The following is a 288,358-nucleotide window of genomic DNA, read 5'->3' as shown; positions in this document are numbered from 1 at the left end:
GATTGACATCATGCAATTTCATTCATACCAAATCTAGCGGTCTAGAAGTTTCTCCATGTTGAAGTAGTCACTATGACTTTGAGATGAAGGACGGCAAATAAAGGATGTTTTATAATTTGATATATCATAACCTTTCTAACATTTACTCATTTGTTTGTAATCGATATCGGTTCCATAATATAGTTTTTAGGATAAGACGTTGGTAATATAAATAAGAAGATGCGGTATTAGTGCCAATGAGACAAACCCATCCAAGTCACAATGTATAAAAAGTTAACCATTGTAGGTTAAAGTACGGCCTTCAACACGGAGCCTTGACGCATACCTAACAGCAAGCTATAAAGGGCCCCAAAACGACGTAAATAAAGTAAAATAAAGAAAAGGGAGACGATAGTGATAATTTATAAGAGAAGTAACTTAGTACTACTGAGAGCCTTTTGTAAGCATGGTATAGAACGTGATGCTGCTGAGTGACAACAACTAAGTTATTGTCATTATTTATACAGTATCGTGCAAATAAATACAACATTCTGTTAGGTTTAATTTTAAAACATTGTTAAATAGGCATTAGCAAAATATCGAGGCAATACGAACATCACTTTAAATATGTTAAATTGCTTTGAACAACGTGTCAAAAATTGAACTAAGTAGTGGCAATTCTTAATCATGCCTTTATTAAATTACTTGTATAAGAAAAATGATGGTATTTATGTTGATTATATATAAGTTTAAACTGGAGAAAAGATGTTTGGGTTAATCAATGGTTGTAATTTCCTGCTTTTAAGTTCCAAAATCAATATGAAATATTAATTTGGGGGATTTATGCACCTTTGAAATGTAAAATAAAATTCCAGTATATACGCAGGGACATTAACTACTGTGTAGCAATTTTGTTAATGCAGGAACAACACAAAAGAAAGTTTTCATGAATCATGGGACATACAGTTTAATAATGTTGAATGATTGAATGGAAGGAAGTTTTGAAAATTTCTTGAGGTCAGGACAATTCCTTGTCTGTTTGACACCTGGTACAACTTTGAAATTTTATATATTCATTAACATCTTTTCAAGTGATAATAAGTCCATTCAAAGTGTTATATCTTCACACTGAAATCTCTTAAATTGTCAAAAAAAAAATATTTGTTAAGTGTTCGAGATATTTGATAACTTAAGCAAAGTACTGAAAAAGTTGATTCAATACTAACTAAAATTTTCTATTGTTTTGATGCGTTTGAGCTTTTGATGTTGCCATTTGATAAAGGACTTTCCGATTTGAATTTTCCTTGGAGTTTGGTATTTTTGTTATTTTACTTTTTACATATGTCAGATATCGAGTATTTGAACTTAGCTGTTCTGATAGTTTTTGAAATACTTGTCTTTCTTATTTCATTTATCTTTGACTATGCAAAAAGCCAACAATAAGTAAATAAATACGGTTCAATATTAAATCATTAATGTGTTTTCAATGATTAAAAGTGAAATTCTTGAATTTAAACATATGAACTTTTATAGAACATAAACGTCAGTTTATAATGTCATTTTGTTACTGTTGATTAATTTATTCTAGTGAGGACCAATTTTTGTGGAATGAGAAACACAATGTTTTTTGTTGATACTTACGACTGACTTGTTGCTTTACAAATTCTGCTTATGGGCTTTCATGAAATTTATATGTTATTAATTAGTGTTTAACCTTTTACATGTTCCTACAAAAATGCATTCCCAACGCTTCTGTCTTTTGATTACCTAAGCTTTATTTGGCAAAACTTTTCGAAAATTTTGGTCCTCAATACTCTTCAACCTCTAACTGTATTTGGCCGATTCAACTTTTTTGATAAAAGCGTCACTGATGAGTCTTTTGTAGACGAAACGCGGTCTGTCATACCAAATTTTGATCTTGGTATCTATGACGAGTTTATTGACCTGTATGTTATTATTTGTATAAAACATCTGAGAAAAAAATGTATTTCTATGATTTTTTATGTCCTGTCAAAAAATGACTGAAGCAAATAGATTCTTGCCTTCTGTAGTTTCAACATTTAAATATTCTTTTTATGTATAATACGGATTAAAGAAACTTTTATTTCACTTAAGGCTGCAATATATGTGTTTTAAAGTTTTAATGATCGTATTATTCCCTAAATATAGCATCCTTTCAAAAAGTTATTACTATAATTAACATTCTCAAAAAATTGTCTTTTTCATCCTGAAGAAGTAAACAACAGTATTTTACTAAATATAGAAATAAGAAGATGAGGTATGAGTTTGGATTTGATAGTGTAAGTGCTTTCAATTGTTGATAACTTTAAACTCTATAGAAATAAAAATGGTTGGTATGTAAAAAGTTAATTAACAAAAATAACGAACTCCAAGGAAAATTCAAAATGGAAATTCCTTTATCAAACGGCAAAATCAAAAGCTCAAACACATCAAACGAATGAAAACCACTGTCATATTTCTGCCTATAAGGCATTTCCTTATGTAGAAAACGGTGGATTAAACCTGGTTTTAGAGCTACATAAACCTCTCACTTGTATGACAGTCGCATAATTTTTTTAGACGAGAACTTACATGTTTAAAATTGGGATTTACGATCCCTTTTGAATGGGACTATACTTACTGTCTTTTAAATCATGATATCACTAATCATTGTAATCGAAAAGAGCACTTACTTCCATAGTATATACCTTTCCATTGACGATATAATTTAACAGATATTTACAACTCAAGTGATCTTATCTAGTGAAAGTTGTTTTTTTGCTGGCTACCTGTTAAACAGGTGTTTGTAAAAATGAGTTCATTTACTAATTTTTTGTTCTGTTAATTTATTCATAAGTATCTTAGCTGTCATATTTGTTCAATTTGTGACAGTGGTCTACTTGAATTTAAAGATGCAGCAAACACGAATTGGGAACTTGGCGGTTTATTTGTCTATCAAATATACAACAAAAGATCGTAATTTTAAAAGGCACTAGCTCAAGAATAAAAATGACAATAGCTACTAGTGAAGATATGTATACGGAGCCAAAGACATGTCTTCTTCCTTACATAATAAATTGATCAATAACAGACACAGATAGTAATGCCGCGGTGAGCGTACTACAGGTGTAAAAACTTTGTGTAAGTTCACAGTAAAACTGAAGCTATGTTAAGTTACCGAAATATAGATATGTGGCCTATGAAAATAGTCTAGCGGATAGACATTAACAATCAACTATTAATAGATCAATTATGATGTTACATGTTTGGAAAAACATTTTTTTTTATTTCAAAATAAACTTAAGCAAAATTGATACTTGTTAAACTTCCTTTCATCAAAAAAATTTCAAACCAAGAATTTGAATAAAAGGATATATAAAAAAAAATGTGAAAGATAATTTCATACTGATTAAATTAAGGACACAAAATGTTTTTCCCAAAGAGCAGTAAACACTTATTGTTCTTAATTTTATTGAAATCAATACAAAGAAATTTTACCCTTATAGTCATTTATATATAGTAACTTAGTACTCGGAAAAAGTATATACTGTGAAAATTTGAAGGAAAATGCATGAAATTTGATTGTATAAGTAGTTTTTATGTCAGTTTGTATGGACTTCCCCTTTTTAAATTTGTCTTGGAGTTCGGTATATTTGTTATAATCTTTTGAATACCCGACTTATAATTTAGTACACCATACGTGCGTTCCAATAGCTGCTAACGTGTCAGGACCACAGCAGTATTGTACACGTGACACACAATTAAGTGTGAATGATTGAAAGATATAAAATGTCAAAATTTCACGAGGTCAACAATGTGTCTTCTGTTCGAGTATGAAAATTGAATTTACACTTTGAAGTTATACATTGTTATGACACCATTTTCACGTGATAAAATCTGTACTGAAAAAGTTCAAATGAGCAAATATGCTTATTAATATCACATTCAAAAGTAGGATTCTTATTCTCTCGATTGAAATTGAAATCTTACTAACTGTCAAAATCAAAATGAACTGTTGGTTTAATTTTAAAAATCTGATTACATTTGCATTAGCAAACTAGCGAGAACTTCGAGGCAATAAGAACATTAATTTAGATCTGTCAAATTGTCTAGAACAACGTGTGAAGGATTGAAATAAGTGATTTTGATAGTTTGCAAAGTTTGCATGTCTTAATTATGCCTTTATCAAATTACTTGAATAAGAAAAATGATGGTAGTCATGTTGATTAAATATATATTTAAACTGGAGAAAAGATTATTAGGATTAAGTAATGGTTGTAATTTCCTGCTTATAAGTTCTAAAATTAATATGAAATATGCAATATTGATTTGGGGAAGTTATGCACCTTTGAAATGTAAATAAAATATTCAAGTATATAGGCAAGAGCATTGGCCACTGTGTATCTATCTTTTTAATGCAGAAACATCACAAAAGACAAGTTTTCATGAATCATGAGACATACAGTTTAAAAATGTTGAATAATTGAAAATATCTTTTTCAGCACATACAGTTGAAATTGGCATGATTTATCTGTGAAGATTGAATTTAAATAAACCAAAAAAAGATAATTTACCAACATTTACAAGTATCATATCATAATTAGTTTTCCTTTACCTTGTTTATAGAAATACTTAATTTTATGATTTAAGGATAAACTGGTTAATTTAAAATGAAAATTATTCTATATCGGGAAATATTGCTTTTGAATTGTAACGTTCAATACGTGACGTCAATTCTGCGTCAATCAAATATTAAAGGTTTGGTTGAACTTCCCTTCACAAAAAAAAAAAAGATAAAACCAAGAATTTGAATAAAAGGATATATAAAAATAATTGTGAGCGGTAATTTTTATTGATTAAATTTAGGACACAAAATGTTTTTCCCAAAGAGCAGTAAGCACTTATTGTTTTTAATTTCTAGAAATCAATACAATGAAATTTTACCCTTATAGTCATTCATATATAGTAACCTAGTACACGGAAAAAGTATGTACTATGAAAATTAGAAGGAAAATACATGCAATTTGATTGTACAAGTAGTTTTTATGTCAGTTTTTATGGACTTCCCCTTTTTGAATTTGTTTTGGAGTTCGGTATGTTTATTATACTCTTTTGAATACTTATCAAAGATACCCAACTTATAATTTAGTACACCATACGTGCGTTCCAATAGCTGCTAAAGTGTCAGGACGACAGCAGTATTGGACACGTGACACACAATTAAGTGTGAATGATTGAAAGATAGAAAATTTCTAAATTTCACGAGGTCAACAATGTGTCTTCTGTTCGAGTATGAAAATTGAATTTACACTTTGAAGTTAAACATAGTTATGACACTTTTTGCACGTGATAAAATCTGCACTTAAAGTTCAAATGAGCAAATATGCTTATTAATATCACATTCAAAAGTAGGATTCTTATTTTCTCGATTGAAATTAAAATCTTACTAACTGTCAAAATCAAAATGAACTGTTGGTTTAATTTTAACAATCTGATAGCATATGCATTAGCAAAATAGCGAGAACTTCGAGGCAATAAGAACATTAATTTAGATCTGTCAAATTGTCTAGAACAACATGTAAAGGATTGAACTAAGTGATTTTGATAGTTTGCAAAGTTTGTATGTCTTATTTATGCCTTTATCAAATTACTTGAATAAGAAAAATGATGGTAGTCATGTTGATTAAATATATATTTAAACTGGAGAAAAGATTATTAGGATTAAGTAATGGTTGTAATTTCCTGCTTATAAGTTCTAAAATCAATATGAAATATGCAATATTGATTTGAGGACGTTATGCACCTTTGAAATGTAAATAACATATTCCAGTATATAGGCAAGAACATTGGCAACTGTGTAGTAATCTTTTTAATGCAGAAACATCGCAAAAGACAAGTTTTCATGAATCATGGGACAAAAATGTTTAAAAATGTTGAATAATTGAAATGTCTTTTTCATCACATACAGTTGAAGTTGGCATGATTTATCTGTGAAGATTGAATTTGAATAAACCAAAAAAGATTATTTACCAACATTTACAAGTATCATATTATAATATGTTTCCTTTACCTTGTTTATAGAAATACTTAATTTTATGATTTAAGTATAACCTGGTTAGGTTAAAATGAAAATTATTCTATATCTGTAAATATTGCTTTTGAATTTTAACGTTCAATACGTGACGTCAATTCTGCGTCAATCAAATATTAAAGATTTGGTTGAAATTCCCTTCACAAAAATATTTAAAACCAAGAATTTGAATAAAAGGATATATAGAAATAATTGTGAGAGGTAATTTCTTTCTGATTAAATTTAGGACACAAAATGTTTTCCCAAAGAGCAGTTAGCACTTATTGTTCGGAATCTTTTGAATTCAATACAATGAAATTTAACCCTTATAGTCATTCATATATAGCAACTTAGTACACGGAAAAAGTATATACTATGAAAATTGGAAGGAAAATGCATGCAATTTAATTGTACAAGTAGTTTTATGTCAGTTTTATGGACTTCCCCTTTTTGAATTTGTCTTGGAGTTCGATGAAATATTAAGCATGGACAGTCAAAGCAAAGAAGAGAGTTCAAATTTTGATTGGTGATATTTCCACACGCCATGCAGCTTTAAGATCATCAACAGAAACTCGAATGACTTCAACATCACCGTTCCAGAGATATAGCAGCAAAAACATATTCCTGAAATACTATTCAAAAATGGAAATAAGCAAATGGAAAATGCCAAAAATCCAGACTCGGAATGGCCATTCTAACAACTACCGTTATCATCGTCGACCGTCGCTTTGTGTGATATTTCTGTGGACTGGGCCAGAGCCAAACATAAAATGGATTGAGTTGGAAGTGCAAGTCCTGAATCACAACAGAGCATGATATGTTAAACTTAAGTACAAGTTTACATAACAAGGGAGTTATAACAAGGTTTTTTTTATGTTGGAATTGTGAGAGAAAGTTTAACGACTTTTGTATCCAGTAAGTGCCCATATCCCGGTTTAAATATAACAGAAAATTTTTACCTGGTATATTTGATTTTAATGTCTTACTATAGTCTGCAAAAGAGTTACAACCGATCTTATTTTGAAAAGTAATCTTGCCGTAAAGAGGGGTTAGTTATCATCCTCACCACAAAAAAACAGGGCACCAATATCTGTCTTCATCATGTTTATGTATGTAATGCCGGTTAATTGACCTAATAAAGGTAAAGAGTTTCCTAAATACATGCATTATGTTCGGTAAGCAACCATTGGAGGACATAGTTCAATACTTCGATGTACGAAGAATAAATCCGCTTGCGCAAACTAGATACACCAAATCGTAATGGTCATACATTGATATGAAGTTATGGGACTTTTCTACACTTCCAAATGGAAAATTTGAAATCATCCCTTCGAAAATTTTACGGACGTAATCACGAGTTGGTTGATCGTTATGGAATATTTGTATCACACGACGACGGGTATGATCATATATTTGGCATTGAGCGTTCCTGATGGATTTAATCGGACAGAAAGAGCTTCGAACGTATAAAATCAAATCAGTGTTATATTCATTTTATAAATGTTAATACCGTACACCCTTTCTCGTATATTGATTATTTCGGTACTATAATGTGTGAAAAGATATTATGACAATACCACTGAATTAATCAGAATGAAATTTTTTGAAGTATTTTAGGAAAAAAAATTCTATGTATCTGTAAATCATTTGTTGATAAATAATGGCTTAAATAAGGCTGTGTAAACTCAATAATTATGGTAATTTTGAAACCAAATTTACTATTACTTTAACTCTAGTGAGTGATTGGAACCAAATTTACTCCATAACACTTATTTTAATGTGTCCTGTGTGTATTATGCAAAAACTTGAAGTATTATTATGGAAGACTTATTGGACTACAATTTTGGATTCTGAAATTATTTAACCTTAATTTTTCGATTAGCTGTTATGGTTATTTTTTGCTTTTTTAGTTTTCCTTCTGTTCTGGCACTTCCGCACTGTGTTTTTGTGAGAGGTTTTTCTGCTTTGTATCGATCTACTGAGTCAAACCCTTTTCAACAGATTTTTATAGTGTATTCTAATGATATACCACTGTCCCAGGTTAGGGGAGGACTGGCGCCTTCCCGCCACATTCTTTATGTGCCTGTTCCAAGTCAGGAGCCTGTAGTTCAGTGGTTGTCTATTTTATATCTATAACACAAAAGGTATGAAAGGTTCGATTTTCCAGTTGTTTTACTTTTTCACAGAGTTTTCGTTTTGCAGAGAATTTTAACATTATCAGAATAGCGCATTCTTCGGATATATTAGAAACTTTACGCATCATGCGTTCATGAATACAAGTTAAATAAATAATGTTATACTGGATGACACGTCGCCCAGGACAAAAAGGTGTCAATCGGATGTTGTCAAGGACACAACATCACCGATTTTATCAGGTGTCCCCCCAGGATCATCTTAAAGGATGTAATGAAAACGACACATGTGCAGTCTTCTGATTCCTCATTGTACTATAAAAATTCAGACAATTTTGTTTATATTCGGCCATTTACTGTTCAACTTTCAGATATTTTAGATTTCAATGATAGCTTACAATATTGATCTATTTCAAAATGTAACCGTACAAATTGTAAAACCTGTGATATAATAATATCTGATACCCACTTTCAAAGTAACTTGACCACCAAAAGTTACAATACACATAGTCATGAGGATTTAAATTGTACTGCTTCCAATATTGTGTATGGTATTGAATGTGCTCTTTGTGGACTGATCTACGTCGGGGAAACTCGACAAAGACTTAATTTTAGAATGATTGACCATCGGTCTAATGTTAATGATCCTAATAACAACAAATTTCTTTATAAACATTTTAATCAGCCTGACTATTCTATTGTTTCAATGAAAGTCCGGATAACAGAGAAAATATATCATTCAGCAAATGACCCAATATTGAGTACAACATGTCGTCTACCAAGAATAGACTTTTGGATAAGAGAGTTGGGAACAGCCATTCCCTATGGATGCAATGACAAAATTGATGGTGTAGGTATTTTGTCTAGTCCCAGGTGAAGTATTGTCAATAAATTACAATTATTTAACACATCTGCTCGACGAAATAGAAGTCATGGTCACAGAAATTATACACCACCTGCTGTTCACACCATGACAATTGATAGTCTGTTATCGTCTGTTCAAAAGCCCTTTTGGCATTCACCATATCAGAACTAAATTATACTCCATTCCATTATCTAAACTTTATTTACTATTTCAAGAGGCCCAAAATACTTCCGTTATTGATCCTAGTTCTGTTTTTTATAGATTAGTTGCAATAATCATGGACCCTATGAACCATAGACTATTCCAACCCATAACAACTACTTCCAAAAATGAGGAAAAACGTAATTTTTTTACAAAAAGAATTCGCCAATAAAAGTTTAGATGCTATCAATATTAGCAATTTTTTCCACCAGCAATATGTACACAAATGAAGGCAACAGTAGTAAACCGCTATTCGAAATTAATAAATCGATTGAGAAAAAACAAATCCGGGTTACAAACTAAAACTGAGGGAAATACATCAAGTATAAGAGGAGAGCAACGACACAACAGAAACTCAACACTAAAATGCAACACACACAGAAACGAACTGTAATATAACAATGGCCATTTTCCTGACTTGGTACAGGACATTTTAAGAAAAAAAAGGTGGGTTGAACCTGGTTTTGATGGCTAGCCACACCTCCCGCTTTTATGGCAATGTTAAATATAGCATTAAAATGACAAGATTACAATACAAATAAATGGGAGAACATACAAGACAGAGTCACACACAAATAATAGCTATCAAAAGGTACCAGGCTTATAATTTAATACGCCAGACTCGCGTTTCGTCTACATAAGACCCATCAGTGACGCTCAGATCAAAAAAGTTAAAAAAAGTTCGAAAGCCAAAACTATACTTGATTACTTCAAAAATAAAGCTACACCTGTAATTTCATATACTTACATCAAGTCTATTGCATCCAAAATTTTCAACTATAAGAGAGTTTTAGAGGCCTTTAACCTCAAAGATATGAAATCCAAACCTCCGGATTGCTCATGTGCATCGTCAAAATACAATTATAGTCCATGTTATTACTGGCGACCTTGGCATCGTTACCAATGAACAACTAAGAGAGTTGTTAGCCAAGAGACCAAAATATAGAATTCCCCAGCCCATCAACTGGAAAAAAGAACTTCAGGTTACTGATGAATGCAGTTGAGGACTATGCACTAAAATGGGTGAAGCACAATTCAGACAAACCAGAACTGGTTACTTTGTCTGAATGGATCAAAGCTATTCGATCATGCATTCAGAAGCGCATTCAGAAACTACGATGTACTATGAGCTCAAGTTTTTCTAACCCATTCAAGAACCCGGAGATTATGGATGCTTTATCCTCTTTGTATGACAAATATGTCGTTGTTCCAACAGATAAAACCTCCAATAATATTGTCTTTGTATGTAAAAACAACTATTTGCAATGTCGAGCGTTATTTGTTTGAGCGTTTTCTGTGATGAGTGTTCTTGCGTGTGTTTGTGCTGTATTTCCGTCACTTAGTGTTGTCATTTTCGCGATATTTTTTAACATTGTCATAAAAGCGGGAGGTTTGGCTAGCCAAAAAACCAGGTTCAACCCACAATTTTTTCTTTAAATGTCCTGTACCGAGTCAGGAATATGGCAGTTGTTGTCAAGTAGTTCGTTTCTATGTATGTTGGCGTTTGTTTTTGTTGCACTTCAGTGTTCCTATTGTTCCTTTGGTTTCGTCTTATAGTTGATGTGTTTCCCTCGGTTTTTGTTTGTAAACCGGATGTGTTTTCACTCAATCAATTTATTACTTTTGAACACCGGTATATTACTGTTGCCTTTATTTATCCTTTAAAAAGAGTTAGTTGTTAGATGAAAAACATTGAAATTATTTTATGCTCGTTTCCTCAAGGTTATACGCTGTTATGATTTTAATTTAACCAAAATGACAGCAGTGAGTACATACAAAAGGCAAGGTATGGCCGATATTCCTATCAGTATTTCTGAACATAAAAAGTAAATTTGATAATTTTAAGGCCGGTTTCATGTACCTGATAAAAATATTTCCAGACACTGTAATATTCATTATGATTTGAATAAATTAAAACATGGTTAAAATCTATCAATGTTGATGTGAGAGAGAAAAGGTCATAAGCACTTTTGACTTTCAATATGTGTTTTTTCTTTGAATCTAAGAAAGGTTCAAGGGACATGTACAGGATAGTGAATGACAAAAATTTTACTATTGCGGCGAAAGTAAAATGCCATAACAATTTGAATATGTTTAGTATTAACTGAAAAAACCCACGCTCTACCTATACAAGATGAACAAGAAACAAAAAGCTTTGCTGGCTCTAGTATATAATTATCCATAGAATTATGGAAAGTTACACACTATTTCATAAGATGAAGGTTAATTGTAGTATATGTACATTCTGCAAAAAAGACCCAGGGGGCTTTTATGATGGAGCTGTATATGGTATTTAGTCTCTGACACGCACTAAACAATTTTTAAATTACAAGCATTAAACTGCCACTGAATATTAAGATTATTTTATTTGTTATTTTAAAAAAATATTAAACTAGATTTATTTAATTAAGAGAATTCTGCTTACACATATTATATTTTCAAAATGTATAAGATTACGAAATGCACTGCCACATTTAGGTGCTTGAATAAATATTTAAAGGAAAACTAGAACTTCGAAAAATTAATTTCGTTTAAAAAACTTCCTGATCATGAATAAAAGAAATACTGGTTGCTCATTATAGACTAGATAATAAATGTTGTTTTTTCTTAAAAAATATATCTTTTCCTAATAAAGTGACTATAATACTTCCAATAAATGATAAAAAGAAAAGAAGATTTTCCCTTTAGTGATAAGAAAACAATTTATATTTTACCTAATACAAGATAATGATATATTCCACAGTTGTTCACCCGGAACGCTCTAACCCAAATATAACACAGGAAAAGCACAAAATATGTTGTAAACATCTCCTTGTAAGTTATAGAACCCATTCAGAAAAATATAAATACACACTAATAAGTTTTCAAGGAAAATATCTCCTTCTTTGCAATTCAAAGCATCTACATATTATGTCTACAGGGAATTTAGATCGGAAAGCGGTATATTCAGGAAAATTCGAGCTATGACATCAGAACTTAAATAGAATCAATCAAACGCAGCCCTTTTAAAATAGACTTTACATAAAGAATCAGACCCCTTGGGCATAATTGCTATGTATGATGGTATTGAAAATTGAAATAATACATCTAAAATCTTAGTTTTAGCAATATTTATTAATATAAATCGTCACATAGCAGTTTAATACACATGAAATAAAAGTCTAGGATTCAAAAACAAGCAAAGTTGCTTTACAAATGTTTCTCGTAGTAAACACTAAACGCACTTTCTTAGTCAAAACGTAAAATTGGCATGATCTGCAATAAATATATAGATATATAGGTAAAAAATGTAATATAAAAATTGTATAAACATGAAATCATTTTATATTGTTTAAAGCGTAAAATGCTTGGGTGCTTTTTGAAGGATGGAGAATTAATATCAAGGAATAAAACGATTTCTTTGATAATGCATTTCTGTAACAAACTAACTTAAAGGCTATATATATGTCACGCGGTGAGGTCTTTTTTTAGGACAAAACAATATGAAGTGAGCCTTTTTCTTACTCACCACAACGACATGTTCTACAACTGTTCACATAATTTACGGTCATTTATTAAAATTATAAGTTAACATTCTGGGAATTGGATAAAGATTTAATTATTTGAAATGCATTTATTCTTAACATTTGTTGTTGTGTGTTGGGCAGCAGTCGGACACGAATACAACCGCAATGGACTATGTTTGTGTGCGGGTGTGATTTAGCAAAAAGTAGCTCATGTAGTAAATACACGTAAATACACGCCAGAATTAGTACATCAAATTGGATGCTTCGGTTAGGAAAAGTACGACACCTTCTGCATGTGACAAAATCCTTTGACAAACCTTTTGTGGTTTGTGTAGATGACCTGTTTGGTTTACCTTTCAATTGATATGTTACGCATGTGCATGTTCACACGTTATGGACTTCATTAGCAGGGTTTTGAACTTTTCCACCAGAGCTATGACGACGAACGACTGAACTAGATTATCACGAATTGATTGACTGATTGGAAAAGGTTGTGTTTCAACTCATAAGCGTCACGTTTTTGCAGTCTTAGATCTATAGATACGATAATAGTCGTCTAATCTCACTCTGATTGATAAACAGATCCTGTGTCCAAGCTTTACTTACAAGGATTTTTCGGGACACTCTATTTCAATTTCTTTTCTGGTATTTATGACATCAGCTTATGAAATTTCAGCCTTCAAATTTTTAAAGGTGTGAATTAATCCGACAAAACCAAAAGATCTGTGATTTTACCAATTTTTTTCCTTTTCTCGACTGTGACATTTTGACCTGTGTGGATGATGCATGCATATCAGGAGATGCTTATCCTGTAGACGCAGCAGGTTTCGCTCTTTTTGGAAATCATGTGATTTCCTCAGTTTTTTGTTGTTGCCTTAATTCGTTTTCTTAATTGATATATGAATTTGAACATCAGTTAAGTGCTGCTGCCTTCATTTTTCACAAAGCTAAAGATCTGCCCCTGTTTAAAAAAAATGCTCTCTTTTCTACAGATAGTAAAATATCCTGCACGGATCGATTTGTATTTCAGTATATATTGTTGATTTGATTTTGTCCTTTATGTTCATACGATATTTGCCACTGGTTTAATTGATTGGTTGGTGTTAATGCCACTTTCAGCATTATTGTGCTATTTCGTGGCGGTCACTGCCCGGAGAAAACCACCGACGTTCGATAGGAAAACTGACAATCCTTGTCAATTAAGATAGGAGTGTCGAGCCTACCTGCCACTTCCGTGATTCGAACTCACAACCATAGTGTTGACAGGCTACTGATACAGTAGTTCGACTACTTAGACCACTCAGCCATCGACGCCCTTTGCCACTGGACGTGATAATATAAACGATCAATAATACAGGAGAATTATTAGTCATTGTATATTAAGATATATAAAAAAAGGTAAAGATCGACATATATAAAGTAGGACAGTCAGGTTATACATGTCACATCAGGACATATAAACAGATATTTCAATATCAATTTTCTCAGATGGACAGACATTTAAAAGTACCCCTTTTCATTTTCTGTTTGATGATAAAAAATGTAGACTTGAAATATCAAAGCCATTAACGTTATTTTAAAAAATATGTCAGTTAAGACAAATACAAAGTAGGACGGTTAAGACATGCATATCGTAGGTCTGTCATGACAAATGTGTAGTAGGTCGGTCATGACTTATACAGTAGGTAAATTAGGATATGTAGTGTAGATATTTAGTCTAGAGTATAGCAGTCATGACCTATATAAAATAGCCAATTAGGACATTTTTGTGTTTATATAGATCACAGAGTACAATGCTCTCAATAGTAACTGTTTCGATGAAAACATAATTTAAAATGAAATATTTTGTATGTAAATTTCGAGGTCATGAACTATAAAATTATACTAAAAATAAATCATACTGTCTGTCACTTAAACCAATGCCTGTATTGGCATACCCATGCAAAGAGTGTAAATTTATATAAACGGAATGCATACATAGATATTGCTTTGATAATTTATTTCTTATCCTTGAATTTTAATTTTCCAGGATGTTAATTTTTGAGAATTAATCGTGCTTTAGTGGTACCCTGACATATTTCTGTGTTAGTGCATCCTCCACACAAGACCTTTGTCATTACATATCAGCAGTTGTCCACTGGAATAGAATAAATAACACGATTTTTGAGAAACATTTGTCTCTAAAATAATTTGTATTAGGTACGCTAAAACTAAACAAATTGAGAGCCACAAATATGTAACATTTGAAAGAATAACAAGCAAAATCATATGAAACAGCCGGTTTTTTTTTTTAATTTCTCTATTTTTCATGCTTCGACAGCTTTCCACAAAAGGAGTTTATCTTTAATATATAATTTACACTAAATTTACTTCCGTCATATTTTAAGTTTGAGTTCGTATCTTAAATACTAAACGACCTAATAATATATATGTTATGCTACATTGACTTCAAGTAGGTTTCACACCTGGAATTAGATCTTCGATACTTTGTGACTACGTTATATAAATAATATTTCTTCGAAAATATAGCAGAAAGTATAAAAATACAAGATTCCTATTTTATCAGAGTAATCTCAATTACATTTTGAGGAACATTCAAAATGAGTTAACATTAGTTGATAACATGAGAACATTTCAAAATGTTCCTGTAGGGGGAGTAAAGATAGTTGTTTTCTTTTTGCTCATCCTCGATAGAAGTGAGAGCTATGTGAATTCATCAGGCTTTAACCTTTGAGTGACATAAGTTATTTGTTAGGTTGGCCTGTCATGAAAATCGGTATAAGCTTTTGCCAATAACTTGCATTTGGGTACGTGTATCAGTTTTGAAATAGTTTTAGAGCATTAAACCAAATAATGTATGATCACCTTTTTATCAAAATAGCTAATTTCTGATTGCTCGGGCAAAAATTGTTGGCGACATGCAGTGACAGTTCTTAAACCAGATTGTTCTGACATAATCCTTTCTATTTTGTGATAATGATCTAACATCGTGAACAAATATTTCGTTTTGATCAGGTAGAATACATGATCAAAATATGCCCCTGGTGAATCGTATGGTAATCATATTTATAACATAACAAAAAGTAGATGTAACATCTTAAACACCTAATAACGAAAAATATTTTAGTAAAAAGTATTCGAAACTTCGCAATTTTCCTACTGTTTTCATAAAGTATCATTTTGCAGAATATTTCACCAGAACCTTATAAATCTACGAGGGTTGCAAGCTAAGACAAAAATGATTATTTCAATTTTCTAATAGGAATATTTCAGAAGCGGCTGCATATATAGAGTACATATCTTCAAGTTCATACAATATTCCAAGACTTGTGTCTATTAAGTCCTTGATAGAGGGTTGCTACCACCAAGAGTTCCGAATGGTAAAATTGATGTCAATCTTTCTAAGATTCACAGACGTCATCATGATATAGTTAACTGTTATTGAATATCTTGGTCATATGCCAACGAATATGTTGTAATTATCGTAGCCACAATCCCCTCCCCGTTTCCTCGATTGCGACTTTACCAAATGCAACATATTATCGATGTGTACTTGAAATGAGTAACATTACGGTTCCTATAGTAGAACAGGAAAAGGTTACCTTTCAGTAGCACCTGATTCCATCTCTATCTTTTTGAGAGGCACGTGTTGCTCAATCTGTCCTTATCTGTGAGGTGTTTTATGGACTATTGTTTGTTGTCTTCTCGTCGGTTGTGTTTTTTTGTCATTGTGTTATTGGACTTATGGTTTTAATTGCGTCCTTGGTATCTGCTCACTCTTTTAAAAATGATGTTTACGATAGTAGGTATTATTGTGTCGCAGTCATGCGTATGCCAGTGTGTAAGGGTCGTTTGAATCAAGAAATATATTGATATCTAGTTTGTTCAATGCAACTTTAGTCTTTATGTTTAACATACCTGGTTTTTTTTGGAAAAACCATAAAGTAAAAATTTTCTGACTATTTGATCACCTAATATGTAACTACCATTTGCTTGAGCGGACGGTCAACTAAATAAACTGGAATCATCGTGTTTGTTATGTTTTAGTTGGCAATCAGAGTGTTTTTTGAGAAAGAAATAAAAATAAGAACCAGACTTTAAGGTCGCTACGAATTTAAAGTTTCAAGTTCACTTACATAAATTAATTATTCGAAAGACTTTATTTATTGAAAAAAATATCATAAATGTATGTAAGTAAATATTGAAATCTTTTCTGCCTATTAAGCTGCTTGTAATTAAGCAGGTTTGTGGTAGAGATTAATATTTTTTTATTTATTTTTTTATATTTGTAATAAGTCAGCTTTATATACGCATAAGAACAAGGTGACTAACAGAAGCGACCAATATAAGTATCCATCGGTTTACTGAAAATACTTATGTTATACCCGAAAGTCAATTCTTTATATTTTTCATGCTCCTAACTTGGTATTCCTAAAATTGTATCACTGTGCAAAAAAAGTTTTGGGGGTTCGTGTTCAGTCTATGTTGTGTTTTGTTCATTGTTATTGTTTGTTTTGTCGTTTTTCGGTTTTTGACATGGCATTGCATTTTTGACTTTATGAGTTTGAATATCCCTTTGGTATATTTCGCCTCTCTTCTAGTCAACCTTGAATGAATTATGCATTAATTCTAATGATAAAATGCATAAACTGCTGATAAATTTAGAAACTGTTAAAAATTAAATCTTTTGATCTAATTTTGATTTAATTTAAAAAAGCCTACACAAATATATAATAAAAACAGAAAAATATGTTGTCTCAATTTGTATAACAGTAAAACATTTAAACCAGTTCACATTATCGAAAGTACATCGGAAATGGATGAATCTCTTTGCATCAACGTTGTAATTGGTGTTTTACGTTGAATAATTGTCGAAATGGATCGTCCCCTTCGCTGATTGATTTCTATCAAACATTCTTGCCTCCCCTGTCTTGAAATTGGTCTTTGTATGGTGCTGCAAATGTCCGAAAAGGAACTAAAGACGCTTGTATCGGATTCACAACTGATAATGCTAATTTCGGTTGATTTTTTCGGTTTGATGTAACGTTGTATAGAATATGTCTTTGGGGTACCATTTTTAATGGTCAAATCAGTAAAATACGACCTACTTGGAGAATGTTTTTCATAATCTGTGTTAATATCTTTTTCCTGTATTTTAGTATCTGCCACAATACTGGTTACATGCAATGGCAATTCAGTGGAATGTGGTAAGTTAATTGATGTTTCAGGGACATTTTTCGTCCTGTTATCGCGCTGTATTATAGAGTCTGTTCTTCCTTGTGTATTTCTTCTTTCGGCAGTCAATCTAGGTACATCGTGTTCTGAAGATTTTGTCAAACAAAGAAATTCTAGAAGGAAGCCTCTTCTTGGTTCTGCTAGTATACCAAATGCGCAGGGTGTTAACAGGACAAGCATCATTTCTCCAATGAAATGCAACTCTTTATGTGTAATGAACTCAGATACATTGAGTAGAATGCAAGGAATTACGTAAAAAAACATTTGAAAAATCAATGCTAACATGAATTGTCGTAGCAAAATTGAACTCCTTTGGGCATCATGCCAAGCTGATGGCCTAGTTGAAGGTCTGATTGAATTGATTCTCGCACTACGTACTTTGTAAACACCAGCGATTGTTATAATGTTGAAAAGAGTTGATATCATAAAAGCGGCGTCTTTTGCAAGGACATCTAAAACCCGAATTATAATGTTTTTCGAAGACATAGATTTGTTAAGCTGTATATTTACAGCATACCCAACCGAAATAAGACTTAAAACTAACGTAAAGAATAAAATGCACTTTTTGGAAGTTTTCTTGTGACAGGTTTGATCGTGAGTAAAATTGAGTTTACCCAGTAGTTTGTACCGAAATACGTTAAGTATCAACACACTCCAGGTATATATACCATCCAGAAAAAAATTCGCTGTCTCTGAAATAATGATATAGATACTTTGGATCAGTCATAGGAATAGATAGATACACAATATAAATTCTAAGCAGAAAGCTAAATGTTCTACCTTAATTTACTTCAACAGCTATTAAGAGCCATTATATGGCCTGAAGTGATCTTATATTATTTAAATAGTGCAGATATTTTGAATGGTTCACAAAGAACCCCATGTAACTTCTAGATAGGAAATGTTTTCATTGTTTTATTATACGAAGTGAACTTTACAATATATATGATTTTACTTTATTGATGCATATTGGTAGTAAAGAAATGAATAAGATATTGTAACATTATTATTTGCCTAATGATAAAGTTAAGCCTACATCAAATTATTGCGCAGTCATCATGAAATCATTTTTCCTTTTCAAGATCATTAGCGCATAAGACCCTTTCCTTTCCCGTTGCGAATACATATGTGTTATTTCATTGTATTTCTATATTACATTGCCCCACTTTAATTTATTGAATAATTATAATGAGCCATTAATGAACTTAAAGAATATAATGTGGGAAAATCATTTTAACTTAAACTGATCCCTCTTATTTTTTTTGTATGACACAGGTTTGTGAACAGAAAATATATGTTTTTGCTTACCCGTACCGTTGAAGATATCTTTATTGTTCGTCTTATCTTCCTGTTGTTCAACTAAGAAGTTAACAAGGAGACTGAAACCCTTTACAGTGCTTGATGTACAAGCAACACTTATGGTAAAGTCAGTCAACTTGCGACGTGTTGAACTTTTTGTTGAGATCCACAGAAAAATGCTGTTAAATAATATTCCTAGAAATAGTAAAGCAAAACTAACCCAGAAGTATCCCGGATCATAAAAATGGGTGTACATTATTCAAAAGATAGCAAAATTTTAACAAGAATTTATTTCATCGACAATTTTAAACACCAATGTGATAATTGATTTCGTAGATGTTGTTTTGTGTGAAAGTTATTAAAGTCAAATATCAACTACGCGAAGGTGTAACTAAAATGAAAAATACCACGCATGTTCTTAAATTTGATCTGACGTTCCAAATCCACGTAGAAGAGAGGCGAAATATACCAATGGGACATTTAATCTCATAAGTCGAAAATAAACTGAAAACGCTCGACAAAAAAAGAAAACGACCAAAAGACAAACACCAGTATGCAAAATACAACATAGAAAACTAAGGACTGAGCAACTCGATCCCCACCTAAAACTGGAGGTGATCTCAGCTGCTCCAAATTTTGAACCCGTCGTGTTGCTCATATACGTATAAATCCGGTGAAAAGTCTAATTGTGTAGGTCACATTTTGGGAATAGGAGGACGGGATTTTAGTTACGACGATTGGGACATATTAGTCGTCATCTGTGAAACAAATCTTTGAATAATAGATCCCTAGACTTGATGCTGCTTAGTATTTAAAGGTGAATTGAAAACAGTTACCATGTTGAGTAAAAGTGAAAATATAATTTTAAATTTCAATAAAAAAATTTAAATTCAAAGCTAAACAGTTTATATATTTCTTCAAAGAACCTTTATGGATTGATATTCATCTAAAATAATTCTTTGCTGATATATCCTATAATGCTATAGAAACTTAAACATACCGATCACAAACGTTCTGTTTTCTGTGATATCCATTTGACGTGGCTCGGTACTTTATACATCCCGTCAATGTGTTTGCATTATCTTTCCTTTTTGCTGGTGTGTTTTGTACGTGTGGCTTTTTGTGTTTCTTTGGTACATATGATGTGGCTCTGTACTTGTAAAGATCCCGCCATTTTGTTATTGTTCTATTATAATACCATTATGTTATTGTTCTATTATAATTTTGAAAATACTTTGAACGGCAAAATTATTTTACTCGAGAATTGGTATTAACCATATATGGATTCTTAAAAATTGTAAAGAACTTCTGGATAGTTTTAAATCTCGGTCTTTTTCTGAAATTAGTTCAAACAAAAACTTTTGATTTTTCAACCCTGTATACCACCATTCCCCATGTAAAATTATAATTTTGAAAATACTTTGAACGACAAAATTATTTTATGTTTCTTCCTGTGTGGCGTTTACATTTTCTGGCGTCAAACACGCGACTCTACACTTAGAGTAGATGTGAATGCAGTCACAGGACTTTTAATATTTCAATCCGTTATGGGTCGATTTAAAATACATATATTAGTAAGCAATGAATGTGGTTCTTAAATTTGATAGATGCTTTTTGTGCTTCTTTGTTAAATGTTTGTTTGTTTTGAGATTGTGACACAGTGATGACTGCTGTACCCATATTTTGACAATGTTACCTATTATGTCTGTTTTGTTCACACATCGTTGTAAATATAATGGAATTTGATGCGACTGTCATACAAACGAGAGGTTTAGCGCTATAAAACCAGGTTCAATCCACCATTTTCTACATTTGAAAATGCCTGTACCGTGTCAGGAATATGACAGTTGTTGTCCATTCGTTTGATGCGTTTTATCATTTGATTTTGCCATTTGATTAGGAACATTCCGTTTTGAATTTTTCCTCGGAGTTCAGTATTTGTGTGATTTTACTTTTTGCTGACGACAGATAGTGGTTACTATCTACAAATGTAAGTATATACAATGTCTATCGTTTTCTAATGCGTCAATTGGGTCTTATGTATATGCAGTAGAGTTCTTGAAACTATAACAGAGAGATTCTATTGGATTAACTTGCAATGAATGGGGTATTTTTGCCAAAAGAAACAAAGCTTATTATAGCGGCATATATATATACAATTTTATTTTCAAGTTAAATACAAAAAAAAAAAAAAAAATGAAATTGCCAGAATTTAATTTTTTTCATCAATTAAATAAAGTAAATATTTATATAATCAAGCAAGAATTATTCATTTCTTTTAAATTAATGAAAAAACCATAATCATATCAATGGAAAATATCTCTAAAGAAGTATAAGGAAGTAGAAATAGAAATAAGATTAAAAAAAAAGTAAAGAAAAATTCACTGAATCTGACATCTGTATAAAAAGTCTCAGCTAACTCTCACAATTCAAAATCTATAGGAAATTCCTAAATGTTAATTCAAAAGGCAGAAATGAAACTGCTGATTAATGAATATGCATTTGAGTTCTTACAACGAACAATTCTAAAGATATGATGAAGATTATGATTGATATTCTAAAGGGTTGATGTGACGATGGACCTTCTATTTATTGGAACTTTGTGAGTACGATTTGTTCCCTCCCCATATGTTTAGTGCTGTAAATGTTTATTAATACTTCCGTGTTTGGGATTTGCGTGAAAAAAAGAAGAAGAATAATTGTCAAAGTAATTATAACAGGAAGATATATATAATATATTTATAACACTAATAAAAAGTAATATAATTAGAAATTGCAAACCCCATGTTTTGAGTTTTGGTATGAGAAAACCCCCCATAATCACGCAGATAAATAAAAATTCATCATGTTAATGTCATATAGAAACATTATGTGTTTGTTGGAATTCCGTCGATCCGTTTCTAAGAAGTCGAGAAATAGCTTAGTGTGACGTAAGAAGCCAGCATGGAAAATATTATTATTTTATTTATTTGCCCATTAACGTACCAAACTCAGGTGAATTTTTCTTTGGGGCGCTGTGGTTGGATATATGAGTATAATATATTCTTTATTGTTTATGAATAACTGCAGAGTATATATTTACAATAAAAGTTTTGATACAAATGTAAACGTTTTTCGAAAATGGTGTAAAATGACGGAAGATGGTAACGCAACCATTTTACTTCAACTATCAAAACAGAAAAATAAATTATTTATATCACAAATAACAGAAGAGCGTTTCGTCTACAAAAGAGTTATCATTTACACTCGAATCATATCAAATAAAGATGCTAAATAAAGTACGAAGTTGAAGAGCAATTGTGTGAGTTTTGGTTCTCACCACAAAGGAGATTTTTGGTATTTTTTTATAACTGGATATGAGGTCCGTCTAAAACGTCGTCGTTATAGAATCTTTTAAAAAAAAATGTTTTATTTTAAGGATTCCCGATGAAGGTAAATACAGAACGCTTTGGATGCACCAAATTAATACAGTGTTTTTCACAAAAGTCTGTTTGAAGGGCCTGTTTAGCTAATGAAACAAATACATCATCAACTATAACATCAGAAAAAATTCTTCGGAACCACATCAGCTACTGACCGTCCCGTTTTGTATCGGTAACAAATACATTTTGTCATTTACCAACATTGTAGGTATTAATTTTCTAATAAAATAGTTACCGAATATTTCACACAAGTGTGACATATGTTATATAAATCCGATAATTTTACTCTTCTGACGACATACAACAATGGGTGTTTCAAGACATTGACAATGACTTTGCATCAAAACCAATTGACAATATGTAGCAAAATATGTTCTTCTTTATTTATGTTAAGAAATCCATGTTCAAATGTAATAAAAAGATTAACTTAATCGTCGCTGATAACACTTATAATAAACTCAAGCGCTACTCACATTCGAGAATTAATGTGTTGTTAGGTTACTCGTCGAAGAATTTTCTATTCCTGAATTCTTTCTTGGATTAGTTATTCAATCTATAATTCACTCTCAAAACCCAGTAGTTGTCTCTACCTGTCATAGAAATCGAAATAGCTAAAACTCGGACCGTGAAGAAATAATGAATAGTGACGTAAATAGTAATGTTAATATTATTTTAGCATAACCGTTAACTCATCATATACTATACAAATATTGCATCATTTGTTGTTATGAACTATAAATGATGATGAGTCTGCATTATGATTTCGTAAAAATATTCCATATTGATATAAGAAAAAAAAAGGACAAAAAATATTTTAGAAATATTCCATTATTTTCTTATAGATCTGGTATTATTGATTATGTTTGGTGTTTAAAGTGCCTGTCTATCTATAATAGTATAATTCAAAATAAAAGGTCAACATGTTAAAATTTGTCACAAAAGTAGTCGTTTAAAGACATTAATTTAGGATTTATAATGGAGTTGATAAATGATTTCAGTTGTCGAACATTTTTACCTGTTCTATTGTTGATCGGTCCTCGGTGCTCTTCAGCTTTGTACTTGTTTTGGCTTTCAATTTTTTTTTCAGCTGAGCGTCACTGGTTGGTCTTGTGTGGACAAGAAGCACGTTTGGCGTATTGAATTTTAAGCCTAGTACCTTTTGTTAGCTATTATTCGTGTGTTTCTTTGTCCTATATGTTCTCCCCATTTATTTGTATTGTGGTCCTGTCATGTGATGTTGTCGTTTTGGTGTTGTGTTTGACGTTGCCATAAAACGGGAGGTTTGGCATGCCACAAAACCAGGTTCAACCCACCAATTGTTTTTAAAATGTCCTTTACCAAGTCAGGAAAATGACCATTGTTATATTATAGTTCGTTTCTGTGTGTGTTACATTTTAATGTTGTGTTTTTGTTGTGTCGTTGTTCTCCTCTTATATTTGATGCGTTTCCCTCAGTTTTAGTTTGTAACCCGGATTTGTTTTTATCTCTATCGATTTATGAGTTTTGAACAGCGGTATACTACTGTTGCATTTATTTACTGTTTACCATTTCTGTTTTGTCTTTAATAGCTTTCAAAATAGAATACGAAAACGGTAAAATTCGTTATTTAAGAGCAATCACTCCTATAAGGGGATAATTCAGCATCTCGGTTAAATTTGCTATTTAGTTTTATGGTTGATCGGTTTTGCTATTTGAAAATTCTGTGTATCTATCACAGTTTTTAAGATAATAGGCAAACGAGCTGCTGAGATTTGATATTTGTAAATTGTAAAATGTCCCTTTTTGATATCGGCCATGGAATCATTGTTTCATGACCCATGTCAGTCCGAAGCGAAAGCTGTTTTCTTATTTGAGTAATGCTAGAGCTGGAAAAGGGCTTGTTATAATCTATTTATCACTTAACGAAGTGGAAACATTGATTTAGTATCTGGTAAGATACATACATTTTCATTGCATCATGGCAATATTTTGAGCATCACGAAATCCCAAACTGTTCCAAACTATATTCCTTGAATATTATAATGTGAATATCAGTTTTTTTTTAATGTAGGTATTCTTTATTTGTTTAACAGTTTCCGCTGTCATTTTCAAAACGAACATTTTTTTTCCCGCCATTTTTGTAAGGAACGCAAATGATGTCATTCAGAACGTGGCAAATTCATCTGCTGTTTGTGCTGGGCAGAAAATGTTTTCGGCATGTTTGTGTTTATTACATACGCAAAACCTATTTGTTTTCGTATCAAACAGTTTTAGTCATAATGACATTTGTCGATATAATTATTGGTATAAAAATCATTTATGACAGGTAAATCCTATAACGAGTAATATGATTATTTTGGTATGCGAAGTAAGTAGATCTTTACAATTTAAACATTCTTGCTCCGTCAGATTTTATTTATTTATTGACTTTCAAAATATCAGACCATTACTTGCATGTTACCTCTATGCTCTAGGTTTATCTGATACGGCAATGTTGGTTGATGGACCGTCATATAATTCACAAACAATAATCTAAACACCCGTAGGAACAGTCATGTGAAGTCTCGTTTGAATCGGTTTTGTAGTTTGGGAGAAACTTAAAGTTCAAGGCGGACGACGACGGACTCAAAGTGATAAAACAATTATCATCATGGCTTTTAAGTCCAGATGAGTTAACAAAAGTTGCTTAAACGTCATTGAGACAGCTACCTAAAGACAAAAATAACCAAAAAGCCAACTAGAGGGCAAAATACAGTCTGCAACCATGGACAGTTGTCTATATGTTAAAATGATCCTGAGTCTATACAAATTGGGAAAAAAATTAACAGAAACGATAAAATATCTGCCATTAAAACCCAGTTCTCAAAATAATGAAACATTAAGAAATAATATATGACAACTATTGACAAATTTCCTGACTTGAGACAGTCAAATGAAAATGTGGTTAGGTTAAAATATTTGTTTCAATCTCCACCCTACTCTTTTTAACTCTCGATTAATAGATTTTGTGTTGAAGACCGTACTGTGACCTATTATGGTTTACTTTTATAAAATTTGACTTGGATGGAGAGTTGTCTCATTGGCACTCATACCACATCTTCTTATATCTATTAACTAAACGTACATACAAGAACATACGAAAAAACACAAGCTGATTTCAAAGATAGATGTAAATAAAAGGTAGCAGTAGTTTACCGATTTTCAAAAAAAGTGAACTTGTGTTCAAAGAGAAAAATTCTTGTGGAATCTAATGTACCACGATATTATTTATACAGGAATATACATTAGGCCGGTTTTTTTTCTTTTGAATTGTTTCACATTCTGTCGGGGTCTTCTTTTTCCTATACCGTTTGGGGTTTGCTCATTGTTGAAGGACGTGCGGTAAATCATAGTTTTTTTACATCCTCGTCTTTTGATCTCTGGTGAATATTTGTCTCATTGGAAATCATACCAAACCTTTATTTTTTTAGATATAATATTTGTCTAATGTTTAATGCATCTTCATTGAAATTTGTTCAAATTCCTGTCATATTACAAAATAAGAGAGAGGTGAACGATAACAAAGGGACATTCAAATGCATAAGTCGTAAATACACTAACAACGCAATGGTTAAAAAAAGAAAAAGACCAACAGACAAACAAAAGTACACAAAACACAAAATAGAAAACTAAAGACTGAGCAACACGAACCCCATCAAATACTTGGGGTGATCTCATGTACTCTGTAAGGTCGTGGATGTTTCTACATAATTAATTACAGGGTTTTGGGCATTCGAATCAATTATATGAGTAATACCGATTCTAGTACGCACGACAGGTATTTCTGGAATAAAAACCACCGAGAACGAAAAAAGTAAAATACCAAATTCCAAGGAAAATTCAAAACGGAAAATCCCTTAATGGTAAAACCAAAAGCTCAAACACATCAAACGAATGGAAAACAACTGCCGTACTCCTGAAAGGACTTATCTGTTTGAAACCATATACAAAATTTAAAACCCTTATATAAAAATACCACACAACCATTTTATATCTTCATATCAAAGAAAGAACGTCTGAAATATCACAATCGTTTTTAAGCAATGTTGTTGAAGTTGATGGTCTTCTTATTGAAACAGTAGAAACCGATCTTTTCCGATTTTGATTATCCGAAATCACATCGCTTTTAGCTCCTCCTCTTATAAATGGCAACTGTGATGCAGACTTTGATACACCGGTGTCTGAAAGTTTGAAATAAATTGATATATCCTTTTGGCTTTCTTTGCGTGTGTAAGATTTGAAGGATTTACTTCTAGAAATCTTCCTTTCTTTTTTATCATTTTTAAAACCTCCCTCACTTTCGTCCAGTAAAAACGAAAATGTACTTTCCTCATTTTTCTCTTCTGGAATAGTCAATAAACTAGAACATTGAGATTCCAATCCTGCACTCTTTGACGATATACAGGATGATGTAGAAACTCGGGCTGACCTGCAATAATCAACTTCCTTTGTGTCCTTTGCTAAAGCCAACTCATTCTGCGTTTCATTTTCTAAGTGTAAGTCATTTCCGGAATAAGTTTCCTCATCTTCCCTTGAAAATGCTTTCCTACACAGAAATGACATTAAAAAACCTCTTCTTGGTTCAATAAGTATTCCCAAAGCACAAGGTGTCAAACTCAAACAAGCTATTTCAGCAACCATGGTGATTTCTACAATTGCTATCTCTTGTGAAAAACTAACTACAAGAACTTCCAAAGTTAGCAAACAGACACAAGGGACTATGTAGAAACATATTTGTAAAAGTAATGATAATAAAAGCTGTCGTAATAAAATAAAACTTTGAGAATATCCATGCGCATTGGATGTTCTTGTCAAGAATTCTGTATAACCAGTGTTTTTACCATTGATATTACGTATACGGCTTATCATTATCAAAGTTAGTAACATTGTAATTAGGAAAGGTATATCTTTGACCAAAACATTTAGGACAAGACGTGTGGTACTCCTAATAGGGTCCGACCAATCTGACATCTCCAAAACGATTCCATAACTAATCGACAATATTCCAATTATTATTGAGGACAGAAGAAGGAGTTGTACAGACGTCCGTTTCGTTGAATACGTTGGTGATTTTATTCTACTGAGAAGTTGATATCGATGTATATTCAGGATTAGAATGCTGAATATGAACATGCCATCCAGGAAAAATTTAATTGTATCTGAAATGAAAAAAATCAAGTACACACATATTCATATAAAGTTATATTCATAGTAATCAATGCTATACATTTATAATTGATATCATTACAGGGAATCATTTATTTTAGATTCAATTCTTGCCTTTATTTGAAAATAACTTTTTTTTCAAACCGTTATTCAAATCTGAAAATCCAGACTACAAAATAATACATTTGCATTAAAACAAAATTTGATTAAAAAAAATCAGTTAATGAATCAGTTGACACTTTAAATGAATAAATGCAATTAAAGGTGTTTTAGTCCTTGTGAGTTCAATTAGTGTAATTAACATTGATAACTTTAAAATTATTATCTTACCAAAGGCAATATGCAACTGAACATATATTGCTTGTGATTCAAAACTGTTACCCAGAAGACCATTGACGAAAAAACTGAGACCTTTTATAAATGTTGTTATTGAAGCTGATATCATTGTAGAATCTGTTAAACTACGACGCTCTGAACTTTTTGTTGAGATCCACAGAAATATGCTATTGAATACCATTCCGACAAGTAGAAAGAATATAATAACGAAGTAATACATTGAACTATTTAGGTTTAATTCGGAAGACATTCTGAAAAGCAAATTGTGAATGTCAATTGTAATTGTTTCTTTTCTCATTTATACCAAACTGGTGTGAGAAGTGTGAAAACTATAGATGATCAGTTCAAGTGGGTGTATTATACCCGATAACATTTACGACACAAGGTTAAATTAACATGACCATATTTGTATTTTCACACGAGTATATATATATAATAAATGAATGAATATACACTGCAAACCAGTAAAAGCCTGAAACGAGCAGTATTTGTTCTCAAAGAGAGACGAATAATCAACGGGATATTCAAATTCATAAGTCGAAAACAAACTGACAATGCTGTGGCAAAAAAACAAAAAACGACCAAAAGACAAACAACAGTACACAAAATACGGAGGTGATCCCAGGTGTTCTGGAAGGGTTAGAAGGTGCTACACCACATGTGACTTCCGTCGTGTAACTCCTATACAAAAAGTTGATAAGCTATATCAAGTGATAAGGCAGCAACTAGCGGATTAGTAAACGACTCTTATCTAACCCTAAGACATCACCAAATTTGTAAACCATCGTTTATGTAAATTGAAACTTTACCAGGTGAAAACGAAACGGATAGACAATAGATATGAGAAGATGTGGTATGAGTGCCAATGAGACAACTCTCCATCCAAGTCACAATTTGTGAAAGTAAACCATTATAGGTCACAGTACGGCCTTAAACACGGAGCCTTGGCTTACACCGAACAGCAAGCTATAAAAGGCCCCAAAAATGACTAGTGTAAAACCATTCAAACAGGAAAATCAACGGTCTAATCTATATAAAAAAACGAGAAACGAGAAACACTTATGAACCATATCAACAAACGACAACCACTGAACAACAGGTTTCTGACTCAGGACATGTGCAAACAAATACAGTGGGTATGAGACTGTTACTGGAAAAAACAACACATACATGAAAAATTAAAGTTTAAAAAGAACAACATTTAAAACTAAAGCAAGAGCAACACCAACCCCTTTAAAACAAAACCGGGAGCAATCTCTTGGAAGACAAAGAAATATAACAATGGTTGTAAGAACACTTATGTGATTTAGATATCAAATACCGTGAAAAAAGATCCAGTTCTTCATTAAAAGGAACACAGATGATTATTGAGGGTTTCCTCTTTGGTAAGTGTCGTGGGGGTACATGTTGAGTTTCTTCAGTTACTTATCAATACCGAATTCATTTATCAAGAAGTTTATGTAGTGTAATGTACACACAAAAACGGTGTTGTTTGGGGTATCATCTGCGTAGACAACAACATATTTGTCTTCGAAGTAGGACAGGTGCTTAGCAACATTTTGGGTCGATTTAGCATGTGTATTCAAAGACCCAATCAGAACTTTAGTGGCCATAAGTAGAATTGTCTAAGTTTATCAGCTTATTTGAAATGTTTAAATCAACACTTTGGCTATCTTGTTAATTCACACATTGAATGAACAGTTTAAAATGACATTATTAGTTTTTCTAAAATGTAAGGCGTAAATATTTAATACACAGCACACGTACTTAAGTGCATTGTTTCTTTTTCCTCAATAAGCATCAAATTAGATATTCCAAAATGAGCCGTGAAAATGAAAAGTAATATCTACTTGTACGGCGGCTTTGACAAAATCAATCCTTATTTTAATTATAATCTACATTCGACTTCTTTGTATGTAGCTATAAAACCATGTTTAACCCACGAATTTCTTCGGCAAATGTCTCTACCAAGTCAGGAATATGACATCTGTTTTACATTCGTCCCGTTGGTCGATAAAGTCGAGCATTCAGTTTTGTCAGGTTTAATAGACTTTCCCCTAATTTAATACGTATTGGAGTTTGGTATTTGTGTACTGTTTTACAGAACTGTTTCTAAATAGTTGCTTGCCAGGAACACGTTATGACCTAAGGGTTCCAAATGCTAACGTTGAAAGTTCAATGCACTCAATAATGAAATTGTTGACCGTTATGGAATATCTATATCACTGATTACCACGGATACGTTCCACTTGTAGCTAAAATTACGTCCACTTTTCTCTCGAATGTGTTATTACCGAATTTAATTACTTCGAGTAACATAATGGATTTAACAAATTGGGTGACCCTCTAGGACTATCCTGTTTTTGTTAGATTCGTGTTGCTCAATTTTAAGTTTTCCCTTTAATGTTTTGAGAACTGTTGGTTTGTTTTTCGTCGTTTCTCATGAAATTGTGTGTTTACTTTTCATTGATAGTTTTTGATTGCCCCTTAAGTATCTTTTCTTTCTTTTTTTAAGGTTTTACGTTTCTTTGGAAAGTCTGGACTTCTAAAACTAGATTAAACTACAAACATTATTATCTGTTATCTTGATTTATACAAATCTTATACAAATATAAAGTATGAATAGTTGTTGATACCCCAAAGACTCAGCTCTTCAACTCTGGTATACAGACCTCGAATGACTATAAGGATACACCGGTTCAAAAGCTTCCTTGTTGGCAGCAACTTTCAAGGAACTTATGATCGGAAATATATGATTAAGCCTTCGAATATCTAATCGTATAATAGATATACTTCATGAGTAGGTGATACCAGAATTTTGCTAAATAGAAAAGGATAGTTCATGATTAGAAAATTGAAATCGTCTCTAATGTCGTAAATTGTTAGTTTTCAAAAAAGTATAAACAAAAAATACCATACTCATAGATGAATTCAAAAAGGGGGAAGTCAATAAAAACTGATAGAATCAAACGTAAGACTATATCAACCAACGGAACGAATGGAAAACAACTGTCATGTTACTGACTTGGTACAGGCATTTCTCGAAGAAAAAGAATGGTTAAACCTGGTTTTATAACTAGCTAAACCTCCCACTTGCATGAAAGCTGTTTATAGTTCCGTTATATTGACAGAATTTGGTGAGCAACCAAAACAGACATAACTGATTAATGCGACAATAATTGGGACTCAAACAAATAAATGAACAAGTCGACATGATTGGGTATAACTGGCTACATAGAAATGCCAATTGTTTGTTGAAGAACAACAAATAGAGGCTAAATGTACAAAAATGACATTCGAACTCAAAAGTCGAAAAAATGACAACGTCATTGAAAAAACAAAAAACGACCAAATGGCAAACAACAGTATACAAAACATAACATATAAAACTAAAGACTCTGCAACACGATCCCGACCAATAACCTGGGGTGATTTCGCTTGCTTAGGAAGGGTAAGAAGGTCCTGCTCTTTAAATATGTCCAAAATATATAATAGATGTTCAAATCTGATTGGATGAACATGTCTTTTTGCTTTTTTTTAAACGATTGATGTCTAAATAAATTTAATCTTTATTAGTCAAACTGTGATTTGGAGCCTGTCAAACGTTTAGTCATACCAACAGCAGTTCCCAGACTGCAGTCATCAATATACCGCTTGTGTTGCTTTAACATGAACAGCAATGTCCTCTGGAATAATTCTATTGCAAAACACGAATATAGTGTAAGTAGGTTTTTATATGAATATTATAAACACGACTTTTTTGTTGGAATAGCTATACTTTTTTAGGGGATAAACTACCTCTTTTCCTGTTCACTTCATTAGTAAAACCGATAGTAAAAGAGTTTACTTCGAAAGAAACATATGTACTCCTTGATTTGATTTGATTCGAGGTGGATTATGAAATTAGATTTTCAAAATATTCTTTTGCAGCTGTTTCAAGTCAGGAGCTTGTTCTTCAGTGGTGGTCGTTGGTTTATTTCTGTCATCCATGTTTCGCAAATTGTATTTTTATTAATTCATCTGTTAGTTACTCGTTGAATTGTTACACATTTATGTCATGTCAGGGTCTATCAATTGCTAACATCCACATCACGTAAACACTGGTGTATAGCTGTCTTGTTGGCAGACACACAACATTTTCTTACTTTTATTATATTAATGTTGTGACTAGAAATTTAAAATGTTCATTCCCTAAGCAGGCGCTTTGTTTCATATTTAATATATCATATTGTTATATAGAATAGATTAATTATGAGTGGGCAATATTGAAGTTAGCTCAAGTACAAAATTTATATATAAGTAGAATTGTCTAATGAAATTGAGAATGGAAACGGGGAAATGGAAACTAAGTTTGTCAACCAATTCGGAATGTTTTATAATACAGAACACACGTATTTTAGTGCATTGTTTCTCTTTCCTAAATAAGCATCAAATTAAATATTCAAAAAAGAGCTGCTGAAAATATAACAAAATCTCTTCTCGTACGGTAACTTTGACAAAGTTAATCCTCATTTGAATTATACTCTACATTCAACTTCTTTGTATGTAGCTCCCTCGGTTAACCCTGGATTTTCTTCGGCAAATGTTTCTACCAAGTCAGGAATATTTTTGTTAATTCATTTTGTGTACCGTACCACAGAACTGTTTTAAAATAGCTGCTTGCCAGGAAGCTAATAAATTAAAGATTCTAATTGATAACATTGAAAGTGTAATGGACGCAATCTTGAAATTGTTGACTGTTATGGAATATCTTTATCACTGATGTACGAATAGATTTCACTTATAGCTATGATCACGTCACAATATACTAGAATTTTGTGCTACTGTCATACAAGTGAGAGGTTTAGCTAGCTATTAAACAATGTTTAATCCATAATTTTCTATATAAGGAAATGCCTGTACCAAGTCCGGAAGATGACAGTTGATTGCCATTCGTTTGATGTGTTTGAGCTTTTCATTTTGCCATTTGATGATGGACTTTCCGATTTGAATTTTTCTTGGAGTACGGTATTTTTGTTATTTACTTTTTTCTCAAATGTGATATTACCGAACGCGACGTAAGACTGAATTTACTTCCTTCGAGTAATTCAATAGATTCAAAAAGTGGGGTAACCCTTCAGAACCACCCGGTTTTGTGGGATTCATGTCGCTCAATCTTAAGTTTTCTGTGTAATGTTTTGTGAATTATTGTATGTCGTTTTGTTGATTGTCGTTTCGTCGGTTTGTTTACCTTTGACTTATGGTTTTTGATTGCCCCTTAAGTATTTTCTGCCTCTTTGCAACATGTGCACTCCTTGTCTTTGGACTCCCCAATCAGATTAAACTGCAAAAAATAATCATGTTTTTACTTTATTCAACGACGCAGTTCAGATCTGCCTTTACTTGATAAACATTTTGTACTATTTTGACCTATAAGATATGTATAGTTGTTGATACCCCTAAATACTCAGCTTTTCAACTCTTGTATACAGTTTTGTGTATACAAATATCAAAGCTTCGACCATCACTTAAAATATGTTATTTTTGTAAATGCGCATTCAGTGCTATAATATTGGCACCGTTTAATGTTATTAAAAGATCTGATATATATTTTAGTTCAACTAAATGTATAAATTAAAACTATCCTATATTAGTGAAAAGTTTACTGATTTTAAAATGAATAGTTTTTGCACCTCAGTACTCTGATTCTCCAATATAGGACGATTTTTGTTCTTATATGCAGCTCAATCTCTACAGAACCTTTTGATCAGAAAAAAATAATTTGAAAAATTCTTTAGTTTCACGTTCAGATATATTCATGGTGGTATCCTGTCACTCAATAACAACACGACGGGGGCCACATATGGAGCAGGATCTGCTAACCCTTTCGGAGCACCTGAGATCACCCCCGGTTTGTCTTGGGATTCGTGTTGCTCAGTCTTTAGTTTTCTTTGTTGTGTTTTGTGTACTGCTTGTCTTTTCGTCGTTTTCGTTTTTTGCCGTGGCTTTGTCGGTTTGTTTCCGACTTATATGTTTGAATAACCCTTTGGTATCTTTTCCCTCTCGTCCTAAATAACGGATACGTCAGTGAGTAATTTCATACATCTCATATATCCAAATGAATTTGAGATTAATGATACGACCGAAACTATAAGGTCTGTTTCATATGTTGATCTTCTCGGTTTTATAACAGATGGACGACTTCAAACTAGAACTATGTCAAACTTGGTGAATTCAAGTTTACAATTTTAAACTTCCCATTTCTAAGGAGAAACATAGCCTCTTTTCAAACATATGACTTTACACATATCAGTTTATACGTATGGAACGTGCATGTTTACAATGTACGGATTTCATAAACAGGACTGCAGTCCTAACCCAAAAACTGATCCAAAAAGAGTCATGAAAATCGACACTACACTACATAAATTTTATGGTAACCATCACGAATTAGTTGACCTTTACGATGTGTCTTTATCTCAACACACTAACGACACGTTTTTGATCGTTAGATACAAGAATAGTCGTCTAATCTGGAATTTCATCAAATTTGAGTTTTTGATTGAGTTTGGATAAGCACAGTGGATAATGCATGGATAGCATGAGACACTTATCCTGTCGACACTCCAATTGTTTGTCAAGGTTTCGTAAAAGTGTTTTACTTTATCTGGAAAATGTAAAGGATATACGGTATGTACTATCAACGACAAAAATTTTGTTGTTGTTGACGTCATTGTCAAATCTTCACCTTTTTTGTTGGCGTCTTTATTTAGATTAATTTGTATGTTTAAAATTGAGAATGGAAATGGGGAATGTGTCAAAGAGACAACAACCCAAGAGCAGAAAACAGCGGAGGCCCCCAAAGGGTCTTCAACACAGCGAGAAAATCCCATTCCCGGAGGTGGGCTTCAGCTGCCCCCTAAACATCAATGTGCACTAGTTCAGTGAAAATGTACATCATACTAAATTCCAAAACATATAAATGAACTAAAATTAAAAATCATACAAGACTAACAAAGGCCAGAGGCTCCTTACTTGGGACAGGCGCAAAATTTCGGCGGGGTTTAACATGTTTTGTGAGATCTCAACCCTCCCCCTATACCTCTAACTAATGTAGAATAAACAAACACACAGCAATACGCACATTAAAACTCAGTTTAAAAGAAGTCCGAGTCCGATGTCAATATAGGTAACAAAAGAAACTAAGCAAAATGACAATGATACATAAATTAAAAAAGGACTACTAGCAGATACAGACATACCAGCTCCTGACCTCATTAAACTGATTGAAAGATTATGTCTTCATCAAATGAAAATCAAGCACAATCCCTCCTGTTAGGGGTTTAGTATCATACCAACATAAAATATATGAGAAGAACATAACCGTATCATGTCAACAACTGGTTTTAGAATAAATGTGTTTATTTCCAATGCAAAGACCCTATGAGTGAATCAATATTAATACCAAAATATGCCATCTTTAATGATCTGACAACAGTATCGTAACTATATCCCTTCTGAATAAGTCTGTTTAAAAGTTTGGTTAGCTTTTGGGGTGAATGCCGACATTTTTGTGCTTTGTATATAATATTACCATAAAAAATTGGATGTGAAATACCTGAACGTATAAGATGTCTGCATGTTGATTTATATTTACGAATGATGTCCTTGTACCGATGATAAAATTTAGTAAATGTTTTGACTAGTTTGTGATATCGAAAACCCTGGTGTAGTAATTTTCCCGTAATACAGAGATTTCTTTCGTTAAAATCAAATACGTTGTTACATACACGAGCGAATCGAACAACTTGAGATATATAAACACCATAAGATGGTGACAAGGGAACGCCACCATCTAAAAATGGATAATTAACAATGGGAAATGAAAAATCATCTCTTTTATCATAAATTTTGGTATTAAGCTTCCCGATCAAGATCCAGGAAAGGGCAGTGCTCATTGATAGTATTGGCTTTATTTAAAGTCAGTTCAGAAGAAAAAATCTCTTTAGTGTACATTCTGAAGTCGTCATTATGGGTCTTTGTTGATTTTAGTCATAAATTGTAACTCATAGCAATACAGAAACAGGTCCGCAATAAATGGTGCACAGTTAGTCCCCATTGGAATTCCGATAACTTGACGATATACGGAATCTCCATAGCAAACGAAAATGTTATCTAGTAAATATTCAAGGGCAGTTATAGTATCAAAGCAGGTCCAATTGACATAGTTCTTTTGTTTGTTGTTACTAAAAAATGACCTAAAAGAGTTTGAACATATATTTTCGCATTCTGACTTTTTAAATGACCATTTAATTAGGTGTGTGATTTTTTACTTAATGAGATTATGGGGCAAAGTGGTATATAGGGTAGAAAAAATCAAAACTTAGAACAGTTTCAAAATCCCCAATATAAGCATACAATTTATCAAGTTCTTCCAAGGAATTTTTGACACTCCAATAGTAATTAATTCCACTATTTCAAAGGCCTTATTTGAACAATTTATTACCAGGTTTTTGATTGTACCTAGTGTACTAGTAAGTAAAATAGACAATTTAGTAGTGGAACAATGGCTTGAAGACGAAATAAATCTATATTTGTAAGGTGTTTTGTGCAGCTTCGGAAGCCAGCACATAGTTGAAACTTTCATTGTATTTGGTTCTGCTTGTAAAGAGGTAGCTAAAAGTTTATGTTTGTTACAGATGTTATTTTCCAAAAAAATAGTCAGTTGGAATGTTGGTGAATTCCTGATTTCCTTTTGCAGAACGTCAATGTAAAATTTACGTCAAACAATAATGATATTATAATCAGCCTTATCAGCCGGGACAAAAACAAATTCCGTGGCGAGTTCTTTTAGCTTTTGTTTGATACGTGAATTAGGGCTATTATGGTTGTTGTTAGGAGTAAAATGTTCTTTAAAATGTTTTATACGAATATCAACTATGTTCATTACTGAATTAAAAAAAGAATCTAATGATTTCTTGTCAGCTTTTTCTCGTTTTATCTATTTAGAGCAGTAAATACGGAGTCAGTCGTGAATGATGTTACGACACCCATTCCAATTAATAATTGACGGGGGACGATAGTTAGGTCCTCTACTGAGGAATGATTTTTTTGTATTTATATTTTACTTATTTTCTTCTTGATCGGAAAAGTGTACATGAAATAATGTTTTACTATACTGTAACTACAAAAAAGTTTGTTGTTTGTGTCTTTGTCAGATTTATTTGTATGTTTGTTTGCATTTTTAAGTCATTTGTGTTTGTATGTCAGTGATGTATGTTTACACAGTTGTATCTGATGTAGCCCAATTATTGGGAAAGTGTATATGATTTTATGGTGTACAACACAGCATGTACTATCAACTACAAAAACCGGTTGTTTTTTGTTGGTGTATTTCTCAGATTTATTTGTAATGTTTGTTTTAATTTTGTCAATATAACGAAACTATAAACAACTTTCATACAAGAGAGAAGTTATGCAAACTATAAAAAGGTTTAACGTAAAAAAAAAAAGATTTTCTCAGAAAAAGTAGAAAATAAACTTATAACGCCATGGCTAAAACAGAAAGAGAAAAAAAGTCCAACAAACATACAACAGTGCACAAAACACAACACAAAAAACTAACGACTAAGCAACACGAACCCCACCAAAAACTGGAGGTGATTTCAGGTGCTCCGGAAGGGTGAACAGATCCTGTTCCACATGTACCAAGTCAGGAATATGACAGTTGTTTTCATTCGTTCTGTTGGTTGATATAGTCGTGCGTTTGCCATACCGCAAATTCAGAAAATTTTCAACTGCGTTCATAATTTCATAACATTTTTTATCAGATGACCCGGATGAATTAATCACTTCAATAGATATTTTATCGATAAAGGTTAGCTGCACGTGAAAAAAATATTTTTATAAAGTTATAAGTTTTTTTTAAAATGAATTTGATTTTTCAGCAGAATACCTTTCTTACTGATTGTCAGACAACGACATGTATCTTTACATTAGAAAACAATTAAGGAAACAATAATTAGGTCTTTCTACTTTTCTGTGGAAAGACCTATTGTGTTTGTTCTGATTACTATTATTTTCTTCCGCCAAATTTTGTTCTCGTGTAACATTTTTGTTTCGCAATATGTCGCTAAGATATTTCTTATATAGTATCATAGAGTTTATGCGCTTTTTATTTTCACCCATGCTAAGCCGAACAATTTTCTTTGTAAGAGTTATCTCCCCGAACACTGTTTTCCTTGTGACTACATCTCCTCCGTAACCATAAAAGAAAGCGACAAATTTATTTTATAAAATTGCTCGTTATATCCTTCGCATGATTTGTCCTATTTTGACCGAAGCAATATGAACGCTCCATATGAGAGTTATTTCCCCTTATGCATTTGATATAAGTGATATGCATTTCTATCTTGTAAACCATAAGTGGTAGAGACCTAAGATCTTTTGATTTGAGGTCCTTGGTCCAAAAAAAAATGAAAATTAGGTCAAGGTCAAAGGTCAAGGTCATATTCTAAATTTTGAATTTGGCTTTTTTTCACTTATTTCCAAAAACCGTATAAGATATCAACAAATTATTTTTACTAAATTGTTATTTGCGACATGTCGTAACACGTAAATTTTGATTGCAAGGGTACGTTGAACGTAAAAGGGAGTTTTCTCCCCTCTTGTATTTAAAAATACGCGTATGGTGATATAACTCATTAACTAAATATAATTAAGACCTATGGTCTTTTGATTTGAGGTCCTTGGTTTATGACCTTGAAATTGATCTGAAAGTTATAGCTTAATTTGACGTTCTAGATTTTGACCTTTGCTTTTACCTCATATGTATACGTGATAAAGCCATGAGACTTTTGGCAATAGGTATCAAACCATTTGACCTTGAAAAGCCAACTGGAAGTGACCTTGTGTAAACCGGAAGTAGCTATATTTTGTACTTTCTTAATATAAAAGTATATAGAACCAGATATTTTTGGAATCAGTGTCAAGTAAATATTCAGATAGTATCGGAAGTATCATTTTCCAAACCGGAAGTAACAAATTATCTCCCTTATTAAAAAAAATACTGTATAGAAACCATTTATTTTTGGAATCAGCGTACAATAAGCTATCATTTGACCATTGAAATGACATTTTTAACCTAATTTTACTACTTTCATATTAAAATTCATGGTTTTGGTGGAAAGACATTCAATTGTTCTCTGAACAATTGGTTTTTATTTTTTTTTCTTCTTCCGCCACTTTTACTTCTTGCGTATAAATATTGTTTCGCAAGATGTCGCTTAGATGTTTGATATATGATATTGAACAGTTTATGCACCTTTGAAATTCACCCTGCGTAACTGAAGACATTTCTTTGTAGGAGTTATCTCCCCGAACACTGTTTTCCTTGTGACTACATCTCCTCTGTAACCGTAAAAGAAAGCGACAAATTTATTTTATAAAATTGCTCGTTTTATCCTTCGCAAAATTTGTCCTATTTTGACCGAAGCGTTACGAACACTCCATATGAGAGTTATTTCCCCTTATGGGTTTTTTTATTAGTGATATGCATTTCTATCCTGTAAACCATAAGTGATAGAGACCTAGGATCTTTTGATTTGTGGTCCTTGGTCCAAAAAATAAGAAAATTAGGTCAAGGTCAGAGGTCAAGGTCATATTTTAAATTTTGATTTTGGCTTATTTTCACTTCTTTTAAAAACCGTATAAGATATCGACAAGATATGTTTACTAAATTGTAAGATGGACATGTCGTAACACATAAATTTTGGTTGAAATGGTATGCTAACACTAAATTGGAGTGTTCTCCCCTCTTATGTTAAAAATTAGGCGTAAAGTGATATAATTCATTAACCATATATCATTAAGACCTATGGTGTTCTGATTTGAAGCCCTCGGTTTATGACCTTGAAATTGAGCTTATAAAAGGTCATAGGTAAATTTGACGTTCTAGATTTTGACCTTTGCTTTTTCCTCGTATGTATACGTGATAAAGCCATAGGACTTTTTGCATTGCGTTGCAAGCCACTTGACCATAGAAAAGCCAACCGGAAGTGACTTTGTGTAAACCGGAAGTAGCTATTTTTTGTACTTATTTAATGTAAAAGTATATTAAACCATATATTTTTGGAATCAGTATGAAGTAAACTATCAAATAAAACTGGAAGTGACATCTTTCAAACCGGAAGTAACAGCTTATCTCCCTTATCTTGAAAAAAATGTATAGAAACCATGTATTTTTGGAATCAGTGTACAATAAACTATCATTAGACGCTGAATATGATATTTTAAACCAAATTTTAATAGATCTATTTCAAAATAGATCTTTATGAGTGGAAAAACTTTCAAGTGTTCTCTGAACAATTGGTTTTTAATTAGGTCTTTCCACTTTTCCAAATTTATTTTATAAAATTGCTCGTTATATCCTTCGCATGATTTGTCCTATTTTGACGGAAGCAAGATGAATACTCCATATGAGAGTGATTTCCCCTTATGCATGTGATATAAGTTATATGCATTTCTAACTGGTAAACCATAAGTGATAGAGACCTAGGGTCGTTTGATTTGAGGTCCTTGGTCCAAAAAATGAAAACAAGGTCAAGGTCAATGGTCGAGGTCACATTCCAAATTTTGATTTTGGCTTATTTTCACTTACTTCTAAAAACCGTACAAGATATCGACAAAATATTTTTACTAAATTGTAAGTTGCGACATGTCGTAACACATGAATTTTGGTTGAAAGGGTACGTTGACCGTAAAAGAGAGTTTTCTCCCTTTTTTATATTTAAAATTACATGTATGGTGGTATAACTCATTTACCAAGTATAATAAAGACCTAGGGTAATATGATTAAAGGTCCTTGGTGTATGACCTTGAAATTTAGCTCAAGGTCAAAGTTAAATTTGATGTTCTAGATTTTGACCTTTGCTTTAACTTCATATTTAAACATGATAAAGCCATGGAACTTTTGTTAATAGGTTGCAATTTACATAACCTTGAAAAGCCAACCGGAAATGACCTTGTGTAAACCGGAAATAGCTTTGTTTTGTACATATTTGATGTAAAGTGTATTGAACAATATATTTTTGGAATCAGTATCAAGTAAACTATCAAATAAAAGCGGAAGTGACATATTTCAAACCGGAAGTAACAATTTATCTCCTTTATTTAGAACAAAATGTATAAAAACCATATATTTTTGGAATCAGTTTACAATAAGCTATCATTTGACGCTGGATATGATATTTCAAACTGAATTTTCATAGTTCTATTTCAAAATTGATCTGTATGGGTGGAAAGACCTTCAATTGTTCTCTGAACAATTGGTTTTTAATTGTTCTTGTATCCGTTGTCAAATTTACATGGCTATTGTTGATTGGTAATTTTGCACCAATACAGTTATGTCTAAAAATTGAGAACAAAGAATTATAAAATAAGCTGTATTTAACGAAATTTGTTTTTACATAAAAGTATTTTAGGTTTTTTAATTAACTCGGGATTACGAATAGTCAGTACATTATTAAAATATCTGCTTTTATTGTTAAAAATGTGATTTTCTTTGTATCAAAATGTTTAAGGATAAGGTATAGTAATGCCACTCTTTATGCCTTAAATAACAAAATAAAAATTATTTGCAATTACAGCAGCGCACTTGGAACCAATAGGAGTGCCGATAAATAATTATTTGACAATAAGAAATCGTGCCATACCGAACCAAAGATATTGCCAGAAATAATTCAAAGCCTTCAAAATGTTTGTGCTTGTCCAGGAACAATGTGTGTATAACTTGTTTAACAAAAGAAAGACCGTTTATTCTAACAACAGATGATTTTGAGAATTAACCAAATTTATGGAAAGTCCGTCCAATTAGTTTACCGAGTGAACTAAGTAATTATGATCAGATTATGATGTAAACAGTGCATTTTGAAGAAAAATCATTGCTATCACGAGACTTAAGTACTCAAACAACGGGAACAAAATCTATGAGTTTTGTTCTTGGACTTCATCAGACTTTATCTTGGACAGCAAGCTAAGAAATGATGACTCATTTATTCTTACGTTCTCTGAGTTTTACATGATTCCACGAGTGTTTACAAATTGGCACATTCGTCACGTTCGGCTATAAATGCATATCAAAACAGACTTATTTTAATACGTCATATCAACCATTCTTTTTATATTTTTAACACTATTCAAATGTCCATTTTTCTTTTATTTTTGGTCTTTGATTTATGAATTTCGAACAGCGGTATACTACTGTTGCCTTTATTTACATTTCGAATGTGTTAAATCTGTTGGAAATTTAGTGACAAATATAACCTCCAATGTAAACAATGAACTTATCTTTTTATCTTTTCAATGTTTTAGCAAGGACGCTATCAATTATAAATCCACGAAAAAACGTTCTGATAAATAGTAAAAATAAATTTAAAATTAAAAAATACAAACAAATTTTTAATGTTATTATTTCCTTCCTTAAATAGCAAATGACGAGGCTATATGAGCATTGTGTCAACATTTTTTAAATATGCGAATAGATTTCCGGAGTACAAACTTCAATATATTTTTCTACTGGCTGTATTCCTCACTAGAACATGGCAAATATGTATGCAGCAAGATCGGAGAAGTTCAGGGGGAAACTTCCAAGGGAATCGATTGATATGCAGCAGAGATTAACACTTTTGAAATAATGTTATTGAACAAATTCAAACCGACCTTACCCAGACATAAAAATCGAATGTGAATAGATCGAGAAGACCGAATATAAATCTAAAAAAATCGAGACGATCTTTTATTAAACTTGAATAAAAAGTATCTTAAGTTCATGTGACAAGAGCAGACCGTTGTACTCGAAAACTTAGAGATGTGGAAAAAAGGTATATTTTGGAAATTGTCACATGCTAAGGACTATGTGGAATACTCCGACAATTTGTGCCCTGACAGATCTTTAGAGTTTGCAATTGTATGTACAGGTTTCTTTCCAATTTGTTTTTCAATGTGCAGCAAAGATTACATTTTTTTAAATTTCAGTTACACAAGCTTCTAATGCAATTATCTCGATAAATAATGAACATTAAACATGTTGTATTTGCATGCATATTTCTTATAACAGTTTAAGAAATAATTTCTTTTATAATGTACAGTTGTTGTTTTGAAATAACTTTTAATCAGCATCAATTGATTTTCTAGCCTTTTTTTAAAAGAATGGTGAATTTTCTATTGTTCTCTGTCATCGGTTGTGCCTCTGAAATGTATCTCTATATGTACATGTCTCATTTATAAAAGAGAAATTATGGCAATAAACATGAATCTCAACACCTTCTGTCATAAGTTGTATATGAAAGATAACAAACTTTAACTATAAATTCATTGACTTTAGATAAAGAATTATAATTCATTATGATGAGTTTTTATTTACAAGAACACATCTTTATTTAGCTTTATTTTATTGTATAAGAAAAATTAAAGTATTTTTGGTGTATTTTAGATAGAAAAATACATTATGATTGGCAAGACAGTTCCTTGTCTGTGTATATGCGGACGCTTCTTTTCTTACTTTCACGGGATTCCGATAGCTTGTTGGCCAATGTGATTTACAATTGACAAACAAACATAAAACAGATAATGTGTTTATGTGTTACTATCAAACACGTTTGAGGATGACAAGGACGTATTGCCTTCTTTTTAGGCTTATTTTTCTAGACGCTTTCAAAACTTTTTTCTGCTATAAATGTAATTCAGAGTGTTATTTTCCTTTTTTTACACGCAGTTATAAAGAATAAAAACTGTGCTTTTCGTTTAAGAAAATCTTAACCACCCTTTGTGAATTTGATATTTCACTAGAAACAGTTTTATCATTCCGTTTGTAAGTTTAAAGAAATTTGATTCTATTACTGTTTCCAAACATTAGATCATGCGGACTGTTACCTTGTAAACTAGCACGTTAAAAGTAGGTCGGTCTAGTACAAAGCAGGATTAATATTTATATTACATTAACAAGTTTTTGTCCTGAATATGCGTTTAATTTGTTGCTTGACGTTAAGCGTCCATCATCATCATCATCATCATCATCATCATCATCATCATCATCATCATCATCATCATCATCATCATCATCATCATCATCATCATCGTCATCGTCATCGTCATCGTTATCGTCATCGTCAACGTCATCGTCATCGTCATCATCATCATCATCATCATCATCATCATCATCATCATCATCATCATCATCATCATCATCATCATCATCATCATCATCATCATCATCATCATCATCATCTATTTTAGAATAATTTAATCAAACGAATAACAGTATAATATTTATCTAAACTAAAGTTTTTGTCCTGAATATGCGTTTAATTTGTTGCTTGACGTTAAGCGTTCATCATCATCATCATCATCATCATCATCATCATCATCATCATCATCATCATCATCATCATCATCATCATCATCATCATCATCATCATCATCATCATCATCATCATCATCATCATCATCATCATCGTCATCGTCATCATCATCATCATCGTCATCGTCATCGTCATCATCATCATCATCATCATCATCATCATCATCATCATCATCATCATCATCATCATCATCATCATCATCATCATCATCATCATCATCATCATCTATTTTAGAATAATTTAATCAAACGAATAACAGTATAATATTTATCTAAACTAAAGTTTTTGTCCTGAATATGCGTTTAATTTGTTGCTTGACGTTAAGCGTTCATCATCATCATCATCATCATCATCATCATCATCATCATCATCATCATCATCATCATCATCATCATCATCATCATCATCATCATCATCATCATCATCATCATCGTCATCGTCATCGTCATCATCATCATCATCGTCATCGTCATCATCATCATCATCATCATCATCATCATCATCATCATCATCATCATCATCATCATCATCATCATCATCATCATCATCATCATCATCATCATCATCATCATCATCTATTTTAGAATAATTTAATCAAACGAATAACAGTATAATATTTATCTAAACTAAAGTTTTATTCTGGATACATCAGCTGATGAAACTCATTAAAATCATGCGTAGAATATCAAACATTTCTATAGCTGATATTGTAACATTCGAAATTTAATGATGGCATTCAATGTCCAGGGATTCCAGGGAGATGGATTGATTGTAATAAGTATATATAATGTTAAAAGACTCTTTCATCATTCAAAACTCTGATTGGAAGAAAACAAGTATTAGTATTAAGAAGCGAATGGTTCATTTAATTTTAGTAATACCCTTGATTAAATCACATGTTGATTGCAGGATAGCACTATTAAACTTTTGATACTTTAATATTAGGCCAGATTGTATCTGCACGCAACAAGTTTATCCTTTTTAAAGGTTCGGTAACACTTTAAAACAGTATTTGTTAGTTCGGATAATGATTATATTGTTACATACAACTAAAATTTATCTCAATTTCTTATTAAAGCCATTCCGTTAAATTTCAATAGCTTGTTACAAATATTTCAGTGCGTAATATATGAAGATTATATCTACACATCAGGAGAACCTTAATTGTACTTAATAGCATTAATACTAAAGTTTGTTTTTCTATATTAAGGTTAAGATGATCTTTTATCTGTTTTGACATAACTGCTAATGCTCTTTAACTTCGTTATTGATTCGGCCTTCTAATTGTTTTGATTGGAGCTCTGCGGACGCGTTTTATCTACGCGAAACGTGCATCTCGCGTGCAAATGGGAAGTCAGGTATCTCTGATAAGTTTTAATAGTCACTTGTTTGATATTACTCCTGATACAGGTTTTGTCCTTGAGGGTGTCACGACATATTTGGGGTGACATTTAGTGCTTCAGGTACATTTTCATATGCCAATGAAGATTTATGTTAAAAATTATGAAAGTATTATTTAAGCTGAAGACACCATTACAAGAAAAACAAAATATTAATATTCATTTAATCATACAATGAGGCCAATACTTATGGACAATATATGGATAAAAAATTTGGGGTTTTTTCCTCCCAAAAAAATTGAATAATTAGACAACTAAAGACTAAACAATACGAACCCCATCAAAAACTGGGGGTCATCTCAGTTGCTCAGGAACGGTAAGCAGATCTTGCTCCACATGTACCAAGTCAGGAATATTACAGCTGTTTCCATTCGTTCCGTTGGTTGAGATAGTCGAGCGTTTTCAAAACCAGAAATGCAGACCTCGTTCAACATTTCATAACATTTTAAACTCAGATGACCTCTGGTGACTAATCACTTCAATAGATATTTTATCGGAAAAAATTAAATGCGCGTGAAAAAAAAGTTTTTATAAAGTTGTTAGTTTGTTTTCAAATGAACCTGCATTTTCAGCAGAATACCTTTTTATTGATTTCAAGACAAAGAGATGCATCCTTACATTGAAAATAAAGGAAACAATAACTGATTTGCATTCGTTTTATGTAGTTTTTAGAGTCACATGGCTATTGTTGATTGGTCATTTTGCACCCTACAGGTATGTCTAAAAATTGAGAACACTGACTGTTAAAATAAGCTGTATTTAACGTAATTTGTTTTTAGATAAATGCATTTAGCTTGTTTAATTAACTCGGGAATACCAATAGTCATTACATTATTAAAGTATCTGCTTTTATTGTTAAAAATGTTGATTTTTTTTATTAAAATGTTTAAGGAGCAGGTATAATAATGCCACTCTTTTTTCCCTTAAAAAAACAAATAAAACTTATTTGAAATTACATCAGGGCACTAGGTACCAATAGAAATTCCGATATTTTGACAATGATTAATCTTGTCATAACGAAGCAAACATATTGCCAAAAATTATTCAAAACCTTCATAATTTTTGTGCTTCTCCAAGAACAATGTTTGTATACCTTGTTTGACTAAAGAAAGACGGTTTATTCTAACAATAGGTAATTTTGAGATCTAACCTAATTTATCTAAAGTCTGTCCAATCAGTTTACCAAGTAAACTAAGTAGTCATGGTCAGATTATGGAAAAAAATAAGTACTCAAATAACGGGAACAAAATCTATGACTTTTTTTCTCAGACTGAACCGAGATTTATTTTGGACAGCAAGAAATTATGACTAATTTATTCTTACGTATTTCGATTTTTTTGTAACGTTATTCCACGCGTGCTTACAATGCAATTTTCCATTGAATTTACCTTTCCAAGGAATATCAATTTCTCCTTGAAATATAATCATACAGCACTGATTTTAAAATTTTCAATACAATTGGCAAACAAACTATCCGGCGTGTTAATGTGTAAATGCGAAAGATAGAATGCTAAAAAGAAGACAAGTGCGTGTTTGCGTTGTTCTAGTCTTATTTATTTCTTGATTCTTTCGTCACATTTTGCTATAAATGCATATGAAAACAGACTTATTTTAATACTTCATATCAACCATTCTTATTATAAATCTTACATCTTTATTTTTCAACTCCGGTTTCTCATTTCGAATGTATTTTTTATAATTGTTGTATAAAAATAACTTTTGATTAGTGTCTTCATCGTATATGTTTTACACTTGATTTTCTCGACTGACTTTTTCATAAAAATAGTGAATTTTCTAATTTTCTTTTGTTCGCTGTCATCTGTTTTGCCCCTGAAATGTAACTATATATGTACATGAAGCAGTGACAGGTACATTCAAAGAGAAATAGTATGGCAATCATCTTGAATCTCAACTACTTCTGTTATAAAAGAGGGACGAAATATACCAGAGGGACAGTCAAACTCATAGATCGAAAACAAACTGACAACGCCATGGCCAAAAACAAAAAGACAAACAGACAAATAATAGTACAGATGACACAACATAGAAAACTAAAGACTAAGCAACACGAACCCCACCAAAAACTGAGGGTGATCTCAGGTGCTCTGGAAGGGTAAGCAGATCCTGCTCCACATGTGGCATCCGTCGTATGGCTTATGTTATTACAAATCCGGTAAATAGTCTAATTCGGTAGGTCACATTCGTGAAAAGGGAAGGGTATTGTAGTTACGACATAAGGAACATATCCGATATCATCTGTGAAACGGTTATTTCATAACAGTCAACCAACTCGTGGTGGCGTCCGTAAAATTTACGAAGGGATGATTTCAACTTCACCATTTGGAACTCTTGGTTTAATAGCTTCCTTGTGAGCAGCAATCCTCTATCAAGGAAATCATGATAGGAAATACAAGCCAGGGAATACCGTATCAATTGGGAGATATATACTCCGTATGCAGGCGATGCTGGAATGTTGCTACATAGAAATGGAAAGTTCACAATTGGGAAGCTGAAATCATCCGGTTTGTCGTAAAGTTTTGTTTGTTGACCCTCATTGTCAATTTCTAGATGTAAGTCAAGATATGAGGCAGACTTAACTGTATATGTAGTATCCTGAATCTCTAGTTCGATGGGATAGATTCGTTCAACATAGTCACCAAATTTTGTATTATTTAGTGAGAGAACATCATCTATATAGCGGAACGTAAAATTAAAGGATATTGCTAACTGCTTATCTTTCCTCTTATAAGTTGTATATGAAATATAACAAACAATAACACCGACTTCATTGATATCAGATTATAAAATATAATTCATTATAATGAGTTTCTATTAAAAGAACACATATTTATGTTCTTTTTATCATACGAGAATAATAAAATACTTTTGGTGTATTTGAATAAAAAAACAAATTATGATTTACAAAACATTTCCTTGTCTGCGCATATAGGTTGTAAATGAAATAAACAATCATTACCACCTTTTTCCATTGATGTTTGATAAAGAAATATAATGTATTACATTGGTTGCAATGAAACACATTGATTTCCCAGTGAAATAAAAACCGATAATTTCACACGTCATACAATAATAGGCGTTGTCAAGACGTCGATAACGTCGGATCAAAACAAATTGTGAATGCGTAGAAAAAGATTTAGTTCCTTACGTTTTCTACTTTAATTTCATTAAAAAGCCCTTTGCCAATGTAATAAAAAGAATAACTAATCAAAGAATTCAAATATCGAAAAATATTCAACTCGTGACCGAACAACTCTGATAATTAATTCATGCGCTACGCGCATTCGTGAATTAATGTGTTGTTCGGTCACTCGTTGAATATTTTTCTCTATTTGAATTCTTCGATTAGTTATTCTATAATTATTATGATGAATGTTTAATTATCAGAGAGCATCTAATGAGTTTTTTTCCAAATTAAATACGTGTGATGTATGTGTATGCAGATGAAAGAAATCATCCCTTCGAAAATTGCACGGACACCAATACAAGATAGTTGGCCGTTATGGAATATCTTTTTCACAGATGACGACGGATCTGTTCCCATTGTTGTAACCATAATCCCGTCCTTTTTTCCTTGAATGTGACCTACCGAATTAGTCTTATCGCAGGGTTTGTACTTACTTGAGCAACACGACGAGTGTTACATGTGGAGCAGAATCTGCTCATCCTTCCAAAACACCTGATATCGTTTTTGGTGGGGGTTCGTCTTGCTCTGTCTTTAGTTTTCCATGTTGTAATTTGTATAATGATGTTTGTGTTTTTGTCGTTTTTCATTTTTTGCCATGACATTGTTAGTTTATTTTCGACTTATGAATTTGAATGTCCCTTTGGTATCTTTCCCCAATCTTTTTAGTTAGGACATATAACTTTTGAATAGCAATCCAATAGTTTAAACTCGTTCAATTATATTTGAGAACTAGTAAATTGAGGAAAAATATGATTTTCAAAATAGTTTGAGTAAGTTTCAGCACATTTAAACTAGTCCTTTCAAATTCCTACGCGTTAATATGGACTTCTCATTTCTCAATAACAAAGTTTAGACAAACATCAAAACAATTTATGTATTAGTATATATGTATCGTTGCCTAACATGGGAATTTATGAATGGAAACACCCACGTATTGTCCTTAGTTTGGACATGCATATCGATTTTTAAATTGACTGTCAGCACAATTTAATACACATCTGATTTCGTAGGTGTATATAACTCATTATCGACCCGCTTTATTTATTAGTCTGTATTCTTTCCATAAACATGAATAGAGACAGCTTAGCTAACCTCTTATCTTAAAATTTATGATGTTTTATCTTTATTAAATATAACATTGCTTTATAACTTTAATATGATAAAGATCTACTGAAGATTAATGGTTCAGCGACAAATAACAGAATGATGTTATTAATACAAACCATAAAAAGGAAAAGATACCAAGGAAACTCATAAAAACGGAAGTAAACCGCCCCCAAAACAGACAATTCCATGGCTAAATTAAAAATTGACGAAAAATCTACCTCAGTCTACAAACACTACATAGAAAACTCAAGCCACATAAACCAACCACAAAACAGTTGGAAAATAATTCATCAAGAATACAAGACATGTGTTTTGTACATAAATCAGGCTGCTAATTTTTTCGTTTGAATTATTTTACATTTGTCATTTAGGGGCTTTTTATAGCTGACTGTGCGATATGGATTTTGCACATTGTTGAAGGTGACATATAGTAGTTAACTTCTATGTCATTGGGTCTCTGGTGGGGAGTTGTCTCATTGGCAATCATATCGAATCTTTTTATTTTCATATTTTTATTTGACACACTAGACTCACGTTTTGTCACATAGACTCATCAGAAGCACTTCAATTAAAACAATTGGAGGGCCAAATCTAATATGAAGTTGAAAAGCATTAAAATATTGGACGAATACATTCAACATTTCATGGGGTTCGTCTTGCTCTGTCTGTAGTTTTCTGTGTTGTGTTTTTGTATAATGCTGTTTGTCTTTGTGTCGTTTTTCATTTTTGCCATGGCATTGTTAGTTTGTTTTCGACCCTTTGATATCTTTCCCCAATCTTTTTAGTTAGGACATATAACTTTTGAATAGCAATCCAATAGTTTAAATTGGAACTCATACCACATCTTCTTATATCTATACACTCGTTCAATTATAATTGTGACCTTGTAAATTAAGGGAAAATATGATTTTCAAAATAGTTTGAGTGAGTTTCAGCACATTAAAACTGGTCCTTTAAAATTCCTACGTGTTAATATGGAATTCTCATTTCTCAGAAACAAAGTTTAGACAAACATCAAAACAATTTATGTATTAGTATATATGTATCATTGCCTAACATGGGAAATTATGAATGGAAACACCCACTTATTGTCCTTAGTTTGGACATGCATATCGATTTTTTAAATTGACGTTTCAGCACAATTTAATACAAATCAACAACAGACACCACAGGATATCACAAACACTGACGCGCCCATGTAACAAACATGCAATCTCGAACTTTATACAATAACCTTCACAATACTCGTCCAAACAGTTTTTATGACAACGATGGCACGGAAAGGCAATCTTATAACCACCTGGACCACAAACGATAAGACATAACACACTATCCAACCGAAACCATAACAGAAACATCAAAAACAAATACATGAATGTTGGATATACAAAATACCGAGACACGTCGCATAGCAATGCAAATTCACACTCGGTATAACAGTAATATTCGGGAATAGGTCACGTTCGGTACTTAGCAGACAGACGTCATAGATGTTAAACCACAATCTAAGACGTGGTAAAGATGTCATTAATTAGTTGAGACACAGACACATCGTATAGATCAACCAATTCGTAATGGTGTCAATAATATTTACGGAGTGTCATTTTCAACATCTGCTAATATTGTTATTTTTAATTTTTATTAAGAAGAAATTATAGCAAGGCCAATCGTTTTTCCCTTAAAGAACAAAAGTATTTTCAATTACAGCAGTGCACTCAGAACCATTAAGAATTCCGATATTTATGCGAATATAATTCTGGCCAAAATACCAAATATATTGCAAAAAAAAAATGAACAGCCTTTATAACTTCTTTGCTTGTCCGTGAACAATGATTGTTACACATTGAATGACTAAAGAAGTACCGTTTATTATAACAGGTGATTTTGAGACATGACCTGGTTTATCGAAGGTCCTTTCATGACTAATTCATCGTGCACTTAGTAATTATGATTAGATCATGATGTAGAGTAGTGTTTGAGGAAGAAAAATGAGTACTGTCAACAAAATGAATTATTTGTTTTCTTAGAATTCAAAAGAAATTATTATGCACAACAAGAAATGATGATTCAACTGGTCTAACTTTCTAACTTTAAATCAGCACTATAGCGTTTGTATTAGGTCTTAGATTTTCAAATATTTTTACATTGATCATCACTGAAGAGACATTAATTGTCGAAATGCGCATCTGATGCAATAATATTGGTACCGTTATTTCTCCGTCCCTCACGTGATTCCGAGGTTTTCAATACAATTGGTAGTAAACAAACATTTAACTATCCGTCGTGTTAATATGTTACTGTCAAAGATAGAATGTGTTGGCGTTGTTTAGTCTTATTTATATGTGTACACTTTCGTAGCATACTGCTATAAATCATATCAATCATTTAAGCACTTGATATCAAACATTATTTTTATAAATTTAACCCCATTCAGTTGTCCATTTTTACATTTATTCTTGGACTCCTGTTAGAATGTGTTAAATGTAAGTATGTGCATGCAGGAGTAACTGGTACGTTCTTTGGGAAATTATGGCAATCATCAAGAATCTCAACACCTTCATTTATACATTGTATATGGAATAAAACAAACACCAACACCTTCTTTAAAATTGAAATAAACAATAATTACCACCTACTTTCATTGATATTTGATAAAGAAATATAAATCGTCATGATGAGTTTTTATCTATTATAAAGCATTATTTTGTTCTTGACTACAAGGACTTAAGAGATGTAATTGTAATTCTGAAATGACCACCTATAAAGTAGTCTAAAAACTACTATGTCTATTTTGCACGAGGTTTTTCACTGTTAGACGATACAAGGGATGTAGCAACACATTGCGATACATGTATTATATTCTGCTAAAATATACCAACAATGATTTATGTACCCTGTTATAGTTGATTCTTGTTTAGGTGTTCCGAAAAATTTTTAAAACCCTGTTGTTGCAGTTACTATATTCTGGTGTTCCAGGTGATTCTCTTAAACCCTGTATTTGTAGCTCTCTTGTTTAAGTGTTCTTGGTAGTTCTTGTAAAACCTTGTATTTGTAGTTCTCTTATTAAGGTGTTCCTGGTGATATATTTTTCATAGATTTATGACTTGTGACTTGTACACCAAAATATGACTTGAATCATTATTTATGAACCTACTTTTGATGTAATACCAACCAAATATGACAAAACCTAATTTGACAAAGAATAAACATGAAAATCACTTTATAGGGGTGATAACTCTGGGAAGCTACACCTTCATTTTATACACCAGTTCTAATAATATAATGACTCAAACACCACCTTCAAGATCTGTTTTAAGACATACTAATAGACATTAGAATAGACACTTCCTGCACAACAAGACATCATTGAAGTTTGCTGCTGACAAACAAGATTATATAAATATATTCAAAATTTTATAGATATAAAAAAAAAAATGGCCCTTGGAAGTCAAGTACTCTGCGAAGGGAAATTAAGCTCCAGGCCCTGAGACTTGGTATAGATGGACCAAGCCCCATGGACATGGACACTCCGTCAACCAACCGGAACAAGATGAGTTCCCATAGGGGGATGAAGCGATGCTCCATCTCGTAGCAGGTGGCTATGATAAAAGGGGTCAGATTGACGGTAGAGAGAGAACTACATGTAGATGTATTACATTTAATGACTTGGTAAACACAGTATTAAATGTACATATATTAATATTATGCCAAACTGTATTAATGATATTGATATAAGTAATACAAAAATATATATAAGAGTTATGTATATATCTATAAATCAATATGTAAAACAACTGTTTAAATAAACTAAATGTTAAAAATCTTTTGTTGTGCATACTTCATAGAGGATTTATCTGTTCTTATGTAGCGACAATAACTATCAGAATTCCATCTGCACAAAGTTTTGATCAAATGATCTTCAATGTTAGCCCTCATGCAAAGTTGGCCTTGGATGGATTTGACTATTTTTTAGGTCCTTTTTAGTTATATAGCTCTTTAACTGTTTCGGTTTTATTCATCCTTGGCTTTAAATTTTCGGCTTTGAGCGTTCCTGTTGAAATTAGATACAGAAAAGCGCATCAGACGCATTAAATTTATAACGTGTTGTTTTCAGTTTTTACATCACTGGGTCGATATCTCTACTGGTGGAATATCAGTCCCCGAGTGTATCATCAGCTCAGTAGTCAATACTTCGGTACTGACATGATTTATAACAAACCTTTCTAAAATTGTCCGTTTCTAAATTTTGAAATTAGAAAGAAACTAAGGTTTGAACTCCTTCCAGAAAGTTGGCCTTAGATGGATTTGGCTATTTTTAGGTCCTTTTTAGTTACATAGCTCTTTAGCAACTGTTTCGGTTTTATTCATCCTTGGCTTTTAAATATTCGGATTTGAGCGTTCCTGATGAAGATAAATCCAGAAAAGCACTTCGAACGCATGAAATTTATAACGTGTTGTTCTCATTTATTTATTTCTTACAAGAACTAGTAGCTGCGCCAATACGAAAAGAGTGTATATTATAAAGGTCTGCTTGGAATCCACACAATTCCAATACATTTTTAAAAACTAGAATTGAAATACTTCCTTTCCAAAGATTAAAAAATTTCAGTAATGAACAGTGGATCTGAAAGTGCACATTGGCCTTTAGCAGATCTTAATTTTTGATATTTTTTTATATGGACATAGCGTATTGTTAAGCTTATGCAATTGTACATTGTATGTCAAAACCTTTTCTAAAAGGATCAGTTTAATGGAGAATTGCAAAATCTGCATGAAATAGTACATCCATCAGAACACCGTAAAAAAACGTGCAATGCTACAATACAAACAGTTTCAAGCATGCAATCTATAAATTCTGAAATGTAACCCATCTTCAGTTTAAGACATACTTGCTTTACTATATCAGAAGTAAGTCTTGGCCTAACAGTTTTTGTGATCGTTTGACCGACTTAAGAACTAAGGAGAGTCTAACCATTGATTTATGGTTCTTGTCACACAACTGGAACGGTGAAGGTATGTCATCCTTTAAGCACATGTATCTTATACCGCAAATATACAGCTTAATTTTTAGAGTATTGTAATTTCAGAATTTAAAAACAATGTCCCACAAAATATATTAATAGTTCTTCCGATATGGAAGGTATTTTATCTCCATTAAAGTTTACCCCATTTAAAAGCAAAAAATTTTTGAAATGGTTATATCTTGTCTCATATACAGCTCTTGTCTTCTCGGAAACTGCATTGTATGTTTGTTTTAATTGTTTAGTCAGTTGTGGTGTATATTTACATAATCTTGACTTCTGGATCCCAATTATTGTCACAAATAAGAACTTAATACGTTTAGGACCTATGTTGAACTGCATTCTTGATATGAAGAGTTAAGTTATATATTCATGGGACAGCAATCCACCGATACAATAGACACTAAGAGGTAAACGTACGGACTTATACAATAGACAGTGGACTATACAATGCATTTCATTTAACAAAACGGTCAAATACGGTTCATGTGTGATGCAGTAGAGTTAACACTTTGTCTAAAGCAGTCCACACTGGTTTAATTACTTTTATGACCTTGTGAATCTAAGTACACATGGAGACAACTACTGTTGTTTTAATTGTAGTGTAAATTTGCCTGCAATGTGTAGCATAACATTGTATGCTGCTCGTTGATTTTGAAACACAAGCTAAGAAAACTTAAGAAGAAATAAGATTTTCAAATTTGATTGAGTTAGTTACAGTACTTTCAAACTGGTCCTTTCAAATTCCAACGTGTTACTAGTAACTTATCAATCCTCCACCATCAATAACAATAAACAGACAAAAGTCAAAAAACAATTTGTGTGTTAATGTATCATTGCCAAACATGGGAAATTATGAATGGAAAAGACCCATATATTGTCCTTCGTTGGGACCTGCAGATCGTAAAATGAAAACTGTCTTGTCATCAAACTCAAACCAAATCATAAAAGGAAAAGATACCAAGGAGACTCTTACAAAAGGAAGTAAAACAAGGTAAAACAGACAATTCCATGGATAAAATAATAAACTGTTGACACAGAGATATGTCTCTATGTGATTTCGATAGTATTATGCATATGTTGAAATTAATTTGGTAATATTTATACATGTCAACTATGCAAAAATATTAAAAGTCAATGAACTATGCTATGACTAAAGGAGCATGCTAAATAATCTACATGGCAATGAGAAATGCCAATGCTTATAAAACTACATACCAAATACAATTGACTTATCATAAATGGTTCCCTTTAAACTTGTAAACTATGCAAAAGTTTCAAAGTGAATGAACCATGATGATAGGGCGTAGCCATATAATTCTCATTGAAATGATAATTGCAACTGCTTATACAACTGCATACCAAAGATCACTAACTTAAGATAAGTGGTTCATCTTAAACTGATCAAATCACAAACTTTCATATGTAAAACCTTCGCAAAACATTTCAGTCAATGACTGAGGGGGTGGCGCCATATAATCTACATGAGATATGCCAATGCTAATATAACTGCATACCAAATATCATTGACCTACCACTAATGATTCACCATAAACTGACATAATCACAAATTTATACATTGTTGACGACGCCGCCGCCGCTACCGCAGGAAACAGCATGCCCAAGTCTCGCTTATTCGACTTCGTTGAAGCGAGACAAACATTGATGAAAAATAAAACATCAGTCTACAAACACTTAATAGAAAACTCAAGACACACGAACCAACCAAAAAACCGTTGGAAAAATAACTCATCAAATATAAAAGGCTTATAATTGGACACACCTGACTCGCGTTTCGTCTAAATATACTCATCATTGGCATCCCAATCAACACATTTTAAAAGTCAAATCTAATATGAGTTTAAAGTGCATTGAAAAAATTTGCCGAATACATTCAACATTTCATAATATTTAAACTCAGATAATCCAGATGGATAAGAACTTTAATAGATAATTTCATCAAAAATAGTTAAATGTTCTAGAAAAGAATGATTAATTGAAGTTGTATTTTGTATTTAAATGAATGTACCTGATCAGCAGAATACATTTCTTACTAATAGTAGAACAAGGCATGTATCTTAACATTGAAACTAAAGAAAATAATAAATGTTTCTTAGAATCTTTTTACAAAACTCGCATGGCTATTGCTAATTGGTCATTTTGCATAAATATAATTATGTCTAAAAATGGAGAACATTGACTATTAAATTATGCAGCATTTAGCGGGAACTTTTTGGATAAATGAATTGAGCTTGTTTAATCTCTGGATTATCAACAGTCAGATCATGATTAAGGTATCTGCTAATATTGCTATAAATGTGGGTGATTTGGTTTTCAATTTTTAAAGGAGAATGTATAGTAAGACCACCCTTTCTTCTCTTATATAACAAAATAAAACATTATTTGTAATTACAGTACCAATAGGATTTCCGATATTTTGATTGAAAATCTTACAAAAACAAATCAAACATATTGCCAAAAATAATTCCAAGCCTTAATAAATTCTATGCTTGTCCTGAAACCATCTATGACTAACGAAAGAGTGTGTTTTATAGCAACTGGTGATTTTGAAACCTAACTTTAATTTTTAGAAGGTCCGTTTGAGATTAATTTATCGGGTAATCAGTATTTATTATTCGATCATGATGTAGAGTAGAAAAAACAACATTACTGTCAACAGAGTAAACTACACGAACAACATCAACAAATAAATTATGCTTTTTGCTCTTATACTTCACTAGAACTGATTATGCACATAAAGAAATGATGAAACATTTGGTTTAATTTCTAAACTTTAAATCAGCTCTTCAATGTTTGTAGTAGGTTTTGGATTTTCAAATATTTTGGACTTGGGGATCACTGAAGAGACAATAATTTTCAAAATGCGCACTTGGTGCAGTAACATTGGTATCGTAAATGTTTTTCACGTGTTTCCGCACGTGTTATCTAAAACAAACATAGAACTATGCGTCGTGTCAATATGTTACTGCCAAATATAGAGTTGTAAAGAAAACAAGTTCGTGTTTGCGTTGTTCTAGTCTCATTTATTTCTGGACACTTTCGTCACATTTTGCTATAAATGCATATCACAACAGTCTTATTTTAGCACTGTATTGTCAAATATTCTCTGATAAAGTGTACACTAAACTGAAATGCTAATTTTTTCATCTATTCTTGGCCTTCTGTTTTTTTATTTAGAATGTGTTAAATGTAAGAATGTAAATGCAAGAGTAATAAATAATTTCGAAAAGAATTTTTGGCAATTATCTTAAATCTTATCACCTCTTGCTATATGTTGTTTTTGAAATAAAACAAATTGTATCATCTACTATCATTCATTTTTATTTTTCTTTGAAAGAAAACATCTGTACCTTTTTTCTATGTTATAAGTAATTTACAAAAAAAAAATATTGGTGTCTTTAAATAAATGGTTAGTATGATTTATTCAATATTTCCATGCCCGTGAGGACGATTCTGTTTTTCCTTTCTCTGAATGTCACGTGATTCCGATAGCTTATTAACCGATTTTCTATATATTTGGCAAACAAACATAAAAACAGACAACGTGTGACTACCAAATATACTGTATTTATAGTAGACAAGGACGTGTTTTCTATTTTCTAAGCTTATTTATCCTCGACACTTTCGAGAAATGTTTATCACAACACCTGTATTTCAGCACTTCGTACCAACAATCGTTTGTAAACTTCGCACTTCATTCAAAAGACTAATTAAAAAACAACACTTCATATCTTTCGTGTGGAATGTTTTCCATTCATAACACATTCCTATTTTAGCGCTTCATATCAAAACATTTTTTCATGAAAAGAGAGGTATGCTAAGAACAATTATTTTGCCACTGAAATTGTAAAAATAGTTAAAATATTCAAGCCTTACAAAAGTATGTTGATTTCATTGATAAATTAACCAGTTACTTCAATCTGAAACATTAATGCAGAAACGTCACTAGTGTCATTATGACGACATGAACATATCGAAACGTATTTGACCTGGAATGGTCATTTCATGCAATATTTTTGTGCAAGGGCTTAACCCAAAAAGGTGTTTTACACACATCAACTTTCCAGAAGCGCCTGCATATGTAATATATACCTCCCAGTTTATACGATGTTCCTAAGCTTGCATTTCATATCATGATTTCATTGAAAGAGGGTTGCTGTTATCAAGGAAGCTATTAAACCAACAGTCCAAAGTGGCAAAATTGAAATCATCCCTTCGCAAATTTGACTGACGCCATCATGAGTTGGTTGATCGTTGTGAAGTATCTGTTTCACAGATGACGACGGATATATTCCAATTGCGGTAGACACAATCTCGTCCTCCTTTTCCCCGAATGTGACCTACCGAATAAGACTTATCGTGGTGATCGTGTTGCTCAGTCTTTAGTTTTTCTGTTGTGTTTTTTATACAGTTGTTTGTCTTTTGGTCTTTTTTCGTTTTTTCCATGGCGTTGTCAGTTTATTTTCGAGTTTGAACGTCCCTTTGGTATATTTCGCCTCTTTTTAACATCATTGTAAAATATCTTTTGTAGCAAAAAAGTTTTTTTGGTATCGCTTTTGGTCCTATCTAAATATTTATGAATAGATCTCAATTTCAGGCAGTTTTAGAAAATTGAAACTTCAATGCCAATATGTAGGACAACATTTCAAAAATGTTAATCCGACAGACTCATGCCGTATGAACATCCAGAAGATGTTATTTGGTAGATTTATAATTCTTTTATGATTTTCAAATTCAAGGGGTCACAAATAGTGGCCTTATTTATCATACCTTCTCCTTTCCAATTATATTTAATTGTCAATGTTTTCTTTTATTTTTTGCCTTATGTAGGAGTAACCAGTAGTTTCGAATTAAAATTTTGGCAGTCATATTGAAACTCAACACCTCTTACTGTTGGTTGTAAATGAAATAAGCAAACTCCTACATTCATTTACATTTGACAAATAAATAAAATTCATTAAATATCTTTAGTTTTGTTTTTTTTATCTTATTAGTATTTTTTCCAATAAAGATACTTTAGTTGTATTTAATTAAAACCTTATTATGATTAATGAAATAATTCCTGGTCCCCGCATATGCGGTTGATTCTGCTCATACTTTCTCTCGAATTCATGTGATATCGATAGCATGTTAACCGAATATCTAAACATTGCGTTACATGCATTGTGTTACTGCCAAGTATAGAATGTTCAACGAAAATAAAGGTGTATTGTCTTCATTTAATGCTTATATTTCCTATACACTTTCGATAATCATTATCCATATTTTCTTTTTCCTGATTCTTCTGTTTCTATATTTGATTACGGTCAGTATGTACATGCAGGAATTACTAGCAGTTTAGAAAAAAGTGTGATAATTTTTAATCTCTAATGAGTTCAGAAAATATCAACAGAAATGTTTTCATCAAGATGAATTTTCATTGACACATTTTAATTTTTTTTATATCTTTCGTTTTCTCAAAATGAAAAGGTACTTTTGACCTTGACATTTAAAAGGGCATTAAAACATTTCACCGGTCTCTACCTATGTAATAAACATGTTCAGCCTGTCCGAGACGACGTTCGCTGTTAATAAGAAATGGTAGACCTTGTACTTATGGATTTGATTTCATTCACTGAAATACTGTTTACTAACAAACTACCCAAAGGATGTGACTACATTATCATTTCTGTGGTCTTTATCATGAATTGATTGTCTCAATTTTACAATGTCATGTAATGGTGTCATTTTAGTGTTATATTTATCATTGCCATAAAAGTGAGAGGTTTGGCTAGCCACAAAACCAGGTTCAACCCACCATTTTTTTCTTAAAATGTCCTGTACCAAGTCAGGAAAATGGCCATTGTTATATTATAGTTCGTTTCTGTGTGTGTTACATTTTAATGTTGTGTTTCTGTTGTGTCGTAGTTCTCCTCTTATATTTGATGTGTTTCCCTCAGTTTTAGTTTGTAACCCGGATTTGTTTTTTTCTCAATCGATTTATGAATTTCGAACAACGGTATACTACTGTTGCCTTTATTTACAACTCACTGGCTTTTTAAAACTATGTTAAAGGACTTTCTGTTTTAAATTTTCCTTGGAGTTCGGTATTTTTGGTATTTTACTTTTTTTTTAAAGATCCCTTTTATCCTCATTTCTCTGGTATTAACCAATGTATATTTGATGAGTTTGAAACTTTATTCTAGATTTGTAAGATGGTAGAACATGCTTACACTGTTGACGATTTAGTTAGTTATCAACATCAATATTAAAGAGAACTAAGCAAGTCAGAGGAAAAAAGTTTAATGACATAGGCAAACAAAAACCAATGAACGCATATCATTAAATTTTATGTTCAAATTTCATACAATTAAACAACCTGTACTTGAAAAAAAGTATTTCTAATTAGTGGAGTGTTCATCTTAACTCTTTTATCACTCACATTTCTGATTAACAATAAATGTATCTTAAAAAATGCCAAGGTGACATTTAAAAAAACAAATTGTTGTTATTAATCTCATGTTTATTGCAGGATAACTTTATTAAACCTGTGACACAGTGATGTTAAGGACTGGTTGTATCATCACACAACAGTTTAAACCTCATTTGAAGGTGAACTTTCACTTTAAACAGTGATTGTTGTTTATAATTCTATTAATGCTGTATTACATATAAATAAAATTACCTCCATTCATATCATTGCCATTCCGTTGGATGACAATAACTTATTTAATTAAAAGATCTATTTATATTGGGACAATTACTTACACGTTCGTAATATCTGAAAATTATATCTACATCCCAAATAAACAGCGATTATAAATGACATCATTTCCATCCATTTAAAAATATGTTGAAATAAATTGTTCATCGTTCCAAAAATAAAAGATAGTATTCAATTAGAAAATTTAAATGACAAATTTCAATTAGACAAGATGAGACTGGGAGATTATCCCGACTGATGAAATAATCTCTATACTCAGAAAAGCGTTATGGTTGACGGGGATTTAGTGTTGTATTCTGTGGAACCCCACACCTTTCACTTTGCATTTTGTTTTTTAGTTAAAGCTATTCAATATGATAATTTATTATCTACCACTGAGTTTCAAAAATAGTAAAAATTCTTCAATTCTTTCAAAACAATGTTAGTTTTACTGATAAATGAATCGGGTGATATATTCTAGTCACTTAAATTCAGAAGGTCAGTTGGGATGTTAATATGATCTCATAAACATGTTTAAATTGAGGTAGCACAAATCTGTTAATGCCACATTCCAACAAAAGGATATAAATTCACGGATCATTAATATTATTTGGCTTTTAATTATGTCAAATAATGAATTCAATTTTTATTGAAACCTAAAGTGAGTTTTTACAAGTATGTTTTGTTGACATTTTCTTGTCTTAAAAAGTAACTATAGGATTAACAACCGTTCTATTTCCGACATCAGAAATATGTTATTAAAATTCATCGGATATAGAATATAACAAAAGATAGTACGAGATTAAGAAATTAATTGTCAGAATGATGTTTTGGTATACATTTATTTGATGTACAAAGGATTTCGTTCGTGTTCTGATGTATTGTCCTCAAATTTCGTCGTTAGTTGCAAACTTGATTTGAAACATTATGTCAATAAAGTAAAGTATTATTACTACAATAAAACACTATATAAAATCATTAAACTCCTATTTATTTTCAGATTACTTTTCAATTTGCTTTTTCATATATAATGAAAGTCATCAATTACACATACATTAGATATGTTACATGTTTATGAAATTGTAGAGATCTTCCTAGTTGACAAAAGCAAACAACGGGAATATTTACGTGACGCATTTGTTATGTTTTAGTCTTTGAATACAGAACAACCTAGATGCCTACATCGTTTAATATTTTAGAGAGAACTCAGTGTTGGTGATTCATGAAAAATACGATAGTAAAAAAAAACGGTAGAATACGTTTTAGAAAAGAAGCTTTAACGAATATTTTGTTAAAATTGCAGTATTCGCGAGGAGAGGATTTTGACATCCAATGCAGCTGTGAGCTTCACGTCCATTGATTTCTTAACTTGTGACAGACAATTATGGAGGGTTGAGATCTCATAAACATGTTTAACCCCGCCGCATTTTTGCGCCTGTCCCAAGTCAGGAGCCTCTAGCCTTTGTCAGTCTTGTATTATTTTTAATTTTAGTTTCTTGTGTACAATTTGGAGTTTAGTATGGCGTTCATTATCACTGAACTAGTATATATATTTATTTAGGGGCCAGCTGAAGGACGCCTCCGGGTGCGGGAATTTCTCGCTTCATTGAAGACCTGTTGGTGACCTTCTGCTGTTGTCTGTTTTATGGTCGGGTTGTTGTCTCTTTGACACATTCCCCATTTCCATTCTCAATTTTATACATGTATATTTTAGTAAGCTTTGGCTGTTAAATTTACATAGCAAGCTTTTACTATGAGGTTTCTTATAATATTGAAAATGCATAATTAATAGCTATATATCCTAAAAATCTACCTTGTGCTTTTTGTGGTTAGTACCCTAGAAGAGATTGCATGTTTTCATTGACATTTATCATTTTGTTGTATTACAAATCCCCGTTCTACATTAGCTTCTAAGGTTTTTATGTCAGACACGCGTTTCGTCTACACACGATTCATCAGTGACGCTAAAATCAAAACAGTTTGGTTCCAAAATCAAATACGAAGTTTAAAGCTTTAAACATCAAAAATTCCAAAAAGGTTGTCCCAAATAAGGCTAAGGCAATCAATACTTGAGGGTAGAACAACCTTTGTGTATCGAATAATTCAACATATTATAAACAGTAAACTTACAGAAAAATGAATATATCAATGATATTTCATGTCAACACAAAAGGGCTGACTACTGGGCTGGGGATACCATCTGGGACGAAACGTACACAGCAGTGGCATCGACCCAGTGGTTGTAAAAACTCATCAAAGATATCTCAAAGGTTCTGCAACTGTAGGTTCTAGTACGATTTTTTAACAATGACAAACATACTATATATAGTCAGCTATTAATGGCCCCGACATGCCAAATTTTAGGATAAAACAATAAATGAAAAACAAATATGACAGACAACAACCAACGACAACCAATGATATACAGGCTCCCAACTTTGGACATGAATATACGGAATGGATTAAACATGTTTGCGCGGGCTCAACCATCCCCTAACCTAGGATAATGGTGTAAATTTTGATCTTGGTACTTTTTAACAGCACAACACAAGAAAAAACTCTGAAAAGGAGTTGGAAAGAGCTGTTGTTATGTACATTGTTTATATATATGCTTTCACTAGTAAAATATCTTTGCTTGGTGAGTTTTATAAACGGTTTTTGCTACATATGCACGCATCCACAGACACGTAACTGTATAACCTGCAACTTTCTGGAGATTAAAGCTTCAGACTAAAATACAAGGAAAACTGTTTTTTCTTTGCTAGATACAAGTTGTTGAGCATTAATCAAACTTGATCTGTGACGTAACGATATGTCCAAATTGATTCTAGAAAACAGACCCTCTTGCAGGATAATTCCAAACAAATTTATCTTTAACCTCAGAAAAGTTTAACATGGTATGGTAAACACTGACCAGTGACTGTTAATAGCCAAATCCATCTAACGTGAGTTTGGCCTGAGTGTGTTGGAACCCCAGTTTCTTTATAATTTTTAAATTTATCAACGGATAGTAGATTATGCATATTGTTACTTAACCACTTATTAGTTTACATTGAGTATAATTCAATTAAAGATGTCACTAAAGTATAAGATCAATTTAATCAATGATGTGTTTAACCTACAAACCTATTACGTTAAATTACCTAAGTTTCTTCAAAGAATTATAACTTAAACAATAGCATTCAATATTTATTACAATCTATACTTTAACGAATCGTTATCAATATTTAGGATATTTAAAGCACCGTTTTACAATAAATACATAAACAACAATTCATTACTTTAAAATTTGAGGATTTTAGATTTTAAATTAAATATCGACGTTGTTACGATTTAGTTGTAGCATGTGCATCCGTGTGGTCGATATAATGTAAATAGTAAGAAGGAATAAATATATAACATGTACCATCTTAAATTTGTCGTATTGTTTTGTCTTATTCCTGGGAGATGCTTATGGTCACCTGATTCTTACTGGAGTAAATACTCATCACAGGGAATTAACTATAATTCGGGTATGTTATATGTATGCGTTGTTTGTAGAAATGATCCCTTTTATATGGAAAAACCAATGCCGAAGATGAGGGGGATACGTCCTAAAATAATTTACAAGAGACATACAAATATAGAAGACATGTACATCTAATGTTACATCAATTCTCAAAATATTTCATGTTTCCCTTTTTCAATGAATATGATTATTCATATAAATCATAAAAAAAAAGAATTTAGTTAGCTGTGTTTCAACTATTAAAATCTCTGGGATACAAACAAAAAATCGACAACAAATGGGTTTGTAGAAGTTAAACAAGTGGAGCAACCAATGCTTTGTGTCATCACTAGACAATTTCATTTACTGAACTACCAGTAACATGTCAGGGATGGTACATCCTCATATGAAGTAGATGTAATATTACCAATGTTATTCGTAGTACTTATATTTCCTCTATTCTAATGAACACCAGGCGATCAATAAATCGTATATTGTATTTTGTTTCAGTAAAATGGTTTAAAACGGATAAACTATTTCAAGGTTATAAAAAATATACTTTTTTGTGTTAACTTGAATAAAATTGTAAAATTGTAATTAAATAAAATATTGGTAAGCGTTTTGATAAACCCTGGTACACATTTAATTATAGAATAACTAATCGAAGAATTCAAATAGAGAAAAATATTCAACGAGTGACCGAACAACACATTAATTCACGAATGCGCGTAGCGCATGAGTTAATTATCAGTGTTGTTCGGTCACGAGTTGAATATTTTTCGATATTTGAATTCTTTGATTAGTTATTCTTTTTATTACATTGGCAAATGGTCTTTTTTCTGAAATTAAACTAGGATATGTAAGGAACTATTTTTTTTTAAGCATTCACAATTTGTTTTGATCCGACGTCATGACAACGCCTATTGTTGTATGACGTCAGAGGAGTGAAATAACCACGTTTATTTCACATGTGAAATTATCGGTTTTTATTTCACTGGGAAATCAATTTAATTCATTGCAACCAATGTAATAATTCGCGTTAATTCTTCGTTAAAATGTTTTAATTGAACAACACTTAATGTTGTTCGTTTTGATAATAAATAATGCATGCAACTTCATAATTATAATAAAAATGCCATTTTGTTTTTCTTTATAGACATAGTTGTTTGTATTATAGTTATTAAGATTATAACACAATGTTGACTGCTCTATCTCAGTTCTGACATGTTTACCTATTATGTCTGTTTGTTTTACTCACACATTGTTGTCAATACGACGGAATACTATGCGACTGTTATACAAGTGATAGATTTAGCTACCTGTAAATCAGGTTTAATCCACTTTTTTTACATTAGGAAATGTCTGCACTATGTCAGGCATATGACAGTTTTGTTTGATGTGTTTGATCTTTTGATTTTGCCATTTGATAAGGGACTTTCGTTTTGAATTTTCCTTGGAGTTCTGTTTTTTTTTTGTTGTTGTTTTACTTTTTTCATACCAATGGCAGTCGATCAACCGTTTTGGAGATATTAGACTTAATACTGTTTTATAGTAAGACTACGCCTATAGCTACAATACTGAATGAGGAAAAATTTGTCTGTATCGCTTCTTCGTTTTTCAGACTCTATTAATCAAAACGATTTAGTTTTATGTAGCTAGCATGCACAATGCATTTTTTTTATCCGTATTTGTTTTGAATGTTGTATAAGGAATAGTTTGGAAAAAAATGATTTCGAAATGTTCACCAAAGATATCACTAAAAATAACAACGTATCCAAACAACAATGCACCACAACATACATATATGGGAAAACCGATTTGTTAAAAAAAAGCAAGACTCAAAATTCAACGCACAAACCACAACGTTCTCTCTCTTATCATAATGAAATTGGTTAAGACTAGAAAAATTGAGTCCATGGCATAAGCAATTACTGCATGCACTTCAGTAAACTATGTGAATAGACCACTTTCGAGTTCGTTGCATTTCCGTCAAAAACTTTGGTTTTAGTGAACATCATTCGCGCGTTTAGGGACCACGTCACTTCCGTCACCATGTTGAGCGAGCGGTTGAAAAAATATGATGCTATATTGCACGAATATTTCGCCAAATTAAATTCTTATAATTGATAAAAAGCACTGCTGCCATTAGGGAATAGTGATTAAGTACCTACGGAACAAACATTGTTTCTAGTTTATCATGCATAATGACGATCACGAAGACGCTTGATGAACTTTGATAGTGCAGGGTACAGGCAAACCCTATATCTGGAAAATGACGTCACGAAGGCGCGCATTATTGACGATTTTTTCCGGTGAAGGACATAACTCGAAAGTGGTGTATTTGGAATAAATAAACATGCTAATCCTTTTTATATGCAGGATTTCTCCCATGTTCTTTCGTTTTCCCTAATGCAGCATTGTCTATGCATATTTTTAATATATATTAATATCAGAAATCAGTAAACAGTTTTACATGTCTCACACTTTTGTCTAGCCTAAACATGACGTTGAATACAAAATTTCATAAAATATTAACAATTATCCTTGAATGAGATTGAGCCGATACTAGATCTACTTCATTCAAAAATGCGTTCATTATGGAAGCTTATTGACTTTGATGTTTGTGTCATAACATTTAAAAATTTAACACAAAAAAAACTTCAATATAAAAGAATACTCTGATATGTAGTTGAGATCTACTTCAGTCAAAAATTCGTCCATTATGGAAGCTTATTGACTTTGATATTAGTGAAATAACATTTGGAAAATTTAACACAAAAAAAAACTTCAATATAAAAGAATAGCTTGATATGTAGTTGAGTAATAACAAAATGATTAAAATATCTTATAGTTCTTGAATGACATAAAGATCATCTTAGACAGAATGTCACTATTATCACAAATAAAAGCATCTAAACATAATAAAAAAAAAACGCATTTAAAGCGCTGGCCTGCTGCGAAAACCTTGCCACAAAGTTTCATAACTATCGACAATCATCATCTAGACCATACAAATATCTAACTGCATAAAAAGGCAATATAAAATAATATAAATTAATTTCTATATATAGAGGACGTAAAATTCTAGATATTTATGTGTTTAGCGATTCTTATTGACATTTTTATTAAATCTTTATAGTTGTTCGTCAGGTTATGCCAACATATTAATCAAATTGAAGATATTTGGTTTGCATTTGCAACCATTGAAGTGTCAATTTAAAGTTCTCCTAAAACAAATTAACTGCACTAAGACATGGATAAACGACATCCTTGTTTAATAACTAACAAATAAATTATTTTTACAGGGTATATATCACACTATATTACTGGCCGTTGGTACGGCAGATTCAATAGGTAACACAGATCAAAATCAATTAAAGTGCAACGGCAATCGGGAACGCAGATTCAAATATACTGAACACGATAGCCAAAACCATTGTTTTTAAAAGCAATTGGGATCACAGATCCTTTTGTATATGCATTTTTTCGTTACTTGTATCAAGGCGATTTTAAAATTTTCTTTATTTGTGTGTGTTTTGACTTTTTGGAGATAGAGGAGGAGCGTGCCAAAAAGTGTTTGAGGTTGGATAATAAATTCCAAGAATTTCGCTTAACAATATAGTGTAAACAAATATCTTAGCTTTCATTAAATTACGGAAATTACATTATATACTAAAAATGATAATAATGTGATTTGATAAAACATTTTTTGCTATAAACAAATTAACAAAAGTGATAAACAGGTGAATATCCCAATGAGAATTTATGATTTACAACCAACAAACAAAATACAATTGTTTAAGAGGAAATCATTATGACCAGTCTAACACACAAAACAAAAGAGATGATTTAATACATTTATTTGAGAGTTTTAGCTACCTTTAAAAGAAGGTTTAATCCACCATTTTCTACACAAGGAAATGTCTGTACCAAGTCTCGAATATGACAGTTGTTTTCCATTCGTTTGATGTGTTTGAGCTTTTGATTTTGCCATTTGTTTTGGGACTTTCCGTTTGAAATTTTCCTTTGAGTTCCATATTTTGGTTATTTTACTTTCTGGTATCGATACAACGTAGAATATTGAGTTTGAAAACAAATATAAGGTCACTTTTGTTAACTTGAACTAAAGGTTCACAAGCTATAATTATATTTTTGAATAAAATTTTGTAAATGTTCCCAGGACATCATCAGGTTTTTCCTATTTGAAGCATTTTATTTGTAGTTTAAAACCATGAGGAGGCCAATTTATCTGCATGGCCGCATCTGGCAGTCATAATTCAATTATTTTATGATTTTAACCTTTCAAACATTTGTGGGAAGCCTAAAATTCAAGAATTTAGTATAGAAAGATATTAAAAGGCTTCGACATGAAAAAAAAAGTAAAACAATTAAAACGAGCCAAACATAGACAGCGACCAAATAAATGAATTCCAGGCACCAGACCTGATCAGTTGGAAAGGGCTATAGTAAGTGATAACATTTTGTGAGGGAATTCGATGTTTGCTATACCACTGTTCAGTTCAACGCATTTTATAACAATACCGCTATACCAATCAGAATGAATTTTTTTGCAGTATTTGAAGAAATAATTTTACTTTGTAGTCACGTATTATTTGTGAAACATTTAATGTTTTAAAAGGGTTAATTTTCTGTATAAAGTCAATAATTATGTAGACTTTTGAAGCCAAATCTTTCTATTGCTTTAAATACGCAAATGAAAGATCCAAAAAACTATACCAATACAGAACGATAATGTTTATAAAATTACAGCAAAACTTTTATTCGTTATTGCAAAAAATTAACTTAAAATAGCTGTCATTTTCTCCCTACCCAGTTTACCCTATTACTTATTATGATGTGGGCCGGTCATTGTTATTGAATCTTACGCAATTTGATTGGATTAAGATATTATTAGTTTACCTTCAAACTGTTTATGCTTTACATGTATATTGATTAAATCATAACGTGCATGAATGTGTACAGTAACTTAAATGACCTTCAAACTGGACACTGGACGAGTCCATATTATGTTTTATCAATGAAAGTAAAGGTATGAAAGGTAAGAATTGCCACTTTTTATATTGTCACAAAATTTTCCGAACACACAATAGATAAATTATTTATTTATAGCCTCTTGCGGAGAAAAAAAAGAGAAAGTTTACAAATAAGACGTGTTATTCCATAAAAAAAGTCATTTTTCGAAGAGAAATGTCGAAATACATTTTACGCACGGCTACGCCAGGTAAAAATTGTTGTTTATCTTAACAAAAAAAAAACATTTTTTCAGTCTCATTGGAATATATTAATTACAATTAATTCCAAAGTAAAGTAGTCATTAAATAAAGTCAAAATATGTCCGATCTGACTATTTTTGGACATCAAAAGTCAATACGATCGTTTTAAGGTCAATTTAGTCTACCTCACAAAATCTTGTTAGGCATTATAGACTTATAAGATCAAATGTTTATTTCAAACACAACTGGAGCATTATATTTATTCATTAGATACATGATCTACATTGTCTCCCAATAGAATTTCCAAACATTTACTTTGGTAAAAGGCTTTGGAAATATGATTTTACAGTAAAAAAGATTATTATTATTTATTTTATAATTCGGAAGCGTGAAAAAGAATCACCTGAATCATTTGATAGTCTTGTGTTTTCTGGCTTACAAAATGAACAGATGATTATTATACAATGATCATATTTTGTATACATAGAAATTTTGCATTTGGCAGATAGTCCTATGCTTTGATAGAGGAATACTGCGGGTGTTGCAACATAATATCCCTACCTTTCCGAATCATCTGTGTTGTTTTTTTTTGCAAGTTTATAAATAAAAATAAATGCCGATTTCATTGCATGAATACTTATATATGTGTTTCGTTTGTTAGTCCTAGTCTATGGATCTTCTGTGATTGGGATTTGTGGCTTAACGATGAATATTTCATCCAATATGTCGCTTTACCGTTATTGGTGGTTATCCATTCTTTTAGACAGACAATCAATTCGTTGAACTACATTTTTGCGTAATATAATGATAATTATTCTATTTAAACTGGAATGTGTCTGCTTTTATTTATTGATTCTCAATTTAAAACGAAATATGTTGAAATAACCTTCATAAATAATTGATTAATAATGATTTTTATTTTATACTGATTGGGTGTCATATACATGGTGATTTTCTTATATCTCCAACAAATCAACACGAATGATAAGATAAAAGTTGCCAGATGTAACATAAAATCCTTAATTCTAAATATTTGTCATTTCCATCTTATCAAACGAAGAAAACATGACTGCCAAGATTAATCTTATTCCAATCGGCCAATTATGAGAAATTATCATCCCTTGAACGTTTCAAGTCATTTCATAATGTTATTATTGATCGAGGGCATGAAACATTATATGTTTTGTTTATTTACATTCGTATTAATGAAATTATTGAAGATTAAATGATAAGATATGACTATATATTTGTGACTTAGCACATTTAGTATAGTGTATCAAAATGTTGAGGCATTTAATAAAACTTGATTTAAATCGTCATTGTTTTGCTGGTTCAACGGAAAATAATAAATAAATGAGAAGGACATCCGTATGATCAACAAATAAAACATTTACAAAACATTCGTCCTTTCTTATAACCTCTTACAAATTATCCCTGTGACCATGCCTTATCGCCGTTTACGTATTATTTTCAAATTAGCATTCCATTATATACTTTTTAAAAAAATGTTCTCTATCTAACATTACAATGTTTGATATACCGTCATTTATATGAATTTTATTTTGTACAGTACACTTTTATGTTAAGCTCACTTTGTACAACAATAATCAACTGATTTGATTTTTATCATATCTAGAATAGTATATCTTCCCACTAAGTTCCATTATTAACAAATTATTACATTTGTTGTACTTCGGAATGTATTTTTGATAGTTTCGATGCAAAAACATAAAGATACTACTTCTAAACAGGTTTTACTTTTATTGGATTTATTAGAAAGACTTACTATTGATATTTATTTTATTATCTTGATTACATTTTAAACTGTATTGTATAACGTCAAACATAACATTCCGTCTCCGTATTTTCATAAACGAAGTCAGTAAAATTTATGAGTTCAGTTTTATTACCTAAACGGAATTAACATTAAACAACCCTATATGTACTCCTGCTCTTTTTGGAATTTGGCTTGCTTTACTCTTTAACTTCATGTTTGATTTGTCCTTCCAACTCGTTGTCCAACTTTTTGGTTTGATCGCCACTTATAATACTTTTGAATATGAACCGCGCTTCTTGTGTACCAAATTATAAGCCTGGTATATTTGATAAGTTTAAAGCATTAGATCGATGCAACTGCTGATGGAAGTTTCGTTCACAAGGCTATCACCAATCAGTTTTCAGCACTTTTGAGTTGCCATGAGATATGATTGATATGTTGACCTATTTGAAATTATGAAATACTGAATTATTCGAATCACTATTTTTGTTTTCTATCCCCAGGCATAGATTGTCTTAGTCGTATCTGGCACAACCTTTAGTAATATTCAGTTTTAAATCTTTACAAATTACAGTTTTGATTTGAGCGCCACTGATGAGTCTTATGAAGTTGAAATGTATTTTTGATACCTAACTATAAGCTTGGTATCTTTAATGTGTTTTTTTTTTACCTTTATTGATTCTCCATTTAAAGCGTAATCTATTGATACAGGTTTCATGAATAATTGAACACACAAAGTAAACACAAGATGTGATAACAAATAAAACTTCTGATGTCAAGATGACTTCCTGGTTAACATTAAAGGCAATGTATAGAAAATGTGGCAAAACTAATATCAGTGAAATATATAAAGTATATATAACGATATATTTTTGGTAAGCATTGTGGGAAATATCTAAGAAGATGACGTGCCATGGTAACAATTATTATTCATACGTTTCAATTGATTAAAGTCGTTTTTGTTTTATTCCTTCAAACCTCGGTTCATATCATTCGTGTAGATTTTCTGGAGACGATAACGTACATTTCCTTATATTTTTATATTTCGGTTTCACATTGGAACTGCATACCATTATTTACGACAAAAGATTAACTTTTCGTTCTCTATGATTGATTTCACTATTTAGGACGATAAAGTTCCTTTGATCTTATCTAACGGTGTATATATTTCCCAACCCGTTCGCTATGCCAGTGTCGATCTGTAGTTACATTTTATATTTCATTAAACGTTATCTTTGTGTAATTGATAAAACAAATCAAGTCTGGGTTTTCATCAGCACAAACTATTTTAAAATATTGCTAGATAATTTGATAGATACAAAGATTGGATGGAAAGTTCGGCTGTATATGTAGAATTATGATTACAAACGGAATATAAAACAGCATTATTTTTATCGTTATTTAAAGAGTTCACAAGTTTCTTTGAATAGACTTTTTTATAGGTTATCAAATAGACATCGTTGTAAGATCTTTGAATATTGTTTTTATCGGTACTGACATTGATTTTGTTTTGATTTATTTAAACACAACTAAAATTGTATTGATATACTGGCATTAAAACGTATGGTTTTAAATCATTTTAACACAATGTAATTATATTTTGACAATGTCATGCTCTACTCATACACTAAATCCGTTGAATATGGACTGATTGACACTTTAGTTTGGAAGAGCATAATGCATTTATTATTTGGTATCGGCCATGATCAAGCTTTCAGTTACTACGATTTCCATTACTACGAGTACTCCTAGATCGATACTTTTGGTCTGTTGTCTTTGTGTTAAAAAGAGGTGGAAGATTTCAAAGGCATATCCAAAAGAGAAACGGGCAAAAGCATGCCATTAAAGAAACAACAAACAAGCAGACAAACAACATTTAACAAAACACTTCATGAAAAACTAAGACTGAGCAACACTAACTTTCAGTAACTGCAATTACTCTTAGATCGGTACTTTGTGTCTTTTTTCTAAATGTGTGATGTTCTTGTGTTGAGTGACAATATAACGAGTCAAATAATTTCCAAATTATTTGTACAGTTTGGTTTCATGCTGGTTATGAATACATTGAGCACTCACAAACATATTTAACCGACACATTTTTATGTGCATACCCCCATGCTTGTTATACAGCATTTGTCGTTTGTTTCCGTTTGCCATATCTATTGTTTGTTCATTATTTTTAATAAATCAAGACATTGTTTTCTCGTTTGAATTGTTTCACATTTTTTTATGTCGGGGTATATTATAGCTTTCTATACAGTATTCGTTTTGCTCAAAATTGTGTGCATCGCGGTGGCCTATGGTAGCTTACATCTACTTCATGCTGTCTCTTATTTATAATGGTCTCATTTGCAATCATCCAATTTCTCCATATTTTTCAAAATGTACGTACGTCAAGTTACAAACAGACAAATGTTACTTACAATGCAATACGTTAAGGATATACAGACAAATATTACACGACAAGCTACAAACAAACACATTATGGCAAGGGCAGATAAATAACGTCAGATCTAATAATATTTCAAGGTTCATACATAAATGTCAGATCAAATAGTATACGTCAACGAATATACAAAAAATATCAGTCTATATATCAGACATCAAGGTACAGATCGACAAATTGTCAATTCAAAAATAATTCTTGAAGGACAAACATTAAAAATACGATAGGGAAAACGCCGAAATCACATGAACTGCAAAAGTAATGAGAAAGTTCATGTATATTACTAAAAAACATTTTCACTTTGTACTGTGTAACTATTCAGGTAAATTCCTTCGATTAAATTGATATGTTGTATATTCATAAATTTAGAAAAAAAAACTCTGCATTGTCTTCAATACTTATACTAATGACTTTGTACAAATTTAAACAATAATGAAAAAATGACATCCCATGAAAGTCCTTTCCTATTCTTATTATTGACAGCACGAAATACTTTATTCGTGTGTTTATATACATTAATATTAATATTAATACAATTAATGAAGATCAAATGACGGGGACAAGTATATAACAATGAGTTAACAAACTTAATAGTATTAAGCATTGTGGAAGAAATTGTCGAACCATTTAATAAATTCATTTGAAACGTCATTGTACTGCTGGTTCAATTGAAAATATTGAATAAACGAGGAAAAGTACTTCGATAATGATCAATGAATAAAACATAAACACACATTTGTCTATTCTTATAACCTCTAACAAATTATCCCCGTGACCACACCTTGTCGTCGTCATCAGAATTATTTTCAAATTTGCTTAACATAACACTTTTTCAAACCATGTCCTGTTTCCAACAGAACAATACGTTGTTTAATATATTGCAGTTTATAAGGATGTAATATTGTAAATTACAACACTTTATTATCACATATATAACTATAATTAACTGACTTGACGAGCTTTTCATTGAAATAGTCTTTCTTCCATATTTAAAGATTCATCTTAAACAATTTACTTCTACGGAATGGGTTATTGGTTGTTTCGAAGCTGAAGCATAAAAATATTTTTCTAAACAGTGTTTACATTGATTGGATTCGTTTACAATTGATCAAAGACTGAAACTTGCACTTTATTTTTTTTTTATCTTGATTACACTTTGAACTATTTCGTGCAATGTCAAATATTAAATTTTGTCTCCTAATTTTTTAAACAAAGTCAGTTCAAACAAAATAATGACTTTAGTTATATAAAATTTACGGGTTTAACAATGGCAACCCTATGTAATACTGCTCTTTTCTGATGTTTTGAATAACTTTAAGATTTGATTTGGCCTTCAAACTATTTGATTTGATCACCACGAATGAGTCTTATGGCGCAGATTTAATGATTAGTCGGGATGTGTTACTCCAGTATAATATAATGCACTACTCGAGGTAATCCATACCAATATCAAAATAAAAACAGTATATAAGATAATTAAATCATGTTTCTTACACGATTATTAATTTCAAAAATTTAATATACATATTCGCTTTATCTCGCTAAAAATTGATAATGGGATGGTGAAACTTTTCAATCTGCTATAAGATTCTGAATTTTTCCCTGAATGCAATTTGTGGTACATAATCATCTAATTAAAATGTAAATTATTGAAAAATAAATTTTTAAAATAGACAAAACGAGATATTTATGAACAGGACCCCTGGCGAAAGCAATAGCTGGTATATGTGTCTAAGCAACATGTTTGCATGTGTGATTGAATATAATTAAAATGGCAAACGTTCTAATTCTTCAAAATTATGAAGGTAATAATGAATCAATGAATGAATTTGTTTCTTAAAAAAAACGTCTAAAATGTTGGAGTACTGGAAAATATTATATAATTCACGCATTTAAAGAAAAGAACGGTTGAGAATTTATTAAACAAGGAGTGGCAAAAATATTTCTCAACACATTAAATTAACTGTTAGAAATGATCCGTGATAATCTTTTACATTTTCTCGGACAAGGAAGTTCACGTCGTACGTTTCGATAACTATTTGTAATTACTAATAGTATAGTTCAAACATTTTCTACGGAATCCATGTAAATTAATATATTTGTCTACTTCTTGTCGTTTAGGCCAGAGTGACAACATCTGACTTCACTAATATTGTAATCTACACATATACTAAATTGACGGATTAGTGGCGAATCAGATTTTTTAGTATTGTACATTAGTTGTTATTTATTCATTTAGGTTGAACCGAACAGATAGTATAGATTTGTCTTGCTATGCGTTGTATAATATTTATGACAAAACCATAGAAGTCAAATATTTTTTAACTTCTACACGTAACGGTGTTGTTGAAAACTGTTATAAAGTATTGCAAACTTACATTATTTTGTAATATCTTGCATTAGGACAGATTTCATTACGTTGGTAGATTGTTACGTGGTTTCTTAATTTTAGTTACTTTGTCTAAAAAGAATATGAATAATACAACTGTAAACTGCTCCAATAACCGAAAAAGTTATAGAAGCGACTTGCATAAAAAAAAAATCACTTTTTAAAAAATTTTAGTTTCGTGTCATCAAAAGTAGTCTAATCGACTGTTATACAGATCAATAAAATATTATAAAGGGTAACTACGGTATTGCCTAAAAATTTCAAAATCCCATTACATAAAAGATCTGTATTAACACTGATTTATTTCATTTCACACTTGAAAAAGGATAATAGTGTTAATTTGAAAATGTTTACAATATTTCTTTTCAAAATGGGAACAAATTAGGAAGGTAAAAGTTGACAAATAAATTTCTATTTTTTTTATCTCTTTACCTATCAGATACAAAAAAATGATAACTAGGATACACAAAAATGTATTCAAATGTGATTGTTATCAAGGTTTTTTTTTATTAACTGCAATAAACAATAAGAGATAGTTTTCAAATTTAAATATCCTATGTAACTTTATATCTAATGTTGATCTTTTTAGTAGGGAAATTTAAGATTTAAAGACAGTAAGTTTGCACGTTAGATTCACTCGGGTGCAATGGGCCACTATACGACCTTTTACTATAACTAACCTTCATTTGACACTTTTAGTACTTTCCTATTAGAGTAGTGTGCAATGTATCGACTGGCCTTGTATTTGTTATTTTGTCCACTTTTGGTGAAAAGTTGGTGGACTGCACATTCGTATTGGAACAATAGGTATTCCCCTCAAGGAATCAGTTACAATTCCGGTAAGCCAACAATTATTCTTCTGGAGCAATTTCTTTTTTAGCACATTATACTGTCCACAGCTTATTGTATCTTTCTTAAAAGAAAGCACTATATACATGGTAATTTGCCAAGAAATTTTTGTTTTATTTTTTATTAAGTTTCCAATACTTATAACCAAGATATAAGAATAAAGAGCAATATAACTGTTCCAGGCTAATATACTTGGCATTTAAATTAGTGTGTTAAAAAATATCATCAAAGATACCCGGCTTTTGCTTTAGTATACCAAACTCGGGTTTTGTCTTCACAAGACTCATTATTGGCGTATAGAAAGAAAACCAATTGAAATCAATTCATAGATGAAGATTATCTAAAACGAAAAACTCCAAAGATGGTTATGTCAAATCTGGCTTGAGCTATATATGCCTGGAGTAACAAACATTGATTTAAACAGCAAATTTAACGGAAATGATTGTTTCAAAAATATTTTATGTTCGCACAAGACTGCTTGGGCTAGCTAACTATAGAACTAGGTTTATCCATCGTTCTCTTTGGAAAATGCCTATTTAAATTAGAGTTCTGTATCTTCTTTTAATACATGTTTATGCTACACTGGAAGGAAACATATATCAAATATTGTTTCAGATTAAGTACATTCTCATTCAACATTACGAGAAAAAAAAAGACACGAAAGTAGTGCCGAAAGAAGTGAAAACAAGTTTGCTGTTTTGCTATTTAATGACACACTACTAGTACATAAAAGTCATGTTTCAAAGAAATTATTTTGGTTATCATTTAAATATAATGATTCTAACATACAATAACACTGTCCTTCGTGATGCTACTAGTAATTGCTGATATTCATCAAAATAACAATATCATCATAAATGAAATATTTGTTCAAAAGAGATGAAAAAACACATCAAAACTACTGAAAAAGGAGAAAACGTACATTTTGTTGATTATGAGATTATTTAAAATATTTAGCTGTAAAACAGTGCCTCTAGACTTTTCATATGGAATATATGGTAAGACTATATGAAACTATATGAAAAGTTAAAATAGAAATTACAAGATATCAAATCATATAGGCTTATGTTTGTTTGGTTGATGACAGATATTGGAATAGCAAGTAAATTGTTTATTACATTACTTGGACGAAAATCCGGATGGGCTACAATTTATTAGGGAATGATTAAAAATATAAAGATCAGATGTCTTTTATGCAACTTAGAACACTATTTCTTGTATTTTACTGGATCAAAAGTAAAAAGAACCAATTAAGATTGGTTTATTCCAAAATGAATAACACGTTATGACTATATGTTGAAGTATTTTATGGAACAATTTGTCTAAAATCTTAAAATTTTAAAATCCTGTTGAAATAGAGGAAAATATCATTATTATTATAATTATTATTATTATTATTATTATTATTATTATTATTATTATTATTATTATTATGACAATAGTTAACATTGTTTCCAGGGATTGGCTTTATTCTTTCTTGTGCATTTGCACCAATGAAACTTCTATAATATTTCAATGGTAGAATTTTTAACTTCTTAAAAAATTTAAAACCGCTGATGATTAAATCAAATGTTCAACTGTTTTCGAATCAACCCCTGAGAAGAAGTTCTTATTACATATACGTATTAATAAAAACAATAAGGGAAATGCTATGTAGCGATAATATTTATATTAATCAGTCTTTCATGTGTTTTTATGTCTTTAACTTTATAAAGTGAAATCGGTTTTATTATTTTATATATGTGTCACTGATGAAAACAGGTACTTCCTATTTGAGGTAGCCAGAAATTTCCCGATCACAACTGTCATACAAGTGAGAGGTTCAGCTAGCTATAAGACCAGGTTTAATCCACCATTCTCTACATAAGAAAATACATGTACCAGGTCAGGAATATGACAGTTGTTATCCATTCATTGATGTGTTTGAGCTTTTGTTTCGCCATTTGATTAGGGACTTCCCGTTTTGAATTTTTCTCGGAGTTCGGTATTTTTTTTTTTTTATTTTACTTTTTTACACATTCATGACTTATCTGCATATTTCATCTGTCCATTAGCCACATGGTGGTGCCCTTTTTGGATCGAGAAAAGCTCACCCCATGAAGAACTCGACTTCATCCCAAGTTTATTAAATTTTGTTCTTTTCGATTTTTTTTTTCATTTTTTTTTAATAATTATTTTTTTTGGGGGTATTTTTTACGATTATTGTTTTGTCAATCCTTTGTTAAGAAAAAAAAACGTTCACATTTTGGTCATGTATTAGAGACTATAAGTCTTATAAAACTACGAAATTGATGAAGGAATGTGGTGGGATATTTGGTATTTTCCCGTTATTGTTATAAATATCGTAGAAACTGGATCTTAATTTACTATTTTCAATTAGTTTAAGCTTTCATTTGTGAATTGAATGTTAAGATATCGTTTATCAAATTATGAGCTGTATGCATTGGTCCCCTCGTTTCTTCAGGTGAACAAACTCTTGATTAAAGGTGTAATTTATCTATTCGTGCAGTTACTTTAAAAATGTGCTGGAATGTACTTGGAATAAGTAAATAAACGTATATATTATTTACATAGCCACTACTGTTTCATATACCACAGAACATTGTTTTATTTCTCTTGTCTAACCTTTACACAATACATAATTGAAAATTGGTTAATTATATGAAATGATCTAACTATAAAGTTTGAAAATCAAACAAGACTTTTTTCACAAGAAGGATAGACAAAGCCATGACAGACAGAAATAATAAAGGCATACTGATTAATAGATAATAACAAAACCAACACAGAAAATTAAAGCAATGGATTACTGGAACACACCCGTCTGTGGTATTTAGTGATGTAGGGGGATCTTAATTCACTTCTTTTCAAATAAGAACGCAAATTAATGAATCTATCTTGTTTTTAAGATCATGGCGATTTTAAAAACTCTAAACTCTTGCGACCTCACTGCAGAAACATCAATCGTAACAAACGTCAGCGATCTTAATCAACTTCGGCTTAGTTAGAAGACCTGTCTAGTTGAAAAATAAAAAAAAGTAAAAGAATCACTTTCAAACATATGATGATGTCCTGCAGAAACGAGGTCTGCTTCATATCTTTAAAATTTTCCTCGATATTGACACAGATGGACGACTTCAAACTAAGTTTATATAAAAAGTGATGATTTCAAATTTCCAGTTGTCAACTTCTCCTTTCTCGGCATTTTTAGACTTATACCTCGAATTTGACATAAGCGGTCATCTCAGTACCAGAATCTATGACAAACGAGACGATTTTAATTTTGAAATTATCAATTTCCCCCACCTTAGTAACAATATACCAACTTCACCTGCATATTATTGGATATACATTTCCAAACTCATTAGGTATTAGAGAGCTTGAAGACTTTGTAAACCGTCACCAGTGTCAGAGCAGAAAGTTGATGAACATGGGTAATGTCAAAGAACGTCTCGTCCTTTTTCTAAAAAAAGTTCATACCAAGAAGATACCAATACCTTGTTAATAAATATTCCGTATCAACTTCACAAATAATACACGATGGTCTTAAATAAAATTGAGAATGGAAATGGGGAATATGTCACAGAGACAACAACCCGACCAAAGAGCAGACAACAGCCGAAGGCCACCAATGGGTCTTCAACGAAGCGAGAAAATCCCGCACTCGGAGGTGGTCCTCAGATGGCCCCTAAATAAAATTGTGTACTAGTTCAGTGAAAATGGACGTCACACTAAACTCCAAAACATATAAATGAACTAAAATTAAAAAACATACAAGACTAACAAAGGCCAGAGGCTCCTGACTTGGGACAGGCGCAAAAATGCGGTGGGGTTAAACATGTTTTGTGAGATCTCAACCCTCCCCCTATACCTTTAGCCAATGTAGAATAAAGAAACACATAGCAATACGCACAGTAAAAATCAGTTTGAAATAAGTCCGAGTCCGATGTCAGAATAGGTAACAAAAGAAACTAAGCAAAATGACAATGATACATAAATGAACAAAGGACTACTAGCATTTTACTGGCATGACAGCTCCAGACCTCAATTAAACTGATTGAAAGATTATGTCTTCATCATATGAAAATCAAGTACAATCCCTCCCGTTAGGGGTTTAGTATCATACCATCATAAAATATATGAGAAGAACACAACCCGTATCATGCCAACAACTGGTTTTAGAATAAATGTGTTTATTTCCGATGCAAAGACCCTATGAGTGAATCAATATTAATACCAAAATATGCAATCCTTAATGACTTGACAACAGTATCGTAACTATATCCTTTCCGAATAAGTCTGTTTAAAGGTTCGGTTAGCTTTTGAGGTGAATGCCGACATTTTTGTGCTTTGTAAAGAATATTACCATAAAATATTGGATGTGAAATACCTGAACGTATTAGATGTCTGCATGTTGATTTATATTTACGAATGATGTCCTTGTACCGATGATAAAATTTAGTAAATGTTTTGACTAGTTTGTGATATCGAAAAATTTTCAGTAATACAGAGATTTCTTTCGTTGAAATCAAATACGTTGTTACATACACGAGCGAATCGAACAAGTTTAGATATATAAACACCATAAGATGGCGACAAGGGAACGTCACCATCTAAAAATGGATAATTAACAATAGGAAATGAAAAATCATCTCTTTCATCATAAATTTTGGTATTAAGCTTCCCGTTAAAGATAAAGATATCAAGATCCTGGAAAGGGCAGTGTTCATTTTTAGTATTAGCTTTATTTAAAGTCATTTCGGCAGGATAAATCTCTTTAGTGTATACATACTGAAGTCATCATTATTGAGAGCCAATATATCATTTTAATATCTAAAAGTGTTATTAAATTTTTGAATCAGATGTTTTTTTGATGGGTCATTGCTGATTTTAGTCATAAATTGTAACTCATAACAATACAGAAACAGGTCCGCAAGTATAGATTCTAGGTATTGACGTTGTTTATCATCTTAATAACGTGTTATAGTATTCTTTTATGTGTCTTTGTAAATAATTACTTTTACTGTTTAGTCTGTTCTTGGTAGTGTCCATTTAACGTGGCTTGGTTCTTGTACATTCCGTCATTGTGTTATTGTGCTGTGGTATTTTTTTGTATTCTTGTCTTTTGTTTTTGCTAATGTGTTTTGTCTATGTGCCTTTTTGTTTTTCTTTGTTGGCGTATTTGTTTGTTTTATAGTGATTGGGATTGTAACACAATGTTGACTGCTGTACCCCTATTTTTGAAATTTTTACCTATTATGTCTGTTCTTTTTGTGCACACATCGTTGTCAATATAATGGAATTTTATGCGACTGTCATACAAGTGAGAGGTTTAGCTAGCTATAAAACCAGGTTTAATCCACCATTTTCTACATAAGAAAATGCCTGTACCAAGTCAGGTATATGACAGTTGTTATCCATTCATTTGATGTGTTTGAGCTTTTGATTTTGCCATTTGAATAGGGACTTCCCGTTTTGAATTTTCCTCCGAGTTCGGTATTTTTGTGAATAACTTTTTTCTATCCAATTGAACATGAAATAGAGGATACCACAAATACAGTTAAGTCTGCTTCATATTTTGACTTACATCTAGAACTGACAACGAGAGTCGGTACAACTAAACTTTACAACAAAAATAACGATTTCAGCTTTCAAATTGTGAACTTTCCATATCAATGTAGCAAAATCCAGTATCCCCTGCATATTGCATATAAATCTCCAAGTTAATACCATATTCCAGAGCTTGGGTTTTTATCCTCATTTCCTTGATAGAGGTTGGTCAGAAAAAAACTATTAAACCTGGGATTTCAAATGAAGAAGGTAAAGTCAGCTCTTTGAACGTTTTGCGGACGTATCATATTTCGGTAATGGAATATCCAATTACAAGGATATATTCAAATTTTCGTAGCCACAGTTCCATCCTTCGATAGTGACATTCCCGGGTGCGATTTATCATCGATTTTTTACTTGTCATAAGCAACATGAAGGTTCCAGAAGCAGGAGCATGATCTATGTGCTTATCCTACCTGAACACATGAGATCACCTGAGACCCCAACACCCTTCTCCCCGATTTTCCATGTTGTGTTTTGTAGACATTTGGTGATATTTTCATCATTTTTTCGATTTTTTATTTTCTCTTTGATATCGTCTACCTCTTTTGTACTTGCATCGGTTCATTATCAGAATTTGAAAACAGTACAAAATATGAACCTGGTTCTACGTACAAAACGTTTCTATATTGAACGGTATGTTTTGAACATTGCAAACGCCAAGTAAAAATTAAATAGAAGATGATTGATTACAACATAACAATCTGTATTTTTCTCCATTCAGACGACTCAGAAAATGGAATGTGGTCAGACGATAATGGCGACCCTTACCTGCCAAACAGTTGGGGCAGTTCCTGTTCTGGATGTACATGTCGGTATGAACAAGGTTCATTGGTTGAACTCGGAACATGTACAAATAGCATGTAAGCATATTAAGGAAAGACAAACTGACTTATGTTGAAAACAACATGCATATTTGCGAGTAATGGAATATATACTTGCATTATTAAAAAAAGAAAATCTATAGGAGCACAGTGTACGTACACAATTGTGTGTACCGTCTTCTCATAGTTAGAAATGGGTCAACTGTGCTACTTTCAATTTCCCATCACTCCGGGATTTTTTTATTGCTGGACTGCTGTTTCATCGACATCCTTTATTTTATAAGTTAATACAGTATATTTATTCATATTAAGAAATTTTAAGATGATAGGGATATATTTATATGTTTAAACGAGTCAGTAAAAAACGACACTTTCTTAAGGCAGAAAAGAAATCGAAACACCTCTTTCGTTTCGTAGTAGCATGCTCGTCTCGAGTGCAGAAGGTCAAACTGAAAACTTTACGGTTATTAGTATTTGCTGCTTCTCCGCCAAGCACATGGCCTCGCAGCTTGGAACTTCATATCATATAGCTAGTATGTTCGAGCAGGATAACACATCTCTTTGTTCCTATTATGATGTAAAAGTTGCCGCTAGCTAGAGATTAATCAGAAATTAATAACTTTACATTGTACCAGAAAAGGTCATTTAAAGGTTAGTATACGATCCTCAACAATATGCAACTTCTGAAGAGATTCCTGGATGAATTACAACGGTGTCTTTAACATATGTTCAGATTAAACTATTAGAATCAGTTTTATATACACTTTAGTACGTTTTAATATAATATAATGTCATTTTTGTTTAGATTACACTAAATCCATTGGATATGTAAAATTACGTAAAATTCATTCTGGGAAAACGTGTTTATTTATCTGCTGCAACCGGCTTTGATCTAGCTTTTAAGATTTCTGTGAATACTTAAAAAAACACAGAAGCTTAAAGACTTTAAGCTTTCTGTGTTTTTATCTTGTGTTAATTTGGTTAGTGCCGAGCTGATGAATAAATGCGTCATTTTCCAACTTTTTTTTATAGTTTGTATGTTGTATTGTTACATCACTGCTCACTGTCCAAGTTAAGATAAGTTACCTGCAGCCCGGGATGATTAAATGCAGAGCCGGATTTTGGAAAAGGGGACAGGCCGTCACATTAAGAAACTACATTATTAGTTCAGAGCACACACTTTTTATTTGTAGCCCCCCCCCCCCCTTTTTTCAAAATCAAGGATCCGCATCTGAAATGACTGGTGCTAACCGATGCTAACTTGTGTATCTATTGAAAGCTACTTTTATACCAAGTTATCTTAGTGTGGACAAGGATTTGTATAGTGAGACATACAAATCCTTGGTGTGGATGCATCGATCAGTATTGTCTTTGTGATAATGATTTTGCCACAATGCGATTCGTTTCGTTCCCCTTTCTTGTACATCTCATTTAACATCATCCGTACACATGATCGCACATGGTAAATAGCGTCAAACTGAGAATATAGTCTCAGCTAAGCAGAAGAGTATGTCCAATATACAATTATAACATGAAAATGTCCTGAGATTTTCATTGTAATCCATATTTGCTTTCAAGAAGGGGGCATAAACTGATAAAGGACGCCCCCCCCCCCCCCCAAAAAAAAAAAAAAAAAACTACTTGGATATGAAATTATGTGTATGGTAAACAAGCTTAAGCAACTCCTCTAAATGTCAGTTTCTTCCATTTTAAATTTATTTCACCAGTTTGCAGTATTGAAAATAATGGATTTTTGACAATATAGAGTTTTTCCCTTATTTATGTATATATAATGAGTTTTATTTTCAAAACGGTCAACTGATCTCAACTTCCTGCATATACATTTATACACATGATATCTACACATGTATGTGTTTATATGTCTCTGGTTCCCCACATAGTTTATTTTCATAATTTATTCCTGCCATACTTAAGGTTCATGTTGACCCTTTGGCTAAAATGGCTGCATTTTCACCTCAAAATTTACTCTGAGGACAGACAAACCTGCGCATCTGGAAAAGTTTTAAGGCATAGCATGCCCTAGATAAATAAACTTCTAATGCATTGTATGTTTTAGAAAATTTAAAACTTAACTGGATTTAACAGTGCACTTTTTTTCGTCCCTGCAGAAGATGATAAAATTAACAAGCAGTTGAGTTTCACTTGATATGGTCCACTCAGGTACACAGTTTAAATCACCAATTATTGTCAGGTATCTATTGTCCATCTATTGTCCATGTCAATCAAAACAGTTCACTTCAATTATTACCTGTGGGGAAGTTCTCAAACCTCTTTCCCAACTTTGTTTATTTTGGCACCTTCTGGTGGAGTGAAAAAAAGTGCACTGAAAAATCCGGTTAAGTTTTTAATTTTCTAAAACATAAAATATATTTGAATTTTATTTATCTAGGGCATGCTATGCCTTAAAACTTTTCCAGATGCACAGGTTTGTCTGTACTCAGAGTAAATTTTGAGGTGAAAATGCAGCCATTTTAGACGAAGGGTCCACATGAACCTTAAGACCAATAGAATAAAGAAAATGTTTTAATCCAGCCCATCGATGTGCATAATAGCTTTTTAATGGTCTCACAGACACCTGAAATACACATAATTTTCAGTATTTTATGGAATTGATTTAATAAACTTGATAAATTGGATATAAAAATGAAATTGAAAGACATAACTGTAAAGGATTGATAGAATTTTATTTACATACAGTAAATTCAAATACTATTTTAATTTTTGTTAATAAAGTACTGTCAAAATAGCTTATTTTTATACGACCGCAAAAATTAAAAATTTTTTGGTCGTATATTGGTATGACGTTGGCGTCGTCGTCGTCGTCGTCGTCGTCTGGCATCGTCCGGCGTCGTCCGAAGACACATTGGTTTTCGCACTCTAACTTTAGTTTAAATGAATGGATCTCCATGAAATTTTCCCATAAGGTTCAATACCACGAAAGGAAGGTTGGGATTGATTTTGGGGGTTATGGTACCAACAGTTAAGGAATTAGGGGCCAAAAATAAGCAATTTTGTAACTTCCAGACAATAACTTGTGTGCAAGTGTATGGATCTCTCTGACATTGTACCACAAGGTTCCATATCACAAAGGGAAGGCTGGGATTGATTTTGGGGGTAATTGCCTCAAAATTTTAGGAATTAGGGGCCAAAAAAGGGGCAAAAAACAAGCATTTTTCTAGTTTCATGACAATAACTTGTGTGTAAGTGTATGGATCTTTCTGAAATTGTACTACAAGGTTCCATATCACAAAGGGAAAGCTGGAATTGAGTTTGGGGGTAATTGCCGAAACGTTAAGGAATTGGGGGCCAAAAAGGGGCCAAAAATAAGCATTTTTCTAGTTTCCAGACAATAACTTGTGTTCAAGTGTATGGATCTCTCTGAAATTGTACTGCAATTTACCATACCACAAAGAGAATGCTGGGATTGATGATGGGGGTAATTGCCTCAATATTTTAGGAATTAGGGGCCAAAAAGGGGCAAAAAACAAGCATTTTTCTAGTTTCAGGAGAATAACTTGTGTATAAGTGTATGGATCTTTCTGAAATTGTACTACAAGGTTCCATATCACAAAGGGAAACCTGGGTTTGAGTTTGGGGGTAATTGCCCTAAACGTTTAGGAATTTGGGGCCAAAAAGGGGCCAAAAAACACATTTTCCTAGTTTCCAGACAATAACTTGTGTTCAAGTGTATGGATCTCTCTGAAATTGTACTGCAAGGTACCATACCACAAAGGGAAGGCTGGGATTAAGTTTGGGGGTGATGAATCATAAGGGGGTTCAAAAAATTGAGGGGGGGGGATTTTTTTTTTTTTTTCTTTTTTTTCTTTTTTCCTTTTTTTTTCTTTTAAAATTTTCCATTTTAAGTTGGTTATTTCTGATTTATATTTAAAAGCAAATAATAATGATATGGTAGGAGATACACACCAAACAGGATGTGTAAATTATTATATAATAAATATTGTGCAATAGCAAGAAATTTTCAATTGCACAGTATTGCACAATAGCAAGAAATCTTCAATTGCACAGTATTGCGCAATAGCAAGAAATCTTCAATTGCACAGTATTGCGGAATAGCAAGAAATATCAAATAGCACAATATTGCGCAATAGCAAGAAATTGTCAATTGTACAGTATTGCACAATAGCAAGAAATATTCAATTGCACAGTATTGTGCAAAAGAAGATACTTCGTATAAATTGCTTATTTCTTGACCAATTTCAATGGGGTTTTGTTCTTGAATTTTTGGGGTTCTTTAATATGCTGAATCTAACCGTGTATTTAGATTCTTAATTTTTGGTTCCGTTTTCAAATTGGTCTACATTAATGTCCAAAGGGTCCAAAATTAAACTTAGTTTGATTTTAACAAAAATTGAATTCTTAGGGTTCTTTGATATGCTGAATCTAAACATGTATTTAGATTTTTGATTATGGGCCCAGTTTTCAAGTTGGTCCAAATCGGGTCCAAAATTAAACTTTGTTTGATTTCAACAAAAATTGAATATATGGGGTTCTTTGATATGCTGAATCTAACCATGTATTTAGATTTTTGATTTTTGGGCCCCGTTATCAACTTTGTCCACATTGAGGTCAAAAGGGTCCAAAATTAAACTTTGTTTGATTTCATCAAAAATTGAATTCTTTGGGTTCTTTGATATGCTGAATCTAACCATGTATTTAGATTTTGGATATTGGACCATAATAGGTGAATGTCCAATTTAAAATTTTTAAGTTCTTAGACCACATTCATTCTGTGTCAGAAACCTATGCTGTGTCAAATATTTAATCACAATCCAAATGCAAAGCTGTATCAAGCTTGAATCAGTGTTCTCCCCAGGCCCTTAAAGGACCGCGGGCCCGCGATGTATAATTTTTTACCGCGGTGGTATCGTTCTTACCGCGATGTATAATTTTTCTCCGTAGTGCTAAAATTTTCAGTTAAAAAATCGTAAATCGGTAAAGTTTTAAACGACTTGTTAAATCTTTTCCGTGCGGTGTAAAATTCCAGGTGAAATTTGACCAGTTCAAACCAGTTTATCACAGATTGTTTACACCACGTGATCGATTTACCTTATGAGGTTAACCTTGTTGATTGCATTTAATCGATGTAATTAACACTTGTAACATGATTCTTTTGTGTTTTAATTAAGAGTTCATAACTTTATGATCACAGATAACTATTTTATGGCTTCACTCTCCACCCAAGCACTGACCTGTGACAAGTCGGTAAATACTTTGTACACAAACAGTGTCTTGACCCGATAGGTACATTTTGTGTACATCATAAAGGTGGCTAATTAAGTATAATGGACAACTATACATTTCCCAATTCTTATAATATAGTATTATATGTCTCTGATTAAACCATGGACAATATTATCTTTAAGTATGACATAGTTATTGCATGATAGTCGGGTTTCAAACTGTAGATCAACTATAGTATCTGTCTGTACATATCACATGACCCAGTTAGTTCACGTAGAATATTCAAGTTTATTTACAATTAATTGCAATCTATTATATTTTATAAATAAAATGCATGACTGTACCTTAAAACTGGATATCAATATCCATAATCAATGAATAACAGAAGTAATCTAATTCTTGCAAATTTTATCCAAAAGCACATGTTAAATCTATTTATATCTACTATCTGTCATTTAGGCGGGAAAATAGGGAGACTTAGTTGTTGACATTGAATATGGTTACTTATAGATCTATAAACCAAAGATAAATTTATAGATTTAGGAATTCCTTTTAAATGGTTCATGACAAATAAGATTTAGATTTCAGGGCAGTATTAAGCCTGTATCTATGTTTGATTATCACCAATAGAACATTTTTGTTCACTTTTAATGATATTTTATTTTTATTGATTTTGGATTTTATAAAAGATGTAATTACTTTAAATTCAGATGAATATTTTATTATAAATCATAATTTATTTATTTTAAAAAAATATTAAAGTATACAAACTGTTTTTTGATTTACTTCTTTTTTACCAATAATTTTCTGAATCAATGTCTACATAACACAGTACCACAGTATTAAAACAAAACAAGAGACATAAAAACTACAGTAACTAGAGCTAAGCGACGCGACAAGACACAACTGATTGCATGAAATATTTCACCAAGAAGTCCACACGCGTTACCCTGGTGCTATCCAAATATCCTGGGGAGAACACTGCTTGAATGTTGTATCCATACTTGCCCCAACTGTTCAGGGTTCGACCTCTGCGGTCGTATCAAGCTGCACCCTGCGGAGCATTTTATTTTTATTATATCTGCTCAAATTAGGCCAAACTAAACAAGACACATGATTAAGGCTCCTTTGAGCCTCTTAGATTTTAAGGACTAGCTGTCGAGAATATGTGAATAGAGGAAGAAAACGTTCTACATGTTATAAGTTGTAATCGATCTAGAAATGCCCAAGCGTTGACCGTGCACACATTTTTAGAATGAAGCGCTTCCACGCTTCATACAAAGTGTACTTCGGTCAATGATTTTACAACCCAATTTACAAAAAGAAGCATTCAATTCTTAAATATATGAAATAAGTGACGTTCTCGTATTGTGTTCACGCCGTATTTACATTACTAGCTTAATGAGATTTGTTAATTAAAAAAATGTACTTATTCACTTGATGTTCAATCTCTTTTTAAAGGTCTGTGACAGGGCTCACTATTCCAGATAATGTTACAGCTGAAACATTTCCAGTCACAGCAACTTCTATGTGAGTACTCTCTTGAAATTGTCAACTAAATTTTTGGTATTTCATGGGTTTGTGCCTTTTGAAAATGCTGGTTATATATCCAATTCAAATTAAAGTCATATGAAACTTCAAACTTAAAAAAAAAGTGATGAAAGAATGCAAACAAAAGTTCTCTTGAAGGTAAATAGTAATAACAGATTCTTAAAGAAAAAATTTAATACAAAAAATCATTTCTGTTAAGGAAAAGTTTGATTAGCAAATGGGAACACATGGAAAATATAAAAACAAATATCCTGGCTCTTTCAATTGACTTATCTGTCATGTTATCCACATGCTCTGTCTTCATTGTGTATCAATATCACCATCTGGTAAACTTTGGCAACAAACTCAAAAATTAATCAGCTAGCGATCAACAATCACTGAATGAAATATTATTTGTCAATAAATACATTATAGATGTGTAATAAATATAAAAAAACCTGCATGCAAGACTTAGTTTAGTATATATACATGCATTTGTTCGATGTGTAATAAATATAAAAAAAACCTGCATGCAAGACTTAGTTTAGTATATATACATGCATTTGTTCAATAATTTCAATAACATTAACATTTCAAGAAACTCGTTGTATATGACTTTAATTATTCACTCAATTGCATTTAAAAATCTTTCTGATTGTATATAAGAAGTTTGAGAAGTAACTTTCCTTAGTTAATGTATGTTTTTTTTTTGTTTTTCAGAAACTTTTTAGGATGTACTTTTACAAATATTTCAGAAGATACATTTTCCAACATAACTGGTTTAACCACATTGTGAGTACAATTTATCTTTTAATTAGTTTTAGTCTGAGAGGCCATGAAAGCTATTGCCTTCACATAGAATCAATCTTCAATTTGATTTCCTTATATTTTCAAATAGCAGACTGATTATGAACGTATAAGACAGGACAAGCATCAGCAAAATTGGGTACATATTCCAAAGGGACATTCAAACTCATAAGTTGAAAATAGATTGACAAGGCCATGGAAAAAAAAGACAAAATCAAAAGACAAACAACAGGACACAAAACACAATATAGAAAACTAAAGACTGAACAACATGAACCTTACCAAAATCTTGGAGTGATCTCAGGTGTTTCAAAAGGGTACGCAGATCCTGCTCCACATGTGGCACCCACACAAGTACAAATCCAGTAGTTAGTCTAATTTGGTAGGTCACAATCAAGGAAAAGATGACAGGATTGTGGTTATGAAATTTGGAACATATCCGTCATCATCTGTGAAATAGATAATTCCATAACTGTCAAGTAACTCTTGATTGTGTCCCAAAAAATTTCGAAGGGACAATTTCAACTTCACCACTTGGAACTCTTGGTCTAATATAGCTTCCTTGTAAGCAGCAACACTTCATCAGGGAAATCATGATAGGAAATGCAAACTCTGGAATATTGTATCAACTGGGAAATATATACTCCATATGCAGGCACTGCAATAAGGGTGTATCATGCACTCTTGCCATAGATTTTATTGCGTGTAATACACACTAACTCAACTGTATACACATGGTTGGCAAATTGGTTCTTTCTTTACATGCTATCTTACTCAATCTTGTATATTTATGTTAACTCTTATAATAAAACTTTTTTTTTATTGGCCTATAAAATATAAGACCTATAAGACTATAGTCTTAGTTTTTGACTATTGTATCATGTAATATTAGTCCTTATTTCTTAAATAGCCTGGAATTGGTACGAAAAAACTATATTCATGAGTTTAAAAATTCCACATATTAATCTAAACACATATTATAGTATCAACATTATATTTTGTATTTTATATTTACAGAACAATTCGCAAGAGTGGTCTAACTTTTATGCCAGATGTCAGCAAATCACAGATAACCACCCTGTAAGTAGAGGATGATATCCCAAGGGTTGACTGGGGTATAGAAATATGTTCATCTTTTGGTCTTCTTCTCAGCAGTAATACTTTTGCCAAAGTGTGGTGTCTTTTTGGCTTTGTGGGATGTATAATTTCACAGCTATGTCCTGTCAAAATGTGGACCTTAAATCAAATGCCTTGTGTAGATAGAGTGCCAAACTGTCTGCACATTTAAACACCCTTGCAACATCTCTTTGAGGGTTTAGTAGGTGGCCTGTTTGTTGCAAGACTGAACTTCTGTCCCTACCCTCATTTTCCAGTGGCATTTCAAATTTCCCACCTTCCTTCCCTGTTTTTGGAAGGTACAGCCTTAGAGAACTAAGAACATGTTGTGATTTGTTGAAATCCTGGTAAGGGGGTACTGGGGTAATTAGTGGTTGGTAAACCTCAAAAGTTCATGATTTTGCCTATAGAGATACAATTTACTTGAATGCCTTGGATCATCAAAGCACAAATCACTCAACATGCTCAATGTAATTAATCATGTCTCTTTCTATTTGTAGGAATTTGATAGACAACAGTATAACACTGGATTCTAAATACAAGGGAACCCTTCCAGATACTATAGAATATCTGTAAGTATTACAAGGGAACACAACCAGTCACAATAGAATATCTGTAACTTTTACAAGGGAACACTACCAAACACTGTAGAATATCTCAGTTTTTCAAGGGAACACTACCAAGCACTCTAGAATGTCTGTACGTTTTACAAGGGAACACTACCAAGCACTCTAGAATGTCTGTAAGTTTTACAAGGGAACACTACCAAACACTCTAAAATATCTCAGTTTTTCAAGGGAAGACTACCAAGCACTCTAGAATGTCTATTAGTTTTACAAGGGAACACTACCAAACACACTAAAATATCTAAGTTTTACAAGGGAACACTAACAAGCACTCTAAAATGTCAGTACGTTTTACAAGGGAAAACTACCAAGCACTCTAGAATGTCAGTACGTTTTTCAAGGGAACACTGCCAAGTACTCTAGAATGTAAGTTTTACAAGGAAAACTACCAAGCATTCTAGAATATCTGTAAGTTTGACAAGGGAACATTACCAAGCACTATAAAATGTCTGTAAGTTTTACAAGGGAACACTACCAAGCACTCTAGAATATCTGTAAGTTTTACAAGGGAACACAACCAAACACTCTAGAATGTCTGTAAGTTTTACAAGGGAACACTACGAAGCACTCTAGAATATCAGTAAGTTTTACATGAGAACACTAACAAGCACTCTAGAATGTCAGTACATTTTACAAGGGAAAACTACCAAGCACTCTAAAATGTCAGTACGTTTTACAAGGGAAGACTACCAAGCACTTAGGAATATCTGTAAGTTTTACAAGGGAACACTACCAAGCACTCTAGAATATCTGTAAGTTTTACAAGGGAACACTACCAAGCACTCTAGAATATCTGTAAGTTTTACAAGGGAATACTAACAAGCACTCTAGAATGTCAGTATGTTTTACAAGGGAACACTACCAAGCACTCTAGAATGTAGAATGTCTGTAAGTTTTAGAAGGGAACGCTATCAAGCACTCTATAATGTAGAATGTCTGTAAGTTTTACAAGGGAACACAACCAAGCTCTCTAGAATATCTGTAAGTTTTACAAAGGAACACTAACAAGCACTCTAGAATGTAGAATGTCTGTAAGTTTTACAAGGGAACACTACCAAGCACTCTAGAATGTCAGTATGTTTTACAAGGGAACTCTACCAAGCACTCTAGAATGTCAGTACGTTTTACAAGGGAACACTACCAAGCACTCTAGAATATCTGTAAGTTTTACAAGGGAACATTACCAAGCACTATAGAATGTCTGTTAGTTTTACAAGGGAACACTACCAAGCACTCTAGAATGTCTGTAAGTTTTACAAATTACAAGGGAACACTACCAAGCACTCTAGAATATCTGTAAGGTTTACATGGGAACACTAAGAAGCACTCTAGAATGTCAGTACATTTTACAAGGGAAAACTACCAAGCACTCTAGAATGTCAGTACGTTTAACAAGGGAACACTACCAAGCACTCTAGAATATCTGTAAGTTTTACAAGGGAACACAACCAAGCACTCTAGAATGTCTGTACGTTTTACAAGGGAACACTACCAAGCACTCTAGAATATCTGTAAGTTTTACAAGGGAACACTACCAAGCACTCTAGAATATCTGTAAGTTTTACAAGGGAACACTACCAAGCACTCTAGAATGTCTGTAAGTTTTACAAGGGAACACTAACAAGCACTCTAGAATGTCAGTACGTTTTACAAGGGAACACTACCAAGCACTCTAGAATGTCTGTAAGTTTTACAAGGGAACACTAACAAGCACTCTAGAATGTAGAATGTCTGTAAGTTTTACAAGGGAAAACTACCAAGCACTCTATAATGTCTGTATGTTTCACAAGGGAACACTACCAAGCACTCTAGAATATCTGTAAGTTTTACAAGGGAACACTACCACACACTCTAGAATGTCTGTAAGTTTTACAAGGGAACACTAACAAGCACTCTAGAATGTCAGTATGTTTTACAAGGGAACACTACCAAGCACTCTAGAATATCTGTAAGTTTTACAAGGGAACACTAACAAGCACTCTAGAATGTAGAATGTCTGTAAGTTTTACAAGGGAAAACTACCAAGCACTCTATAATGTCTGTATGTTTCACAAGGGAACACTACCAAGCACTCTAGAATATCTGTAAGTTTTACAAGGGAACACTACCACACACTCTAGAATGTCTGTAAGTTTTACAAGGGAACACTACCAAGCACTCTAGAATATCTGTAAGTTTTACAAGGGAACACTACCAAGCACGCTAGAATATCTGTAAGTTTTACAAGGGAACACTACCAAGCACTCTAGAATATCTGTAAGTTTTACAAGGGAACACTAACAAGCACTCTAGAATGTCAGTACGTTTTACAAGGGAACACTACCAAGCACTCTAGAATATCTGTAAGTTTTACAAGGGAACACTAACAAGCACTCTAGAATGTAGAATGTCTGTAAGTTTTACAAGGGAAAACTACCAAGCACTCTATAATGTCTGTATGTTTCACAAGGGAACACTACCAAGCACTCTAGAATATCTGTAAGTTTTACAAGGGAACACTACCACACACTCTAGAATGTCTGTAAGTTTTACAAGGGAACACTACCAAGCACTCTAGAATATCTGTAAGTTTTACAAGGGAACACTACCAAGCACTCTAGAATATCTGTAAGTTTTACAAGGGAACACTACCAAGCACTCTAGAATATCTGTAAGTTTTACAAGGGAACACTAACAAGCTCTCTAGAATGTCAGTACATTTTACAAGGTAACGCTACCAAACACTCTGGAATATCTGTAAGTTTTACAAGGGAATACTAACAAGCTCTCTAGAATGTCAGTACATTTTACAAGGGAACACTACCAAGCACTCTAGAATGTCAGTACATTTTACAAGGGAACACTACCAAGCACTCTAGAATGTAGAATGTCTGTAAGTTTTAGAAAGGAACGCTATCAAGCACTCTAGAATGTAGAATGTCTGTAAGTTTTACAAGGGAACACAACCAGGTACTATAGAATATCTGTAAGTTTTACAAGGGAATACTACCAAGCACTATAAATGTCAGTATGTTTTGCAAGTGGACACTAACAATATAAAATAGAAGATGTGGTATGATTGCCAATGAGACAACTCTTCACAAGAGACCAAATGACACAGAAATTAACAGCTATAGGTCACCGTACGGCCTTCAAGAATGAGCAAAGCTCATACCGCATAGTCAGCTATAAAAGGCCTCGAAATGACAAATATAAAATAATTTAAACGAGAAAACTAATGGCCTAATTTATGTACAAAATAATGAACGAAAAACAAATATGTAACACATGTACAGCAACAAACGACAACCACTGAATTACAGGCTCCTGACTAACAAGCCCTATAGAATGTCAGTACGTTTTACAAGGGAACACTACCAAGCACTCTAGAATATCTGTAAGTTTTACAAGGGAACACTACCAAGCACTCTAGAATATCTGTAAGTTTTACAAGGGAACACTACCAAGCACTCTAGAATATCTGTAAGTTTTACAAGGGAACTCTACCAAGCAATATATTATATCTGTACATTTAACAAGGGAACACTACCAGGTACTATAGAATGTCAGCAAGTTTTACAAGGGTACACTGTACCAGGTATTATAAAATATCAGCAAGTTTTACAAGGGAACACTACCAGACAGTAGATGTAAGTCTTCTAGTTGATCATATATTTTTTATTCAGATGTTCTGAACAACCTGGCTTAATTAAAATTCCTATTTAATTTCAGAGCTTTGACTAACAATAAGATTTATTGGTTACCATCAGGATTTATCAATGGTTCAAATCTCCGACTAGTGTAAGTTTATGTAGACTTAGTTGACCTATCGAATTAGACTAATTACCAGGTTTGTACTAACATGAGCAAGATGACAGGTGCCACATGTGAAGCAGGATCTGCTAACCCTTCCAGAGCAACTGAGATCACCCCCAGTTTTTGGTCTGTTGGTCTTTTTCTTTTTTTTATGCCGTGGCCTGGTCAGTTTATTTTCTACTTATGAGTTTGAATGTCCCTTTGGTACCTTTTGCCTCTCTTTGAGTTAGAAGCAATAAGCAAAGATAATGACCATACATATCAATAAATATTTTATTCTTTTTGCAAAATTTGTTTTTAATGCAACTCCCCCCCCCCCCCCCCCCTGGAAAAGAACATGCTACAGTTAATAAAATACATTTATCTGTCTTGAACAAAAGATCCGTTTTTGTATTAACACTGGAATTAGATTCAACATAATTTGTTTCTTTCATAAATAAAATTTATATTATTTTGTGAAGGGGAACAATTTCTAAGTTTTACAGTGATCCCTGTCTACACAAAGCAAGTGAAAATTCTTTAAAGCCATTGTTCAAGTCAACATGAAATTTCAAAAGTTTGCATTGTCAATTCAAGGATCCTTTAATGTAAGGGTTGTCTCCCTTTGCTAACATTTATAAAATTGACAAACAAGTTTTAAAAAAAATAACCATTGGAATTTGATTTACACTTGTAGGAGCCTTGGAGGCAATGAGTTTGTTAATTTTCCAGCAGCATCACTTGGTGAAATTCCAAATATCATGTATTTGTAAGTATATAAGAGTGTCAGATTTTACTATTGTTTCATGTTACAAGAGGAAGATCAGGTATCATATATTGTAAAATATCTTTTTTAAAAGATATCCTTTAACTTCTAATTTTCACTTTATACTAGACTTTCAAGCATAATTAAGCATGTTTCCAATTACTTTACACCTCTTTGTGTTAAAATATAAATTAATTTTGTATTTCAGTGGAATAGAGAGTAATCAGCTGACCAAGATCTCATCAAACCATTTATTACCATTAAATACTTCAACATTCGTCCATCTGTAAGTTGTCTGTTTGAAATTCGCCATTTCAGAATCTAATGCATTCTGGGTAATATTTTCAAAAGTGTACACCAAAGCGTCGTGATTGGTTAACAACATCCTAAACAATTGAAATTCAACCAATGATGTGACGTTATTTTCATTTTGCGGTACGAACAATAAAATTACCCATTGTCCTTTAGATTCTGAAGCGGCCTATTAGTATTGCTGTTTCGTTATTTCTCAGAAATGTGTTTTTTAAAAAGATTTTTAAACCTATCATTTGATAAAATATCAATTTAGCTATTTTTGAATATTTCATTGAGAGGTTGTATCTTTTGATCTTTTAACATTTGTGTTACTACAATGCCAGGGGCATAGATATGTATCAAATAAACTGTAGGCACAAATTGCAGCAGGGGGTTAAGGGGGGGGGGGGGGGGGAAGCCCTCCAAAGGAAAACAGAAAACGGTTTTTAGCATTTTTACTTTCCAATTTTTGTGTACAAAAAACATTAAATTTACTGGTCATTTTATCATGAAAATATACATAAAGAAAAGTTTGAAGAATTATATATAATTTTACAATAACATCTGACTGATGAATTAACGCAGTACAATCGGAAATCTTAAAAAAATAAAATTATTTATAATATGCAATGCCCAGCGTTACAGTAGATCAGCGTAATAACATAAAGTTACTATTTTTTCTGCACCAGATGCGCATTTCGACAATCAATGTCTCTTCAGTGATGCTTGAGGCCAAAATATTTGAAAATCCAAAGCTTATTAAAAAGATGGAGCTATAAACCAAAAAGGACAAAAAAGTATAGCCAAAGCCGGGCAAGGAATCAGAGCTTTTCATGAGGGAGATACATTCCTTAATTTTTAATAATTCCAAAATTTTGTAACAGCAAATTAACCCTTTAATTAATCAGTACATCCTGTTTAGTATTTCCATATCTATTCCTTTCTGATTGAGGATAATTGATATATATGTCAATTGATAGTACATATTGATGATCCTTTATTAAAAAATAGGCATGTAAACACTGAGACTACTATATAATAATACTATCCATTGGGCTTGGCATCGACCATTCATCTTTTGATTCTTAACATTTACCCTCCCCGGCCACACAAACACACGCACACACACAGTAGATGCCTAATGCAGGAGCTCAGTTCTGTTCATACTATCTAACAAAATCATCAAGAAATTCATATTTTCTGATATCCTGTTCTGTAAAATTCCTACCTGCTAAGGAATTTGAAAAATTATGGTCATTATACGACACATATCTGAGAGTACTCGAAGTTACTGAAAGCTAGTTGATTGATTGATTGCTAAGTGTCCAGTGGCAAATAGTTCGTGCATGTTGAGGACAAAAACAAATTTACAATAAATACAACAGGTAGGTCCTGTAATAGGGGTCATCCAGGATGAAAGTCTGGAAATTTGGAAATGCCATTGCAAAAAGAGGGTTTATTGGATAGGGACAGATATTTTGTCTTTCAGCAAACCACCTACAGACTCCTCAAAGACTTGTTGCAAGTGTTCTTAACATGCAGAGAGCGTGGTCCCAGCATTCTCTCTCCTTTAGGCATCGGATTTAACATCCCCATTCTGACCAGACATATGTGAATGCGTATTTCTATATACGCACAGCCAAATGGACTCCCCACTTTGGCAAGGGTTTTATTGTAGGTCGGATGAAGACCCAGTAGAAAGCTAGTTGAAACCAACAACAACTAATGAAAAAAAATCATGTATCTAAGAATAAAATGTCAGTGTTTGGTTTGAGCATTGAGGTTTATTCGAGTATTTGTTGATAGAAGTGAACCAAAGTTCTAGTTTTTAGTTTCTATATAAGGTTTAATATAATGGACAAGTCTAAATTGAAAACAACGTTCAAACCTATGATTGCGTTGGATAAAAACCGCAATTTTTATACTTGTGCATGCAAAACAAATTTCCTGTTAGAGGGGACTAATATAATGTATATACAATTCTATCCAATACTTCATTTACCAAGGATGATACTAGACTAGTGTACAAATGACATTTGATAACTAAAGAGTTTTGACGACTTCACGTGAATCTACAGACAATTGTCATTTTTTTTTTTTTATAAAAAAATATTTGTGAAAAATTATGTGAAGGCACGTGCCTAAAGTGCCTAATGGCAGCTCAACCCCTGAATGCAATGCAGCAAATGAGTAAATAAAAGATGTTTAAAGTCCCCTACTGTCTGTCTGTCTGTCTGTCCATCCTTCAGTCCGGCAAATCAGTTTTCCACACTTTTTTTCTTCATGCTTAAAGATATTGATTTGATATTTGGTATATAGTTTTATCATGACCAGTTACAGATCAAGGTCAAATTTTGTTCCCGTCTGATGATTTTGTGCAGAGTTATGGTCCTTGGACTTAGAAAATTCACGCAAATAATCAGTTTTCCATCCTTTTTTGTAATGCTTTAATATATTGATTTGATATTTGGTATGTAGTTTAACAATGACAAGTTACAGATCAAGTTAAAATTTTGTTCCGGTCTGATGATTTTGTGCAAAGTTATGGTCCTTGGACTTAGAAAATTCATGCAAATAATCAGTTTTCCACACTTTTTTTTTGTAATGCTTGAAGATATTGATGTGATATTTTGTATATAGTTTTACCATGACAAGTTACAGATCATGTTCGAATTATGTTCGGTTCAAATGATTGTTTTGCAGAGTTATGGTCCTTGAACTTAGAAAATTCACGCAAATAATCAGTTTTCCACACTTTTTTTGTCATGCTTGAAGATATCGATTTGATATTTGTTATATAGTTTACACCATGACAAGTTATAGATCAAGTTAGCATTTTGTTCCAGTACAATGAATTTTTATCTGGTAGGGAACTATGTATTGCCATGCAATTCTCTCAGAATGCTTGTTGTTTTTGATTTGTTTCCCATATAGATATCTTGACCTTCAGAGACAACCATGAGTTGAGTAATAGAAATTGGGAGTTCTTTTCTTTAGTCATAATTATAGAAGATGTTACATGCTTACAATCTTTTAAAAAGATAAACAAAACTATACAGATATTTGCTACTATGCACATGAAAGACTTTAAATATGGAATGCAATAACTGTTCTTTGTGAATGGGGATGTCTGTCTCAGGCGTAAAGTATTCCCTACTGTATTTTCCTTTAATTGAGATTATGCAAGTCAACTTGCTGCTTTCTTTCCCAAAACATTAAACTTGTTTAAGGATAATGAGTACAAAATCATGAGCAGTCATACAATGTAAGATTAAAATTAAATTTTGTGAATTTACTAAAACTTATAATGTTCATCCATGGTGATATATGATTAAATGCTTTAGGGGAAAGCAATAAAAGAAAAAAAAACAGTATGGGCATCTTCTTTTAATCTTTGCTTTAATAAAAACATGTTCATTTAAATTGTTAAGATATCCCAAATGCACAATTTCAAAGGAGTTATTTTTAATAATTAAAACTTTAGTACAAGTCATACCTTGGCACAATTCTGTGCTATCTCTTGCAAATCATGTAACATCTATTGCTTGATACACTTGATTTGGTAAGATAATAAAACCATAATAATATATCTCTAGTAAAAAGGTAACAAATTAAATTTGGAGTAGAAAAATAAGAGATCATTCAGGGAATAAGCTAACATAACCATTACTATGCAATTGTCTGTTATTTTAAAAGTTAGATGCCATTTTCCATTTTCGCTTTTTTTTTGTCTTCCACAGTGTTCTGTAGTTTCAAAGGGGGATAAGTCCATTATCATTTCACAGAATATACTTTTACAACAAGTGTTAGCTGTTTTTGTCGAGCCTTCAACTTTTGTCGAAAAAGCGAGACATAGCGATCCTACATTCCGTCGGTGTCGTCGGCGGCGGCGTCCACAAATATTCACTCTGTGGTTAAAAGTTTTTGAAATTTTAATAACTTTCTTAAACTATCCTGGAATTCTACCAAACTTGGACAGAAGCTTGTTTATGATCATAAGATAGTATCCAGAAGTAAATTTTGTAAAAAAAAAATCCATTTTTTCCGTATTTTACTTATAAATGGACTTAGTTTTTCTGCCAGGAAACATTACATTCACTCTGTGGTTAAAGTTTTTAAAATTTTAACAACTTTCTTAAACTGTCCTGGATTTGTACCAAACTTGGACAGAAGCTTGTTTATGATCATAAGATAGTATTCAGAAGTAAATTTTGTAAAAAAAATCCAGTTTATTCGTATTTAACTTATAAATGGACTTAGTTTTTCTGCCAGTTTACATTACATTCACTCTGTGGTTAAATTTCTTTTAAATTTTAACAACTTTCTTAAACTATCCTGGATTTGTACCAAACTTGGACAGAAGCTTGTTTATGATTAAAAGCTAGTATCTAGAAGGAAATTTTGATAAAATTTTGTTCCATTTTTTCCGTATTTTACTTATAAATGGACTTAGTTTTTCTTCCAGTTAACATTACATACAGTTTGCAGTTTAAGTTTTTAAAACATTTATTAGATTCATAAACTTGGACAAAAGCTACTTACAATCAAAAGATAGTATAGAGAGGAATATTTTTATTAATTTTTTTCCTCATTTTTGTTGAGCCTGCGATTAACAGCAAAAGTAGGCGAGACACTGGGTTCCGCGGAACCGTTACAAATTTTTCTATGCCAGTTAGCGTCTTTTAAAGACTGAATGAGTGAAAACTCAGACCTAGAAATATACGACTGCCAAAAAAGGCAATGTAGTGAAATGGGATGATTTTTTTTGTGTACCAATATCACATCTGTTGATTTTAGGAATCTCAGTAACAATGCTATCCAGTATGTTCAGAGAGGAGCTTTCAACCAGATGCAAAACCTGAAAATTTTGTAAGTTTTACAAAGATTAGAATTAACAGTGCATATACAAGACGTTAAATTACTGATTTATCAATTATAAATATGACAGCACACCAAAATTTTCTATTGATTTATAGAAATATGTGATATGAGAAGATTTTGATACTTTTAAATAAACATATTGTTATTGTGCACTGGGAGATACTTCAATTTTTCACTATTGGCCCATTTGAGAAATATTGGATACATCTTGAAAAAGCTACAGATCTTGTCATTGATATTTTAATGTGTGGCCTAAGCCTTACCCAAACAGATATTTACTAAATTTTGAATAAAAAATTGTGTAAATATCTTTTTGAGTTAGAACTTGGCGAATGTCAAATTTAGCCCAAAACTATGTGTTAAATGTCCTTTTGGAAGTCAAATAAGTCAATTTCAACATATTTATGATGTCATAGTGACATCAAAACTGACATTTCTACACTAAAGTGTATTGTCCTATTCAATCATCATCAATAGGAATAATATAATTATACCCTGGTTCCAAAGGAAGAATATACTGCATTACCCCTGTCCGCCTGTTGCATTATTTGTGGGTAACACATTTTGGTCACAATTTTCTCAACGACTTTTAGTCATAGCTTCTTGATTTATTGCCCCAAGCTTTATCTAGTTATGTGATAATGTATGAAATGTTTTCAGTTTCTTCAATGTTATACTTCATGTTGGTCTAAACATATCTTTCAAATGTCATATATATTTTTAGCTCACCTTTCCAAAGGAAATGTGAGCTTTTGCCATCACTTGATGTCCGTCGTCGTAGTCGTCTGTCGTTGTCCTCATTGTCCGTCCTGTGTAAACTATTTCAAACATCTTCTCCTCTGAAACCACTGAACCAATTCTAACCAAACTTAAGCTGAATGATCCTTAGGGTATCTAGAATAAAATTTGTGTTTTATTTTCTGTTTCGTAAAAAAAAATGGTCGCCATGGCTAAAAATAGAACATAGGGGTAAAATGCTGTTTTTGGCTTATATCTCAAAAACTAAAGCATTTAGAGCAAATCTGACATAGGGTAAAATTGTTCATCAGGTCAAGTTCTATCAGATGAATCTAACAACCCATTGTTGGGTTGCTGCCACTAAACTGGTAATTTTAAGGAAATTTTGCAGTTTTTGATTATTATCTTGAATATTATTATAGATAAAGATAAACTGTAAACAGCAAAAATGTTCAGCAAAGTAAAATCTACAAATAAGTTTTATATTAATAAAATTGTCAATTGACCCCTTAAGGAGTAATTGCCCTTTAAAGACAAATTTTCACAATTTGTTCATCTAGTTTGCTTACTTTAAAAAATCTTCTCCTTTGAAACTGCAGAATCAATTTCAGCCAAACTTGGGCTGAATGAGTTTCAGAGTATCTAGTTTAAATTTTGTATTTTATTTCCTTGTACGTCAAGAAACATAGCCACTATGGCTAAAATGGAACATAGGGGTAAAATGCATTTTTTGGCTTTTGAAGAAAATATGACAGATACAGAGAACATTTAAATGGCATTATAAAGCCACTTGTTAATATATATTGAAAAGTAAAAATAATCATTGATGAAAGATTTAAGCAAAAAATTACAGGTGAGCGATTCAGGCTCTTGAAAGCCTCTTGTTGAAATTTTTGTCCCTTTTTTCTCAACAATTTATTTCAAGTCATAGCTTATATATGACACCCATCTTCTTCTTGGTATGCCATAATGTGTGACAAGCTTTCAGTTCCTTCCATGTTCTACTTAATTCATATATGCCGAAATCTTATATCTTGTACATGCTGGGGTAAAACTAGTGTTTTAAAAGAATTGAAGAATATCACCATTTCTGCATTTTTAGAATCCTGATAATGACTGTTCACATTTTCTCCTCTTATTTTGTTTATTGTAATTCTGGTTTTAAGTCAAGATTTATAATTTCATACAGTTACAACATCTACATTATGCTTGCATGGAAGACAAGCATGAAAGTGATAATCCTTCAAACAGACTATATTATGTAAATATGAACAGTTAAGCTATAATTTTCAAATAATAATTTTAAAAGTACTCTATGTAAGAAGGTAATTGATGGAAATTGTCAACAGTAAAGACTTATTTTTTATATTAATTGTTTTTCAGAGAACTGCATGGTAACAGTATATCACAAATTCCAAAAGGTGTATTTGAAGATCTGAAAGAACTGATACATTTGTGAGTTACTATCTTTAGCAGTCACATCTGAAACAAATGTTTATGTAAATTTTGTCAAATATTTTGTCAAATAGTATTTAACTTTCATCATACAAGTATCCAAAAATGTTTAGAAGACTATATTAACAGAAGCTGTGTTAGTGGCATTCAGAAGTAAATAAGGAGTGATATGCCTCAAATTTCAGAAGAATAAAGTTATGTCCCTTAATGACAATTGTATGAATATGGCCTTTATTATGTTATGTAGTGTGAAGTTTTTCTTTGAATTGTTTGTGCATAAAAACCACAATAAATTTTATGATTATATACTAGAATATTTTTAAAAAGGTAAGGAAAGTTTCTATAAGATTTTGCCGACGAAATGTTATGACATTTAAAAATGTATTTTTAGGGACCTTCATCACAACAAATTGGAAAAGCTGACCTCTGAATCTTTTATTGACCTTGAAAAGTTGATTGAGTTCAGACTCCACAGTCAGAGTCCAGTGATGACCACCATTATGTTTGATTCTATGATCAACATTGGTAAAGCTTTGAAATATCTGTAAGTATTTAAAAAAGCTGAGTCGTAGCATTATTATAAAAGATTGACTAGAAATATTCTTAGTCTAGTCATTATAAAAGTAAGATGTGGTAAGATTGCAAATTAGAGAGGCTTCTTTAGACCAGAGTCTGAAATATGAAAATCTACAGTGATGATTTTCCACAGTGAACCTGGAAAGACTCATGACATATTGCATACTTTAAAAAAGGCAGATATGTCTACTGGTCATCATTTGGGCCTTGCTGGCCGAGTGGTCTAAGTAGTTCAGCTTCTGTATCACTAGCCTGTCAACACTGAGGTTGTGGGTTAAAACCCTGCATATTGTAGGTGTGTTTTGACTCAAATCTTAATTGACTAGGATTGCCCATCTTCCTGTTGAAGGTCAATGTTTTCTCTGGACGCTCCAGCTTCCTCCGCCAATAAAAGCTGGCCCCAACAATATAGCCAATAGGGCTGAAAGTGGCCTTAAACACCAACAATCAATCATCATCAAAACAATAGAGAGTTTTAAATACTTTGTGAATTTTGAAATCTTCTAAAGTATGTTTTTTAATTGATTTTAGATATTCTTATATGTCTATATACTTTTCTGGGTTGTTGGGTTGCTTTCTCATTGACATATACCCCAACTCTTTTAATTTGCATTCTTTTTTTCAGACTTTTTTCTCAGTTTCTTGATAATTTCAAGTAAAAGAAATTCATTTTAGAAGATTTATTTGTCAACAATGAAAACTTATTTGTTAAAGATGAAATCACTTGTATGAATTTGTTTTAAGTATATGTCATTAATGAATATTACAGATTTATAAGTCAAAATGGATTAACGCATTTACCACATCAAGTTTTTATGGAAGCAAACTTTACAGAACTCATAGAACTGTAAGTTTTTGTTTATACGTTGAGAATCGATTAGAAAATTTTGGAAGTTTATAAACTTAAAAAAAATCTTTCATATTATTGACAAAGTTTGACTGGAATTTTTCAAAATTGCTAGTTATTGTGTTGCAAGACAGCAAAAGTAGAGGAACTCATATAGGTAATCTATCATCTTGTGTCTTCCTATCCGTGTCACAATTTGTTTATTCAAAATTCCTTAGAAAATTCTTAACCGAATTCAATCAAATATGCACAGAGTTTCCTCGATATGACATGAAGATGTGCACATGCTATTTTGGTATTTGATTGTATTATATTTGGGGATGAAAATACCAAACCATGTCATTATTTCCTATATAAATAATTGTTGATGGCAGGAGACACACTTTTTCCTTGGAAAGATTTTTTATACATGTACAATAGAATATCATATTTTCATTATTTTACAGATATGCAGACAATAATTTGATTAAAAATGTAACAGAGCTGGGGGAAAGTGGTTATGGTATCAAACTAAGATCAACTTATCTTCGAAAGAAAAAACTACTTGTAGCCTTTTCCACCACTCCTAATATTGTGAAATTGTAAGTTTTTAGATAATGAACGTTATTGCATTTATGTGTTATTTTTATGAAATATCAGTCATTTATTTAACCATGCTGACTTTTTGGAAGTGTTACAAAGGCAATTATTTAAAAAAAAACATAATTTGAAAGGTAGGGCAAACAGGAACAGATGAACTTGAAAAGTTTCATTTTACTATAATTGAAAATGTTGTTTGGAAATTACCTTAGAATTCCTATCCAGCAATGTTCAGGGTAGAAAAAAAGACATTGGTAGATTTTTTTTTCACGATAATAGAAAATGTAAACATTAATGCTTATTTGACATATAGCATGTATAGATTTAGAAGCAACTTGAAAAATTGAAGCTTTATTTAAACATTTATATCAAAACAGTTTGACCTTTAAAGTTACAAATATAGATTTAAGTTAAACTAAATGAATTTATTTCTACCTATTTCATATGTAATCCTATGAAATATAATTAAAAAATATTTTCCTTACAGGTTTTTACAAAGCAATTTGATAGCAATTATAAACGATACAGATTTCTGTGAACTACAGGTTTTACAGTTGTTGAATTTGAGAGGAAATCGACTTAATGAGACACATATTCAGGAGGATGGATTCAAATGTTTACCTGTATTGAATTATCTGTAAGTTGTTTTCATTTTTTAGACTAGCATTAGAAAGGTATAGATATTCAAAAATTCCATTCATTATACTAAAAGATATGGACTATAGTACAGAAGAAAGAAGGTGTTAACCATATTGAGATGAAAAAAATCCCAAATTACAGAAGACAATACACAAAAGAAACAAGTCAGAAGCATTCATCATGTTTATTTCGAAAGGTTTTTAAAATCAGTCATATACAAACAGGGAACACAGATAACTAGGAATACTGACAATGCAAATTTCTGTTAAAACAGAATGTGATGTAAGGTGATAAAAAAAATGATACAAATTAGGAATACAAAAGTTTTACAAAAAATACTACTCATACTTTTGTCACTGTTGGATGCCATAGTTTTGTATAAACTCTTTAAATGTGAAATTTGTTTTCATTTTCTGAACACTCTTTGCTCTTTTTAAAATATGTATGTTAAATCTGAATTCACTAAATTTTAGGACATACATGTACATGGGCCTTACTGTTCAAACTCTTTAAGTACAAATCAGAATATGTGATTTGACCATGGGGGATAACTTCAATTAGCAAAATCTTGGTCAAGAAGGGGAGATAATCAATCTGCATATTATTGCATTTCATCCAGTTAGTCCCCATTTGGGAAAGCTGAATTGAACTTTAGGTTTGCACTCTGTATGTATGGGTATCAGTGCACCCAACTGTCAGTATGTCTGTCCATTTTGTTTCCGACACTTTTTTGTAGCCTGAATCAAATAAATACAAGTTTTAGTTTGGTTCCGCTTTGCAATCAATTGAATAGATATTTTTGATATATGGTCATATCATAAAAATTTACAGTACTGTTTGAGTTTTAGCTGTGTTTTTGTTGTGCATTAAAGAGGCACTAGCTGTCAAATTCATGTTCACCGATTTGACTCAAATTCTCATATTTGTTATAAAACAATGTAAAATATTTATCCAAATTATAAAAAATCTAAATAAACAATTTACAGGGCTTAGGGTCGATAATATGTAGCTTCGTTTTTTTGTGTATTTTAGTCTAGACGCCATCTAATTAACTGTCGAGTTAACCTCCCGAAAACCACCGATGCCCATATAAGGGATATAAACATAAATAAAGATATAAATAGATAGCGCAACTCGTGCAATTGGATTCTTCTAGGTCTATTTAATTTCATTTATAGATTAAAAATATATGTTAATCATCATTTTTACCTGTATAAGAATGATTTTTTTTGAGGATCGAATCAGTCAATTAAATGAATTACCTTTGTTTACTTTCAATGTTGACTTTCTTTTCCTTTAAATAATCAAACATGAACGCAATTCATGCGTTATCCAAATCTATCTAAGGGGTTAAATTGAAGTTCACATGAATACGGAATCAGTGAGGTCGAATTATTCACTTGCAAGTGAATAATTCATCATCAATATTCATTTGCTTATTTTGACAAAATTAGCCAATACTGGCTGCTAAAAGCGAATTATTATTTTACTATTCCACTTTCATTAATGATTGAACAAAAAAAATCATATTATATATTTTTTTTATATCTCGTAGCTAGTGCCCCTTTAATAGCAGCAGTTTTGGTGCTTGGACATAGAAAATTGCTTTAATTATAAGGTTTTTAATAAATAAAAACTGTGATGGTTCAAGGGCGGAGTTGGTCCTGCAATTGTTGACAACATTCACATCTTTAAATTTATTTTTTGACACAATTCATGATAAAATGGAATTTAAAAATTACATCAGTAACAACTTAATGTTTTTGTCACATATAAGTGTTACCGTTACAGCAAGTAGAGGGCATTGTCTTGCATATGCAAATATCCTGAGAATGCTTGTTTTTCTCTTTATTGTTTAAAAATTTCAGTGTCAATCTTACTGAAAAGTAAAAAACTCTGTTCAACACTACTGGTATATGCATACAACTGATCACTTTTATGTAGGGATGAAGCATTCCATATTTAATATTTTTATATGTTAACAGTTGTATGAAATTAGTTTGCAAATATGGTTGCGAGATGTTATTTCTATTTTAAAGCACATATATAGGTATCAATTTTTAAACCTCCAAAGGGGCAGATCTCCCCCCAACAAAAATATTTTGGGGTTGAAAATAATTGTAGCACCATTTTTTGTGCCATTTCATTGGATAGTTACTGTTATTTGCAGTAACAACGTAAGTTTTAGTTACATATTGTTTTTTGTTGTACGTTGAACAGCAGCTGATTTAGCAGCTTTTAACAGACTTGAAGACATTTTAGTCATAGCAAAGCACGTCTGTATTTTGTTTACAACATACAAATGAGCAAATTGTATCATTGCCAAGTTCTCTTCTAAATTCAGTTGATTTTTTTTTTTTAAATTGAAAGTATGCTTTCAACTTTTGCATTACTGACTTGTATCACAAGGCAAGATTTAGCTTTTTTTGACAAAATGGAAAATCTTTTGAATGAACCAAAGAATGTTAAACTCTGTCGTTTTGGGCCAAAATATATCATTGTTTTCATTCAAATTTAGTAGTTTTTCTAAAGAAGCCAGTTGATAAATATGAAAATCCTCCATCAAAGTATTCACCTGACTCTCCTATTATTATTATTCCTTTATGTCCTCCAGTCCTGAAACGTAATGCTATAAGATGTACTCATCTGAATGTGAACATTTGGTGAATGAAAATTCCCTACTAACTTACAATCTGGTAAACAACGGAATGAGTGGCTGTCTATTTCTGACCAGCAGGAGATTTAAACTCACACACAGAGACAAGAGATTTTCATAAAGTTTGGGAAAATATTGGTAGGTTCCCCTAGAGATCAGGAGAAACCTATGAAAGCATGTACTACCTTGGGTCATTTTACAGGTAAAAGAAATTTATGATTTTCATAACCAAGCCTTACAGAATTATTTTTTAATTTTCCAGAGACCTTGGTAGCAACCATAACATGCAGTATGTACCAGTTGCTCTGACAACACACGAGAGATTACCTTCCATTCAGATGCTGTACTTAGATAGTAACATGATATCTGTCTTACCAACAGAGACATTTACTAATGTTTCTACACTTATCAGTTTGTAAGTTTTTAGACTCAGTACTTTAGAGCTTTCTCATTGTTGTCTATCCCATATTTGTTATTTATATATATGATGTGATTTATTTAATGTTAATCATGTCTTTAAATAATACAGATAGTTCAGTAATATATGTACTTTTAAAATTAATTTGGGAGAGATATGTTCATTGATACTTTATAGAAGTTATTAAAATCCAGCTAAAATTTCTAATTTTAACCATTTTGCATTTGTGTTTGATATACACCCCATTTGCATCCCCCAAAATCATGAAAAAACTTTAAGTTCACGTTAAAAAGCCTTTGATTGGGACCTTATAAACCATGTATTTATTCTTCAATTACGTCTACTGAAAGATAGAAATAAAATTTAAGTTTATTTGTAAAATTTTTGTAATATTATTTGTTTAAGAAATGAATTTATAGTCATAAACAATAAAATGGTAGAGCTTTTATCATGTAATTAACATTTATTTATTTTATAAAAGTAAAGTTAATAATTAGTGTTATCACTATTTTGTGTATTTTTCCTTTGATCTTTTTTTGTGATAATTTTTCAAATCATGCTACTCCCTTGAGATAGAAAATTATTCTCAGAAACTAAGGACGCACTAGCCATTGTCAATGTAAACATTACAGCTCTTCTTTAAAAGCATGCAAAGCAAACCTTTGATCAACTTGCTTGCTATGTTTGTTTGGATGTTTGTAAACAAAAGATAGGTAGTCTGTTTCAGTCTGTTTACTATATACTGGAATTTGATTGGACAATAAACAATAACTTCATTGCATGTCAATTTTTATTGTCTAATCAAATTCCAGTATATACAAAACAGACTGAAATTCCGCCTACCTATTGTTTGCAAACATCCAAGCAAACAAAGCAAGCAAGTTGATCAAAGGTTTGCTTTGCATGCTTTTATAGAAGAGCTGTAACAACGTCATAGGCAAAATAGCGATAAACAGATTATCAATCATCTTTTAATCTTGAGGAGGGTTCTGGGCCATATCTGTCTCCCTTCAATGAGATTGTAGCTGAGAAACACCCTCTCGGTTGAAAAAACATCTATAATCTATAAATCTCTTTTGATATCAATTTTTGTCTAAGCTTGTCCAAGATAATGCACTGTTATCATAAAAGAAATATTTTGAATGTTATGAAAGAAAAGAAAACCGGGATCAAATATTTATCTAATATGAGTGCATTATTTTTTAGTACAATGATCTTTATTTTTCTTGGCCAGTGTTTTATTTTTCTTATTGTAATTATCAAATGTTCAATACCCAAAAATAAACTTTCTAGATTCAGATTTAAAAACCATTTCAACATTTTTAATAAGTAAAATGATGAGTTTCGTTTTTTGTTCCTCAGATATCTGCACAGTAATCGGATCATAGCTGTTGAAAACAACACATTTCCTGAACAACTCAGAACACTGTAAGATTTGTACCATTCTGTTTTATATTAACCATGCTAAATATGATACTTTAGTTTGCTAGAAAACAATTTGTGATTGCCTTCTTTTGTTGCCAAACAGTTCCTTTTATCCGTGTGCAATTATATATTGCTCATGTTAGAAGTATACTTTTGTGCAACAATTATCCTACTTGTTAACTTTCCCTGATTAGAAGGGGACTTGCATTTATTATATCTCCCAAGACATGCTTCCATCAAAAAGAGGTCAAAATCTGCTTCATTGAACAAAATTTCAAACTTATGTCTTATTTACAAAATGGTTGTTTTTTTGGAAGTGTCAAATCGATGTCCAGTCTCAAATCTGTGTCCATTTATAAAATCCATGTCATATTTTATATCGCATCCTAGATCTCACAAATCTATATCCTTTCCTTTCTAAAATCTCTGTCCTTTTTCTCCAATGTTCAAACAATATTTTTGCACTTTTTAAAAAAAAAAATTATTTCATATCTTGAGCGGGATTCAAACCCAAGCTGTTTAGTCAAAAATGGTAAAAATATTTGCTTGCTTATAAAATTGGTTATATAGGAGAGTTCCAGAATATTTATTGGATGTTGAAAAAGTTGTATCACTTGACCCTTTTCTATGCATCCGCCTAGCATTTCACACAGGTATATAATGCAAATAAAAGGATTTAAATAGATTTCAACTTAAAAAATTCAACAACACTTTTCTATTATGACCCCTTAAATTCTCCATTGCCATGCTTGTCCGAATTTAAAGCATTTCTTTACTAAAACCCTAAGTATAAATCAAACAAAAATCAAAGTATACATTTGGTTGTTGGCAGTAACTTTTTTTTTTATAGCAAACAATGTTTAATGACATAATAATCCTATATATGATATAACAACAATATTCAAATTTTTCATACAACCATAATTTATACACAACACTTTTAAAGAAAGACTTTTATTATATAACACAATAACTCTAAACATCATTATCTAAATTAAACACCATAACATACATGTAACAATAAACATTTCTATAACTTAAAATGTTACATTATTGGCTTTCTTGGGGCTACTCATTCATTGAAAAAATTAACCTTTAAATTTTTTAAATACATAACAATGATGGGGAGATCCCTGCAGCAAACTTAACTGTTTGAAATGTCACCTAGGGCGATCCCGGCAGGTGTGAGCTACTTGACTAGAGAAATTAAACTTAACTGTATGAAATGTCACCTGGGGCGATCCCGGCAGGTGTGAAGTACTTGACTAGAGAAATTACCGACCTGGCAGGAATTAACCCATCTGATGTATTATTGAATTGGGGGAGTATAATTCCCCTTGAATTATATAGGCCAAATGAGTGAATTCACAATGATGAATGAGTGAAAGCCCCAAGAAATATATACCATATAAAAATATAAATTAGTTATAAGAAAACTATGACAAAGACTCAAAGATACATTTATCATGATCTTTGCAAATAAACTTCTTATAAGTCCTGATGTATTGTCTTAAGAATGACTTCGAAACTTTAGTTATAACCAAGGCATAACTGAGTTGTCCAAATAATGAATAAACGCATTGCATCAGAGTCACTTTAAAGAAAGGAGGAGAAAGTATACGGCCCCCATTCTAAAGTTAATTGTTACTTATACTAAGGCACCACTGGTTCAAACTGTTCTTTAATTGTTACATTCGATCCTGTTCTAAAAAAAAAATCAGTCTTGTGTTCTAAGTTTCACACCAAAAGCAAAAGTACTACACTGGTATCAACATCACTGATTACTAGGCACTTTAGATTACATCCCTAATTCAACACGTGAATGTTTCCAGTTCATCGAAGAGAACCAAAGAACGCTGTTAAAATGCACAGTGTTACGTACAGTATCTATGAAACGTGAGGAAAACTCCTGTTGATAACATGTTGTACAAACACTGTAATAAGGATGATGTAAATGTTGGCCTGTTCATAGAAGCCTACATGTAAGTTGTTTATCTTGCTCCATGCAAACAGAAGGTAATCGCTCGATCCCTGTTGTGGTGTAGTTATGACAAGCAAATAATGATATCAAAACCTAGCTATATATAATTGCAATTCTTTTCAATTCTTTCAGTGTGTTATAAAGTATATCAAATGGTTCTCAGTGATAGTAGGGAGACAGTTCATGGAACTCTATGCCCCTAATTCGAAATGATACAAACTTGTACATTTGATTAAATTTGTTGCGTTTAATGCTTAACGAAAGTTGCGTGACTGTCTTTCTAACACATTATACTATGATGGCAGGAATCAAGGTATTGATTTCCTTTATATTCCGGTGCTATACTTCTGAAAGCAGCATCCAAATACGATAGGTTATTAATATCTTTATCTGTATATATCTGTATTTTTTCTGTAAATAAAGAAAAAGAAAAAACGACCTGGGAAGTCCCAGTAGTCCTAAAATACTCCAGAGAGATGTAAGTGGAGATCCCAGCGGAGTTAAATATAATACATTAATACGTAATTATTAAGATAATAAACAACCTGTGGCGATCCAGCAGGTGTATTGCAATATATATAAAGAGAATGAATGACCTGGGGCGATCCCGCAGGTGTAGTACAATATATATAAAGTGAATGAATGACCTGTGACGATCCAGCAGGTGTGCAATATATATAAAGAGAATGAATGACCTGTGGCGATTCAGCAGGTGTAGTACAATATATAAAGTGAATGAATGACCTGTGGCGATCCAGCAGGTGTAGTGCAATATATATAAAGAGAATGAATGACCTGTGGCGATCCAGCAGGTGTAGTGCAATATATATAAAGAGACTGAACGACCTGTGGCGATCCAGCAGGTGTAGTGCAATACATATAAAGTGAATGAATGACCTGTGGCGATCCAGCAGGTGTAGTACAATATATATAAAGTGAATGAATGACCTGTGGCGACCCAGCAGGTGTAGTGCAATATATATTAAGTGAATGAATGACATGTGGCTATCCAGCAGGTGTAGTACAATATAAATAAATGAATGAACGACCTGTGGCAATCCAGCAGGTGTAGTGCAATATATATATAAAGTGAATGAATAACCTGTGGCGATCCAGCAGGTGTAGTGCAATATATATAACGTAAATGAATGACCTGTGGCGATCCAGCAGGTGTAGTGCAATATATATAAAGAGAATGAATGACCTGTGTCGATCCAGCAGGTGTAGTGCAATATATATAAAGAGACTGAATGACCTGTGGCGACCCAGCAGGTGTAGTGCAATATATATTAAGTGAATGAATGACATGTGGCAATCCAGCAGGTGTAGTACAATATAAATAAATGAATGAACGACCTGTGGTGATCCAGCAGGTGTAGTGCAATATATATATAAAGTGAATGAATGACCTGTACCGATCCAGCAGGTGTAGTACAATATATATAAAGTGAATGAATGACCTGTGGCGATCCAGCAGGTGTAGTACAATATAAAAAAATGAATGAATGACCTGTGGCGATCCAGCAGGTGTAGTGCAATATATATAAAGAGAATAAATGACCTGTGACGATCCAGCAGGTGTAGTGCAATATATATAAAGAGACTGAATGACCTGTGGCGATCCAGCAGGTGTAGTTCAATATATATAAAGTGAATGAATGACCTGTGGCTATCCAGCAGGTTTGGTACAATATATATAAAGTGAATGAATGACCTGTGGCGATCCAGCAGGTGTAGTGCAATATATATAAAATGAATGAATGACCTGTTGCGATCCAGTAGGTGTAGTGCAAAATACATGTATATAAAGTGAATAAATGACCTGTGGCTATCCAGCAGGTGTAGTGCAATATATATAAAGAGAATGAATGACCTGTGACGATCCAGCAGGTGTAGTGCAATATATATATAAAGTGAATGAATGACCTGTGCCGATCCAGCAGGTGTAGTACAATATATATAAAGTGAATGAATGACCTGTGGCGATCAAGCAGGTGTAGTACAATATAAAAAAATGAATGAATGACCTGTGGCGATCCAGCAGGTGTAGTGCAATATATATAAAGAGAATGAATGACCTGTGAAGATCCAGCAGGTGTAGTGCAATATATATAAAGAGACTGAATGACCTGTGGCGATCCAGCAGGTGTAGTTCAATATATATATAAACTGAATGAATGACCTGTGGCTATCCAGCAGGTTTGGTACAATATATATAAAGTGAATGAATGACCTGTGGCAATCCAGCAGGTGTAGTGCAATATATATAAAATGAATGAATGACCTGTTGGGATCCAGTAGGTGTAGTGCAAAATACATGTATATAAAGTGAAAAAATGACCTGTGGCGATCCAGCAGGTGTAGTGCAATATATATAAAGAGAATGAATGATTGACCTGTGGCGATCCAGCAGGTGTAGTGCAATATATATAAAGAGAATGAATGACCTGTGGCGATCCAGCAGGTGTAGTGCAATATATATAAAGAGAATGAATGACCTGAAATATAATACAATTTATTACTTTACTGTATGAAATGTCCACCTGGGGAGATGCCAGCAGGTGTGGAGCAATCTAGAATAGAGATATAAACATTATAAATACTGTGTGCTACTATGTGCTGAAATATAATACTTATAAATACATATTGATGGATTATACTCTATGAAATGTTCACCTGGAGTGATCCCAGCAGGTGTAGAGCAATCTAGAATAGAGATATAAATACTGTGTGCTACTATGTGCTGAAATATAATACATATAAATACATATTTATTACTTATACTGTACAAAATATCCACCTGGGGAGATCCCGGAAAGTGTAGAGTAATCAAGAATAGAGATATAAATAATGTGTGCTACTGTGTGCTGAAATATATTACATATAATATATAGTATTACTTATACTATGTAACTGCTGTTAATACATAGATATAAGGAGATGTATGTTTTGTTTATTAATAAAATACATAAATATTAATTATACTTAACAAAGGCAAAATTTCCACCAATACAATATATTCAGTTGCATATATATCCTTAAGAAGTGCAGACATATATATGCATATCCTATACGTGTCCTCCAATCTCCATGCTGTTCTTCACTCCCTGCTGCAGTAGTATGGTAAACCCGAATGTGTAGTGTATGATCTAAGAGTGCCGTAGGTGCTGTTGGACTAGTATTGATCGTGCTTGGAAAGACTTGCGGAATTTATATATATAGTTGCAAGGACTAATCTTGAACTACTGATTTGACACCTGTTTACTGTTGATTACCGTATGACGACATCTTCTTCTTCTCCTGGTACGGAATTGACCTCATACTAATGTGATAATACTAACTCCGCTCGGTAAAGCAGGAGGCTTCTTCATTGAATAAAGTAAATAGATGTTCTTTAATTAAATATAGTCATTGGGTTGCTGCTGTAATATTTTTGTTTCCACCAAAGGCAGTGGCTCTGCAGAATAACCGTAACAGATTCGTACATGTATGTATCCTCTTTTATCATGATCACTGACTTCCCGAGCCTGGGCAGTAGGAACATGCTTATTCAAAGACGGTGAAGCGTTGAAGAGCCGTAATTGAATAACTGCCTGTAGAGCTGGGAGTGTGATTGGTACTTATGTAGCAGGAGTACAAAAATGTAGTGTTTGGAATTGTTGACTGCCGCCGACAAAGTAGTTAAAACTGGCCAACCCAAAACTAGCAGGCTTATGTAATGATACTGTCATTTTGGAATATTGTTTGACAAACAGTTATTTATGTAACACTTCGATTCATTTGAACACATGGTTGTCAACTTCGTAAACCAACAATGAAATAAAGAACAAATGATCAAGTAAATATATTTATTCATAACAAAATATGGCATATCAACAATTTATCAAGTCACTGCAAGTACTTGACAATCTTCTGACGGTCTCCATGAAAAAATCCAGATATATTTTTTTCACGCTTGTCCCTGAAACACAGAAAAAATACATACATAAAGCACACCTGAGTATAACACGCAGGGACAATGACAGAAAAAAAAACCTTGCGGCTTATTTACCGGTTTTAACGGTACTCAATCAAATGAACAATATCCAATCACTATTTCAAAGAAACTTATATCCATGTCAATTAATTGTTAACATACGGATATTAAATAGATTTTCAAATATGGTTTGAAAACAGTAAATAATAGCTGATTAACATACATATGATACACATGTAGGTAAGTTTGTCAATCTGATAATGTTGTCATCAAAACACATACCCCCTCTAGTAGTAAACAATAATAGAATCTAAAAATAGATTGACAGAGGCTTCTAAACTCTAGATAGAAGATAAATTGTGTTGTGTATAAACTATAATTTAATAAATCAAATTTCCTGGTAGCTGGGGTGTCTAAATGCTCGTTGATAAATTTTTCTTCTGGGTCAATGTACTTTCAAATTTCACTATATTAAAACTGGGGGTGACAGACTTTGTTTTTTCGTTAAAATAAATTGTAATTAACGAAATCAAAGTTATTCTTTATGAGTAATGAAGGGGGTAGCTTAATTTTTCCTTATTGAGGAAACACTACTAAACTATTATGTATCGGTTAAAATTCAATGAGAGAATTGCTTTATATAAATACTTCCAAAATATCAAATAAAAATAGGGGTAGCGGGCATAAAACAAGGTAAGACCCACTGAATGAAAAAAATATTATTTCCCTGATGAAAACCTACCATTAGGTGACATAAGCTATAATTTGATGTTTTCATGCAGACAGCGTTGTATTGTTCCCATAACTGCATAGATTTCTGATGTTACTGCGTGACTTTTGTGTGTAAAATGAAATTGGTTATGGGAAAACAGACTTTCTTGTATTGGGTACATTTCCAGATTTGAGAAAAGAACACAGATTTGAGACTATAAATAGATTTGACTCTTACATATATATTGCTGCATATTATAAAGAAAAGTCTGTTGTTCTCATAACAAAAGTCTCTTTTTGTAATTCATTGACCGCTCCCGACATATGTGTAACTTCAAGGCATATTTTAGCGGCATCGATGTCTTTCAAAATGACTGCACTTTTCTTGTATCCCTGGTGCTTTCAACTAGAGAACCGTCGTACACAAGCATCGCACAAGTTGGCACCCCGAGGCGCGTGGGGAGCAAGAAGGTGAACTGTGGTTTATTTTTATCAATAGTACCGCTCAAGTCGATGCTAGGGGCCGTCTTGACCTTGTTGTAGGGTATGAATGATTCGTTCATTGTTGAAGTCCCTACATCAACTGTCAAGATGAAGAACAGGAATAAAGCCCTGTTCATTGATAATTTTCTATGTTTTCTATTTATTGTGTGCGATTTTGTCCCATGTACATAATTTACTCCATATCCTTTCATTTTCTATCTTTTATTTTAAATAATTGTTTTTTCTCAATGATAAGGAAAATACAAATAGTGATAATGAATAATTCCAGAATAAGGTTGTCCTGCAAATTTACCCCCAAAACAAATATTTTTGGTAGAGAAAAATAGTTAACTGGTATGAATAATGTTAATTTGGTTGTAAGAATATGTCCTGTAGTCTAGAACAGTACCAAGTGTGAGTAAAGCATAATGAAGTAATGTCTTGGTTTTCAGAATTTAAGTTTTCCTTGATAATGTTTTGCATTGGATGTATAGTTGGTATCAGATATCAGAAGAACCTCATTATTTATCATGCAAAATTGTAAATAAGAAGTTTTTTTAATTACAAAGCTCCTTCTTGTAGTTTTACAAAAAGAGGTTCTGAATTTGAAAACATGTGAACATCTAGTCTTTTTTAAGGAATTTGTTGGAGTCCACCTATAACTATACTGGCAAATGCATTATCAAAGAAAAGTTTTTATTCTGAAATACTCCTGTAGTCAAACAAAGAACATGTTTCATATTTAAAAAAAAGATGAATATGTAATTGAACCATTTGAAAAAATTTGGCTTGCCTGATTGATCTAACTGCTCTAAGACACTATGTTGACCCCAGTAATTTTTCATAACAAAAGTAAAAAAAGTCTATATTGAAGATAAGGTCATCTTATTGAGCCAAGTGTCATAGTTTTAGGCCCTTTACCATTTAAACAATCTTCCTTCTATTCAATAATTGATTTTCTGTATAGAGGACCTAAATTCACTCTTGGCTTTTAGTGGGTTTTTAAGTTGCTCAATGTTTAGTATAGTTAATTATGTTTTGTTTTATATTGCTAATCCCCACTTAGGGGCATTATGTTTTTTGGTCTGTGCGTCTGTCTTTTTGTCTGTTCGTCCATCCCTCCGTCCGTTCGTCTGTCCATTCGTCCATTTGTCCCGCTTCAGGTTAAAGTTTTTGGTTAAAGTTTTTGGTCAAGGTAGTTTTTGATGAAGTTGAAGTCCAATCAACTTGAAACTTAGTACACATGTTCCCTATGATATGATCTTTCTAATTTTAATGCCAAATTAAGGGTTTGACCCCAATTTCACGGTCCACTGAACATAGAAAATTATAGTGTGGGTGGGGCATCCGTGTACTATGGACACCTTCTTGTTTGTCTTGTTTAGACTTTTGTTGTCAGTCCTTTAACCTCTTCAGAATTTTGTTTGACTAAGTGTTTTTTTCTCATTCCTCTATCAAGTCATCTTGCATTTTGTATAATTACTGTGTCTTGATCAAACCAAGGACTTGAAAATTGGTTTTTTGCTGCTTCTCCACCAAGCATGCAATTTATTTTACAAAGTGAAAACATTGAATGGTTGGCTTGATGTCAGAATAATGTGCCCAGGTATTGTGACATTTTCCTAGGACCTTGGGAACTACCAAGTTAAAGATTAAGCTAATTTTGTCTGTCTGGTACAAAGAAAGGTTTTTATTCATATTTCACTAGCCTGTTCTCGTCCTGATATTTATGTAATATTTCCCACTGGACATTTAATACCAATTCACCATCATCATGATGTTAGCATGAAATGAATCATCTTGCTACAACCAAATTAATATGTAAAAGAAATGATTGACATCTTTCCAGGTTCCCAAAACGATTCCTTGTAAAAATATAAAAAATATATTACCCTTTAGTTTATGATTTAGAAGCTGCTAGAGACCTTATACTTTGAACTAAGCATGTACATCTACAATATATCTATTTCCAAAGCATGTGTTTTCAATAATGCATATTTATGTAGAATGGCTAGTGTATGTATATGTATATTCAGAAGGTGTTATTTTTGTTCTAATATGGCACAAAATTTTATATTTCTCATCTAACTTTTTGCTTTTTAAAATTAAAGCCAAATCAACAAAAATGACACCTCTACATGAATGTTTTGGTTGCAGCACACTTTGAAGGTAATGTGCTTCAATAATTTGTATAATATTTGATGATGTGACTTTTTTAGGTACCTTTATAATAATAGAATTGTAGCTGTAGAAGATGGTGCATTCCCTTATCAAGTAAATACAATGTAAGAAGACGAGAGATAAATATATCTCTTTTGATGGTAGCCAAAAAGAATTATAACTTTATTTTAAAGTTTGTCTGATGATTATTGCTTAGCTAACTGATCCATTAGTTATAATCTGAGCTGCACATTAAGGATCAGAAATGGAAGGACACCTTGAATCTCAAAATTAGTAACTAGTAACAATACACCAATAAAAGTAAAGTCTTATAAAGCCTACAAAATATCTTTTTAGACCAATCTGTTGGCATATCATTTTTGAAATGAACACTACAATTTAAAAGATTGTGAATGTTCTAGTTTTTAATTATTTAGAAGTTTGTTCATGGCTTATTTTTAGATAACAACTATATAACTGATAACAGTAACATGTGAAGAAATCTGTAGGCCATGAAATGTCACGAGCAATCATGCTACAGCAAATCATTAATAAAATATTTTTAATTTTGATATATATATATATTAAGTCATTGAAAAACAGTTATGATATGGTTGAATTATGAATAACAGCATTTCATAATTTCTAAACAATGTACATATATACACAGAGAAGGAAGATTGACAGTGGACGATTTTGCACATAGTGTTACAAGCACATCCTCACTTGTTTGCTTTTAAAATGGATTGGACTTTTTATTGCAAAATAATACATTATTTGGCAAACTAACTTTTACTCCAGCATAGTCCAAGATAAAAACGTTGTGTGTTGAGGATGCTAAACTGGCTGTTAAGCTCTAATTTTATCTCCTAAAATGAAGGGAGCCAAAAATGTTTATAAAAATATTTCATACAATCTTTAATTCATTTAGCTGCTAAATCCCTCATTAGAAAAAGAATTTACCTTACAGCTGCTTTCAATGATGACAATCTGTTCTTTCACAGCTTCTAAATGAAAAAAAATGGTGAACTTGGATACCAAATTGTTTAAAACCAGAAACTAGAAATAGACTTTGACATAGCATAACTTTTTCAATATTGTAATGTCATTAAAAAAACAATTTAACTTGCTTTCCCCAAACACTCATCTTTTCCCCTTGAAACACCACTCTTAATTCAATCTGTGTCTGTTCTTAAGGCATGCAGAAGGCATAGATTTCTTATTTTCAAACGATTATCATCGAAACCATATGAATACATTGTCACCACAGGACTTGCAGCTAAAAGTTTTTTTTATTAATTTGTTAATGACAATACTTATTTATGAAAAGTGTATCCATACAATTTGTATTGCTTGCAATGATTTATTATAAAAAGATTTTAATTTAAATCATATTAAATAAGTAATATTTCTCGAAATATAAAGGTACTATATGAATGTGTACAAAATAGAACAACCTTAATTTGCTTGTTTCTTAGATGGGCTATGATGTCAATGCATGTATATCTGTTTCAGTTCTGAAAAATAGAGTAACAACTGTTATCATCAAATTATGGAACCTGTAACAAAGAGATGACTGGAAAATCTGGTTGACCACGAGTTTGTTTCTATGTTTACAAAAAGTAATGGTTATATAATAATCAAGCAAATTAAATTTTATGCATTAAGAACACGTTCAAATGGATGAGCTGTATCTGTAAAATGATTTTTTTCATGATATTATAATCAAAGCAATGAAAATAGTTATTTTTGTTTTTGATTCACAGAAATATGCAGAACAATGATTTTAGATTCATACATGAGCATCAGTTCTCATACTTGTCTGAACTGAGCCAATTGATTTTAAGCAACAATGCCATAGACTACATTCCAGATGATGCCTTTATCAATGCTACAAGCCTAACATATCTGTAAGTTTATTTATCAAACAAAATTATCTTTTATATAGCCACAGTTTATCATGGTTATCACATATCCTATGATGATTTTGTACAAAAATGGATATGGCAAATTTTATGTAATGACATTTGTACAATTTCAGTACCTTAGCTTTTTAGCTCACCTGGCCAGAAGGGCCAAGTGAGCTATTCTCATCACTTGGCGTCCGTTGTCGTCGTCGTTAACTTTTTACATTTTGAACTTCTTCTAGAGAACCACTGAATGGAATGAAACCAAACATGGCATGAATGTTCCTTATGAGGTGCTGACCAAGTGTTGTTACTTTGTAGCCGATCCATCATCCAAGATGGCCGCCAGCAGGGGACTTAGTTTAACATAGCACCCTATAAGAAATGCATACAAATGACTTCTTTTAGAGAACCACTGAATGGAATGAAACCAAACATGGCATGAATGTACCTTATGAGGTGCTGACCATGTGTTGTTACTTTGTAGCCGATCCATCATCCAAGATGACCGCCAGCGGGGAACTTAGTTTAACATAGGACCCTATGGGAAAAACATACAAATGTCTTCTTCTAGAGAACCACTGAATGGAATGAAACCAAACATGGCATGAATGTTCCTTATGAGGTGCTGACCAAGTGTTGTTACTTTGTAGCCGATCCATCATCCAAGATGGCCGCCAGCAAGGGACTTAGTTTAACATAGCACCCTATGGGAAATGCATACAAATGACTTCTTTTAGAGAACCACTGAATGGAATGAAACCAAACATGGCATGAATGTTCCTTATGAGGTGCTGACCATGTGTTGTTACTTTGTAGCCGATCCATCATCCAAGATGACCGCCAGCGGGGAACTTAGTTTAACATAGGACCCTATGGGAAAAACATACAAATGTCTTCTTTTAGAGAACCACTGAATGGAATGAAACCAAACATGGCATGAATGTTCCTTATGAGCTGCTGACCAAGTGTTGTTACTTTGTAGCCGATCCATCATCCAAGATGGCCGCCAGCGGGGGACTTAGTTTAACATAGGACCCTATGGGAAATACATAAAAATGTCTTCTTTTAGAGAACCAATAAATGGAATGGAACCAAACATGGCATGAATGTTCCTTATGAGATGCTGACCAAGTGTTGTTACTTTGCAGTCGGTCCATCATCCAAGATGGCCGCCAGCGGGAGACTTAGTTTAACATAGGACCCTATGGGAAATACATACAAATCTGTTGTCTGTTCTATGGTCGGGTTGTTGTCTCTTTGACACATTCCCCATTTCCATTCTCAATTTTAAATGTCTTCTTTCAGAGAACCACTGAATGGAATGAAACCAAACATGGCATGAATGTTCGTTATGAGGTGCTGACCAAGTGTTGTTACTTTGCAGTCGGTCCATCATCCAAGATGGCCAACAGCGGGGGACTTAGTTTAACATAGGACCCTATGGGAAATACATACAAATGTCTTCTTTTAGAAAACCACTTAATAGAATGGAACCAAACATGGCATGAATGTTCCTTATGAGGTGCTGACCAAGTGTTGTTACTTTGCAGCCGATCCATCATCCAAGATGGCCGCTAGAGGGGGGGGGGGGGTGCTTAGTTTAACATAGGACCCTATGGGAAATACATACAAATGTCTTCTTTTAGAGTACCACTGAATGGAATGAAACCAAATATGGCATGAATGTCCTTATGAGGTGCTGACCAAGTGTTGCTACTTTGTTGCCGATTTACTGTTTAAGATGGCCACCAGGATATTTTATTAAATAACGGGACCAATATTAATCCAAATTTGGCCTCAATCATTTATGGGTATCTGTTATGATTTTTATCTATCTTTACATGATTTCTAAAACCAAAGTAGAGTCAGGTGAGCGACACAGGCTCTGGAGAGCCTCTAGTTTGATTTTTTTAGCACTCATCTATTACATCAGGTTAGTTTAGTCTCACTTAAGGTGTTGTGTTGCATACCACTGAAAATTGACCTTGAATTCAAGGTCATTTTTTTAAGTTTCATGATCTTCTTTAAGCTTTTTATATTTGGCTTGTTGGTACGTAACCTGAAGCTGTGTGTGTTGTGTTCTTGATGACATGACCTTTGATCTCAAGGTCAACTTTTTGATATTTAATCATTCAGTTGATTTGCAGTGATATAATTGCCCTATGCTAACACAGAGTATAAACCCACATCATTGACAGGTAGATGGGTCAATTTGCACAAAGCTGAAACCTTTTCACATATATGGTTAAATTTTTCTGGATACCATATGAGATTGAATTTTCTGCATTTTAGTAAACCCTGAAACACTCTTGGAAAATGGCTTGTCTAGTGAAAAATTCCAAAGTAACACAAATGGTTATAAGCTCAGTCAATTATTTAAAAAAAACAACATGCCCAAATTATCACGGCAGAGAGGAGATTTTAAGGATGTAAATGGCTTGTGGTCTGAAGTTTCTGAAAGGCATATATAAGTTGTTATTGATCTGATTGTCATGGATCAGTGACTAAATTAGTAAAGCGTTTCTGATTATTTTATCTTTTCAGTAGTAAGTCAAATATATTTAGTCTAAAACTAAGCATTGTAAGATGTACATGTGTCAATCTGACAGGGATCAACTGACGTTGTTCTCCTCTTATATTTGATGTGTTTCCCTCAGTTTTAGTTTGTAACCCGGATTTGTTTTTATCTCTATCGATTTATGAGTTTTCGAACAGCCGTATACTACTGTTGCCTTTAATTGACCACATTTTCATGATTCATAGAATAATGGTATTACTAAGTTTTCATCATAAAATCATTTTTCATTTACAGTAACTAATAAGTCAACTATATTTGCTCAATAGAATCATTGTAAGGTGAATATGTCTCCATTTATTTAGTTCACTGATCAACAAATAATGTAATGAAAAGATCGTTTTCTGAATTGCTTTAAAATATACGTTTAGTTGTTTATATTGTATTCTATGTTTACAATGACTCCTTGTAAGTCTTACCTTAATCTTTTAGACTTCAAACATCATTATTCTATCATACCTATTCATCCATCTGAATTAGTCATTCTGATGTAAAAGACATATTTATTAAATATGTGTTTTAGAATACCGGGTATTCATATTTCTTCTCAAACATTTAATTGCAGACATCTCTCAAGCAACAAAATAACACAGATTAAGAAAATACACTTTGTGAATTGCCCGTTGACATCTGGTATGTATCTGTCTAACAATGAGATTGGATGGATAGAAGATGGATCTTTAAATCATGTAACAACTTCTGGATCATTGTAAGTAGATGTTTAAAGTCTTATTTCATTGAACATCATGTCTTTCATTTATGATTCAATGAATGTTAATAAAATGTTTATATATTTCCAAGTAGAAATTAAACATTTGCCATGAAAACATAGTCTGTTTACAGTTAATAGTTTGTCTATAGCAGTCGTGATACTGATTCAGCTTTACTGGTGGAATTCAGCTAGACGTATAGCCTGTTATTTTCAGAAGGAATACAGTTTCTTTTGGATTAGCTTTTGTTAGAGCATTTCAGAAATTGGAATTTGATTCCATGTATGTCTTCAGATAAACGGATATGGTAAAGTTTGTGATACACTGTGCTTGAGTTTTAAGCCTTAATTGAATCAATAGGTTGTAGTTGACTTTCTAAGAAAAATTGCATGCATTGTGATTTATAAACCTTTGTTTGCATATTGTGTTTATATTTCAGCGATTTCTCCAACAACAGATTGTACAAGTTGCCAATGAATGGAACATTCCATGACTTGTCATTGTCAAGTTCCAATGGTTTAAACCTAGGAAACAACAGAATATCTGTCATACTACCAGACACATTTAAAGATATAAGCTGTTATGGACTGTAAGTTATTCAGTGTTGCATATTATTGATATAAATGGTTTGCAGACATCAATATGGTTATGTTAAGTCCTACTTACAAATTTTCTGCTCTTTATTGCTTAAGGTTTCATCTTTTGCCAAATTTTTGAAAACATTTTAAAAAGTAATTCTTAAATCTGAAATTGAAATTATAAGCCATTTTGTATTGCTGCTTGTACAAAAAGTACTTTAATTTTCTTACAGAAATCTGAAATGATGATAACTATTCCAAGTAGCTAAGATTCTAAATTTCTGAGGCACTGGTATCCAATGACGTTATGACTGTGTCAGACCTTCTTATTGTTATTGTTATTATGCTCACCAAGTATTTTCACCTCTTGCATATATTTTTGCCTTGTGCATTCCTGTTTAGATTCAGCTGAAGAGACACTTAAAATTCAGCAAATCTGACTACCCTATATTATACTACATTTATAATATCATTAAATATACAGAAAAATAGCTGTCCCCAAAATATCGTTTATTTGTTTCAGATATTTACAAAATAACAGAATCTCACGTATTGAATCTGGAGCCTTCCAAGATGTCACAGCAAGTCATTACTTCAATCTTGACAACAACAAAATTAGAGTTATAGAATCAAATGCCTTTAATACCGTGTCTGCTGGAGCTTCTTATTATTATGGTACATTTTCTTTTAATGGAAACCTGTTAGGAGAAATTCAGTCTTATGCATTCAATGGGACAACCTGTAATTATTTCAACATGCAGAATTTGAACCTTGGAGTCATACCATCTTATGCCTTTACAGACTTAACTTGCAGAAATGTTTACTTTCAGTCCAGCTCAATTACTGACATAAAAAAACATGCGTTTAACAACTTCCGAGTTAATGAGTACTTGTAAGTGTTATATAAATCTTATAGACAAATAAAGTTTGAATTGCAGTTGACTTGTGTAATAGCTTATTTCAGTTAAATTAAAATGAATTAAGGCACATTTCAGAACTTTACCAGGTTGACCCCTGTTTTACCCAAATTGACCAAATGATGTCATGATTACGCTGTGGCATCAGATATTTTCTCTTTTGATAGAAAATGTTGTGGAAAATCCATTATTTTCTGAAAGGGCATAAAGAAATGGGAATTTATGTTTTTCAATCTTTTTCCATATAATTTTCATCTGAAGGACATAAACATGTTTAAAGATTGAAAATAATTATGTTTTGATTTTTTAAACACTTCAATTTTGTGGTGTACCTCAACAGTTAATATTCAAGAAAAAATTTGATTGGAACAAAAAAATTCTCAGATTAATTATTCACAATCATGGTTTCATTTATATGCTATAAATGGTTTCTTTTTTTATGAAAAAGTTTAGCTGAATAGTAATAAATTATGAACATGTAAATATTTTAAAATCTGCTAATTGAATGAAGTTGTTTGTATTCAGATTTCAAAATTTCAATTTCAGCTATCTCCATAGTAATCAACTGACAACAATATCATCATCTATCTTTGGTGGAACATCCAATGTAGAATATCTGCAAATGTACAGCAATGGAATAACCAGTATTACATCTGATGGATTTCGTAATGTTGATGTGGATTATATTTACCTACAAAACAATGGACTGACCGTCTATCCCATAGCCTTGAATGACATTACTCCAATTCAAATGTAAGCACAACCAGAAAAAAGTACTAAACTCTACATTAATTTCACACCTGAAAATCTGCACGAGTAATTAGGATGGGGATTTATGTTAGTTCGGTCATCCAATTGACTGTCCACAGATTTTGACAGGCCTCACTCCTTTTGCAATTCCCCCAGTATTTTGGAGATAACTGTATTGTATTTGAAGCTTTGCGGACCTCCATCGGTAGTTTTACTGTCGCAAATTGAGTTTACCTGGAGACGCATAGCGGACACAGGTAAACGGATATTTGCGACAGTAAAACTACCGATGGACGTCCACAAAGCTTCAAATACAATACAGTTATCTCTATTCTAATGCAAAATTCATTAAACGAAAAATTCCCTGAAATGATGTTATTTCTTTGGCTCCTAAACTAGGTGACCTCATAGGTATGCTTCTGGCATCTAACGTCAACACCGGGCGTTTTCTGGCTTCTTGTCTGCTTCAGAATGTGTTAAAATTTGATAAAAAGAAGATTTTTAGGAGCAACATGTGAGTTGTTTTGTTTATTATTGAATAAATTACATGCACTACAAACCAGTAAAAGTCTGAAATGGCCTATTTCTGTACTCGACTGTACTGATTTTTACTCGACCAGTCTGAATTGGTCTGAAATTTACTTGATAATACTTGACTGTAGTCTGAACCATACTAAACAGTCTGAACTTGTACTCGACCCTTACTCGACCAGTACTTAACCATTTTATACGCGTCTGAACCATGCTCGACCTAGTCTGAACCATACTCGACCTAGTCTGAACCATACTCTACCAAGTCTTAACCAAACTAGACCTATTTTTTGTATCTATCTATTGTATTTCATCAATTTAGGAACTGTTTTTATACGCCCGTTTACGGGACGTATTATGGTATACCGTTGTCCGTCTGTCCGTCCATCTGTCTGTCGTCAACATGTCGGACATTAACTCAAAAATGCTTTAACCAATTTGCATAAAACTTTGGTGAATTGCTTATATCTATTGACGAGAGCTCCCTTTCGTTTTTTATAAAATTTAGATTTTACGTTTCTGAGTTATGGGGTTTTATTCATTAAAAAAAGGGGGATTTTCCAGTTTTCGGACAATAAGTCAAGAATGCTTTCACCAACTTGCAAGAAATTGTGGTAAATTGTTTATATCTATTGACATGAGCTCCCTTTCGATTTTTAAAATTTTTAGATTTTACGTTTCTGAGTTACAGGGTTTTATTCATAAACTAGAGGCTCTAAAGAGCCTGTGTCGCTCACCTTGGTCTATGTGCATATTAAACAATGGACACAGATGGATTCATGACAAAATTGTGTTTTGGTGATGGTGATGTGTTTGTAGATCTTACTTTACTGAACATTCTTGCTCCTTACTATTATCTCTATCTATAATGAACTTGGCCCAGTAGTTACAGTGGAAAATATTTTGTAAAAATTTACAAAAATTTACAAAATTTATGAAAATTGTAAAAAATTGACTTTAAAGGGCAATAACTCCTTAAGGGGTCAATTGACAATTTTGGTCATGTTGACTTATTTGTAGATCTAACTTTGCTGTACATTATTGCTGTTTACAGTTTATCTCTATCTATAATAATATTCAAGATAATAACCAAAAGCTGCAAAATTTTCTTAAAATTACCAATTCAGGGGCAGCAACCCAACAACATGTTGCCTGATTGGTCTGAAAATTTCAGGGCAGATAGATCTTGACCTAATGAACAATTTTATACCATCATATTTGCTCTAAATGCTTTGGTTTCAGAGATATGAGCCAAAAACTGCATTTTACCCTATGTATTATTTTTTTGCCATGTCGGCCATCTTGGTTTGCGGGCAGGGTCATCGGACACATTTTTTAAACTAGATACCCTAATGATGATTGTGGACAATTTTGGTTAAATTTGTCTTAGTAGTTTCAGAGGAGAAGATTTTTGTAAAAGATTACAAAAATTTACGAAAAATGGTTAAAAATTGACTATAAAGGGCAATAACTCCTTAAGGGGTCAACTGACCATTTTGGTCAAGTTGACTTATTTGTAGATCATACTTTGCTGAACATTATTGCTGGTTACAGTTTATCTTTATCTATAATAATATTCAAGATAATAACCAAAAACGGCAAAATTTCCTTAAAATTACCAATTCAGGGGCAGCAACCCAACAACGGGTTGTCTGATTCATCTGAAAATTTCAGGGCAGATACATCTTGACCTGATAAACAATTTTACCCCATGTCAGATTTGCTCTAAATGCTTTGGTTTCAGAGATATAAGCCAAAATCTACATTTTACCCCTATGTTCTATTTTTAGCCATGGCGGCCATCTTGGTTGGTTGGCGGGGTCATCGGACACATTTTTTAAACTAGATACCCCAATGATGATTGTGGCCAAGTTTGGTCAAATTTGGCCCAGTAGTTTCAGAGGAGAAGATTTTTGTAAAAGTTTACGGACGACGGACGCAGGACGACGGACGACGGACGCAAAGTGATGAGAAAAGCTCACTTGACCTTTCAGGTCAGGTGAGCTAAAAAAGGGGGGATTTTCCAGTTTTCGGACAAAAACTAAAAAATTCTTTCAGCAATTCGTATGAAACTTTGGTGAATTGTTTGTATGTATTGATGTAAGCTCCCTTTAGAATTTTATAAATTTTACATTTTACATTTCTGAGTTATGGGGTTTTATTCATTAAAAAAAGGGGTGATTTTCCAGTTTTCGGACAATAACTCAAAAATGCTGTCACCAATTCTCATGAAACTTTGGTGAATTGTTTATATCTATTGATGTAAGCTCCCTTTTTATTTCCATAAATTTCTAATATGACATTGAGAATTAATTGAACTTTATTTGTTTATAGTCTGACAACAGATTTACTAAGTATTGGGGACTATTGCACAACAGCAAGAAATCTTTAATTGAATATAAATTCAATTCATATAACCAATTTCAAGTTCTTTGACTACATTTATTCAGAAACCTATAATATGTCAAATATTTAATACAATCCAAATTCAGACCTGAATCAAGCTTGAATATTGTGTCCATTTTTGCCCCAACTGTTCAGGGTTGGACCTCTGCGGGCGTATCTAGCTGCGCTCAGCGAAGCAGTTTATTAACAACAGCTATTTCCCCTGGCTAGAAATTTGAACAACAATTTGAAATTAAAAATGTATTCAATATAGCAATGAAACCAAAATTTCACAATAAACATAATATAACTTCATCACCATATTCATCAACACTTATATACATACACATATACCACCTTTAGAATAAAAATAAAACAATCTGATCAAATAATCTCAAAACTGAATTGTGACTAATATTTTCAATGTTATTCAAAATTTTTTGAATGTTTCAGATATTTTTATGGTTACTGGACAATTTTCACCATTAACTTAAGCCTCGTATAGATTTATGGTGTCAGTTGAGTTTAGTTAATAATGCAGTTAACATTTTTTTTATTAAAATATATATAAAATAGCATATAAAGCAACTTAATAAATTTAAAAAAAGACCTTTGTTTTGTTAAACCAAGAATTTAATATAATCATGATAACAGAACGTCCATAGTAATCCTGTGATAAACTTTTAAAAAAGGAAATATGTTCCAAAGTTACAGTAAAAATTTATTTCAATTAAATTTAAATAACTTTTGTCAAAATTAAAGACATGGGATACAAGAAGCACTTTAATAAGGTTTAATTGCCTCAGTACATGTGTGTTTTACAGGTAAAAAGAAAGCCCTATTTTTCTTAAACTCGTGTATTACTTACCTAGTGAATTCAAAAGGCCTTGCGATTTAAGTTTCACAGGATGTTGCAATTTTGAATGAATGTTATTTAGAATTTAATACTCTCTGACCAGGTGTGATCTTTTTCATGAGTTTGCCCCAAGCAGGAGGTATTACTTTATACTTCCCCACTAATCAGAAGAACAATTTTATTAATTTCTTTAATTTTTATCCTTTTTTGATATATATTGTATATGATATATCCCAAATTATAATAATAGATATATTTCTAAAATAAGGTTAAACAATTTCAGTGATTTTGTTGGCTGTTGTTACCTCATTAAAAAGATAATTATATTTACCTCATTAAAAAGATAATTATATAACTATTGTACATTTTTTGTATGTAACCATGAAACCTATGTAGTTTTTATTTAGGAATTTAGGAAAACTAATTTAAAAAAAAAACACATGCCAAACAAGAAGCACCTTAATAAGGTTTAATTACCCTCAGTATAGGTGTGGTTTTTAGGTAAAAGAAATTTTTTTTTAACAAAACTCTAAAACTTTAAAATTAATATAATTAAATTATTATATAAGATAATTTGATTTTAATAATTATCTCTATTCGATAAATCTGAGAATCATGTAAGAATGTAAAAATCTGTTTTTATAATATATCTTTATTTTATTGTGGCTGTTGTCATGTCAGTTAAAAATAAATTTATTTTAACAGTTAAAATTTAGAAAAAGCAGAGGTTATTTGGTCAAGTATGGTTCAGACTGGTCGAGTATTGTTCAGACCTTTGGTCGAGTATGGTTTAGACTGAAAAAAATAGGTCGAGTACAGGTCGAGAATGGGTTAAGACTGTTTCAGACTGGTCGAGTAATAGTTCAGACTATTTTCAATGGCAAAGATAAGGGTCAAGTACAAATCAGTACAGTCGAGTATGGTTAAGACTGGGGTCGAGTAATGTCGAGTAAAATTCAGACCAATTCAGACTGGTCGAGTAAAAATCAGTACAGTCGAGTACAGATATAGGCCATTTCAGACTTTTACTGGTTTGTAGTGATGGTAATACATTTCGGAATTCAAAATGTCGGCTTCCTTAGTTACAGACAGGGAGATAGAGAATTTTACGCTTATTGTCATCTAATCAGAACCCTTGATACAAAATAATTGCATTAGAACTTTTTTTCACCTTGATTTTGATTTTTTTAAATGATTTTAAAAAGATAACCAAGATTTAGACAATATGTCAAAGAGTAAGGTTTTCAGTTATTAACTGCAAAGGAGTAATAATGTATTAAAAAAATACCTATATGGTTTAAATACTCATATGGTCTGGCCTGTTAATAACCAAATGAGTATATACTCATATGGTCTGACCAGGACCATATGAGTATACCTATATGGTCATGACCGTACGCGTATGGTCAAAATACTCATATAGTCCGAAACATGTCCTTCAAGCTGGCTCTATATATTTTCTCTGGATTTCAAGAAGGGACAGAATTCTGAATTAAAGGTAGAAATGAAACAATAGATGCGGAAATACTTGTAAAAGGCATAAAAAAGTCATTTTAATCATCTACCACATACTTTTCATATATATGTAATTTTCCCTTAATTAAACAAATTAAAAAAAGCAGATCATAAAAAATTTGAAAGAAATACACTTGCATATATTGTTGTTTTGTCAATCAAAAATCATAAAAAATTACTTTTTAAGTAAGATATAATGTTTAAACAGAAGATAAGATCATGCTTATATTTCATCAATATATTATGCTAGTTTTATTGAGATTGTTTTACATGTCTATTTTAATTAGACTTTTGCCAAAGTTCTGTCATTGACATGTTTCTTGCATTTTTTGGCTTTTTGATTTCAAAAGATGATTAGATTAATAATGTAAATTTAAAGTGATCTAAACCATAAAATGGGAAAAATATACAAGATAAGTCAAATGAATCCAAAATAAACCTTAATTCATGTGGATTCATTTATTTTCTTTGGTATCAAACTCCATGATTTGAGACTAAAATACTATTTTTGAGTGTTCCTAATCTTGCTGTTTCATCATTTACTCCTATCAGAGTAACTAAAAATTTGTATTTCATTTAATATTTAGATCTGTGGTTTCCCCATCCAGTGAAACCATTGAAAATTAATAACGAATACTAGATACTACCCAATATATGAAATCGACATCTGCTCTTTTATTTTGATGTGGAAAACATGATTCAATTTAAATTGTGATCATTAATTGACTGAATATTTACATGAGCTTAATCTGAAATATATTGTTTATAAATCCTGTGAAAAGGAAGGGTAGTTTTTTCCTTTGTTTCTTCTTATGAAATATTTGTGCCGTAAAAAGTATACTGTGGATTCATTTATTTGCATGGATGATAATTTATGTTTCTTTTAAACTGAGTTTTACTGTGCGTATTGCTATGTGTTTCTTTATTCTACATTGGCTAGAGGTATAGGGGGAGGGTTGAGATCTCACAAAACATGTTTAACCCCGCCGCATTTTTGCGCCTGTCCCAAGTCAGGAGCCTCTGGCCTTTGTTAGTATTGTATGTTTTTTAATTTTAGTTCATTTATATGTTTTGGAGTTTAGTGTGACGTCCATTTTCACTGAACTAGCACACAATTTTAGTTAGGGGCCAGCTGAGGACCACCACCGGGTGCGGGATTTTCTCGCTGCATTGTAGACCCATTGATGGCCTTCGGCTGTTGTCTGCTCTTTGGTCAGGTTGTTGTCTCTTTGACATATTCTCCATTTCCATTCTCAATTTTATGGAGGAACACATGCATTTTTGTGGATATCAGATTTAATGGTTTTAACAATGTCTGCATACATTCCTATAGAAATTTTGTGGTTCTCTACTCACGAAATATAAGAAAATTAGTATCCAATGAATAATGATGAATTCACAGTAGACAAACTTGCATGGAATGTTAGGGAATGTGATTGAGATGTATTCAAATTATCAATATATATGGAAAGTAAAAGTGATTTGTTTAATTTTGCAGACATTTGTACAATAATGAGATCAGTATAATACCTACAGGATCATTTGACAGTCAGACTAGATTACAGCTTTTGTACATGTATGACAACAATATAACACAAATATCAGCAGGTCTCCTCACTCCAGCTACCAGTTTACTAACTATGTAAGTACTATTGTTACACAGATATCAGCAGGTCTCCTCACTCCAGCTACCAGTTTACTAACTATGTAAGTACTATTGTTACACAGATATCAGCAGGTCTCCTCACTCCAGCTACCAGTTTACTAACTATGTAAGTACTATTGTTACACAGATATCAGCAGGTCTCCTCACTCCAGCTACCAGTTTACTAACTATGTAAGTACTATTGTTACACAGATATCAGCAGGTCTCCTCACTCCAGCTACCAGTTTACTAACTATGTAAGTACTATTGTTACACAGATATCGTAAGGTCTCCTCACTCCAGCTACCAGTTTACTAACTATGTAAGTACTATTGTTACACAGATATCAGCAGGTCTCCTCACTCCAGCTACCAGTTTACTAACTATGTAAGTACTATTGTTACACAGATATCAGCAGGTCTCCTCACTCCAGCTACCAGTTTACTAACTATGTAAGTACTATTGTTACACAAATATCAGCAGGTCTCCTCACTCCAGCTACCAGTTTACTAACTATGTAAGTACTATTGTTACACAAATATCAGCAGGTCTCCTCACTCCAGCTACCAGTTTACTAACTCTGTAAGTACTATTGTTACACAGATATTAGCAGGTCTCCTCACTCCAGCTACCAGTTTACTAACTATGTAAGTACTATTGTTACACAAATATCAGCAGGTCTCCTCACTCCAGCTACCAGTTTACTAACTATGTAAGTACTAATGGATTGGAATTTTTAAGGCTTATAGTTGTTTAAGTGACTGCCAAATATGTTGATTGATGTGTGTTCATTCCTACAGTCAAACATTTCACAGTTTCCTCTCCTAACTTTGAAACCCTTTGCAAATTGAAAACAAACTTCATTCATCACAACTAGAAGATGTGTTCCTAACTTAAGGGAAAGCTGAACGTTGATAGTCATGGTCGAAATCTTAGTTCAACTTACTTACTACTGTGCATTTGTACAAACAAAGGAGTAGGCCCAGAAAGACCCCTTTTTGGCCCCAAAATATAGCAGTTTTACAAAATTGTTAAAATGTAAATTTTTAGCTATTTATTGGAAAGAAGAATACTTCTGTTACATAAATATAGGCTGTTTTTGACAATAAAATGCACATGTATTGGGTACTAGTATCATTAAGTCATGCTGAATTACTGAAATTTTAGCATTTTGGTTATTTTTAGACGGTTTCCGTCTGAAATGGAAGTGGCCGCATTTGTGTCCATTCTTAATATTTAAATGTAAGTTGTATTTGATGATAATACATAACATATATAAAGGTTGAGAATGAACACGGATGCGGCCACTTTCATTTTTGACAAAAACCATCTGAAAAATGACATATTATGGCATATTTGATAGATTTTTCATATTAAAGCTTGAATTTGAGCGTCTTTAATGACTAAATCAGTTCAAATCTTTCACATAAACTAATTGAATGGACTGAAGTAGACACTTAAGTGTTTAAAAAGTGTCCCAAATCTTTCATCAGATGAACCTGAATTTTGAGGCCAAAATCGGCCCTTACCGGACCTACTCCTTTACACTCTTAACTTTAATACACTTTAAAGTTGGGCAATGAAACTTGGCATTCTTACTCAACCTATTGGCCAAAAAATTGAAACAGTTCTTTAAATTTAAATATGTCAGATAAACACTTGTGAATTTTAGAGAAGATCTTCCACTAAGAAACCAAGAGCCTAAAAATTTCTTGATTATTCCATGTCAGTAATGCTAGTTCATTATTTTACTAGTCTTGATTTTATTTATATGGAAACATGTAAACGATGCATGAAAATGGTTCGTTTGACTATGGAAAAGAACTTTTCTGATTTTATAATTGCTAAGGTGGGTTTGATTACAATTAGATGGTTGCAGATTGAATTTACTGGTGACCCATCAGCAGAACCAGTAAATGGATATTATATCTGAAAACAAATGATGCCTGTAAATCTGCAAATACAATTCTTTTATCTGGCTAATTCCAATGCAACTGAAAACAAACACTTTAATTATACATTTTAAAATAATATTCATGACTTCTGAGCTTGCATTCTATGCACAATTTCAGACCATCAATCATCGAATTGATCCCCTGAAATTTGCATTATCCAACCAAACGAATGTAACAGTGTTGCATCATTTACTATTTTTACTTTTTTTTATTTTGTACAACTAAATTTTCAGTGATTTCCATGACAACCAGATCCAGTATATAGAAGAAGGATCATTTAATGGACTGTTGTCATTACAGACATTAAATTTAGGAGAAAATGTCATACCGTACTTCCCATCTGTCATACTACCAGCCATCAGAACTCTCAACTTGGCAGATAATAGGATTGAAGCATTAGGAGGACTTAATTTAGGAGGAAGTTTGACTAGTGTGTAAGTATTAAGTGTACCCACTGTTGACTAACGTGAAAAAAAAAATGCACACTGCTGACAAACATGTAAATATAAGGATGTACAATATAGATATTTTGAAGAAATGTGCTCATTCCTCATCAAACAATTCACTGTTTCTGTTCTCTAACTTTCAAAACCCTTGCAGTTCTATATTTGAACTTGGCATGATAATTCATCACTACTGGATGGGGGGCCATGTACAAGGGGGAAAACACTACAATGAAAGTCATGGTAAAAAAATTGTTTGACTTAATCATCCCTGTTCATGTGTACAAAAATTGTTTCTGCTCACTTACTTCAAAACATCTTGTAGTCTTAGAGTGAATTGGTGGTGCATAAAGATATTTCTGCCTTCTGTGGTTATTAGCTATGTTTAAATCAAATAGTCCATTTTTTTAGCTAGATCTTCTGTTTTTGGCTCCCAAAACATTCTTCTAAATGCAATAGCTAACTACAAATTCATTGTTCGATATGACTGCAGACAAACTGTAATGTTGTACACTAAACACAAAGTTAAATAGTTTATATGTAAAATGTTTCCCACAGGAACTTAGACAACAATTTCCTTGGTTGTGAGTGTTCAACAGTGGAAAGTTTGTACAATGTTAAGGATGACCTGTCTGCCAATACCATGTGTTACAGTCCTACAGCCATACAAGGGGTACTGTTTGCTTCATCACAATCCAGCAGTCCTGACCACTTCACTAATAAAGATGTCGCATTGTTCCAGTGTAGTAAGTCAATCTTTTTCAAGTAGCTATTTTAAGAACAAAACTTTGTGCAGAAAATTTTGTAAAAGAGAAATTATTCCAAGACAAAATATGAAATCCAAACATTTCTTGTATTCTAGACATCTTTTAATTTCTTATTTTACAAATAAACCCCCAAAAAATGGAACTCTCACAGAAATGATTCAGGTGTGTGTAATGATTTATTTGATATAATTTTGTAAACAATTCAAAAGTGTGTATTTTTTTTCTAGTTTTCTTATGTTCAAATTGTATTGAAAAAATTATTTTAGATTTAGAATATAATGCATAAAGTTTTGCCACATATATTTTCATATGTGTAAGCTAGATCTTCTGAAGCAGCTGATGTGCCTATGGATAAAATGACTAAACAGTTACCTACATATTTATTTATATTTCAGGTGGTGAGAATATTATAGGCTCACCAGTATCAAGTACAAATATAACTATAACATGGGATAGACCATCATATCTTTATTCTCTAGTTAATGCTAGTCATGCTGAAACTGTAAAAGCAGAAACAGTGACAAACAATATTGAAACATGGTAAGGATAAAAGAGTAGAACTTGCATTATTGACCTACTGGAAAGCAAAAGTAATTTCATTTTACATATTGTAGCAGAATAGAATAAGATTTGAAACATGAATGAAGTTTGAGTAGGCAATTCTGGAGTTACATACCAAATATAAAAAGTGAATTTTAGTTTCATTGAGAGGAATTGTCCTAGATATGCATAAAGTATTTCACACTGTAAGTTATAACAGTAAATTTCGAAGTTCATGTAAGGAATATCTCTTATCTTTATCACAATGTGTAAGCTTTCATTCCAAATATTCCTATTCATTTTCTTGTGGACAATTTTGTTGGAAAAGGACATGAACATTGTTTTCTTTGATTTAAAATGTTGATTTCTATGCTAAAATATTTTTTTTAGGAAAATGATATAAAATTATGAACAGTTATTTGGAAGGACTTGTTGCAGTTATGTATGTTTATTATACCATTTGTGTTTTTAGGGAATATTTAGTGACATGCACAAGCAATACAGCTGCCACCCTCACAAAAATACAGACAGTTGTATTAGATTTCTCAGAATGTATTATTGTCACACCCTGCAATACAACTACAGACAACACAACAGTCACATCAAGTAATTCAACAGCTGCCAATACCACTGTATTGACTGACTGTAACACTATTGACCCAAATTGTACAAAATCAACTGATCATACTACATCTGTGTCGTTCAGTGATGTTGATGGGTTACTTCCCCAGACTTTATATGAATGTGTTATTCAGTTGACAGTAGACAACTATACCAGTGCTAAGAGTGTACCTACATTTATATATGCTCCTGCTGTCATTACAGGTAGGTTACCACTCAATTACTGTAAAACCTGAAATTTTATAGTCTGTTTTCATTATTCCCTGAGGTTAAGATTCTTGTGCCTTATGTTTTTGACAAATGTAGAATTTGGTTTTCATCAGCTAAACACTTATCAAAATTTTCTTAATTTCTTTGCTTTATAATTATTTATTTATGAAAAGTCCAGTATTGTCTTTTTAATGTTTAATTGAATGACAGATTTCATAGATGTGCATCTTAAAGTACAATCTGCAATAAAGCTGTTGATTCTACAATATTCTATTAAATACATTGAAACCATTGTATATTAAAAGAACTGCATATTTATGCCTGTTTTTCATCTTAACAGAACATACATGTATAGAAAATCATATTTAAGAAATAAATCTTTCATACCAAGCTCAATGCTCATTTTAACATGGTATGCATTATATTTATCAATATCTTGATATTTATCAATATCTTGTTATACCGATCATATGCAAGGTATAAAATGTTGACAAATGTTAAAATGAGCATAGAACATGGTATGATAGATTTCTTTCGTTTCTAACAGGAAAATCAGAACTTTTGTACTTCCAAGCAGACCAATAGGATACATTCAAAAGGCAGCCATTTTGGTTTGATGAAGCAAAAACATAAAAAAACTCACGGTTTCACGATTAAAAATGAATTGAAACATGTAAACTTACTTTTAGAAAGATTTAATAAAATTATTTAGCAAACAACACCAATACAAATATCCATTTGGATCTCAGCCCCTGTTCAAAATACAACTGACACAGCAATTTTGATAGTGACATCACACACCTGAACCCAATGCTCTATTGGAATTAGAACATGGCTTTGTACTCAAAGTGAAAAAAAGTGTGCCATACTTGTATTTATTGTTAATTATGATCTTCTGCGTTCCACTAGACTTACAAAGTACATTTGAAACAACTTATTTTAGTAGGAAATGAAACAACTGATAACAACGTTACTACAAACACAAAGGACATCAACATGGACATGACCTTTTATGATTTTAGTGCAGGGCATGACGATTTTAGTTCTACTAGTGGGATATTGTCTGTTAGTCCATACCATGTGACCAGTCCACTTGGTTCCTGGCTGGCTTTTTCCAGTGATCCATCAGTAGATACATTCTCTGAATGGTTTAGATCAGTATCATCTAATGTCGTTGTCCAAGGGGGAATAACTCTATCCTATGATGACACTGTAACTACTTCTGTTGTCAGAAGGTATAGAAATATACAGTCGTACAACATTTTGTACATTATTTCTTTCTCTGCATGTATTTCACCTTTTGATTCACTTTTGTGAAAAAATTTACCTTTTTTGTATCAGTTTAAATCTGATTATGACAAAATTTCTTTGAAACAAAATTATTTTCGAAGTTTTATCTTGTAGAAAAAGAAATTGAGAACTATTAAGGTGTAATCATGATCTGTTTATGTTTTCATTACTTTAAATGACGTCCTTGTGTTCAAATTAGCCACTACAGCTTGTCTTGACTAACAGGATACTCAAGAACAATTACACTAATTTAGAAATTTGTAGTTTTATTTTGTCAAAGCATTACAAGAGATCCTGTAAATTGGGTAATTAATGCAAGGGGTTTATTTATTTTTTTTTTTTTTAGCTAAATTCACGATTAATATAAACATGAAAAATTACCCCCTATTTGATCTTAATGGAAGGTCATAATTAAGGACAAAACAAATCATAACAAACCTGTTTGACATTTGAAATCATGAAATTTAAACCTTGCAAAATTACAGTAATATTCATTAGATGTAATGAAATTTTCAGACCAATTGGACCACCCATTGTAGGGTTACTGTCCAAAATAGTTTATTTTTATGAAATTTTACTGTTTTTGGTTATTATCTTCAATATTATAATAGATAGAGAGAAAGTGTAAATGGCAAAAATGTTCAGCCAAATAGGATGTACAAATAAGTCAAATGATCAAAATAGTCAATTGACTCCTTAAGGAGTTATTGCCCTTGAAACGTTTATTTTTTACATTTTTTTCATGCAAGTCTATTACTTTTTCAAAAATCTTCTTCTCTGAAACTACTGGGTCAAATACTTCCAAACTTTAACTGAATGTTCCTTAGCGTATCTAGTTTGTAAATTGTATTCAAAGTTTTGATCCATCAACAAACATGGCCACCATGGCTAGAAATAGAACATAGGGGACAAAAGCAGTTTTTACCTTATATCTCAAAAACTACAGCAGTTAGAGCAAAAGGTGAAAGTGTTAAACAGGTTTAGATCTTCCTGTCAAGTAATCTTCAGACCAATAGTACAACTTATTGTTGGGTTACTGTCCAGAAGTAGTTAATTTTTAGGAAATTTTACAGTTTTGGGTTATGTATTATCTTTAATATTATTATAGAAAGAGAATAAGTGTAATTGACAAAATTGTTCAGCAAAGTAAGATCTGCAAATAAGTCAAATGCCTGAAACTGAAATTACAGGTGAGCGATATCAGGCTCACATTTGAGCCTCTTGATATTGTTGTTCTTCATCTTGACAGAATATAGAAGTTTGCCTTTAACGAAGGCCTAACAAGTCATACAAAATCAGTATCCTACTTAAAACAGAATTCAAACACCATTAAGTTAAAAAATATAAGAATTGGTGAAAGAGTAAAGAGAAAAGTTTTTAAAGGTGATGTATTTAAAAACAAGTAAAACATTTAACATTTTACTTTTCTGACTGTAAGGAAATCCATGTTTTTTTTATAAATAGTTCTTTTAAGTATCTGAATGTCTGAATTATAATGCAGACATATCAGAAATTATATTTTTTTATTATTAGATATTACTCTGGTTCCTTCTTTCCTGTGGATAATTCTGGTTATGGAGCAGAAGGCCAGACAGATTGTGGTGGAACACTTCATAACTTTGCGTGAGTTTTCAAAGAACAATATTTTTTAGTATTTTTATCTGAAACACATCAAGTGTTAGCTTTTAATGTAGACAAATGGCACTACTGACATATATAATACAATAATCACTGCTTAAAAATAAGTTTGGCTCTATTATAAGTAATTAGAAAACAACTTTTTTGTGCTGTGTCCAGATTTTATTCAGTTTTGCAATTCTAATAAAAAGTCCTTAGTGACATTGAAAATTTGACAATTCATTTCATGAATACTCATGTGTTTCTTTGGATTTTTTCCAAAAAAAAGTTACACAATGTTTGGTTTCATGTTTAATCTTAAATTTGAATTTTTTTCGAACTTCCTCTTCATATCTATGGATAATTTTGACCATCTAGAGTCCAAGGACTCAAATGGTATAAGTAAGAGGTGTCAGGCATATCATGTGGATATGGCCCTTTTACTGTGACATATTGATGTTGGATTATGCTGTTTTATGATTATTGTAATTGATTGATTTTGTGTTGTAGCTTCACATCAGCCTTAAGAAGTGGTATAACGTTCAGTGGGTCAGAGGTCATAACTGTTGGTGGTGGAGAAGAGTTGTGGTTGTTTATAAACAAGATACTGGTTGTTGAAATTATAAAAAATAGGACAACTTCTGATATACCTTGTCAGAAAATTGATTTATCAGCAACAAATGGTAAATGCACATTTTTGCAAAAATAAAGAGACATTTTTATCCCCTGGAATATTGCACATCACTTACAGAAATATTATATACAATAATGATTTAAGATAAATAATGTTTGACATCAGTTCTTAATTGTTCTAACCTAAAACTAAGTTCTACTAAGAACAAAATGATGCTGATTTAATCTTTAGCAATCTTGAGGAGAAGCTTTAAAACTAAATTTAAAAGACAGCGACTAAATAAAAATGCCTTCACATGTTATATTTTTTCGGTGGGTTTTTGTTGTTGTATTGTATTCATAAATAGAATTTTTTACTTATTTTATAGTTCGTGTGCATATCAGTTTAATTTAAACCTAGTAGGTTTTACCATGGTTAAAAAACAGGGCCTATTATAAATCATTTCTTGATTATTTTAGGAGGAGGCAATGTTATTCCAGAAGAAGGTGTTATAGTAAATGGAGATTGTGTTGGGTTATCTCCCCTTACAAGTGCAACTGTATATTTAGAACTAGAGGTGAGTGATATTTACAAACACATAGTTTGAATATAACTCCATGTAGTGAACCAAGCTATTGTGTTTACTTTTGGTAGAGGCTCTTGAAGTGGATAACTTGGTATGCAGGGTTGTCAATAAATATTATCAAACAAAGTACCAATTTGACAATAACACTTCATGAGACAGCAATTTTAGTAAAATGCTGGTCGACATGTTTTAGGCATCATCAGTTCATTTTACATACAGAATAAAATTTTTGAAGTACAAAGTTTGGTACATTTTTGACGTCACAATGTGTTGCTTTGGGTGAGACAAATAATGAAAAGTAAAATGTACTTTTTTTGTTATAAGAGTACAAAATTTATGTCATTAGTATCATACTAATGTTACATTTTTGCCTAAGACATGTAGTAATAACTTTGTATTTTTGCCTAAGACATGTAGTAATAACTTTGTATTTTTGCCTAAGACATGTAGTAATAACTTTGTATTTTTGCCTAAGACATGTAATAATAACTTTGTATTTTTGCCTAAGACATGTAATAATAACTTTGTATTTTTGCCTAAGACATGTAGTAATAACTTTGTATTTTTGCCTAAGACATGTAGTAATAACTTTGTATTTTTCAGGTAGCAGAAACATACCAGTTTGAAATTTTTCATGCAGAGAGACAAACTTGTACATCAGAGTTATTTATACAGTTTGAGAATGTAGATCTACCTGAGAATGGATCATTACCATTTGACTATCATCTTACTCCAAGGGAAGATCTTCATGTCAATGGAATCGTGGGAATTTTTAATATCTGGGATATTTTTGCTACAGGTCCATCATTTCAAGTGGAATTATCAGGTAATTTAGAAGTTCCCACTGATAAAATGTCCTACACACAGAAGAAATGATAGCTGATGGATGGTTAATGTTCAACAGTTTAAAAAAAAAAAAATTATTACAGAATCTGTTATTGTGAGGTAATAATTTCATTTATAAGCTCCCTTGTAAGAGCATCTAAGAATTATGTCAATGTCACATGATAATTGGTTTTTGTCGAGCCTGCGACTTTTGTCGCAGAAAGCTCGACATAGGGATAGTGATCCGGCGGCGGCGTTAGCTAACTTCCTAAAAGCTTTATATTTTAGAAGGTGGAAGGCCTGGATGCTTCATACTTTGTATATGGATGCCTCATGTTACGAAATTTCCGTCAGTCACATGTCCAATGTCCTTGACCTCATTTTCATGGTTCAGTGACTACTTGAAAAAAAAGTTAACATTTTTTGTAATGTTAAATTCTCTCTTATTATAAGTAGTAGGATAACTATATTCGGTATGTGCGTACCTTGCAAGGTCCTCATGCCCGTCACACAGTTTTCACTTGACCTCGACCTCATTTCATGGATCAGTGAGCAAGGTTAAGTTTTGGTGGTCAAGTCCATATCTCAGATACTATAAGCAATAGGTCAAGTATATTCGGTGTATGGAAGGACTGTAAGGTGTACATGTCCAACTGGCAGGTGTCATCTGACCTTGACCTCATTTTCATGGTTCAGTGGTTATAGTTAAGTTTTTGTGTTTTGGTCTGTTTTTCTTATACTGTATGCAATAGGTCTACTATATTTGGTGTATGGAATGATTGTAAGGTGTACATGTCTAGCTGGCAGGTGACATTTGACCTTGACCTCATTTTCATGGTTCAGTGGTCGAAGTTAAGATTTTGAGTTTTGGTCTTTTTTTCTAATACTATATGCAATAGGTCAACTATATTTGGTGTATGGAAATATTTTATGATCTATATGTCAGTCGCGCAGGTTTTATTTGACCTTGACCTCATTTTCACAGTTCATTGCTCAGTGTTAAGTTTTTGTGTTTTGGTCTGTTTTTCTTAAACTATAAGCAATAGGGCAACTATATTTGTTGTATGGAAGAATTTTTAGCTGTACATGCCTGCCTGGCATGGTTCATCTGACCTTGACCTCTTTTTCATGGTTCATTGGTCAATGTTTAGTTTTCTTGGTTAATGTTAAGTTTATGTGACAGTTGTAATAAAGCTTTATATTTAGGACTATCAACATAATATCAATGATTAGTAAAGAAGGCGAGACATTTCAGCGTGTGCACTTTTGTTTCTCTAAATAGAGTTATTCAACTGAAAAAAAAAAAATTTACTTTGTCTTTGTCATTTGTTGAAATGGCTCTCTGAAGGCATTCATATATAAAGTAGTTAATAGGTACTTCAGAAATTTTCAAATTGGATACGCTGTAAACTAACATGAGGATGGTTTGGGATCAAAAGAACTTGATTGCAAAGACTCCAGAAGAATTTTTTCTGATACAGTCCGAAAAAAATAATTTGAACTGTTGTCAAGAAACTGGAACTATAAATCTAAAAAAGAATATTACACAAACATAACTGGAATAAATTCTCTATTAAGTAAGCATACCCATACATTTCATAAAGAGTCAAAAGATGCATTTAACAAATACTACCTTAGAACACCATTCTAAAGTGGAACAGGTTTGGGTCTAAACACTAAATGTTTTACATTTAAAAGGACATCAAGTTTCAGTTATAGTTTTCTTGATCTTTATTTCCAGGAAATGAAGCACGCCATTTTACTCTAAAGGAGGACACAATAGCCAATAGAAATGCTGCTACTACAGTAACTCCTCCTACTTATGAATATGTATTAGTCAAAGGCACAAATTTCTCATATGCAGGTAAGCATTTTATAATTTGATATTTAACAGTTTGACTATACATATTGTGAACTATATCATGCAATCAGCATGCGACTCACACTGTGAATCAAACAGATATTCAGCAAATAATGTAACTATTTTTAAAACACTCTAAAAGTGTTACAAAATGGACTTCAAATTTATTTTCTAAAATCTAAAAAATCAACTTACAGTAAGATCATTCCTGCCCCTAGATCAGTATACAGAGACTGAGATTTTGCAATACCTATCCTTGGATCCAGTATAATAAGGTTTTCGATTTTTAACTGAAATGATAAGAAAAATATTTTTTTTATTTCAGAATGTGCCCCGGAAGTTTTGATTCCTGAACCTAGCACACCTGGATCAGAAATGTTTACCATAAGTACCAGTGAAGTTTTGTTGACCTTAGTAACAGGATTAGACTATGAAGTAGAACAGACTTACACTATTAAACTGAGAGTAGCAGATACAGGCTCAGGATTGACGGGTTCTCTTGTTATAAGGGTAAGTACTTCAGAATTATAAATACACTTAAATTGAGAAAAGCTATATATGCTGTTCCCTTGTTATAATGGTAAGTACTTCAGAATTATACACTTACCCTGAGAGGGAAAGATAAAGGTTCAAGTTTGACATGTTCTTTGGTAATTAGGGTTAGGAAATTTCCCAGTCAAGAATAAAAATGAAACAGGTGATGTAAGCAAGATAACAAACATTTGTTTACAATGTGGATGAACTTTATGTATTGACCTATTGTTACTAAGAAAATGACTTGAGCTCCTTTGTAAAGCGTTCTATTTTTTGTAAACAAGCCACTCATGCTTTAAACAGAGATTGTATACTGAATACTTTACTGTCAACTTGTGATGTTTTAGAATATAAGAAAATATGGTAAATGTATGCCATCTTTTACTATTGATTTTTAATGATTAGACAATTATTACCCCAATTAGAATTAACATGTTAATTAATGCAGCATTTCCTAAAATTTATAAATAAGTTTAACATTTTTGTGGGGGACAAGATTGGGAATTAAAAATGCATCCATTAGTTTCTTATGTACATAAGATAATTTATTTAGAAATATAAATAAATATAAACCAAAATAACAGTTTATAATGTGCTCCTAAAGCTTTTTTCTGGATTTATGTTCACCAGGGCTCTCGGTCATAAAACTTTACTCAGTACTTGGAGTCAAAATTTGTGCTTGAAACACCAAATCCATGATTTTGATTGGTTGATTTCTGAGTCTGAGTATGAAAATCGTGCTCCAAAATTTTATGACCACAAGGCCAGGAACACTCAAACCCTATAAAAGCCAAGGATGTATAGATACCTGAATAGTTTAGGAACTATATGAACAAAACAGACATAAAAATTCATATAAGGTCATATCGTATAGTGGGTTATTTTTGCGGGGTGTAAATTTTCGCTTATTTTCGCGGATAGAACGAAATCACCAAAATAAATTCCGCCAATTTGAAAGTGTACATGCAATGGTATTGTATAAAAGTTTTGAATCCACCAAAATAATAACCACCAAAATATTTTGTATTATTTGTTCAGGTCAGTATACAAGATGTAAATGACAACTGCCCAAGCTTAACCAGCATATCATACATAACACCACGACCTATTCTACAGTTGGAACATCTGTTTAATGTACAGTCAAATGATTCAGACAGTGGGATCAATGCTGAGATACAGATTTACATATCACCTGTAATTTATGAAAGGTAAAATGAATAACTTTAAGAAGATAAAAAATAGAGAGTTGATAGTTGCTCATATTATATAAATAGTTTATATACTATGATATTTTAGGACACTGGCCATGTAAATTTAAACTGCTATAACTAATAGATCTTTCTTCAACACTAATCTAATGCACTTGTTGGAACCCTGTCTTTAACCTTGGTTTAGCTCAACATTTATTGAAATGAGACCCTTATCTCAGACTATCCCAAACAATAAAGCAATGCCATTGTATATATGTAAGCCTCTAAAGTGTGATGGGGATGCTAAAACCTGATGGTCTAATCTAAAGTGCGATGGTTTGGTATGCTAAAGTGCGATGGTCTGTGCTATTCAACGGAACATGCTAAAGTCTGATGCATCAATACGCTAAAGTGCTTTTTTCCACGAAAGTGCATTTGTTCCTGAAAGTAAGGACGCTAGCAACGTTAAACAGCATGCCAGAAAACCAGAACATTTGTCCAGATAAAGGGTTTTTATTAGGCAAAAAAGAAAAGAAAGCGTAAAGAAAGAAATGATCCCAATCTTGAACATTTTTAGTCGGTGGTGGAAGAATTTAACTTGATTTGGCTAATTTGTGTTTACAAAAGGGCCTCAAAGGTAAAACAATTCAAACGAGAAAAATAGCGGCCTAATTAATATACAAAACAATAAGCGAAAACAAATATGAAATACAGCAACAAATTACTACCACTGAATTACAGGTTCCTTTTTTGAAACAGGTTCATAAAGTATATACTAGCTACTGCAATGTAACCATTACACTTTTTTAAAAAACTATCGTACTTTGAATAAAAATAAGAAGATGTGGTATAATTATCAATGAGAAAACTATCCACCCAAGACCAAATGTCGTTGATGTATGCAACTACTAACCGTATGGCCTTCAACATGGAGCATTGCCCCACCCCACATAGCAAGCTATATAGGGCCACACAATGACCAGTGTAAATAATTCAAAAGAGAAGGACAACGACAGGATTTATAAACAAAACAATTGTAAAAGAAAAACTAATAGGAACACAGCAAAAAACAAAAGCCATTGCCTGAACCCCATTCCCGTTACATTATTGCACTTTAGTGTGTCATACCATTGCACTTTACCATTTGACACAATCACACTAGCTTTAGTGTAGACCATGGCACTTTATGGTCCTACATATATGCTAGAGATTCTTTGAGATTCTTTGACAGTTTTATTAGAATTTTCATGTTCAGAAAGGGTTCTAAATACAAAGTACTAATGATCAGACTCAACTATCACTATTCACCTAGCTTTACTTTGCATGGGTTTAATAAAAAATAATTCAGAAAGAGAGGCGACAGTTACCAAAGGGACATTCAAACTCATAAGTCGAAAATAAACTGACAATGCCATGGCTAAAAAAGTCATACAGACAAACAATAATACACAAAACACAACACAGAAGTTGTGATCCAATAAAAGCTATAAAACTGATGTATAATTTTGTTCTCTTAAATAATACAGCTAGTACTTTTTCAGTCCACCAGTAGATTACAACTACATATCTGATATCAGACGTGAGGTATACAATGGAAGCACAGAACTAACGTTAGAGATAATTGGGATAGATCAGGGGACACCACCCAGGGGTAGTGCTGTCAACGTTACAGTCAATATCAGTAATACTTGTCTGATAGATGAGTTGTTAGACAGAACCAATATGTTATTCACAGTCAACCAATCATCTGGTGATGTCTACCTCAGGATACCAGGGTATTGGGTCATTAATTATAGTAAGTTTTATTATTTATTGTTATAACTGCTTTCACATTTTGTTTTTTTTATCTTAACAACCCTGCATACATGAGATATCCACTTTAGGGATTCTATCGTATTGAAGTTTTACCAGGCATTGGTTCACTGACATTGTAATTTTTTTAATTGTAATGGTAAACCCCTGCATCCGTAAAAGAACCGCCATTGCAACTAACGCTAACCTATTAGCCATGGCATACATGAACAAAAGAAGACTTCGTTGAGGCACCCGCAAGAACCTTCCTCCAGTGCTACATTATCAGATTATTCAACCAGCTTTAATAATGGAATGAGGATCAACAACCTTAATCAAGAACGAGCCCAAAAGGAAAAAAAGATAGGATTATTTCTCTCTACAAAGTATTGCAAATTAAATGTCACGACAGAATTGATTCCTTGTAAACCAAATAGGTTTATTGAACTTGATGTGAAACAAAAGATATGTGGTCCCTAAATATTCTGAACAAAATATACAACAACCAGTACCTGACACCATTCCCGATTTTATTTTAAATGAACTATTGTGCAATTTTACTATTTGTTAAGTACAATAAATATTTTTTTTAGATTTGAAAAAAAGCTTGCTGTACAATGATTTAAGAATACATTGCTAACAATTTTTTTTAAATGTGAAAATTCCCACATGTGTCAGTAATCTATATTTATCCTTTAGTACTCTTGTGAGGAAGTACCTTACCTGGCGTTAAAAAGGGGAAATTATGTTTAAAAGCCTTTTACAAAATTGACAGTGCCCTTTTTCAAAAAAATTTCCATAATTGATATCATTTTCATAATTAGGGCCCCGCTTGGTGGTGGGTCACCCTATAGTGATCAGTCTATCCGTCTTTAACAAATTGTGTCCCCTCTATATCTAGAGAACCGTTATAATTTCATACTGTATATTAACCAACACCAGAGGGTGTGTCATAAAGTTTGTACAACTTCCTAGGTCAAAGGTCCGTCCGTCTGTCCGTCTGTCGGTCCGTCACTGACAAATTGTGTCAGCTCTATATCTTGAGAACCGTTATGATTTCATACTTTATACTTAACATGTATATTAATCAACACCAGAGGGTGTGTCATAATGTATGTACAACTTCCTAGCTCAAAGGTCAAAAACTTTGGTTTCAGTTGACAACCCCATGTCCTACCACATGTTATTTACAGCGGGGCCCACAGAGATGGCTCCCATTTCAATGATGTCTAGTTATTCATATGCAAGAATTCTTTCAACATATATTTTATAGCCTCAGTATTTCAGTGACTTACCAATGATAACTTTGAAACTATGATTATTAGAACAAATGTTCCTTCTTTTGACTTTTTAAATCATATGTATTGCATTTTGATTGCGTTCACATGGCTCACAGCAACCACTTCCCAGTCATGTTAATATGTCTATTTTTAGCCTGCTCAGATTATATTGGTGTATATAATGGTTTAATAAGAGATGATCAGATGACAGCATCGTCATCCAGAAGTAAACTGACCCTACCAGACAGAGCCAGATTGGAAAATAATGCATCTGATCGTAAGTTTCATAGACAACTTTGTAGCAAAATATGAGATGTTTAAAATTCTGATTAGAAAATTGGTGTAAATTGAACAGCAATCAGTGGAATGGACTTTTAAGTCTGCATTAAAATCAGTGAATTTCATCATAAGTAATTTAGATTAATATTGAAATATTGTGGATTTATTTATTGTCGAGCCTGCGACTTTTGTCGCAGAAAGCTCGACATAGGGATAGTGATCCGGCGGCGGCGGCGGCGGCGGCTACGGCGGCGGCGGCGTTAGCTAACTTCTTAAAAGCTTTATATTTTAGAAGGTGGGAGGTCTGGATGCTTCATACTTTGTATATGGATGCCTCATGTTACGAAGTTTCCGTCAGTCACATGTCCAATGTCCTTGACCTCATTTTCATGGTTCAATGACTACTTGAAAAAAAAGTTAAGATTTTTTGTAATGTTAGATTCTCTCTTATTATAAGTAATAGGATAACTATATTTGGTATGTGCATACCTTGCAAGGTCCTCATGCCCGTCAGACAGTTTTCACTTGACCTCGACCTCATTTTATGGATCAGTGAACAAGGTTAAGTTTTGGTGGTCAAGTCCATATCTCAGATACTATAAGCAATAGGTCTAGTATATTCGGTGCATGGAAGGACTGTAAGGTGTACATGTCCAACTGGCAGGTGTCATCTGACCTTGACCTCATTTTAATGGTTCAGTGGTTATAGTTAAGTTTTTGTGTTTTGGTCTGTTTTTCTTATACTGTATGCCATAGGTCTACTATATTTGGTGTATGGAATGATTGTAAGGTGTACATGTCTAGCGGGCAGGTGTCATCTGACCTTGACCTCATTTTCATGGTTCAGTGGTCAAAGTTAAGTTTTTGAGTTTTGGTCTATTTTTCTAATACTATATGCAATAGTTCAACTATATTTGGTATGTGCGTACCTTGCAAGGTCCTCATGCCCGTCACACAGTTTTCACTTGACCTCGACCTCATTTCATGGATCAATGAACAAGGTTAAGTTTTGGTGGTCAAGTCCATATCTCAGATACTATAAGCAATAGGTCTAGTATATTCGGTGTATGGAAGGACTGTAAGGTGTACATGTCCAACTGGCAGGTGTCATCTGACCTTGACCTCATTTTCATGGTTCAGTGGTTATAGTTAAGTTTTTGTGTTTTGGTCTGTTTTTCTTATACTGTATGCCATAGGTCTACTATATTTGGTGTATGGAATGATTGTAAGGTGTACATGTCTAGCTGGCAGGTGTCTTCTGACCTTGACCTCATTTTCATGGTTCAGTGGTCAAAGTTAAGTTTTTGAGTTTTGGTCTTTTTTTCTAATACTTTATGCAATAGGTCATCTATATTTGGTGTATGGAAATATTTTATGATATACCTGTCAGTCTTGCAGGTTTTATTTGACCTTGACCTCATTTTCACGGTTCATTGCTCAGTGTTAAGTTTTTGTGTTTTGGTCTGTTTTTCTAATACTATAAGCAATAGGGTCAACTATATTTGTTGTATGGAAGGATTGCAAGCTGTATTACATGTCTGCCTGGCATTGTTCATCTGACCTTGACCTCATTTTATTGGTTCATTGGTCAATGTTTAGTTTTCTTGGTTAAGTCTGTATCTTAGAAACTATAAACAATAGGTCAACTATATTTAGTGTATTGAATGATTGTAAGGTGTACATGTATTTCTTGTTTGGTTTATATGACCTTGACCTCATTTTCTTGGATCATGTTAAGTGTATGTGATAGTTGTAGTAAAGCTTTATATTTAGGACTATCAACATAATATCAATGGTTAGTAAAGAAGGCGAGACATTTCAGCGTGTGCACTCTTGTCTTATACTGTATGCAATAGGTCTACTATATTTGGTGTATGGAAGGATTGTAAGGTGTACATGTCTAGCTGGCAGGTGTCATCTGACCTTGACCTCATTTTCATGGTTCAGTGGTCAAAGTTAAGTTTTTGAGTTTTGGTCTTTTTTTCTAATACTGCATGCAATAGGTCTACTATATTTGGTGTATGGAATGATTGTAAGGTGTACATGTCTAGCTGGCAGGTGTCCCAACAAAAAATAATATATCAAAAGCATGTAGAATATTGTGTCTTTTAGTCTTTCACACAATTGTGAAAGTGTTTTCCATTGAAAAATTGCAAAGGACTTGATCTAAATTTTGATATAATTTACCTTGAAATATGAATAAATATGAAAAATTGTAGATGTGCAGTTAATTTCAATGATACAACAATCCAACAACACCAGAAAATGATGACATCTAGAGCTCAACATACATACAGTCTTTCACAATCAACAAGTTTCCATATAATAAATCAGTTTCTAGATTGCTCTGATTGCAGAAAAGTTGTGAATGAATAAAACAATCAGTAATCTTACATCAATACCAAAGTCCCTAAAGGACAAACCCTCCCAAGAATGACTGGGGAATAGAAATATGGTCATTTTGTTCTTCTTCCGAAGGCTAGTAAAGTTGGCATCTGTTTGGCTGTGCAGGATGTACAAATAGGCAGCCACATCTGGTCAGAGTGGACATTAAATCTGGTGCCTCGTGTAAAGAGAGTTCCACGCTCTATGCACGTTAAGAAACCTTGCAACAACTCTTTGAGGGTTCTGTAGGTGGCCAGTTACAAGGCAAAATTGCTGTCCCTATCCAATTTACCTTAATTTTCCAGAGGCAGTCAAAATTTTCTAGACCTCCATAGCAGACAGCCTCTATTACAGGACTACTGTATTTATTGTTGATTTGTTCTTGAACATGCATGAAATATTTGCCACTAGACATTAAGCAACCAACAATCAATACAACCTAAAGGACAAAATATATTAATATATAACCACAGAAAACATATATCAAGGTTTTATATTTCAGCTGTGTTTGGTCCTCTTGCTGGAGGATGGGTAGCAGGTACCAATGACCTTGACCAATACATAGAGGTCAACATGGAAGAGTTTTATCAGATTAAACAGATAAATTTACAAGGTCAGCAAGATGAAGCTAATTGGGTAACAGCATTCAGAGTTTATTATGTTGATAATACTACAGGAAACTGGACACTTTACAAAAATGATGCCGGGGAATTTGTAAGTACTAAACTATCATTACTTTGTAGTACCAACAAAAAAAAATTAATATGGTACTTATTAATGTAGAATATTATATAGCTTTTTCAATATCCAACCCGTATCAACCAGAGATGCCAATATACTGTGGATTCATTTATTTTTGTGGATTGAGGAAAGATTGTATTTTTGTGGATACTTGATTTCTTGTTTTTGCCAAAGCTTGCATACAAGCCTATTGAAAATTTGTACTTTGTGGAAAACCTAAATTCATTGATCAACTAATACCTATGAAATCCAAGAAAATTTGTATCCCATGAATAATAATGATTTCACAGTAACCCTGAAAGCTCTGCTTGAGGTATTGTATTAGTTGAGGGTAGATACAGCATATTGAAAAAGCCAAATCGTATACACTTTATTACCTATCTTAATTGGATGTTTCACATGACATGATATAATTCAGATTAGGGGTTTGATAAAGCCTTTGCAACCATGACTGATATGGATTATATGATGTCATACAGATAAGGGATTTGATAAAGCCTTTGCGACTATGACTGATATATATTGATTATTTGATGTCATACAGATAAGGGGTTTGATAAAGCCTTTTCAACCATGACTGATATATATTGATTATTTGATGTCATACAGATAAGGGGTTTGATAAAGCCTTTTCAACCAGGACTGATATATATTGATTATATGAGCCTTTGCGACCATGACTGATATTGATTGCAGGATGTCATACAGATAAGGGGTTTGATAAGGCCTTTGCAACCATGACTGATATCAATATCATCATTGCTGGTACAGAACAATTGCTTTTGCTTGTATTACACATAAAATTAACTTGTATTTACTTCTAATTAGTATGTAATGATTTTAGGTATATTCCATTTAACAATGTGTATTTGATAATACAAGCAGTATATTGATAAGACATGTAAAGTTTAAGCAATAGTTTCAGTGTCCTTGGAATTTTCCCTTAGAAAAACTTATTGACTTGCATGTTAAATGAATGAATGCATACTTTATTGCCAAAAGCATTAAATATGCTATAACAACAAAAACATACTGTAAATTCAGAAATTATTGCGAGGTTTCTATTAATGCGAATAATGCGACTGAGTGAGTATCGCAATAATAAGAACTCACTGAAACATAGATCTGTATGACGATTTTTTGGAAATCCCAATAATTTAACTTGCAATTTTGTCCATTCTTGAAAAGTCGCAATAATAAATGCACACACTAATTTCTGAATTTACAGTATTTACAAAATAACAAATGATAAACAGCAGAGAGGAATACATAAAATGCATAATAAGAAAACAAACACCATTAAGTTCTGATATGTGATCTTATAGGCCATGCAGATTTATGTAATTATACAATTTCATAATAAGTAAAAACAGAAGTTAATGAAAATAAATACTGTAATTTAGTAGTTACATATTGGCAAATATTTAGGCTTTATTGATCTATATAGCCAGGGCATACTAATAAAAAGTGGTATTCATTTTCAAGATGCATATTAAAAATTCATCCACCAGGGTATTGCCATGATAGATACAAAAGTAAATTTTAATCCTGCCATGATATTTACATAGTTATCAGAACAAATAATATATTTCTAATTTTAGATATTTCTAGGTAATAATGACCAGGACACTATAAGGACTACAGATCTTGTCCCACCGATTGTGTCTCAGTATATCAGAATTAACCCCAGGAATTGGACAAACAACATAGGATTAAGGATGGAGTTATCTGGATGTCCCCTAGCACTACAATATTATTGTAAGCTGAAACTGATTTCATAATTAACTCACCTGAGTGGTGTCAAGAAGTTTATTTCCAGTTATTAGTTATTACCCCCCCCCCCCCCCCCCTATTTGCCTTTAATGATAGTTTTTATCAATTTTTTTGTGTTTTTGCCATATATGTTTAAAAATTATATTAGATTGGTAGAAACTTATATAAGCAAAAATGATCAGCAAGACATGATCTACAAATAAGTCATATGGAGGAAATCGTGGACGACTCCTTATTTGATTTTTTGTCCTTTAATGGCTATTTTTACCATTTTTTTGCGTTTTATCTTTTATCTTTAATATTTTGATAGATATAAAAAAAACTTAAATAATCAAAAATGATCAGCAAGATAAAATCTACATATGATAGCTGACTGGGGTATGGGTTTTGCTCATTGTTGAAGGCGGTTCGGTGACCTATAGTTGTTAATTTCTGTGTCATTTGGTCTCTTGTAGAGAGTTGACTCATTGGCAATCATACCACATCTTTTTATTTTTATATATAAGTCAAATTGCCGAAATTGTAAGTTGACTTCTTATTGAGTTATTTATTTTGTCTTTTATCATGAAAACTATAAAAGATGGATAGACACTTTAAAAGCAAAGGTTATCAGCATGACAAGATCTACAAGTAACTAAGATTTTGCCAAAATCATTAGTAGACACTTTATCAGACTGATTGCCCTTAAATGACAATTTGTTTTACTCTTTTTTGTTTTGGGCTAAAGCTAAAGAAGATAGAAAGAAACTGTAGACAGAAAAAATGATCAGCACTACAAGATTAACAAAAAAGAGATTTTGTCTTTAATTCTATTCTAGACCACAATGTTGGTGAGTGTCCATTGTTGAAGATGCACATTGACATTAAAGGTGAGCGACACAGGTTCTTTAGAGCCTATAGTTCTTCAAAAGCCTTTATTACCTTTCGTTTATGTCTCGCCTTGACGGAGTCAAAAAGCGAGACATAGGAATGCTGTTTCCAGGAGCGGCGGTGGCGGCGTCAACAATGTATTAGTTTGTGATTAGGTCTAGTTTATGGTGAATCACTAGTGGTAGGTCAATGATATTTGGTATGCAGTTGTATTAGTATTGGCACATCTCATTACCATGGAGATTATTTGGCCCCGCCCCCTCAGTCATGCTCTATTGACTTTGAAAACTTTGCTTAGTTTACATGTATTAGTTTGTGATTAGGTCAGTTTATGGGGAACCACTAGTAGTAGGTCAATGATATTTGGTATGCATTTGTATAAACATTGACACATCTCATTTCCATGGAGATTATTTGGCCCCGCCCCTCATTCATGCTTTATTGACTTTGAAACTTTTGCTTAGTTTTCATGTATTAGTTTGTGATTAGGTCAGTTTATGGGGAACCACTAGTGGTAGATCAATGATATTTGGTATGCAGTTGTATAAGCATTGGCATATCTCATATCCATGAAGATTATTTGGCCCCGCCCCCTCAGTCATGCTCTATTGACTTCCAAACTTTTGCTTAGTTTTCATGTATTAGTTTGTGATTATGTCAGTTTAAGGGGAACCGTTTGTGGTAGGTCAATGATAATTGGTATGCAGTTGTATAAGCATATTTCTATGGAGAATATTTGGTCCTTACCCCTCAGTCATGGTCCATTGACTTTGAAACTTTTGCTTAGTTTACATGTGTTAGTTTGTGATTAGATCAGTTAAAGATGAATCTCTAATGTTAAGTCAATGATATTTGATATGCAAATGTATTGGAATTTGCAAGTTTCATTTCCATGGAGATTATATAACCCCACCCCCTCATTATGGTTCATCGACTTTTACATTGTTTACAAGTTAATGTTTGTGTTTAGCTTTGTTTAAAGGGAACAACTTATGAAAAGTCAATGGTATTTGGTATGCAGTTGTATTAGCATTGGCACATCTCATTTCTATGGAGATGGTTTAGCCCTGTAACTTCAGTCATGGTTCATTGACTTTGAATATTTGCATTATCAAAATAACAAATATGTGTTAACAGTTTATCTATGTTTTTATCTAATATATACAGATGATACAAGTTGTGAGAGGTGTTATACATCCTCTTATTGCCTGGGAGATGGAGAAACACACATGTGTGGAAGATGTGAGAATGGAACAGACCCATGTGATAGAAGTCCTACAGAACATTCATTTGGTGCACAGTCAGAGTGTTCACCTTGTCTGGATGGATGGGTATGTGTTGATAATTGTATGGATAAAAGTAGGTGTGAGGTATACAGATATTGATGAGACAGCAACCAAATGACAAAAACCAAAACATATCTAATACAGTTTGTTAGAATTGTTCTGTTTTTATGCCCCTGCCGAAGTGGAGGGGGCATTAAGTTTTACCCTTGTCCGTCTGTCCGTACGTCCGTCCATATGTCCGTACGTCCGTTCACTAACAAGTTCGCCTCAACCAAATGTTATCAAACTTATACACAATGCTAATTACCACAGAACACAGATCAAGTTTGAATTTTGGTGGCGTCACTTTAACCGTTCTAGAGTTATGCCCCTTTATAAATGGAAAAATTGCAAAATTTTTCATTTCCGTTCTCTAACTTAAGTTTGCCTCAACCAAATGTTATGAAACTTATACACAATGCTTATATGCTTATTACCACAATACACAGATCAAGTTTGAATTTTGGTGGCGTCACTTTAACCGTTCTAGAGTTATGCCCCTTTATAAATGGAAAAATTGCAAAATTTTTCATTTCCGTTCTCTAACTTAAGTTTGCCTCAACCAAATGTTATGAAACTTATACACAATGTTTATATGCTTATTACCACAATACACAGATCAAGTTTGAATTTTGGTGGCGTCACTTTTACTGTTCTAGAGTTATGCCCTTTACAAATGGAAAAATTGCAAAAAAAAAGCTTTAGCCATCACTTGGCGTGCGTCGTCGTCTATCATCGTCGTCCGTCTGGTGTAAACTCTTTCAAACATCTTCTCCTCTGAAACTACTGAACCAATTCCAACCAAACTTAAGCTGAATGATCCTTAGGGTATCTAGAATAAAGTTTGTGTTTTATTTTCTGTCTCCTCAAAAAACATGGCCGCCATGGCTAAAAATAGAACATAGGAGTAAAATGCAGTTTTTGGCTTATATCTCAAAAACCAAAGCAGTTAGAGCAAATCTGACATGGGGTAAAAGTGTTCATAAGGTAAAGTTCTACCAGCCCTGAAATTTTCAGATGAATCTAATAACCCATTGTTGGGTTGCTGCCACTAAATTGATAATTTTAAGGAAATTTTGCAGTTTTTTATTATTATTTTGAATAGTATTAATGATAAAGATAAACTGTAAACAGCAAATATGTTCAGCAAAGTAAGATCTACAAATAAGTTTTATATGACCAAAATTGTCAATTGACCCCTTAAAGAGTTATTGCCCTTTAAGGACAATTTTACACAATTTGTTTATCATGTTTTCTAACTTTAAAAAATCTTCGCCTCTGAAACCACTGAACCAATTCCAACCAAACTTAAGCTGAATGATCCTGAGGGTATCTAGAATAAAGTTTGTGTTTTATTTTCTGTTTCGTCAAAAAACATGGCCACCATGGCTAAAAATAGAACATAGGGGTAAAATGCAGTTTTTGGCTTATATCTAAAAAAACAAAGGAGTTAGAACAAATCTAATGAGAGGTTAAAATGTTCAATAGGCCAAGTTCTATCAGCCATGAAATTTTCAGACGATTCTAACAGTCCATTGTTGGGTTGCTGCCACTAAATTGGTAATATTAAGGAATTTTGCAGTTTTTGGTTATTATCTTGAATATTATTAATGATAAAGATAAACTGTGAACAGCAAAAATGTTCAGCAAAGTAAGATCTACAAATAAGTTATATGACCAAAATTGTCGAATGTGTCCTTAAGGAGTTATTGCCCTTTAAAGACATTTTTCACAATTTGTTCATCTAGTTTGCTTACTTTAAAAAATCTTCTCCTTTGAAACTGCTGAATCAATTTCAGCCAAACTTGGGCTGAATGAGTTTCAGAGTATCTAGTATAAATTTTGTATTTTATTTTCTTGTACGTCAAGAAACATAGCCACTATGGCTAAAATGGAACATAGGGGTAAAATGTATTTCTTTGCTTTTGAAGAAAATATGACAGATACAAAGAACATCTCAATGGAATTTTAAAGCCACTCATTAATATATATTAAAAAGCAAAAATAATCATTGATGAAAGATTTGAGCAAAAAATTACAGGTGAGCAATTCAGGCTCTTGAGAGCCTCTTGTTTTTCTAAAAATATCAATGATGTCATTGTTCAAGTAATTTCCTTTGTCCATGATTATAGTTGTATCAACTACAATCAATGCTTTATACAATGCAATGTTTAATTTTGCCATCCACTGATTAAAACACAGATCAAGTTGAATTTGGGTAGTGTCACTTTAACCATTATTGAGTTATGCCCCTTTATAAATCGAAAAATTGCCAAATATTTAGTTTCCGTTCTGTAACTTAAGTTTGCCCCAACCAAACATGAAACCTATACACAATACTAAGATCAAGTACAAATTTGGGTAGCATTCATGAAAAATTTCTGCCCAACATATCATCACAGACATCTGGTGTAACTAACATTACCTGTAAATCAATTAACATGCATAATTATATGGCTTCACTTGTCAGCTTGGGTGTCAAACATTTTTACCTCAGGCTAACTGCCGTTGTGTAATAAAAACTTTGTGTATTTATTGGGTTACTTCCCTTGATTTATCCTGTTTTAAGTTACATTCCTTAAATAATGTAAATTTTTAAAAGAATATAAATAAAATATAAATTGAACAAATAATCATAAAAGGATGGTAATTAAATGATTTTAAATAACTTAGGACAAATAAAAAAATAATAATTTGAAAATTATTTGAGGGTTCTATACTTCATTTCAAGGCTTAAATTGAAATTTATATAATAACTACACATCTACAAGCCTTGATTGTAGTTTGAATGTGTATGTGAATATGCAAATAAAAACTAATTGCAATCGCAGATAGTTACACAAGTGATCTAAATGTGATGATTGCCCTATAGAATAATGATGTAAAAGATATGGATTAAAAAATTTAAAGAGATAGAGAATCTTTATTAGTACAAGGGTACTTAAACATAATACATTCGAATGGAAAGTTGAAGAAAACACACTTTAAAAGACAATTTTTACAGCACAGGGTTACATTTACGACAAAATTTATGTCGATTAAAAACTTCCTGATCTGAGTCCTAATCTCCTGACCAAAATTTCCCAATCTCCTGATCTGAGTTTCACAGTCCATCACATGTATGTGTATGTAACATACTTTGTAAAGATGGTTATATTTTTACATGTGATAATAATACATATGTTATGGGATTATATATGTGTTATATTTTGTAGAAATGAAAGTATAGTTAAACATCACCATGTGATTGTTATATTTGTCCTAGGATTTACATACATGTTGTATTTTTTAGATAGTTAATAGTTATTCCATATTAAATGACAATTGTAATATTTCCTTTGATTAATGTAGCATATATGTTATATTTTGTAGATATGTAAAGATGGTTATGCCACACCATGTGCTAATTATACATATGTGCTGGGATGTAATGATACATATTGCCCTGATACATGTACACATTGTGAAGCAGGATATGCTTGTAGAGGTGGACAGAGATATATTTGTCTTCCAGGAACTTATTCTAAGGGCAGTGTTGGTAAGCTAATACTACTGCTGGTACTGTATTTTGTGTTTAAAGTTAAGTTGTGAAATATAGATTCTCTTTATGTTGTTCTGTTCAGAGTGAGTTAAAAAATCTCCACTAAAGACAGAATTTTCAACTGATGAACTAAGGGTGTGTTGGTTTCATGCCTATGTTGTTCAGTCTTTTTTGTTTACAAGTCAATCATAGGAAAGAACATTAATATTGAAACTACCTACCTACTAAATAATTTGCTACAAATCATAGCACTTAGAATTATCTCTTAATTGCACAAGACAACTTAACCCTTGTGTCTTCATTTATTGAGTGCACTATGGATCTATATTGTTTCTGAGAGTTAAAAGTCCTATCAATGCTGAAGAAAAAATTATACCTAAAGACACTACTCATAAGTTTGATAAAAATAATATTTTTTTGTATATTTTCATCAGAATTTTGCACCATATGTACAGAAGGATTATACCAGGATGAGCCGGGCCAATCAGAATGTAAAAAATGTCCAGCTGGTTACTATAGCAGCAAGTCAAAAGACCGCTGTAATGCATGTGATGTTGGATCCTATAGTCTTGGTGACGGGAAAGTAGGATGTATTGCCTGTACTAGTACTACAGAATGTCCTTGTATGGGAAATAAGGCCTGTTTTGAAGCCGGGGATAGCAGGGCAGGATGTATCAACAAAGGATCAGGCAGTTATGAGTGTCTAGACTGCCCAGTAGGATTTATTGGTGATGGAGTGACCTGTGCTGATATAGATGAGGTATCACATGTTTTATGGAATTATTAATTTGTGTGATTTTGTATGTAGTTTCTTCATTTTTTTTGTAACGAACTATTTTTAAGGTCATTCTGAAGAATAACAAATGACAGTATTCTTTGAAGGAAAAGATAAAGAATTGTAACTTAATTGTCAATTGCTTAATCAAAATGGCTTCAAGTATTTACATTATATCTCATGGGAAATATGTAACAAAAAATTTTAAGAACAAGATAATCAGTTTAAAGTCAAAAATGTTAGAAATTACCAAGGTGTCTGCTCTTATCAATATTGATAGTGAGATTCAAATGTAATATATATGAATGATAGAAGTTGTGGGGGATATGTCAATGAGACAGCAATCAAACAACATAAGAATAATAAAAAAAAAATCTAGCGGTCATCATACAATCTTATCTGCCTTCCGATCAAAGATGTATGTTGGATACTATATTGACAAGACATTTGGATACACATGATGAGTAACTGGTAAACAATGAACTGGTGAACCTAGATTTTGTCTTTTTAAACTATTCATTCAACAGCAAAATTTCATTATCATTTATTATGCCAAGGATATGTTACAAATCAGCATTGAAATGACCTATTACAAGCCATATTTATCCGTTTTACTATTTCATTCAAAATAAACATATTTTGTATAAATGTTTGCTGACTGTAGTTGTTATCGTTTGTAGTGTGCATTACATCATCCTTGTTGGAACACTTCAGCCTGTATTAACACAGTTCCTGGTTATCAGTGTCTTGCATGCCCTTACGGATATACTGGTACCTATGAAGATGGACTGGCTTGGAATAACACAGTTAGAGTGTTTGAGCTAATGAACCAAGAGTTAGCTCCCCTACAGGAACAGATTTGTGTTGACATAAATGAGTGTCTGACAGATAATGGGAGATGTGATCCATTGTCTCCATGTGTTAATACTATAGTAAGTAAAGCACATAATTTTCAGTTATTCAATCACATTATAAAAGTATTTAGGTAAAAGGTACAAAATGTCTGGACTGAAATTCACTACAATATTCATGATAACTAATAAATTAGTTATGAAAGAATAAGTATTCCAATCCTTATTTCTACTGCAATTTTCTAACAGTTTTAATGGTTCAGATTCAATCATAATTAATTTGTATGAATATATGACCTAGCCATATGAATAAAAGGAAATATTGGGTTTAAATTAATGACCCTAGACATAAAAAAAACCCAAAGGCATTTTAGAGATCAACATATGGTCTTAAAAAACAGATGACTATGTAATATGTCAAGCTCTAAATTGTACATCATCTCAAAGTATTGTGAAAAATTTAATAGAGACTAATCAAAGATCTGCCACAAACATCAGTTTCCAGAATATTAAAAAAAAAACATTTAACTATGTCAAATGACATCCACTGATAAGCTAGGCTCACAACTTAGGACAGACACTGGAACATACACCAAGGCTTCCAAAACGGTCATATATTCCGAACATTTGTATAATGTCCGGTAAATGTCCGGCTGGGCAAAGCACGAAATGGTCATCTACTTTTTAGATTTCAAGGCTTTCTTAAGAGACGGTCATTTTAACATAATTCGCGATCTTTTTGACCCAACCTTTTGCCTTTAACAGCCACACATTTCCGGTCATAAAAGTGACATGATCATTAAGTACTATCAAAACAACCCCTACTTTAATACCTTCTCATTTTAATCAAGGCTAATTACTTGTCGAACAGCTGAAATTTACCTGTTCAGATGACAGGTAAACTATTTTGAACCGGACATTGATCGGTCTATTCAAATTTATTTTCTTACATTTCACCGGTTTGCATCTAATTAATTTAGTCAAAAAGATTTAAATTATCAGAAATACATTTACAAATATGATTTGATGAAAAAATTAAAAAGGTGAAAATTAAAAATCGTCATTACCACGTTGTTTGAACAAGAGACATGTCTCTGTTTGAACTAGTACCTGAGTACACCTGTGCGCATGTGCGCAGGTGTGAAATTTAATTATGCATACTAATTTCTTCAAAAAATGCTTAAATTGTCGTTGATACCTTTATCTCACGTTTATTTCGAATATTTTCTTGAAGAAATAGCGTAGAATGAGCTACTTACACTTATTCATGCTTTGCAAACGTACACGGAATTTACGTATCCGTATCTGGTCCATGTTTTACCATTGTCAAGATAACATCCGATTTAAAAACGAAAGTAAAGTTTTTGACAACGTTATTTTGCACAAATAAAGAGTCTAAGGCAGATATAAGTACGCTGATGTTGCACACTTCGAATGATGCACTGCCAATTTAACAGTTTACGTCAGAACTTCGAATTTGAATCAAAGAAAGTTTAATATCGTTTTTTTTTTTAAATGTCAATCATTGACATTGGGATGGCCAACTCGGCAACTGATTACCATAATTGCCTTTTGTTTATTTAGTCTTAAGGGATTAAAATCGGGATAATATATAAAATGTCCGGCTGGCTAAAAATAATTTTGGAAGCCCTGACATACACTAGTTTTTGTTTTAGAAAATATGTCTAAAATAATTTAAATTTTTGCATGTTAATTGCAATCAGCATTAAATAGTTATCAAAATGAGGGGTAATTAACAAATGTGTTACATTTGAAAAATATATTTCTGTATTGATGTTTTGTTGATGTCAGATTGTCATACACAGATACAGTACGGGTAGAGACTTATTATTATGGATGTCTTAATCCGTCTAGATGTCAGACTGGCCGGACAGTTGTCTCAGTGTAATTAACACCTGCTGTGATATTAACATGTACAATATCGAGTGGAAGGTCGTAAATCAATCTGTACCAGCTTGATTAAAATTAAATTTTACCTGTACAGATATTTTAGTATTTATGGAGGATAGATAATAAATGTGTAAAATATTGTTTTGTAATTAAAGAAAAATATACAATAAAAATAAAAATTTAATATCATGAATATGGGATCAACTTTTTTTTTAACTTGAAAATGAAAGAAAGACGATTTTTAACAATGTACTGTAAAAATGTGTTGCCAATTATAAAAATTATGTTTGTGCCAATAAACTATTTGTATTTGTATTTGTAAACCGTAAATATTTCATTTTATTCAAAATTATAACAACCAAGACTGTTTTCAATCGAAGTTTTAATCAAAATGTTGAGACATCAATCCCGTAAATTATACGAGTTTTCGTTGATGGTTACAATATTTCCCCCTTTTAACGTCCTGTTCCTTTATGCTATTAATAGAAACACAATTTTAAGTATAAGGCCAACATATCGTATTTATAAAGTATATAAACAAATTGAATATAGGCATTGTGAATAAACTGTTATTTTCCTTTCGATACCACGTTCCCCATCGGAGCCTCTACGTCTATTCATACCTGTCAATCATTTCTCGCAAGTAAAACAATTTGGTCAGCCAGATCATCCGTGCTTTCTATTTTGACATATATTTCCCGTTAATCTCTTTGAAACAATTGTTTTTTGTATAATATTTATAACGCCATGATCATCTTTCTATTCCTAGTTTTTATATAAAAAAAACTTTTCATATGCACGTCAATATTCTATGATCCAGCATTATTTTAAATTTAGTTTGTTTATAAATTTACATATAATGGAAATAACAGATTTGTTGACACTCGTTGTATTATAACAAAGATATTGCCTTTCTATTTCCATGTTTGAAATTTTAATGAAAGTCGTGTTTTTTATAAACATATTTTACGAATTGTGTCAATCAATTCACGAAGATCAAAGTTGTACACTATTCATGATCAGCCGTCTTTTAACTTTTGCGTCGTATTTCTAGCCATTCTAAAGCTCGTGCAGTCAGTAAGATTTTGTAAATCGATGTCGGCAGTTTGAATTGTATAATTCCCGAACTTTAAAGAAGGTGTCCGAAGAAATTATTTAAATAGGAATCTGGGTGTTGACTGATAAATATAATAAATAAAATAGTACAAGAAGACTAAAGCTTGTTTTGTTTATATGTACAAGGTTTAAATTTCCTATTCTGGTAAATCAATTATTAATGGATCTCGATCAAGAGCCTCAAAACTAACGCACAATACTGCCAATCATTACGTATCAAATTAAATCATGAACGGATTTTCCCACGGTCGGTCAGTAAGGTCACCTGTGTTAACTGTTACGATATTTCCCACCATATGAAAATCACGTGCATTTGACAAAATTAATCCCAGCTATTTTTAGCATTCAACATTGTATTGTGAGTGAAGTCAAGTTCAAAGTTCAACCACATGCTGTTGTCACTGATATGTGTATCATGGAATTGTCTTTTCACGGCAAATATTTTTTTTTAGATTGGTGTCAAAAATACAACATACAAGTTAACATGCATAGTGCGTAAATTAATATTATGCAATTAAGAGTCAATGCAGCACCATAAAATTATTTAAATGGGAGTAATTGCATTTCTTTAGACTACAAATCATAGTAAATATTTTATTAACTGGTCATCAAACAATTGAATGCTTCTAGTTTTAATGTCCATTCATGTCAGTGGCAATTATTTCATGCATATTTAACAAACACAGAAATATCAAAATAAACCTAATTCCCGAGAAGAATCGTTATCTTCTTCTAGTGTTATTATTTGCGTAGATCTACTACTTTAGTTATATATCACCAACTTTCGGACAATATTTGTTTACAGTAAAAAGTAAATTCACAATTATAAAGAATCACAAACTACTAGTATACAAGTATTGCTCACTATAATTATTTTTATTTCAGAACTGACCAAATGCAGACTGAAATTGAATACAAATGTAGTGTTGTCAAACTAAAACGTATGCATCAGCACTTTGCACAATATTCTGCTAATCAATGGGTTTACGTGGAAAATAAATCAGTAAAACAAAAATAACCTTCCAGAAATAAAAAAGAAAATATTTTAAAAACTGTATGCCAACAAAAACGAAAAAGATGCATAACAAAAAAAAACCAGGGAACATAAAAAATAATATTTTGAGGAATATAAACAGCATTTGAAATATAAAAAGCCATAAATAAAAAAATAGGCTATTTTTATTAAAACAAAGTTGTCTCCAGTACTTCACCTGTAAAAATATTTTATGTCAAATATGATGTAGAACTAATCAATAAAGTGACTGAGAGGTTTAAATCACAGGTAACCTGATTCTGAAATCAGTGAAGCGTAATAATCTAGTAGCAGGGATTGAGATGAAAGGACAATTATATTACCGTTCACACCTTGATCTGTTGATTAATGACCATACTACCTACCATAAAAAAGTCGGATTATTCATTTCCGACATGTCCCAGTCCGTTATTTATAGTAATAAGTCTCTACCCGTACTGTAATAAACAGTGGTCACTTATTTCAATAGGGTAGTTACTACTGTGGGTTTTGTGCAGAAGGGTATGCTGGTATACCAAGTATTAACTGTTACTCGTCAAACTACTGTCAGACGGGACAACATACCTGTTCTGAATTTGCTACCTGTATTTACCTGGGACCAGGAGAATATTCCTGTGAGGTTTGTATAGATAGAGTAAAGTCGAAATTTCTTTATTTAGACCAGGAGGAAATGACTACTGGGTGTGAATTATCCGAGCATGTTACCCTTATTCACTTGGACCAATGAAATATACCTATTAAAATTTGCATTGTCTCAAACATTAATTTATGACTGAATATGAAAATTTGAAAAGAAAACACATTTGTGTACAGTAGTGTGGAAAGAAAAAGGACAAACAAGTTGTTAAAACACAGAAAGGTTTATTTGCTTCAAACTTTGATATTCTTAAAGTAATTGATTTGTTGCTTTTTAGCTCACCTGGGCCGAAGGGCCAAGTGAGCTTTTCTCATCACTTTGCGTCCGTCATCCGTCGTTGTTAGCTTTTTACAAAAATCTTCTCCTCTGAAACCACTGGGCCAAATTTAACCAAACTTGGCCACAATCATCATTAGGGTATCTAGTTTAAAAAATGTGTCCGATGACCCCGCTAACCAACCAAGATGGCCACCAAGGCTACAAATAGAACTTAGGGGTAAAATGAAGATTTTGGCTTATATCTCTGAAACCAAAGCATTTAGAGTAAATCTGACAAAGGATAAAACTGATTATCAGGTCAAGATCTATCTGCCCTGAAATTTGCAGACAAATCTGACAACCTGTTGTTGGGTTGCTGCCCGTGAATGGTAATTTTAAGGAAACTTTGCAGTTTTTGGTTATTATCTTGAATATTTTTATAGATAGAGATAAACTGTAAACAGCAATAATGTTCAGCAAAGTAAGATCTACAAATAAGTCCTCATGACCAAAATTGTCAGTCGACCCCTTTAGGAGTTATTGCCCTTTATAGTCAATTTTTAACAATTTTTCGTAAATTTTTGTAATCTTCTACAAAAATCTTCTTCTCTGAAACTACTGAGACAAATATAACCATACTTGGCCATAATCATTAATAGGGTATCTAGTTTAAAAAATTTGTCCGATGACCCCTCCTTCCAACCATCATGGCCGACTTGGTTAAAAATAGAACATGGGGGTAAAATGCAGTTTTTGGTTTATATCTCTGAAACTAAAGCATTTAGAGCAATCTGACAGGTGGCAAAAATGTTCATCAGATTTTGATTTAACTGCCCTGAAATTTTCAGACGAATCCGACAACCCGTTGTTGGGTTGCTGCCCCTGAGTTAGTAATTTTACAGAAATTTTGCAGTTTTTTGTTATTATCTTAGATATCATTATAATATCTAATATCTAATACTATTAATTATGATTTTAACCTTATTTTACATGATTTTTAAAGCATCAGTAAATACAGGTGAGCGACACAGGCTCTTGAGAGACTCTAGTTCTTGATTTCAAGTTAAAATCAATTGCTAAATTGCATTTAAATCCACCTGTTTTTGATTTCTGTTCCAACTTTAGCTTATCTCATAAGATAAAAAAAAACATATGTACAGTTAACTGCTAGTTTACTTGTATAAGTTTATTTATAGATAGTATATTTTTTACAGTGTGACATTGGATATACAGGTACTGGTATATACTGTGGTTTAGATTCAGATCTTGATGGCCATCCTGACAAAACATTACCATGTACAGACTGGGGATGTTATCGGGTATGTATATGTATGAACATTCAGGGGCATTACTTAAACAAGTAACTTTCAAAATTACCTATACAAGTAATGTTGAAAAAGAGGCTATTTTAAATATTACTTATATAAGTAACTTTTCTAAATATTATTCTTATAGGTGTCCAATTATACAGATTTTACTAGCTTTAACAAATGTTCACAGTCATATGGTTATTGTTCACATGAAATATAAAATCTAATCCTTCTGAAACACTAATTGCCTTTCTGACGCACTTATCTTTCATGCTTCTGGGTCATAGATTGGTCTCTTGTGACTATTAAAATATCATTTTCCTTGAAAATCTTGAAGGTAGACAGATATAAATAGATAGAAACTTTTGAATTAATTAAGACTTGAAGTTATTTATAATTTGTAAACCCAAAACAATTACATATGTTTCTTAAATAAGTGTTATACTAATTCTTTCAAAGATGTATAAAATAACTTATTCAAGTAATATTTTTGTCATTTTTTTTAAAGTAACCCTCCTCTCAAATCTAATAAATTCTTAATTTTATGATATAAATGATGTAAAAATTCATGAAAATTACATGTAGTATGTCCATGCTTCTATTGAAATTTAGAATAACTCTATTGAGTAATTTATATTTTTGAAAAACAAAAATTACTTTTATAGGTAACTAAAAAAAATTTACTTGTTTAAGTAACGCCCCTGACTGATGAATGCTGTCTGTGATCATGTAAATCTTTTAAGAATCTGCATTTAATGTTGACGTAATAAGTCAAGATACAAAAGAAAGAATTAATCTTTTATATTTTTGATGCTTGATGAGAACTTAAAAAAAAAAGCAAATTAACTGAGAAGCATTGTGGGTTTCAAGCTAATAGCAAGAATTTTTTGTCTTATTGCTTCTTCTGTCATAGTCCTTTCTGATTCACAGTAATGGTATGGAGTATTGTTTAACTTAGGTAGAACAAACTGGAAAAGCTATATTCCTGTGATGTTTTTTTTAATACAATTATGAAAGTTTGTTGCTTAAAAAAGTATTTCTATACAAAATTTACGTGAACTGGCAATATTTAATGGACATATGTTTATGTTGGTTGCAGGATAATTGTCGTTTGAAACCAAATTGTGGACAAGAAGATGCTGACGGGGATAGAATAGGTGATGATTGTGATAGTGACTCCGATAATGATGGCACCATTGATCCTTTAGTAAGTCTTATTATGGATGATGAAATGATAACCAGTGGTTTCAGTAATGATTCAGAAAACGATTGCATCTTTGATACTGTAGTAGGTCTTATAAATAATTGGGGTTTGAAAAAATGGTCTATTGTAAGGTTTTAACAATTATGCTTTGGCAGGTATACCTAAATTTAAAAATTATACTAAGATGTGACCCATCCCCCTTTTTATGCCTAGTCAAATAGTAGGCTAATTTGATGACCCCTTTAATTACCAATATTCTGGAGTGCATCTATTAAAGTCTCTCCAGTCACATGTATTGGTGAATACTCAAAAGAATATAGACTCGCTTAATAAATTAATGCTGTCTTCAGGAGGACCTTTTAAGGATTTGATGATGCCACATTAGCCTAAATTGAATTTTATTGCACAAAATGAGGCGAAAAATGTATTTAAGAAAAGTGAAAAGGCATTGACAGTTGTTTTCCACACCTTTTTCAACTTATTGAAAGGAAATTACATAATAAATCATTATAAACCTGGTATTTTTAAAATTTATATGCATTTAAAAATAATCAGAAGAGAAATTTTTTGCTGTTAACTGTTGTTTGATTACAGGATAACTGTCCATATGTACATAGTTGGGATAGAACAGATTCAGACAATGATACTGTAGGTGATGTATGTGATAACTGTCCGTCCATCAGTAACACAGATCAGATAGATACAGATAAAAATGGTGTTGGTGATGCCTGTGATACTGATGATGACAATGATGGTATATAAACACTTTGCATATAATGAAAATGTTTTCTCATGTACATTTTGGACTCGTTTGAAAATTAATGCAAACAAATATTTGAAGAATAGTATTTGTAAATGTGAAAGATGACAAATTTATATTCATTTTAATTTACCTGTCAAAAAATGTGTAATAGACCATCTGCCTTTCAATAAAACATTAGATTTTAGAACCTATTAACAATGCTGAAATACAGTTTATCCAAGCAGCAAAGAATTTACAGCAACTCAATGTTCAACTGGCAATTTTCATTGAATGCTATATTTTTAGCCAGATCCACTAAAGCTAATGTAGTGATTAATAGTTACTATTGTTTTTATTTTGATATGTTGCTCATTTAAGGTATCTCAGATGTTACAGATAATTGTCCTTTGAAAAACAATCCAACACAACTGGACTCAGATAGTGATAATGTTGGTGATATCTGTGATAATTGTATTAGTATAGGAAACACTGCCCAGACAGACACAGATCAGAATGGATTTGGTGATAGCTGTGATCCCACTATCAATAAGGACAGGTATTTCAGCTCAAATTAAATCATTACATATTTTTTGTCAATTGCAACTGGTTAATGTTTATTAAATTGGTATATCTTAAAGAAATTAAAATCACAGAATTTTTTTTATCAGTGGAATTAGACCAGTTATATTTTTGGTCAGGCTGCATCAAATGATCTTAAATTGAATTAAAACTTTATGTTTTGAGGAGGAACAAATATAAACATATATAAATATCAGGTAAAATATTTTAGATGGTTTTTCAAATAAGAGGGTGTTTCTCAGGCGACTCAGCTACAATCTCATTGTAGGGTGATAGCCTTGAGATGAAGATGTAGCCAAGAAACATAGTCGAGTTTGAAAGACCATAGATAATCTGTAGATCCTGTTTTCCTAAATGTCAATGACATACACACATGACGTCATACATTCTCTTTCTTCTTGACTGAGTAAGACTCATATTACTTGAGAATCATGATGTTGAAAATTATCACAAAATTAGATCAAAGCATAATTTGAGAAAATAACAATAATGAAAATTATTGTTTGTGTGTTATGGTTTCTTTAATATATTGCTGACAACAAAAATATCATAAGAATACTTTTCATTATTCCATGCAGTATTAAATGACAAAATTGGAGGACCATTAGGCACTATTTAACATTTTAACACATTTTAACAATAAACTGATTTATAAAGTGTTTTATAAAAGTCTGCAATATTTTGAATCAAGCATTAAATGTAATGAAGAAACAAAACATAAAAGATATTTTGACTTCTATTGTTGACAGAAATGTATAAGAAGCTGTATATAATTTTATTATGTTAAATTATCGTTTCAGAGATGGAGATAGTGTACTTGACATCAGTGACAATTGTCAGGAGGCAGCTAATGGTGAACAGACAGATACAGATGGGGATGGTATTGGTAAGGTCATATGTACTTTTATAATATCATTTGTGTATGTGACAGTTGACAGTATGTTATACCTATCAATGAATGCACTAAAAAAGTGCACAATGAAACAAAAAGAAGTAAAAAAGAATTGCTATAAACCATGATGATCCTTTCCTCAACAAATTAAGAAACGAATTTGAAACAAAACAATCTGTATGATCCCTCAGTCATATTTGAATTTCTTACAATTTCTATGAAATAACAAGCATTTGCCAACAGGATGAAGTGTTCTCCAACAAAGCCAGCAAATAGCATAGCTGTAATTTCCTGTCAGAAAAATCATTTTTGGATGTTGACATTGACTGACGTTTGGCTTTTCCAATATCTGATGATTTTGTATTTTGAATGTATAACTTTATCAGATTTAGTCTCAAAGCCATTGCGATCATGATGTGCAGGAGACACCTACATCATTTTGTCTGCATTCCATAAAATCGAACCAAGAAAATTCCACTACTTAGACCTTTGATATACTCATCATCATTTGTTATACCTCTGCAAATGAAGTTTAGTGGTATACAGGAATTACCCTTTTGCTAGCTGTCCTTTAATCCATCTGTCGGTCTGTCTACCTGTCTGTTTTCCTTGTAAGTGTATCTCTACCTAAGCAGCCAACGGAATATTGATGTTTATAATCCTGAGTTTTTCATTGTATGTCTGTATTGTTGTTTATATTTGTAGGTGATGTTTGTGATCCTGATTTAGATGATGATGGTATAAACAATTCTGATGATAATTGTCCGTACCTACATAACCCTCTACAGACAGATGTCAATGGTATGTCTGCACTGGAAATCATGGTGATATAGCTTTTTCATGCTGACATGAAGTTAATCAATCAATCAATCAATTTATAAAAATATGAAGATCTTAGTGAAAGTACTTGAAAAAGTGTAAAACTAATTATAATAAAGATAATAGTTATCCATATCCACAACAAAATGAGTTCAAAGAGAAATGTGGAAAAACAGTAAAGAATAAAAGAAACTATGCACAACAGCTTAGAATATCTGTTTCACAGATGAGGTGGATATGTTCCAAGTGTCATAACCACAATCCCGTCCTCCTTTCCCTGAATGAGACCTACCAAATTATAATTATCACTGGTTTTGTATTTACATGAGCAACGCGACAGGTGCCACATGTGGAGCAGGATCTGCTTACCATTCAGGAGCACCTGAGATCACCCTGGTATTTGGTGGGGTTCATATTGCTCAGTCTTTAGTTTTCTATATTGTGTTTTGTGTACTGTTTTTCTTTTGGCCTTTTTCTTTTTTTTTTTTGCCATGGCATTGTCAGTTTATGTTTTACTAATGAGTTTTAATGTCTCTTTGGTATCTTTTGCCTGTCTTTTTCTTAGATAAAAGTAAAGTTCATGTATTTTATGTTAGCTATTTACATCATTTAAGTCAAGCTTGGTTTTTAGAATATCTTGCTGTAATTGGCAAGTTTGATAGATATTTGTTTTAACTGAGATATTGTACAAATCACTTGTCTATGTATGTCAAGGACAATATATAGCTAACCCATATGGTGTGGGCAGTTGTTAGATATAAGAAGATGTGGTATGAGTGCCAATGAGACAACTCTCCATCCAAGTCACAATTTGTAAAAGTAAACCATTATAGGTCAAAGTACTGCCTTCAACACGGAGCCTTGGCTCACACCGAATAGCAAGCTATAAAGGGCCCAAAAATGACTAGTGTAAAACCATTCAAACAGGAAAACCAACAGTCTAATCTATATAAAAAATGAGAAACGAGAATCACTTATGAACCACATCAACCAACGACAACCACTGAACATCAGGTTCCTGACTTTAGGACAGGTGCAAACAAATGAAGCATAATTTAATGGTGTAACTTTGGAGGTATCTAATTTAGCAGCTTTAGTTGTTTGGTTTCTGTTTCATTTATATGTATTCAACATCTACTTTTCTTTGTTCATTGTTAAATGCAGACTCTGTAAGAGACAATAAAACTCAAGCATATGTATAAAAGAAAGAAGATGGGGTATGATTTTCAATGAGACAACCATCCACCAGAGAACAAGTGAAGTGGATGTAAGCAACTTTAAAACACTTTACGACCTTCAACAATGAGCAAAACTCATTCTGTATAGTAAGCTATAAAAGTCTGGGACATGATAAAATGTAAAACAATTCAAATTGTTTGAAGCGCAGATCTCTACCATGCCCTCTGAACTCTTGAGATTTGTTACTGATTTGTGCAGACAGGCTTAGATGCAATATTTAGTCTAAAAAAATTTAACATGCATAAAAATTCTCTCACAGAATTTTTTTAGAAATTCAGTATAATGTGTTGTTTTGTTCATGACAAACAATTAGTGGTATGGTATATACAAAACATGTTAAAATCTGATAAAAAAAAGTATACATGTATGTTTTAGTGCTGAGCATTATCATTTTAAGGCTATAATCAATGTATTTTAGGAATTGTAACTTTATCATGTTGTTTAAATATTTTGTTGTTGATCGTAATGGTGTAATGGAATGTAAAAGTTTTTCTGGCAAACTGAAATCATAAATATATAATGAATTATTCAGGAGACCAGGTTGGTGATGACTGTGTAGTAGACTCTGATGGAGACGGTGTAGATGACAGTAATGATACCTGTCCATATAACAGATATATATCTACAACTTCCTTCTCCGATTATTTCTCTGTTGATCTGTATCCTGGTTACAGTATAGATCCTCAATGGAGAGTTAAAGCAGTAGGCAGGGAGATATACCAGTTAGCTGATACAGGGAAACCAGTCATGTTAATAGGTCAGTGTGGGGGTACCTATATATTAGCATTATGAAATGAATATATATGCAATTTACTCTATACCTTGTATAATATTCACCAATATTTATGCTTTAACCCTTTTATTGTATAGCAAAGCTTCAAAAACTGCTTAAAACATATTTTTGTCATTGATGACTCCATTAATTGTATGCCATATTTGCAGTAGTGCAATATGATGGAATATTGACAGTCACTTCATTATGTTCTGTTAGAAATAGAATATTCTATACAATAATAAACAATAGTTGTAGAAACATATACTAGACATATTCAAACTCATATTTAACATAACTTTTAAATATCTTCAAAAATATTCATCATAGATAAGGCTGAAGTTACATATGGTTAAAACCCACTTAGACTAAACTTCAGAACTATGTTTTCTTTCTTTCTTGGAAAAGCCTTACTGTATACAGTAATTAAATTAATATGCTAATGTTCTATAATTACATATATATTTTATGTTATTTATTATTTTATGAATAGGTCAGCAGACATATGGGTCTATGAAATACAGTGGAACTGTTTATGTACCATCAGACAAGGGAGATAACTACATTGGAATAGTGTTTGGTTATGTTAACAATAGAAAGTTTTATCTGTTGTCATGGAAACCAACTAATTACAACTTTGAAACTACAACTTTTCAGACTGGTGTTAAAGGGCTTAATTTAAAGGTAATTCTGTAGAAACTATTTTGCTAACTGTGTATTGCAGTATTTTGCAGGATAATATGTCTCTAATGTATCAATATAATTTTATATATTTGAATGTATTGAATAAGAGTATAATAATTTTCTCTTGTCTTTTAAGTATGTAAAATTATCATGCATATTGCACAGTGTTTTCCCACAAAAAAGGTGGCGGGGGTTCAGTCATTCTATCAAATGTACAAATTCTTTTTAATACAGAATGAAGTTTTGTAACAAGAGATCCATTGTAAAAAGTACTATCTTAATAGCATAAGATTTCTATAAAAAAAATTTTGTAGCATTACAAGCACTTCACAGGTAGACAAGAAGGAATTCTTAACATGAGAATCTTTGAATGAGAAACAAACAGAAATATATAAAAAAAAAATAATAAACAAGCGATAAGGAATGTTATTTTGCGTTATCAGTCAAAAACGAAAATCACCTGGGTAGAAATGTCTGTGGCAACAATCCACCTGAACGCTCTCACGGTCATCTGATGTAAAAAGTAAAATAACGAAATTTTTAAATTTGAAATAAAAAGCTAAAAATAAATGAAAATTGTAACTTTGATTTAACTATTAAAGCTTCAATTTTAGTCTGATTTTTAAAAAAAAAGGTAAGGACACTTCAGTTTACTTAATAGTAAATTGTGTTCATCTGTATGATGCAGTTTTATGACATATGGTTTAGCCAATTGTTTCTGATAACATATGTTTCTATTATTATTCAAATGACCATTGTAACTAAATTACCATTTTTTGAAACTATTATAATTGTCCAACTATTATAATTGTCCATATCATTTAAATGTGTCCATATTTCTTTACAAATAGGTAGTGAACTCAAATACTGGTCCTGGACAAACATTAGCTTATGCTCTATGGCACAGTAGTACAACAGTGAACCAGGATACAGTATTATGGCATGACGGTAACATGACAAGATGGAGTAATTATACATCTTATAAATGGTTCCTATGGCATTATACAGATTTAAATAAGATCAGGTAGATAAATTATAGTATGATTTAAAACTGAACACAAAGACATCTACAGATATTTTTATATGTGCAAGATATGATTGTTGATAAGATGCATTCATTCTTTATGGAACTTGAAATACCCACTATATGTTAACACTTTTGTCAATGTTTGAAGGAAAATATATATGGATATTTATATCACAAATCCAACAATATTTCATATTTCACTTTCTGCATGTCATGATTGGACTTTACTTTGAAAACTATGTTGGGCGCAACTTCTTGCAATGTTTAACAAATTGACATCCTGTTCTCCTTAATACTCAAGGGGAAAGAAAAAGAGGTTATAAATATCAATAAAATATCCAATTTGCCTGCTTCATTGGGTTTAAGTTTGGAGAAATAAATATCGTTTTTACTTTTATTAGGTCTTTCCACCTTTCCGTGGAAAGACCTTTAGATTTTGTTCTGATTATTATTATTAGGTCTTTCCACTTTTCCGTGGAAAGACCTATTGATTTTGTTCTGATTATTATTATTATTAGGTCTTTCCACTTTTCCGTGGAAAGATCTTTTGCTTTTGTTCTGATTATTAGGTCTTTCCTCTTTTCCGTGGAAAGGCCTATTGATTTTGTTCTGATTATTAGGTCTTTCCACTTTTCCGTGGAAAGACCTATTGCTTTTGTTCTGATTTTTAGGTCTTTCCACTTTTCCGTGGAAAGACCTTTTGCTTTTGTTCTGATTATTTTTTTAGGTCTTTCCACTTTTCCGTGGAAAGACCTTTTGCTTTTGTTCTGATTATTTTTTTTTCTTTTTCTTCTGCCTAATTTTTTTCCTCTGCTGTATTGTTGTTTTCAAATATGTCGCTTAGATTTTTGGTATATGATATCGTAAAGATTATCTACGGGTGGAAAGACCTTCAATTGTTCTCTGAACAATTGATTTTTTATTTTTTTTTTCTTCCGCCTAATTTTTTTTCTTTCGCTGTTTGGTTGTTTCGCAAGATGTTGATTTGATATTTGGTATATGATATTAAACAGTATATGCGCTTTCAAAACTGACCCTGCTTAACCGAATACTTTTCTTTGTAAGAGTTATCTCCCCGATCACTGTTTTTCTTATGTTTGCTACTCCTACGCAACGGTTAGATTACGACAAAATTATTTCACCAATTTGCATGTTATATCCTCAGGATGTTGAGATTGGTTTGGACCGAAGCGTTCCCGAGACTCTATATGAGAGTTATTTCCCCTTATGCATTGGATATAAGTGATATGCATTTGTAACTGGTAAACCATAAGTGATCGAGACCTAGGATCCATTGATTTGAGGTCCTTGGTCCAAAAGAAACAAAATTAGGTCAAGGTCAAAAGTCAAGGTCACATTCTTAATTTTGATTTTGGCTTATTTTCACTTCTTTTCAAAAACTGTATAAGATATCGACAAATTAATTTTACTAAATTGTTAGTTTGCGACATGTCGTAACATGTAAATTTTGATTGCGAGGGTATGTTGACCGTAAATGGGAGTTTTCTCCCTTTTTAGCTCACCTTGCCCGAAAGGGCCAAGTAAGCTTCTCTCATCACTTGGCGTCCGTCGTTGATCGTCCGTCGCTGTCGGCGTTGTCGTCCGTCGTCGTTAGCTTTTTACAAAAATCTTCTCCTCTAAAACCACTGGGCCAAATTTAATCAAACTTGGCCACAATCATCATTAGGGTATCTAGTTTAAAAAATGTGTCCGATGACCTCGTCAACCAACCAAGATGGTCGCCATGGCTAAAAATAGAACATATGGGTAAAATGTAGATTTTGGCTTATATCTCTGAAACCAAAGCATTTAGAGTAAATCTGACATAGGGTAAAACTGATTATCAGGTCAAGATCTATCTGATGTACAATTTTCAGAGAAATCTGACAACCTGTTGTTGGGTTGCTGCCCCTGAATTGGTAATTTTAAGGAAATTTTGCAGTTTTTGGTTATTATCTTGAATATTATTATAGATAGAGATAAACTGTAAACAGCAATAATGTTCAGCAAAGTAAGATCTACAAATAAGTCGGGATGACCAAAATCGACCCCTTTGAGAGTTATTGCCCTTAATAGTCAATTTTTAACAATTTTTCGTAAATTTTTGTAATCTTTTATAAAAATCTTCTTCTCTGAAACTAGTGAGACAAATTTAACCATACTTGGCCATAATCATTATTAGGGTTTCTAGTTTACAAAATATGTCTGATGTCCCCGCCTTCCAACCATCATGGCCGACTTGGTTAGAAATAGACTATAGGGGTAAAATGCAGTTTTTGGTTTATATCTCTGAAACTAAATCATTTAGAGCAAATCTGACAGGTGGGAAAAATGTTCATCAGATTTAGATTTATCTGCCCTGAAATTTTCAGACGATTCCGACAACCCGTTGTTGGGTTGCTGCCCCTGAGTTAGTAATTTTGCAAACATTTTGCAGTTTTTATACGCCCGTCAAATTTTTGACGGGACGTATTATGGTATACAAATGTCCGGCGTCTGTCCGTCTGTCTGTCTGTCTGTCCGTCTGTCCGTCCGTCTGTCCAGCGTAAACATGTCGCACCGTAACTTGAGAATGACTTATCCAAATTTCATGAAACTTAACATGGTTGTTTCTCATGATGGTCAAACGATCTGTATACTTTTTGGTGAAAATAAGATTAAAACTTTTTGAGTTACGGGACTTAGTAACTAAAACAGGTGTGTGTTTTTTTTCACATGTCGCGCCATATCTCAAAAACAATTTATGATTATTGCTTAAAACTTTACACACTTCTTAGTTATATTAATCTTAAGATCTGTATACTTTTTGGTGATGATTCAAAATTTTATTTAAGAGATATTGAGTATTTTGTTAAAAAAGGGGGAGGGCTTTTTCACATGTCGCGCCGTATCTCAAAAACAGTTTATGATTATTGCTTAAAACTTTACACACTTCTTAGTTATATTAATCTTAAGATCTGTATACTTTTTGGTGATGATTCAAAATTTTATTTTTGAGTTATTGAGTATTTTGTAAAAAAAGGGAGAGGGGTTTTTCACATGTCACGCTGTATCTCAAAAACGATTTATGATTATTGCTTAAAATTTTACACACTTCATAGTTATATTAATCTAAAGATCTGTATACTTTTTGGTTTTGATTCAAAATTTTATTTTAGAGATATTGAGTTTTTTGTAAAAAAAAAAAGGGGGTTTTCGCATGTCACGCTGTATGTCAGAAACTATTTATGCTTATTGCATAAAAATTCACACACAAGATGACGGGAGTATCATGCGCTCATGGCGCAGCTGTTTATTTGTTATTATCTCAGATATCATTATAATATCTAATATCTGATACTATTAATTATGATTTTAACCTTATTTTACATGATTTCCAAAGCATCATTATACAGGTGAGCGACACAGGCTCTTGAGAGCCTCTAGTTATATTTAGAATTACATGTATGGTTGTATAACTCTTTACCAAGTATAATAAAGACCTAGGGTAATTTGATGTAAGGCCCTTGGTTTATGACCTTGAAAGGTTAAAGTTGAATTTGACGTTCTAGATTTTGACCTTTGCTTTAACTTCATATTTAAACACGATAAAGCCATGGCACTTTTTTCATTAGGTTACAATTTACATGACCTTGAAAATCCAACGGTAATGACCTTGTGTAAACCGAAAGTAGCTTTTTTTGTACTTATTTGATGTAAAAGTATATAGAACCATATATTTTTGGAATCAGTGTCAAGTAAACTATCAAATAATACTGGAAGTGACATTTTTCAGACCGGAAGTAACAAATTATCTCTCTTATTTCAAACAAAATTGTATAGAAACCATATATTTTTGGAATCAGCGTATAAATGACCTTTGTAGAACAATTGGTTTTTAAATATGCCTGTAATGATTGTGGTCAAAGGAGGTGCACCTTTTGGCATTATTTAACATTTTAGCACAATTAAATGAAATGCCAAAAAGAACAGATGAAAAAAGTTGATTGAAATCTTACAAAAGCAGCCTTTAACCCCAGAAACAAGCCACACTTTTAACTCTCATAATCATTTCAGATTCCAATTGTATGATGTAAATTCATTATTAGCTGACAGTGGCGACATCTATGATACCAGTATAACTGGAGGTCGTGTTGGAGTTTACCAGTTTGGCCAGGAATCAGTGTTATGGTCTGATTTGAAGGTCCAGTGTCTCCCCAGGGAAAATAAAGCATTATATCTGGATGGAGTGGATGATTACATTGTTCTCACCAATATCACTCGTTTAGACATTTATCAAAGGTGAGAATAGAAATAAAACAATGTACTGTGGATTTATTATTATTCATTGGATACCAATTTTTGTGGATTTCGTGGGTACAGGTGAAAGCTGAATTTAAATGTTCAACAAATTACAAATTTTCTACAAGGTCCTATGCAGACTTTGGCAAAACAACGAACTCAAATATCCGTGAAAGTGCAAGTTTTCCTCAGTCCATGAAAATTGGTATCCACGAAAACAAATGAATCATCATTATACAAATTACTGAATTGCATTTTCATGTCCTTATGGTTTTAGTGCATAAAAACAAAGGATGATGACTGAGACCTAGCCATTGCTCACATGTGAAATATTACATTCTTGAGGTATAACAAATGTTTTGTTATTTGTGAAATTTCTTTAATGCAAAATATCCACCTGCTACATAAAATTTCTATAATTTGTATGCATGAAATAAGGAATGAGATTTGAACATAAAAACATTATTTGAAAAAAATTAATTTCCATGAAATGGGTATGTCAAAGATTATATGATGGACACAGGATTCTGACCAGTAGTATAATTGGCCTTGTAAGCCTATGCATTTAAATCTTAAATGTTCAGTCAACACTGACTTGACTGTATATTAATAAAAATATTCAATGTCCTATATTTTGTTAATAAATGATGTATTATAAAAACTTTATTACTATCAACAGTTTTTCCATTGGACTGTGGATAAAGATAGATTCTTTGGCAGCAGGTGACATGCCATTATTTTGTACAGACACTAGAACTATATGTTTATGGTTAGATGCAGGTTTTGTACATGGATCTTATGGAAACAATACAGTAACATCAACTTCCACTATAAATACAAATGAATGGATCAGTTTGTTGTACATATATGATGAATCAGGTGAGATTAAGCTAGAACTTTCAGGTGAGATTAAGCAAGGTCTTTCAGGTGAAGTAATTTGCTGGTGGAGCTACATGTGTCCCTGCCAATACATGATTGACCTCTTACTAGTTTCAAACCAGATAAACTACAGCAGTGTTTTATGTCCTCATTATTGGAAACACATAGATCATTTTTATTCCCCATTTACTGCGGTTTCATTATTATTCATGGGGTACAAATTTTCCGTTAATTTTGTGGGTTTTAGGGAACCATGAATTTGAGTGTTTTTAAAATACAAATTTTGTATGGTGTTAAAACCCCAAAATCAAGTAGCCATGAATATAGCTATCCACAAAAATGATACTGCTTTTAAAAATCATGTTCACTCAAGACAATATATATGATCCCAACTCTTTAAGAAGAATGCACTTAAAAGTGGACTAAACCTTAAGTTAATTTTATTAGTGAAAGTCCTAACTGTGACAGTATTAGGATAACACAAGGAAATCAAAAGGTGCAATGGCTACATAACATCTGTCATATTCCTGATTTGGCACAGGCACTGTCAATGAATTGATGCATTAATCCACTCATATGGCAGCCACTGAAAGTTCTATTTGGTCTTAAGATTTTAAGACAAGAACACAATACCTGTAGATTTAAAGAGAACACTAACTTTACAAATAAAATAAAACTTTTGCTCATTTTTGAAAAAAAGTAAAAAAACAAAAATATTGAACTCCAAGGAAAATTCAAAGCTGTATGGTGACCTATTGTCGTAAACTTCTATGTCATTTGGTCTTTGGTGGACAGTTATCTCATTGGCAATCAAACCACATCTTTTTATTTTTATATTAAACATCTGATTTATGTTTATGAACAGAAAAGTGATGCATATACATTCTGCACATGTACAAAAGCTATAGAAAACAAGAATTAAAGCTTCTGTCAAATTTTACTTATATTTCATATAAGGAAGTGTTATTTTTTGTTGTTGATTGAAAACATGTATTTTTGTATATTTGAACATAAGTTTAGGTTTTGCCGAAAAATTGTTATATAGAACTTATTTATTGTGTGTTTACCTTCAACCTTGAAGTCACTCCTGACTGATCTGATTGTCCCATGTAGACTGTAGTGCATAGTTATGTTTATTGTCCCTATCTCTCAAGATTTTGTCAAATTTATAAGTGGGTGTTAATGTCTCATCTTTTGTTTTCCTATTATTTATGCTATGCTAAACTTGGATTCTAAAAGAGGTTGCTATTAGGTGTGGACATTTAATAATGATGAAAACTATGCTGAACTTTACATGTCTATTATATTAACTAATATTGTGGGAATGCTGTCTTGTTAGCATAAAGATTGTCCAAAAAATCTCTTTTATCAAATGGAGAATTATCAGTACTATTTCTAAAACTGAAACAGAAATTTAAAAAATATGTTATAAAATTTTGTTTTTTATAGTGTACATTAGGCCTATTTTACTACTCATGATTTAATGATTCCATTTTAAAATAGACATATTGTTTTTTTTTTATAGAATACTCAATGACTTTGTATGTGAATGGAAACTCAGCAGGTGTAACTAGTGATGTTGCGCCTAATGATCTCGTAAGTTTAATGGATTTCAACATTTATATGTTTTTTCAGACACAATTTATAAGCCTGCTGAATACTGGGGACATTTACTTACAAATAAAACATCAAAATTATCTATCTACTTATTTAAAGGCCAAAAAATTTGAAAAGTGATTATAACTGTCACAGTACCAATATTATTGTACCAGATTGCATCAACTAATGTCTCTTCAGTGATGTTAGAGTCCAAATATTTGGAAGTATAAAACCTAACACAAATATTTAAGGAAGTTTGCTATTCAGTTTCAAAATAACAAGCTTTTCATAACACTAGTATATATAGATAGGGGATTAATAAAGGAACCAAAAGAGCGAAAAAAAAATATAGGTCCATGTGCTTGTTTTCGAGATATTAGCCATTGAAATTTTGGCGGGAAAATGTTCTCTCTTGATTTTTCATAGCTTTATCATTGACAAGTTTAAGTTCTCAAAAACTATTAAAAAATAACAAAGATTTTATAAGACTTTTACTGATGGCTTATAATTATACTTGTGAAAGATTTATAAAAAGAAAAATGGGGGTTAGTGGGCAAATTTTTTTAAGGCTTTCAAATGGATAAAACCAGAGGATTCCGAAAATCTGACAAAAATTCCAAAACATGACAAGCGAACATCCTTAAGAGCCAATAAAACAAAACAAGACCAAAAGTAACTACAAAACTGGACAATGAATCAGAGCTATGCAAAGATACTTTACAAACGGTACTACATGTATAACAAAAGTACTAAGTACCAACTAAAAATGACCAAAATGATACTAATTTAATACAGACATTCACGACAGAAAACAATTAGTTAATTTTCACACAAAACTGCCCCCCCCTCCCTTTTCTATGTTATTGCCACTACTTTTCTAATGAATCATTAGTACAGATTAGTTAGAACAATATTAAGAATTTAGTTATAAAAAAACAGTAACAAAGCCCCTGCTCTTTTTAAGAAGAAAATAATTCCTCTGTGGTGAATATTGTTTGATAGATATATAGATTAGACCGTTGGTTTTCCTGTTTGAATTGTTTTACACTAGTCATTTTGGGGCCCTTTATAGCTTGCTGTTCTGTGTGAGCCAAGGCTCCGTGTTGAAGGCCGTACTTTGACCTATAATTGTTTACTTTTTACAAATTGTGACTTGGATGGAGAGTTGTCTCATTGGCACTCATACCACATCTTCTTATTTCTATATATTATCTTTCAAATTCAAGGGATCAACAACGTTGCTGTCATCATAGTTTTACTTTTCATTTCAATGGCATATCTTGTTTGCTACTTTTTCTTAATGATCATATAAAATTGTACATACCAACAAGGTAGCCATCTTTAATTGAATATTGAAATTTATCTCTTTTTAGACACAATATACCACAGATGAAGATACTTTATTTTTCATGGGGAAAGACGCAAATAATTTCTTTAAAGGTTATGTAGATGAGGTAAGAAACAGAATAAATTACTTGATCTCATTTTAGGTCATAATTCTACTTAGCTTTTGAACTTATAAATACTTTAACCTTAGTCAAAGGTTTAGGTTCTGTTAGGGGATCTGTTGATCGATTGTATAAGAGTCTGGATGGAGGGTTCTTCATTTTTATACGCCCGTTTACGGGACGTATTATGGTATACCTTTGTCCGTCCGTCTGTCCGTCCGTCCGTTCGTCTGTCCGTCCGTTGTCAACATGTCGGACATTAACTCAAAAACACTTCAACCAATTTGCATAAAACTTTGGTGAATTGTATATATCTATTGAGGTGAGCTCCCTTATGCTTTTTATAAATTTTAGGTTTTACGTTTCCAGAGTTATGGTGTTTTATTCATTAAAAAAGGGGGATTTTCCAGTTTTCGGACAATAACTCAAACATGCTTTTAGCAACTTGCAAGAAACTTTGGTCAATTGTTTATATCTATTGACATGAGCTCCCTTTTGATTTTTATAAATTTTTGATTTTACATTTCAGAGTTATAGGGTTTTATTCATTAAAACGGGTGATTTTCCAGTTCTCGGACAATACCTTTAAAGTGCTTTAAGCAGTTTTCATTAAACCTTTGGTGACTTGTTTATATCTATTAAGATAACCTCCCTTTAGTTTTTTGTAAATTTCAGATAAGTTTTTGAATTTTATTCTTAAAAAATGTGACGGGCGTATCATGCACTCATGGCGCAGCTGTTTATTTTTTTATAAATTAATATTTTATACCATTTTTCTCTATTTATTTTGCCCATTTATCTGTATTCTTTATGATTTAGAACCTGATTATTATCTATTCCTTTTTCTTTTTTTTGGGGCCTATTTTTCTCTATTCTTTATTTTTTCCCTATTATTCTGCATTTTTTCCCCATTATTCTCTATTCTGTAAACCCCATCCAGACTCCCTTGTATCACAAGGGGAAAGGAAATACAGAAAAGGAAAACCTCCTGTTCTAATGGCTGTGTATATAATGTATTTTTGTTGTTTCCTTTGCATTTTCAGTCTATAATTGTCAATATTTTACTTTTGGAGTCACATTAATGAAGGATGGGGTTTAGGGTAGTTATTTGATTTGATTTAAGTAAAGGCTAGAGTTATTTTAAGAATAAGGCTTTTATGAGATAGAGATATATTAAGGTTAGTAAGTAAGAATAGTTTCTAATGACGCTTCATGTTTTAAATCCCTTTAGGTAAAAGAAGGTTTGGTATTATGTTAAGTAATGATTTTTTTAAATTCCAGTTTGTGTTCTATAATGTGGCACTGTTGGGAACAGAGATTAATGATCACATCCATTTACCTTCAATCACAAAATACCCAACATACCACAGATATGGTCAGCTATACTATAAAATGGATCAAACTCCTGGTACCCTGTATCTTAAAGATGAAGGACTGCTTGAGGTACCAGGTCAAATAAGTGGAAGTCCTATTTTTGGACATGTAAGTAATATGTGATTTATCTATTTCTAATGTTTTTAAAATGTAGAATATATTATAAAAAAATATTGACACACTTATTAATTAATTTACTTGAAATATACTTAATTCTACCCATTTAACTTCATTAGAAATGATTCGAGCTACTAGCTATAGTGTCAAAAGCCAAAGATGACTTAATATATACTAAGTGCCATAGACATGCAACACATTATATTCCAAGCCCCCATTCGTTGCTTTTTGAATAATTGTACAAAAATGTTCTTCCAATGCATTCCTTAAAATATTAACTACATGTAACAGTGTGGTGTTCATTAACCTTTTTCAGTTAAAAACATGCATTTAGTTTAATAGTCGTCAACATCGAAACTCACAACCCATTGTATAAGTTTATAGGTAGTATGTCTATATAGTCTACAATGTTGGAGAGTGGTCATTGTTGAACATGCACCTACACATAGTTGAGCAATACAGGCTCCTCTTGTTTCATATTCCCTTTTTAAAGTACATCAGTTGTCAGGATTGTTGACACAAGCTTTCCATTCCATTTACTTACCAAAAGCATTCAATTCTAAACCAATATATAATTGTAAGTTGTACACACACATGTATTCTAGCAGGATTTGCTACTATTACTGTACTTGCACCCAACATTCTCTGTTCAATGCCCAACTGTACTAAAGAAGTCTGATCAAATTTATATGCTTGAAATTAAACTCTTGGTTTGTCTTTTAATTTCCAAGCTATGCATTTAATTGCAAACATACAATAACAATAGTCTATTGTCACAGAAACAATATGTGTAAGTAAACTCATCATAATTACCAGAATTAAAATACTTAATGCCAGGCTCATGTTTTGTCTGCAAAAGACTCATCAGTGATGCTCAAATAAAAAAAGTTGAAAAGGCCAAATAAAGTACAAAGTTAAAGAGCATTTAGGACCCAAAATTCAGAAAGTTTTGCCTTATATAGCTACGGTAATCTATTCCTGGGTAGAAAATCCTTAGTATTTCGAAAAATTCAAAGTTTTGTAAACAATTCATAATTAATCATGACCATGATCAATGATAATTCATGTCGGCTGGTGAAACCCTTGGGGAGGCAACCTCAGTGGCATCTACCCTGTTGTTAATAAACTCATCGTAGATACCAGGCTTATAATTTTTTATGAAAGGCGCACATTTGTCTACAAAAGATTCGTGAGTTTACGCTAAAAAAAAGTTTAAAAAACTTAACAAAATATGAAGTTGAGAAGCATTGAGGACAAGGCTACCAAAGCCATCTTATTGTTGTGCCTGACCTGAACCTGACACATAACGTGGGTCTGTCATTTTAACATAATTCAGAAAAAATGGAAATTTATGAAATCTTTTTCACATGACCATTTGCCTAAAACAGCCACACATTATCGGTTGTAAAAGTGACATGATGAATAAATACTATCAAAACAAACCCTACTTTAGTACCCTCTCATTACAACAAAGTTAATTAGTTGTCTGACAGCTGAAATTTACCTGTCGGTAAACTATTTTGTACTGGACATTGTTCTGTGTATCTCAAGTTATTTTCTTATATTTCAGGGGTTTACATCTAATTAATTTAGTCAAAAAGTTAAAATTATCAGAAATACTTATATACATATGATTTTAAAAAGGTAGTAATAAAGGTTTTAAGATAAAATTGTCAGAACCACATCGTTTGAACTAGTACACATGTGTGCATGTGCATAGGTGTGAGATTTAATTATGCATCCAAGTTTTTCAAAAATGCTTAAATTTTCATTGACAATTTTATCTAACATTCATTTTGATAGTTTTGGATTTTTTCCATTTGATTATGGACTTTCTGTTTTAAATTTTCCTCGGAGTTCGGTATTTTGTTATTTTACTTTTTGAAGAAATTAAGTGGAAAAAGTTACTTAAACTCAATCGTGCCTTGTATACGTTCACGGATTTTACACCACATGTTTAACCATTTAAAAATGAAAGCAATGTTTTTGACAGTGAAATATTGCACAAATAAAGAGTCTAAGGCAGATATTAGTACACTGATTTTGCACACTTCAAATATAATTGCACTGTCAATTTAACAGTTTACGTCACAATATGGAATTCATATCAAAAGTCAAGTTTGATATTGTTTTTATGTCGATAAGTGTTTATATACTGTCCAGCTGATTACCATGATTGCCTTTAGTTATCTAGTCTTAATTTGATTAAAATCAGGATAAGACGAAAAAAGTCCAGCTGGTTCAAATGTGTTTTGGAATTCTTGATTGAGAACCCAAAATGTAAGTATGTATCTTGCTGAGAAATGTACAGAGGGGCAAACCTTTTAGATAACTGATGTAACCTAACTGGTATATATTTATTTTCTTGCAGAGCCTCCAGGATTATAACAGATTTAATTTGGAATATCCTGATAATTAGCATAGAAATTGTTTTACATACATATTACTGACAAAAGTTCAAGAAGAAAATATATGTATATTGATGACATAAATGGAAAGATTTGTGTTGAACTTTTTGGGGGCATGATTTGGGGGGATAATGAGCAATTCATTTTGTTTTGATGTAAGAACTGTTATTAAGTATATTGAATGAAATAAACCAAATCTGTGATATGTTTTATATTTTTAAGGTTATTTTTTGTTATTGTTAAGTTATACATTTTTATTAAGAACAAATATGTTATGAAATTGCAATGTATTTTATAATAAAAATCATCTGTATAAAATGTTACTTTATATCTTATTATTATATGATGTTTGTGATTCAATGTAAAAGCGGACCGGAAATTGTTTAAATTATAAATTAGTGAAGTGATGGTTTCAGTTTTATATCTGAGTAGCTGAAGTAAGGTTGCAGAACACCAAAATAATACCTTGAAATTGGCTTTGAACTAGCTTTCAGTAAATGTTGGTGCTCTTGGAAAGCAACCTTCAATAGCACTAGATGATACTGAAACTGCTGTAAAAGTAATCAAAATTCATTAGTTGCTTAAAATGGAATAGTTGATGAGGATGTCAAGATTTATCAGGGAAAATATTCCCATATTTATGCCCGCGCCGTAGGCAATAGGCAATATTATAGGGGCATTAAGTGTTACCCTTGATCATCCTTCAGTCAGTCCATCCGTCTTTCTTTCAGTTCTTTCGTCCGACCCCTCTTCATGTATGCACTCTTACTGATGAAACTCATACACAATGCTAAGAACCGAAGGTAGCTAACTTAGTTCGAATTTGGGCAGTGAGCCACTAACCATAATTCTAGAGTTATGCCACATCTTTATAACTTAGAAAATTGCAAATTAGATAGCAATGTTTTTCGTTTCCGCACTAAAGCTGAAGTTTTCCTAATCCAAATTTTATGAAACTCATATACAATGCTTAGAACCAGTATAGCGAACAATGTTCAAATTTGGTCATTGAGGCAGTTACCATTCTAGAGTTATTACCCCTTATAACTTTGAAAATTGCATTTTTTTTCGTTTCCGCACTGTGACTTAAGTTTGTCTCATCCAAATGTTATGACACTCATACACAATGCTGAGAACCACAATATGCAGACAGAGTTCAAATTTAAGTTCTAAGTCATTTACAGTTCTGCAGTTAAATTATGATGCCCATTTTTAACTTAGAAAATTGCAAACTTGAGGGGGGGGGGGGGGCATTTGTGTCCTCAGACACATTCTTCTTTTATTTTCGTTAGAATTTAAGGATACAACACCATTTGTATCTAAAGATGCTTATCCATTCACTGGTTAAGGCGGATTTCTGGATTTTGGTACCACTCATTTTTATCAGCTCACCTGGCCCAAAAGGGCCAAGTGAGCTTTTCTCATCACTTGGCGTCTGTCATCCGTTGTCGTCGTCCGTTAACTTTTACAAAAATCTTCTCCTCTGAAACTACTGGACCAAATAAAACCAAACTTTGCCTAAATCATCCTTAGGGTATCTAGTTTAATAAAATGTTTCTGATGATCCCGCCGATCAACCAAGATGGCCGCCATGGCTTAAAAAAGAAGATCTATCTGCCCTGAAATTTTCAGACGCTTCAGACAATCCGTTGTTGGGTTGCTGCCCCTGAATTGGTAATTTTAAGGAAATTTTGCAGTTTTTGTTTACTATCTTGAATATTATAATAGATAGAGATAAACTCTAAACAGCAAAATTGTTCAGCAAAGTATATGATCTACAAATAAGTCAAACATGACCAAAATTGTCAATTGACACCTTAAAATGTTATTGCCCTTTAAAGTCAATTTTTCACAATTTTTCGTAATTTTTTGTAATCTTACAAAAATCTTCTCCTCTGAAACAACTGGGCCAAATTGACCAAACTTGGCCTAAATCATCCTTAGGGTATCTAGTTTGAAAAATGTATCCGATGACCCCGCCCATCATTCAAGATGGCCGCCATGGCTAGAAATAGAACATTGGGGTAAAATGCAGTTTTTGCCATTTAAAGTCAATTTTACACAATTTTTCGTAAATTTTTGTAATCTTTTATACAAATTTTCTCCTCTGAAACTACTGGGCCAAATTAAACCAAAACTTGACCTAAATCATCCTTAGGGTATCTAGTTTGAAAAAATGTATCTGATGACCCCGCTCATCAACCAAGATGGCCACCATGGCTAAAAATAACACATAGGGGTTTACTATAGAAGTCTAAGGGAAAATTGTAAAAAAAAAAACAATTTCAAATGGTCACAACTTGAAAACTAATTTAAATAATGATAAGGGGTCTTCAGTAACTATTGTAAGACTAAAATGGGATGACCAGCTTTTGATTTAACTACTAGGCCAAATTAAACCAAACTTGGTCTCAATCATTATTGGGGTATCTAATACTATTTATTATGATTTTAACCTTATTTTACATGATTTCTAAAACCACAGTAGATATAGGTGAGCGACACAGGCTCTTGAGAGCCTCTAGTTGACAAATAACATAGTTCAAAAGTTTGCAGCAAAAAGGAAACCCCCTTTTTATTTTGACAACTTATGCTTTTTGTGTGGGCTCATATGGTGGGAACACCACCCTTTTATATGACATGCATGTATCGGAACCCCATTTTAGAAATGGCTGGATCCACGATTTGACATGGGAATTTTCTAACCCATATATTACACTGCTGAAACATTGATGGGAATATAGGAAAGCTGTCTGTTTATCTCTATTTACTAGGGATGTCAACTCGGTGAACAATTACTAATCGAGTACTCGTTGGTTTCATCGAGCGATACTCGAGTACTCGCTCGGGAATATATCTACAACACAGAAACACAAAAATACGTATTTTACATTCTGTGGTTTGTTGTTCAACGAACGAAAAACCATCTACATATTAAGTATCTGGGACAAGGAATTACACACCATAATTAACAGCTCATTACTTACAAGTACTAATTAAGTAAAAAAAACAATAATCTAATCAATATAATTTAATGAACACTTATTTAAAAATTATAACAAGGAAAAACCATATCAAACAAGAGTATTTGGTAATCGTTAAGAAAACACATTTAATGTTTACAAGGGCGTAAGGATTAGAAGTTTAACTATTCACTGAGAATCACCAGAGGATGCAACGAACCTATTTTATTTGGACAGATTTTCTTGTCAACTATTATTGGGGACAGTCGGTTTTGCAACTTTGTAAATTACAGTCTTGCAGACGAAAATATTTGCTCTGACGGTACCGATGTGATGGAATGGAAGACATGTTTAGTTTAAAGTGTTAGACTAGGTATAGCCCACGTATTTTTGGAGGCATTTTAAATGACAATTTAACACAAGCATTCGAAACAAAATGTATTATATTTACTAGTATGATTAATCAGTGATGCCTATTTAATTCTCAAGAAGATCAATTTTATATAAAGAAGACAGCAATATTCTAACAGGAAACCGATTAGTCGAGTATCGTTTTGGTATTCGATACTCGGTACAACCGAGCGATACTCGAATACTCGAGTACTCGTTGACTCCCTACTATTTACTTTTGAAGTGATCCTTGCAGATGCCAAGATCAAAAAAAATATCTATTTGATAAAAACGCTCTTATTCCAATAAAAAGTTCAAGTAGATATATTATTAGTTACAAAGTGTGTTACTGGCCTGATACCGACTTGGTCTATATATCTGATATGGAGAATTAAAACATAGTTGTAAACCTTGATATCACAATTTTAGCACAACATTCAAAAATTTACGGTGAGAAAATCAGCATCTCTAAGACATGTTTTGTCTAAAAGCATGAACATATTATAATGTTTGTTTACAAAATATGTTAATTTTAGAACAACACTGACTTTTTTAAAAGAACATTTATCTACTATTAACGGAGTATTGTTTTATACAGGGACGTAACACCACTAATAAGCAATGATATTCCTCGAACTGTATTTAAGGTAAGATCAATTCCAATATGATAAATTGACCTAAGAAACAATCCTATCTAAATGTTTGAAATAAACAACAAATGAGTATGTTGCTGTACAAGAAGACTAAAGGAATAACATTAGGTTTCAATGCTTTGACAAGTATGACATGACTTTTACTTGATTTATTTTAACTTGTGTCGAATATTCTGAACAGTACTGAATTGTTCCAGATCTATGATAAATAAATTGGCAATTTTCAAGCTTAATTGGTCCTGCCCTCGTATTTGCGATTGTGATTTTACCTAATGCCACTTTTCAGTGGATTTGTACTTGCGTTGAGCAACATTTCAGGTGTCTTTTGTGGAGCAATAACTGTGCCTATACCAGAGCATCATAATTCACCCGAAGTATTTGGTGGTGTTTTTGTTGGTCCAGGTTTGGTTTCTTTGTAGGTTTTTTTCGGACTGCTAATTGTTTGTCTTTTCATCATTTTTAGCTCACCTGGCCCTATGGGCCAAGTGAGCTTTTATCATCACTTGGCGTCCGTCGTTATTCAAGAAGAACGACAGAACCATCCCGAGTAATTACGGATCAGTAAATCTAACATGTATAATTTGAAAACTTCTAGAACATGTCATTTGCTCGAACCAAATGCAGCACTTTGAATATCATAACATCCTAAATAGCCGAAAACATGCATTTGGATGACGGCACAGCTGCAAACCCCAATCCATTGACGTGATACACGACTGGACAACTGCCATTTACAACAGGAAACAAACTGATATTTTATTTTGGATTTTAAAAAAGCATTTGACACAGTACCACACGAGCTATTAGAAAGTAAACTTCACAAATATGTGTGCCGAAAAATATCTTGAATTAGATAAACACATTCTTATTTTCAAGATATCAGTGTGTCATAGTGAATGAAATTAAAACCTGAAACATAAACAGTACTATCATTTGTACCTCAAGGAACAGTTTTCGGTTCCATCCTATTTCTAGTCCATATCAACAACTTAGCAGAAAATTAACATTTGAAATAGCAAAAATGATCAGCAGGACTAGATCTACAAATAATTAAGCCAACAGAGCCGAAATCGTCAGTCAGCTCCTTATTGAGTTCTTGCTCATAAATGACAATTTTTACCAACACATCTTTGACGGCCTAAACAACAACGATACAAAGCCATTTTGGAAGTATATCAAATCAAAACGCCAAGACTCGGGAGGAATAGCACCATTAAAAAGGGGCCTAAACTCATCAGCGTTAGTAAAGGGAAAGCTGAACTACTACTAGATCAATTCAAGTCAGTCTCTACAACAACACCAGACAACAACTTACTAAAAACAAGAATAAGAGCCAAAAACTATATAACACCAATAAAGATTGACCAAAAGGGACTGGAAAAACTAAAAAACACCAATCCAAACAAAGCCTCTGAACCTGATAACATCCCAAACCGCACCTCAAAGAATGTGCTGAACAACTAGCACCAATTCTACAAATCATATTGCAATGCTCGCTCGACACAGATGGACTACCAAAAGACTGGAGAGATGCAAATATATCCAGTATCTTCAAAAAAGAAGACAAACACCTCGCAGAGAACTAAAGACCTGTATCTTTAACATTTGTCACCAGCAAAATTCTCACAAGAGCATGACAAGGAACATCAAATTGATGTAGCAATACTAGACTTCTCCAAAGCCTTTGATACAGTACCACACAACAAATTACTCCACAAACTATACTAATATTAAATCAAAGGAAATTCCCACAATTGGCTATCAAACGTCCTGACCGCCAGATCAATGCGCACCATCGTGGAAGGAGAAATATCCGTCGAAACAACGGTTGACTCTGTGGTACCTCAAGGCACCGTCTTATGTCCAATCCTATTTCTTTGCCACATACATGACCTGCCAGACAGCGTAACATCTTCAGTTAGACTCATTGCAGACGATTGCCTAGTATTATACAGAACATATAAAACTGACCAAGACCAACAAAAACTTCAATCAGATTTGGAACAACTAGACATTTTGGCCGACAAATGGGGGATGCGATTCAACGCCAAAAAATGCTATGCCTTATCCATCAATTAAAAAAACCAGACAAATTCTATACGATAAAAAACACATCTTAAAAGAGGTACAAGTGAACCCATACTTAGGACTCCAAATATTAAATGACCTGAAATGGAGTATCCACATAAACAACATCAGTAAGAAAGCCAACGCCACCTTGGGCTTTCTTAGGAGGAACTTGAGAAACGTACCAGAAGCATGTAGAAAAGCAGCATACATCTCCCTAGTAAGATCTAAAATGGGATATGGCGTAACCATCTGGAACCCATATATGAAAGGGGATATTGACAAATTAGAACGTATACAAAACAGAGGCATAAGATTTATATATAAAAAAAAACCTACAGGAGTCGAGAAACTGGGTTCATAACCAACATGAGACGTCACCTAAAAATTGAGACGCTAGAGAAAAGAAGACACAGTCTCCGTCTGATCCTGATAAACAAGGTGGTTGAGGGTCTGGTGCCGACTCTGCCAACCGACATTTTTGTCACACCAGCAAGACCGAAAAGAACTTCAAACATTTGCAAATTGTGAAACAGACAATATAATTGAATGACACATAGAGGGCGTAAAGTGCCAGACAGCAATAAGCCACAATATAAACACTCATTCTTTGTGGAAACAATCATAAATTGGAACCAACTGCCAGATAAAGTTGTGCATGCAGATTCTGTAGAGGCATTCAAGACCGCTCTACAGTGACACTGCCCATAACAACGACGCTGTTCTCCACCGTGTATAAAAGTCTAAATATGATTCTACACGTACCAATACAGATAAAGATACCAATATTTTACGTTTTTGACTATTATCTTCAAAAATATGAAAGATAGACAGACACTTCAAATAGCAAACATTATCCGCAAGATTAAATTTTCAAATAATTCAAAGGAGTAGGTCCGGTAAGGGCCGATTTTGGCCTCAAAATTCAAGTTCATCTGATGAAAGATTTTGGACACTTTATAAACACTTAGTGTCTACTTCAGTCGATTCAATCAGTTTATGTTAAAGATTTGAACCGCATCCGTGTTCATTCTCAACCTTTATATATGTTATGTATTATCATCAAATACAACTTACATTTAAATTTTAAGAATGAACACAAATGCGGCCACTTCCATTTCAGACGGAAACCGTCTAAAAATTAACCAAAATGCTAAAATTTTGAAGATTTCAGTAATTTAGCATGGCTTAATGATGCTAGTACCCGATACATGTGCATTGTATTGTCAAAAACAGCCCATATTTATGTAACAGAAGTATTCTTCTTTCCAATAAATAGCTAAAAATTTACATTTTAACAATTTTGTAAAACTGCTATATTTTGGGGCCAAAAAGGGGTCTTACTGGGCCTACTCCTTTTACAGAAATCGTTAGTTTACTCTTTAGAGGAAGGTATCGGTCCGTTCGCCCTGATTTCATGTTCGCCCTGGTAAACGTTCGCCCATAGAGTCCGTTCGTCCTATTTTTATAAAAAAAATAATGATTATATTGGTATTAAGGTTTATTAGTATTAAACATATTCAGATATTAATATGTTAAATTTATGAAAGAAAATATAGATTTATCAAAATTTATATAAAAAATAAAATATTTAATATTAATTAAATGTCTTGGCTTCATTGTTACATTTTTTTTATACATAATTACTTTCAATTATTGTTGATTGAAATTTAGAATGCTGATTAGGTATAATTATGATTTCTTTGATATGACTGATTGCTGTATTAATTGTCTTTGGTTGATTAATAATGAAAATAACATTTTTCTCAATTTTTCTCAAATAAACTAGTCAGCTTAGAATGAGTAAAAGCAGTGCTGTACAAATTGTAAGGCAGCTTGGTTTCTTTGATCTCAAGTGTGTTTTGACAAATATGCTATATGTTGAAGTGGATTATTGATAATGCATCCTTCCATAAACCATGGTACAGTACATGTGTATTTCGTGTGACAGAGAGGTCCGATCTCGTCAACATGCAGTATCTTGCGATGCATGTGATAGATTATGTGGCACTGGTAAGTGTATCAATTTATAAATAGAAAATATTGTCATAAATGTCATCATGAAAGAGTCAGTTTAAATAGAGTTAACAGAGACTGTAAAAATACTTATTTTTATTGGCATAAAAATGATTAGAATAACAAGCGTTGTCGTTATAAAACATAAATAAAACTTATCTTCCCGAGACATCTCATTGATAATAAATTTAAGTTGTCATATGAATTGCTAAAAAAGTATTATATCATGTGCAAACCGATATTTCATTGTTAAAAATTGATGTGAAACTGTGTCTGAAAATCAAATTTGAGAATTATTCTTTATTATGCTATAATTTAATGCAATATAATTGAATTTTAGGTATAACACTGCAAGCGTAAAAAGACGTCAGACATGGCACTGACCTACAGTTCATTTGCGCACCCTTTAAGCAGATCAACTGGCCAGCACCAGCGCCAGAGCCAATAGATGAGCCAGCACCAGAGCCAGTAGATGAGCCAGCACCAGAGCCAGCAGTCGAGCCAGCTCCAGCTGCAGCACCAGAGTCAGTAGTAGTGCCAACACTAGAGCCAGAAGCAGCACTCCAGCCTGATCAGCCAAATGCTCTAGATGGTACTTTCGACATAGGCCACCGTAATGCTGATAATCAACCAGAACTCATGGACACGTAAGTCTACTTAACCTAATACCTAACCTACGTGATTTTTGAAATTTTAGAATTGTACAAGCGTTGTTGTGTTCGGTTTTAATTGTATGAATTTAAAGATTGTTAAAGTTAAATCAGAATAGATAGATATGATTCATTTTACATCATAATCATACTGATTAAGGATATCTGGTATCCGAAATATTTATAGATAACTACATTTAATGTAACCTTTTTTTAATATTGGTGCTGTTTTGTACACATATATATGTGTAGTAAATGAATATATGATTTAAATTGATAGAACTAGTCATTTTATATATATTTTAATTCAACTGGTTTAATTGCAGGTGCTTGGCTAGGTATCATACGCGTTTTTCCTGGTGTCAACATCAAGGGTTGTGTATTCCAGAACCCATGGACACGCAAGTCTACTTAACCTAATACCTAACCTACGTGATTTTTTAAATTTTAGAATTGTACAAGCGTTGTTGTGTTCGGTTTTAATTGTATGAATTTAAAGATTGTTAAAGTTAAATCAGAATAGATAGATATGATTCATTTTACATCATAATCATATTGATTAAGGATATCTGGTATCCGAAATATTTATAGATAACTACATTTAATGTTCCTTTCTATGTGCTTTTCCAGACCTAAGGACAGAAGCCGAAGTCGTCGACTACAGTGTCCGTGCAGACGACCTATAGAGGGACATCCACAGAAAGTACACCATCCTGGAGCAGAAAAATTTACATGGCCTGAGACCAGTACCTGGCCTGGACAGTATTATTACAAAAACCCACTTCCTGAAGTTCATTGCCAAACTGTACAAGCCAAGCGACAACCCACTGGACAACGTTCAGCCGCTGCACTGAACAGAAAGACTTCTTTATGAACTCTGAACACTTTTTTTGTGAACATTGAATATCATGACTGTATTTGTGCTGTTTTTTTTAAAAAAATCATGATGCATCAATGTAGAGTGAATGGATGTGTGATTGTGTTTTTTAAGTATTGCATGTTTTAGTGCTCTTTAAAATTGTAGTGTTAGGACTAAGTTCAAGATATTTAGTAAATCATGGTGTATAAACAAGATAAATGTAGAGCTGTGTGATTGTGTCTTTTTTTGTATATTTTTTTTATAGTAATTCACTTATACATGTTATAGTAATTCAATTTAGTGCTCTTTAAAATACATTTTAGGAAATAAATGTGTGTGATGTGCAGTTCGAGATTGATCTTGTAGTAACTGTTAATGAATGTTTTGATATTGTTAAAATGTATCAATAAAGATAAATACATACAGATAATTTAGTCTTCAGTTGTTTTATATTGAATACCTTGTATTCCTGGAAATCGCAGAAACTTATTTTCTGGTAGCAGCAATATAACATAAATATTCGGCGAAATTGTATACAAACTTTAACATATTCAAATATATACATTATACAACAATACAACATAATAAAATAAAAATCAGGGCGAACAGACCCAGGGCGAGCAGGTATTAAGGCGAACGGTCCCAGGGCTAACATGTATTAGGGCGAACAGGTATTAGGGCGAACATGAATCAGGGCGAACGGACCCGGATTCATATAGGAGTGATTTATCTTACATGACGATTTTTATACCCTTTTTTGTCATTTAGGAAAAACTAAAGATATAGGGAAACTGTAAACAAAAAAACATGACCAGCAATATAACATCAACAAAACAAAGACTTTTGTCTTAAAATCTATTCTTGTCCACAATGTTCGGGAGTGTCAATTGTTGAGGATGCAAAAGACCTTGACAGCGAAAATTTTCAGGCTAAAGCCTATAGTGCTTTTTGCATTATAAGAATGGTTTACAGTGATGCCAAAGCGAAAAAAGGAACGTCCGAACAGAGCCAAAAAATATCTTAGCGATTCTTCATCGTCGGATCAACGCAGTTTTAGTGATGACAGGTTTTGTTCACAAGCAAAAAACAGGGTACATTTAAATAGAAGTGAACACAATTCAAGTACTTGTAATTACAATAACGTAAACTTTGAGATGAATAGTTCTAGTCAATACACAACTATAGCCAGTACGCCAAATATGAACTATCTGCAAAACTTTTCGTCTTTTCCTACACAATCTATGCCCCCTTTAATGTGAAAATGACAGTTGTTTCCCATTCGTTTGATGTGTTTGGGCGTTTGATTTTGCCATTTTTTCAGGGTCTTTCTGTTTTGAATTTTCCCTGGAGTTATGTATTTTTTTTATTTTACTTTTTTATACCACCTCTGATTTCACCAAACATTGAAATGTCCCTGAGAGAACATTTTCATAGAAGCTATCAAATGTAGAAATGAAACTAACAAAACTAGGTCGAATTGAGAAAGGCTTAGAAATAATTGATAAAAAGTTCAGATCTGTAGATTCAGAAGTCGGTGCCTGTAAACAGAGACTTTATACGCTTGAACAAAGCGCCCAATTCCTATCGGACGTGCACAATGAATATTAAGCATTGATAGAACGCATAGATACATTGTACACTAACTATTGGAATTGAGTCAACAAAAAGCTTAAATAACAAGGTAATACACATTGAAACGGGAAGTTTACAATATAACTTGTTGTTTTTTCTCAAATGACGAACAGCCAAATGTTGAGGATAAAGAGGAAAATAAAGTAACAGAAAGTTAGGAGGCTGGTCAGGCGATAGGGGGTCACGACCAAAAAAAAGAAAACTGTATGGAAACATTTTGAACTTTTTGGAGAAGGAAATGAAATTTGAATTTTCAAAAAGCTTTAAAATTGAAAAGGCGTACTGTCTAGGGGTACTTAAAGATAGGGCAGAAAAACCGAGGCCAAGAGTGATGAAATTTTTGCTTCATGTCAGATAGATCGAAAGTAAAACATGCATCGAGAAGGTTAAAGGACACAAAATTTGGTATTAGCCCTCATTACCCTCGTGAAATTGTTGAACGAAGCAGAAAACTTGTACCTATAATGTTAAAAGAGCGGAAAAAGAAGAAAACGGCATATATTGTGGGTGACAAATTGTACGTTGACGGAGATTTGTGGGAAGGCGAGGACGAAGCAGAGTGTGATGAAAATTCGCTTGATTCAGGGAAAGATGTTATTAGTATATGTTCTTTAAAGGGTCATAGCAAAAATTATCTGTCTAGAGCAATCTGTAAAGACGGATGTAAAGTAATATTCTTTAAGAAAAGGTTGAGTCAATATATTGAAATCCTGAAATGTGAAGCAGATTGTATGATTTGGTCTAAATTTGATAATGCCGAATAGCAAAAATTTATATGTATTTGCAATTAATATGCCTCCAGATAAAAATGTTTACTATAGAAATGTAATATAGACCTTCTGTTCCATTCAAGATTGAAATTCACATGAAGGGTTTTAAAACTGAGAATGATAAATGTTATGTGTTCAAGGATGACATCATGAGTGAATTATTGGTAAACTCTCAAAAGTTTGATAATCTATTATTAAACTTGACGGAACACAAGAACAATATCGATGAATGTAAACAACGTGTCGACGAATCAAATAAAATTTTGATTGCAATATGTGAACAGTGTTATGTTGACAATAATATATCTAGTGGCAGTCAGTATTTAGAATTGACAAACCATGGATGACAGAGAACTGTAAAAATTTACGTAGACAATATAAATCAGCGCTAAAAGTTTTTAATGAAAACCGAAAAAATGACAATTGAATTAAAATTAAGTTGAACATTGCTAAACAAAAATACAAACAAACAGAGATAGACAGGGTAAAACCGACAAGGAAATATGTTGAATTGGTTGCATAGAATCAACTAGAAAAAAATTTTAGTGTCCGGAAATACGCATAACGAAAACGAAGACCCAAACGAGCCAGTACAAAATGTGTTCGAAGAATTAGATGTTCCGTTCACTGAGAATGGAATATGACAACTGAAACAAGACAAATCTCACGGGTTTGACAACATATTAAAGAAATACCTTATTACTTATAAAGCTGTTTTGACACAAGTCCATTGCAAACTATTTATTAACATTTTATATATTGGTACGTTTTCGCAGATGTGGCTTAGAAGCATTAAAGTATCTGTGTTTTGAGAACTAAACAATCTTGGTAAATACTTAAAGTTAAATGAGAAAACTACGCGAAATGCATTGTACATACAACAAACAAGTAGATATCAATTAATTCGAGTAAAACCAATAAAGCCAAATCACAAAAACAAGCAAAAACATGCAATTAGCAAAAAACACCAAACAGACTTGGAATGACTAACAAAATAGGAAACTAGGATAGGAAAAAAAATCATAACATTGTTATCTTATTTTCTTTTAATCATCATGATAGACTTTTTTAGTGGCTTTGTATTTTGCTTCCATCGATACCAGTAGTTACCAGCACTATTTGTGTCATTATATTTCCCATTTAAATTGGCATAATCACAATTTCTGAACCACCAACCAGCATGCCTGTCAACAGCACAATGACTGGATGAAATATCATTATCTGAATTTTTCGTGCTAAATTTCATGGCATTACCATCAGATAATCCATCACCTGTAAAACGAACGAAAAAAGAGTCTTAAAGAAAAATAGAATTGATAAGATACAATTTAGTTTGGATTTAAATATAACATCATAATAGCCGAAATTTATGGTGTAAGGTTAACTTTGCCTGACGGATATACAACCTCATTTTTAATACGAATAGATAATTTATCATTTGAATCCAGATATGTCAAGGCAGTGCTTAAAAAATATGTTTGCAAAAGCTAGTACCCATTTTCATTTTTGTTTAGCATTACAATTTCTGAAAACTAGATTTCATATAAAATAAGTTAAACAGTATTGTATTACCTTAGGCTGATCTATATCTATCAATTTGACATGTCAAACTGGACGTTTGGATTTCGAACTAAACCATTTCGAACTTTTCTTAAGTGGTAGAATATATTTTCAAGAAAATAAAGACTAAATATATAAAAAAAAGTGCCATAAACCTGGATAGAATAATACCAATAACTGATAAGAAATAGACCACCAACATCAAATAATGCTTAAAATTGATGCCTGCTCAAACATAACTCTGAATAAAAGGTGATGTATCGAACCAATGACGAAATGTGTTGCACTTAATTGATTTGATCATTACAGCTCTGGTTTTTATGTGAATTATTTTGTTCATCTGTTAATTTCAAATATTAGAAAAATTGATGTATTTTATATGCACTATTGAAACATCAAAAACACCATGAGTGACAAAAGTTGCAATAGTTAAGTTAGTACTAACAGGTTTGTCTTTAATTAATTTTTTTGACAAGCAGATATTACATGTGCAAAATGTAAAACACATTTGTTAAAGTATGTATGAATGTCGTCCTGGGCAAACAAAATTTATGCATTAGTGTAAAAAGGGTATACATGGACGAGGCAAAGTAAATTATCTAGGTCCAATTCAAAATATTGTTCTTATAGTTACACCCGATTATAGTTCATGTTGTTTTTACCTGCATCACCAAAATATCCATTTATATCTAGAAGATACTTAGTACTCTCATCACCAATTGCAAAGTGTGAATAGTTGGCATAAGCGTGGAGGCCATTGAAGTCTTCTACATACACACTAAGATTATGGTCACCATTAGCAGAAATGAAATGTACATTATCATTTCCTGAAACACAAACCAACCCTAATATATTTAATTTTTAAAGGAATCACGTGTTCTTTATTATAAAACATTCTCTTCAAACATTGTTTGAAAGATATGTATTTAATTATGTCTTTTTATCTCACCTGGCCTAAAAGGCCACGTAAGCCTTTTTAGGCCAGATGAGGTTTTGCAATCTTTGAGTCCGTCCTTCAAAGCAATTTAAAAACATCTTCTTCTCTGAACCCATAAGGTCCACATGTAACCAAACTTTCCCTGAATGTTCCTTGGGAATTTAGTTTAAGAATTGTATCCGGGAATTTAGTTTAAGAATTGTATCCGGGAATTTAGTTTAAGAATTGTATCCGGGAATTTAATCCATCAACAAATATGTTCAAAGTTACTAAAATAGATCATTGGGTACAATTTGTTTTTTTTTGGCTCATTTCTCAAAAACTAAAGCAGATAGGATAGAACAAATCTGACACGGGTTTAGAGGATCAACATTTCAAGGAATTTTCAGAAAAAAAATTTGAAGGTATTTCCCCTGAAATGTCAGGGTTTGTTTTGCCAAATTCGTAGTTTTTGCAACAATAATTGGTAGTTAGAAATAAAAAAAATAAAAAATTAACTGTTAAAATGACAAGAATAGTAAAATTGTTTTATAAGACAACTTGCAAAATTGTCAAATGACCACTTATATGGGTTATGCCTTTAGAAGACAATTTGTTCCCTTTTTGCATTTTTAAGGAAATCAAACAGAATCTTTCGACTGTAAAAATGCTGATCCAGAAATAAATATACATGGACGAATAGTCAAAGACCGCTTATAGGAGTTATTGCCCTTAAAAAGACTATTTTAACTCATTTTTGCGATTTATGCAGAAACTATGATAGATGGAAAGACAATATGAAAAAGCAAAATTGTTAAGCATAACAACATCTACATCTGAGTAAAAGATAGAAGCGAAAGGTGCCAAAGAGATAATCAAACTCATAAGTTAAAAAAAAGACATAGTAATTTGCCAAAACTGTCAATTGACCGCTTACACGAGTTGTTGCACCGGAATTACTATTTTTACCCAGTCTTTGAAATGTTTGCAGAAACAAAGGTAGATAGAGTGTAACAATATGTAGTTGAAATGTTCAGCAAAATAAGATCTACCTATAAGTCAACATGGTTGAAATAGTCAAATGACCCTGAAAGATGACCTTTCCTATTTTAGCAGTTCTTCTCCAATTTAACATTGATAGAGAAAAAAACTAAAAGCAAACGGTCCAGCGTAATGATATCAAACAAAAAGTCAGTCATTTTAACTCAAATTATTAACTCACCCATTATAAAAGTTAGTTCCCCTGAACGATGATATTTTTCTAATTTGGGTTTTTTTGGGGGGGTCAAAAATTTTAGACATTACAAGTTATCATCAACCCCTAAGCGACACAACTGATTTCAATAAAGGCAAAAAAATGAATATCAAAATGGCATGTTTTTTCCAGGTGAAGGAATTAGGCTCTTGGGAGCTTCTTGTTAATAATCTGTAAATATGTAAATTGATATGAAGAATAAGCAGAAATTATTTACATTATTAGTGATGTCATCATTGAAATTGTGTGATTAACACAGTCTACATTTCTTGTCAATTATTATGTTTTTATTCCTTTTGTAGACGGATGAGTAAAAAGATAAATAACAAAAATACCGAACTCCGAGGAAAATTCAAAACGGAAAGTCCGTAATCAAATGGCAAAATCAAAAGCTCAAACATTTCAAACGAATGGATAACAACTGTCATATTCCTGACTTGGTATAGGCATTTTCTTATTTAGAAAATGGTGGATTAAACCTGGTTTTATGGCTAGCTAAACCTCTCACTTGTATGACAGTCGCATAAAATTCCATTATATTGACAACGATGTGTGAACAAAACAGACAAGACATTATAGGTTAAAATGTCAAAAATAGGGGGAAAGCAGTCAACATTGTTTTATAATCTTAATCTCTATAAAAACAAACAAATATATGTAGGACTCAAATCTATGGCGGGTTCCAAATCTATGGCGGATTCCTAATCTATGGTAAATATGACGTAATGCCGTCTCAAATCTATGGCAGTTTTTGTTTTCTCCAAATCTATGGCAGATTTTGAAATTGCCTATTTTTCCGGGAAAAAGAGTTACATATAACGTCACAATCAAATAACGCCATATGACGTCATCGCCGCCGCCGAATTTGAAGATGGCGGAACCCATGAACACCATTCCAGATGAAGGTTTTGTATTAGCAAAGGAAAAGAAGAAACCAGTTTCAAAGGACCCTAATCCAGAAGCGTTTTGGAGGGACTATGCAAAGGTAGTGTCCATTTGCAAATTAAAAGCAGAAAATCCAAAATGGGGATCCGCAAAAATAATCAAGTTTTGCAATGAACAGTTGAACGATAGAATGGTTAGAAAATATTTGGAAAATTATTTTTATGATTTGACTTCGAATCATTTGTATAAAAAAAGTGTTGACCTAGCTACTCCTCATAGGAAATGTCTTTCAAAGGAGGATTTAATTAATCTAGTAAAAAAGAATCATGCATTAGATCACAGAAAATCTCACAGCATTTATGAATCTATTCGAAGATTTGTTTTCCCAGTCGTAAGGGAAAACGTGAAGCTTTTATTTGATCTTTACGTGGACTGTGAACAATGTAAAAGTGCTATATCTCTACCAAAAACAGAAAGAACAAGACGCCCAATACCAGCAACTTATCCAAATTCAAGATGGCAAATTGACCTAAAAAAGATGCCACCTCATAAAGGATATCAGTACATATGTAATATCGTTGATTGTTTTTCAAGATTTGCATTTGGCCAAGCATGCATGTAAAACTAAAAGTGCTACTGAAATAAGCAAAGTTGTACTCAGTTACATTTATCTATATGGAGCTCCACGTATTCTACAGTCAGACAATGGAAAAGAATTCCGGAACTCGCATCTTAAAGAAGTTGTAATACAATTTGACACAGTCCAAATGCATGGTAGACCATACCACCCACAAAGTCAGGGCAGAGTGGAACGTTTTAATCGCACACTGACTGAGTATTTTAGAATTAAAATGTCAGAACGTTCAGACTGGTCCGATCAACTTCCTGAATTTTATTACGCATATAACAACAGGCTAAACAAGGCCACACGTCCAAAGACTCCATATCAGCTATTTTTTAGTCGACCAAATTTTGCTGTGCCGCTTGATGATCAGGTATTTACTTTACTTCGTTAATTTTATATAAATTATTATTTCGGAAATTAAAAATTGAGTCTTTGTGTTATAAAAAAATCTTAGTAATTAGGTCATTTATAGTAGTATTCTTACTTTATGTTACAGCTATTCTGTGTCAATAAGTCGTCTAGGACCGTAGGATGTGTCAATAAGCTGGCTACGGCAGTATGCTGTGTCAATTAGCCGTCTAGATCCGTAGGCTATGTCAATGTGCCGTCTAGGGCCGTAGGCTGTCAATGTGCCGTTTAGGGCTGTTGGCTGTGTCAATGTGCATTCAAGTACCATAGAATGTGTCATGTGCACTATAGCGCCTTAGTTTGCAAATGTACTATTTTTAGCCGTAGGCTGTGTCAATGTTATGTCTCTTACCGTGACAATGTGCCGTCTAGTGACTTAAGTTGTAAGAATATGCAGTCTAGTCTGTGTAAATAAGCTATCCTGAGACGTGTCTTAAGAAAAATTTGATTAGGGTTATTATTCATATCAGTATTTGTTTTTTAACTTGCGGTTGAGATAGATTTTTACATTATAGATTTATTTAAAAATTATAACTTGCCGAATGTCAGGAAATAAAGACAAACCAATAAAACAACGGTTTTTTTCACACCAAAGAAATTGAAAATTATTTTTTATTATAAAAAGAGCATCTTCTTTTCAACATACCTTTGTATTTATAGGTACCTTATGCTTCTCTTACTAAAGAAGAACGAGACTTTTTAGAGCACGCCGAATTAGATGTTGATGAAAATGAGTCAGAGGAAGAACTCCCAGAAGTATCTGTTGATGTGCTACACTCATCCTTAACTGAGGCTTCAGGTGGAAACCAATTCGCCAGTACAAATCATAATGAAGAGGAACTCACTTTACATGGTAAGATTTAAACACATATGCATGAACTTTTTACTTAAAGCTATCGTCCTGAACATGCATGAAATATTTGCCACTGGACGTTAAGCAACCAACAAACAATCAATCATTATTTAAAACTAATAAAAGTACACAAATTTAAATTATAAATTTAATTCTAAAAATGAATACAATTACTTGTTTTACATGTGATAAAAATAAATTTAAATTTAACATATGCTTAGCTATATTTAACTGTAAATTAATTAATTAGTTTTTGTTTTTATTTTGCAGACCATGGCGTAAATGAAGAACATGGCAATTTACCTCCAGATTGTACCCAGGAAAATGATTTTGTAGTGCCCGAACCATCATTTTCACAAACTGTTATTTTGCAAGTAAGTATGTTAAGCCTTGTGCATTACTTTGTTTATAATTTTCAACACACGCCAAAAAAAGAAGAAGAAAGAAAACCAACACATTAGATCTTAAGAGTACGTACTTGTTCCTAACCAATACATAAATATCTTTTTTTTAAAATAGAAAAAACTATTGTTGTATGAGTTTCCGTATAACCTACAGATTAGACGAATATTTTTACATGTGTATTAATGTATTATTTGTTCAGTGAAATATTAAGTGATAAATTGTGCACAAAATAACACGAAATATTCTGTTTATTTTTTTGTAGGAAAATGTTAGTCCATACTACAAACAAATGTATCAGAGAAAGTTTTATAATGAGCAAAATAAAGAAAATGTACCAGTTCATCCACAGGTATGTGATTTTGTTGGGATTTGTCTTTAAATGTCCTATATTTTAAACTTTGTGCCTTAGTAGTTTGTTGCTCGTTATGTAAGCGTAATATGTAATAATTTTGTTTACATACTGTTGTATAGAATAGGTTTGTAACTGCATGATGTACTTTTTAAAATATTGTCCTATATAACATAAAATTTGATGCATTTGATAGAAATCTTTAAAAGTGTTGCGACTGCACGTATACATGTACATGTATAAGACTTTTAATAATGCTGAACCATTCAAATGCAAAATGTAAAAGTTGAATTTTAGTTTGCTTTGTACGGTTATTACTAGTATATCAACTTTATTTTAAAACTGCTACACTTTGCATATATTTTTTTAACCTAAAAATAAGTAAACCGCGTTGGTTTTCCCGTTTGATGGTTTTACACTAGTCATTTTTGGGACCCTTTATAGCTTGCTGTTCGGTGTGAAAAACCGTACTGTAACCTATAATAGTTTAATTTTACAAATTGTGACTTGGATGGAGAGTTGCCTCATTGGCACTCATACCACATCTTCGTATATCTATCTAGATGTACTATTATTAATTTAGATTTGATTTCACTCAGCCAACATATACTTTTTGTTTATACTTATAGACTATTTTTTTTTGTAGAATGTAAATCAAAAACAGTTACCGGTATTTAACACTGGACTCACCGATTTTTATAAACAAATTCACCGGGAAACAATTTCAGCTTTTCCACTAGAGCAGTTTTCCGATGGTTTGAGGGAAGACATTACCTACTATCCGGAAGAGGGACAAAATGTGATGTACAGACCGAATCCTGCGATGAACAAAGGCACCGCAGTTTTCAGTACAGGATATTTCAGGAAAGGGGTCATAGACTCAATTTCAGCGTCTACTGCTGGAAAAGTGTATAAAGTGACAGATCAAATTACAGGATACAAATTTGATTTATATCGTCATCAAATTAAAAAGATGTGATCAGGAGAAAATAAATAGCATGTGAAGAGTCAAAGTGTTTATTTTTTTTACAAACAGAAACTGCTTTCTTGTTGTTTAATGACTTACTATTTGGTTAATGTGTCGGTTAAACATGACCATGCACAGAGTAGAAAATGCTTATGTTTACGGGACACATCATTTCAAGATCATGAAGTCTTTATTAAGCTTTTTAAATTGATCATTTATAAATTTGGTTACTGTCATGATGTGGTTTATAATTTATACAATATACAAAAGAAGTTGTGGTATGACATGTATGATTGCTATGAGACAAATCACCACAAGAGACCAAACACAGAAATTAACAACTATAGGTCACCGTTCCGCCTTCAACAAAGAGCAATGCCCATACTGCATAGTCAGCTATAACATGTTTATTTCACTAGTGTTTATACACACTCTTACGTTGTCATTTATCTCCATTTGTTTTAGACAAGTCATTGGTCGTATATACTGCATTGTTTTCCATTTGCACGACATTTGCCATAGATTTTAAATCAACAAAAATCCGCCATAGATTTGGAAATTACAAAATTTGCCATAGATTTGGGTTGTAAAAAATCTGCCATAGATTTGGGATGGCATGACGTCATAATTAGAAAATTTAAAAAACTTGCCATAGATTAGGAGTGTAAATTTTTTGCCATAGATTTGGGATGGCATGACGTCATATTTATCATAGATTAGGAATCCGCCATAGATTTGGAACCCACCATAGATTTGAGTCCTACATATATAACAAAGAAACACAACAAGGCATATAGACAATGCACATTAGCAAAAATGAAAGACAAGCATACACAAATTTACCATAACACAATAACACAATGACGGGATGTATAAGTACAGAGCCACGTCATATGTAACAAAGAAACACAAAAAGGGATAATACTCTAAATAAATATCAGACTTAAGATATGTCAGTTGTAATCTACAGTCCGTTTCTATGTATGTTGGTGTTTGCCTTTGATGAAGTTCAGTCTTTCTGTTGTTCCGTTGTTTTCCTCTTAAAGTGATGTGTTTCCCCCGGTTCTAGTTTGTAACCCGGATTTAACTATGATAAATCGAATTATGACTATTGAACAGCGGTACACTACTGTTTCCTTTAATTAAAAAAACATTTAACACCAGACGCGCATTTCGTCTACAAAAGACTCATCAGTGACTTTTGAATAAAAAAAGGTGAAAAGGCCAAATAAAGTACAAAGCTGAAGAGCATTGAGGACCCAAAAATTCCGAAACGTTTTGCCAAATACATCTAAGGTAATCTTTTTCCTGTTTTTTTTAAGAAAAAAATAAATGTTTGTAAACAGTTTATTTATGATTATGACCATATCAATGATAATTGATGTCAACACAGAAGTGCTGGGCTGGGCTGGTGATACAACCGGGAAGGAACATTCCACCAGCAGTGGTTGTAAATAACTTAACTTAAATAACTTATGTACAATGAGAATACATAAAAATTTTGAATTCATCAATTAAAAGAAACCTTATCACACAAAACATAAGCACCTGCATATAAACTAGTTGACCTATAATTGTTTACTTCACACATCGTGACTTGGATGGAGTTTGGATGGAGCACTCATACCACTTCTTCTTATTTCTATATGTCTCTATTTAATACGATATTCCAGGGCTTCCATTTCCGATCATGATTTTCTTAATAACAGATTGCTACTAGAATGGAAGCTATATTGAACTCTTAATTGTGAATTTGAAGACATCTCTTCGAAATTATCGCGGAAACTATCATTATTTGGTTGACTATGTTTTTGAATTCGCATGCAATAGATGGTCTTTGATCTGTTTATTTTTAAAGCCACAATTTTGTCCTACGGTCTGAGTTAAAAAATAACAAACAATGGAAATCACATTCTAATTTTTCACGTCTGAGCACGCGACTTATGTCATTTGGAACTGCTTATCCTTATGGAGTCGTGAGTTTAAATGGTATGAACATCATCTAGTGATATCTGTTTGTTTTGTTCAAACATTGTTGTCAATATAATGGAATTTTATACGACTGCCATACAAGTGAGAGGTTTAGCTAGCTATAAACCAGGTTTAATCCATCATTTTCTACAGAAGAAAATGCCTATACTAAGTCAGGAATATGACAGTTGTTATCCTTTCGTTTGATGTGTTTGAAAATTTTGATTTTGCCATTTGATAAGGGCTTTCCGTTTTAAATTTCCCTCGGAGGTCGGTATTTGTGTTATTTTATTTTTTACCCCAGATTTTGGAGGGATTTAATTATAAGGTAGTGTTTTATTGATGATGGTATGTTGATATATGGGTATATATTCATAAGTTTCATAATGAGTTAGAATTTGATATCACTCGATGATGTTCATTCCATTAACAATCCAAACTTTTCTTATTTGGTCCCATTAATATATCCTCCTAAAGTAGATATTATAGAAACCACAGATACAGCTTCTTCCGTTTCCTTTCTAGACATTTACCTAGAATTTCCCAACAGTGGCCATCTCAGTACCTGAATCTATAACAAACGAGACGATTTCAATTTTTCTTATCACTTTTTCGTATCACCTTTTCGTATCACACTCCATGTAGTGTGATCCGAGAAATTCTATCTCTTCATGCGGGAAATAGAAAACAGGCCACAGCTATAAACGAAAATTCTTTAACATAACTTTTGTGAATTTCTGTTCTTGGCTGAGAGGATAGTTGAAAGGTAAATTGATACATTGAATACATAAAAAAAGAATGAAAAAAATTAAGAAATATACCACATTCAACAATTTCACATTGTTTTGTGTTAGTATATCAAGTCAGTATCTATAAAAAAAATATTTAATTACCTAGCCAATATTCTGTCTGAACAGTACCAAACCCAGATTTATAGTCCGACCAAGTTCTATAAAAATCTTCTTTACCATTTATCCTTCTTTGTATTACCTAAAATTATTCCTTTCCTTTTTTATTTATTTACTGAATGACATGTAGTATCATTCCGACTAGATGTTATTTTCTTGTAAATGTGTTTATTCGTATGTAAAAATGTGTTCTAATTAATCTGTAATCGAAATATCATTTCGTGTTACAATGCGACTATGCTTTTAAGGTAAAACTGTATTGGAATAAGTGAAAGTAACGCTTCGGGATTTTCATACAGCGCTGAAGTGCTTCTTACATTAACATATATTACATCTCTTGCTTCTTTTCCAATGGATCTTCATTTTACTCGGTGTCGTAGGTCGCATACGTTGATCTGTTCATGTTTACAATATAGTCATTTTTGTCATTGTCGATAGTGTCCTCCTTGGCAAGTTTAAAATAACTCCTTATTTTCATGTTTATATTACTAGTAAATTTCGATCTATGAGTTTGACTGTCCCTCTGGTATCTCTCGTCCCTCTTTTAAGCCTTTACAATTATGTTAATCAGGAGATGTGGTTTGCTTGCCAAAGAGACAAAATCAACAAAGACCCAAATTACAAGGATGTAACCAATATATTACTACCGGTCACAGTACAGACATTAATAAAACAATACGAAATCCAATACCGTATAGTAAGCTATCACAGCAGGATAACAAATTATGACATAATACGGCGTCATTCAAGCATATTAGTAGGGTGCCCAGTCAACGAATTTTATCGATTTGGGTTAACGGAAAAACACACGGCTGTATTTAATATCATTTGAAAGAGGAGAACAAACCTCATCGAAATATTGATGTCGTCGTTGTCTACAGTGGTCACGATTTTCTTAAATTTGGGTAAAAGTTCAAAGCTAAAATTTCAAGGAAAACGCAGAGTAACTTTTAGACAGCTGGCCACCTACACATATGCTTTATAGCAAAATAAATTCGAATAATTAAAAGAATTATAACTAAAGTTTCTATATTTAGGACTAATTTGATATTTATATTGCTAAATATGGTTCGAGATTGACATATGTACTTATAGGGTGCACATTTACAGTTTTCATTCAGCTGTTATATAACAGTGACCTTGACCTATTAAAATTTCCAAATTCGGAATTTTTACACAAGATTCAATACAAGTGATCTCTAGAGATGTTTTTTTTTTTAGAAATTAACATTTATAAGTTGCCCTCCCAAAATCTTATTTTTCCGTTCTTTGATAGAAGGTGTTCGTAAAGATTTTCTGGGTAAATATCCAATTTTCTTTTGGTGAGTGTGTATGCACATAAAATTGTACTTAGTTCCAAAACAGTTGTAATATCAACACAGAATGGATTGAATTAGCAGGTCTGAGTATATCTTTGCTTTATAGAAAAAAGAAAGACTGCAAACGGTGAAAAAGGGGAAGGGTTTCTGTCAACGTATATATGAAAACAAAATGACAATTAGAAACAGGTTAATCACTCCATCTTACACACTTATATGCCTTATTGAGCATACATTGGCCTGCAATTGACATGAAATTTAGATTATTATCAAAAAGAGGGTTGTAAACAACATCAATCTCATTAAAATATAGATCTCTGATTCCGTTATCCTCATATGAGCATATATACGAGCACGCGAGTAGATAGTATATATATACAGATCACAATTTTAATCAGATTGAAACAACATAGAAAAATTGCCGAAGCTAGCAGTCTACTGTTAAGTTGAAAGCCTACCGACCAGGTTTAGATAAGAAAACTAATTTCAGTTGTTCTTTTTTTAAATCGCATTCGCAGCAAGTCACAGAATGCCTGGCACACAGCATATAATCTGATGGTGGCGATGGAAACACCGTAAACTATTTGTATATTTTTATATTTCAGAGGATAGAGGAATCGGAAGATTCATATTTTGTATATAGATCCATTGTGTTACGAAGTTTCCGTCTAGTGTAAAGTTTCCGTCTGTCATATAATCATTGTCATTGACCTCATTTGCATGGTTAAGTGACTGCTAAAAAACTGTATAGCTTTTTTTCGTCATGTGAATGTCTCACTTGTGAGTTTGAATGTCCTTTTGGTATCCTTCGCATCTCGTTTATCATGGGTTATGGGATAACTCTTTTTGGTTACTAATATATGGTATCCTTGCAAGGTCTACATGTCGGTCATACAGGGTTCACCTGACCTCGACCTCATTTTATAGATCAGTGAACAAAGTTAAGTTTCGGTGGTCAAGTCCTAATCTCAAATACAAAAAGTAGTGGGTCAAATATATTTGGTATATGGAATGGTAGCAAAGTGTACATGTCTTAGAATGTGGCAGAATACATCTGACCTTACCTCCTTTACATAGAGCATTGATCATGTTAATTGTATGTAATACTTGTACAGTATAAAATAAGGAGATGTGTAAGTAAGCAGTTATATGCAACCGTACGACCTTCAATGATGAGAAAAACCCATACCGTATAGTCGGCTGTAAGAGGCCCGGATATAAAAAATTGATACTATTCATTTTAGAAAACTAAAGGCCTAATTTATAACAAAACAGTTTACCAAAAAAAAAAAAATTTACAGACATGAATAAACGACAACCCCTTAAAAACCGACTCAATCCTGACTTGGGACAGTAATATAAAAAGAATGATTAAATCATTTCCTCTAAGAATTTTGACATAATTCAGTCAGTTAGTAAAACATGCTGCACCAGTAGAATCCTAGTTTTTACGGTAATGATTGTTATTATCATACTTTTCTCAGACTATGAGTTGATGATGTTCTTTTGTTAGCTTTCAGTAAGGGGACGACCATTTAATTTCGAATGGAGGGAGGGGAGGAGGAATTTGAAAATCAATAACTTGGCCTGGAATGAACTGAAAATACATGTTTTTGCACAAAACCGGACGAAAATGAATACTCTGCAACTTGAAATGCAGGATAGTTGAGGATATGAATTTGTGCCAAAGTGAAAATAAATTTTCGCACAGCAAAAAAAGCATGCGTCGGATGGTCAATCCGGAAATGTTTTTCCTGCTGCCAGCTTGGCACGTATAGGTCATTGGCTTCAAAACTATTGACAATTCAGCTTTGAAATTATTGCAGTTGTATCTGCTGGTGTATTATACATTTATAGCACGAACGGTGATACATTTTTTTTTAATTTCACACCGGGGTGGGGGGATTTAGGTTGAAAACATCATGCAAGACCATAACATAGACTTGATGTACCATATTCCGGGTGTGAATGAAAAACCGACCGATTTGATTCTTATACTACAATTATAACAAAAATATCTATTCAATAAAAATATTAAAGGGGCACTAGCTAAGAGATAAATAAAAAAATCAAATTATGATTTTTTTTGTTCAATCATTAATGAAAGTTAAATAGTGGAACAATAATTTATTAGTATGGTTCAATTTTGTCAAAATAAGCTAAGAAACATCAATGATGAATTATTCACTTGCAAGTGAATAATTCGACCTCATTGAATCCGTATTCATGTGAACTTCAATTTAACCCCTTATAGCTAGAGATGGATTATGCATGATTGATGCGTGTTAGGCTATTAAAAGAAAAGAATGTCAACATTGAAAGTGAAACAAAGGTAAGTCATTTGATTGACTGATTCGATCCACAAAAAATCATTCTTATACAGATAAAATCGAAGATTAACTTATTTCTTTAACCTTAAAATTGAAATCAAACAGACATAGTAAAATCCATTTGCACGAGGTCCATATATCTATTTATATTTATGTTTATGTTTATATCGTGTTATGTGACCGTCGGTTGTTTTTGGGGTCATCTCGATAGTTAATTAGATGGCGTCTAGACTAAAATACACACGAAACGAAGCTACATATTATCGAGCCCATGTCCTGTAAATTGTTTATTTTAGACTTTTTATAATTTGGATAAATGTTTTACATTGTTATAAATCTAATATGAGAATTTGAGTCAAATCGGCGAACATGAATTTGACAGCTAGTGCCCCTTTAAAGTATAGCCATATTCAACCGAGGAAAACAACAATTTACGAAGTTTCATGTAGCTGGCTATTCAAAACAAATAAATCAATCACACAACAAGCAAAAATGATAAATGTATTGAGTGACCACTGTCCTTATTAATGACCTAATAGTGTAAGCAACAAAATGATTAATGTCACGGGGTAATCCGTGTTTAATTAATGCCAAATTGTTAACTTAATGTGTGTTTTTAATTGCTAATTTCTTCAAAAACTACTTTTATTTCATACATGAAGTGCGGCACACATATGCACCGTATCTAATTGCTTTAATCAGAGTAAAAAAACATCGTGATGATGCACGTAATAAGTTTGCTTTCGATGAAAATGTGAAAAATTTCGGGTGAAATTTAAGTATTACTAAAAAAGCTGAAATAATTATACTAAAATCACTTAAATACTTTCCGCTTTTGTTATATGATATATTTAATGTATAATCTATATTATAAGAACAATTTCAACCATCAACCAAGAACGTAATAATTTTATTTTTCATGTTAAGTATTTCCCATACAATACGGTATCTGGGGTACCCTGCAAAAACACGAAATTTAGAAAATCGTGACCATGGAAACTTACGACGACAATCATGATTTTAAAATATGATGATTTTCCTATAATTTGCCAAAAAAATTAGCCGTATGTTATTCGTTAACTTAAATTCGTTAACCAATGGACTTTTTGGACACTGGGCACCCTACTATATTACATTTAAAGAAACACGAAATACATTTTAATATAATAATCATAGTATTGATTTGATTTCGATATATTTACTTGTTAACCGATACGAGCTGTCTGTTTTTCAAATCACGAGAAACAAGTTTTACTGGTCTTGTGTCGTAAAATAACAGGATAGTCGTTTGATCAGTACGTAAATTTACCGAATGTGTCTTATATTCCCTATCGCAACATTTTGACTGAGTTTGAAATTGCATGCAAAAATAAAGGCGCTATACCTTTGGCAGCACCCAGCCTCGCTTTATTTGGTATTCAGGGCATTCCCGCTGGTGTTTGTTTTTTCTTAATTTGCATATTTAAAATGGATTTTCGCTTTTTGAACATCCTTATACTGCAATTGCGTCTTAATTACCATATAATCAAGGTCAAAGTGGAAACCGGTTTTCATGCAATACAAACTGAATAATGTAACAGCAGCGCGTGGAATATGATTTAGTCAATGGAAGACAAACCACATAAAATATAGGCCCTCTGAACAAAATTTATTGTTAGTTTACCGTCCATTTATTTCCTCCTCTCATTATACAGAACACTGAGATTTCCTGAGAACTTCCTTTAGGAATAATAGTGTAAACTCCATCTCTATCTGATGCAATATCAGCACATTCTGAAGGCTGTCCTTTGAAGAAAAAAAGAAGTGTGTGTACTGTATGAATTACTCATCGGAGATACCTGGCTTATAATTTAGTACGCCAAACATTCGTTTCGTCTCAAAATACGAAAAGTAACGCCCGAATAAAAAAAGTTGTAAGGTCAAATAAAGTACATTTTTGAATAGCATTGCAGAACCAACATTTCGGAAAATTGTGTCAAATACAGCACCGGTAGTATATTTTTGGGGTAGCTATATGAATAAGAAACATTTTGCTAACAATGAGTGTATTTGCATATAATTGGATGTTTCCTTTTTATTGTATCATAGTAAAAATCAGTGTGATAAACAATAAAAGAAAAAACAGCTGAATTCCTAGAAAACAAATGGTTGATAATGATACACTTCGATAGATATATGACTGACAGTTTTCCCTTTACCAAGCCAAAAGGGACTTATGTTTGAAGTCTGTTCGTCTCTGTTTATCATTCAGTTCTTCAGTCAGCAGTCCATTATGAATCTTAGAAAATGTATATAGATATATTGTTTGTGTTATCTTGCCATTTATATTGAACGAAACTGCAAACGTTCGACAGAAAATTATTTTAAACAATATATTTTCAGCAAATATCCGTATACATTTGGTTTTAAACTCTTGTCTTCTTATTATTTCTTTATTTAACAACAAAGTGTACAATACGGTTGACTTATATATCATAACGATCATATTAAGTGAACACTATCTTGAATCATATATTCGATGAAGTATTTATAAGTTAATAATTCGACATTTATTGAAACTTACAATTAGACATTTAAAGCAAAGACATTTCTGAGACCAAAAAAAGATAGTCATTTCATCTTAGTAAAAGAGATGTATAAAATCATTCGGGAAGGTGATGTTAGATCCTTCAAATGAAATACCAATTTTGTAGACTTCTATAGATTTTGATATGTAAAGATTCAAGAAAGTTATTAGTCCCAAGTGTAATGCACAAACATTGCCCAAGTTGCGGCTTTTTTTGCATATTTTGTATGGAAATTATGACATATGTTGCAGATTTGAATTGCACATAAAAGATTGACTTTTTATCCCAATGTAAGTTATATAGTAATTTTAATACCTGAAGAAAGTGTTGTAGTTCTTGTAGAACTATTAGGGATGTGAACATTGGTTGTTTGTATAGTTGACTGGACTTGTCCATGTAGACGGTCAATGTCGTTACACAGATTTTTATCGCAGCATGATAACTGTGATGTGGACCTGGATTGTTTAATGGATCTGCGTCCAACGATTGGTTTATTATACTCGGCATCGCAAATCTGTAAAACAAATAGATTAGTTGTTTATAAACTGAAAAAAAAAAAATTGTTTAAGATATAAATTAAAAGATACTTGTAGACTTTTTTGGTACTGAAAATTAATTTTCGATGTGTTTATGTTGCTCCACGCAAACCACACGCATGGTGGAATGTAAACCGATACGACTACAAAGAAACACCATATGATGTTATCCCTTAAGGGGAATCAGAAGACTATGTCCAGTTAATGATGACGGATAATGTATGTTAGCCTTGATAATGCTCTAGAAGTTCATTTAATGGAATTGGGAGGAAAGATCCGACGACTTATCTTGTCAATACATAAACGTTATACGAGACCATCGAGGAATTGTTCTAGAGATCAATTTTCTCAAAGGCTTACAAATATTTTATTTCATACAACTAATTTATTATCATTTTTATTTACATATTCATCTCAAATTTTCAAAGCTCTAGATGTGACCTCATTCACATCTTTATAATCGATTTATCTGCTTATCCATATAATTAATATATGCCATAATTTAATAATTTAATACAGTACAAGATGAACTTACATGCTTAACTTTACATCCACTATTGTAAAACTTTTCTCCGAAATAAGACTTTTCTTCTAAATAGCACATCTAAAGATGAATAAACAATACTAAAAAGGATTGGCGTATGGTTTCGTTTTCTCTCAGTTTCTCAATTCGTCAGTGACTTATGTTTAAAACTTTAGTAGAGTTCGTGTTGCTCAGTCCTTGGTTTTTATGATGTTAGTCGTTTTCGTTTTTCCCATGGGATTGTCAATCTGTTTTCTACTTAAGAATTTGAATTTTCCTATTTTATCTTTCGCCTTTTCTCGTACAATGTCTTAATTTGTCAACACATCTGTTTCTTTGTCTGAATTTCTCAACTTAGTATAAACATTGTGTCAGTTTCTCAACCCACTAATTAAATTTTCTCAATTTGTCAACTCCGCAGTTTCATAGTGCCAGTTTCTCAACTAACAAGCTACATTTCGTTAATTCCTCAACTAACCAGTTACTAACGCCTTAGTTGCTATTCACCAGTGCCATTACAGCTCTGTCATTGATCACATTTGTCATTATCAAAAGTATTTTGTACTTATCTTGTCTCCTACACATCTGATTACTCTCATCTTGGGTTAATGCAATTTTGAAAGTCTCATATAAACTAGATTTATAAAATTAAAAGATGTCGTGTTGAATGCCTGTATATCAATTGCCTATTTGAAGTCAAGATTCATGTCATAATATGTGTTTTGGTCACTGCTTCCAGATAATTTTTCGATTTGAAAATGCCTACACATTGTTTAAGGCAGGTCAGATGTTTGCCCAAAGAACTTTCGATTTCGATCAGTTTGCCTTAGCTGTATTTGGCAAAACTTTTAGGAATGTTTAGTCCTCAATGCTCTTTGACTTCGTACTTTATTTGGCCTTTTTAACATTTGTTGATTCGAGCGTCACTGATGAATCTTTTGTAGACGAAACGCGCGTCTGGCGTAAATACAAAATTTCAATCCTGGTATCTATGATGAGTTTATTTACAACCACTGGTCAATGTCACTGCTGGTGGAGTTTTAATTCCCCGAGGGTATCACCAGCTCAGTAGTCAGCACTTCTGTGTTGACTTGAGTTATCATTGATATGTTCATAATTATAAATTAACTGTTACATTATAACAAAACTTTGATTTTTTGAAATACTAAGGCTTTTCTACCTCAGGAATAGATTATCTTAGCTGTATTTGGCAAAACTTTTAGGAATTTTTGGTTCTCAATGCTCTTTGACTTCGTACTTTATTTGGCCTTTTTAACATTTTTTGATTCGAGCGTAACTGATGAGTCTTTTGTAGACGAAACGCGCGTCTGGCGTAAATATAAAATTTTAAACCTGGTATCTACATGTATGATGAGTTCATTTGACATTTTCCTCCTTTATTATACATACAATACAATTATAAGAAATTGTTTGAAAAATTATTTCTGTAGACTACACTACAAAAGTCTAAAAGTCTGAAAAGACCAGTTTTTGTCTTAATTTGCATGAACTTTTACTCGACATTCTCCACAAGTATGACTTGTGTCTTAATTTTTCTTGACAAATTCTCATTTATATTAAATTTGTATGAAATTTACTCGACATATTCTCGACATTCTGAATATGGTCTTAAAATTTCTTGACAAATTCTTGACATTTGAATACTGTCTTGAAATTTCTCGACATATTCTCGACATTCTTATTTTTTCTCAGTATGGCTTGACATATTCTGAACATTTTGAATCGTGTCTTAAACTTACTTGACAGTTCTGAGTTTTACAAATCATGACCAATATTCATAGAATGTAGGACAGAAAGTCACAGGACAAAAAGTCACGGACAAAAAGTCACGGACGAAAAGTCACAGGACAAAAAGTCACAATTCAGTTTTGAGATTATTTTTCTCTGAACAAGAAACACTAATTTTTAAAATATTTTTTTTATTTTTTATTGAACTATAATATATGAAGCAACTTTGTAATTAAAATTTATTCAATAAATATCAATGATGATCAAATAATTGTTATGATAACCAAATGTGAAAGTGGTTTGGCACTTAAATGGCTTCATGGTGCCAAGAAATATATTATTTGCATGATTAAAATTTAATAATTTTTCATTTATCAAGTCTTATGAACAATTTCCTGAACTTGAAAATGAATAAATGTAAAAAAAGAAATTATTTGAAGATCTTTCTCTTATATATTCAAACAATTGTCAATAAATTATTCGTGACTTTTTGTCCTGTGACTTTTTGTCCTATCCAATTTGTGACTTTATGTCCTGTGACTTTTTGTCCTGTGACTTTCTGTCCGTTTACCTATTCATATTATAACTTTAATCTTTATTTCTCTTGATATGATATACTGTTGTTTCAAGTTACACTTCTTTACAACAAAAATAAAAGTTGGGCATGTAAAATAATTGATTATTCAGGGTATTCCAACTTAGTTGCACCAAAAGGGTATCTTACTATACCAAATTAATCCTTGATTCTTCAAAGTTTAGTTTAGCCATGATAAAAAGGAGTATATAACAGCAATAGAATGTCATAAACAGTGCAGAATAAGTCTGTTCACATTTCAGGCGAAATTTATACTGTTGAGATAATGTCAAGACATATTTAAGACTGTCAAGAATGTGTCGAGACATATTCAGACATTATTTAGAATGTCAAGACATATTCAGACATTATTAAGAATGTCAAGAATATGTCAAGACAGATCGAGACAAATTTAAGACAGTCAAGAATTGGTCGAGACTAATCCAGACTCTTATCAGATGATACAGGAAGTGTCGAGAAATTTTAAGACAATGTTCATACTGTCAAGACACTTGTCAAGAAAAATCAAGAACCTTATTAGACAAATTCATACTATGTCAAGAATTTTTAAAAATTATTCAGACAAATTAAGAATGTCGAGTAAAAATTCATGCAAATTCAGACAAAAACTGGTCTTTTCAGACTTTTTGACTTTTGTAGTGCTATGTGCATTAATTACTCATGTTCTGATCAACATGTTGCAAACTGGAAAAAAAACTTAATAAAATTTTTTTTTTACAAGCAAGTGGTCATTTTGTTTATGGTAAAATCCTGTTGTCAACAACTGCTCATGTTATTATCACAAACTTTGCTAATGTGCTTTGTCTATACGCCTTGTTGCGTTTTTTTTTTTACAGATGACGTGGTTATGTACTTATACCCGTCATTGTGTTATTGTGCGATGGTGAATTTTTGTATCCTTGTCTTTCATTTGTTACATGTTTGTTTTTATAGTGATTAAAATTATAACACAATGTTGACTGCTGTACCCCTATTTTTGACATTTTTACCTATTATGTTTGTTTGTTTTGTTCACACATCGTTGTCAATATAATGGAACTTTATGCGACTGTCGTACAAGTGAAAGGTTTAGCTAGCTATAAAACCAGGTTCAATCCACCATTTTCTATATACGAAAATGCATGTACAAAGTCAGGAATATGACAGTTGTTATCCATTCGGTTGATGTGTTTGAGCTTTTGATTTTGCCATTTGATTGCGGACTTTCCGTTTTGAATTTTCCTCGGAGTTTGGTATTTTTGTTATTTTACTTTTTTCGATTTAATGACTTGCTGCATGACATTGATAACATATAAGTTTCCATTCAGTCAACCATTTAAAAATATATATCAACATATCGTTCATATTAGTTATGGAATCGTTGAGTGTTCGTCCTTTTACAGATTCAAGATAAGAAGGTGAAACAGACACTATTTGGTAATATAAAAAGGAATATGCTGATATAATTCGTAAGATCTTTTCAGTCATAGCTATTCATCTGTTCTGTTATTATAAATATTTCACAAATTCGCCTTTGAAAGTTCCTGATGAAGGTAAATCAAGATAAGCGTTTCGGAAGCATTCAAATCATAGTCACCGTGTTGTTTTCATTTCTTAATATTGAATATTTGAAATAAGTAAATGAAAAGTTTACAATTAAAAGTAAAGTTTTATTTCTTTGATATGTAATTTAATCACAACGAAGTCCAAATGAAGATTAAACATTATAAATTTTATGCGTCCTAATAAAAGATAAGAAGATGTGGTATGATTACTTATATTCAAAAAGTGGTGGTATCAACCTAGTGCTAGTAGACTAAAAGTATACACTATTATTTCAGATAAGGGTGAAGGTTTAGTACGATCAAAACGTTTAAACCCGCTGCAATTGTTTGCAACTGTCCTAAGTCAGGAATCTGGTGTTCAGTAGTTGTCGTTTCTTGATGTGGTTCATAAGTGTTTCTCGTTTTTCGTTTTTTATATAGATTAGACCGTTGGTTTTCCCGTTTGAATGGTTTTACACTAGTAATTTTTGGGGCCCTTTATAGCTTGCTGTTCGGTGTGAGCCAAGGCTCCGTGTTAAAGACCGTACAATGACCTATAATGGTTTACTATAATAAATTGTGACTTGGATAGAGAGTTGTATCATTGGCACTCATACCACATCTTCTTATGTCTATCTATCAATTGAGTAGGTACAAAGACGGCCGCCTGGTAGTAGTTCTTGAATAGATAGACAAAATTAAAGCATTTTTAATGTATGTGAATAAGAGCTAACCAAACTGATCTTACCTCAAAACTTTCACAAAAAGATACGGTATGGCAAGATTCAGGTCTCTGCTGACCAGAACAAGCGTAACATAAAGTTCCATTCTTCGTATGATCTTTAAGAGCCAAAATAAGATGCATATTAGTTAAAACAGATATTTAAAACACATCGATTAATCAATACACAACTAACCAAGCATTTTAATTATTTTCAAAATAATAGTTGCAGTAACAAATTATTTCTTCAACGCTGTTTTGATTCTGTTTTGATCAATTTGCAAATGAGATTTTACAACGTGATTGACATTGTTTAAACGTATATATCTAAATGTAGGTAAAATATTAAATTTACACAAATAAGATTGTCCCAATTTCTCATAATGGTCAATATCGAAAAACATTTTTTTTGTTTCTTTTAATTTTTTTAAATATAACACTTTTACTACTTCTGAAATTTTATAATCTCAAAGTACGTACATAAGCAGTCACATAACTCTTCATTGTAACACTTCAACAGCCCAAAACAATATTTTATTGATCATTGTTTTCATTAAAAAGAACCAAAAGATGTCAATACCTCAGGTGAAGTTTACCTCAAACGTTTTTTTTTTAATTATCTGTATATGCTTTTAAGTATTGCGTCAGTTGTATCTATTGTTACTGATATGAAATATCGGCGACTTTACATTCATATGTCCTATGGTATTCCAAACGATATGAGATATAAAATATGTTTCAAACGCAAACTTGAACATGTGATACACAACTTGAAATATCGGGTAAATCAACGATAATAAACTGTATGTGAACTGATTGATGTATAAAAAAATAACAGTTTATGCTTATAATTTGATATAATAGCATAAGAAAGTACATGGTGGATTGCAAAACCTGTAATATGACTCAAACTTCCCGATGATTTGATTTTAAGGAGAGGAACATACCGAAATGTTTCTGATCAGCAGAATTTAACAAATACCAAATAAGAATAATAATTGAACATCAAGTCAAAACAGTACACCAAAATATGAATAAAAAAAATGAACAAAAGTTTAAGGAAACCGTTAAACAAATGCAAAATCCCCAAAATAAAACTAAGTCAGCAAAACCAACTAAACAAGAATAAACATTAACCATTTAAATACCAAATAATCCATTGAAAGAAACATATTAAATTTAGTGATAAAGCGATAAGATTACCATGTTCCCCACATCCATTGGTGTTGCAGAGATCTGTCGAACAGCAACTCAGACAAGGCTGATTTGTACCCACGCCTACACTGCTGGTGTCGCATACCTGAAACAGTTGTTTGATACTGCCATACATTAATCAGTTACTAGTAACTAAAATAACAGAATAGAATAAAGGCACTTTTTTTGGACATTCTTACTCTACATAAGAATTAAGTATGTTTAATAAGAATTACTTGAGCGAGGAACTCAGTTGTATGTCTCGACATAAATATGGTGCAACACAACAACGCAAACAATTCAATTTTAATTATTTTCTAAGATTAAGCAAATTGTACAAATTAAACAAATAACAAGATATTTTCATTTTCCATTATTTTTGACTTTGGGAGAGCTCTGTTGTGACTGGATGCTTCAATAGTAATGCCTTAATATGCATTGAAGTGTAAAACATACAATACAAGTTCAACACAAACGTGATTAGAGTATTTTTTTCAAATTATTAAGTTTTGTAGGCTTGCTTCTGTGCGTTATTTGTTCTGTTTATTTGGTTTTAAGTTGACGAACAGTACAATTCAGTGTTCAGGTATTATTTAAATCTATTCATATTTATGTCTTCTTTATATGTAGCCTGTCCAACGTAAACATCGTTAACATCACCGAATGCGAGTTCCTAGTATAACCGATTGTACTTGCATATTGTCGGATGTTATTTCTCGAGCAGGAGCTACTTTCATTTCAAAGCAACTCAACAAAGTTCTTTTTGGCAGGTGTTGTCTGTAGTTTTCAGTTCATGATAATTTATCTTTGGAAAGTGTTTAAAAATCAAATTTTTACCTAGTCTGACAACACGATCACGACAAAATGATCAGCTGCGAAGCCTGCGATCATAATTATAAACAAGTCTTTATTCAAAATGACGGTGTTCATCTTTTAAAAAAAAATTAAATTAATTTTTCTGAGGGACAATGGTAAAGTAGTAACGTTCTTTTAATATTGCTTTTGAATTTTAAGATGCAATGTAATATTTACCTCCGGTGTCATACATCCAACGTTAAATAGAATGTCACCATTTGACTTAACCTCACGTTCCAAACCACAAATCTGTTGATAAACAATAATTCTTTATTGCACCAAACAGTACACTTTTATTATCAATATTATAAAATACATCTATGTGTTGATCTATACTTGACTTGGTGTAACAACGCAGAAACATGACTAACTGTTTACGTGCAAATTTAGTTGTCCACCAATGTTCGTTCTCAAACTTGTATTGTATGCCATTTGTACGTATATTTAGCTTCGGTTTTACTATTCTTTTAATTTCCATTTAATATTTGCCTTACAATTTGGATAACTTCATATTTTCTCTAATATACAGTCAGAAATTGAGCTTCCTTTCGACACTGTATGATACATTCTGAAGCTAGTCTAGTCATAAGTATCAAAAGAAAAGATCTGTAAAATGGTTCTAGTTACATCATTTTACTGTGCTTACCTGATTTTCCTTACATTTCCTAACCTGTTCACAGAATCGGGGATGACTAATGTTTTGACAGTCAAAACATGTTAAGGCTGTTTAAAATATGAAAATAGAAAAAATACTCCTGTGTAAAGTAAAAGACACATTCAGCGTATAAAGATCTACAAACACGATAAGCATATAGAGAGTTTGGCAGGTTCAATTATTCCTTGAAAATATCCAATTTTAAAAAGAAGATATTTCTTTTTCATTACATATTGTTCTTTTATAGAACTTCCAAATTTTGATAATTTTTTTCTTGGACTTTTTCGAGTCTCCATAAAAACTGTCCATGCCATATAGGTTTCTATAAGAAATAAATTTTAGTTAATGACAGTTAATACGCATCACCTAATAATAATTGATTTTAACTCAAAATTTAAGGAGAATAACAAATTGACGACAACAGAATTTGAAATATATTGTTAAAATATATGAACTGGACGAATCTAACAGAAGACATGCACATATATAACGACAAACACGCAGCCAAGATAATTTTTAAAATGAGACTGTTTATAAACGTTCCTGATTTCATCCTTGGCTTCCAAACTTTTTGGTTAGGGCGTTCCTCATAAAGATAAATTAATAGCAATGCTTCTTTCGCACCAAAGTTATAACCTGTTAACCTAATTTTCTTGAATGAATTTATATGAATAAGTTCCAGTGTCAATTTTTTAGTTGTTACGTACATGTGCTCTATATCTTGCGGATCCCAAAATTTTTAAATTGACCAACATCTATTTGTTTTTCATTATAAATATCTACAGTAGAAATGTCTTTAATGGTGTAATTACTACATTTATTCATACATTATTTTAACATAATGAATCATAGTATGCATACATTATCAATAATTGTAACAGAATGAATCATAAATTAAGTGTTTTAACCATTTATATACTCTAATTTCAATAAACATATTAATGTAATTCGAAAGTTTAAGTTTCAAATTTCAGAAAATTATTTTTACATATAAAACATTTTTTCACTCTTTCCTATGCATTAATCTGGGATAAAGTGCTTTTACCGATAAATCCTATTTTCTCTGTTAGAATTTAATGTTACTTTTTGATTTAGTATCAAGAGTCTGATCGAAGTTCGGCGGGTGAACTTTTTGTCAAAAAATCACCACAAATGATTACTTGCTAAAAATGTATGTTTTAGAGTCGTAAATTACTGTTTCCTTACTTCAGTTTACATCATCTCATTGAAATACTACAAATATTTTGAGCAGTTATATAAATCTCACCAAAAGAAGATTTGCTGTACAGTACTAACAATATGAAGCCTGAAAAAAAGTAAAACTTGAGATACACTCATTTAAATATTTCATTACTTTAGTTTTACAGTCTTTACAAAATAGCATTCCAACAGATATTTTTGATCATGCATTATTATTATTATTAAGATTGCCTTCTGAAAACATCTGTAAGCGGTGTTTTTGTCTATACCCGATATATAGTTAAACTCATAATAGATACTAGGATTACAATTTTGTGCACAGGACGGCTTTTCGTCTACAAACGACTCACCAGTGACTCTCGAATAAAAAAAATTAAAAAGGCCATTTAAAATACGAATTCGAAGAGTATTGAGGACCCAACACTTCGAAAGGTTTTGCCAAATACATTTAAAGTATAGGATGATTTATCACATACAACATTTCGTTTCCGGTCTAGAACTTGACCTTGACAAAATATAAACAAAGTCGGACGGGTCGTTATTATTTGTTTTTTAAATATGGTAAATTTATGCATGCATATATGGATAGGATTCCTAGTGGTGAAGTTAAAGTCATCTTTTTGGAAGATTTACGGGCACCTTTGTGATTTTGTTTACCTTTATGAACTATCTTTGTCACAGATGCATGCATATGATTCAATAATTGTATCCCTTCGGGCATCCACTTTATCTCAATAATGACTCATCGTATGAGACTAAACACCATACGTGAACTTTTCGTGTAAATCCTATTGGTGCCACATGTGGAGTAATATATAGTTGCTCGTTTGGTGCGTCTATTATCACCTCTTTGTTGTGGAGTTTGTTTTGCAAATAGTTATCAATGAAAGGTTTAGTATATCTTTACCGTTTGTCGGTCTTGTCGAATTGTGAAGTTTCAAGTTAAAATAGCAAAACTACTGAGCTCAAAGGAAAATTCAAACAGATGACTGTCTCATTATATCCATGTATACAGATTAAATATCTATATATCGATCGTTTTTAGTTGTCAATCTTAATGTCAAAGGTAAATCAAACATTCTTACAAAATACTCAAACTTTTAATGTTCATGCAATGTAAAATACCTAGACTTCTTGCTATTGATTTGAATAAAAGATATTCTAAATAGACAACTTGGTTTTTCAAAGCTAAACGTATGCTACGGATTATTCTGCGCGTAAAGCATTGTATCAACTTTCATTCATTACACTCAAGACAAAAGATTTAAAATCAAAATGCCATAAAAACAGCTGTGTTATTCAAACCTAATAACAAGTTTTACATAACATCCAAATGATCAATCACGTATTTGCCTCATCCTATAATTAGTTCAATCACATAACTCATCAACTGAACATTTACCAGTAAATGTTATTATTAAAAAAAAAAATACTTAAAACAATCCAGTTTCATGTAATTATGTGTAGTTGGTGAATACAATACTATGAGCACATCCACTCGAAATAAATACCTCCCCCCCCCCCACCCCACCCCCCAAAAAAACTTATTAGTTCTCTCATGTATGCATGAAAAGCAAAAACTCTGGTCAAATTTAATAATCGCCCGACTTCAAAGAAATAATCATTTTGTCTTCGACATAAATTAACAATGCTTTAATATTTACCATCGATTTACTCCTCCAATTTTTTAATTATATATTGTACGCAGTATAGGGTAGTACATGATTGCATTTGGTATTACATATTTAAGATATCTACGATCAGACTAACATAAATGCATCAAAGTTCACAGGTCGATACGAACTGTGGAAGCAATAATATACAAGGTTATTTGGGGTGAATGGGAAATGGGAAATGTATACAAAACTAGCTTCTGTGTCCTTGCTATCTTGTAACGAACGTACATTGCATTGGCCGAGCACCTGAAATCAATTTTCTTTATATACTAAAATAATCAGCGTAGAAAGGAATGCAATGAATATTTCCTTATCTTATTTAAAATATTGAAAACCGTTATGTACAATATAGGACGATAAAGAAATGTAAAACAGATCTTGTTCTAAGCTTCAATGATCCATGATTACTTGAAATTTAAAATTCAATTTTATAGATATGAAAAATTCAAATTGAAAATGAACAAATTTTAACTTACAATAGCACCTTATGGTTTCCATTAAACGTTGTTGTCTCTTATCTTTATTGTCACTGAAAGGAATTTCTTATCTTTATGCTTATCTGTTTCAAACATTGTAGATAAAGATGTTGCCAATTATTGACTCATTTGACCGTTCCGGATGAAGGTAAATCCAGTAAAGCGCTTCTGACGCATAAAATTATTTAACGTGTTGTTTTCATTTTTTTATCAATCACTTTATTGTTTTACCAATTGAAATACTTTACTTATTCATTATTTTTTATTAATTTGCTTTATATTCTATTAGCTTTATATATATCGTAAAAGAGTGGCGAAAGATACATTCAAACTCATATATCGAAAGAACTGACAACGCCAGGGATAAAAAAGAAAAAATACAAACACACAAATAATACTACCCAGACACAACATAGAAAAACTAAAGACTAAGCAACACGAACCCAAGGTGATCTAAGGTGCTCCGGAGGGTAATCAGATCCTGCTTCGTAATCAGTTTGACGTCAATATGCTTGGTGGACACGACTACATGTACCTTACAACAGACTTATCTAGTTTCCTTTGTTAAAGAAATATTGGCTAATCAATTGAATTCATAGTATACAGACCAACTTTCAACTCTGTATTTTGACTACAATGCTGGTTATACCTGTCTGGGAATGTTAGCAGATTAATCAAACAGTTTACTTATTTGTCTGCTCTTTGGTCGGGATGTTGTCTCTTTGATTGACTGTCCCTCTGGTATCTTTCGTCCCTCTTTTTTTGACATGTTCCCCATTTCCATTCTCAACTTTATTATTAGCTTTCACAAAACAAAACATAATCTATTAAGTAAGACTGTTCTTAAGTCAATGTTATTTTAAGGTTTGTAACAAATGATTAAATTTTTATCGGTAATGTTCTCAATTTATGTGTCATAGGACAATGATAATTCATTTTTGCCTATTGTTATCACGTTTCTCCTTTGTATTCGTAATTGATTACCCTCCTATTATTTCTTACAATTAATTTTAAAAATCATTTCGATAGAAATAGATACCAAACAATGAAGCTTGTACACTTGATATACTGAAATATGAATTATTTCAAAATTTTCATTGTCAGTAAAGGATTGAAGCATGTTCTGTCGCATTATATGTCATAATTTATAATATTTACCCTTAAAATAAAAATAATATCCGGCGTTTTTCAAATTTTTTTTTTTCTTAACTACTGCATATATAGAATGAACAATGTGCTTTCTTTATAATTAGCGACACATAATTTAAGGCCCCGGTAGTTAAGCGGTGTTCAATTCTCAATATAGACTATATAAATAAAGGTAACAAACAAAAACTGAGAAAATTGCATGAACTCAAAAGCAGGACAGATCGACCGGGTGAGTGTCTCGCGCTATGCGTGCACAATCTGGCATGTCAATTTACACCCAGTAAAATAGAAAAAGTGGAAATGCCTTAACAAAATCGCTGAAGAAACCTTAAGTCTGCACACGTTTGAACGGTAAAGAGTTTTTATGAATAAAATGGGTATATTTTGTATGATTGTCAGTAAATTATCAAACCTCCAGAGACCAAATAATGCGGATGAAAACAACAATAGGTTACCTTCAGTATTATGAGTAATTAACCAATTGGTATTAATTGACCAATTGGTATTTCGTAAACGTCCTTTCTCAAATGTAATATATTTAATGTGACATCAATTTTGTGTTTTTTGGGTTCTCTTTAAATCTGTTTTACTATTTAGTCATAAATGCTTTGTTCCTTGTTTGACGAAGAGTAGAGACAGTACTGATATCACACAAAACTATTTTAATGAGATCATTGGTAATTTCTGTCTTTCTTTTCTATGGCCATCTACATTTCTTTCATAACTTTTTTGACCATTCAAGGTCATGCAAAGACCCCAACAACCCCTAAATTTGCAAAATAACATAGTTATGTATGTATTTATTAGAGGGATTTCTGTTCTGTTGTAATTTAAACCCGAGGTTAACCTATCTTTTTGTAAGCAAGGAACATTTTACTTGTACATGTACTAATTGTACAAACGCTTTAATAATCCGAGTACCAAAAACTCTGATAAACAAATATGAAAAGAAAAAAAAAACATTTCGACCATTATGAACATATGGCAACACATGACGAAATCAAAATGGTAAATTTAAAAAAGAAAATAGAAAAAATGGAGCTTCAATTCCTTGAGGCATAAACACTATAACAAATAGTTCGTTATTTACAAGGAAAACGGCACTCCGTTGATTGCTATATGTATTGACCGGCCAACCTTATTATATCCTTACTACTTTCACTAATGGTTTGATTTTAGTTAAAGAGGTGTATACATATACAATATGTGTATGTTGTCGGAAAATAAAAAAATATTTGTATGAGCGTTACAACAAAGATCTCAATCCTCTTCCTCCTAAAAATCGATGAAGGGACAAACATAGGGTTTATAAAACAAATTACAAGGCAAATCTCTTTTCCCTAGAATATGAAAAGACAAATCAAAAGCAAACATTACAATATTAACCAATACTGTCACAGAAAATTCTACCAGTATCTACCAAAATTCTCCAATTAATACATATAATGCAACCCTCGATGAAATGAAATGTCATTACAGGAATATCGTATTAGTTAAGATAGTTAGTTAACCCCCACAGAAAGACTGCACTTAAATATTCCTTTAAAGAAATGAAAATGTGTTGTCAATAAAAAAAAAATCCTACATCTAAATGAATTCAGTTTCTAAATGTTTAGTTTTAGTCTGATTGTCTTTTATAAAGCACGTGTTGTCCCTTACTGAAACATTATATCTTTCTTTCTGATTGATTGCTGTTTGATTAACGTCCTATTTCGATTTCATTTAGACATTCCCTTTTCTCAAACAAGTTAAGAATAATTCTTTCGATTTCTCTTAATGTTTGGAATGAGAACTACGATTGCAAGCAGTAAAGAGGTAACAAAATTACTATTGCATAAAAAGATGGAAATTTACTGTACTCAAAGAATATTTTATTATCCACATCTTCTTCAAACAACCTTACTACATGTATGTAACTTTAAAGCCCTATTTAGATTCCGAGAACAAATATTTTCGTGAAGCATATCAAATGCCCAGCAATAAAGTGTTGATTTTATGGACACTAACGCAATTGTGGTATACAATCGAGAGAATGGATGGTCCAGTTTGTTATCGTTACTTGAAATTCAAAAGGAACAATTAAAACTATCGGTAAGTAGATATGATGGGATCATGGGAGTATATGCATTTATATATTTAGATTATTATGCCCAATTGAAATGTTGCAAAGGATCATATCCATTTTAAATGATGAATAATTCGAACCCAATGGCAAAATTGTTTGACATTCCTAACTTTGACAGTAACAGTTGGATAATATGGAAATTTACTGTCATTAGTGACGAATATTATTTTGACAATATAAATATATTATACACTATTTACCAAGATAAATCGTGATTTTCAGTGGTAGCTGTGACTATCTGTATAATCCTACTCTCAGAGACTTTATTTGCCGCTGTTGTTAAACATGGCGATAGAGTTAAGAGATTATTTCCGGGTAAGAAATTTATTGATCTAACAATATCACAAAACTTTCCACTTGTCTATGAATTGGAAGATGTAGTACAATTGCAAATGAGACAACTCTCTACCAGAAACCAAATGATATAGTCACATAGAAGTTATCAACTAAAAGTCATTGTACGGCTTTCAACATTGAGCAAAATCCGAAATGACAAATATATAACAATTCAAACGAGAAAAGTAATCAAATATGATTAACAGCAACAAACAGCAACCACTGAATTCCAGACTCCTGACTGTGGACCGGCTCATAAAGAATTTTGCGGGGTTAAACATGTTAACGGTCGCCCCTTCCACCTTTCATTACGTTTGGACAGTGCTGTCAAAGTACAACAAACTATATAAATCAATTGAAAAGGGATAAACCCACCAGATCGAAACGAAGCAGAAAAACATGTATCAAAAATAAAGACCGGAAGTGACAGGGGTTTATATTACATCAAATAAATATCATGTGTCTTAGACGGAGTATCAAACAGTATATATCTAACATCCAAAGGATTTACTGTAAAGACGTCATTAACAGTTAAAGAAAAACATGGCCTTGTGCAATGCCACAATACAGGTATGGATATATTGAAGAACCGTGAATGTGCATATGAATATGTATAAAACAATAGCATTAGTGATAATTTCCTGATTACACAAACAAAATTCGTACCAATAAAAAATATATCAAAAAATCCAATTACAGTGTTGAATTGGTAACCTTTTAGAATAAACTCATTTGAAAAACTGATGATTTTACCCGAAACCTATCTAAATTTCCGGGCTCCGTAAACAACATCTCGGTAAAAAAAATATGATGTGCTATGCTATACCGATTGAAATAGGTTTTCTACAAGTACCACCATACAAACAAACCAAATATTTGTATCTATGAGAGAGTTTAGGAAAAGGTTTAATACCAGAATCAGTTTTGTTAACAGAGGAGTTTTTATACCTTTAACTATTGTATTAGCGAATGTGTTTAAGAAAACAGAAGATAGTAGCAAATTTGTATAGGATAAAATGAAATTCAATTGAAATAATTCATATTATATATGTTTAATTTAGTGATGTCTATAGCAATGTGACAACGTTTAATAGGAATACACCGACAACCCGTTAGTGCAAGTAAGATTATAATTATACTTATATAACTGACAAATGACATACATAGTCATTAGAACATTTATTTATATCTGTGTTGTTTTGCAGTAAATGTTTAATTCTAATTCTTAATTCAAATATATTAAGAGGGCATATGTCTGAATATCCTGTTGATTCATAATAATTGAAAGTTAAAAAAAATATGGTCGTTAATCTATCTAATGGTTAACCAAATAAGTCGTTTTAACATTTGAAATGTAGACTTAGAAATTTGATATTAAATGTTGATTTTATGAATAAAACTGGCTGTTAAATAAATATATGTAGGATTAAGCTCCTTGTCATTTTAAAGAAAACAAATTGTGTTTTTATTTATTTTCATAATTTGGATATTATTTTATGTGCAAATCTTTGTCAATTTAGATTTCATAGATAAAATTAAAAGATATTGTGGTATTTTGGTACAAAATGAAATAGGAAAAAACAATAATATCAATATCTTTAACATTCGGTTTAATTGGATTAACAGATTACAGAAAATGCTACATTTATCAAAAAATACAAAGATATTATCAAGCTATCAGGTGCCCCTAATTTTCTTAACTGGCTACTTTTACTTTCAATATTAAATTCTGTCACAACACTGTATATTTATTGAGATCAACTGATTTAATTGGTCATCTTTTCCATTATAAAAATGAATAAATAAAGGCAACAGTAGTATACCGCTGTTCGAAAACTCATAAATCGATAGAGATAAAAACAAATCCGGGTTACAAACTAAAACTGAAGGAAACGCACCAAATATAAAAGGAGAACAACGACACAACAAAAACACAACATTAAAATGTAAGACACACAGAAACGAACTATAATATAACAATGGCCATTTTCCTGACTTGGTACAGGACATTTTAAGAAAAAAATGGTGGGTTGAACCCAGTTTTGTGGCATGCCAAACCTCCCGCTTTTATGGCAACGTCAAACACAACACCAAAACGACAACATCACATGACAGGACCGCAATACAAATAATGGGAGAACATATAGGACAAAGAAACACACGAATAATAGCTAAGAAAAGGTACTAGGCTTAAAATTCAATACACCAGACGTGCGTCTCGTCCACACAAGACCAACCAGCGACGCTCAGATGAAAAAAGTTTGAAAGCCGAAACAAGTACAAAGCTGAAGGGCACCGAGGACCAAAACTTCCAAAAAGTTGCGCCTAACACGGACAGGGTTTTCTGCCTGGGACAAGAACATCCTTATTATTTAGAATAATTTATAATTTTGCAAACAGGAAATTTTATAAAATGACTATATAATAGATATATATGATAAAACCAAAGTGAGGACTAACTACAGAATAAAAACGGATACATTACATAAAACAACTTAATCCAACACATAAAAAAATACACAGCCGAGTTAGACAAAGCCTCAACGCACAAAGTGACGTCACATTTGAAATTCTAAAAAAAAAAACACAAAGTGACGTCACATTTGAATTTGTAAAAATATTTCCCAAAAATAAGCTACCTTTTGTATGGTCCTTTCATGTGGTCCCTTTAACAATACATAAAGATTTTTGAAATATTAAATTCTGCTAACCATAACGACGCCAACGAGTTGTTAAGCAACACTTTCATTGGTATGTATCATTGAAGTTGATAAGTTCACAAAATTCCTTTGGAAAGTTTTTACACACTTACTGTTTTATAAAACTGGGTGGTTTGTTTTGTTTTGTTTGTTTGTTAAATATAGGATCCTTAGCGGAAAACCCAACCAATGAGAGGAGATTGTATACCCATGCTCTTGGAAGACATATTAAAAACAAACGTTTGCAGCAACATCAGCAACAGCAACATCAGCAACAGCAACAGCAGCAACAGCAGCAACAGCAGCAACAGCAGCAGCAGCAATAGCAACAATAGCAGCAATAGCAGCAACAACAGCAGCAGCATGATCTTCCCCTATATCTATATATAACAAACCCACAAACGTGTAATTCAACATGACAGTCAATATTTATATTTCAATATCATGACCTGTATATTTCTGAATTAAACATACTAATATAAAACCTCATTTCAATCTAAATTTTGTCATTATAAAACCACAAAACATCTTTTTTACTCGCTGTTAGCGGAAAGAAAAAAAACAAAAGTGAAGAAAAATATTTTGCATGTCTCTTTATCCGATGTTAATTCATTCTTTGATCTTAATTTCGATTGGTAAAAGCCCAGTAGTTGACACTCCCGACACATATTTCACCTGATCAATGAGAATATTTGTCTGAATCTATCACAGTGACTTTTTTGTTGTTTATACAAACGGAATACTTGGAAAGGTAAAAAAACATGAAATGAGCATGAGTTTTATTATGGTCAATATTACACCAAAGCTGTTCGATTGTGTATCAAAATATCAGAATGAAAATAACGCAATGAGTTTTACATCTTCGCTAGCCAAGGGTTACGATCCACTCCCCTCCTCTCCACCCTCAGCCGTAATTAACTGGCTGAATCTAATCAAAAGCACCTATAACATGATCACGTGTAAATGTAGAAAGTGCTGGTCAAACAATTGCCATGTGCTGATTGTGCAATAAGTCTTTACCTCCCCCTCCTAAACATACGACGATATTTAATGACAATTTAAATGTTCTGAATCAACAAATAGTAGTTCCTGTGTATTTTTCTTGCACAAATGTTAGAATGTTTTAACCTCCACACTGAAGAGGGTTCAAGTGCTACCATGGGTCAAGAATTGTGTATTCGGAATGGGTGTGACTTTAATCAACCGATAGGTGGCGCAACATTGTCATCAAAATTTTTTTGCTTAATCTGCCAAGGGTGGATAGAAAGGGAGATGATCGTAACCCTTGGCTAGCGAAGATGTGAGTTTTCCGTCGTTGGCATCGAGGTCATCCGTTAATAGGTCAATCAGTACAACTGCCATCTTGATACTCTGACATCTCATTTTCACGTAATAGGAGCAGTATATATAGTCCACATGTTTCCAAAAAGTCGGGTCGAATTGGACAGCGATAAAAACGGTACTGGGGTCCGTTTACGATGAGAACATTTCTTAAATGTTGCTGGTATGTCTCTGGTGCTCCTTCTATTGATTAAAAAACAAAGGTGATCCTGATATAGGAAAATGGAAGGACATCCAATGAGTTCTTCCCTGGTTACAGTTGTCGGCCGTGTTGACCACGAAAGTTTTAGGTCTGTCACTCACGTAGGCTGGTAAGTCGTCCGCACAGCAAACGGTGGCCGATGTTCCTCTCGAATTTCCCACTAGTGCCTCGCCAAACATTGATAGGCAAATCGATTTTGTTCGACAATTTGCATGATTAAGATTTAATAATTTTTCATTTATCAAAGCTTATGAACAATTTCCTAAACATAAAAATTAATAAATGTAAAAAAAGAAATTATTTGAAGATCTTTCTCTTATATATTCAAACAATTGTCAACAAACAATTGTCAACAAATTATTTGTGACTTTTTGTCCTGTGACTTTTTGTCCTATCCAATTTGTGACTTTATGTCCTGTGACTTTTTGTCCTGTGACTTTCTGTCCGTTTACCGTATTTTTCAATGGATGTTAATTAAAATTTATTACTCTCTGACCAAGTGTGATCTTTTTAATCAGTGTGCCCAAAGAAGGATGTATTACTTTATAGTTTACCCCTAATTAGAATAAAAATTTTATTAATTTCTTTAATTTTTCATCCCTTTTTTAAAATATATATATATATCCCAAATTATAATAATAGATATATTTCTGATATATTAAGGTTAAACATTGTCAGTGATTTTGTTGGCTGTTGTTACATTAAAAAGATAGTTATATAACTATTGTATGTCGACATGAAACCTATGTAGTTTTTATTTAGGAATTTAGAAAAATGTTTAAAAAAAATCACACGCCTAACAAAAAGCATCATAATAAGATTTTATTACCCTCAGTATAGGTGTGGTTTTCAGGTAAAACAAATATTTTTATTTAACAACTTTAAATTGATAATTTTAACTATCTCGATTTGATAAATCTGAGAATCATGTAAGGATATAAAAATCTGTTATATATATATATATATATATATATATATCTTTATTTTATTGTGGCTGTTGTCATGTCAGTTAAAAAGAAAGTTATTTTAACAATTAAAATTGTAAAAAGTAGAGGTTATTTGGTCGAGTATGGTTCAGACTGGTCGAGTATTGTTCAGACTGATAAAATAGGTCGCGAGCTGGTCAAGTATTGGTCGAGTACAGGTCGAGAATGGGTTAAGACTGTTTCAGACTGGTCGAGTAATAGTTCAGACTATTTTCAATAGCAAAGATAAGGGTTAAGTACAAATCAGTACAGTCGAGTATGGTTAAGACTGGGTCGAGTAATATTAATTAAATTCTGACTAATTTAGACTGGTCGAGTAAAAATTAGCACAGTCGAGTACAGATATAGACCATTTCAGACTTTTACTGGTTTATTTATAGGAAATCCAGCATCCAAAAAAAAAGAAAAAATATTAAAAAAAAATATGCAAAACTAGCATCCCAGTAAAAGTAAGATGCTCCAGTACATTATTATTTTAACAACAGCATCTACATCAAATTTTAATGATGGAAGCATATAAATTCAAACAGACAGCATACGTACTATAAAAAGATGCTACCTTATACAAAATATGAAAGCAATTAAAAAATTGAGAAAAACTTTGACAAATTTTTCAAAATTAGCATCTATTCATTGAAATATGCTATTTCCTAGTTATTTCACGGAATGTATGAAAAAAACTGTACAGCAGAATTTGAAATTTTAGTTGAGAACCCATTATTTGTGCATATACAGTGCATTTCATGGCCTTGTACAGTTCATTTGAATAAAAAACAAAATGTTTATGCCAGGTTTATTTTATGGTTAATGTATATCATAGGCATAAATTTAAAGAAATTAGACACACAAACATTTCGCAATATCTGGTACTATATTTATTATAAAGGCATAGTGATTGATGGGGCAGACAGAACAGAAATTCCAATAATGTCAGATATTGGTGACGACCTTGACTTCCAGTCTGACATGTCCACAGTCAGTGTACAGTATACAGGGTTTGAGAGCCACCTACATGGTGTTATGGCATATGAATGGGCTGTTGGTACTACACAGGGAGGGAAGAAAGTCCAGCCATTCATGCCACATGGAGTCATCCATAATGAAGAGAAGGATGTGAAAGGAGATGGTAAGATTAGGTGTAATACAGTGTAACTGTTACTATTGTCAATCAGGATAAGATAGGCAGAGTCTCAATAATGTGAACAGATTGATCAGATGATATAGCAATATCACTACACCCTATCTTTAATTTGAAATTGGAAAAAAAACCAACAGAACCCTTATTCCTATTCTATTGCATATTAAAAGAAAAGAAGAATGAATTTGAGGTTGGAAAAATGTATAGAATAGAAATAAAATAAAAGTCTGGCAAAATTTCCATCATATCTATGGCTTAATGCATCAATTATTTCATAAATAGCTTCCAGGATTAATATATATACATTTGTAAGTACATCAAGAAACTTATTGTCAAAACTAACATAATATATTATTGTATAGCATAATTTATTATGTACTGAAAATCTTACAGGATATTTTTAACCTCTTCCTTTTTCATAAAATACTTTACAATTCTCATGTGCCACACAGTGGTACATAAACATTTAACTAAAATTATCTTTTCTTCCGTATTTTTGTTCTCTTTTCATATAAATATGTATAAAATGAATTTTCAACAATGTTTATTGTCATAAATAAATATATATTCAAATGTATTGCTAATATTACTGTATGTATGTTTGATGTGTTGTATTTGTTGTAATTCTTGAAAATAATAAAAATTAAAAAAAAAAATTAAATATATGAATTTTGAGAATTAATACATATGAGGCCACTTCCATTTTAGAAGATTTAAACGAAAAGTGACGATCAATGGCAAAGTTGATAGATTTTTAATATTTAAGCTTGAATTTGAGCGTCTTAAATAACCAAATCAGTTTAAAATTTTCAACATTTAAAAAAAAAAGTGTTTAAAAAATGTCAAAAATCTATCTCTAGATGTTCTTTGAATTTAAGGCCAAAATTAGCCCTTACCAGACATTTCCTTTTCTGATGTTACAATGAGGAGTTATGGAACTTTATTCTTTGAAAAAGTGATGTGGCTCATAGTGCTGCCTTTTATTATATTATTTTGTTATCAAAATTGTTCAAAGTATTGTGTGTTGCTGAATAAGTTGTTATTTTTATTTATGCCACATTTATGGGCATTATGTTTTCTGGTCTGTGCGTCCCTTCATCTGTCCGTTCGTCCGTCTGTTCGTTCGTCTGTCCCCCTTCAGATTAAAGTTTTTGGCCGAGGTAGTTTTTGATGAAGTTGAAGTCCAATCAACTTGAAACTTAGTACACATGTTTCCTATGATATGATCTTTCTAATTTTAATGCTAAATTAGAGATTTACTCCATTTTCACGGTCCACTGAACATAGAAAATGATAGTGCGGATGGGGCATCCGTGTACTATGGACACATTCTTGTTCTCTTTGGATTTGATGTTTTAAAATATGGCCCAAGGAATTGTACATCTAGATAAAATAAAAATGAAAAAATGTTCATCTTAGTCTAAAATTAGGCAACTGTATTTGCAGAGGTTCAAATCAGTTTGAAAAATCATGAGAACAAAACCAAATTGAACTTCAAAATGAGGAAGACTGGGGTGTCAATAAAGAAAGCATTTTCTGTTATGCATGCATCACCAGCTGTCTAAATCCACACTAAGAAACAATAGTCACTTCCTCAAAAATCTTTTAAAGCAGTTATTGTGTAAGGAGCCAATAAAATCTTTCAAAAACTGTTTTGAGTTCCCTTTGATCAAAGACACTAAGATGATACCATCTTTTCCGCAAGTTTATTGTTTTCTGTTTGGTATTAAATTAATAATTTTAAAAGATCCATTTTGTAACATCTTGTGATCCGTTTATTTGGCAATCGCCAATGGCAGTCAGCAGGGTTTAAGAACATCTGTTGTTCGACCTGTTAGTCAAATGCGTTTTGTTAAAATATACTTTTTCACTCATTTGGTCTTTTGAAAAATGTTGTTTGCGCTGTATTTAGACCCCTCTACCAAGAAATTTGTTTTGCATGCACAAGTTTAAAAATTGCGGTTTTTATCCACCACAATCATAGGTTTGAACGTTGTTTTCAATTTAGACTTGTATATATATATATATATATATATATATAAACTTAGTACATATTTTCATTATGATGTGAAATTTCTAAAATATATACCAAGGCCGCAATTAAAAATATCTTTGTTTCCCCTTACCCTACCCACCATTTTGGAAGTGGGTAGGTAGGTAGGCTATTTTTTTTTTAGAGAAAATCCCTGAAATATATCTAACACACAGGAAAACACAGAAAAACAACAAATTCAACTTTATTGATACTAAAACAACATACTGTATAACGTATTATGCATGACTAGAAGACCTTACAATTTCAGACAAGAAAATGTTTGTAAATATCAATGTCTTTGTGACTTAGAGTAGACCACATATAAATTGAGACACGGTTCTATATTTTTCTTATAGTTTTATTAATTCAATTGAAAATATAAAACCCCAACAAGATTGCTACCTAGTAACATGCGATGCCAAAAATATGTACACTTTTTCATTTAAGGAAATACTAGAAGCCACAAACCGTAATTCAAGCGAGTATGACTACGCCTATTAAGGCTTATTCTAGAAAACTATGAATTTATTTTTAACAACAAACTTTACTATGAAACCTTGGGCGTGCCTATGTGCGGATCAGCATTCGCTGAGTTAGCAGACCTTACAATGTTTGTTAATTCTTGAACACATTTTTCAACGTTTCAACACAATGAAACAAAATGATAGTTGAAGTTCATCTACAAATTTTCCTGTAATGAACAATATTCTTAGACACTGTCATAATTATACAAAGGAGAAAGATTCTTTAACGAAGGCATAGTATGATACAAGACATCAAACCAACTGAAACATATCAATATCTGCACAGACACAGCTCACACCCAAAAAGTGTTTTCATTGAAAGGATTTATCAAGGGTGAAGTACTGAGGTATCTCAGAAACACAAGCAGCAAAACTGATCTTAAAAAAAAACAGTTAGAAGCTCAAACAACGATATCAAATATCTGAAATCAACGATTTTTTTTATCAAACACAAAATACAGAAAGGGAAAACTTGCTAACACGTCGACCAGCGAAACGAGAGCAACCGTTAGTAATGTTAACAAAATTCAACCCATCTATACAGAAACTAAAACTATAATAACGAAACACTGACATCTTATTTCACAAAACCCTGAACGTGTGACCATATTTAATCATCAGCCCATTATAGCTTATAAAAGACATAAAAACCTACAAGAACTGTTATCAAAGAATTAGCTGGTATAGTCAGCTCGACCTAGCACAACACAATATGATACTGAGCTCGAAAAAAATCAACTACTATTTTATCCAAAGACAACTGGTGTATGGTCCAATATAACATACGAAATGAAACATATGAAACAAAATAGCATAAATAGCACGCCAATATACAACTTATTGAGTCGACCACTAATGAAGGCGAAATCAGGGATTTACCCCAAACACGGCAGAAACGCCGGGCCTAACATTTAAGCTCATGGGTGTGCTCGGATGCGCAATCGTAACTACTCGGCCATTCTCGCTACGCATACAATATTGTTTTTGGATGCGTAGCTAGAATGGCAGAGAAGTTACGATTGCTCGGATGCTTTTATTTAAAACATTATTCCATTCCAATTTCAGTATCCTTGCATACGTTGTTTACCCTTTGCTGCAAACACACGGGCGACAATGATTTCGCGGAATGTTGAAAATACGGATCATTCAAGGAAATGAAATTAAAAAACTAACTTTTGAGCGAAACGAAGAAAAAAAAACAACAACGTGATTTTTGAAAAAAATTATTTCAGTCGGCGGATTTTTAGAGGGTCGGTCGAGTAAAGGGAAACAAAATTAATTTTAATTTTGGCCCAAATTAGGGTTTGACTCAGATTTCAAGGTTCACTGTAAGCTGCAGAACTGAAAATCTAGAGGTGATCTAGAATTCTTTATTATACCTCGGTTATCATTTTCTATATAAAATAAGTACACAATATTTTGACTATTTTTTCAAATTGCAAGCGTTGAACTAGTGGACGGGTCAATAGTTTCCAACTATTGGACCTGGAAGAAACTATTTGATCGCAAATGTCATTATATTTCGCGGAATTTCCAATGCAGCTACGGGATTGGATGATTTTGAAAATACCGCGGGAGTACCGACGTCGCTTATTACCTATTGTATCTAAGGTGGACGTCAGTGCAAGACGTAACCTTAGCATTTCAGAATATTTACGAAGTAAACGTTATGGTTGGGTTTTTGATTTATATATTGGGATAGTTGATTTATCACTGCCATGTATTGTCTGTTGTCTTTTTTGATATAATAAAACACTTACTGACTGAATATTCGTGGAATAGTAAGTTTATTGTCCCCTCATATACAACTATTGCCCTCGGCTATGCCTCAGGACAATAGTTGCAACTCGGGGGACAATAAATTTACTATTCCACTCATACCCAATCAATAAGTATACAATGTTATGTTTTATGCTCACACTGAGCAAACTGATTTGATGCACTTGTTTATAAGTACTGCCTTAGTGCAATTTTATTAGCTTTAAATATTTTAATTTTGCATAAGGAATTCAACATAACTACATGTTTGTTTTTTTTTCATAGCCTGCTGTATACACCTTGTAAAGATTGTTATGGAGTGGAATCTATCCCTATCATACTACAGGAGAACCAATCAGATCCAGACATTCCACCAGCTGACACACCAGTCACAGTGACCATCAATGTTATAGATGTTAACAACCCTCCAGTGATGTTTGTTACACAGTTTGGTTGGTCTGTCATGCATTCAGATCCTACTGAACCCATTCTGGTAATTTTGAATTAAACTTGATAAACATGTTAAAGTCTTAAATGCAATGTTTATGGTAAATAAAATGTACTTGAACATCTCTGGTAATGAATTTAACTAATAAGTATATACCTTTAGAATAAGAAAGAGGGAAGAAGATTGATTTATATGTCTCAGTTCCTATTCAGAAAATAAGTTGTGTAATTTGGTTTTCTGAATGTGGCTTAAATTGACTTCTTCAACCTTCAATACATACTTTTAAGCTCAATTTAGTGAGCTTTTCTCATCACTTGGCCTCCTTCATCCATTGCAGTCTTCTGATAATTTTTACTAAAATCATCTCTGACACTGCAGGACCAAATTTCACCAAACTTGGCCGAAACCATTATTGGGGTATCTACAATGTAGTTTAAAAAATGTGCCTGATGACCACTCCTGCCAACCAAAATGGGCGCTATGGCTTAAAATAGACCATACCTTTGAAAACTATAGTAGATAGAGAAAAACTTTAAATGCAAAAATTATCAGCAGACAAGTTCTACAAATAAGTCTGCATGGTTGAAATCATCTGTAGATTTTTGTTTTGCATTTTGCCTTATATGAAGAAAATTATAAAAGATAAAGAGACACTTAATTCACAAAAATTATCAGCAAGTCAAGAACTACTAACAAGTCAAATTTTGCTGATATAGTTAGTAGACTGTCACTTTTTATAGTAAATGAGGATTTTGTTTACCCCTTTTTTGTGTTAAATTGTAGGCAAAAACTGAAGAAGATAGAGATAAACTAAACAGACTAAATGATCAGCAATACAAGATCAACAATACAAGATCAACAAAACAGAGATTTTTGTCATGAATTCTATTCTTGTCTTAATGTTGGAAAGTGTCCTTTATGGTATATGCACATTGACTAAAATGAGCGACACCTATATAGCTAGTTACATCTACTTATGTGCATTTCGAAACATATATTAGTAGTCATATATGGTTTTTAATTCCTTGAAAGGAATATCTTTATTTTCCACACTGAAAAATATTTATTAAATCTATGAAATTTCATTGTTTTAATGAAGGGAATTTTGCGGTAAATGATGACGTTATATTGTAGATTATTTATTTCTTGAAATGACATGTGTTTTAAAAGTAAATTGTTGTATTACTTTTAGATATATCTGGAACAGATGAATACATTCAACAAAGAGAATTGGTCGGAGCAGTTTACAGCACTGATTGGTGCCTATGATATTGATAGAAGTGATAGTCTCCATATAGAAGTCAATGAGCCATCACATGGTAACCACACTCTGACTGAGAAATCTACCTTACCTTTTGATGTACAGCCATGTACAGAAAGTCCACAGGTTAGAATATATAAACAAACATAAGTAAATTAAAGTGAGGAGAACCTGGTCATATAATTGATTGCCTACATCAATTGTGACTGAAGGTGGCTCATTAGTTATTGTGCCACTATTTTTCATATTATTATTATGTGATCCATTGGTATTAAAATACTTTATGTCACTATCTCCTGAGTGCCTGTTATTTGAATTTTAACCAGTTCCTGAAAGAAGTGTTTAATTTTGAAAGAAAGTTTACAGGAACAATTTTCATAACTTCCTTTAAAATGTTCAACAATTCTGAAAATACAAGCTAGGCTATATATTACAGGGAGTGAAAAGCTATTTTATACTTAAGAGTTTGTAAATATCAGCTCTTAACTTTGTATTGATAATGTGAGGTTAAGTTGGAAAGTTATTTGACACGTAATATATTGCAACAGACTGTTAGGCTTGTTTTAAAAGAAGAAAACAAACTGAAATATGTACTTTCTCAGTAACAATGTGATATTCAGATTTTTAAAATATGTAGTGTAACAACCTGGAAAGAACAGACCTTTTACAAGAAAATTATTGACTTTTGAAATAAAATTAACAGGTATTCTTATATATATCTTTCAGGTGAACAGCCTACCTTGTGGTAACTTTAGCCATACATTACCTTATGCTGGGAAGAATATGTCATGGATTTATTACAGCCTCAGTTATGACCAAGCTATGTTGTTTTCTGGTTATGACGAACTCAAAATATATATCAACGATACCCATAATGCTACATCAAATGTTGTTACCATGAGATTTATCATTATGGAGTCACTTTGCAATAATGAAGGAATTTGTGAAGGTAATGATATTTATAGATGATGGATACCACTGGATGTGATGCAAGCAACAATTTATCAATAATAGTGGGTGGCTATTTTAAGTAATGCTATACCTTAATTTTACACAATGCCAAAATCGGAGGAAATTTATATCTAATCTGAAAACGCAAAAATGTATTGGAAATTCGTTTTTGTTACCTGGACATATGTGTTTATATTATGTCTGTATATTATCAAGAACAGGGAGATTACTTTGTTAGTTTGCTATCATTTTGTGGACAATGATTGTGCAAAAAGATTTGTTTACCAGATGGATGAAATTTATCAGTATTTCTTATTTCATTCATTGCAAATATTGCTAAGTCTTAAATACAGTTCTTTACAAAAAGTCCAATCAGGATTTAAAACTGCTGATTCTAGCTTTATATTAACTGGTAAAAAAAATGAATTTAACTAGTAAGACAGACTTTGAATGTTTAGCGTAAATAGAAAAGTCATGCAGTTTGCAAAGATAACTAGTTCTGAGACCTTAACAAATACTAAACCAGTAGATATTTTCTTGTGGCATTATAACAGGGTGGACTTTAGGCTCTTATAACAACACCCTGTTTATTGACATATATGTGGTTCTTCATACTTTATTATTGTTCAGGAAATATAAAAATAAGAACCCTGAAAGATTTGCACTTTTTACCCATTATATCCATGTAAATGTCCAAAGAAACTCAGAATAAAGATTACATTGGCATTATGTATATACTTTTTTCTTTTTTAGATAAGAATGACAGTTCATTCCCTCTATATCCCTGTCAGCATCCAAACAGAGCTGAGGACTTTGACAAGTATTACAGATGTATATGTAAACCAGGGTACACAGGAATACATTGTGAAACTGACATAGATGAGTGTGTGTCCTCTCCCTGTACAGAGGCCCATGTATGTTACAACCAGGTCAACAGATACAAAAGTGCATGTCCACAGGATAATCCTAATGTGACTTTAAACCATGGATAGTGGCTGTTGGTGTGGTGGGGGGATTGTTGTTCCTGTTCATAATACTGGCAGCTCTGTACAGACGTAAAGTCAAAAAGAGGTATTTGATCTTTTTATCCTTTACAGGTTCATGATCAGCTTGAAACCCTGATTAGATTGTTTTTCTGATGAATAAAAGGTTTTGAATCAAACATTCATATAATTGCATCTTTGAACATCTGTATATTGTTATGATTTTGAAAAAGCTACTGGAGATGTTTGTTTTGAATAGAGAGAATTAAAAAAAAAAATTGAAATTTAAGGTCTCAGGCCCTAGGGATACCTATACATGTATTTTGATGTAAACAAATTATAATGTAATACAATATTTTGAATGCAAAAATATTAAAGCTTTTCTTTTTTAATACAGTAAATACATTTTATGTATTATGTTTTAGCGGGCATTTAAGATGGATAGAGAAGCACATTCTAAAGAGAAATTTCAATGATTCCCTGACATCACTGAGATCTGAATCCTCTGAAGCTAGTATGGGAGATATCAGTTTTGGAAGCCTAGGTTTTACTGATGGTAATTATTTCCAAAGATTGTATTGATATTTGTTGTTTATTGCCAGCAGTAGTCATATCGGACAGGGTTTTTAAAAAGTAGAGAAATACATGATATGATAATCTTCTTAACATACAAATGTCTATCAGATGGTCATTCACATCAGCTTTGATTGTGACAATATATGTTGAAATAATAAAAGTATCTTTTCTTGGCTTCAACAACTGCAAGAACAAAATATTGGATAAACATTCCTTTAAAGAAGCCAGTAAGGTTCAATTTTCTCAAAAACAAATTCTTGACTTGACATCATTTAGAACCATATCCAGGAAATGTTCCATTCAACCTATGTTGGAGATTTAAATGATTGCACATGTGCTCAGCAAGTTTAGTTGTTCTTATTGAAAAAAAAGTCAGCCCAAAAGTGAATGTCTGAAAGAAAGTTCTATTTTTTTTACTGATTCAATCCTGAAAAATTAAATTCTTACATCTGTAACAGGTAAACAATGATGTACATTATAATTCTAATATTTCTAAAATGAAATCATATATAATAATTGTTATTGAAACATTGCACATGCTTCTGATAAGTATCTGTTTTTTTCATTTATTTCAAAATGAAAAGACTGCTTTATAATTTTCATTGGTTTGAAGCGCTTTTCTGGATTTACCTTCAGCAGGAATTCTCATTTCCAAATATTTGAAATCCAAGAACTGAAACAGTTGAGGATGTATTTGACCAGAAAGGACCTAAAAATTAAATCCAATTTATTATTTCTTGAAACTTGCTTCTTTGCCTCTCACTATATTTTTTGGGGAAAATAAGTGAATCAGATAAGCTGAACTGTATCATGTTATTTTGATTTGTATTTATGCTGTAATAGAATTATCTTAGCCAAATGAAGAAACGTTAAAAATTAAAATTATTTGTTTGTGTCTTTTTATAGGTAAAACAGGACCTTTTGACAGCGATGCCAATGAATCATCTGTTGACAAGGTAACTTAATAGATAGGAATTGGTAAAGAATAATATTAGGTTGAAATCAGTTAAATAGTTACACAACAGTAAATAGAAAATCAAAATAAAATGTTGAGGTCAATATCTGGGGTATACAGTTTATACATAAGTAGATAAGGAAAACTGATAGGGAGTATTTTGAAATTTATTCATATTTGTATCATGTTGATGATGATGATGATGATGGATGGCTGTTTAAAATCCAAAATTAAATTAAATGCAGTCAGAACAAGAACATGTAAATGTAATATGAGTATTAACCCTGCTTTGTACTTGACCAATATGATGAGCCAGATTTTTAAAAAGACGAACAAAGTCCTAAAGAAAAATTTCAAAGACACTACAATGAAATATTGAGCAACAGGAAGTTCACATGGAACTTTGGTTGAAATCAGGTGCTCTATAATGGTAAGCAGTTCTTGCTTCACCAGTGGCACCCATGGTGTTGCGTATTGTAAATAATTGGTGAGATGATATTTTTGATGATATTACAATTGAAGACTGGATCATAACTACACCAACTGAAGGAATCATTCATTTGTTGATCCCTGGGAATAAAATTTTTACTAAATCTGTACACTAGTTTGATTTACCAAAAATAGCCCACCATTTTTAGTAAGGTAATGTTGTTTGTATATAAAAGATCATCTTGTTCTCCTTTTACTGATACTGATACCAGAAAGTTCTCTCTTTCAGGGCTTTATTTTATTCCCAGAAAAAGATGGCAAACCTGAGCCCCAGAAAGGATGGAGACGGCCATTTGTGTCAGAGTTTCCTCTTTTTAACAACTCATCAGTCAGTCCAGAGTCACTACAACCAAATGCTAAACCAGTATTTGAGCCCAAATCTCTGGAACCAACTGAATCTGAAACAGTTGAAGGTTTAACAACTGCTCCTGTTCTCAAAAAGGGACTTACACCAGATTCACAAGAGAAAAACATGAAGCCATCTCAACTCAAAAAAAATGTTAATCCTGAAAAGTCCAACAAAGAAGGCAAAGAGAAGAGAAAGTGGATAAAGGATGCCCCAGAGGATTATCCTGAAAACTGGGTAATTCCTTCACCTGCAACAGCATTTGCCATGCCAGATCCATTGAAAGGCTCTAACCGTCCACCAAAGTTTAAGCCAAAAAGACCAAAATCAAATGATTTAAAGAACTGGACACCTGAGTTCACATCACACAAGACTGCAGAATCCTCTGGTCAAAACATAGATCTGGAGATGACAACTTCAGAAAGACCAGCATCAGGGCAGAGACCAAAGTCTCCATACCGAGTGACGGAACAAAATGAATCATCAACTGATGACCAAGTTCCCTATAGTCTTTATCCTGATACTAAGACACCCATGCTGTGATTCAATTGACTTTAAACTGATTTATGTCAAATTTATAGAAATTGATTATTTTGTGATTTTATTCTTCCGTCCTTTATTTTGTGATTTAATTATTCCGTCCATTTTAGACTGTGATAGAGTTACTCTTCTAGTTTTGTTTAAGTAATTGCATATATTTACATAAACTTTTATAATCTTATTTTGTGTTAAAAAGTCCGTCCATAAACATTAAAGAATCTGCTTTTAAGACAAAATTAACCAAAAATAGTAATAATTCTCTATGGCTGAAACTATATTGTTTTATTTGTTTTCTTGGGGAAAAAATCTTACAGTTGACCAATCTTGTCTTTCATTATTTAGTATTTATTTTATTCAGTATTCAAATATTATACAACTTATACTTGATATGTTTATTACATTAAAAGCTATATGATATAATGATGAAATACAATAAAAGTAGCATTTCAAAGTCTTTATAACTATTGATAGAGAATTTAAACCAAGGTCTGAATTTATAGTTCTAACATTTATTGGATAAAACTTGAGTATCATTGAAATTTAAATCTAGAAATTTGGGTCTCTTCCATAAATAGATATAAGAAGATTTGTCATGAGTGCCAATGAGATAACTCTCCACCTAATTCACAATTTGTAAAAAGAAAGTAAAAAGTAAAATCACAAAAATACTGAACTCCGAGGAAAATTCAAAAAGGAAAGTCCCCAATCAAATGGCAAAATCAAAAGTTCTAACGCATCAAACGAATGGATAACAACTGTCATATTCCTGACTTGGTACAGGCATTTTCTTATGTAGACCATTATAGGTTAAAGTACGGCCTTTAATCATGGTTTATTACTTCCTGATTACATGAGATAACCCGAGGTATGTGCCATTTACTGTGGATTCATTATTATTCATTGGATACTAGTTTTCCTGGCTTTTGTTGATACTGGTAAACCACGAATTCAAATGGTCAACGAATTACAAATTTTCATTAGGCTTTGTATCCAAGGTATGGCAAAACCACGATATCAAATATCCAGGAAAATGCAAGTTTTCCTCGATATCAAATATCCAGGAAAATGCAAGTTTTCCTCAATTCACGAAAATTGATACCCACGAAAATAAATGAATCCACAGTAATCGATTTATTGGTATGTTTTTGTGTATTTTGCATGAAAGAAACAATTGTTTTCTTTGTCTCACCAGTAAACATGTAGTTATTTGATATTTGATAATTTGGGATCAAACTTATCAACATGGTTAATTTATTATGACATGTCTAGGTAACAGTATTTAATGCCTGGTTAATGTATTTGACATCACAAAGCCATGATATGCAATCTTATTAGGAGCTGAGCAGAGAGATACAGACAGTGGGATGACCGATAGTTGTATAATATATGTTGCTCAATCTTAAGATATCTGTGTAATTTTGTTATTGTTGTAATCGTCTTTTCCTGATTAATATTTTTGGACATTGGTTTGTCTGTTTTTTTATTGGACTACATGATTTCTGATTGCCTGTTGAATATCAGAATTTCAACTTATGAAAGGGGTAAGAGTGCCCCATGGCCTTACAAAATGGACTTGTAGATTAAATAAAAATAGTAAATATTCAAATTTTACTCACATTGCAGCAAAATACAATTTAAATAAGAATGTTTTGGGTAAAATTTTGCAGAAAAAAAACATCCGTAATAAAGTAGAATAACTGATTAAAAAAAATGGTAGGAAAATCTGTAAGCAGAACTACAAAAGAGATTGGTTTTGGTTACACATGTCCTTTATACTTATTTTTCAGAATAAATACCTCTAATTTTTCCCAATTTGTAGTTTTTGAGTCTTCTAACTTTTGAACATGTTTAAAATATGACGTGATCTTTTTAAAACGGATACTTCAAAGTACACACACGCAGCTGTGGTATTGTTAAATCAGTAAAATATTGGAAGATATGTTAATGCTGTCTATTGTTTGATTTAGATTCTGGTGAATTGGTCTTTACACTTAACAAATTAAAGTTGATGAACTCCAACACAAATAGGTGTGATGATGTGTGGCCAGCTGTAACTTTAAAATTAGCAAAATGGTCTACAACAGTGTTTTCAAATATCAATCATCAAATTACACGGGAAGCTAATTGGTAGCAGTTTTATAGAATGATAATATTGTTTCTAAGCATTAAAATATACAAAATCATTTATTAAGTAAATTGATATAAGTTGGTTTCTTTCACGCAAGTTTTAATACGAGTATCAGTATTTACTCTTTCCTTCTGATCATCATCAGCGTTGCCTTTAAGGAATAGTCACTTTTCCATTCAAACCATACTAGTCCTGTATATTTTCCAGATTCATTTATTGTCCCATTATACCTTCCATTTAGGTTTGCTTGGTAACAGTTGTCATACCATCAACCACCATGTCTGTTGACAGCACACCCATTCCTGTTGTCCCGGTCTTTAGTATAAAATGATTTGGAGTTGTGGTAGTCCATACCATCACCTGATCAATAGATAAGATTAAATTATAGAAGCAGCTGTTAGCCCATAACATTTGCTTATGAATATGTTATGTTAAAATATCAGAGCAGCTTTAAGCCCATACCATCCCCTGATATATTAATAATCTTGCACTATCAGAGTAGATGTTAGCTCATTTCCCTGAGAAATAGATATTGCACTATCAGAGCAGATGTTAGATAATTTCCCTGATAAATAGATATTGCAATATCAGAGCAGATGTTAGCTCATTTCCCTGATAAATAGATATTGCACTATCAGAGCAGATGTTAGCTCATTTCCCTGATAAATAGATATTGCAATATCAGAGCAGATGTTAGCCCACACCATCATCTGAAAAGTAGACCAATGTGAGAATCAAACATAAAATTCATAAGAAGACCATTCTCATATTTAAACACATTTAAGAAAGTTTAGGAAATGACAGTCGAAAATGAAATTTGGCCTGAAAAGAGATCAAAATCTGGACTTTTATGCCAGTCTAAATGCCAGATTTTATGATTTAATTATAAGGAATACAAAAAAGGTTAGGATTGTTGAAATTTTTTAAATTTTACAAATTACTCAACAGCCATACTCAATTGGTTAATATATTTTTTGCTTTCAATGTATTCAGAAAGAATATTTGTGACTTGAAACAAAGTAGGAAATTTGAAAGTGAATACGATCTGAAATCGATGGTAATCACGGAAAGGACACCAACAATTGGTTTCGTTACCGAATTTTTGCCCAAACTAACCCAAATTGAACAATTATTGAGAGGATAAAAAACTACAATTTGCATACTTCCTTTATGGCAGAGAGCCAGATTTATTGATTTCATAAGGAAGACGGAAAAGCGACCACAAAGCAGTCATCTTATTTAGTATTATATATTGCACTACCAGAGCAACTGTTCGCCAATACCATCCACTTATATATAGATAATAACTCACAGTGTAGCTGTTAGCCCATACTTCCTTTTATGAATAGATAATATTACACTATCAAAGTATCTGTAAGGCTTAGCCAATATTGTGAAACTGTTTACTCGCATAGTGGTATTAACCATATGTGGATTCTAAACACATCTAAAGAACTTAATTCTGGATAATTTAGATCTTGATCTTTTTCTGAAATTAGTTATATCAAAACGTTTGATTTTTCAACCCTGGTACCACCATTCCCCATATGAAATTGAAAAATTATCTAAAAGAAATAATACACAATGCTTTTCAACATTAAAATGGTAGCATACGCTATAAATTTATTACATTAGGATACTATACGGCATATTTTGTTAATAGTGAACAAAAAGGTAAAACGTGCTACACAGAGGAACAAGTGAGCAGTATGCTGGAGTTTCTTATTGACAACATATTTGTTGAATATGAAGGTAGACTTTTTGTCAGCAAATTGTCGTCATTCCTATGAGAACGAACTGTGCGTCTCTTCTTGCCGACTTCTTCTTATTTTGATAGGACTCGGAGTTCCTTCAGACAGATCATTTAATTTCACATTCAGATATATTGATGATGTTCTTTCCATTAACAATCCAAATTTTCTGATGGGGTTCCATTAATATATCCTGCCAAAATTAAAGAAACAACAGACACGGCTTCCTCTGGCTTATATTTAGACTCATACCTCGATTTTGACATACACGGTCATCTCAGTACCAGAATCTATGACAAACGAGACGAGACGATTTAAATTTTTAAATTATTAATTTCCCCCACCTTAGTAGTAATATACAAAGTTCACCTGCATATGGGATATACATTTCCCAACTTATTCGGTATTCAAGAGTTTGCAGCTGCTACTCAGACTTTATAAAACGTCAACAGTGTCTGAGTAGAAATTTGATGAACCAGGGGTAGGTCGAAATACGTCTCGTCCTTTTTCTAAAAACGTTTATCGGAAGTTACCAATACCTTGTTGATAAATACTCCGTATCCACTTCACAAAAATACACGATGGTCTTGAAGTATAGATTCTAGGTACTGACGTTGTTTATCATATTAATAACGTATTATAGTGTTCTTTTATTTGTCTTTGTAACTTATTACTTTTACTATTTAGTCTTTTTGTTATATATCCATTTGACGTGGATCGGAACTTATACATCTCGTCATTGTGTTATTGTGCTATGGTAAATTTTTGTACTCTTGTCTTTCGTTTGTATACCCCCGCTTTAAAAAAAGTGGGGGTATACTGTTTTACCTCTCTGTCCATCCATCCGTCTGTCCATCCGTTAGTCCATCCGTCCCATTAATATTATCGTCGCATTTTTCTCAGGAACTACAATACAAGGATTTCTGAAATTTTGTTTCAAGGTTTATATAAGTCAGCTATACCGTGTGATGCGTTTTCAGATTCATCACTCAACAACTTCCTGTTTACCGAACACTTGTATCATTTTACACATGATAGCCAAGTTGAAAAGTTTTGTCGCATTTTTCTCCGGAACTACTTGACAAGGATTTCTGAAATTTGGTTTCAGGGTTTATATAAGTCAGCTTTACCGTGTGATGCGTTTTCAGATTCATCACTCAACAACTTCCTGTTTACCGAACACTTGTATCATTTTACACATGATAGCCAAGTTGAAAATTTTCGTCACACAGTTTTTTTCTCAGGAACTACAATACAAGGATTTCTGAAATTTGGTTTCAGGGTTTATATAAGTCAGCTATACCGTGTGATGCATTTTCAGATTCATCACTCAACAACTTCCTGTTTACCGAAATATTTCGGCGGGGATATCATCAGTGAACAGTAGCTCGCAGTTTTACTTGTTGCTTATGTGCTTCGTCTATGTGCCTTTCTGGTTTTCTATGTTGATATATTTGTTTGTTTTTGTAGTTATTAAGGTTATAACGCAATGATGACTGCTGTACCCCTAAAACTTATCTAATCACCAGGTAAAATTTATGGGCTCATGGCTGCTCTGATAGTGCAATATTATATATTAATCGGAAGATAGTGCAACCTCATCTATTTTTTGAGGATGGCTGAAAGTTGCCCTGAAAGTGCAATTATACTCTATTGATATTGGATAATAGCTGGAATTATAGTGCAATATGATCTATTTATCATAATTATAATAAGATGATATGGACTCACAAAAGTCTGATAGTGCAAAAATATCGATTGATCAGGCGAAGATGTGGTCTATCAGCTACGCTGCATATGCAATTATTATATATTTATCAGCCGATGATATGGACCAATATACTCTAATAGGTCAATATTATATATCAGGTGATGACATAGGGTTAAAGTTACTCTGATAAGGCAATTTAATCTATGTATCACATGATGGTATGAGCCCATATCAGTTCTGATAGTGCAATATTATTTATTTATCAGACGATTATATAAGCTTATAGTTGCCCTGATGGTGTAATTTTATCTTTTTTATCCGGCACGATATGTGCTTATAGCTGCTCTGATGGTTCACCACTATCCTTTATCAGCCGATAATATGAGGCTAGAACAGCTGCTCTGATGGTATAATATTATCTTTTGTATCAGGCGATAATATGAGGCTTACAGCTGCTCTGGTGGTGTAATATTATCTAATTCATCCCAAGATATTATATATGAGTTGGGAAATGTTTGTCATATGCAGTTGAAAAAAGTATAATGCTACTAAGGTTGGGCAAATTGATAATTTCAAAATTAAAATCATCTCGTTTGTCATAGATTTTGGTACTTAGATGACCGTTTATGTCATAACAAGGTATAAGTCTAACAATGAGCCAGATGAAGCCGTGTCTGTTGTTTCTTTAATTTCTGATTCTGAAGTATATTTTAACGGAACCCAATCAGAAAAGATTGGATTGTTAATGGAAATAACATCATCAATATATTTGAATGTGAAATTAAATGATCTGGCTTTTTTGATGAATGTTACCTTTCATGTACACAAAAGTTAATTGAACATGGCCAGATACCACAAACTTTATAATAGTTCCCTAAAGATTCATATCTGTGAATGAGGTGTTGGTCGTAATACAATTTAAACAGTATTTCACCTACACCCCTTGTAATGCCGTTTATGGGACTATAACACTAATACTTGATATATTTAAACTGGAGAAATTTCTAACATTCTTAACATTATGGATTTCAGGTGTGATACACTCACTTGTTCAATTGTAAAGTAAAATGATTCTTGCTGGCCTATTATTAATACTGGCAATTTATTTTTTTAAAGACCCCAAACCTGCGTTTCCCGAGTATCCTGACACACTGAGTGAGTAGTTGTCTTCTTCACTATTTACTGAAAATTGAGAATAATTAGCTTCCATTAGATTTCCTTCCCAATCTACTAAGACAATGCTTAGTTCATGTGTGCCATCTTGGGATAAACGGTAAATATTCTCGTTTCCTGAAATAATTTGAAAAAAGGAAAATTAGTACACCACTATGTGAAATACTTATATGAACTTTTCAGTCCCTTGCATTCGAAAAAGAGCTAACAAAAATATTAATTTATCAAATAATATTTATATTTATTCTGATAATCACAACCACATATAGGTAAATATGATATGGTGTACAAATTTGTGCACGTCATGTTTGCAGTACACCATCTTTTCCGCAAATTTATTGTTTTCTGTTTGGTATTAAATTCATAATTAAGATCCATTTTGTTACATCTGGTGATACGTTTATTTGGCTATCGCCATGGTCGTCAGCAGGGTTTAAGAACATCAGTTGTTCGACCTGTTAGTCAAATGCGTTTTGTTAAAATATACTTTTTCACTTTTTTTTTGTCTTTTAGAAAATGTTGTGTGTGCTGTATTTAGACTCCTCTATCAAGAAATTTGTTTTGCATGCACAAATATAAATTTGCGGTTTTTATCCAATGAAATCATTGGTTTGAAAGTTGTTTTCAAATAAGACTTGTTATTATATTTTCCTTTTAGTTCATATGATCTGTTTATTCTATTTCGACCCTTCAAAAGTCAAGAGTCTATCCTAAATTGAGGTAAATATTATGGTCTTCTAAATACCGTTTCGATTCCTAACATAACTGAAGAGACATTGATTGTCGAAATCCGGATATGGTGTACAAATTTGTGCACCTCATGTTTGCGGTATACCATCTTTTCTGCAAGTTTATTGTTTTCTTTTTGGTATTTAATTCATAATTGAGATCCATTTTGTTACATCTAGTGATACGTTTATTTGGCAATCGCCATAGCAGTCAGCAGGGTTTAAGAACATTATTTGTTTGACCTTTTAGTCAAATGCGTGTTGTGAAAATATACTTTTTCACTTTTTTTGTCTTTTAGAAAATGTTGTGTGTGCTGTATTTAGACCCCTCTACCAAGAAATTTGTTTTACATGCACACGTATTTTTCTAATGTAGGCTTGAACGTTGTTTTCAACTTAGACTTGTTTATTATATTTTTGCATCTATACAATTTTATGTTAATTTTCCAAGGGGTTTTTCACGCTTGGAGTTCAGTATTTTTGATTTTTGTGATTTTACTTTTTGGAATTAAGGTTGATATGCAGAAGCTGCAAAAATAAGGATCTTCTTATATCTAGATATGAACAACAGTCATAACCAATCCGATAATTTTTTATTAATTTGAGAAGGAAGACATTCTAAAATATGAATATAAAGCAAGCCTTGGTTACAGAAATTGACTATGACGTCATTTGGAGAATTTAAAGATTTTTAGCAAAATAGGCTGATTGCTGGAACATTTCGGCTTAAATAAAAATAAGTCACAAGCGGCGGTCAAATATTTATTTTTTTTGGGGGGGGGGGGGGGGGGTTGGGGGGGTTGTCAGTGGATTGATAAGTACAATAAACAACTAAAGGTGTAAATAACTTTTGGGCAACTGATGTGCACTATGCTATTTTTAATCAAATGCAAGACAAAAAAGTCCCGATTTCGCGAAGATTTCTATTTATTCTTTGTGTCTGTGTAGCGCATTAAAGGGTGTATTGTATTGTAAACTAGAACAGTATTTGTTTCATTTAGCTTTTATATTCAACATTTGATTCTTGAAATTAGAGTCAGTTTGAAATACATTTCATGTTATGGCCAAATTAGTCCTTCTCCTTTTGATTTGGAAGACATGTCTTTTCGGGTAAAACTGTTGGTTGCACATGATTAATCTTACCATGAGCTAAATCAGGCCTAGCCCACGTCATCATGACACCATAGTATATATATCTTCACTCGAAGAAGTTTACGTTGCCGTATTTTTTAAACTCTTAATGAAAAAGTAATGACCTAGCCAATGGTCTCTATCAACTCTTCCAAATCCGTTTGAATATTCCGACCATGTTCTGTAAAAGTCCACAGATTCATCAGTTCTCTTCTGTATTACCTGTATGCAAAGAAAAAATAAAAGGTAAATATATGTGTGCTCAAATTAAACATACCAAAAAACACACAAAAAAAACAAAAATGAGTGTAACCCTAATTGGAAACGGTTAAAAGTTTTATTTATAAGGTCTCATCAACCTGTCCACTTTTTAAATTATTGAGGGTGTTAGTATTTCGATTATTATTTTTTAATCTATTTTTAATTTGAGGGAAAGAATAACAAAAAAAAACACAGCCTACAATGTTTTAGGTCCTTTAAGGATACTAAACTTTGCTACATCGTTGATATTGAACAAAATAATCATTTGTGATTTTTCATTTTTCAACTTTTATCTTTATAGATTCTGAATGTTTTAAGATAAAGCTTCAATGTTCTGTGACTTGATTAATAGTTTTTGATTGCAAACATTTTTTTTAACTCAATTACAATGTACGAATTTCATGAAAGTGTACGGACATATAAAACATTGTTCGAAAGAAAACAAATCCTATTTTCTGAAAACATGCTGCCATATTCATGATATTGAATAAGGTTATTTGTTTTATTTTCATACTTACTGTCCATTTCTTGTTTCCGCTCGTGATGCAGTAAACTAATATTTTACGATACGTCATTTTGCCTTTAGGATAGACCAAATATACACCATCCTTATCACTAGAGATATCCTCACATTCAGAAGGGAATTCTACAAAAAGTTTCATAGATATATTGTAAGTACAAAATGGCTGGGTATTAAACAAAAATGTTTTAAAAGTTATAAATGTATGTATATGCGTGTGTGATAATTGTGTTGAACATTTTAAATTGCTCCAATTCTAAACTTGTTCAAATAAGTAGCAACATATGTTAACCGATACTTAAAACTCGTTATTCCGTTATAGCGCCAGTTATTCGTTTTCAAAAAATATACAAACCAAAGGAAATACCAGCGGGAAAACACACGAACTCTAAATAGAGCGAGACTGTGTGATTTGACAGGGTAACCGTCTCCAGCTTTGCATAAGATATTCACCATACATCAAATACATAAGTTCACTCAGACTCTTTTTTATATAAATAACTATTTCAAAAAAAACTATTAATAAAAGTACCAATGAAAACATACTTCGGGCACAGCTTATACCATTCCAATATGTTGAGCGTTTGCAACTGCATCTGCTATTTATACAGTCTAAATTGTCTTGACATTCTACTGAATCTGTACAAACTTTGCTCATTTCTTTCTCTGGATGAAATATAAATACTGAAGCTTTGATAGGCAAAACTTGAAAGAAATCAGAATTAGCAAAACTGACTACATATGTGGAACAATCAACAATAAAACTACCATATTAAATTGAGAATGACTTCTTTTTATCAGACGTGGATCCATGATTTATGGTTCTGGGGTCGTGATAAAGGGAAGGGATCATGTGCGGTTTAAGGGTCGAGCTTATTTCATATTCTTGCTATCTGGGAAATTATTTTAGTTTAAAAACAAAGTTTCATAGTTGTACATAGGATAAACTGTTCAATAATCTGGCAACAAGGATTGACGGATGACAAGTAACATACCGATTTTTTTAATGGTTAGGAACATCCAAAATGATAGATTCATCCCAGTATAAAGGCAATATGCTATATCCTAGCGAGAATATTGTTTCTCTTCCTTTTCATCAGGGTAACTTTTCTGTTAGCAATACGTTTTACTTGTTTGGAGAAAAATGGATAAGAACAAAACAACACTAAGGCAGCTATTCACTTTCTTACTTATTTTCTCATTTATGTTTCAAGTAGCTTTTCCCCCTATATGGAGATTGGCTCATGTGAACCATGCGACAAGATGCGCAAATGTCAAAGACTTCTGTGTGGTGGAAATTCACGCATTTGTACAAGATGAAAATGTTCAAAAGTTGTTTGAAATATTGGCTTGCTGTGTTTTCTTGCTTACAAATACACATATATAAAAAAAAACACAAGACATTTTCTTAATATTATTACTTGAAGTAGACTGAACATTCCAAATAACAAAACATTACTTGTATGAGATGACATAAAACAACCAATAACAATCACATTCTATTATAAAAAAAAACATATATATATGGAAAATAGTATATTGTTGCTGGTCCCATTATCTATTTCACTAGTGTATAAAATAAATCTTACTTTTGACGCAATTAGTTCTATTCCAAACAAACTGTTCATAACACTGACAAATACCATCTATGCATAAAAGTTTCCCACTGCACTCATATGTATTTTCGCATGTTGATTTGATCGTGAGTTCTAAATATATATATATATATAAATATGATTGTTACCAGATAGTCGTGATTGAAACGTAAACTTTATCGAATTTAAAATGAAAAAGTAATTTCAGCGGTTCCACGTTTGCGAGATTAATTAAGGCATGTGAATTCAAGAGTCAGTATTTAAGGATATATATTTAGTTGTAATGGTTATTATAATTATGAAACTATGATGTTGGTAACAGAAAACAAACATGTATTTGTTCAAGAATGGAAGGCAGAATGCTAAGAAAACTAATTCGGTCCCTGTAATTGCAATATCAAGCCGTTTAAACTGATGTTAGTTTCATTGATTAATTGATTTTTGCATAGCAAGACATAATCTGAGCACTTTAGAAGAGAACTTGTGATGTCCTAAATAAAACGAAACAGATATATTTGGCCAAATATGTCAATTTTCACCATTGTATTTAAGAAAGATAGGCATGAGAGATGGCATAAACAAAAGAAAAATTTTCCTTAAATCGTCATCTTTGTACAAGACAATTTAAAGCAAAGGATATTTTTGGTAAGGTCCATACTCACACTTATATAAAATGCCGAGACCTCAAAGATATGAATATTTTGGAAGTTTTTGCAATTCTGTTTTATTAAAAGAGTTTATATCCTTTATATTCTAAAGTTTATAAGATATCTTATAAGATATCTTATCAAGATTATCAGATATCTCATTTATCGTACAACACAGATTATAAATACAGAAATCCCACTGATTATTGAAGAATAACGATATACATTTTATATTGATAGATTTATAATACTTCTTGATTTTCGTATAAAAATAAGTCTGAACGTTGTTTAATTTTGAAGAATACAGTGTTGATGGAAGATCCTTGGATATAGCAATAGATTTATTCATAACTTGTCTAGATTTTTGTGCAATCAACCATAAGAAATTATGTTGACATCGATTCGTATATGATGTGTGATTGTTCTCTCGAGTTCATTTACATAAACTAAAATTCCCCCTTTTGTTCTTTTAACACAAAAAAAATAACTTTATATTATAATAATATTCTACTTTCATCAGATCTAAGTGTCTTCATGGATGTTGGTTGGGATTCAGCCGATGATTGTGTAGTTACTATGTTTATGTCACCGGTTACAGTTCTCTCTGGTGTTGTCATTGTCCTCATTACAGTTGGCGGATAATCTGTATTCATATCTGAAACTTACAGATATACATGATTCTTTATTCAAACGGATCAACTAACATTAGGGCATGGATTTTAAAAACATAATGAAATAATTTGGCTGATATACTTCAGTATTGCAATTTCATCGGACACAAAGAATGAAGATATAAACAAACAAATATACATGTTTCGCGGGGGATTGTAAGTTAACCTCGAATTCGGGGTCGATGGGGTTGGTATTAATTATTGCTCGATCTTAAGTTTTTCTAATTTGCTACTGTTAATTGTCTATTCGTCATTTTCTTTTGTTAATTGTATTGTTTTTCGTCGTTTGCTACTTGGTCTTTTTTGAACGCCAAACATTTCAATCGTATTTCAAACAATTAATCCATATAAATAAATATACTATATAACAAGTGCAAACTGTATTATTGAGAAAACTGCATTTTTTAAAAAAGTAACAATATCAAAATATTCTTACCTTTAGGAATACACGTGTGACCGTTGTGTGATATCTTCTTGTTATCTGGACAAACACATGTATACGAAGGTATAATTGGATCGTCTGATTTTACTCGAGGTTTCGGTAAACACAAGTATTCACAGCCTACCTCAGTATCATTACATACATTGTGTCCTTTAATTGAAAAATTTCACAGTTTCAAATTTAATCATTGAAATTCAAAACCTAAAAGGGATTTGCATCTTCAACATCAATATAGTGCATAGTTTAGGCAACCTACATTGAACGCAAGGGCCTATAGATTGATGTTGATTAAGAGCTGGTGTACAAAAATAAAATTAAAATATTTCTAAATAAAGAAATCTTGAAAAATCACACTCGCCATGTTGTACTTTACCTTCATAATACAATCTGATTCAAGCATTTTGATGAAAAGGACAACTATGTAACCAGTTATGAATCCTAATTATGATCTTTCTGTTTTTTTTAGCGTGCGTATCCAAATATCTAAAACGAATAAATCAAATAAAGCTTCCTTAGCTTGCTTCCTTTAGTAGCGAACGCATTGAATCCCTGCTTTTCAAATAATGTGCAATTTTTTGCAACCTTCTTCGAGTGAGTGATAAATTATTTGATACTTGCACGGTGCATGATTCTATTGTGGGTATAATTTTTACGAAAAATGGTCTAGAAAGGTAAAAGGGAAATTTGTGCGCACGTTTCTGGATTAACATCTAGTAAGAAATTGTCTGGTTATCTAGAACATTTATTGATCGTTGCTTTTTGTTTTTGTTTGTATGCCCGTGTTTTCGAAGGAGTCGGGTGTAAGAGGTTGATGTGGTTAAGTGGTGTCCAGTATTTTCAGTGATTTAAATAGATTACCTTAGCTGTATTTGGCAAAACTGTTAGGAATTGTTAGTCCTCAATGCTCTTCAACTTCCTACTTAATTTTACCTTTTTTTAACCTTTTTTCATTCGAGCGTCACTGATTAGTCTTTTGTAGACAAAACGCGCGTCTGGCGCAAATACAAAATTTTTAAACCTGGTATCATTGATGAGTTGATTTCCAACCACTTGGTCGATGCCACTGCTGGTGGAGTTTTTATTCCCCGAGGGTATCACCAGCCCAGTAGTCAGCAATTTTGTGTTGACATGAACTATCATTGATATGGTCATAATTATAAATTTACTGTTTACAAAACTTTGAATGTTTCAAAGACTATGGCTTTTCTACCTCAGGAATAATTTACCTTAGCTGTGTTTGGCAAAACTTTAAAGAATTTTTGGTCCTCAATGCTTTTCATATTCGTACTTTATTTGGCCTTTTAAACTTTTTTTTTTCGAACGTCACCGATGAATCTTTTGTAGACGAAATGCGCGTCTGGCGCAGATACAAAATTTCAATCCTGGTATCTATGATGAGTTTATTCTATTAACCTGTAAACGTATAAATTATATCATTGCGTCCTTTTGTCCGTATATTATACCAATTATGGTCAAGTGACAGTTTTCAGTAAAATTTTGCAAAGAATTCTGGCTCGATGAACAACAACTGAAAATCGAAAACATTATGCATGTATCTCATTTATCATTTGAAATATTACTGATTGAATTCTTTCAAAATAGATGAACACGTGTATAGAAAATACATAAAATCGGCGAAAAACCTTCTTAAATTTGTCTTAAAATCATAAAATCTCTGATTTCTACTCAATAGATTTTTCTTAAAAAAAACTATATGTTGAAAATACATAAATTTCCGTTTTAATGATGCAAAATAAAGATAGGGTCACCGACTTCGTTTTTACGGTATACATCATTCAAAGATGTGTTATTTGTAAAAAAAAAATCCCACAAAACGTCAAAATAATCGTAACATCATCGCGTTGCAGGACGTAAAACGTTGATTTTTGACGTTTTTCAGTACCAACAAGGTTACAAAAAAAGTAAAATCACAAAAATACTGAACTCCGAGGCAAATTCAAAACGGAAAGTCCCCAATCAAATGACAAAACCAAAAGCTCAAACACATCAAACGAATGGATAACAACTGTCACATTCCTGACTTGGTACAGGCATTTTCTTATGTAGAAAATGGTGGATGAATCTGGTTTTATAGCTAGCTAAACCTCTCACATGTATGACAGTCGCATCAAATTCCATTATATTGACAACGATGTGCGAACAAAACAAACAGACACAACAGGCAAAAATGTCAAATATACAGCAGTCAACACTGCGTTATAATCCTAATCACTAAAAAAACAAATTGAGTATTAGACAACAAACGAAGTCGGTGACCCTATGATTATGTTATATCATTAAAACAGAAATGTATGTGTCAACAATATATAGCTTTTGAAGAAAACTCTATGGAGTAGAAATAAGAGATTTGCTAATTTTAAGACAAATTTAAGATGGGTTTTCGCCGATTTTATGTGCTTTCTATACAAATATTCAGCCACATTGAAAGAAATAAATCTATACTTATTTTAGATAATAAAGGGGATAAATGCATTATTTTTCCATTTTAGTTGTAGTTCAACGAGCCAAGGTTGTATACAAAATTTTAGCAAAATCTGCGACATAGCCCATTTACTACTAGTATTCCTTGACCTTAAGTCGATTTTCATATATGTAAACAGTTATGTTGTTTGTATTTTTTCAGTAAAATGGAAAATGTGACAATTGTCTTTCATTTTTCATCCATATCAGCAGGTGCTTGTTAAGGATAATTTGTAAGATACATTTTACAAGGAATCGTTTAGACTTTACTTGCATCATGAAACTAATTTGCTTACCAGATCTTTGTATAGATTCATGATACACTTTGATACCCGTTGGTGAATTTAGACCTATAACTTTTCGTTTGAAGTGTTTTCCAGTATGTTTATTAGCCGTACGAATGTCGCCTCCTGACCTGTCTGTCCAAAAGATATTGTCCTCGAAAACAGTCATAGAAAATGAATGATTTATCTGTTGAGTATTATGTAGTACGGTACGTGTTTGAGAACCATCTAAATCAGCAGACATGATGGTATGTAGTTTAGCATCAATCCAGAAAATTCTACTGTCAATGTAATCTGTAACATAGTTATCGGAAGAAGTTTAAGAGTCATATAAAGTGACATCCAGGAATACATGATTTGAATAAAGTCATCGGTATGAAAAACCAATACAATTGTACGCATATAAATTTAAAAACCGAATGTGAAGACTATGTATTTTAACAAAATGTATAGAACAATATTTGAAATTAAGTTCTGGTTTTTGTTTTGTACACCATTATAAATGAATCGTGCAAAAACGTTTAGTTTTTCTATTACCCTGTAACTTTTATTGAGATTTCTGTTTTATTTTTCTTAAAATGTAAAACATATTATTTACAAAAAAAGAATGTTATCTGATAAAATATGAAAAAAACTCTTGCTCTTGCAACCGTTAAGGGTCTCGTTTTGATATATTGTAAAACACCTTATATATGTATTATATAAACAACTGTATGCACTATTTCTGGAGTATTAGACATGTTTTAACCCGACCACTTATGTATGTCCTGGTATGAAATTTGAAGCATGTTATTTAGTTTTATAGCTTACTAGTCTATATATACGATATGGGTTTTTTTAAAACCGGACGGTGAACTATAGTTTCTTTTATTGAGGTCATTTGGTCTCTGTTTGATAGTTGTCTCATTGGAAATCATAGCACATTTTCTTAATTTTATATGCTTCACCCGCAATGCGAAACCACGCTCAGTCAAAATGTCATAATCGGGGAAAAGAACACAATCGGTTATATTACAGATTTGACATCTTTTCTTGTCTCAACAGATTTAAGATTACTAAAACATGTCGTAAGTAAGTTAAAACTCAAACATATGGTATCGGTCAACCATTTAGTGACGGTGACCGTAAAATATATGTAGTGTCGATTTAAGTCGTTCTTCCTCATCACAATAGGTATTACTTTATATATTTCACTTGACTGGGCGGGTTTAACCGGTTTGCATATCATAGACCAGTCCATCTAAAGATGTGTGTTTAGGGATAAACTAATCAATGAAGTGTCCAGTAATGGTCATTGATCCAATTAAAAAAATTGCCACAGTTTGGAAATTGGGCAGTTGCAACATATGCACATGTCGTAATCTATAACGTTTTGATATACTTTTTTTCTTCCTTTTATTCCGAATGATTTTTTTTTTGTTAGGTTGGTGGGCAGTTTGATAACACGCAAATGGTGCTTTGATTTTATTGATTTCCTTTATTGATCAACAATAACAATGTTCATTAAAGATTTTTCTTTATGTATATTAAATGTAACAAATATTAATATTTATCTCACAATTAGTTATTTGTTTAATCGGATTGATACAATAGCCGATACTTCGTATATGTAAGAGAATGATAATCCCTTTCTTCATGGTTAAGTACGAGCGATAGCGAGTACTCATCATGAAGTAAGGGATTATCATTCTCTTACAAACTTAGAATATTGTAAAGTGCTCAAGGCGCAAATGATCTCTCGATTGGTTGTATTCAAGAATTTGTTTCATTGTTGGTGTAAACTAAATGTTTATAATTGATGCATGACTTCATTTTGCAGTATTTCATTTATGGGCTAGTTTTAGTGATGTAAGGACTTTCTTTTAATTTGGGAAATATTAAAAATAATGTGTTATAGACAAGATGTAAGGTGACACAGCAGTACAAAGTATATGTTTCTTGACTGTGTGTATGAATGTAAATCTTATTATATTTGAGTGAGGAATTATCCTTTTTTAATTACAGTTTCAATCAATAAATAAATTTCAGTTACAACAAATTTTATTCCTCAGCCGATACTTCAGTCCGGCTTTTTAAAACTATTTTATTATGTCTGGGAAATGTTCTAATAAAATGCCTTTAAAAGTTTTAAACTTAAATCAAATTTCTGTTGGTTTTTTTTTTCGGAATATTGGAAATAATTATTCTCTATTGTTTATTTTTTAGGTAAATTGATTGAAGTTATTTATTTTCATAACATTATGGGCACAAATTTTACTGCAGCAGTAAACTTTAACTTATTTTAATTTTTTATTTGTTTCACAATGCAACTTTTAGTCAAATCCAATCACTGTGATAAATCCTTTCAATCTAGTAAATGTGCTTCAGGGCAGTTGTAACTCATTTATAAAAACTCTTCGTTATGAATTGTAAGTAGGTCTGCACAATAGGATAATCCCTTACTAAGAATATGATTTACATTCATTCTTCACAATTAAGAGACACCAAATTCTACAATTTCATTGGTCGAGAGCACTTTGCTATATTCTAAAAAAATTTAACACATATAACCACGTTTGATTTTAAATTATTCTATTCGTCCCATATCATACAATGATGCTTTTGTAAATTCGTTTTGTGACAATGATAAGTGATTAAAAATAAATAATAATTATAACGGCAGTCATTCTTTACACACACAACTTCAAATAGACTGTCCTTATGCAAATTAAAAAGTAAGCTCCGCCCGATCATTTGAAATAACATTGGTAATAGTTTTGTGTGATTTTACATGATTGTCTGTATAAAGAACAAGGCAAAGATCAAGATATGAAACATACTTTCTAGTTTCGGTATATTCCTTGGTCAGAAGCTATAATTTCACTGGGATATGTGAAAGTTGGAATGATCACGTTTGATATTGATTTTAGGTCGATGTTGTCATCTTTGTTAAGATCGAGGAAAAGATCAAGATATGAAACAGACTTTCTTGTTTCGGTAAATTCCTTGATCAGAAGTTTACCGGGATATGTGAAAACTTAGAAAGTATCCATTGGAATACCTACCAACTTCGAAATATCAGTCCACCAAACTCAACATGTGATATTTTTCTAAATTCTTTTCTCTTATAAATATACGCGAATAAATTTTCTGTTGTAAAAAAACTTTTGATGAGCCTCAATTTAAAAGTAAAACTATATTTGAAAAAACTGAAATGTATTTTGATACTTATTGACAAAACAAGTTACTATTTCAATATTGCATGCAGTGTTTAATTTCATAGCCGTAGATAAGACCTAATTAATACGCGGTCTATATATAAATCAGATTGGGTACTCACAAAACATGTTAACACCCCACACCCAACACACCTACACATAGGCACATATATGCTTTTGGTCGGGGAAATTGTTCAATTTATTTAGAACATGATGGTATATTTGATGAACTACAAATTACTCTTAAGATAGTATCAAATAGTGTGTATTGATTTCGAAGACTTCTAATCAATTTTGATTAATATAACAAAATAACAATGTCACATATTTTATTCAATTATGTCTTGTAACAATTTAAGTGTGCGTTATAGTCTGAACACCAAAAACAATTAGAAATCGTATTATAAAAAAAACAAAAAGAAACTAATCTGAGAGACTTGAAAGGTAGAAATTTAAAAAAAAACCTACTTTATACCAATGTGCAAAGTTTAGCAAAAAATACGAAAATTCTTTTTGAAATGACTTTAAACCTTTTCCGTAAATTATAGACGTCAAGTTGCTCTTTTCTTTACAAATTCACATGGCAATAAGCATTACTTAATGATTTGTTCATTCAGAACCAATGTCAAAAGCTCTGTTACTTTTGTTGTAAAGCTAATTAATCAATAATAGTGTCATCATATGCATACAAAACCAAGTACCCGTGTGAATTTTCTCGTTCAAAACTAAGCGTAAATATTGGCTTAATGAAAAATTTATATAAGTTTTTTTTAATAATAGAGTCATAAGAAGAAATATAAGATGTATAAACGAACTCTTATATTTTTGTCTCTATGAAACTTCTTTCTGATTGTGTATTTGATGCTACTGCGCACAAAATACATATTTATTATATTGTCCGACTTAAGAAATTTGTTTTGATTAATATTTTTTAATCCGAAAGTTGCAGGAGGCAACTGTCTCCTCCACCTCTCTGTAATTTACGGTTATTTTTGAAAGTCTTTAGTTTGATTTAAATTGATCACAAAATATTTTAACCAACATTAATACGAAAACAAATCCAACATATTTATTGACAAACGAATTATCACACCTGGCTATAAACACTAAAACGAAATCTGTTTTGTTATTTTTTATGTAGATTTTTGTTTTCGATACAAAGCAATAAATGTTTTTTTTTTTTATCCAAAGAAATATTTGTCCGGCTGAAACAAAGTTGGAAATGCGTTGATGATTGAATAATGTTGCTAACACTATCATAGTTTTATAACAAAGTTGTCACCATTTTTGTGCAAACCTTATCAGAAGCTCTATAACTGCTATTGTCTAGCAGGTATAAACATAATATTTACTCACCAATAGTTATAGCGTTAGGCCATCCAACATCCTTTGTAATTATGTTTCTGTCTGATCCATCCATACCAATTCTTTCGATCTTTGGGTTTTTACCCCAGTCCGTCATGTAAAAGTATCTGTGATTATAGATTTATTAAAACTTGAAATCAAATAAATCTTTAGAAGTAAAAGTTTTCATCTATACTAAAGGGAACAAAGAATTTAACCATTTAAAAAAACTACTGGAGAACAATTTTCTGATACAAAATCCAGGTGAATGACAGTCATCTTCAACTGAAATTGAACTATCATATATAGCTGATTGGAACCTTTTTGAATTGAAACATGTTATTTTTATTCTTACTCAAAGAGGTACATATTTACAACGTACCCATGTATTGGGTCTAGAGCGATTCCTCTTGGTTCATCTAGATCATTATCAATTATTGTTGCTTTTTTACCGCCTTCGAGATTGGATACTTGAATAATGTTTAGTCCAGTGTCTGTCCAGTACAAATGGTCATGGATCCAATCTATAGCAATACCCTCAGGTGTGTCTATATCCTCATTTACAATTACTTGTTTCTTGCTCATAATACCATTCTTTATTTCAGATCTGCAAATATTTGAATTTATCGTTATTTTACGATATTTCCTTTTTTTTTGACTGATTGATAATTTCCTTTCTCAGCACAACAGAGTGATATGAAAAATGATCGCTAGAAACTAAGGGTGCACATGCCCGTTGTCAATGAAATTAACAACGTCGTCATAGGTAATATAGCGATAAACAGATTATCATTGGTCAAATCAACTCGATTGCTTTTCTTATCTCGCCGTGCCGGCTCAAGCGAGAAAATCAATCTCGTTGAAATGACCAACGATAATCTATAAATATCTGTAATTGTTTTCCTACAATTCAAGAGTCTGTCAGATTAAATTAACAATAAAGTAGTGTCTCCCGAAATTTGAGATACACCATGCTTACTAACAAAACAATTAAGTTGTCTTTCAACTTCGTTGATTATAATGACCATTTAAAGCTTCTCACATATATTAAGATGCCATTTGTACATGTTGTTTTTTCAATTTCAATTCCATTTAGAATTTTGTGATGTATAATGCATATGCTTTCGGTTTTGTTATGTTTTTCATCAATATATATATATATAAAAGATGTGGTACTACTGCCAATGAGATAACTATTCACAAGAGACCAGATGACACAGAAATTAACAGCGTTTAATAGAGTTTTGATTTAGAATTGTTCTTATCGCCTGCTACTTTTTTAATAACAATCATATTATACTTTAAGGAGATAGAAATCTAACAAAAAAGAAGTGTCTTTCTAAATTACAATACACTTGTCTTAATATAAAAAAATAGTCTAATAGTCGTTGGCCTCGGTGAATATCATATCTCTGAGGTTGATAAATTATAGTATCAACCTAATCAAATGTCAATAATTGTATATTAATCGACTGCAGATATTTTTTTACTATGATTTGCTATTCAACAGCCTTTAATTATGTAGATATAGCGTAGAGGATCTATATCTTTAAACTTCTTCCATACCTATTATAAAAAAAACAAAATATGTCTAAGCTTTAAAATAAACATATAATTTTCACATGGGTGCTTGATGGAGTTCGCAATGATAAAAAACATCAACCATTTGAAGATTATTCTCTAGTAACGCAAGTATACATTTAAAAGAACTGTTCACTTTCTTTTTTTTTAAATCCAAATACATTTACCCTCATCGTTTGTACAATTGTTAAATAATTCATTCAAACAATTTTTTTTAGAATTTATAAAAAGTTAATCTTGAAACGTCATTACATTATCAAAAGAAACTGATCATCAATAAATACCTAGCTATTTGTTGTATTGACAAATCTGACCAATATACATATTGATCTTTGTAAAAATCAACAGAAACAGTTCTGGATAGTCCACCCAACAACGTTTCTTCAAACCAAGTATCTACTTCAAACTTTCTAATATCGTTTTTGTTTGCGAGTAATAACCACGGCCTTGGACCTATAAGATACATATTCATAATCATATTTCATTTGAACATGGTTTATCTAAACAAATTTGGACCGAAAAGATTATCACGAGAAAATCATTAGTCATTGGCAGACAGTGTATAACTGTCGAAAACTTATCACTAAATTGTGTACTGTGCAGCCCTAATAAAAACCAAATTTGTTCCTTTGTATATTTTTTATATATCATTTTTAAACTAAGGTTTAAGCTACCTCACGAAAATCTGACATTGCAATTAGTTACTTAACTGTTTGAGGTGTCTATGTCATATTAATTTGTAAGTTTATTTAAATTTTAAGCCTGTTATGTTGTATGTCTGTGATGTATGTTTATACCGTTACACGTTAACAAATTGTGTCTGTTTGGGGTTGTTCATTCAATTTTGTAAAAAATAACGAAGTTGAAAAAAAAAACTTTCATACAAGTGGGAGGTTTAGCTAACTATAAAACCAGGACTCATCATTTTCTGTGGAAAATGCTTGTTCCACGATAGGAGTTTGATAGCTGTTTTCGATTCGTTTTGTGGTTGATTTAGTGGAGTGTTCGATTTATTCAGGTTTTATTGACTTTGCCTATTTGAATTTTATCTTTGAATTCGATATTGATGTTAGTACTTTTTTGACTAGCACTTACTATCTTCTATATTACCGATACACGCGGTGAAGATTACGAGATAGAATAAAATATTAAAAGGAAAATACTTTTCCAACATCATCCTAATTTGTTGTATTCCCTAAACAAAAGCAAGCCTTCTTTTTGTTGCTATATGCTATTACAACTAGCTTTGTTAGTTTATTCTGATCTTAACGTTTGGTGCTGTTTTTTTCCCCAAAAGTTTGGCTTTTTAATTTTTACTTTCCTTACCGTTGGTCGTTAATATAAGTATTCCAAAAATACTTCCGATGGGTCAGTTCAGCCACTTGTTGATTGTAAGTTCCCGTGGATTCCTTCCACCTACTAACCATTGTTCACGCATCAATGTGATTTAAGCGAAATATTTTGTCTGAAATTTCTAGTTCGTATAATAATGTATTGTAAAGTCCGGTTGAAATTCCTAATGACAAAGTATAAGAGGTATTCTATTTAGACCCTCAGTGATTTGCCTCAATCGTTTTGACCTCAAAACCTCAAAACCTTGGGTAAAAAGAGATTATTTTTTGTTCCCTGTTGACTCTTACCATTTACTTTACATTTTGTTGGGCCTGCTATATCGGCTACGAAGGTCTTATTATAGCCTTCAATACATTCACATTCATAAGTTCCCTGTGTATCATAACATAACTGTGAACAAATGGGAGCACTGCTCACTGTGCATTCGTCAATATCTGGAAAGATATGATAAAAAAAAACAATGATCCGAATGTTTTCTTATTATTCTGAAAAAATTACAAAGGACTGTTACACAAAATTTAAACAAAAGTTGATATATAGCTATAGCATGCAAGCTATTCCAAACTGATTTTAGTGACAAAATACATTTAATTTAGCAGATAATTGTTTTTGGTGAAATTAAGATTTGTTCAGTCAATGCTTAGGCTGTTTAATATTTGATTTTCCTGTACACATCAAAACACTATACTGAATTGTCTGAAAAGACACTAAGCAGTCACGTCGACTGCAATCGACTTGTTTGATTAATACTGAATCAAACGCACTGTATAAGTGAGAATATTGACTGAATGATTTATTGTTCAGACTGTTTAGATTATGTTAAGATCAAAGTAACCGTTGAAGACTCAAATTAATTTAATAGCTGCATATGTATTTTTTCGATGAAAGAAGTGGTCATGAAACGCGCGTCTTGCGTATTAAATTTTAAACCTGGTACCTTTTGTTAGCTATTATTCGTATGTGTCTCTGTCCTATATGTTCCCCCATTTATTTGTATTGTAGTCCTCTCATGTAATGTTGTCTTTTTAATGTTATATTTAACATTGCCATAAAAGCGGGAGGTTTGGCTAGCCACAAAACTAGGTTCAACCCACCATTTTTTCTTTATTAAAATGTCCTGTACCAAGTCAGGAAAATGGCCATTGTTATATTATAGTTCGTTTCTGTGTGTACATTTTAATGTTGTGTTTCTGTTGTGTCGTAGTTCTCCTCTTATATTTGATGTGTTTCCCTCAGTTTTAGTTTGTAACCCGGATTTGTTTTTTTCTCAATCGATTTATGAATTTCGAACAGCGGTATACTACTGTTGCCTTTATTCATGAACTTACTAACACATCTAGTCGTCCCCTCCAGTTTGTATCCTTTTCTGCATGAACACAAATCCTTTGTTGGCCCATTTTCATTTCAGATATGATCACAATCCCCATTATTTATCATACATGGATGAGCTGTACCTACAATAATTGCTTTTATGTTTCAAAGATCGAGGTGTTCATACAACATATTCCTACCAACTATGAACTAACAATATACAAAGTCAACAATGGTTGTAAGTGATATTTGCACGATAAAACTAAGTTATATCTCGATGGACAATAAAAAAATTCGACTTGAATGGTGCATGTTGTTCTATTTACACATCAAAAGTAAAAACAATGAAATAGATCACAGATACAGAAACCTTACAATTTTATTGCTTCCCTTAAAATTTTAAGACAAAGGGCACAGGGCAATGGTGAGAGCCCCCTGATCTCTCAATCTTTCTGATATTATGCAGACATTTAATTAATAGGTAGATACAAACGTATAACCGCAATTACAGTGCTTTAACCTTACATCATCATATCCATATCGAATTAAAACTAACCAATTTGCAGCCAATTTAAGTGCAGAAAAGTTTATTGGTTTGTATGTTTATTTCATTTAAAAAAATATATCACATCAAAAGTTAGTTGCGCCCAAAGACCTTTATGCATCCATCTTCACAAGGGAAGCTGTCAACACTATTGGCTATTTCGAGGCGGTCATTTTTTATTGATTGAGGAAATGGGGTGCCCGGAGAGAACCACCAAACTCTGGCAGGAAAACTGAAAATCATATTCAATTACGATTGGAGTCGAGCATGATGACAGGCTAGTGCTACAGTATTAAGGCTTCTTAAAAACCTCGCCAGCGAGGTCAGCTCAATGTTTATACGTGTTTGAATAATATAACTTTTTTATCTTACTATATTAATATCATTAAAACTTACTGAACAAAAACATAATGTTTCAAGAATACATATTTTCAATCAAAACAAATTAGCTACTTAGTAATGGGGTCTGTACAAAATAATAAGTAGTGTAATGTTCAGTAGTACCTTAACTACAAATCATAAACTATATGAGTATTTAATTTTCCCTCTCATGACCAGGTTAGAAGATCAGAAATGTCCTGTTATTTAACTAAAATATGCTATTCAACTAAAATACTTTATTTTACTAATTTATGAGCTAGGTAAACTGACTGATTATGAGGCAAATACTTGATAATACCGAACTAGCCTTTTCAACTTACACTTTGATTTTTTGACAAAACATCTGTTTATTCTGAATTTGATATTGACAAAACATTCATACTTCGTCAGAATGCACATTCGAGGTTAGATGTGAGTTCATTGGAGATGTTGTGTCTGTTGACCAGAATATTTGTCCGATTTGAGAGCTTATCAACAACCAATTAGTCAATGATTTGGTACTGACTTGTACTTACATGACCAACACGACGGGTGTCACATGTAGAGAAGGAACTGCATACCCTTCAGGATCGCCTGAGACAACGCTAGTGTTTTGGTTGTTTCGTGTTGCTAAGCCTTTAGTTTTATTTGTTCTGTTTTGTATACTGTTGTTTGTCTTTTGATCGTTTTCAGTTTGTTGTCATGTCATTGTCATTTTATATTAGAATAACGAGTTTAACTGTCATTTGGTATCTTTCGCTTCTTTTTTATGAATTTTTTCTTCAATTTCCTTTTGAGGAATTAAAAGGAAGTGTAAGGGTTTGAAAAGAATATTACAGAATGTGTTATTGACGAGTTTATTAAAAATTGGCCAAAGTTAAGTTTATGTCGTGATACTTTCGAAATTATAACAAAAATCAAAGATCATTGAGATTATACTTTTACGCAAAAGGCTGTGAAAAATTGATACAGTGTGTACAGGTTTCTCGAGGAAAAACATTATAATGTGAATAGAAAGAAAATTAAATAATGAAATCTTGATAGATCATATAAAACACTTTAAGAAATAACGAAGACAATTTGTGGTCGCCATTCATTTTTTTTTTCATGGTATAAAACAAAAAAGAAATACCTACCTTTTAAATTCTCTCCTTTTGAGACTAAGTTTTTATTTAGATAATGAAAAAAATCTGTTATGGTTACACCATTAATTAGAATGAGATAAAATCCTATCATTTTGTTTATACAAGTAATAAGTCTTGACAAATGCCACATGTACAATTAAGTAGGATTGGTTTACCCTTCTGGAGAATCGGAGATCATGTTGTTAGGTCTTTGGTTTTCCGTGTTGTGTCTTTACTGTTATTTTACTTTTTGTTGTTTTTCATCGGTGGCTAGGTATTATCAGTTCGTTTTTCGACATGAGTTTGAATATTCCTTTAGTATTGTTAGCCTCTCTTTTACAAATTAATTGATTTCATACCTAAATTTGCTCATTGATTAAAAATCTATACCAGTTGTGTTCTGTTTTTTAACATCCAAAGATGATGAGAGACTCATAATTTACTTTAATCAAAAAAGATATAAGGTTTTCTATAATAATGTAGCACAGATTGACTATTGTTCTTATTTGTTTAATAAACTACCTCAAGTTGCATGACTTGACAGTTTTTGTGAATATGTTTAATGTATTCTTATTCACCGTTATTACTATGATATTTACAATTACAAACATCCAATGCCTCATCTTCAGAGCCTTCGCAGTCATTTGATCCGTCGCATAATTTGTTAGAATTAATACATTTTGAACCATTTTTAAAACAATCAAATCGATTCTCTGGACAATGTCTAATACTTTCAGCTATAATTAAAAAAATAAAATACAAGAAATACCAAACTCCGTGGAAAAATCCGAATGTTAAGTCCCTTATCAAATGGTAAAATCGAAAGCTTAAACGCATCAACGATTTGAAATAAACTGTCATATTCCTGACTATGCACAGGCATTTTTTATGTAGAAAATGGGGGCTGAAACATCTCACTTGTATGGCAGTCTCATAAAATACATGATATTGACAACAAAATGTGAACAAAACAAACAGGCATTTGTCATTTTGGGGCCTTTTATAGCTGACTATGCGGTAAGGGCTTTGCTCATTGTTGAGGGCCGTACGGTGACCTATAGTTGTTAATTTCTGTTTCATTTGGTCTCTTGTGGAGAGTTGTCCCATTGGCAATCATAGCACATCTTCTTTTTTATATAGACAATACAGGTAAAAATTAGGGTACAGTAGTCAACATTGTATTATAACCTTTATCAGTAAAAAAAAACAACTATATAATTGTGAATGGAAATGGGGATTGTGTCAAAGAGACAACAACCCGACCATAGAGCAGACAACAGCCGAAGGCCACCAGTGGGTCTTCAATGCAGCGAGAAAATCCCGCACCCGGAGGCGTCCTTCAGCTGGCCCCTAAACAAATATGTATACTAGTTCAGTGATAATGGACGTCATACTAAACTCCAAATTATACACAGGAAACTAAACTTAAAAATGATACCAGACTAACAAAGGCCAGAAGCTCCTGACTTGGGACAGGCGCAAAAATGCGGCGGGGTTAAACATGTTTTTTGAGATCTCAACCCTCCCCATGTCAACAAAGAAAAACAAAATATTATAATAGACAAAGCACATAAGCAAACATGAAAGACAAGAATACAAAAAATGCCTAGTGCACAATAATTCAAACACGGGGATGTATGAATACCGATGTACGCCTAAAGCCAAAAGGATTTTACAAAAAAATGGACTAAACAGTATTTTTTGATATTATTCAAAGGAAATTTAAGAACACTATCAAACATAATTCAGATGATAAACAAATTCAGTTTCTAGAATCTATACTTCAATACCTACATGTATTATTCGTGAAGTTGATACCGAATATTTATCAACAAGGTCTTGGTATTTTCCAACTTTTTTAGAAAAAGGACGAGACGTTCTTTGACATAACCCGGGTTATCAACCTTCTGCTCAGACACTGGTGACGTTTTAAATAGTCCGTGTAGCAGAATACCGATTGAGTTAGACAATGCATAATCCATTAGCTGGTCATCTAAATACTATGTTCAGGAAAACAGTTTTAACAAAAAAGTTAAACTCCAGGGTAAATCCTCAAAGAGGGAAGTCAATAAAACCTGACAAAATCAAACGTTATTTTATATTATCCAACGGAACATATAGAAAACAACTGTAATATTCCTGACTTGGTACAGGCATTATCCGAGTAAATGCGATCTCCTAATTTCTTGTATCTATTCAATCGATTCAAGAATATTTGTTGTATTTAGTATTTTAACTTAATAGCATATTATATTCGCTAAATCAAATGAATACTAAGAAATCCTATGAAATATAGAGCATGTAATTTGGATTTTTATTTCTCCTTCCAATGCTGCTTAGGAAAGTTATTGCTCATTACACATGAAATAAGCAAACCGTTGCATCATGTGCATATTTTGTTCCGTTTGCAATATTAATTTTGATAGGTTTTTAAGAGACTTGGTTTTTGAACACATGTTTTTTTTTAATAACGATTTTCCTTAAATTAAGTAAATTCGAGAATGACAGTTGGTTTTGAGTCTTATTGTTAACCAGGTATCCGCTGTCCAACTGTTTATCATTTTGATTTTTAATTGTACATACTCTTACTGAAATAACGAATACAAATCACTTTCAATTTTGCAACATAAGTTGTTCATATTGTAACACACAAAGCAAGAAACATCATATAATTTGGATATTATTTTGTATTTTCAGAAGAAGTGTGGTTGATAAGATCGTTGTGTAAATTTGAAAGTGCATACATTATTAGATGCCGCACACTCCAACGTAATCATGATTGGTAAGGTTCTATAATTGGTTTGGGGGCCTCGGTGGCCAAGTGGTCAAAGTAGTTCTACATTGTAATCACTAGCTAGTCAACAATGAGGTTGTGAGTTCGAACCCCGCTCGTGCAATATCAAAAAGGTTTTTATATACGAATAAAAAGTATAATCAAAACTGACAATTTTACTTTTTCATTGATCTCTCTACATTTCTTCAATAACAAATAGTTTGGAAAATCATCAGTTCTAAAAGTATTGTTGTATTATATCTGTAAAATCATGATAATGTTTTTTTAAAAGCATTTGTCAAAATTGCAAATAACCATATGCGTTGTGCGGATACGTTTTGAATGAATACAGGCAACTCATTCTTGTAGTTATTTCTTTTGAAGGATTAAGCAGAAGCAATGATACTATTTTAAGTACGAAAAGATAAAAATAAAGGTATATCTTTCTTGTATTGTTTTTATTTCTTTTGGTGAGAACATTCAACATTAACACTTACTACAATTTGACTCATCTGAACTATCTGCACAGTCTTGGAGACCATCACATTTTGAAGCTTTTGCTATACATTGATTATTATCGCACTGAAACTGGTCACCACCACATGTGTTTGTACATACAATTTAATTACAGTCCCACTTTAGATGATGTGGTTTGCAAATTTATATTACATGCTTTACATGAAACATGAACAAACTGATAATGTGAGTACCTTGTGATTGTTTAACAGTCAAACATTAAAAGCTGTTCATCAATGTTTTCAAAATAGACAAGGATCTAAACAACTTTAGAGCTATGTAAGGTCTCAACCCATGAGCAAATCCCACATGGTTTAGTTTGCGATCATAGGGACCGGCATGACGAAATGAAAAACAATTCAAACGAGAAAACATCAGACTGATTTATGCAAGAAATAACATGCGAAAAACGTTATTCTTGAAGGTTCTTTATATATATTGTTTAATCGGTACTAACATTGATTTTCTATTCAAAAACACTTCTCTCATACTCTGAAATATCAAAGTATTGCTACTGATATATTGCATTAAATTCCAATATCATAAGATTCGATCAACTTTTTTTTCTTAAATCCTTTAAATTTCAGTTTGGCCGTAGAAGTCTAGTCATGATAAAATAAAATACCGAATGCAAAGGCAACTCATGAGTTCCACTGCAAATGATTACATTTTAAACAGTGTAAATTGCATAAAACACACGAGGCCACTGGCTATCAAAGGTATCAGGTACTGGGCTGGTATCTGTGTCAATATTAAGTAAAAGATCAAGGTATGAAGCAGTCCTTCTAGTATCAGTGGTATTCTTAGTTTCAAGTTCACTGGGATATATGAGAGAAAGAATTGGCTGAAATATGAGTTATTCAGTGATAGGACACCCTCAATATATATCTGAAAGTAAAATTAAAGAATTACACAAGGTGCTTTTTTTTTTCTGTCTTTTAGAAGGTTCTGAATGAATTCTGCTTCATACGAGTACAAAAACAAATCGGCCAGTAGGGGTGCACAATTAGATCCCATTTGAATACCGACTGTCTGTTGAAAATCAATCCTCCAAACTCAACAAATATACTGTCGATCAAAAAGTCCAGCATTTTGATATCATCTTCATGATCTATGAGTTTGACTGTCCCTCTGGTATCTTTCGTCCTCTTTCAGTATATGTTCTGGAAGTTCAGTGTGGTTTTTCACTAAATAAGAATTATTATAACCAAAAAAAAGATATTTGTATCTACGATTCCCATTTTTATAGAAAAAGCTCTGTTTAATGAGATGGTGAAGTTGATCTTTCAATTGAGCATGAGGCATAGTAGTGTAAAGCGTAGAAAAATCAAAAATCTTAATGTTGCTGCAAAATTAAAGAGATTTTGATCTAAGATTGAGCAGTAGATCCTTAGAATTTTTGAAAATCGTCATCTAGTTAACACCACTTAAGTGTTTCTCGTTTCTCGTTTTTTATATAGATTAGACCGTTGGGTTTTCCGTTTGAATGGTTTTACACTAGTAATTTTTGGGGCCCTTTATAGCTTGCTGTTCGGTGTGAGCCAAGGCTCCGTTTTGAAGACCGTACTTTGACCTATAATGGCCTATAATACCACATCTTCTTATATCTACTAACACCACTGGTAGAATATATCTCATCACTATATTTTTGAAGGCCATCTTTTACTGTAGAAAGAATAGTAGTCAGTACTTTAGAAATATGTTTAGTTTTGGTATCCAGTATAATGACGGTAAATTGTCTTCGTTTTCTTTGATGTTGATACCAAAAGAAAGAAGGACAGATTTGTGATTTTGTAAAATTTCATCCTTTGTAAATGATGTTAAAGAATATGTATGATTACCAGTTGTGCTGTTTATTCCAAGCTCTGTTGTGAGACATTGCAAACAATAGCTTTTACATATATTTGAAGACAATATTATTTGAGGCTTTATCTGCAGGAACAATGACATATTTGTCATGCAAAGAGGATAAAGCATCAACAACCTCTAATTATTGAAAGGGTGAAGAACCCTTGAGCTCATAGTCATCGTAGATTCTGAATGCGCTTCTGAATGCATGATCGAACAGCTTTGATCCATTCAGACAAAGTATCCAGTTCTGGTTCGTCTAGTTCGCGCTTTACCCATTTTCTAACATATTCGTCAACTGCATCCATCTGTAACCTGAAGTTCTTTTTCCAGTTGATGGGCTGGGGACTTCTATATTTTGGTCCCTTGACTAACAACTCTCTTAGTTGTTCATTGGTAACAATGCCAAGGTCGCCATTAGTAACATGACCAGCTGGACTATAATTTTATTGTGACGATGCACATGAGCAATCCGGAGGTTTGGATTTCACATCTTTGAGGTTAAAGGTCTCTAAACCCTCTTGAGGTTGAAATTCTTGGATTCAATAGACTTGGTGTAAGTCTAAGAAATTACAGGCGTAGCTTTATTTTTGAAGAAATCAGGTAGATATAAAAAAGAAGATGTGGTATGATTGCCAATGAAACAACTCTCCGCAAGAGACCAAATGACACAGACATTAACAACTAAAGGTCACCGTACGGCCTCAACAATGAGCAAAGCCCATACCGCACAGTCAGCTATAAAAGGTCCCGAAATGACAATGTAAAACAATTCAAACGAGAAAACTAACGACCTAATTTATGTACAAATATGTAACACATAAACAAACGACAACCACTGAATTACAGGCTCCTGACTTGGGACAGCACATACATACAGAATGTGGCGGGGTTAAACATGTTAGCGGGATCCCAACCATCCCCCTAACCTAGGACAGTGGTATAACAGTACAACATAAGAACGAACTATAAAAATCAGTTGAAAGAGGCTTAACTCATCAGATGGATAAAAATACAAATACTACAAAAACAAGTGGACGTGGCCGGGTACTTGTACATCCAAACAACAAAAAGACACTAAGTACAGATCTGAGAGTACTCGCAGTTACTGACATCTAGTTCAAAGCCACTAACAACTAATAAAAAAATCATGCATCTAAGACTAAATTATCAATCCGTACATATCCAACATCCAATGGATTTAGTGTAAAGACGTCATAAACAGTCAGCGAAAAACATGACCTTGTGCAATGCCAAGATACAGGTATCGACAGATTGTAGATCCATGAATGTGTATATGTATATAACAATAATATTTAGTTTGCTTTTAATTTACTGATAACAAAATCAATATTAGTACCAATAAAAACAATATTTAATGATCTAATTGCAGTGTTGAATTGGTAACCTTTTAGAATAAGTTTATTTAAAGGATCGGTGTTTACCAGGATCGTTTCTAAATTTCCGGGCACGGTAAACAATATTGCCGTAAAAATGAGGATGTGCAATCCCGTTTGAAATAAGTTTTCTACATTTACAACCAAACTTCAAAACCAAATCTTTTTATTTGTGGAAGAATTTAGTAAAGGTTTTAAGTAATTTGTGGTAACAAAATCCCTGGCTTAATAATTTACCGGTAATACATAGATTACGTTCGTTAAAATCGAAAACGTCACAATAGACATGGGCATAGCGAACGAGTTGTGAAATATAAACACCGTAAGATGGTGCCAAAGGAACATCACCATCCAAAAAGGGAAAATTAACAATAGGGAACGAAAAATCGTCCCTTTTGTCGTAAATTTTAGTGTGGAGTTTCCCGTGTAAAACCGAAATATCTAAATCTAGGAAAGGACAGTTGTTACCGTTTAAATTTGATTTATTTAAAGTAAGTTCCTTTGGGTAAATTTCGGCAGTATATTGAGAAAATTCTTGAATATTTAACGAAAAAATATCATCAAGATAACGGTAAGTATTGTTGAATTTATCAATTAAATGCAATTTAGACGGGTCTTAACTGATTTTGGTCATAAACTGTGATTCATAACAGTACAACAACAAGTCTGCTATTAAAGGGGCGCAAACAGTGCCTATAGAAATACCTACAACTGTCGATAAACTTTGCTGCCGAAACGTACATAAATATTATCAAGGAGAAAATTAACAGCTTCAATCATCTCATCACACCTCCGGTAAGTATATCTATAGATATAAGAAGATGTGGTATGAGTGCCAATGAGACAACTCTCCATCCAAGTCAAAATTTATAAAAGTAAACCAGTATAGGTCAAAGTACGGTCTTCAACAGGGAGCCTTGGCTCACACCGAACAGCAAGCTAAAAAGGGCCCCAAAAATTACCAGTGTAAAACCATTCAAACGGGAAAACCAACGGTCTTATCTTTATAAAAAACGAGAAACGAGAAATACTTATGAACCACATCAACAAACGACAACTACTGAACATCAGATTCCTGACTTAGGACAGGTGCAAACAGTTGCAGCGGGTTTAAACGTTTTAATGGTACCAAACCTTCATCCTTATCTGAAACAATAGTGTAACATCGCAACATAGAAAAACACACTATAAAATATCAATTGAAATGGCTTAACTCAATCAAAAGACATATTAACACCAGTGAACATACACTGAACAAATAATTTGATATATGATACAATGCAAATACAAAAGAAATAAACTAAGGGAAGAATAATTAAAGTAACCTGTTATACCGCTGTGAAATGTTAAACAATTTAAGAAAAACAATATACTTGAACAAAAATATCAGCCATTTGCAATCACTTTAAACACAGGTAAAAAAAATAATTTTGTTGTTATGTATACGTGTACAGTTCAAATAGAGAAAGGAAATATTTTTACAAAATAAATAATTTTTGATGTTCATAGTACGAAGAAGTGAAAATTTATAGTAATACCAAACACTTATCAAAGCTGGTATATAGACCAGATATAACCATGAATAACATTATATAACAAAAAAGCATTATAATTAGTATCAACAGGTCATAAACAAGAAAGTACGATTTGAGAGTACTCGCAGTTACTGACAGCTAGTTAAAAGCCAAAAACTATTAATATTAAAAAATCATGAATCTGAGACTACAATCAACTAAAACACATCCCAGGGATTTAGTATTTTAACGTCATGGACAGTCAAAGAAGACATGACTTGTGCAATGCTAAAAATAAATGTATCGACAGGCAGTAGGCTAGTTAATTAGGAGTTAATCTCTTTATAGATCAAAATAAACGTGGGTGTGTCTTTATACATCCCGTTTGAAAATAATACAAATTTAGT

At 32.2% G+C, this 288,358-nt stretch overlaps 7 protein-coding genes and 3 long non-coding RNA genes across 18 annotated transcripts; 7 read left to right on the top strand and 3 right to left on the bottom strand.

Moving 5' to 3' along the window:
- The first annotated feature begins 91,368 nt into the window (after positions 1-91,368).
- LOC127706606 (carboxypeptidase N subunit 2-like) lies at positions 91,369-107,896 on the top strand. Its single transcript, XM_052211261.1, has 11 exons — positions 91,369-91,431; positions 92,152-92,223; positions 93,256-93,318; positions 93,855-93,926; positions 97,692-97,760; positions 98,452-98,523; positions 103,612-103,683; positions 105,817-105,888; positions 106,280-106,432; positions 107,234-107,311; positions 107,758-107,896. Exons 3-11 carry the CDS (start codon positions 93,284-93,286, stop codon positions 107,894-107,896), a joined length of 762 nt encoding a protein of 253 aa, XP_052067221.1. The 5' UTR covers positions 91,369-91,431; positions 92,152-92,223; positions 93,256-93,283.
- Positions 107,897-112,971: 5,075 nt separating this feature from the next.
- Positions 112,972-127,456, top strand: LOC127705088 (uncharacterized). The gene is made up of 3 exons (XR_007983642.1): positions 112,972-113,031; positions 124,106-124,249; positions 127,390-127,456. It is a non-coding gene; the product is annotated as an uncharacterized LOC127705088 (long non-coding RNA).
- Positions 115,523-117,597, bottom strand: LOC127705085 (uncharacterized). 5 transcript variants are annotated; one of them, XR_007983637.1, is made up of 6 exons: positions 117,351-117,597; positions 117,037-117,087; positions 116,622-116,672; positions 116,163-116,213; positions 115,907-115,957; positions 115,667-115,704 (listed from the first exon to the last, which is right to left on the bottom strand). It is a non-coding gene; the product is annotated as an uncharacterized LOC127705085 (long non-coding RNA). The 5 variants fall into 5 exon arrangements; XR_007983633.1 differs by lacking the exons at positions 115,667-115,704; positions 116,622-116,672 and adding an exon at positions 115,523-115,656; XR_007983636.1 differs by lacking the exon at positions 116,622-116,672 and having other exon boundaries at positions 115,624-115,704; positions 115,856-115,957.
- LOC127705086 (uncharacterized) lies at positions 115,754-116,631 on the top strand. 4 transcript variants are annotated; one of them, XR_007983640.1, is made up of 3 exons: positions 115,754-115,821; positions 116,436-116,486; positions 116,588-116,627. It is a non-coding gene; the product is annotated as an uncharacterized LOC127705086 (long non-coding RNA). The 4 variants fall into 4 exon arrangements; XR_007983641.1 differs by lacking the exon at positions 115,754-115,821 and adding an exon at positions 115,848-115,872 and having other exon boundaries at positions 116,588-116,631; XR_007983638.1 differs by lacking the exon at positions 115,754-115,821 and adding an exon at positions 116,094-116,128.
- Positions 127,457-128,641: 1,185 nt separating the features above from the next.
- LOC127706896 (uncharacterized) lies at positions 128,642-192,026 on the top strand. 2 transcript variants are annotated; one of them, XM_052211622.1, is made up of 39 exons: positions 128,642-129,004; positions 129,576-129,782; positions 136,565-136,708; positions 138,900-139,100; positions 139,668-139,855; positions 140,272-140,416; positions 140,889-141,241; positions 142,194-142,482; positions 144,071-144,160; positions 144,665-144,837; positions 145,247-145,344; positions 145,957-146,179; positions 147,920-148,042; positions 148,365-148,549; positions 149,612-149,781; positions 151,305-151,558; positions 152,989-153,111; positions 156,001-156,212; positions 157,841-157,997; positions 160,050-160,213; positions 163,580-163,745; positions 164,183-164,508; positions 165,204-165,455; positions 169,904-170,053; positions 171,544-171,648; positions 172,739-172,846; positions 173,438-173,597; positions 173,964-174,141; positions 174,965-175,050; positions 175,762-175,857; positions 177,647-177,871; positions 178,380-178,570; positions 179,422-179,594; positions 183,654-183,878; positions 184,558-184,757; positions 186,283-186,353; positions 187,730-187,810; positions 189,086-189,286; positions 191,667-192,026. In XM_052211622.1, the coding sequence occupies exons 1-39, from the start codon at positions 128,868-128,870 to the stop codon at positions 191,712-191,714; spliced, it is 6,678 nt and encodes a 2,225-aa protein (XP_052067582.1). In that variant the 5' UTR covers positions 128,642-128,867; the 3' UTR covers positions 191,715-192,026. The 2 variants fall into 2 exon arrangements, with proteins under 2 accessions (XP_052067582.1, XP_052067581.1); XM_052211621.1 differs by having other exon boundaries at positions 142,191-142,482.
- A 12,713-nt stretch (positions 192,027-204,739) lies between these two features.
- On the bottom strand, positions 204,740-231,263 carry LOC127706605 (fibrinogen-like protein 1). Its single transcript, XM_052211260.1, has 11 exons — positions 231,230-231,263; positions 229,364-229,440; positions 228,895-228,966; positions 227,872-227,968; positions 226,696-226,787; positions 222,093-222,161; positions 221,337-221,535; positions 220,118-220,239; positions 214,791-214,887; positions 205,926-206,090; positions 204,740-204,975 (listed from the first exon to the last, which is right to left on the bottom strand). Exons 1-11 carry the CDS (start codon positions 231,261-231,263, stop codon positions 204,740-204,742), a joined length of 1,260 nt encoding a protein of 419 aa, XP_052067220.1.
- On the top strand, positions 208,093-211,972 carry LOC127705142 (uncharacterized). The gene is made up of 5 exons (XM_052209391.1): positions 208,093-209,314; positions 210,013-210,205; positions 210,476-210,579; positions 210,873-210,959; positions 211,606-211,972. The coding sequence occupies exons 1-5, from the start codon at positions 209,087-209,089 to the stop codon at positions 211,936-211,938; spliced, it is 945 nt and encodes a 314-aa protein (XP_052065351.1). The 5' UTR covers positions 208,093-209,086; the 3' UTR covers positions 211,939-211,972.
- Positions 231,264-242,489: 11,226 nt separating the features above from the next.
- On the top strand, positions 242,490-249,695 carry LOC127706604 (uncharacterized). The gene is made up of 4 exons (XM_052211259.1): positions 242,490-242,710; positions 247,303-247,510; positions 248,658-248,852; positions 249,453-249,695. Exons 1-4 carry the CDS (start codon positions 242,490-242,492, stop codon positions 249,693-249,695), a joined length of 867 nt encoding a protein of 288 aa, XP_052067219.1.
- A 2,077-nt stretch (positions 249,696-251,772) lies between these two features.
- LOC127706603 (uncharacterized) lies at positions 251,773-254,047 on the top strand. The gene is made up of 3 exons (XM_052211258.1): positions 251,773-251,785; positions 252,143-252,192; positions 252,910-254,047. Exons 1-3 carry the CDS (start codon positions 251,773-251,775, stop codon positions 253,567-253,569), a joined length of 723 nt encoding a protein of 240 aa, XP_052067218.1. The 3' UTR covers positions 253,570-254,047.
- A 1,640-nt stretch (positions 254,048-255,687) lies between these two features.
- LOC127705019 (low-density lipoprotein receptor-like) lies at positions 255,688-283,417 on the bottom strand. Its single transcript, XM_052209259.1, has 16 exons — positions 283,174-283,417; positions 280,503-280,640; positions 277,893-278,018; positions 276,852-276,998; positions 275,496-275,664; positions 274,013-274,237; positions 273,643-273,758; positions 269,102-269,383; positions 266,319-266,474; positions 265,723-265,872; positions 264,559-264,678; positions 263,516-263,635; positions 262,968-263,095; positions 262,314-262,410; positions 260,282-260,446; positions 255,688-256,054 (listed from the first exon to the last, which is right to left on the bottom strand). The coding sequence occupies exons 6-16, from the start codon at positions 274,213-274,215 to the stop codon at positions 255,963-255,965; spliced, it is 1,629 nt and encodes a 542-aa protein (XP_052065219.1). The 5' UTR covers positions 274,216-274,237; positions 275,496-275,664; positions 276,852-276,998; positions 277,893-278,018; positions 280,503-280,640; positions 283,174-283,417; the 3' UTR covers positions 255,688-255,962.
- Positions 283,418-288,358: the final 4,941 nt, after the last annotated feature.

The sequence above is a fragment of the Mytilus californianus genome, unplaced genomic scaffold, assembly GCF_021869535.1.
Source record: "Mytilus californianus isolate M0D057914Y unplaced genomic scaffold, xbMytCali1.0.p SCAF_6, whole genome shotgun sequence".
Classification (NCBI taxonomy): domain Eukaryota; kingdom Metazoa; phylum Mollusca; class Bivalvia; order Mytilida; family Mytilidae; genus Mytilus; species Mytilus californianus.
The sequence above is the reverse complement of the archived record's forward strand: the minus strand, read 5'-3'. Positions and strand labels throughout refer to the sequence as shown.

Bases quoted from the DNA above. Each gene is read 5' to 3' on its own strand.
- LOC127706606 (XM_052211261.1), top strand. From the start codon at position 93,284: ATGCCAGATGTCAGCAAATCACAGATAACCACCCT. The intron at 98,524-103,611 runs GTAAGTATATAA...TGTTGATTTTAG, and splicing joins ATTCCAAATATCATGTATTT to GAATCTCAGTAACAATGCTA. The intron at 105,889-106,279 runs GTGAGTTACTAT...ATGTATTTTTAG, and splicing joins CTGAAAGAACTGATACATTT to GGACCTTCATCACAACAAAT.
- LOC127706896 (XM_052211621.1), top strand. From the start codon at position 128,868: ATGCAGAATTTGAACCTTGGAGTCATACCATCTTATGCCTTTACAGAC. The intron at 163,746-164,182 runs GTAAGCTAATAC...TATTTTCATCAG, and splicing joins TTATTCTAAGGGCAGTGTTG to AATTTTGCACCATATGTACA. The intron at 165,456-169,903 runs GTAAGTAAAGCA...TTATTTCAATAG, and splicing joins CTCCATGTGTTAATACTATA to GGTAGTTACTACTGTGGGTT.
- LOC127705142 (XM_052209391.1), top strand. From the start codon at position 209,087: ATGCATGGTAGACCATACCACCCACAAAGTCAGGGCAGAGTGGAACGT. The intron at 210,580-210,872 runs GTAAGTATGTTA...ATTTTTTTGTAG, and splicing joins CACAAACTGTTATTTTGCAA to GAAAATGTTAGTCCATACTA. The intron at 210,960-211,605 runs GTATGTGATTTT...TTTTTTTTGTAG, and splicing joins ATGTACCAGTTCATCCACAG to AATGTAAATCAAAAACAGTT.
- LOC127706605 (XM_052211260.1), bottom strand. From the start codon at position 231,263: ATGCATGCATCTGTGACAAAGATAGTTCATAAAG. The intron at 227,969-228,894 runs GTAAATATTACA...CAACTGTTTCAG, and splicing joins TTGGATGTATGACACCGGAG to GTATGCGACACCAGCAGTGT. The intron at 214,888-220,117 runs GTAAACTAACAA...GAATAATTTTAG, and splicing joins GAGGAGGAAATAAATGGACG to GTAATACAAAGAAGGATAAA.
- LOC127706604 (XM_052211259.1), top strand. From the start codon at position 242,490: ATGTCAGATATTGGTGACGACCTTGACTTCCAGTCTGACATGTCCACA. The intron at 242,711-247,302 runs GTAACTGTTACT...TTTTTTTCATAG, and splicing joins AAGATTAGGTGTAATACAGT to CCTGCTGTATACACCTTGTA. The intron at 248,853-249,452 runs GTTAGAATATAT...TATATCTTTCAG, and splicing joins CATGTACAGAAAGTCCACAG to GTGAACAGCCTACCTTGTGG.
- LOC127706603 (XM_052211258.1), top strand. The intron at 252,193-252,909 runs GTAACTTAATAG...TCTCTCTTTCAG, and splicing joins ATGAATCATCTGTTGACAAG to GGCTTTATTTTATTCCCAGA.
- LOC127705019 (XM_052209259.1), bottom strand. From the start codon at position 274,215: ATGAGCAAGAAACAAGTAATTGTAAATGAGGATATAGACACACCTGAG. The intron at 269,384-273,642 runs GTGAGTAAATAT...ACTATGTTACAG, and splicing joins GCCTAACGCTATAACTATTG to ATTACATTGACAGTAGAATT. The intron at 260,447-262,313 runs GTCATTACTTTT...AAATTATTTCAG, and splicing joins TGATAGAGACCATTGGCTAG to GAAACGAGAATATTTACCGT.